We start from the raw sequence: 288358 nt of genomic DNA, 5'->3' as shown, positions 1-288358 counted from the left end.
GATGTTTGGTCTATATTTTCAACTTACAATGAGTTTATTCAAGATATAACAAATCATATTATTGGAGAGATGGCAAAAATAGTTGTATTAAACTGTAACAAATGAATACATAATGCAATATGTAGGAAAACCACTAAAAACATAAAAGACTATTATAATAAGTGGAGGGTCAAAATAGAATAATAAATTATATTTGATTAACACAAAAGAAGGCAAGAAAAGAGAATGAGTAATTTAAAATAAAAGGTGGATTAAATAGAAAGCAAAAGAATGGTAACTGTAAGTCATACATATTAGTAAATACTAAAAATAACAAACTCCAAATAAAAAGATTATCAGACTAGATTTTTATATGCTGCTAATAAGAGCTATAAATATTGGTATACAGACATGCTAAAAACAAGAAAAAACTTTACAAAAGAGTAGTTGAGTAAAGGAAAATATAGAATTAATAATTAGGTTTTCTTCTTGAAAATGAGAGTGACAGGGGCTGGAGAGATGGCTCAGAGGTTAAGAGCACTGACTGCTCTTCCAGAAGTCCTGAGTCCAATTCCCAGCAACCACATGGTGGCTCACAACCATCTGTAATGAGATCTGGTACCCTCTTCCATATACATAATAAATAAATAAATCTTAAAAAAAATGAGAGTGACTTAAGAGTCACTCTCTTAAGAGACTGACTACATTAGACTACAAATGAGAGTATTTGTAGTCTAATGTGACTTTTTAAAAAAAGATTTATTTATTATATGTACTTTATGTATATTGGTGTTTGTCTGCATGTACATTTTCACACCAGAAGAGGGCATCAGATCTCATGGGACTACAGTTATATATGGTAGTGACCCACCATGTGAATGATAGGAATTGAACTCAGAACCTCTGGAAGAGCAGCCAGTGCTCTTAACCATGGAGCTATCCTTCGCCCCTGTGACATTTTTTTTAAATAGGTGAAGTGTTATGGTTAATCTGGGTTGTCAACTTGGCTGGACTGACAGATACCTAGAGTAAGATTAGGGAAGCTCACTTCTGGTGTGCCTGTTACAGCATCATTTTCAGAGAAGACTGATTCACAGGAGAGTAATCCTGCATGTGGATACTCCATACAGTAGTCTGGGAGCCCAGGCAGAATTAAAGAAAAATAAGAGAAAGCCTGCCAGGGCAGCCTAGCTCCATCCTTCCCGAGCTAGTGCATGTAGCACTGTCACCATCGCCCATGGCCACCAGATTCCAGAGCCTCCAGCTGTCCAATGAAGACGCACAGCAGCTATGCTCCAGGGAGCTCCGAGGCCTGGATTGGGGCTGCAACATTTGTCCTCTTTGCTCTGAACTGAATTATCCTACTCTCCACTATGCAGAAAGTCAATTTTGGACCACCAGCACCCCAACTGGGTAAGAAATCCTATAAATTGCCTTTTATAACAAATATCATAGAGAGGGAAAGAAAGAGATCTCAATTCTATTGCTTCTGTTCCTCTAGAAAACACAGGAAGAAAGGCAGCTTAAGTTGTTATGGTGAAGGAGTTTGTATATAAAAAAAATAAGTAGATGCTTTAAGGCCTAATAGCTTGGAGAAAGGATAAGAAACATTTTTTTTATTATAGTTTACAGTAAACAAATTATTTTTATTACAGTTTACAGAATCATTAGCTTCTGTTATATTGAAGGAAAATCTAACTGGTTTTATACAATTAGCTTAGAGAATGGCATGAAAAGTGGGGTGGGAGTGCACACTCATGAGACAAGCCAGAGTGGGCTAAAAATCATGACACCATGAATAAATTGCCTATAAGAAGTATAAATAGACTACTTGGGACTAGGTAAAAAGGTAACAAGAATATGAACCAAACCTCAAAGTCTTAAGTAAAGTAGGAGAAAAGCTAGAAAACAGGCAGCGACAGCAAGGAGAGGAACAGGGTAATGTTGATCAGATTATTTCTATTCATCAAGTGAAGTTCCTACAAAGAACAGAAACTAACTAGGTCCCATTCTAGTGAGATTTTTCATCTGATTTTAGTAGAAAAAAAAACATGCTGCACAATTACAAAGTGAATTAATATCCTGGCTGAAGTCATCAAACAGACTGCAGAAATTCCTCCCCAGCTGAAAATTTCCATCATGCAAAATTTTTATCATACATACCTTTTCTGCAACTGTGCGCATTTCAGTTCCAGTGTATGTAAATTTGGAGTCATTCCTATTGGAGATAGATTAGAAAAGGGGGGAACTAGGGTTTGGAATAGAAAAAGGAGTCAAGGAAAAATAAGATAAACAGTTCTTGCACTGTAACCTTAGCTGAAACAAAAGAGTAGGGAAAGGGAACAGAGTAGACTCCAGGTAGGAGGGGGCTTGATAAACAATAAGCTATGCTTTGCTGTTTAAACAAAGGAGACCCAAAGGTTTTACTATCTCTCAAGCTTTCAAGGTACTAGTAACCTCTAGGATCACTGTAGGGTTCACAGGGGTGGGGGTGGAAAGGGACAGAAATCCACTGATGATTTAGATGGAGGAATAGATCAACAAGGGAAAAGCCTCTCAATGTGTGGATATTATCTGCTACAATGAAAGTTACTGGCATATATATCTCTGACATTTCAGGGAAGAGAGAATGTAAAATACAAAGCAAGAAAATGGAAAGCAATAGAGCCAAATGTCAAGTATATTGATAATCATTTTTAATAAGCTGCCTTTATTTCAGTCAGCAAATTTCTATTTGTGTACCTATCATGCAGTAGCCAATTGGGCTCCTGGAGCTCCAACAAAATTCTATTTATAAGAACTTTTACAGGTTCATTTATGCACTTATGATGTTGGTTCCTTCAGCCAGATTTTTCCACATGAGAGCATAAATGTCTCAAATAAAAATCATGCTATAATATAAGGTTAAAATGAATCTTTAGGGCTGTGGTAGAATTCAGATTGTATTGTTGAGGGAGCTCTGTTCTGTAAATGTTAAGATACAACATGTACACACTATTACCAAAATTGTTGCAGTTCTTCACTAAGAATCAGTTTAGAGATTATAATATGATGTAAGTAAACAAATATAGTCTTACCTTATGTCATCATTCAACTGGAGTAGGAAAGAGCAGAAAACATTACTGACACATTGTTTATTAAGTTATAGGGATGCAAATTTACATGAAAATTAGGTCATATGTTCATACACAACAGCATGAAAGACTGGAGAATTCAATCTGAGCACTTTACAGCTACAGTGTATTTCCTCATCTACTTACACACGTCTGTAACATTTAACCACAACAGACTTTGGAGTCCACAAAACCCTTCTGGCCTGAGTACTTTGCCCTACTTTAAAATGCTTTAGTGATAGCTCTGTTTCCCATAGGGAAAACTGGTAGCGAGACAAGAAGTTTTAACCGTGGTCTGCTTGTTTCCTAATACCTCGATATCCTCATTATACCAGAATGTGTTTCTGGCTTGATTTTCAGCTTTGGTCACTGGTGTGACAACTCCCACCCCCGTGGGCTCATGCAGACCGCTGAGAGTTTGCAGGAACATAAGCATGGATCACAGGGCCAGAGGAAAAGGACCCCGCGACAGCATTACAAAACGCAAAACGCAAAGGACCTAAATCGCGTTCCTGTGGCCTCCCAGCCGATTCAGGTACCACTGGGTACTACTGATCAGCAAGGTTTCAGCCAGGTTGGCCGACCTACTCACCTCCCCTATACACAGACCCATCACCTCCTCCTTTTCAGTGCTCAGAGCATGGTTGAGACAAACTAGGAAAGCGTCAGACTCAAGATGAACCGCTTGAACAGCTTGCAACACCTGCACCGCCATCTTTGTAGGTTCCGCACGTCCGCCTAACGCCCACAGCAGCCTGGCCAACCACGTACTCCGACGCAACCTTCCCAGCCGGCCGCTGGATGCTCCGCCCAGGCCTGGCCTAGCGGCGCGGTTTTCACAGAGGCGGAGCCTGGGGCGCGGAGGCGGTGCCCTCCTAGCGGCACCTGGGAGACTCACTGGTCTGTCTGGGCTGGCGAAGCAGTGGGGCACTGGTGGTGGCTGACAAAGGCAGTCTGCACGGCAGTCCGGGCCGCTGGGTGGCTGGGTGGCAGGGAGGCGGTGTTTGTCCGCCGGGGCGGACGTGGGCTGTGAGCAGCTCTCAGGAGCAAGGGCAGACGCCTCCACAGTGCTGGCGCCCATTTTGCCCGCCCGCTGAGAACCCTGCGCGGCCTACACGCGTCAGGGACAGCGCTTTGAGGTGACATCGCCACGAACAACGGCCTCTTTTGAAAGTTGGTCCTAAAACAGTTAAGGTTTTATTTTATTTTGTTTTATTTCCAAGTCACAGCCCTTGAATCTCTCTGGACCACGTCCTGATGCTGGCCTGACCTCCTAACTTCGGTTCTAGTGACCTCGGCCCTGGATGTCCCTTGGTTCGCCTTGGGCTTGCATCGAGATCCCTGCTTGAGTGTCCCAGGGTGGGAGACCTGGAAGTTTTAGCCTAGCTGTTCCGGAGAAGGTGTAATTAGTCCAAGAATCATTATATACATGTGAGTAACCTTTTACAGAAACAGTGTTTTACTGTGTCTGAAAAAGTAACTCCAGTTTGCTTGCTGTTACTTTTTACAAAAGCTTTTAGATATATATTTGTTTGATACAGGAAAAGAAGGATTGAGGGAGAGACAACTTTTTATTTGCGTTTGAATGTATTACATCAAGTAACTAATTCCAGGAAATTACAAATTTCACCTGATCTCTTTCCTGGTGTCAGACATGATTAACTTATATGTAAAACTTATTTTATTTTAAAATATGCCAATGAACTAAGGGATAAATGTACAAACCTTCCTTCCAATTTACAAGTTTACCAATTACACGAGGGATTTAGTATTGATTATAAATTAAAGCAAAATATATGCCACGCAGCCTCCACAGCTGATACGCTTTTGTTTGAATTTGTTTTTTAAAATTCCTTTTTTAATTCTGAAGCCAGTCAGATATGGCAGTACTGGAAGGGAACTTACTCAAGGCGCTACTTGAAGAGGTGTTGATGCTTTGCTCTTCTCTCCCAAGTCAGTTCCAACCCAAGTCTCACTACAAATACTGTCCCAAATCCAGGGCACTGTGGTGCAATATATATGCCAACAACCTCTCTTTTTACCTTATGCTTATGTCACATCTTTCCATGATTAACTTTCATAATGATAAACGTTGGAGAAACTGCAGGGGTGTAATTGGACCTATCTGCATTTTCTCTTTAAGTTTCAATTTTATGTCTTATGTTATTTTCAGTTATTGTTCATAGCTAACATGTCCTGCCTTGGTGGGGCAGCAGGAACTGCTATCTTATTACATTTGCTTAAGGGATATTTTTGAATTTGTCAATTTGTTTAGCTGCCTTCAAGAAGAAAAATACTTTTTTTTAGTCAGTCTCATATTGTAGGATGTTCATGCTACCTTTTACAGCTACAAACATTTGACCAGAGAGGGAAATAATGATTAACATTTATAGCAAGCTTATTATGTGCTAAAGACTCTACTAAGAATTTGCATACATGGTGTGTATAAACTGCTTCAACTGGAATCAGGCTCTGAAATCTCTAGCTGGGTGAACTAGTTGGAATGGTTATCTAATTTCTCTGTGTCTTACTTTCATTACCTTTAATTGGGAATAATACCAATGCCCATCTCATAACATCCCATGAAGATCAAATGGGTCAGTGTACCTAAACATATGTTTTTGTTTCTGTTTTTTGTTTGTTTTGTTTTTCATTTTCCAAGACAGGATTTTTCTGTGTATCCCTGGCTGTCCTGGAACTCTCTCTGTGGACCAAGCTGGCCTTGAACTCAGAGGTTGGCCTGCCTCTGCCTCCAAGCGCTGGGATTAAAGGTGTGCACCACCACCACCCGGCACCTAAACATATGTTAAACATATGAGAAGTGTTTAATAAGTACCATTGCAGTCAATATGTTCATAATTTTACACCTCAGGGAAACTGAGGTAGAGAAAGATTAGGTTGTCTGAAGGTCACAAAGCTTCTAAGTGGCACAAGCAGGATTCATTCATCAGCCAAGCTGATACCTGGACCTATGTTCTTTGGCAGCTGAAATCATAATTGGATGAGGATATTAAATGGCTTCAAATAATTAGCATATTCAACTTATTGATGCTATTTAAAAACTCAAATACCTCAAAATAAAGCAAATCATACTCTTGTAAAGAAAAAAATACAAAACCATTCTTCCTGTAAAGGAAAAAAAGATGGTTTTATTTAAATTACAACCAAAGGAAGCTCTTTTATATTCTGAAATTCATTTAGAACCTAATTTACAAAGTGTCTAAAATAATGTGTCTAGGTCAGTATGGCTTTTGGAATCAAGGCAACTTCTATGGAGGCCATCTCTTTTAGTGGATGCTATAGCTGTAAAGTTATGCAAAAACATATTTTGGGATGCATTTGTATCTGAAACTGGTAGTATTTTCAAGTTAAATTGCATAGGTTTATATTCCATGTATTGTACTAAATTTGTAACTAAATTTATCCTGTAGTTTTAAGATATTCCTTAGTTTGGAGAATCCTGTATTTTGTGAACAAATACCATATGCCAAAAAAAATGTTCTCTAGTCAAATAAGTTTGGGAAATGTTAAACTATTTAAAAATCTCTGTACAGTATAACTTAGTTGGAATTTTTACTATACTAATATGCTTTTATGATCTCCAATGTTCCCAAACTTACTTGACCAAGGAAAATGTTGGGATCAAGAGTTCTAAAGAACCACATTTATGGAAATGATGTTCCATTCATCCAATATGTTATTTTTATAGACTTTGATCTAAATGCCTTTTGCTCAGCCTTTGCATTTATCTACTGAGGGTGTTGATGTTTTCATAGTTATGTGGTGGCTTATCAGTCTCTTGATCACTGCCTTTGCCTTTCTCTGGGCCCTTATGCTCTGAATGATAGGACACAGAAATCCAGGCTAACTGAGTGTTGTTCCCAGGCTCATCTTGTCAGTGCCTAGCCTGTTTAACCTTTGGAGGTCACAGCAGCACACCATACTGCTTTTCTTCTGAGAATATTTTGTAGTGCCTCATAGTAATTTAGAATATCACATTCTATCTGCCTTCTCTTCCACTGGAATTATTTCCTTCCAATGTCAGTATGACCAATAAAGTTTTGTTTTTATTCAAAAGAAATTTAAATGTCAACATGTTGGTTGTTGCTAGGACCTATCTATATCTATGAAGTTGAGATGGTCTTGAAACCCTTAACAGTTGGCTCCTGCTTTAAAAAATGCTGTGTGTGTGTGTGTGTGTGTGTGTGTGTGTGTGTGTGTGTGTGCGCGCTCATTTTTATTTTTGTATTGGAATTTACTGGGTGTGTTGTGTGTATGTCTAAAGCTCTACAAGAGAGGCAGAACACTTATATTTGCTAAATGAAAAAATGGCTTACAAATGTATATCTAGAGACTCATGCATTTTAGGCAGATAGAAAGGAAGAGCAAGGGTATGCAGCTTGAACAACCGTGGTATTTGAAAGAAATTTTGGTTTGAAGACAGTGGTAATGGTGATATTTGCTGGAACTGGTGATATAGGGTGTAGCAAGTGAGTGAGAAGAAATTCAAGATAACTCATAGTTTTTGAGTGTACAGAAGAGTTGATATTACCATACAGTAAGAGTTTGGTTAAGGAGAAAAGGATACTAACATAAATAAGTTGGAAATGAGAGAGTACATCCAGATGAAAAGGGGAACATGTGAGAGGTTCAGAATCATAATCACTGAGGAAATAAATGGATAACTATCATACCTATTTATTTGTCACAAAAATGTGACCATATTCTCTCTCTCTCTCTCTCTCTCTCTCTCTCTCTCTCTCTCTCTCTCTCTCTCTCTCTCTCTCTCCCTCTCTCTCTCCCTCCCTCCCTCCCTCCCTCCCTCTCTCTCTCTCTCTCTCTCTCTCTCTCTCTCTCTCTCTCTCTCTCTCTCTCTCTCTCTCGACAGGGTCTCCTTACGTAGTTAACCTAGGGCTTAGCTATAATATACTAGTTGGCCTCAAATTTACTATATATATATCCCAGGCTGGCTTGAACTTTACTCAGCTTCTGGCATGCTAGGATTGCAGGCATGCACCAACATACCCATTTTGAGACAATAGTTTTTATTACTAATTTCCTTTTAGGGGATAGGCAGAAAAACAGTGTTAAGTGGGGGAAAATCAGATTCAGGATGGTATCCTTGAAAGAAAGAAGAACTAGGCTTAGCATCATTCCTTTATTTCTGGCTTCTCATTCCACATCATGATTGACATCTGGTTTGCTCTGGATAGTATCACTTTGAGGACTCTAACAATCTCCCAAACTATGCTTCATTTCCTTTCCCATTAATAGCTACTTATTGGGAATGGGGGGGTCTCTGTTGTGGGACAGATACCCACTGATGTATTTGTGCTCTGTAAAAGATAGAAATACAGTGAATCTGTATCATGATGCTATGAGTGATTCCCATGAGATTCTGTTCATGAAAAATGCATCTGAAGCTATGAGATCTAAAGCTGGGCATAGGACTATTATGGAGAGTTTCCTTACCACCCCAAACTCTGAGAACTGTACTTTATTTACACTTTTAAAGAGCAGAGAGATATTTTTGACCTTCTAGTTTGTAGAATAAAAATTTACAACTATGCCTCTTAGAAAAACAGGCTTCTGTGACATCCTGCTTAAGTGAAACAGGGAGCTAGATAGATGGCTGTTGTTTGCTTTCAGAAAGTCATGAAACTACACTAAATATTTTTGCTAAAATGAAAATCCCTTTCTGGATAAGCCTCACTAGTATAAATAACTTTTAAAATAAAAAGACAGGTATTTCTTTGCCCTTGTAACAAACTTAGTCTCATTTTAGAAAGCCATATACATCATTGAGAATCTTTTTAAAAATGTAAACTGCTTGGGAGTGGCTTTTATCTGAAGAATATGGCATGCATGTGTCTGTTTCACTACTTTTCTGCCAAAATCATGTATCCTTAGGTACACTTTTGTGCATTTTCTATTCTTAACACACTACCATTGAATACTGCTTTGTAGATGCAAAAGAGAGAAAAACCAATGCCCAGCCTCCTGTAGTTCTCATCTCATCTCCCCACAGAACGAACTTAGAATTCTTGAGTGCTTTACCATAGAAAGTTCGCATTACCTAGGCTTTGCCTGAGTGTCACTTCAGTTTCATTTTCAGAAAGCTTAAGATGCCATTTGATATATGTAGGTTTACAAATAGATATGTATGAGGTTTGGTTCTGGTTGGTGGTTGCTAGTCCCAGGTCACCTTGCTCACTAGTGAGTTCATTCAAACCTCAAAAGTCACACCTGTGTCCTGTGCGCGGATGCTGCAGGCTTAGGTGGAGAAAAGCAGGGCTAGAATTGGAACCCAAAGCCCAGAATGGCAAGAGAGGATGTGGGGGCTCCACCCGATCATCTCTGGGTTCACCAAGAAGGTGTCTACCGCGACGAATATCAGCGCACATGGGTAGCTGTGGTGGAAGAGGTAACTGCTTTAATTTAAAAAAAAATTTTTTTTTGCTTTTGCTTTTAAGTAACCTGGTTTCTATCTAGTCTCAATATTCTGATGTCTTTGGTTTTATTTTTGATCATTCCTATTAGGAGACAAGTTTCCTAAAGGCTCGAGTCCAGCAAGTTCAAGTTCCCTTAGGTGATGCAACTAGGCCAAGTCACCTTCTTACTTCCCAGCTACCTCTCATGTGGCAACTCTACCCAGAGGAGCGCTACATGGATAACAACTCTCGCTTGTGGCAGATTCAGCATCATTTAATGGTACACATTTTGCTCAATCATTTTCCCTTATACTGGGGATCTTACAATGGAGTGCTTTATAAACTTTCTTTTTTTCTGATAGGTCAGGGGAGTACAGGAACTACTGCTTAAACTTTTGCCTGATGATTAACCTGGTATGTATTTCTATTTTTTTTCCTCCTTCTTCCCCTTCTTGGTTTTCACTCTATTCAGTTGTAGTAATTTGAATGATTTTTTTTTCAGGTGCTGGAATTGTAGGAAGATATGTTCCTCTGTTCTATTCACATCATTCACCACTACAGTGCTCCTACACTTGGGGCTGGGTGGGGAGAGAGTAGTTTGAAAAACTACAGAAGTTTATTTAGGAAGGGTCATGAAGAACACTGCCAGTGACACTACAGAGAAAGGGTTACACAGGGCAGAAATCAAGCCAACAAAAGCATTTAGTCAGGAAATGTAACTTGAAATTGACTCCTCTGGAAATTGCCATAGAACCTTTAATGGACTTCATCGGTTGAACCTGGGATCTGGTGAATCCCACAAAAATCTGCACATGCTACAGAACAGATGCCCTCATCACCAAGGACTTGGTACTGATTTAGAGAGAAGAGAGCAGCCTCTAGCAGCATCAACATGTATTTGTTGCTTATTTCCCCTGCAGCAAATCACTTGCTTTTCCTTCTTCCATTCTGTAAATATCTGAGGTTTTGTTCTAGTGTTTCCCATCCCAGTACTGACCTAATTTGGATCTACTGAGAACTTAAGGAGTTCTGGGAGGAAAAGGTTATTTGTACTGATAAAATTAGTTTCAAAGGCTCCTGTGCCTTCCTTCTTTCTGAAACCTGTGTCTTTGAATTGTTTTTACAAGTTTCTCATCAAAACCTTGTGAATCTAAATTCTTTGATTACAAATATTTTACATATTTGGCTTCCATTTGACCTCAATAGATAATGTTAACTTTTATTGGCACTTTTCTCAAGAGGTAATAGCAACTAACATTGCTAATTTTAGGGAAAGTGTTTCTTTTACTTGTAAAAATTTTCCTGAATTAAAGCAGTCATGACAGTTTATGCACATTAAAGTAAGGTTTTGCTTTTTAAAATATGTCTTGGGCCCAGAGCAATGGTGCATGTCTATAATCCCAGCTATTTGGAAGACTGAGGCAGGAGAATCACTTCACCCCAGGAGTTTGGTGCCAGCCTAAGAAACATAATGAGGCTCTGTCTTAAACAAAAAAGCACTTGGGTATAATAGCTACTGTGTATTGAGTTCTTAATACTTTCCAGTTACTATTCTGTGCACTTTATATATGTTATCATGTTTAGTTCTTCCATCAGTTCCTTGAGGTACGTATAATTCCTATTGACATGAATAGTGAAAGAAAAAAATGTTCAAGAAGTTTAATCATTTACCAAGGGTTTCTTTTGTGAATCATAGAATCAGGCATTGGGCCAGGCCTTTAAAACAGTGGTGTCATTCTGACATTTGCTTACAATATTCAAGATGACTAGACTGAATTTTTTTCATGTCTATATCTTCCATACTTGAGATGGAAATATAAAAATATAGTTGATTCATCTTATGAATTGAGAAAGAGTATTTTTAGTGCAACTATTTTTCTAACAATTGTAAGGTCATTCTACTTGCCCCAGAAGAAAATTCTATGTAGATAGATAGGCTTCAAAGTCTTTATAACTAAAAAAAGCAACATTTTAATAATTTTTTTGTTTTAGTTTTCTGGATATGCCACAAAAGGATCCATGCCAGAAACAAGCCTGTGAAATACAGAAATGTTTACAAGGTAGTATATAGATTTTTTAAAATAATATTTTTAAACTTTATCTATCAACTAACTGTAAGAAACTAATGATATTATCAGCAACTTTCATTAACTTTAATTAACTAATTATGAATATTTTCTTCATTGTATTATGAAATGTTTAGAATATTAAAAGAGTTGTTATGTAGGGAATGGGAGGCTGTCTTCAGTGGTAGAGCACCTAACATGTGCAAAGCCCTAAGGGTTCTATCCTCAGCACCACATATACACAAAAAAGTGATTTCATTTAAGCTATGGGTTATTGAGTTCCATTGTACATTAGAATTACCTAACTTTTTTTTTTGTTGTTTTGTTTTTTGAGACAGGGTTTCTCTGTGTAACAGCCCTGGCTGCCCTAGAACTCATTTTGTTGACCAGGCTGGCTTCTAACTCAGAGGTCCCCTGCCTCTGCCTCCCAAATGTACCTGGAGAACTTTAAAACTTGTTTAGCACACTTAAAGCAGACTTCCTGGAGGTAGGGTCTGAGCAGGAATCATTTTACAAAGTTAACCAAGTGATTTTAATGCACAACCCCAGCTAAGAATTACTGAGCTAGCCAGGCTGTGGTGGCACATGCCTTTAATCCCAGCACTCGAGAGGCAGAGGCAGGCAGATCTCCGAGTTGAAGGCCAGTCTGGTCTACAAAGTGAGTTCCAGGACAGCAAGGACTAAACAGAAACCCTGTCTTGAAAAACAAACAAAAAAAAAAGGAAAGGAAAAAAGAATTACTGAGCTAAGCAAAATCCTTCTATGAAAAGACTGGTTTGGAGTTGAGGATATGGGGCATCTGTGTCAAAACTCAGGTAGCTATAGCTGTGTGGTTTACTCATAGTATGCTGACTTTATCAGTTCTAAACATTTTCATGGAGCCTTAGGCTTTTCTAAGTATAGAATCATATTTATAAACATAAATAATTTGACTTCATGCTTTCCTATTTGTATTTATTTTATTTCTTTCTCTTGCCTGATTTCTCTGCTGAACATTTCAAGTACTATATTAAGTAAAGGTAGAGAGAATGGAAACCCTTTTCTAGAGGAAAAAGTTGCTTTCGGTTTTCCCCTATTCACTATGATATTGGCTACAAGTTATATTTAGCATTTATTCTGTGAAGATACAACCCTATTATACCTAGTTTCTTTAGGGTTATTTTACATGAAAGGATGTTGAATTTTATTGAAGGCCTTTTTTCTACATCTATTGAGGTGTTAGTGTGGTTGTGTTGACTCTATTTATATATTGTATTTATTGATTTATGTATGTTGAACCATATTTGCATCCTTGAAACAAAGCCAACTCTTTTCATTGGTGTCACTGAATTAAGTTTTAAAGTCATTAACTTAGGCTTTCTACATGTATGTTCGTTAAAGGATCTTTGATATTGTATGTTTTTTACTGTTTTGACTCTTTGTTCTTTTGGGAGCCCGCCACCCAGCTCCCAAATAAATTACACATGGGGGCTTATTGTTAATTATAAATGGCCAGCCTTAGCTTGGCTTGTTTCTTGCCAGCTTTTCTTGACTTAAATTATCCCATCTACTTTTTGCAACTGGGCTTTTCCTGTTCTCTTACTTACTATGTGACTTGCTGTATAGCTGTGTGGCTGGCCCCTAGCGTCCTCCTCTCCTTGTTCTCTTGCTCTTTATTCTCCTCCCAGATTTCCCTTTCTATTTATTCTCTCTGCCTGCCAGGCCCAACTATCTTTTCTCCTGCCTCACTATTGGCCATTCAGCTCTTTATTAGACCATCAGGTGTTTTACACAGGCAAAGTAACACAGCTTCACAGAGTTAAACAAATGCAACAAAAAAGAATGCAACACATTTTGCATCATTAGGAGGGAGGAGGTGTGTAGCTAGAGTTTTCCTGCCTGGCCCACAGTCAAGACAAATCTCTCTCACCTGCCAGTCCCACAGCCGCTCAAACCCGACCAAGTAAACACAGAGACTTATATTGGTTACAAACTGTATGGCCGTGGCAGGCTTCTTGCTAACTGTTCTTACAGCTTAAATTAATCCATTTCCATTAATCTATACCTTGCCACATGGCTCGTGGCTTACCGGCATCTTCACATGCTGTTGGTCATTGTGGTGGCTGGCAGTGTCTCTCTGACTCAGCCTTCCACTTCCCAGCTTTATTCTCCTCCTTGTCCCGCCTACACTTCCTGCCTAGCCAATGGCCAATCAGTGTTTTATTTATTGACCAATCAGCAACACATTTGCCATACAGAACATCCCACAGCAGAGGTGGGACCTGTGGGTGGTATGTAGAGTGAATAGAAAATTTCTTAATAAAGAAAAATGAAAAAAAAAAAAACCATTTTGCATCATTAAATATTCAACAGCATAAACATATGTAACACATCTTAAAATAATATTCCACAACAATATTGGTTTTGTAAAATAAATTTGGAAGAATTCTTTCCCTTTATTTTATTTTTTTGTATATGGTATTTGGCCTGCACATATGTCTGTGCATCACATGTGTGCCTGGTGCCCATAGAGGCCAAAAGAGGGTTTTGAATTTCCTAGAACTGGAGCTACAGACAGTTGTGAGCCATCATATGGGTACTGTGAATCAAACCTAGGCCCTCTAGAATAGCAGCCAGTGCTCTTAACTGCTGACTTATCTCTCCAGCTCCATTCTTTCCCTTTCTATTTTATGGTCTAGTCTGAGGACGATTGGTGTTAATTTTTTGTTTTTGTTTTTGTTTTTAAAATAGTGGTTGTAGACCATCTGCATAGTGTGCACAAAGCCCTAACTTCAATCTCTACTACCACAAATATGTCAGGATCTGTGCTTTTCTTTGATGGGAGGCTTTTTTTTTATTATTTTACTTTCAGTTTCATTGCTTGCTATTGATTTATTTAGATTTTTTCATATTTGGGAGTTCAATTTTGATAGGTCATATATGCAGAAATTTGTCCATTTTCTTAGACTTTCCAATTGACATATCATTTTTCAAAATATTCATTAATTATTTCAGTTGTTTTTAGTGTAATATTCCTTTTGTCTCCTGTTATTATTATTGTTTATTATTATTATTGCTGCTTCTGCTGTTGTTGTTGTTGTACTGGAAGTTGAACCTGGGGCCTTGTGTAAACATTCTACCAATGAGTTATATTCTCATGTCTCTTGTTACTTTTTAAATTTTGAAGTTATCCTGTCTAGCCTTGAACTCACTCCACAGCTCAAGTAGGTCTTGAACTTAAGATCCTCCTGCCTTAGCCTCCTGAGTATTTTAGGATTATAGCTCCATGCCACTCTGCTTGGATTTTAATTTTATGAATTTGAATCTGAGTCTTCTTTTTTTTGATTAGCTTATTTGTCAATTTTGTTTCCTTTTAAAAAGTCAACAGTTTCATTGATTCTTTGTATTTTTTGTGTTCTACATTAATTTTCTACTTGATTTTTATTTTCTTTCCATCTATTAGTTTTGAGTTTGGCTTGCTCTTGTTTTTTTCTAAAATCTTGAGATACATTGTAGCTTGAGTTTTCCTGCCTGGCCCACAGTCAGGGCAAATCTCTCTCACCTGCCAGTCCCACAGCCGCTCAGACCCGACCAAGTAAACACAGAGACTTATATTGGTTACAAACTGTATGGCCGTGGCAGGCTTCTTGCTAACTGTTTTTACAACTTAAATTAATCCATTTCCATTAATCTATACCTTGCCACATGGCTCGTGGCTTACCGGCATCTTCACATGCTGTTTCTCATCATGGCGGCTGGCAGTGTCTCTCTGACTCAGCCTTCCACTTCCCAGCTTTATTCTCCTCCTTGTCCCGCCTACACTTCCTGCCTAGCCAATGGCCAATCAGTGTTTTATTTATTGACCAATCAGCAACACATTTGCCATACAGAACACCCTACAGCATGGGTTCTAATACCCTTAGGTATTTATATGAGATCTTATTTTTTTAATATGGGCACTTATAAATTGTGAGTTAAAATGCACTATAGATCAAATAGACTTAACAGACTTCTAGAGAATATACTAACAGCAGCAGAATACATAGTATCTTCATCAGCCTATGGAACTTTCTCCAAGATAGATCAGGATGACTGGCTAAAGAGTATGTTGTTCCCCATTCCAAGAACTTTTCGTATATATAGCCAGCCTGAGCCACCACTAGTCCATGTTTATATGTGGCCAAGTGAGGATTCACTTGAGGCCCTCAGTCTGTGTAGCTGGGACACTGACAAATGGCCTAGCCACATACTATATCCCCAGTGCCTCTGAGTTCTGAGCTGGGGGTGGAGGGATGCAGGAACTAAGCAATGCACAGGTGTTGGTCTTGGCACTCTCAGCCTTAGAACCCATAGTAAACCACACGCCATGGTCACCTTACCTTTATGTTTTATAACCCTTTCAAAACCTAAAAAAAATTGTTAGCTCCCACTTTCATTTTTAAAGAAGGGGGATTAAATTTGGCATTCAAGCTTCAGTTTGCTATGAAACTATGAAAATGTGGGTTGTATGCATTTTTTCTAATTCATCAAATTGCAAAATGGGACTAGTGGCCACTAATCATATCGAAAACTACTGCCAAAGGCACTTAACTAAAACAGAAATTATATATTAAAATAGCATTCAACCACTTATAAATTGTGATTTTCTTCCTATTAGACCTTTAGATAGTTATTAATGAATTCTCCTTTTACTTCTTGACCTGTTGACAGATTTCTAAATCAGAAAGAATTCAATAGAGTTGGGTATATCTTCTAGGTGCTAAGTGAAAAGTGTTGGAAAATGCTTAATTACCTTGTACCTTCTTAGTTCTATGAGATCATTAATAAAACTTGCCTGTTTTTCAGCCAACAACTATATGGAATCGAAGTGTCAGGCTGTCATCCAAGAACTTCGTAAGTGTTGTGCTCGATATCCCAAGGGAAGATCTCTTGTCTGCTCAGGATTTGAGAAAGAAGAAGAAAACCTGACACTAAAGTCTGGATCCAAGTAAAGTTGTGTTGAGAAGTTAAATTCTGCTTTATGTTTCCCTTAAGTATGTTTTATTTACTACCCCTTCCTCATGCCAAGTAGCAGCAAATAGCAAATGAAAAAGTCAATTGTAAAAGTTAGGAAATATGCCATCTATGCAAAACAGACCAAAATAACCTATGTTAGAAAATAAATATGTATAATGTAAAAGGGAGCTGCTAAAATAAACCTGTTTTACATGAAAATTTTGGTTACTAAATGTATTTTAAGAGACTATTAGATTCAGATGTTAATGAATTCTTTAATTCCTGAAATCAGACTGTTATCTGCATCTTGACCTTGTTTGCCAAATCTTGGATCTCTGTTGAATATAGATGAGATACAGAGCATTGAGTTTATTACAGAATAACATGAAATACTCTGAAGAGTAAGTGGATAATGGTCAGAGACCATTATGCCAACATACCAATAGAGGTAGCTTGTATACTATTTTCTTTTGTTTTTTAACCTTTATGTGAATAGGTATTCTGCCTACATGTGTGTCTGTATACCATGTCTTGGATCTCCTGGAAGTGGAGTTACAGATAGTTGTGAGCTGCCATGTGGGTGCTGGGAAATGAAGCTCTGGAAGAGCATCCATTGCTTTAACCCCTGAGCAGTCTCTCCAGCCCTTATTTTCTAAATTTTTCTACTATTTTCTAAATTTCTAGAACAGGCAGCTTTCTCAGGGGTGTTTTCCTGTTTAGGTGACTGATAGCTCATTTGGATTAACTTGCAAGAATGAGGGGACAAAGTTATAGCTTTGTTCTTTACCAGAAGGCTCCTGGCTAGATAGTAATCTTATGACCTTCCCAACAGTTCAGAATATAATCTACCCACAGCCAAAGGTACTCAGATCCCATTCTTTGGATCAGTAATCAAAGTCCCACAGTTTCAGTTCCTGGTTTTACAAACTGCTGATTATGGAAGAAGCCATCCTCAATAAACTTCAAGCCTGATAATACATAACTAGCTATTTAACAAGATCAGTAGTGTCAGTGATAAAACCTAAGTTGCATGAGGCCCTCCAGCATTAGAATCATAATACCTTTCATAGATTACATGCTACATTATTTTAAAGTTTCTTTTAACCTAACTCAATACCAATAATTCAATTTCCTTCCAAATGCAGTAGGAACATTGTTCTTTTGCATCCCCACCACAATGCCTAGCCGCAGATACTTAATATTTCCTCAGTGATCGGAAAAGCACATAGTGAAAGAGTTTCCCCTTGCAAGGGCATCTTGGCAGTTGGGAGCCAAGGAATACCACAAAGTCATAACATGCAACAAACCTCACACAAGAGATTTATAGGGGAGAGACACAGAATGGCAGCTACCTCTGACCGGAAACAGACAACAATGGGCTGGGTAGAGGGGCAGCCTTTTGAAGGGTCTTTGAAGCATGCACAGTGAACTAGTGGCAAAGTACAGTGTGGTTAGAAGTATTGCTTGGCCATTAACAGTCACAGGAGCAGGGAGGGGCAGGGTGAATTTCCACTGGCCTGTTACTGTGTTATAGCTCTAAGGGGAAAAGTTTTCTTAGTACAAGTGTTGCAGCTCTGAGGGGAAACCTTTTCCCCAGTTCAAGTGTTACAGCTCTCTCTGAAGGAAAAGGCATCTTGGCAGTTGGGAGCCAACTACAAAGTCATTCCACACAGCAAACCTCACACATTTATTGGGAAAGATACAAGAGGGTGGCGCCTTCTGCTTAGGAGAGAAGCAGCAAAGAAGTAAACGAGAGGCAGGCTTTATATAGGGTTTCTTGGGGGCAGTTTTAGATTTCCAAGGTGGGGATTGTGGGACTTCAAATTCAGGGATTGGTGGGTTTTCAAAACCCAGACATGAGCATGGACTTTTTACCCTAGTTAGCCTACACATAGTCTTCTAATGTTCACTGATCCCAAATTTATCATGAAGGAATGGAAGAAACACTTCCATTGCAAGTCAGTGTGAGGCCTAATGAGAACCAAACTATCAGAGCTGCACTGAAGCTAAAAGGTTTTTATTCAAGGCATGAACTGCCAAGTTGTCTCCAAGTGAAGAGAGAACAACCCCACAAAAAAGGGAGTTGGGGGTTTTATAGGGTGGTCTTAGTTGGGTGAGGGAGCATTGTGTGAAAAGAAACTGCTGTAAGCAAAAAAAAAATTATGGGGGTACTTCTGGTCATAAGGATAGCAGGGTATGAAAACAGGGTGTTGCAGTCAAGCTGCTCTGCTAAGAGTCAGATGACTTCTGAGACATGCAGAATGTTCCATTTCTATTTCTTCTGAAGGGGCCAGGTCCCACCCAGGTGGTATCTTCAGCAAGACCATCTTGGGAAAGAAAGCCTTACAGTCAGCACTGTGTGACAAAACTTTTCCTGGTGAGATGCAACATACATATCTACTCAACACAAGTAGCCCATGACAGACCAAAGTACAGATACCACCGAAGTCCAACTTGGAGAACCAATGAGTTTTATTGGAGTTAATTGTAAGTAAGGAGCAGAAACGACTCAAAGGCAGCTGCATCTACAAAGCCCACTCCAGCACAGGTGACAGCTCACAACGCTGGGAATCTGGAGCACACTGCACAACCTGCAGGCAGTTCAACAGCTTGAGTATCTCAAGTGACTCATTTGATCTAAACCTCTTCCAGGTAGTCCAGCTGGTTTCTGATTCTTCCAGGAAGCTGGTCTGGTCTTAGGATCTTCTTTGCAGTTTGGCTGGTCTGAGAGTCTTCTTTGTAGTTTTATTTCTTGCTCTGGGAGGAGGAGCCTAATGAATCTCGTCAATTTTAGGGACTTCCTGAAGCTATTTTGAGTTGTTTACCTTCCTGCTTAAGGAGCTTCCCTGCAGGATGGAATGTTTCAATCTCAGAGGAAACTGTTATAGAACAGTCAGGCAGGCGCCTAGCAACAGAAGAATTTTAGGTGATTATTCTTTATTTCCTTATAACCAAAACCTATTGTAGTAGATCCAGATAATATTGAAACAAAACTGCCAAAGGAAACCTGTTGATAGCTGGTAACTATTTTATATCCATTTTCTTTCCTCAAATAGATGTTAGTTCTACTGTTGTCCCTCACCCCCCTCCCAAAAGAAAAATGCCTTTTGGAGCTGAGGATGTAGCTCAGTTGGTAGAGTACTTGGTTAATGTGTACAAGGCCCAGGGTTTGACCCCCTGCACTGCATAAACCAGGCATAATGATACAAACCTGTAATGCCCAAACTCAGGTGAAGTCAGGAGGATCGGGAGTTCAAGGCTATCCTCAGCTACATAGAGAGTAGCCTAGACTATGTATGACCTGTCTCAAAAAAAAAAAAAGGAAAAAGATGCCTTTGTAAGAATGTGAGCAAGAAAATTCTGGTAGTTCCTTGATGTCCAAATACCATTATTTGATAACAAATCTTTTTTTTTTTCTTTTAAGTGTCTGTGTAATATGACTGCAGTCATGTGCATACCACTGATACAATCTAGGGGTCTTGATTGAGTTCATTTTCTCGGCCACTTAAAAGAACTGAAAGGCATGAAAAATCTCAAGGGCAACAGGTGGCAGCAGGAAAATCACAACAACCACAGAGAGAATCAACAGTTGAAGAAAGGCTTTTGTTGTGAGTGAGGAGACATATACATACAACAGACACACAGAAAAAGGACCTTTGCAAAGCAGAGTGAGGCCTTGGAAAGACAAAAAATCTTGGGGGCTTGGGATTTTAAATCTCTGAAGAGCATTCCTTCCCTAATTTAGGGTTCATCAGTTTGAACATTGTTGAGCCAGTTCATCACCAGGGGAGGCTTGTATTAAGCTGCCAGACTTTAATCTCAAGTCAGGAGTGTCTGCCTACCATGGTGCACATTTGGAAGTTCTCATCCCACAATGGTACAGCCTGGTGAATTCTGCCTAACCCTCTGTCTTAGTTAGGATTTTTAATGCTGTGAAGAGACACCATGACCATGACAACTCTTATAAAGAAAACATTTAATTGGAATGGGTTGCTTACAGTTTCAGAGGTTCAGTCCACTATCATCATGGTGGCCAGCATGGAGGCCTGCAGCAGACATGGTGCTGGAGCTGAATGTTACATCTTTTTTTTTCTTCTTTTCTTTAGAGGCAGAGAGGCAGCAGAGAGGCAACAGAGAGGCAGAGAAGCCGAATGCTACATCTTGCAGGCAACAGGAAGTCAGTCAACTGACACACTGGGCTTTAAGAAACCTCAAAGCCCACCCCCACAGTGACATACTTCCTCCAACAATGCCACACCTAATAGTGCCACTTCCTTTGGAGGCCATTTTCTTTCAAACCACCACACCCTCCCCTCCACACACCCTCCCCAATTCAATTCTTTTCTTCAAAGCAACATTTTTTTTCTAAAGCATTCCTAGGAATCACTGTAAAAATGAAATAAAAAGGCTTCTTCTGTGGTTAAATACTTGAAGAATGCTAGTCTAGACACATGTAAATGGTTAGTTTCCTGCCAGAGTTTAGTTTTTCATATGAGATACAATTCTTTGTAGTATTATCCTGTTGTGAAACTGAACCTCTTTTGTAGACAAGCATTTCTTTGAGTGATTTTCCTCCAAAGAGACTTTCTGGAAATATGCTATCTGAAAGATATTTGATCCACAAAGGAGGGTAACAATTCTAAATTCCCATGAAGTAATTTAAGTGAACTCTCATTAATAGTAAAAACATTTTAATAAAGCACTTTACAATTATAATGTGTACATCACCTATGAATCTAAATTGCACTTAAAATAACATCTGATAGTGATTGCTTAGGACTTACATATGACTCACAAAATCAAATAATTGCTTTTTTCTGTTTTATTAGTTATGTTTACTTTAAAACATTTTAAATGTCTCTCTCCTAAAGTATACTGCCTTATTTTGAGTTTCAAAAGCTTCCAAGTATTTGCTCCTTTATGTAAACTATCCTGTCTTAGTTTAAGTCAACAAATCTACTGAAAGACATTGACTTAAATCTTATTCTCTTTAGCTATTATGGCATACAGAAAAATGAGTATTTTTTATGTAACACTGACCAAGACTAACACTGAAACATAGTCTTCAGGGAAGAACTCTTGTGACAACTATGGTCTCATCTCTCATTTTGGAAATACAAAACCCTCCAAGTAGCTATTAGTGATTCTAAGTTTAATCACTTGGTTGATGATTGACAGACCTTAGCAAGGATGTTACTTTTCAATAGCAGTGGGTAAATCAATTGTAGGGTGACATTTGGGCAGCAAGTGAACATTCCATTACTTTACAGCCTTTTATTCAGTAATTTCAGCATATACTGATGGCAAAAATCCCCTTTTCCATTTTGTTATAATACACCTTTCTTCCTTACAATGTAACTCAATAAATTGTGGTACTACATTTGTGTTCAGTATCCAGAAATCATCTCAAGTTAATTTTAAAATAAAATTTAAAAAGTATTCACTTGTTAACAGAATTGTAATTTTATTAGCACCTACTTCCAACTCCTTTAGTGTTCTCTATCTTCACTGCTCATCAAGAAAATCTGAGATATGTGAAGCCTCAACCTACCACAATGGCATCCTAGACCAGTGAAGTCAAAACCCCTAGTATAAGAGCCACAACTCAACATTTAAAATTCCACAGGTGATTCCCTTGTGTAAACAAGGATGAGAACTGCTGCTCTTAGTAATCACATCATTTCTTAACATTTTAATATTGGAAAAAGTAGATAGTTTTGATACAGCAAAAATGTGAAAAGAGGCACTAGGAACAGAAAGGAGTGGGAGGAAGGAAAGGAGGGAAAGAAGGAAGGAAGAAGTCTAGCTTTTCTTCAAATTTTCCATTTCTTAAGGATAAAAGCACCACAGATCTGAACCACACTGCATGGTTTCTGGGAAATCAGGCTCCGAACTAAAAGTTTTCTCCAATGGCTCATGGTTATCTGATTAACTGAACAGAGAACCTATTTTAAATACTCTATTTCACAAAATCAACTTCTCATGACAAAAAAGAAAGGAAACTGCTAATTTAGGCAGCAGATTCATTTCCCTGCAAGGATGGCTAGATAAGAGCTTTCCTCTTAGATGAAACAAACACTGATGGTACACAAAAATTTCAAATTCATTTGCATATCACTTTTCCAGGAAGAGATTTGTAATTTTTTTCCAACTATAAAAGTACAGCTTTCAAATAAGAGCTTAACCCTTAGTTATGTCCACCTTTCTGGCAAATATGAAAGAATAAAGAGGACATTCTTAATAATTAACAAGCATACACCTTAAAACTATAGCACCTAGAATCATACAGCTCATTCTTTGCTGAACCATTAGATTCTTCCACTCGAATTATGTATGGTCTGCCACAATTCATGAGACATTAATCTCACAGATCCAGTAGCATGGGCTCTGGCCCAAGTGATGGGTCATATGGGGGAGTCAAAAACCTCAAACTGTTTACCAGTGTCTATAGTGATGAGAGGTCAAGGCAAATAAAGGTTCATATGGGGGAAGTCTTGTTAGCATATTATCAGAATGATGACACTTATAGCAATGAGTGGGCTGCTCCTACACAGGTAGGCATCCCCTGGGTTCCTGGTTAAAAAAAAATAAAGGTTTCACAGAGCCTTGGGTAGAGTGGAAATGTTGGAATTTATCTGTTGAGCCTACACAGGCATGCCAGAAAAAAGAGTGCCTCTGCCTCTCCCCCTTGGCCTTCTGTCTGATGGAGAATATCATAAACATTATAACTGCAGCAGCATCCTCATCCTACCCTGTCCCTTGTGGGAGGCACACTTGGGTCCAGAGTAGTAAGGATGCAGGGCAGAACCATAGTGCCCCTGTGGGGGATCAGAAGTGAACCAGGGGCTATAGGGTACTGATGGAATGCACTGTTCCTGCATTTCTGCCAGTAGGGGAAACAAAAATACCAACACATTGTCAAACACCAAGCTTCTCAGTGCCTTATATATTGACAATGATCAACCTCTCCATCAAAGAAAATCAATTCCATCACCTCTGGTAAAGAGGCTATCATGTTATTTGACTCTGGGCACTTGAAACAAATCATGTGCCTTTCCAAACAGGTCTTGCTAATCAAATGAAAACAAATGTATTCAACGGTGTAACTGCCTAACCCTGTTATCATTTAGGTTGTGCATGGAAAGACAGCTGCTTTTTCCAGAAATCTTAATCTCCCATTTAAAGTTAGGCCTGCTTAGCTCTTCTTTTCTTGCAATGCTGAGGATTGAACCCAGGGCCTCACACATGCTCTATCATTGAGCTATATCCCCAGTAATCTCCCATTTAAGATGAAGCAAAGATGCTGACACAATGAGGCGTCAGTAAAGGTTCCCCAAAGTGCTTTAGGCTACTTAAGTGACCACTGAGCTAAACTGGAACTTGACATGTGCACACTGTGACTAATCACCTTCTGCACCAGCTCTACACAAACACAAGTGACCACATGGACCCTGACCAAACTTCAAGAAAGACCTATAGATTTTTGTTTGTTTGTTTGTTTTTGTTTTTCGAGACAGGGTTTTTCTGTGTAGTTTTGGTGCCTGTCCTGGATCTCGCTCTGTAGACCAGGCTGGCCTTGAACTCAAAGAGATCCGCCTGGCTCTGCCTCCTGAGCTCTGAGATTAAAGGCATGCGTCACCACTACCCGGTGACCTATAGATCTTATTTCAGACAATGAGGGTAGAATCTGACTCTAGACTATTACCTATTACAACCTTTCAAAGGAACTCCAACCTGATAATCTTGATTATAATAATCACAAATAATCACAAAGAAAGCAGATGGGCCAGAAGTTAGCTACCAATCTACCAAAGAAGTAGTCGATGACCACTCCCCACCACATATCCAAAGGGACAATGCAATAGCTTTTGCTGTCACCATACCATTGATGTGGGTAAGACATAGGGAGAGTAACATGGCTATAGGCAGAATCACCATAAATGGCACAACTCCAAGAATGATACAGAGAACTATAAAACAGATGATATCTCAGTTATCAATATAATATTACAAGTAGAATAAGTAATATTAGCTTAAATAATACCAAAATGTAATGAGGAAATACAAATAGGTGAATCCTAAGCAGTTTTACACATCCAGTGGTAATTTCAATTTTAAAATTCAATACGTCATTGTTAAGGTATGTCAAAAAGTAATTATCTTTAATGTATGACCTTAAAAACACACTATTGCACATGGGATCATCTACATATCTAAGAATTCATTTGGGGTAAACCTAATCTTTAACAGGGAAGAGTTTTCTTTATACAAATAAATAGACTCAATAAATACTTGAAATCTATTAAGTGGTAGGCCCTGTGGGTACAATGAAGATGACAGGAGACTTAGCTTTTGGAAGATGATTTCCTAATTGGAGTTGAGATCATGGTAATAGGCATTATAGCAAAATCTGAAGTGCATACAGACTTTTATTTTAAAGAATAATTCTGATGGAGACTGCATTTGATGGAAATAATTTATTTCACATAAACTATCACTGTCATTCTAAATTCTGAATGCCTGGAACATCTCTTTAAAATTCTGGCTTATATGTTATATTTCATACTAACTGGATAAAGAAACAGTATTTCCATAGAGGAATACTGCTACCCCTAGTATTTTAACAAATGTGAAGAATATTTCAAATTTCAAAGCACAGAAACCTTTCTATGAAATAAATATTTAACAGTTTCTTCCTTTTCCTACCTAAATCACTTGAAAACAGCCATGACATGAGATGCAGTATGTGGTAATGGTGGAAAACATTTCTGGACTGGATCTTAATACCAAAAAATGACTCATCTGACCATCCAATAATGAATTTCTAGCAGTTGGTTTCCATAAAGACCCACCTATCAAATACAATACCTACATTACTTCATACATCTTTATCAGAAGTTCATTTCATATTCAATCTTTTTAGTTATAGTATTTATACTGTCATTTTGGCAGGATAATTACAGCAAGTATAAAAACCTCTCTTGCCGGGCGGTGGTGGCACACGCCTTTAATCCCAGCACTTGGGAGGCAGAGATAGGTGGATCTCTCTGTGAGTTTGAGGCCAGCCTGGTCTACTGAGCAAGATCCAAGATAGCCAGGGCAACACAGAGAAAACCTGTCTGGAAAAAAATAAAAACAAAACAACAAAAAAACCAACCTCTTTGTATAATCTAAAATCAACTGAAAAAGAAAGCACATACCAAGATACCAAAATCTTTCATGCTTAAAGGCAAATGTATTTGGTTCCTTTCCATGTAACACATACTAAAGTAATTACATGCTGCTTTTCCAAATCAAGTTAGGAAAAGGATCTTACATAGAGGAAAGGGAACATTCTTATTAAGCTACTCATTGACCAAGTAGTGAGGAGTATACTGGGAGAGTTAACATCTATTGTCTTTTCCAACATGTCAAGCTCATGAGAAGGTCTATATTAACCTTGTACCAGAAGAAGCCTATAGAAGCCATTCAGATTTGCTACAACAGGGAGGAAGCCATGGGAGGAGAGGAGGAAGAGGAGTGTAGATTAGCCTATGTTTGAGTGTAGAAGCTGCTGGCAAGAAAAAAAAAAATAAAATGAAGTTGTATTTCTTAGGATGCCATGCCAAGCAGAAAGCCTCCAAAAAATCCTCCAGTCACTAGAACATTCTTCTTTACAAATGACACAACCTGAAAAACAGAAGATTTTGATACAATGAGTTATTTTGCTAAGGATGTTGATCATTTCCATTACTAATGACTGTACGTATAGTCTTATTCCCTTATTTTCCAAAGCTGCCACGTTACTGCAAAAGTTTCTATTCATCTGAGGTTTGGTGCATACATGGATAAGCACCCTGTATGGCTCTCTTATCAACTTATTATCTCTCCTGACCACTTCCCTTACAAAGTAAATGTGAAATATTATACCTTACATTCTGGCTTAATCATTTCTTTTTGTTTTTGCATTATGTGGTATGTGTGTGTACATGTATGTATAACAAATAACACATGTGCACATACATGTTGAGGGCCAAGATTGAAAGGTGTCTTCCTAGCTCACTCCCACCTTATATATGGAGGCAGGCTCTCTTGCTGGACCTAGAGATTACCATTTGGCCTAGTCTGGCTAGCTAGCTTGCTCTGGTGATTTCTGCAATAGCCCTGGGACTGAAGAGAGGCCACCACACTCACCTGGCATGTACATGAGTGCTGGGGATCCAAAACTCTGGTCTTTAGACTTATATGGCAATCGCTTTACCAACTAAGCCATATCCCCAGACCTGGCCAAGTCATTTCTTAAACTTAAGTACAGTGTCTTCATTTTCCAACTAAGTAAGCCATTTGCACTATTACATTCCCATCACTGTCCATCCTCCTTACACCATTATGCAAAGTCCACAGAGTCTTCACTACCACTGTATTTAGAGGTCCTGGTTAGCTTTAACTGTCAACTTGACACAATCTACAATTATCTGAGAAGAGAATCTCAATTGAAAAATTGCCTAGATCAGCAGTTCTCAATCTATGGGTCATGAGTCATCCAAGACCATCAGAAAACACAGATATTTACATTAAGATTCATAACAGTAGCAAAATTAGTTATGAAGCAGCAATAAAAATAATTCTATTGTTGGGGGTCACCACGACAATACAACACGAGGAATTGTATTACAGGGTTGCAGCATTAGGAACATTGAGAAACACTGACCTAGATCATATTGATCTGGGCATATGTGTAGGGGACTGTCTTGATTGTTAGTTGATATAGGAGGGCCCATCATACTGTGGGCAGCACTGTTACCTAGGCAGGTGATCCTGAACTGTATAAGAAAGCTAGCTGAGCAAAAGCCCATCTGCCAACCAGCAAACAAACAGCATTTTCTGTGGTTTTTGCCTCATGGTCTCTGGCTGTGAGTTAAGTTCCTTAGTCAGAGGTAATGCTGTGTGGGATAGCAAGCAGGCAGCAAAGATAGATTTGTTTCTCTCTGCTCTCGATTTAGGATTAATGTGATTAGCTGCCCAAGCTCCTGCCTTGACTTCCCCTCAACAATGGCCTGAACCTGGAACTGTAGGCTGAATAAACCTTTCCTCCCTTAAATTGCTTTTGGTCAGAATATTTTATCCTAGAATCAAAAAGGAATCTAGGACATTATGTCTTCTTGCCTCACCTCCACTGCAGCCTTTAACTTTCCATGACTCCCACATTTCTTTAAACAAAGTACTACCAGAGGGAAACAAAAAGAAATTTACTTACATTTTTTTATATGTGTATCTGGGGAAGTATGTATATATGAGTGCACATTCATGTGTATAGAGGCCACATATCATCTATGGCTATTTTCACTCTATATGAGGAAGTCTGATTATTGTGACAGAGACCATAACTCAAAAACTAAAAATATTTACCATCTGGCTATCTTCAGAAAAAGTCTACCAACCCATTATTTAAGCATTTCTATTAGTCATGTGCAGAACAAACAGAATTTGGCTATTTCAAAGATAAGCAGGCATAGAGATAAAATGTAACTCAAAATGTTCACATTGGCAGCACACCCCACCCACGATGGTACCCTTGTTCCTATAAGAACTAGTTAACATGCCAGGTGGTGATGGTGCATGCCTTTAATCCCAGCACTTGGGAAGCAGAGATAGGTGGATCTTTGTGAGTTTAGGGCCAATCTGGTCAACAGAGCAAGTTCTAGGGATGTTACACAGAGAACCCCTGTCTCAAAAAACCAAAGAAAAAAAAAGAAAATAGTTAACACAACTACTATCTTCATTTCCTTTGTATTCTCATTCACTGACAAAGGTCACCAAATATTTCAATTACAAAGCTTTACAAGAGGCTGGAGACACAGTTCAATAGTTAAGAACACTGACTATTCTTCCAGAGGACCTGGGTTCAATTCCCAGCACCCACATGGCAGTTCACAACTATCTGTAACTCCAGTTCCAGTGGATCTGATACCTTCTTCTTGTCCCTTCAAGCACCAGGTACATACATGGTGTATAGATATACATGTAGGCAAAACATCACATAAAAAAATGAGGTAAAATCTTTTTTAACAAAAAATGCCTTCTTCAGTTTCTCAGAAAATTGAGAATCAATCTTCCTCAAGACAAAGCTATATCACTCTTGGGCATATACCCAAGGAAAGCTCAATCATATGTAGCTGAAAGTTTTCCTGTGTCCCACCCAGCTGTCAGCCAGGATGAATCTCTCCCACTCGTGTCCCCCAAGTAAACACACAGAGGCTTATATTAATTATAACTGCTTGGCCATTAACTCAGGCTTATTACTGACTAGCTCTTACACTTAAATTAGCTCATAACTATTTATGTATCTCCACATGTTCCGTAGCTTTACCTGCGTCCCATTACATGTTGCTCCTTCGGTGGCTAACTAGTGTCTCTGCCCACCTTCTTCCTGTCTTTCCCTTTGAATTTCCCACCTGCCTCTAAGCTGTCTTGCCATAGGCCAAACGGCTTTATTTATCAACCAATCAGAGCAACACATATTCACAGCATACAGAAAGACATTCTCCCATCAATCATACCACAAGGACACTTGCTTAACTATGTTCATAGCAGCATTATTCATAATAGCCAGAACCTAGAAACAACCTAGATGCCCCTCAACTGAAGAATGGATAAAGAAAATATGGTACATATATACAATGGAGTATACTCAGCAGTAAAAAACAATGACATCATGAAATTTGCAGGTAAATGGATGGAATGAGAAAATATCCTGAGTGAGGTAACCCAGACTCAGAAAGACAAACATGGTATGTACTCACTCATAAGTAGATATTAAAGGTAAAGCAAAGGATAACCAGACTACAACCCACAGCTCCAAAGAAGCTAGGTAACAAGGAGGACCCTAAGAGGGATGCATGGATCACTCTGGGAAGGGGAAATAGATGAGATCTCCTGAGTAAACTGGGGGTGAAGGAGGGTAATAGATGGTAGGGGATGGGGGATGAGAACATAAGGGAATGGGATGGTCGAGCTGGAACAGGGATGGAGTGGGAGAGCAATGAAAGAGATACTTTGATAGAGGGAGACATCATGGGGATAGGGAGAAACCTGGTGCTAGGGAAATTCCCAGGAATCCATAAGGATGACCCCAGCTTAAACTACTATCAATAGTGGAGAGGGTGCCTGTGCTGGCCTACCCAGTAATCAGACCAGTGAGTATCCTAACTGTCATCATAGAGCCTTCATCCAGTAACTGATGGAAGCAGATGCAGAGATCTACAGCCAAGCACCAGGCAGAGCTCCAAGAGTTCAATCGAAGAGAGGGAAGAGGAATTGTATGAGCAAATGGCATCAAGATCATGATGGGGAAACCTAGAGACAACCGATCCAAGCTAGTGGGAACTCATGAAATTTAGACTGACAGCTATGGAACCTGCATGGGACTGGACTAGGCCCTCTGCCTAAGTGAGACAGTTGTGTAGCTTGGTCTGTTCAAGGGGCCCTGGCAGTGGGGTCAGGATCCATCCCTGGTACATGAGCTGGCTTTTTGGAGCCCATTACCTATGGTGGGACACCTTGCACAGCCTTGATGCAGGGGGAAGAGCTTGGACCTGCCTTAACTGAATGTACCAGACTCCCCATGGGAGGCCTTACCTTTTCAGAGGAGGGGATGGGGGGGGGTGGGTTGGGGAGAAGGGCTGTGGAGGAGCTGGAGGGAGGATGAGAAGGGGATCTGTGGTTGGTATGTAAAATAAATAAAAAATTTCTTAATAAAAAAATGCCTTCATGAGCTGGGTGAGGTAGCCCATGCTTATTATGCTAGCACTCAAGAAGTTGAGACAGGAATTTAAGACTTTGTCCCCTACAAATTGTTTCTACAGTAATGATATTCTAAGATTGACATACAGAATATAGTTTTTGTCTCACTGCTCCAAGTTCTTTGTAATCATAAAGCTTTTTATACTGCTGAGACAATTATGTATCCCATTTTGTACACAAAACTGCTTATACTTTTGATATTCTAAATTTGAACAAGGCAAGTCTTACCTCTTCAGCTTTGCTCTTAACCTCAGTCGGTATTTGGTTATTCTTACGAATCTTCAACTGCTCTTTGGCTTTTTTCATGTCTTTCTCTACTCGTTGCCAGTCAACTTTGATGTACCCAGTATGGTTTGCCAGCTACAATTTTAACAGTGATAAAAAGAAATGAGAAACACAGTCTTTGGTATTTCTTTTTGTCAAGATAAATCAAAAAAATTCTAACTTTCTGTTTTTGGAGACATTTGCTATTTTTTTTTAATGATCTTCAGGCAAAATGTTCATACTATATTCAAGGTTCCATGCTTGGTAATGGAAATAAACAACTGTCCTCAATTGCTGGCAATCCTTTAATGTATATGCTGAACTTTCTTTACAAAGTTTTAAGTATGATTAAAAAATAAGATGGTAAAATAAAAGTCAATGTACTAAGTTCAATTTTTCAAAAATAAAAATTTTAAATTAAAAATAAACAATTTTCAAGGAATTGTGAATAAAATAAAATTGATTCAAGTATGTTGTTTCTGATAAATTAGGGTTATCCAAATAATAAAGAGAATGACTATAGCCCATCAATCAACCCTCCATCAATATCGCTTTTTCTTTCCTATAAAAATTTTGATGTCATATCTAAAATTGAAACTCTCCATCTTTCTATCTGGAGTCTGTAAGTGAATTGCTAAACGGTCTTATTAATAAATAAAAAACATGGAGCCAGATACAGGAGTGAAAACCTGAGAGCTCAGAATAGGGAAAGCCAAGGCTAACCTCAACTCACCAACTCCACAGCTTCCAAAGAGAGCTACTTCCTGTATATCCATACCTATATGCCTTTCTGTTCTGTTCTCTCACTGGCTCTCTCAGCCCAGCTACATCACTTCCTCTTTCTGCCCAGCTCTGTCACTTCCTGTCTGTCTGTACAGACCTCCAGACCTCTATGGTTAGTGCTGGGATTAAAAGGTGTGTGTCACCAGGCTTGGCTCTGTTCTCCAGTGTGGCCTTGAACTCACAGAGATCCAGACAGATCCCTGCCTCCCAAGTGATAGGATTAAAGGCATGTGCTACCATTGCTTGACTTCTATGTTTACTTATAGTGGTTGGCTTTTCCCTCTGATCCTCAGATAAATTTTATTGGGGGACACAGTATATTGGGGCGACATAATACATCACCACATTTCCCCTTTTTTGTCTATTAAAAAAAGTTGTAACTAATATAAGAAAAACCATATACAATAAGTACAATAACTATATATAATATATACAAGCAATAAATACATCAACAATGTCTAGTCCATTTGCATTTGACAATTTCAGCAAAAATATTCCATTATCTATCATATTTTGGTGAGTCCAAAATGTACCTAATTCACTTTCTATCCTAACTTATATTACCAACAGAAAACTATCTTATGATGTCTTTCAAATTTATACACTTTACACCTCTTAGTGAGTTTCTTTTCTGAAATTGTTAACAAGGAAAACTGTAACTACAACTATCTAATCTTCAACTCCCTCAGAGACCTGCCAGGCAGGATGTATAGGCGGGGCGAGCAGACGAAGAGAATTCTGGGAAGAGGAAGAACAGAATCAGGAGTCACCAGCCAGACACAGAGGAAGCAAGATGACAAGGCAGAACTGAGAAAAGGTACCAAGCCACGTGGCTAAACATAGATAAGAATTATGGGTTAATTTAAGTGTAAGAACTAGTCATTAATAAGCCTAAGCTAATGGCCTAGCAGTTACAATTAATACAAACTTCTGAGTGATTATTTTATAAGTGGACTGTGGGACTGTAGGGGCTTGGCAGGACCGAGAAACCTTCCAACTATAAGAGTCTTTTCTTGAATTAGTTACCCAAATAAAATGGAGAAAATATGTATATATCATAAGTAAAACATTGTCAGTCATAATCAATGAAGTTCTCATAGAAATCAAGAAAAAGAAAAACATCTGGGCTGGAGAGATAGCTCAGTGGTTAAGAGCACTGGCTCCTCTTCCAGAGGATCCAAGTTCAGTTCTCAGCACCCACATGGTGGCTCTTACCCTTATAAATGTGAAATAAAATGACACTAATGATTAAGATTTCACTCAATGGTTAGTAGCATTCAAAATAGTACACAAAATCAAATGTATAGACTATTTTAGGGCATTACAACCAAGGCTACAATTTCTCACAATATGTTAATGGGCAAATGGAATTTCCAAACTAGGAAACTTAGTAGACAAACCTGAAGTAGAAAGAATCCACCTCCTACAGCTGTTGCAGCCAATTTTCCAACTTTCTGGAATATGAAACCAGTGCACCTGTGAAACCAAACCAAAGTGACAGGCTATCAGATGCACACAAACCTAAACTTCTGACAATGCTCATATTCTACTTACTTTGAGATGAACTAGCTCCTTCCTACCATACCTTCTATAGAAATAGAAGGCCATGCTAACCTCCAGGCTCCTACAGTCCCTATTCATAAGTACCCATTATACATTTCAAAGTCCACACTAGCATCCTGGTCCATCTCACCTCCCCCTCTACCCTAAACCCCCAGGCTGTTTCAGTTAACAATTTTTCCCTGCTCCTATACACCCATTTGTTCTCTATATAGGCCAGGTTGTTTCCCCTGTTTTAACTATTCCTACTGATCTTACAGTCTTTCCTTGCCATCTCCACTATTCTCTCGTCATTTTCTCTTGGAGCTAGACATTTTCAGATGGCTCTAGATGTTCTTTCTCTCCCTTATCCACAATAAAAATCTCCCCCACCCGCAACCATGGAGTGGCCATTTCAATGGTTTCTTTACTGCACCCTTCACATATACTAAGAATGCATGTATGTACCACCATATGAAGCTCGTCAATTAAAAACATATATGCAAGCTGGGCATAGTGGGGTACATCTTTGATCCCAGCACTCAGAAGGCAGAGGCAGGTGGATCTCTATGAGTTTGAGGCCAGCCTAGTCTACACAGAGAGTTCTAGACAGCCAGGGCTATGTAGAGAGATACTGTCTCAAAAAAAATTACATGCAAATAGTCTAAATACTATTCAAAAGGAAGAGATTTCAAACTGGACTTTTAAAAGATTCAGGCTGAAAAGATAGTTTAGTGAATAAAGTGCTTGCTGTATACACATGAGGACTTAAGTTCAAATCCATAGAACACATATAAAAGTGGGTGCTTTAACAGAGTAAAATCAGGCAACTGTTCCCTGAGACAGAGCCCGCCTGCACCCAATTGGACTAAGAGGTGAGTCTTTATCCTCATATCCAAACACCCCAGCCCCTAGGCTTTGGACCCAGGGGCACAACCCTGCACCCCCACACCACCACCCATTGCAGTCCCAGTTTCAGGCCAATTGGCAGGCAGACCCCCTGCACACAGGTCAGACTAAGACCATCCCCCATCAGACCCTGCAAACCCACAAGCTCCACCTCCCCCAAATTCCACCCACCCTCTGAGACTGCAACTGTTCCCTGAGACAGAGCCTGCCAGTGCCCCATTGGACTAAGAGGTGAGTCTTTGTCTAGGTGGGGCCCAAGGGCACAACCCTGTGCCCCCACACTGCCACCCATTGCAGTTCCAGTCTCAAACCAATAGGCAGGCCTCCTTCAGACAGGTCGGACCATCCCCCATCATACCCTGTAACCCACAAGTCCCACCTCCTCCAATCCCCCCCACCTGAGACTGCAAGTGTTTCCTGAGACAGAGCCTACAAGTGCCAGATTGGACTAAGACCTGCTCCCTGAGACAAAGAGTCCATCAGCTCCGATTAGACCAAGAGCTCCCACTGGACCAAGAGTAGTGATCAGACCAAGAGAGGCTCCCTCAGACACAGACACCAAGTAGAGAAAGAGATGGGTAAATGCCAGTGAAAAAATACAGTCAACAACATAAAAACCAATATGGCTCCATCAGAACCTACATCAGCAAGACCTGAACATCCCAACACAGAAGAAACAGAAGAAATCGACCTTAAAAATAACCTTAAGAAGATGATAGAGATCTTTAAAGAGGAAATGAAAAATTCCCTTAAAGAATTCAAGGAAAAGTCAAACAAAAAATGGGAAGAAATCAGTAAATCCCTTAAAGAAAGCCAAGAGAAAGCAATTAAACAAGTAAGGGAAACAGTTCAAGATTTAAAAACTGAAATTGAGACAATAAAGAAGATACACACTGAGGGAAAGCCGGAAGTGGAAAATCTGAGTAAACGAACAGCAACTACAGATGTAAGCATAACCAACAGAATGCAAGAGATGGAAGAGCAGATCTCTGGCGTTGAAGATATGATAGAGGAAATAGAATCATCAGTCAAAGAAAACACTAAAGGAAACAAAGTCATGAACAAAAATGACCAGGAAATTTGGGACAACATGAAAAGACCAAACCTAAGAATAATAGGGATAGAAGAAGGAGAATACCAATTCAAAGGCACAGAAAATATATTCAACAAAAATCATAGAAGAAAGTTTCCCAACCTAAAGAAGGAAATGCCTATAAAGATAAAAGAAGGTTACAGAACACCAAATAGACTGGATCCCCCCCCCAAAAAAAAAAAGTCCCCTTGCCACATAATAATCAAAGCACTAAACATACAGAATAAAGAAAAAAATATTAAGAGCTGCAAAGGAAAAAGGCCAAGTAACATATATAGGCAGACCTATAAGAATAACACCTGACTTTTCAATGGAGACTCTAATAGCCAGAAGGTCCTAGACAGACCTTATACAGACACTAAGACCATGGATGCCAACCCAGACTATTATACCCAGCAAAGCTCTCAATCAACATAGATGAAGTAAACAAAATATTCCATGATAAAACCAGATTTAAACAATCCAGCCCTACAGAAAGCACTAGAAAGAAAAATCCAACCTAAGGAAGTTAGATACACCCATGAAAACACAGGCAATAGATAGTACCACACCAACAAATACCAAAGAAGGGAAACATACAACACTACCACCAAAAAATAACAGGAATTAACAATTACTGTTCATTAATATCCATTAATATCAATGGTCTCAATTCACCTATAAAAAGACACAGGCTAACAGAATGGATATGAAAACAGGACCCATCCTTCTGCTGCATACAAGAAACATATCTCAACTTCAAAGACAGACATTATCTCAGAACAAAAGGGTGGAAAAAGACTTCCCAATCAAATGGATTTAAGAAGCAAGCTGGTGTAGTTATCCTAATATCTAATAAAATAGACTTCAAACTACAATCAATCAAAAGAGATCCGGAAGGACATTACATATTTATCACAGGTAAAATCCGACAAGAAGAAGTCTCAATTCTGAATATTTATGACCCAAATACAGGGGCACCAACATTTGTAAAAGAAACATTACTAAAGCTTAAATCACACATCAAACCCATACACTAGTAGTAGGAGACTTCAACACCCCACTCACCAATGGACAGATCTACCAGACAAAAACTTAACAGAGAAATAAGGGAACTAACAGACATTATGACTCAAATGGACATAATAGATATATACAGAACATTCCACCCTAACACAAAAGAATATACCTTCTTCTCAGCACCCCATGGAACCTTCTCCAAAATTGACCACATGCTTGGTCACAAAGCAAATCACAACAGATACAAAAAAACTGAAATAACCTCCTGTATCTTATCAGACCACCATGGCTTAAAGTTAGATTTCAACAACAATAAAAATTACAAAAAGCCTACAATCTCATGGGAACTGAATAATGCCCAATTCAATCACCAATAGGTCAAGGAAGAAATAAAGAAAGAAATTAAAGATTTCCTAGAATTCAATGAAAATGAATGTACAACATACCCAAACTTATGGGACACTATGAAAGCAGTGCTAAGAGGAAAATTCATAGCACTAAACACCCACATAAAGAAGTTGGAGAAATCTCACACTAGTGACTTAACAGCACAACTGAAAGCTCTAGAACAAGAAGAAGCAAACTCACAAAGGAGAATCAGACTCCAGGAAATAATCAAACTGAGGGATGAAATCAATAAAATAGAAACAAAGAGAATCAATGAATACAAAATAGAATACAAAGAATCAATGAAACAAAGAGTTGGGTTTTCTTTGAGAAAATCAACAAGATAAACAAGCCCTTATCCAAATTAACCAAAAAGCAGAGAGAGAGAGCATCCAAATTAACAAAATCAGAAATGAAAAGGGAGATATAACAACAGACAATGAAGAAATCCAGAGAATCCTCAGATCATACTTCAAAAACCTGTACTCCACAAAATTAAAAAATCTGAAAGAAATGGATGATTTTCTGGATAGGTACCACATACCAAAGTTCAATCAAGACCAGATAAACTATATAAATAGACCAATAACCCCTAAGGAAATAGAAACGGTCATTAAAAGTCCACCAACCAAAAAAAGCCCACGACCAGATGGTTTCAGTGCAGAATTCTACCAGATTTTCAAAGAGCTAATACCAATACTCTTCAAATTGTTCCACACAACAGAAACAGAAGGAACATTACCAAACTCTTTTTATGAGGCTACAGTTACCCTGATATCCAAACCACACAAGATGCAACAAAGGAAGAGAATGACAGACCAATCTCCTTCATGAACATTGATGGAAAAATATTCAATAAAACATTGGCAAACTGAATCCAAGAACACATCAAAAATATCATCCATCATGATCAAGTAGGCTTCATTCCAGAGATGCAAGGGTGGTTCAACATACGAAAATCTGTCACTGTAATACACAATATAAACAAACTGAAAGAAAAAAAACACATGATCATCTCATTAGATGCTCAAAAAGCCTTTGACAAAACCCAACACCCCTTCATGATAAAGGTATTGGAGAGATCAGGAATACAAGGAACAAGCCAACAGCCACAATTAAATTAAATGGAGAGAAACTCAAAGTGATTCCACTAAAATCAGGAAAAAGACAAGGCTGTCCACTCTCCCCATACTTATTCAACATAGTACTTGACGTTCTAGCTAGAGCAAAAAGTCAAAAACAGAAGATCAAGGGGATACAAATTGGAAAGGAAGAAATCAAACTTTCACTATTTGCAGATGATATGATAGTATACATAAGTGACCCCAAAAATTCTACCAGGGAACACCTATAGCTGATAAACTCCTTCAGTAAGGTGGCAGCATACAAGATTAACTCAAAAAATCAGTAGCTCTCCTATATACAAATGATAAACAAGCCGAGAAAGAAATCAGAGAAACATCACCCTTTACAATAGCCACAAATAATATAATATACCTTGGGGTAACTCTAACTAAGCAAGTGAAAGACCTATATGATAAGAACTTTAAGTCTCTGAAGAAAAAAACTGAAGAAGATATCAGAAAATGGAAAGATCTCCCATGCTCATGGATAGATAGAATTAACATAGTAAAAATGGCAATCTTACCAAAAGCAATCTACAGATCCATTGCAATCCCCATCAAAATCCCAACACAATTCTTCACAGACTTGGAAAGAACAATACTTAACTTTATATGGAACAACAAAAAACATAGGATAGTTAAAAAGAATCCTGTATAATAAAGCAACCTCTGGAGGCATCACGATCCCTGACTTCAAGCTCTACTATAGAGCTATAGTAATAAAAACAGCTTGGTACTGGCATAAAAACCGACATGTGGACCAATGGAATCGAATTGAAGACCCTGACATTAATCCGAATACCTATGAACATATAATTTTTGACAAAGAAGCCAAAACTATACCATGGAAAAATAAAGCATCTTCAACAAATGGTGCTGGCATAACTGGATGTCAACACACAGAAGACTGCAAATAGATCCATATCTGTTGCCATGCACAAAACTCAAGTCCAAGTGGATCAAAGAACTCAACATAAATCCAGTTACACTGAACTTGATAGAAGAGTAAGTAGGAAGTAGTCTTGAATGCATTGGCACAGGAGACCACTTCCTAAATATAACACCAGTAGCACAGACACTGAGAGCAACAATTAAATAAATGGGACCTCCTGAAACTGAGAAGCTTTTGTAGAGCAAAGGACACAGTCAATAAGTCAAAACGACAGCCTACAGAATGGGAGAAGATCTTCACCAATCCCACATCTGACAGAGGGCTGATATCCAAAATATATAAAGAACTCAAAAAGTTAGACTTCAAAATACTGAAAAATCGAATTAAAAATGCGCTACAGAGCTTAACAGAGAATTCTCAATAGAAGAATCTCAAATGGCTGAAATACATTTAAGGAATTGCTCAACATCCTTAGTCATCAGGGAAATGCAAATCAAAACAACTCTGAGATACTATCTTACACCTTTCAGAATGGCTAAGATCAAAAACACTGAAGACAGCTTATATTGGAGAGGATGTGGAACAAGGGGAACACTCCTCCACTGTTGGTGGGAGTGCAATCTTTACAGCCACTCTGGAAATCAGTATGGCGGTTTCTCAGAAAATTGAGAATAAGTCTTCCTTAAGACCCAGCTATACCACTCTTGGGCATATACCCAAGGAATGATCAATCTTACCACAAGGAGACATGCTCAATCATGTTCATATCAGCATTATTCATAATAGCCAGAACCTGGAAACAACCTAGATGCCCCTCAACTGAAGAACGGATAAAGAGAATATGGCACATATACACAATGAAGTACTACTCAGCAGTAAAAAAACAATGTCATTATGCAATTTGCAAGCAAATGGATGGAACTAGAAAATATCATCCCGAGTGAGGTAACCTAGACTCAGAAGGACAAACATAGTATGTACTCACTCATAAGTGGATACTAGATGTGAGGGAAGGGATGGTCAAACTGCAACCCACAGCTCCAGAGAGGCTAGCTAGCAGGGAAAGAGTCTAAGAGGGACAAATGGATGGCCCATCGAAGGAGAAGTGGAGGAGAGCTACATGAGCAGACTGGGAGTGGGGGAGGGCAAGGAGTGGGGAATGAGAACATAGGGAAATGGGAGGGTCGAGCTGGAACAGGGACAGAGTGGGACGGCAGGGAGGGAGATACCATGATAGATGAGGACATCATGGGAATAGGAAGAGGCAGGGTGCTGGGGAGGCTCTCAGGAATCCACAAGGATGACCCCACCTTGGAATGCTGGCAGTGGTCTAGAGGGTACCTGGACTGGTCTACTCTAGTGACCAGTCTAGTGAATACCCTAACCGTGATCATAGAGCCTTTGTGCAGTGACTGATGGAGGCAGATGCAGAGATCCACAGTCAGGCGCCAGGCTGAATCCAATTGATGAGAGAGAGGAGGGATTCTGCAGGCAGGGGACGTGGAGATCATGATGGTAAGATGTGCAGAGATGACCGGTCACACTAGTGGAAGCCCATGAACTGTAGACTAGTGGCCGTGGAGCCCCCATGGGACTGGACTAGGCCCTCTGGATATGGAAGATGGTTGTTTGGTTCAAACTGTTTGGGGGGTACCCAGGCAGGGGGATCGGGATCCATCCCTGGTGTATGGGCGGGCTTTTGGGAGCCCGGTGCCTGTGGAGTGACGCCCTACGCAGCCTTGGTGCAGTGGTGAGGGGCTTGGACCTGCCTAGGCTCAGTGTGCCGGACTCTGCTGACTCCCCATGGGAGACCTTGATTTTGGGGATGTGGGGATGTGGGGTGGCTTGGGAGGGAGGGCTGGAGAGTGGGAGGAGGGAAGAGGGGGGATATGTGGGTGGTATGTAGAGTGAGTAGAAAATTTCTTAATAAAGAAAAAGAAATAAAAGAGTAAAATCTGTCTATATGCTATGTACATGAAACCTACTTTAAATAAAAGACTCCAGAAAAGACAAGTGGGAAATTCATTCATGTGTTTCTGCTGGCTACTGTGCTGTGTGCTTCTTTTCTTGCCTGATTTTGTTATAAAGTTGTAATCCTGAGTAGAACAGCTCTGAGTTCTATTGAGTCTTCCCAGAGCAGTGCTTCTCAACCTTCCTGATGCTATGATTCTTTAATACAGTTCCTCATGTTGTGCTGACCCCCAACCATAAAATTATTTTCGTTGCTACTTCATACCAGTAATTTCGCTACTTCTACAAATCATAATGTAAATGCCTATGTTTAACAATGGTCTTAGGCAACCCCAATAAAAGGGTCGTTCTACTGGAGATGGAGGAGGAGTGGAGGGAATAGGAGAAGAGAGAGGGGAAACTATAGTCAGTATGTAAAATAAAATGAAAAAATTTAATTAATAAGAAAATTAAAATTAAAAAATTTACAAAGTGTTATCCTACTCCCAAAGGGGTCATGACCCACAGGTTGAGAACCACCATCCTAGAAGAATATCAAACACAAGAATGTCTTGAGGATTCTCAAACTCTGCAACCCAAAAATGACTTTAGGAAATTGCATTTCCATATACAAGTAATAAATAACAGGAAATGAAAATTTTAAGCTGCAATAACATCAAAATATGAAATACTTATAGATATTTAAGAATCTACGTTGATCATATATTGTGATATATTGGTCTCATATCAATAGACTGTATATAACCTACAAAGCTGAAAAAAATCAAAGAAAATAAAGTGATAGTGATCAGAATAATACGATACTGGCACCAAGACAAATCAATTTTTAAATGAATTATTTTTATTTTTTAAGTATTTTATTTGGGGGTGTATCATATGCATATGTGTATACATGTGTAACTTGCCATGGCATACATGTGGAAGTCAAAGGACAACTTGTGTAAGTCAGATCTGTCCTTCTACAATGTGGGTCCCTGAGATTGAACTGAGGTCCTCAGGCTTGATGGTAAATGCCTTTACCCAATAAGCTTTATGTTGGCCAAAAGACAGATCAATTTAATGTACAGATGGTAAATTGATTTTTAATACAAGTATAAAGACATGGGATTAAAGCACACCCTGTTTCATTCCCTTTTCATGTATGTTTATATTGTTTCTACTTTTAGGTATTATAAATAAAACTAGGAACATTTGCGTGAAAATTTTTGTATAAGCATCTGCTTTCATTCACTTGTTTAAGTGCCAATAAATAGTATGGCTGAGGCATACTACAAGTTTGGTGGTATACAATACCACTTGGGAGATAGAGGAAAGAGCATCACAAGTTCTGGGCCATGCTGAGCCATAGATCCCATTGCAAAACAAAACCAAAACACACAAAAAAAGCCTCTTAAAACTCAATACTATAAAAAAAATTGACAACTTCACAGGGGAAAAACACAGAATTTAATAGAAGACAAATCTAAGTGGTAAATAAATACATGTAAAACTTTTCAGTTTTACCCCTATTTGGGAAAACGCAAACAAAGATCACAATGAGAAAACCACTATCTTCAAAGATTGGCAAGAAGTTACCAGGATGGCAACAAAAAACATGGTCAAGGATGTAGTGCAACAGCTACACTTGGTCCTTGTTGACAAGTGTAGCCACTTTTGGGCAGCAGTCTGACACCTCATCAAGTTGAAGATATATACACCCAATGACTTAGCAACTCCTAAGCTGGGCGGTGGTGGCGCACGCCTTTAATCCCAGCACTCGAGAGGCAGAGCCAGGAGGATCTCTGTGAGTTCGAGGCCAGCCTAGGCTACAGAGTGAGTTCCAGGAAAGGCGCAAAGCTACACAGAGAAACCCTGTCTAGAAAAACAAAAAAAAACAAAACAAAAAAAAAGACTTAGCAACTACTAGGTACATACACCAAAGAAATATGTACCCATGCTCAATAGGAAATTTGTATAAGAATTTTATTTTGCCAAGTGGTGGTGGCACATGCCTTTAATTTCAGCACTCTGGAGGCAGAGGCAGGCGGATCTCTGAGTTCAAGGACAGTGTGGTCTACCAAGCTAATTCCAGGACAATGAGGACTATACAGAGAAACCCTGTCACATACAAAAAAATTTCATGTCAGCATTGTCTGCATTATTCAAAAATTGAAAAAGGTCAATATCAGACATCAACTGGGCAAAAATATACTATAGTATATTCATATAATGGAATTCTAAATACAAATGACAGTAAGAAATTACAGCTTCATATGATATGGTTGAATATAGAAAGCATCAAAAATGCAAGAACCAAAAGAATTCATAGTAATTGTGTTTATTCAAAGTTCAAAACTACAATAAATTATTAAAATCATAAAGGCAAAGAAACAACTCCCCAACAACTTTTAGAGTTCTGGGGGATACTAGCTGTATTTTTTAGCCTCAGTGGTTGTTAAATGTGAGTTTGTTCTCCAACTATTCCATATAGACACTGTTCTGTGTATTTGTATTACAATAAGATTTTTCAAATGGAGTTTCTGAGATTGATGGATTGGTTATTCACTCACTAAACTGGCTACTAGCATGATAAACATAATAAAAAATGAAAACTGACACATTAACATCTGACACAGATAATGTAAGTGGATAGCTTCTTAATCTACCACTTGCTGACTGTGTAGCCTTGATCTAAAATCTAGATTCTAGATAAACATTCTGAGCCTCAGTTTCTATAAAAAGCAGAGATATTAAAAGTACTAAGTTTAGAGTCATTTTTAAAAAGGAAATGAGATATCTATATATAAACTTAAAATAGTGCCTGACTTGTATCAAGTACCTACATGCAAGGGTTTTGGCACCAGACATAACCATTCCATGGTATCGTAAAGGGGACAGTATTTATTGTAGATATGAGAGAAAGAACAGCCAGAAGCATTTGGAAGAGTCCAGAGCAGAAAGAGGAGTAGATTAAATTAAATATGGCCAGCAGACTGGACATGGCTAAGGCTATCTAGAGAGAGGAGAATAGCAGAGAGAGAGCATAGTAAGAACAGCAAGATCAGAGAATAGTTAGAATAGCCAGATTATAAGAAAGGTGAGTAGTTGGGGGAAGGGAAAGGCCAAGAGATAGGCGTGAGGGTTTGGAAATATATACAACAAGTACTTGTGAGTAAAGGACTGAGGGACCCTGGGGACTAGCATGGACCTTGATATGCTGATAGGTGCCACTAGTATATGTTAATTGGACAGCCATATGTCTCTTTTGTCAGAAGTAAGGGAAATGACTCCTTTTGGCAGAAGAGAACCAACTTCACAAGTTCCTGAGGAATGCTAGCCTTTATCTAGTCACCAGAAATTCTCCTATAGTTCAGGTTGAGTTCATTTCTGTATATTTGGACCATCTTTTGGAGTTTGGGGAATTGAAGTGTCCTTTGGGTCTGACAGTAGCACACATAAACACCAATAGTCCTTTAATTTGATGGTTCACTACATGTATTGACCAATTTCAGTGAAGTCAGTGTGTTTTAACTAATTAGACAGCTTCTGTAACTATGCTACTAAATCAGGCACAAAAGAACTAAAAATCTTTAACACCACTTACCATCCAGTAACACCTCCAATTAACAGCTGAGTTGCTACACTATACTTTTCAGCTGATGGCCCAGATTCCTGCCCAAACAGCTTACGCCACCATGGTTGCTTTTTAGTTAATTCTGCAAGATCTAGTGCCTCAAGTTTTCCATCAAAGTTTCCTATAAGAGAATTAAGATATGCAATTAATGGTTGCTAAGAAAGGAGGAGACATTTTCTTCAGTGGTATAGCCAATGGCAAAGTGCCTATGCTGTAGTAAATAAACTCTCATCCATGTTCCTGTAAACAACTCTAATGAAACTCAATGGGTCATCAAAAACAAAGTACAGTGAAGACAAGATATAACAATTGAAGGGGGACTATTTTTGAAAAGGATGGGGATCAGCAGGAATAGGGAAGGACAAAAAAGTTATGGGGCGTAAATATGATCAAAACACATATAGATGTATGAAAAGTCATAATAAAATCCATCATTGCTTATGATTAATATATACTAATAAAAAACTAAAAAAGAACTAAAATAAGAAAATATTTACTTTTATAATAAATTACCACCATTCTTAACTAGATTAAGAGATTTTTAAGGAATACAGATACACAAATATTCTATTTTAAATAGTTGGAATTTTGGAAAATCTGACTAAAATAAATTATTGGACTTCTATTGTTTTTCCTCTCAAATTTACAAACAATTAAACTGACCTAGAAAAAGCAAGTACTATTGGATAAAAGTATTCTAAATATAAATATTTTAATTTATCTCTTTAGGAGCCACCTACAAATCAATTTTCTGTATTATACGGATCCCCAGTGAATAAAGCAAACAACATTTGACTAAGAGCTTACTAATTTACTAGACAGTATGTTTAATAACAAACTATCTAATCAAATGCAAAGAAAAAGGTAGGTACCACTTATTAATCCCACTTTGTAAACAGGAAACAAAGCTTTGGAATGTAATGCTTAGACCAGGAAAGGAAAACAAGCCAACAAAAATTCTAATCCCCTTGTTTGTACAAAGATCATCTTGGGTTTACCTATTCTGTCCAGTCCTTCCCTGGAAACATACTGCATTGAGACAGCAAATGTCAAAAACTTACTATCCAAGACTGTGTACAAACAAAAGAAAAAGCCAAGAATTGTCATTTAAAAAATGAACAGAAAATAGAGGCAAAATCAGAGATGATTCAAGATATTAAATTAAGCAAAAATGTTCAGAAGGTTACACACACACACACACACACACACACACACACACACACACACACACACATATATATATATATATATATATATATATATATATAAAATTGGAGTCCAAGATTACTGGAATAGGAGAGAAGTAACATTCAAGAGGCATGTTGATGTGACTCAAGCAAGAAATGCCAAGTGGGCTGGGTGGTGGTGGAACACACCTTTAATCCCAGCACTCAGGAGGCAGAGGTAGGCAGATCTCTATGAGTTCAAGGCCAGCCTGGTCTACAGAGCGAGTTCCAGGACAGGCTCCACAGCTACACAGAGAAACCCTGTCTCAAAAAATAATAATAATAAATAAAATAAATGCCAAGTGGAACTCTAGAAATGAACAGGGGAATGAAGGGTACTTGAATGAGTACTCAGGTTGATATACAAATGAATGTTATTGTATAAAACAATACCTAAAGTAGCTTGTAAAACTTAAAATATACATAAAATTAAACAAGTGATTTCTAAATTATCAGCAGGCAAAATGAAAAATGATAAACTATGGAATACCCTCCCCTCCTAAATTTATGGAGATTAAGAAAGCCAAGCCTATGAGCTACACTACTGCCTGAGTTTCAATATTAAGATGTTCATTTTCTTTATAATATAGTCCTTAGGAAAAAAAATGTCCATTACAGGTTAAGGCAGATGTTCTCAATCCCTTTGGGGAGAGTTGCACATCAGATATCCTGCATATTAGATATTTACATTATGATTCATAACAGTAGCAAAATTATAGTTATAAAGTAGCAATGAAAATAATTTTACAGTTGGTCACCACAACATGAGAAGATGTATTAAAAGGTCACAGCATTAGGAAGGTTGAGAACCACTAGGTTAAGGATCCTAAAATTTATATAGTTAGGCAAAGGACCAATAATAATGTTCCAGTTACAATAGCTGTACAAAAAACTGCCCCCCAAACATCATGAAACAAAGCTATTTTGTCTATGGTCTCCAGTTATTTGCATGTGAAATTCAATCACAGCATTAAGACTTCTTTATTATTCTGTGATATCTGAGGCTTTAGCTAGGAAACTTATAGGGGCAGGGTGTGGAATAATCTGAGAAGTCTATAGTCACATGTACAGACTACTTTTCTAAGAGGCTAGAGTGGGCTTCCTTAATACCATTGTAGTTAGTTTCCTCTTAAGTGGAGGAAAGATCAAGGACCTGGGAAAAAAACTGTGTCATCATTTTAAATCCTAGCCTCAGAAGTCATACAGTTTTACTACCATCAAACTGGGCTAGAGTAGTTCCCATCCAGATTCAGGAATAAGGAATATAGACTCCAATTCTTACTGGGAGGGGAATATCAAAGTCCCACTTAAAACAGGCCATGTGGGAAAATACAATCTTCTATATGATACATGGCCACAATAATCTTAGGGAGAAAGTTTAAGTGCATTCAAAACTTACAAAACTACAGTATGACATAGGGCCACTTAATTTAAAGATTTATAAAGCTACAATATTCAATAAGGTGTTACATTGACCCAAGTATACACAAAAATATTAATTGAAAACAAAAGTCTAGGAATAGATTTATACATACTATTATATGATTTTTCCTAACAAGATACACCAAGGTAATTCTACAGTAGAAAGCAAGTCTTCTCAGTTGTGTTAGAAGCAGTATTCATTTTTTTTCTAAAGAAAGGGTCTACCTTACATCATACACAATAAAACAATCTATGTAACATAACAGTAACAGATCACCACTATGTTTTAGAAAATATCGTTGAAAACAAAAGATTTTTAAATGTAATTTTATCAAGCTCATTCACTCAGTAGATGGCTCCAGTCAAAAGTGGGATTTAAGTTGGGTGTAGTGCCATGTGCCTGTAATGCCAACACTGAGGTTGAGTGAGGCAGGAGGATTGCTGAGTTTGAAGCCAGACCGGTCTACACAAAATTCTCTGTTGGTGGGTGGGATGGGGTGGATAAAAATCAGAATGCCTTCTAGCCCACTCAATTTCATCAGTCGCTCACTAAACACTGCTAAACAAAATTTACAAGTCTTGTCTATGGACCAAGGAAAATAATGATAATTACTATAAGCACTACAATTCATGTAAGCCTCAAGACTTCTCAAAAATTCCTAGGTACTCTCTTTAGCAATTGTATCACATGCGCTGGTTAATGAATTGACTGATTTAACGTTAACCAAATTTAGAGTAAGAAGCATAACTTAAATTAAGTGCTCTACTGGAGTTTTCTCTTGAGTAGGCCGACCTATACCTTCTACTATTTTCAAAAACATCAATAATACAATTAGGAAAGCACCAACGAAAATGAGGACTGCCAGGCATTTGAGAGGCACATCCTAAGCAACAAAATGCTTGTGTCGGGAAGCCAAATCGCTTGAGAACAGGAACTCAATCTCTATAGGATACCTCGGTAGGGGAGGTGCTAGCTGGCTGGAGGAGCTGAGCAGAGATAACATCTCAGGATAGCTCTGCTACTACCCTGAGCATGACCTTGGCCAGGCCCCAGAGCACCCACCGGAAAAGTCTCCGAGCCATCCTGTCCGGGCGCTACTGAGGCTCCCCGCGGCAGAAAGAATGCTGCAGGCCCTCGGCCATCCCTCATCCTAAGCCAGGAAGGTGATTCCACCCTGGCCCCTCCACGCGCGCTCCCGCCTTTACCTTGACTGGTCGCGGCCATTTTGGGGGAACTAGTATCGCGAGGACACAGCTGCAGATCGCGAGACCAAGGACAGGCATTAGTCATCCGCAGCTGGCTTCCGGCAGGTGAGGCATATATTTCCAGTCCCCTGGCAGAAAAAGAGGGCGGGGCTTTCCTGTCCCGGAGCAGCTGCTTCACCAACCTCAGCTGCAGTCCCACGCACGCGCAGAGGAATGCTTACTATCCACCAGAAAGCCTTTTCGCCTTAGGGATGACAGGGTTTATTTTCGCTTTATTCTTTTATTTCAGATTGTGCGTATTTACGTAAGCAGTGAGCTTACGTAATTCTGGCGCTCGTTCCAACGCTGTTTCAGCGCTGGAAAACATATCTTACACATTTTTAAAGCATTCCAAGTACATTAATAATAAACACTTGTATTATAATGGCTGCTTCTTGCCCCTCTTTCAAGTTTATATATATTTAAAGAGAATTATTTTTATATTATGTATATGGATGTTTTGCCTGCATATATGTCTGTGCAGCATGTGTGTGCAGTAAGTACCCACAGAGGCTAAAAGAGGGCATAGGATCCCCTAGAACTGGAGAGGGATGTGATACAGATATCGCAATTAGAGCTGAGACCTTCATTGTCTCTTATTCTCTGTACACTTACTAGTTGTGAGTCTTTGCAAAAAGAAGCTTCTCAGATGAGGGTTGAAAGATGCCCTATTTTGTGGGTATAATGGTAAGAAATTGGGGGTGGGCACTATATTTCTGTGTGCATTTAGGAAAGCAGTAGTATTAGGTTCTTCCCTTAGGCAGCCATGGAGTTTTGGCCCCGTAACAGGTATGAGTTCCATCTTGTTGAGTGGGCCTTAAATACAAGCATAAAGTGATTGGGAGTATCTTGCCATGCCAGACATTATCGTAGCTCACAGGGTTCATAGCTGTTGCATAAGACTGTTGGTTACTTGTCTCCCCAAATAGCATGCATATAACCTTACTACACTGTGAAATCTTGTCAGTGGGGGTAAAGCTGTTTGGTTTTTTTTTTTCTGTCTTTCTCCCCCACCCCGCATCTATTTTTGTTAGCTAGGTCAGTGTCAGCTTGATTTCCCCATGTTTTATGACCCAGGTATGTTGTATCTTCAGCAATAGGGTCTTACCATCAAGTTCTGTAGAATAAGTGCCAGTAACGTTGGCAATAGCCTATAATGTTTGGATGTTTATGGGGCCATTAACTCCAAAGGAGTTAACCCATTCCTGGCACTGGGCGTTATATTTATTAGCTTGTGGTGTTTAGTAGGGGCATTGTCACCCTGTTGTAGGGGAAACTCCATTTGAACTCTTATGTATATATACATGTATATTTTAGAAAGCTACAGTAATAGGTTTCCATATGACCTTTTCAAATAACTTTAGTGTTAGTAATCACTCCCCATACTCCCTTCTCTATCTGGCCCTCCCATCCTTACCCTCACTTAACCCTTCTTGTTCAATTAGTCCTCTTCTCTTTTCCTATCACCTGCAGTCTATCTCACTTCCCTTGAAATCTTCCTTCCCTTGCTGGCCCTGGCCTTCTTTCCTGGTCTCTATGGATACAACAATTTAAAAACACATATCTAAAGATTCAGAGTTGACATTCACATATGAGAGAGAACCTGAGATATTTGTCTTTCTGGGTCTAGGCTACCTGACTGAGAATAATTATTTCCACCTCTATCCAATTACCTGTAAATGTGATAATTTCACTTTTCTTTACAGGTGAATAATATACCATTATATGAATGTACCACATTTTCATTATCATTCCTCAGTTGATGTACACCCAGGCTCTTTCCATTTCCTGGGTATTGTGAATTTAATAGCAATTAACATGGATATACAAGTATCCCTATAGTAGGATATAGAGTCCTTTTGGATGTATGCCCAAGAGTGATATAGCTGGGTCATATGGTAAGTTTGTTTCTAGCTTTTTGGAGAGGGAGGGTGTCTTAGTTAAGGTTTCTATTGCTGTGATAAGACACCATGACCAAAAGCAATGTGGAGGTGACAGGGTTTATTTTAGCTTATACTTCCAGATAACAATCCATCATTGATGGAAGTCAGGGCATAAACTCAAGCAGGGCAGAAACCTGGATGCAAAAACTGAAGCAGAGATCATGGGGAAACACTGCTCCTTATAGCTTTATCAGCTGCTTTCTTATGCAACTCAGGACCACCTGTCCAAGGGTGGCTCTGCCTGTGGAGACCTGAGGCCTCCCATATTAATCATTAAATAAGAAAATGCCCAGCAGACTTTCCACAGGTCACCTGATGGCAACATTTTTTCCTACTGATGTTCATCTTCACAAATAACTCTAGTTTATGTTAAGTTGACAAAGTAACAACAACAAACAGGACAGAGGACACAAGTATCTTACCTGGGTCTTTAGGTCATGTGGGCAGCTGGAGAATTTCTGTGGGGAAAGCAGGCTGGGATCTGGTGTATCCCAAAGGGGGCTGCTACAGAGAAGCTTATACATTTCATTCAGATTCCGGAATCTTCGCCATCTATAGTTTCTTTGCTGCTGGTACTGAGGAAGAGACTTTTAGAACAGTCTAGGAATCTGAGTACAATTGAAACCTCTTCTTCAGCATTCTGTTCCTTTCTCAAGTATTCAAATTTGGGAGGATGCTCTCGGAGGGGAATGAGTTAAGCCTTAGCTCAGCCACCCTTTTCCTGTTCCAGTTTTTCCTGTGCCTGTTTCCTACTGTCAAAAAGGAAGCAATCCTTTCAGTTCTACTTAGTGCTAATGCTACTGTCACTCTTAGAAGATAAACTTCCATAAAATCCTCTGCAAAATATTTAAGAGTTTTCACTAAATCATAAAAATTTTACGTTTTTTCTTCTCGAGAGCTAAAGCTATTTTACAGAAGAGTTAATTTTTCACTTCTCTAGGTGAACATTTTCTAGTAATAAAAGCCATGCAAATAGCACTTTTCACTTGCTTCTTTCTGAGCCTTTTCTATTTCTGCTCTAGTGCCACCAGAAGATATTACCTGGGTGCAGTGGAACTATACTGGAACTATAGGCAGAGTGACCTGCTCAATGTGCTGCATACGGACACAAGGTAAAAATGCTCTGTTGAGTGTAACATTGTGAGGATATGACTTCGACTAGAAGAAGGTGCAGACACTAGGCAAGGGTGGATAGCTAATAGTTAAGTCCTTCAAACATTTGCAGGTAATGTGTGCATGCAGTCTGATTATTTGCACCATGATGCTTGCCATTCCTTCTCAGGGACCTAAACTTTTCATTGATTTTTGTTGTTTGCTCATTGATTCTTTGTTGCATGCTGCCACTGTGATTTAGAGACAAGGAGAGTGAAAAGGCAAGGAGCATGGGAGAGAAAGAGTAGAATTTCCCTTGGCCTAACCTAACCTTCCATAGAAAGAACTGGAACAGTGAAATTCGCAGGAGTATGCATGTGATAGACTTTTTATATGATATTTGCCATGGCATTAGAAGCTTTTCATCTTTAGGAAGGGATTCTGGTTTATCTGATAAGATTAGACCATTAAATGAACTCCTCAGTATTATAGTGGTCATTGACTTATTTCAGTTTTTCCTCTTCTTAAATCTATTACACCTTGATTTGATAAAGTATTGAAACTGAATTATATACTAGTCTCTGATTTTGTTAAAGTACTGTCTGTACTTATATCTCCTTTGTCATTCTTGATCTTTCTCTCCCTCTACGTCCTTCTCTCTTTTTCTTTCCTCCTTTTAAAAACAATACTTACAGGACATTTCCTGATTTTATTGGTTTTTGTCAATAAATATCTTTTGGGTTGATTTATCAATTTCTTTCTATTACTTCAGTTTCTGCTTTTTAATTTCATTAATCAATTCTTTCTAATTTTATTTGGATCACTTTGTTATTCTTTTTCTTACCAAGTTGAATGCTGAAATTACCTATTTTACATTTCACTGTGGTTTTTTGTTTTGTTTTGTTTTGTTGTTGTTTTGTTTTTGTTATTCTTTTTCTTACCAAGTTGAATGCTGAAATTACTTATTTTACATTTCACTGTGGTTTTTTTGTTTTGTTTTGTTGTTGTTTTGTTTTTCCAGGCAAGGTTTCTCTGTGTAATAGCTCTGGCTGTCCTGGAACACACTTTGTAGACCAGGCTGGCCTTGAACTCACAGAGATCCACCTGCCTCTGCCTCCCGAGTGCTGGGATTAAAGGTGGGGGCCACCACCACCCGGCTTATTTTGTAATTTTTTTTTGTTTTTTGTTTTGTTTTGAAACAGGGTCTCACTTTGTTGTTGTTGTTGACTGTCATGGAACTCACTTTGTATACCAGGCTGGCCTTGAACTCACAGAGATCATCCTGTCTCTGCCTTCTAAGTGCTGGGATTAAGGGCATGCACCACCACACTAGGCTTTCATTGTGTTTCTTTAAATGTGTACTATAAAGGTTTAAACAGAGACAGGAATATGAAAGCAGAAAAATCAAGAGTTCAATCCAGGTTTGACTACATAGTGCGTGCATGGCCAGCCTGAACTACTGGTAACCCTATCTCAAAATACCAAAAGAGAGAAGAGGGATTTAAACACAGTGTATATATTATATTAATGTAAATGCTACATAGAGTTATATCATAAATACGGCATAAGTATTTTGTGTTGTGTTTCACTTCCTCATTCCTCTTCCACATCACTTAGTCTTGTTCAACACACACACACACACACACACACACACACACACACACACACACACACACGAGTTTTGCTTGGTCATTATTAATTTTAAAAAACTGGGATATTATACATACTTTACATACTTCACTCAGTAACGCCTTGTAGAATTCTCTACACATCAGTAGATACAACCTTACTTCATTCTTTTTAGTATCTGTATAGGAGCTGTGTCATACAAATAAACACATTCATCTCATTACCATTTTGGGGGGTGGGCTCTATCCTATATCATAGTTTACTGATGTAGTCATCATTCACTCACTCATTCACTCCTTTTTTGGTACTTGGGGTAGACTTCAGGGCCTCCTATTTTATTCATGAGTGCTTTATCACTGAGATACAGTCCCAGACACATTGTTGTTATTTTAGCAGATTCTCTGGTGGTATCATGCTAGAACAAATGAAACAGATGTTTTAGTTTTCGTTTTGTTTTGTTTTTGAGACAGGGTCTCTCTATATATAGTTCCAACTGGCCTGGAACTCACTTTGTAGACCAGGATGACCTAGAACTCATAAAGATCCACCTGCGTCTGCCTCCTAAATTCTGGGATTAAAGGTGTGCACCACCACAACCAGCTGTTTTAGTTTCAATTTCTAGAAAGTTCAAGACTCTTCATACATTTCTATCTTCAAAGTGTGAGATTATACTTACCTCTGCATTTGCATCAGAAATGTCTTATGTCATTGTTTAATTTTTGTCTGTCTTATAAGCATAGAAAAATATTATATAATTAATTGTAGTATTTTTATTTCTGCTGAGATTAAGCATCTTTTAAAATGCATTCTGTCTATCAGAGTTGATTTTTTAGATTTTACTTTTTACATACTTCACCCATATTTCTTTGGGGTCTTCCACTTTTTTTTAACTGTGAAAACACTTTTATTACAAGTATTCTTATCCTTTATGTATATTACAGTTTCTCCTAAGATTATCTGTTGCCTTTGTTTATAACTATTTTCAAAACACTTAATTTTTATAGTCAAATATACATTTTTTTCACATCCGTAGATTTGACAGTGTTGTTTAAAAATGTCTTCCACATCTCAAGGTTATATGTATATCCTTCCAGATTTTGTTGTATGAATTTTATATTTATGATTCAAATTAATCTTCATATTTTATTTTGCATGGCATGAGAGAGAGGGATTTATTTAGCTTCATTTCCATCTGTGTCAGTAGCCTATCAGAATGGCACCACCACACTCAACTCTCTAGCTTTTTATTTTTATCATCATTATTCAGTTTTGGTATTAAAGTTTGGTGGACTATCATATAAATTAATGAGTATTCCATCATTTTCTATAGAATTATCTATTGTTTAAAAATTAGGCAAGACTCATTTATGATTCCACTTGGTCCCAGTGAGATTTAGGATAGTGTTAGTAATTTCTCCAGGGGGCAGCTCTTTCAGTTTTACAGTTGCTTTACTATAGTGTTTTGTTTTTTCATGAGTCCTTTACATTCTCTGTAGTTGCCTGCCCTTAAATTCCTGTGTCTTTGCTATTTATCTGAGAATAAGCTTGCCAAAAATTAGTTTGTTTTGTTGTTGGTGGTGGTCCTTTGAAAGAATGAATTCTGGAAGTTTTATTTTGTTTGAAACAGGATCTCATATAGCCCATGTTGGCTTCCAACTTACTATGTAGATGAAGATGACTTTGAACTTCTAATCCTCCTGTCTTTACCTTCCAAGTTCTAGAATAACACGTGTGCACCACAACATCTAACATTTCTGAGTTAATTTTAAATGTTTCATTATTTTTATATTTAATACATTGTTTCTTCTTAGTTTCTTTTTGTTTATCTTGCTATACTTTCCAATACCTATGAAAAGTTCTTTCCTTTTTTCACCTTTGTCTTATATTTTTTTATTTTGAAGATTTTATACATGGGTATACTCTATTTGCATCATTTTACCCCCTTATTCCATTCCAACTTTTCTCATGTAACCCCCAACTTCCTCTCAAATTTATGAGTTCATGGGTACAACATGCCTGTTCTGTCCAGAAGGCACTATCAAAAGCAGTCATTCTGGTCCTTAGGCTCTTACAGTCTTTCTGCCCACTTTTCCATGCATGATGTTTCTTGAGCCCTATATATAGACACTTTGTTATAGATGTCTCATTTGGGACTGAGTCCCCATGGTTACCTATTCTCTGCATTTTGACAAATTGTGGCTCTCTCTGATAGACTCCATCAATTGCAAAAGGAAGATTCTTTGATGAGATGTCAGAGCTGTACTTACCTATGGTAAAAAAGATGAGTGTGGAAGGTGGAAACTATATTACTTTAATGATAGGGTAGTAGTGGGTTCTCTTATAGGGCCTATGATCTCTTCAGTCACAGGTTCTTGTCTAGGTTTATATGCCAGGCAATGAGTTCCCTCCATTGCCATCCCATCCCTGAATGGATTTTAGATCCAATTAGACAGCTATTGGTTACCCCCAAGATACAAGTGCCACTATTTCACTACTGAGGCGTCTTGCTGGTTTCATCATTGTTGTTGTTCTTGGGCTTTACAACTGGGTAGGACTGAGGATAACTTTTCTTTCTTGGTAGCTTTCATAGCACCTTCTGACAGTATGAGTGCTAGTCCTCAGGGAGAGGGATTCCAGGTTAGTACTAGCTCAATTCTTCCAAGTTCCATGACCAAAGTGTGTGATGTCTTCAACAAGAGGATGTTATCTTCATATTTTGGCATGTAGACAAGAGCAATGACAATAGCCTATATTGTTTTGGGGTGTATCTTGGACCCCTCCCAACAACTCGAAAGGAGATATCCTTTGCCTGACCCACTAACACATTGGGGTTTTTATTAGATAGACTATAGCTCCCAGGAAATATTATTTCACTGTGTAGGGTAACTGCATTAAAATGTAGTGTGTGTGTGTGTCTGTCTGTCTGTCTGTGAGAGAGATGGGGGGGAGGGAGGGAGGGAGGGAGGGAGGGAGAGAGAGAGAGAGAGAGAGGGAGGGAGGGAGCATATGTGTTGTATGTACTTTTTTTCTTTTTGATTTTTTTCTTTGAGACAGGGTTTCTCTGTGTAACAGCCGTAGTTGTCCTGGAACTCACTCTGTAGACCAGGCTGGCCTCAAACTTAGAGATTCACTTGCTCCTGCCTCCCAAGTGCCAGAATTAAATGCACCATCACTGCCCGACTGTATGTGCATTTTTAAATGAGATTATAAAGTAATAAATTTCATTATGGCTTTTTCCAAACATCCTTAGTGTTATTTATCCCTCCTTCCTTCCTTTCCCTCTGTTTCTCTTCTTCCCCTTCCCCAGTTAAGTCCCCTCAGTTTTTCCTTTCCCACTGTCTCCTGCTATCCCCATTTCTAGAGTTCCTTCTTCCCCCTCCACCAACAGTCCCTTTGTTTATTCCTGGCTTCTACAGTTATTCTAAGTTACACAATCAATCCTTAAGATTCAGAGCTAGAATCCACAAATAAGAAAGAACATGTGGCATTTGTCTTTCTGTGTCTGGGTTACCTCATTCAGAATGATGGTTTCCAGCTCCACCCATTTACCTGTGACTTTCATGGTTTTGTTTTCTTTCTTTCTTTTTCTCTCTCTTTCTTTTTTCCTTCCTTCCTTCGTTCTTTCCTTCCTTATTTTTTTTTTTTTTTTGGTTTTTTGAGACATATCTTCTGGTTGTCCTGGAACTCACTTTGTAGACTGGCCTTGAATTCACAGAGATCCACCTGCCTCTGCCTCTTGAGTGCTAGGATTAAAGGTGTGCACCACCACTATCTGGCTCATTTTTCTTTATAGTTAAATAGGATTCCATTGTGTATATGCACTATGTTTTCATTATCCATTCATCAGTTTATGGATAGCTAGGCTAATTCCATTTCCTTGCTATTGTGAATAAAGCACCAGTGGACATGGGTATGCAAATACCTTTGTAGTAGAATATGGAGTCTTTTGGGCATATACCCAGGAGTGATATATCTGGTTCATATAGTAGTTCTATTTGTAGCTTTTTGAGAACTTCCACACTGACTTCCAAGGTGGCTGAATCAGTTTATACTCCATGGATGAGGGTTCCTTTTTCCCCATATTTTCACCAGAATTTGTTGTCATCTGACATTTTTATGGTAGGCATTCTAATTGGGATGAGAGGGAATCTCAACATAGTTTTAATTTGAATTTCTCTAATTGCTAATGATGATAAACATTTTTAAAGTGTTTATTAGCTTTTGTATTTCTTCCAGTGAGAACTTTCCGTTCAGTTCCACAGTTTTAAAAAACGAGTTTTTTCTCTTTCATTCTTTCTTTCACCTTTTTTGTTTTACTTTTTTTGAGATTCTAATGTAATTACATTTCTTTCTTCCCTTCCCTCCCTCCAAATCCTCTACTATATTGCTCTCTTTCAAATTCATGGTCTCTTTTTTCATTAATTGTTATTGCTTGGATATATGTATATGTGTGTGTGTGTATATTCCTAAATATAACCTTCTTAGTCTGTATAATGTTACTCATATGTATTTTTCAGGGCTGACCATTTGGTATTGGTAGCAATTGGTGTGCTCTTTCCCAGGGTAGACTGTTTCTACCTCTTTCATCATTCCTTGGTTGCCTGTAGTTCTTTGTGTAGGTTGAGACCTCTTGGGATTTTCCCAGTCCACTTTAGCAGGTCTAGTGGTATCATCCTTGTTTAGTTCGCATCTGGACAGTTATGTTGTTGAGACCATTGGGGTGCAGCTTCTGATATTCCTAGGAGACACAATCTCACAGCAAAGCCCCTGATCCTCTGGGTTTTACAATCTTTCCACTCCCTCTCCCAAAATGTTCCCTGAGCCTTAGGTGTATGAGTATTTTATAGATATCCACTGGGACTCAGCACTTTGATTGATTGTGATTTTCTGTTATGATCTCCATTTGTTATGAAGAGAAATTTCCTTGATGAGAGGTGAAGACTACAGTTATCAGTGGGTATACGAAAAAATGTTTAGATTGTCATTAGGGATTTTGATGATTGGATTAGTAAAGTAGTTGATGCAAATTCTCCTCCAATACCCATGACTTCACTAGCACTGAGTAGTTAGCTAGGTTTCTAGTAGCAGGCATGTTTTCCCTCTTGTTGAGTGGGTCTTAAGCCCAATCATAGAACTGTTGGTTACCACCAAGGTAAGTATGCCACTACTGCACCCTTAGGATTATGGTGCCATGCTGGTCACTGTTGTGGTCTATAAGTGTCATAGCTGGGTAGGACTTGGTTGCTTCTCTCCTTTGGAGTGTTTATTATTTTTTGTTTGTTTGTTTTAATTCTTTGTATATTCTAAAATGATCTGTCCAATGTATAGCTGGCAAAGATTTTCTTCTGTTCTATAGGCAGTCTCTTTATTTGATAGATGGTTTCCTTTGATGTACAGGTCCCATTTATTGATTATTGGCCTTATTTCCTAAGCAATTAGAAATGTTTTATTCAGAAAGCCCTCACCTATTCCTATATCTTGAAGTATGCTCCCTACTTTTTCCTCTAGCAATTTCAGTTTCATATATAATATTGAGGTCTTTGAGCTATTTGGAGTTTATTTTGTATAGGGTGAGTGATAAGGATTTTGTTTCTTTCTTCTATATGTAGATATCCAACTTGTCCAGCACCATTTGTTAAAGATGCTATCTTTTCTCTTGTGCATATTTTTTGTTCCATTTGCCAAAAATCAGGTGGCTGTAGGATCATGGACTTATATTGGGGTCTTCTATTCAATTCTTTTGATCTGCCTGTCTTTTTTGTGCCAGTACTATGCTGTTTTTCTTACCATGTCTCTGTAGTATAACTTGTAATCATCTATAGTAGTACCTCCTACAGTAAGTATTCTTTTTGCTTGAGATTCTTTGATTATTGGGACCCTTTTTGTTTCCATATGAACTTAAGATAGTTATTTTTATATTTCTATGAAGAAGTAAGCTGCAATGCTGATGGGATTGCATTGAATCTGTACATTATTTTTGATAGGATGGTCATTTTCATAATACAAATTCTTCTGATCCTTGAACATGGGATCTCTTTCTGTCTTCTAATGTCTTCTTTAATTTCTTCAGTGTTTTAAAATTTTGCTGTAAAGGTCTTTCACTTCCTTAGTTAGATTGATACCAAGGTAATTTTTAAAACAAATTTATGGCTTTATTCATTTTATATGTATGAGTGTTTTGCCCGTGTGCATGTCAGTTCACCACTTGAGTGCCTAATACCCACAGAGGTCAGAAGAGGGATCCCCTAGGACTGGAATTCCAGTCAGTTGTGAGCCACCACATGTGATTTGGGAACCAAACCTGGGTCCTCTTTAAGAGGAGCTAGTGCTCTTAACTGATGAGCCATCTCTTCAGCCCCCATCTGGGTTAATTTTTGAGACTATTGTTAGTTGGATTGTTCCCCTGCTTATTTTCTGTTACATTGATTTCTGACCTTGTACTGGCTAGTTTTATGTCAACTTGACACAAGCTTTAGTCATCTGAGAGGAGGGAACCTCAATTGAGAATATGTCTCCATAAGTCTGGGCTGTGGACAAGCCTGTGGAGCATTTTCTTAATTAGTGATTGATGGGGGAGAACCCAGCCCATCGTGGGTGGTGCTGTCACTGGGCTGGTGGCTCCAGGTTCTATAAGAAGGCTGCTGAGCAAGCCATAAAGGGCAAGCCACTAAGCAGCACTCCTCCATGGCTTCTGCATCAGCTCCTGACTCCAAGTTCCTCTCTTGAATTCCTGCACTGACTTCCTTGAATGATGAACAACGATGTGGAAGTGTAAGCCAAATAAATTGTTTCTTCCCCAGGTTGTTTTTGGTCATGGTGTTTCATCATAGCAATAGTAACACTAAGACAAATTGATACCAGGATTGTGGTGTATGGCTGTGACAAGCCTGACCATGTTATTTTGGGGAGGATTGTGGAAGGACTTTGGAACTTTGGCCTGGAAAAGCTGCTGAGTGTTCAGACCTTGGTGAACTGTTCTATGGAAGTATGGAAGATGAGGATGTTAAGAGAAATGCAGAGAATGGAGTCCTGGCTTGTGAAGTTCCAGAGGGAAGTTTGAGAGTCACATAAAGACTTTTTCGGGGCTGTTGCATATCTTGAATTAAGAATTTGTCGTTTTGGTCAACTAAGACTGAATAGTCAGCCATGATTAACAAGAGACCAGCACCATTAAAGTGAAACCTTGGTGTTACTGAGAAATTGATACTGGTTAGCTGGAGCTGAGAAAATAGTGGGGATTTGGAAGAGACCAGCATCATTGAGGTAAAATCTGGGAAGTGTCTCCTGACAGTCAGCACACAGAATCTGTGCTCTAGAGGCAACCAAGCTGTACCTCATGCTGATAGCTGAACTTGGTAGAGCAAAAGTCACACAGGTGGTACTGGTTTTGAAGGCATAAAGGGATGGAGAGCAGCTGAGGTTTAGTACTGTGAGTGCCAGGAGAGGCCATTAGTGAAGATGCAGCCTCACTAGCAGTAGGAGGTCCAGGATTAAAGGAGTGATGCAGAGAAATTGAGGCTTGGCACCATGAAGAGAGCCTAAAAGAGCTATTGGTAAAAGTGCATGTATATCTGTGCACCATGTGTGTTGCTGGTGCCTGAAGAAGGCAGAAAGGGCATCAGATCTCCTGGAGCTGGCATTACAGATGGTTGTGAGCTGCCATGTGGTGCTGGGAATCAAGCCTGGGACCTCTGGATGAGTAGTAGTACTCTTAACTGCTGAGCTGTCTCCCCAGATCCTGTACTGTCTTTTTTGTTTTGCTTTGTTTTTTGTTTTTCAAGACAGGGTTTCTTTGTGTATAGTCCTGGCTGTCCTGGAGCTCACTCTGTAGACCAGGCTGGCCTCAAACTCACAGAGATCCACCTGCCTCTGCCTCCTGAGTGCTGGGATTAAAGGCGTGCACCACCACCGCCCAGCTTGTATTGTCTTTTTGATACTGAGATTTTAGAAGTTCTTTATATAGTCTTGATATTAGAACTTGATTTATATTATGTGAATGTTATCCCATGCTGTGGGTAATCTTTTCACAGTACTAATAGTATTCTTTTTTTTTCTTATAAGGAGACATTTAATTGGGGCTAGCTTACAGTTCAGAGGTTTAGTCCATTATTGCAGGAGCCATGGTGGCATGTAGGCAGACGTGGCCCTGAAGAGGTAGCTGAGAGTTCTACATCTGGATCTGTATGCAGAAGGAAAAGAAAGTGAGCCACAGGGACTGTCCTGAGAATCTTAGAATTCAAAGCTCACCCCCAGTGACACACTTCCTCCAACAAGGCCACACCTACTCCAACAAGGCCATACCTCCTAATAGTGCCATTTCCTATGGGCCTAAGGGGGCCATTTTCATTCAAACCACCACAAATATCAGTATCACAATATAAAACATTTTACAACTTTAAAAGTCTTTAAAAGTTTACAAATTCAAACACTTTAAAATTCAGACTCTTTTTAAAAAATCCAAAGTCTCTTTTTAAATCCAAAGTTTTTTACTTCACAGTCTCTCAACTGTGGTCTCCTGTAAAATCAAAAATAAATACTTTCTTACTTCAAGAGGGAAGAACCAGGGCACCATCACAATCATATCAGAGCAAAACCAAATTCCAGCTGTATAAATAACTCAGTATCCAATGTCTGGGATCCACTCACAATCTTCTGGGCTCCTCCAAAGGGATTGGGTCACTTCTTTGGCTCCGCCCTCTGCAGCACTGACTTGGGCTGGCTCCACCCCACTGCTGCTGCTGTCCTTGTTGGCCAGCCCATGGTTCTGGCATCTCCAAAAATGATGGAGTCCCTTGATGGAATGAGGCTGCCACCAATAAACCACACTTGGGCTCTATTCATGGTGCTAATCAAACTTCAGCTTCTTTCCATGAGCCCTTCAGTCCTGGGGTTTCCACTAATACTGAGGCTGCACTTTCTCCAATGGCTTATTCTGGCCTCTCACAGTGCCAAGCCTCAGCTTCTTTCCATGACCCCTTCATGCCTTCAAATCCACCTGAAAGATTCTTGTACATTACCAAGTTTGGCTGCCAATGAGAAGTAAAACCTTGGTCTGCACTGACTCTGAGGAAACACTTCCCAAAAGATTTTTGCCTCAAGGATGTTGGTCTCTTCTTAATCACCACTAATTCCTTACCTCCAGTTGGCCAGTATCTATTGTCCCAGTAAAACAAAGACTTACTTCAGTATCTCCATTCTCTTGTTAATTATGGCTAATTCTTCAGCCCCATCTAACCATAACCACAGATTCTCATCTTTAGTCTTTAAGAGACTCTAAAACTTCCCTCTGGAACTTCACAAGCCAAGCCTCCATTGTTTGCTTTAGTTTCAACATTCCTATCTTCCAAGCTTCCACAGAAAAGGTCATCAAGCTTTGATCTTTTTTTTTTTGGTTGTTCAGGACAGGGTTTCTCTGTGTAGCTTTGGAGCTTATCCTGGAACTAACTCTGTAGAACAGGCTGGCATCAAACTCACAGACATTCGTCTGTCTCTGCCTCCCGAGTGCTGGAATTAAAGGTGTGAACCACCACCACCCAGCGTGAACTCTTTTTTTTTTATTAAGAAATTTTTTATTAATTTTACATACCAATCACAGATCCCCTTCTCTTCCCTCCCCCCCACTGCCCTGCAATCCTCCCCCCCCACACACACACCCTATTCCCTCCTCTGAAAAGGTAAGACCTCCCATGGGGAGTCAGCAAAGCCTGGTACATTCAGTAGAGGCAGATCCAAGCCCCTTCCCCTGCATCAAGGCTGTGTAAGGTGTCCCATCATAGGTAATGGGCTCCAAAAAGCCAGCTCATGCACCAGGGATGGGTCCTGATCCTACTGACAGGGGGGCCCTTAAGCAGATCAAGCTACACAACCATCTCATTTAGGCAGAGGGCCTAGTCCAGTCCCATGTAGGCTTCTCTAAAGTTCATGAGTTCCCAATAGCTTGGTTTGGTTGTCTCTGTAGATTTCCCCACCATGATCTTGATGCCCCTTGCTCATAGAATCCCTCTTCCCTCTCTTCGACTGAACACCTGGAGCTCAGCCTGGCACTTGGCTATAGATCTCTGCATTTGCTTCTATCAGTTACTATGTAGGCTCTGTGATGACAGAGTATTCAGCGATCTGATTACCTGGGTAAACCAGCTCAGGCACCCTCTCCACTATTGCTAGTAGTCTAAGCTGGGGTCATCCTTATGGATTCCTGGGAATTTCCCTAGCACCAGGTTTCTCCCTATCCTCATGATGTCTCCCTCTATCAAGGTATCTCTTTCATTGCTCTCCCACTCCATCCCTGTTCCAGCTCGACCATCCCATTCCCTTATGTTCTCATCCCCCATTCCCTGCCATCTATTATCCCCCTTCACCCCCAGTTTACTCCGGAGATCTCATCTATTCCCCTTCCCAGAGTGATCCATGCATCCCTCTTAGGGTCCTCCTTGTTACCTAGCTTCTCTGGAGCTGTGGGTTGTAGTCTGGTTATCCTTTGCTTTACCTTTAATATCTACTTATGAGTGAGTACATACCATGTTTGTCTTTCTGAGTCTGGGTTTCCTTACTCAGGATGATATTTTCTCATTCCATCCATTTGCCTGCAAATTTCATGATGTCATTGTTTTTTACTGCTGAGTAGTACTCCAGTGTATATATGCACCACATTTTCTTTATCCATTTCTTTATCCATTCTTCAGTTGAGGGGCATCTAGGTTGTTTCCAGGTTCTGGCTATTACAAATAATGCTGCTATGAACATAGTTGAGCATGTGTTCTTGTGGTATGATTGATCATTCCTTGGGTATGTGCCCAAGAGTGGTATCGTTGAGTCTTGAGGTAGATTGATTCCCAATTTTCCAAGAAAGTGCCATACTGATTTCCAAAATGGCTATACAACTTTGCACTCCCACCAACAGTGGAAGAGTGTTCCCCTTGTTCCACATCCTCTCCAACATAAGCTGTCATCAGTGTTTTTGATCATAGCCATTCTGACAGGTGTAAGATGGTATCTCAAAGTCATTTTGATTTGCATTTCCCTGATGACTAAGGATGCTGAGCAATTCCTTAAATGTCTTTCGGCCATTTGAGATTCTTCCATTAAGAATTCTCTGTTTAGCTCTGCAGCCCAGTTTTTTAAATTGGATTGTTCAGTATTTTGAAGTCTATAGTTTCTTGAGTTCTTTATATATTTTGGAGATCAGCCCTCTGTCAGATGTGGAGTTGGTGAAAATCTTTTCCCATTCTGTAGGCTGTCATTTTGTCTCATTTTACTGTGACCTTTGCCTTACAGAAGCTTCTCAGTTTCAGGATGTCCCATTGATTAATTGTTGCTCTCAGCCTCTATGCTACTGATGTTATATTTAGGAAGTGGTCTCCTGTGCCAGTGTGTTCAAGGCTACTTCCTACTTTCTCTTCTATCAAGTTCAGTGTAACTGGATCAATGTTGAGTTCTTTGATCCATTTGGATTTGAATTTTGGGCATGGCAATAGATATGGATCTATTTTCAATCTTCTGCATGTTGACATCCAGTTACATCAGCACCATTTGTTGAAGGTGCTTTCTGTTTTCCATTGTATGGTTTTGTCTTCTTTGTCAAAAATCAGGTATTCATAGGTGTGCAGATTAATGTCAGGGTCTTCAATTCGATTCCATTGGTCCACATGTCGGTTTTTATGCCAGTACCAAGCTGTTTTTATTACTATAGCTCTATAATAGAGCTTGAGGTCAAGGATGTTGATGCCTCCAGAAGTTGCTTTATTGTACAGCATTGTTTTAGATATGCTGGATTTTTTGTTTTTCCATATGAAATTGAATATTGTTCTTTCCAGGTCTGTGGAGAATTGTGTTGGGATTTTGATGGGGATTGCATTGAATCTGTAGGTTGCTTTTGGTAAGATTGCCATTTTTACTCTGTTAATCCTACCTATCCATGAGCATGGGAGATCTTTCCATTTTCTAATATTTTCTTTCTTCAGAGACTTAAAGTTCTTGTAATACAGGTCTTTTACCTGCTTAGTTAGAGTTACCCCAAGGTATATTATATTATTTATGGCTATTGTAAAGGGTGATGTTTCTCTGATCTCTTTCTCAGCTTGTTTATCATTTGTATATAGGAGAGCTACTGATTTTTTTCAGTTAATCTTGTATGCTGCCACCTTACTGAAGGAGTTTATCAGCTGTAGGTGTTCCCTGGTGGAATTTTTGGGGCCATTTATGTATACTATCATATCGTCTACAAATAGCAAAAGTTTGATTTCTTCCTTTCCAATTTGTATCCCCTTTATCTCCTTTTGTTGTCTTATTGCTGTAGCTAGAACTTTGAGTATTATATTGAATAGATATGGAGAGAGTGGACAGCTTGTCTTGTTCCTAATTTTAGTGGAATCACTTTGATTTTCTCTTCATTTAATTTGATGCTGGCTGTCAGCTTGCTGTAAATTGCCTTTATTATGTTAAGGTATGTTCTTTGTATCCCTGATCTCTCCAAGACCTTTATCATGAAGGAGTGTTGGATTTTGTCAAGTGCTTTTTGAGCATCTAATGAAATGATCGTGTGGTTTTTTTCTTTCAGTTTGTTTATATGGATTACATTGACAGATCTTCTTATGTTGAACCATTCCTGCATCTCTGGGATGAAGCCTACTTGATCATGGTAGATTTGTTTTTTGATGTGTTCTTGGATTTAGTTTGCGAGTATTTTATTGAGTATTTTTGCATCAATGTTCATGAGGGAGATTGGTCTGTAATTCTCTTTGTTCCATCTTTGTGTGGTTTGAGTATCAGGGTTAACTGTAGCCTCAAAGAGTTTGGCAAAGTCCCTTCTGATTCTGTTGTGTGGAACAATTTGAAGAGTATTAGTGTTAGCTCTTCTTTGAAATTCTGGTAGAGTTCTGCACTGAAACCATCTGGTCCTGGGCTTTTTTTTTGGTTGGTGGACTTTTAATGACCATTTCTATTTCCTTAGGGGTTGTAAGTCTACTTAAGTTGTTTATCTGATATTGATTTAAATTTTGCTTTGTGTTACCTATCCAGAAAATTTCCCATTTCTTTTAGATTTTCCAGTTTTGTGGATTAGAGGTTTTTGAAGTAATGACCTGATGATTCTCTTGATTTTCTTATTGCCTGTTGTCTCCCTTTTCATTTCTGATTTTGTTAATTTGGATGTTCTCTCTCTGCCTTTTGGAGAGTTTTCATAGGGGTTTGTGTAGTGGGTAGCCATTCCAGCTTTGATCTGGAAGTTCTAACTCCCATTGAGGCTTCGGTAACTGTCACGCCCAAGGTGGGGCCAAGAGAGGACCCTGAAGACCCGAGATCCAGCTCTCTTAGTTTCTGAACCCTGGACGCTGGAAGTAGACCGAGCAGAGTTCTCCAGAGAACACTGCTGGACTGCGCCACACCTTTCCCAGACTCTGTAAACTATCCATTCACTTGTAAGTTACCCCCACAAAATAAACCTCCCTTTTAACTATGTGGAGTGGCCTTAATAATTTCACCAATAGGTTTGTCTATCTTGTTGATTTTCTCAAAGAACCAACTCTTTGTTTCATTGATTCTTTGTATTGTTCTCATTGTTTCTATTTTATTGATTTCAGCTCTCAATTTGATTATTTCCTAGTGTCTAATCCTCCTGGGTGAATTTGCTTCTTTTTGTTCTAGAGCTTTAAGGTGTACTGTTAAGTCAGTTGCTTGTGTGAGATTTCTCCAACTTCTCTATGTGGGCATTTAGTGCTATGAATTTTCCTCTTAGCGCTGCTTTCATAGTGTCCCATAAGTTTGGGTATGTTGTACATTCATTTTCATTGAATTCTAGGAAATCTTTAATTTCTTTCTTTATTTCTTCCTTGACCCATTGGTGAGTCAGTTGAGTATTATTCAGTTCCCATGAGATTGTAGGCGTTTTATAATTTTTATTATTGTTGAAATCTAACTTTAAGTCATGGTAGTCTGATGAAATACATAAGTAAGGGTATTCCAATTTTTTTTATCTGTTGAGATTTGCTTTGTGACCGAGTATGTGGTTGATTTTAGAGAATGTTCTATGGGGTGTTGAAAAAAGGGTGTATTCCTTTGTGTTAGGGTAGAATGTATTGTAGATATCTATTAAATCCATTTGAGCCATAACATCTGTTAGTTTCCTTATTTCTCTGTTAAGTTTCTGTCTGGCAGACCTGTCTATTGGTGAGAATAGAGTGTTGAAGTCTCCCACTATTAGTGTGTGGGGTTTGATGTGAATTTTTGAAAAAAGGGTATATTCCTTTGTGTTAGGGTAGAATGTATTGTAGATATCTATTAAATCCATTTGAGCCATAACATCTGTTAGTTTCCTTATTTCTCTGTTAAGTTTCTGTCTGGCAGACCTGTCTATTGGTGAGAATAGAGTGTTGAAGTCTCCCACTATTAGTGTGTGGGGTTTGATGTGAATTTTAAGCTTTTATATTGTTTCTTTTACATATGTGGATGCCCTTGAATTTGGGGTATAAATGTTCAGAATTGAGACTTCATCTTGGTGGATTTTTCCTGTGATGAATATGTAATGTCCTTCCTGATCTCTTTGATTGATTTTAGTTTGAAGTCTATTTTGTTAGCTATTAGGATAGCTACACCAGCTCGTTTCTTAAGTCCATTTGATTGGAAAGTCTTTTTGTAGCATTTTACTCTGAGGTAGTGTCTGTCTTTGAAGTTGAGGTGTTTTTCTTGTATACAGCAGAAGGATGGATCCTGTTTTTGTATCTATTCTATTAGCCTGTATCATTTTATAGGCAAATTGAGTACATTGATATTAAGGGATATTAATGACCAGTGATTGTCACTTCCTGTTATCTTTTGGTAGTGTTTGTATATTTTCTTTCATTGGAATTTGCTGCTGTGGGGTTATCTATTGCCTGTGTTTTTATGAGTGCATCTAACTTCCTTAGGTTGGAGTTTTCCTTCTAGTACTTTCTGTAGGGCTATATTTGTAGATAGGTATTGTTTAAATCTGGTTTTGTCTTGGAATATCTTGTGCACTCAGTCTTTGGTGATTGAAAATTTTGCTTAGTGTAGTAGTCTGAGCTGGCATCCGTGATCTCTTAGTGTCTGCACAACATCTGTCCAGGATCTTCTGTCTTTCAGAGTCTCCATTTGAGAAGTTGGGTGTTTTTCTAATGGATCTGCCTTTATAAGTCACTTGGCCTTTTTCCTTTGCTGCTCTTAATATTCTTTCTTTATTCTTTATGTTTAATGGTTTGATTATTATGTCGTGAGGGGACTTTTGGGGGGCGTCTAGTTTATTTGGTGTTCTGTAAACTTCTTATATTTTCATAGGTATTTCCTTCTTTAAGTTGGGAAAGTTTTATTCCATAATTTTGTTGAATATATTTTCTGTGCCTTTGAGTTGTTATTCTTCTTCTTCTATCCCTATTATTTTTAGATTTGGCCTTTTCATGGTGACCCAGATTTCCTGGACATTTTGTGTTATGGCTTTTTTGGCTTTGGTGTTTTCTTTGACTGATGAATCTATTTCCTCTATCATATCCTCCATGCCGGAGATTCTCTCTTCCATCTCTTGTATTCTGTTGGTTATGCTTGAATCTCTATTTCCTGTTCGTTTACTCAGATTTTCTATTTCCAGCATTCCCTCAGTTTGTGTCTTCATCATTGTTTCTATTTCAATTTTCAGGTCTTGAACTGTTTCCTTCACCTGTTTAATTGCTTTTTCTTGGTTTTCTTTGCTTTCTTTAAGGGATTTATTGATTTCTTCCATTTTTTTTGTTTGTTCTTTCCTCAATTTCAAAGGGATTTTTTTCATTTCCTCTTTAAAGGCCTCTATCATCTTCATAAAGTTATTTTTAAGGTTGCTTTCTTTTGCTTCTTCTCCATTGTGATGTTCAGGTCTTGCTGTTGTAGAACCACTAGGTTCTGGTGGTGCCATATTGCTCTTTATGATGTTGTATGTATTTTTACACTGTCATCTACCTATCTCTTCCTCCAATAGGCACAAGAGGTGCCTTGTCTGAGTGAGCTGCTCTTGGTCCAGTCTGTGATTGCTGTGTCTGTGTCTCAGGGGATCACTCTTGGTTCAATCGTAGCTCTTAATCTAATTGGAGCTGGTGGACTCTGTGTCTAAAGGAGCTGCTCTTGGTCCAATCAGATCTGGCAGATTCTGTGTCTCAGAGAACCACTGAAGTGTCAAGGGGATGCGTGGGTTTGGTGTAGGGAGAGGATCTTGTAGATTGCAGGGTCCGATAGGGGGTGTTTGTGGGTAGGCCTGCCTGTAGGAGTCTTCCCTGCTGGCCTGCAACTCTTGGTCCAATCAGAGCTGGCAGATTCTGTGTCTCAGGGAGCCACTGAAGTGTCAGAGGGATGAGTGGGTTTGGGATAGGGGTGGGTCTTGTACATTACAGGGTCCGATGAGGGGGTGTTGGTGGGGAAGCCCACCCACAGGTGTCTTCCCTGCTGGCCTGCAACTTTTGGCCCAGTCGGAGCTGGTGGATTCTGTCACAGGGACCCACCGAGGTCTCAGGGGGATGGGTGGATTTGAAGGTGACTTTGAAGTAGGGAGTGTGTCTTGTAGGTTGCAGGGTCCATGGGGTGTGTTGGTAGAGATGCCTGCCTCAGGAATCTTCCTACTGGCCTGCAACTGGGGCAGTGATGAGTAGGAGTTCTAATAGTATTCTTTCAAGCTCAAAGTCTTTCATTTTGATTAAGTCCAATTTATGTTTTTTTTTAACCTTAGTTACATATATTTTTATATCATATGTAAGAAATAGTTGCCATATCTTAGGCTTCATTTTCTTCTAAGCAGTTTATATTTTTAACTCTTACATTAAGGTCTTTAATTCACTTGTGGTTTGTTTTTGTGTATGGTGTGAAAAAGGGATAAAGGTTCATTCTATAGTTTATATATCCTGCTGTTGAGGACCCTGAGTTAGCAGCCCAGAGGATCAGGTACCTGGTGTCTTATTGAAAAGTTGTCCACTTATCTGTTTGGTCTTGTTAACAATTAATATTGAGATGGTTATACATCATGAAGTGCTTTGTATTATAACGTCTAGTGGCCTGGCACAATGAATAATACTTTTGGTATAAAATTTTATTTAGGAGACTTGGGAAATGACTCAAACAGTAAAGTGCTTCCTTTACAAGCATGAAGAACTAAGGTCAGATCACCAGCACCCACATAAAGGTTCTAGCACTGGGGAAGCTGAGATAGGCAAATCCCTGGAGCTTACTCTATCAGTAAACTTATCTGAATCCATGAGCTCCAGGTTAAGTCTCAAAAAAAAAATAAGGTGGAATCCTGAGTGATGGTCCAGTGGTTGAGCTGTCTCTGCTCTTGCACAGAACCCAAATTCAATTCCCAGCACTCACATGATGGCTCACAACCACCTATGGCTCCATGTCTACAGGATTCAAGGCCATCTTATGGCTTTTGTAGGTACCTGCACTCATGTGGTGTATACTCACACAGACACATAAAGATAAAAATAAGGTGGAGAGAAATAGAAGACACCTAACATCAACATCTGACCTCCATATTCACACACACACACACACACATACACACACACACACACACACACACACACACACACACACACACACACACACAAGCACAAGTTATACCACACACGCTAAAAATGGATTTAGTGAAGTAAATAATTCATTAGCAGGAAGTCACATGGATTTACCAGAAAAAACAGAATTATTTTGACAACAGGATAAGCTGACTCTAAACACTTCCTGACAGACTCTGCCAAGGTTTAAAATAAACAGCTAAAGAAATTCAAATTTACATTATCTGTTTCTGCAGCTGCTCAGCTTCTTCTAAGCAAGGGTCAGAAAATATAATGGTTTTTCCAACTGGTTTTAGATAAAAATTGAAAGAACAATTCATGTCAGGGATAATTATTGCCAAGTACATTTGGCAGAATTTATATATCAAATTCCAAGGGAAACACAAACAACATCCTCAAAAGTTAGGAGGAAACAAAGTTAGCATGGGTTGTGAGACATTTTATCTATGTTGTTTTGTGTTTCTTCAACAGTGGAAATTTTCTGATAGAATTAACATGTGATATGAAGATCTTTCTTCTTTATACTCTCTAATATGTCTCTATACCAGAAATCTTTGTCACTATTATTCTAGCCCTTATTAGGCTACTGACAAGAAAACAAAGACATTTGTTGCTGAACACAATCTGATATAACAGGCATAGTCTGTATATACCTGAACCCTGTGCAATTTATCTTTTTTTTTTCTTTTGGTTTTTTTGAGACAAGGTTTCTCTGTATAGTTTTGGTGCCTGTCCTGGATCTCACTCTGTAGACCAGGCTGGCCTCGAGCTCACAGAGATCCACCTAGCTCTGCCTCCTGAGTGCTGGGATTAAAGGCGTGCACCACTACCACCAGGTGCAATTTATCTTTTAATATATTGAACAATTAGTAGCATTGGCTAAAGTTTCACACATTGGGGGCATTTTTTCCTCTACCACTGTATATCAATGCCACCAACAAATGTGTTGTCAACTTTTATCTTATACTAGTGTATGATATGGACCCATCTATATAAGCCCAGGGACATGCCTCTCCCCAGAAAGTGGTCATCATCAGGTATCTCCTACAAGGCCACAAGTGTTGATGAGGCAAAAGAGGATTAGAGGGGCCCCTGGCCCCCTGTTTATGTAGTTGTCTTAGCCCTCTGACAATGCAGTTCCCCCATGCATTTCTCTGCAAGGAAGTTCTATTTACTGGAAGAGTTTCCTTATCAACCCCTGACCCTTGGCCCACAGCCAGTATAGAATGTCTTTTGTCAAGGCCTTCAGTTGGCAGAGCCAGTCAACTGTCTCTCAAGTATCTTGGAAACCCTGGAATGGAGTAAAATTCAGGGCTAAGTAGAAGAGTTAGGCCAGCAGAATGTGGTAGGGATAAGGTCAGCTCTACCTTGCCCTGTTTGGTCAGAGTCCTTGACAGAGGTCTCTAAAAACAAAGTATCAGTTCAGATATTTGACTGCTAGATCCTACAGAAGACTGTTAAAGTCTTCCTCTGTGACTGGATTGTTCTAACAGGTTTTTCTTTGTGTAAATGGAACCAAAGCTGGCTACCATTGAGAGATTCCATCCAGAGTTACCTTTCTTAGGAGGAAATCTACTTCATTCTTTCAGCTACAACTTCCAACCTTTATATCTACATTTACACACTAGGAGGCACAGAGCCTCCCTATGAGAGGGTACAGCCTTCTGTCTGGTGTGTCTGTGTTAGGCTCTCTCCTTTCTGTTATTCATCCCTTATGGTTCCTGTGGTATATAACTGCAGAGGACTTGCACACACATGTGTGGCAGGGCAGGGCAGAGTTTATTCTATAGGCAGATGGACATAGTTTTTTGTTTTGCTAAAAGAGTTCAGACATCACGTCTTCATCCATCACATCTGTCATCCACATTGCTTTTTACACCTTTGGGGTACAAACACAGGGACCTGCTGAGTGGTTCTACAATGTTATGTGCCCAGATGAATTTTCCCATGGTCACCATTGTGTCTCCATGGTTTAGGTATCTGTATGTCTCATGAAGGAGGTCTTTTTAAAAAAAGTTTTATTTTTATTTTCTGTATGAGTGTTTTGCCTGAATGTGTATGTATGTGCACCACATGTGTACAGAAGCTAGAAGAGGGTGTTGGATCCCCTGGAACTGAGTTATAGACAGTTTAGAGTGGCCCTATGGATTCTGGGAGTTGAACCTGGGTTCTCCGCCAAAGCAACAAGTGCTCTTAACTGCTAAGCCATCTCTCCAGCCCCTTTATGAAAGAGATCTTATAACCTTGCTCCCAAGCTTTGTGTATAATACAGTTGCTGCATTTAAGTTTTCAGCTTAAGGATTAGTGTTTCTATGCATTTATAGCTTACAGTAAATTGTCCAAACCAAACTAGACAAAAAACACTTCTAACTGACATAGTTAAAATACTGATAGTTTTTGTTCATCTTTATATGATTTTTATAGCTTTGGGTGGATTAAGGTCCCGATTGATGAAGTAAATGCTTGAACAAAAGCTGACCTTGATTTTGCAGCTTTTGAAACAAACACACAAAGGTTATTGTCTGCATTTTCCTCATTTTTATTCTTTCTTTTGCATGCAGGAAATTATTGTGGAGAGGCAGGGCAACATCTATATCAACAACTATAGGGAAGTGAAGGAAGCAAGTTCTGGATGTATGTGCAAGTTCTACTTTGCTTATAGATAATAGAGGAAAGTGAGATGAAGGAAAATACTTCCAGCTGATTTTTGAAGCGGGATCAAATAAAGTCCTTCAAAATGAATGACCTTTTCTTTTCTTCATCCAGATTTCTTCCTAGAATGCCATCATCTTTTCCATTCAACACCTCCATCATGTACAAAAAGACTGTGTTTGTAGAGTACATGGACCACCTTTTCAACATTGCCAAGCCCAGGCCACCCTGGATGGGTAATGAAAACAATATTGAATGCTAATTATGATACTAGGTACCTCACTTCCTAGCAAAGATCCCTAACAGAGGGTGGTTACCAAAGGTTATATTCTTTAATCAGGTGTCCTTAAACTGGCTGGACTTTCTGTCTCCTCTGCTTGGCTTCTACAAACTTGGACTTGGATTATTTCCTTTTCTTTCTCTCTTCAATCTAGTTTTATTTTCTGTAGTTTTAAAGCTTTAAATTTTCATCTATTTTTTAATAACTCCACTTCTATATTTAACTTTTACCCCTTCTCTAAATATCAACTCTTTATCTCCACTTAGATGTCAAATAAGCATGTAATGATGTCAAATAAGCATGTAACAAGATCTTAAGATATTTATTGCATTAACAATGTTTTTATCAATGCTAAGGATCCAACTGAGGACCTTGTACATGTTAAGCAATTGCTCTCCTACTGAGCAAAACCACCATTACTTGTCTTAGAACTGTTGCTGAGAATTGTAGAAGACAAATACTCTCATATTTAAAGAGAGTGCTGAGCCTTGATTTAGGGTTTTTTTTTTCCATGTAGTAGCCATAAACTGATTCTTCAACCCCTGGCCCATGACCCCTCTGCAGCCTATATGAAAGAAGGCTAGGAACGTATAAGATTTACTTTTGAGGATTTCTTTGGAAAACATTTTTGGTATGTTCTCTACTCAAAGATGGGAGGGAGGCCACTTGAGGAGGATTAAGAAAAGAAGTCAGGAAATGTGTGAAGCTGACAACAAAAGTACTTTTACTTGCTGAAGTTTTTTTTGAGCTGTTCAAAACTTAGCAGTAGGATAAAGGGAGCTTTAAGATTCAGAGGACCTCGGGCTGGAGAGATGGCTCAGAAGGTCAGGAAAGATTGCTCAGAAGTTAAGAACACTTGTTGCTCTTGCAGAGGGCCTGGGTTCCATTCTCAGTACCTACATGGTGGTTTATAAACATCTGGAACTACACTTCTAGATCCAAAACCTTTTTCTGACTTCCTTGGGCACCAAGCACACATGTGGTGCACATAGGCATGCACGCAAAACACACATACACATAAAATAAGATGGATAATAAAAAATAGATTCAGAGGACATCAAAGTTTGTCATTAAAAGGGACTGAAATTTTTAACTTCTAAAACATTAGCATCTGTTAATATTTGAAGATGACTAGGAAAGATTTAGGCTTGATCAAAGTACAAGAAAGAAAAAATTCCACAGAATGCAGCTTAAAAAACTGTGGTCATCTAGGAAAAACAAAGCTATTTCATATTATCATGCCACTGACTCCAGTTCATTCAATAAACCATTTATAGGTATCTTATAAAAATATCCACAGACTATAACCCTTAATTTCCTCTTGATTTCTGTGTTATGAACTATCCATTTGTCATAATCTAAATTCAATCATAAGAATCACCTATGATCTCTCTTTGTTTTTCCTCCCTCCCTCCCTCTCTCCTTCCTTCCTTCCCTCCCTCCCTCCCTCCCTCCTTCCCTCCCTCCCTCCCTCCCTCTCTCCTTTCTTCCCTCTCTCCCTCCCTCCCATAAGGTCCTACATATTATGTTCCCTGTATATATCTATAATCTTATTTATTATTATTCTGCTGGCCATTCACATTATTTCAGCCATATTATTCAACTATGCCAAGTTTATTTTTGCATCAAGACTTTGGCATTTGTTTTATTTGCTTTTAATGTTGTTCTCCTAGATAGTTGAATTAATGAAACACTGAATGACTTATCAGAAATATTTCCTCAGAACAACCCTGAAGCTGAACTAGGGTTAGTGCAAAACATAACTGCTATTCATCAGTTTTAAAGTGACATGCTTTTCCTCTGTGACTTTAACCTTCACTTTTATAATGACAGTCTTTCTGGTATGTTATCCTTCAAGTAACTTTTGAGGGACATCTCATTTTAACAGGTCTGCTGGGTCCTACCATTTGGACTGAGGTTGATGACACTGTGGTCATTACACTTAAAAACATGGCTTCTCATCCTGTCAGTCTTCATGCTGTTGGTGTTTCCTACTGGAAAGCTTCTGAGGGTAAGTCAAATTCTCTCCTATTGTCCTGTCATTCTAGTTGTAGAAAGATGAGAAGCATGTTTTTAGTAATAAGGGCATGTTACTCCACTTTGGATTTCTATAAAATAAAACACTTAGCTTGATAACTTACAAGGTAAGAGGATTATATAATTAATAGTTCTGAGTTCTAAGAGCATCAGCTATTGTGACAGCTCCATGTCATATAGTATAAGAAGTGAACATAGATGTAAACATCTGAAACAGTGAGCCAAAATTAATCTTTCCTTCTTAAATGCCTCAATACTATTACATTGGGACCAAGTATCCAGCACAAGAAACTTTGAGGGACATGTCTAAACCATAACAATATCACACTTGAAATTGTATCAATTCTCTTGGATATAAATGTATTGAAATTTAATAACAATAGCAGCAGTAATTACTTATATGGACTGGGTTCAAGGCCATGTGCTTGCCAGTGGTGGAAAGAGGTCCACAACTAGGCCTATCCAACCCTAAAACTTGTGCTATGAACCACTGTTCTACAGTGCAAAGATTTGTATAGATAATGTTGAATTTTGTTTGTATAACTGGAAAGTTCCATGAAGTGAACTAGGTATGATTGGGACCAAGGATTCATTAATGCCATCAGCATCATTTTTCTCACAATTTCTCCTCTGTATTCCTTCTTTTTGGTTTCATTCTTGGGCAAACTTCTTTAACATTATGACAAAGATAGCCACTGGAAACTTACTTTGATTTTTACAGATGGAGATGATGATAATGAAATCTTTTCCTATATGTCTTGATGTTGAGCAATATGGAAGAGATATAAAGGGAGGGAGAACATCAGCCTTATTTAATCTGCCTATGAAAAGGTCTTGTCACACAAGAAAGAGACTTTCATTAATATAAACTTCTATAAATAGTTCCCAAGAAAAACAAAGACTCAAGAAACAAAGAAACAAAGTGATCTTCAATTGCCGCCTCTAGCATTCACAGTCTCTGATGTTAGTTCTATCATTTGTATCTCAAAGTTACTAGAATATAAATATTTCAAGATAGGCTTTGTTGCTAGAGTTTTCCTGCCTGGCCCACAGTCAGGACAAATCTCTCTCACCCGCCAGTCCCAAGCCGCTCAAACCCGATCAAGTAAACACAGAGACTTATATTGGTTACAAACTGTATGGCCGTGGCAGGCTTCTTGCTAACTGTTCTTACAGCTTAAATTAATCCATTTCTTTAAGTCTGTACCTTGCCACATGGCTCGTGGCTTACTGGCATCTTCACCTGCTGTTTGTCATCGTGGCGGCTGGCAGTGTCTCCCTCAGTCTTCCACTTCCCAGCTTTATTCTCCTCCTTGTCCCGCCTACACTTCCTGCCTAGCCAATGGCCAATCAGTGTTTTATTTATTGACCAATCAGCAACACATTTGCCAAACAGAACATCCCACAGCACTTCCCCCATTGTTTTTTTCAAAAAGGAAGGTTTTAACCTTAACAAAGTAAAATTACATTTAATTTGGGAATTTGGGCGTAGCTTCTCTTACTACTTCCTGCTGGAGGGGGGCGCTGTATCTTATGGGGATACAAAGAAAATTTTAGAATTATAGAATAGTCCATGAGGGTGTATCATCTGAGCCAGTTGCCTTCAAATCATTCTGGATGTTGGATCATCTGGGCCATGGTGTCATCTGGGCCATGGTGTCATCGGAGACCTTTCAGGGGGTCTTGGCTGGTCAAACCTGATGTATCTTACTCTGGAACAAATCCATAGCCTCTTGCTTTCTGTGGAAACAAAAGAGACTCTTTTCCAAAGCAACATATCCTTACATCCAAATTTTGAAGTCAAAGTATCTTTAAAATATACATACTGGTTTAACTCAGCTTCTTTTACAATCAAATATCTCTCTGTAGTTAAGAATCCCAAAGACAACACAATCCAGACTCTCTGTGTAATAGTCATCTCTACGTGGCTTATTTTTTATATTAATTTTACTGTCTCTTTAAAGACTTTATTTTTTAAAACCATGTATTTGTTTCTATACTGTATATATCACCTTTTTTTGTCTTTCAAGCCTACGTATATTTTACACACATTGTAAACTATTACATCTGAATCTGTCTTATTGTGAATCTATTGCTTTAAGCTGCAGCAGCTGTGGCTGCTGGCTCCGCCCACCTCAGCTTCCCAACATGGCGTGGTACTTTACCACCAGCTCTGGGAGCTATTGTGGGTCTATGCTTTTATCCAAGCAGCGTGTAGCCCAGAAACCTCTTTTTTTGTTTTGTACTAGCAAAGACTAAATCCACCATGCAGCTTAATGTGCCACTTGCAGAGGCCTCATTCCTGCCATACCGCAGGTCGAGCGCGCACACTAGGAACCCACCAGTAGCTCAAACCTGCAGCTGCCGCTCATTTGAGAGAGACAATTAGGAACTGTTTTTAGCTCCGTTTTAGAATCTTTTCTCAGGTTTTAGGTGGAAACTCTTGCCACCACGTTGGATGCCATTTGTTGCTAGAGTTTTCCTGCCTGGCCCACAGTCAGGACAAATCTCTCTCACCCGCCAGTCCCAAGCCGCTCAAACCCGATCAAGTAAACACAGAGACTTATATTGGTTACAAACTGTATGGCCATGGCAGGCTTCTTGCTAACTGTTCTTACAGCTTAAATTAATCCATTTCTATAAGTCTGTACCTTGCCACATGGCTCGTGGCTTACCAGCATCTTCACCTGCTGTTTGTCATCGTGGCGGCTGGCAGTGTCTCTCTCCCTCAGTCTTCCACTTCCCAGCTTTATTCTCCTCCTTGTCCCGCCTACACTTCCTGCCTAGCCAATGGCCAATCAGTGTTTTATTTATTGACTAATCAGCAACACATTTGCCAAACAGAACATCCCACAGCAAGGCTTATTGTATGCATTTGTTATTTCCCTAGCATATAACTTAATACCTAGCATACAGTCATTGCTCTGTGTAAGAACAAAGGTGTAGAAAACACCATTTGCTTTTTCTTCCTAATAATATATATGTTCCTCACCCATTAGAATTACTTCTTATGGGAGCAGGGATATAGATCACTGATACTGTGTAGCTCTTGTCTAGCACATGTTGTATTCTTAATATTGGGAGCAGAGAAGCGACAAAGTATTGCTAATAAAGCTTGATGGTACATACCTCTAATCCTCTAATCTCAGCACTCTTGAGGCTGAGCCAGATCACTATAAATTATAGGCCAACCTGAGCTATAAAGTAAGACCCTGTATTTTAAAAAACTGCCCCTTCTAAATATATTTCAAAGAGGATATGCCACTTTTTTAAAGCCCAAATCTCCATGGTCACAGTGATTGGTCTAGAGATAAGAAGTTGATCCATGTATCCCATCTTCTTGGCCACAGTTAATTGGCCTAGAGATGAATATCTTACCTAACTAAGCTAGGGCAAAGAAAGAAAGTCCTTCCTTTAGGACTTAAAAGTTTTTGAGAAAGGATCTATTATTACAAGATAACCCTGTAACTTTTAGGATAAAGTGAAGTTCTTACTTCTTCATGGATTCTTTGTGACCCCCAAATGGACATTATAATGGTTTGAATGAGAAATGTCCCCCATAGTCTCATGTATGTGAACACTTGATCACCAATTGGTGATGATTGGGGAGGTAATGGAACTGTTAGGACATAGAGCCTTTCTGGAGGAAATATGTCACTGGGAATAGGCTTTGAGGCTTTATACCCTCACCACTACCTCTAGTTAGCTCTTTCTACTTCCTTTGAATAACTGAGATGTGATCTCTCAACTACCTTCTCCAGATATATGTGTCAATGTCTTCTCTTCAATTATTGATATTTAGCCCACTGGAACCATAAGCCAAAACAAACTCTTACTTAACTTGTCTTTGTTCATGCTGTTTTATCACAACAAAAGGTGACTCTGGGTCAAACTGATAATGAAAACTAACCAGGGCAGATAGTGTAAGCTAAACATCCAGTACTACTATAATGTTTCTGTAGTTGGATTTTTTTTTTTACTTTTTGAGAGCCTGCCACCCAGCTCACAAATAAAAACACAGAGACTTGTTCTTACTTATGAATGCCGGTCTTAGCTTGGCTTGTTTCTAGCCAGCTTTTCTAACTTAAATTATCTCATTTCTCTTTAACTATGTTTTGCCTCTGGACTTTTTAGCTTTCTTTATTCTATATATCTTTCTTTCCTTCTTACTCAGTGGCTGGCTGTGTGGCTGGGCGGCTGGACCCTGTTGTCCTCCTCTCTTCTTTTTCTCACTCCTCACTCTTTTTTCCCCTAGATTTCTCCTCCTCTTCATTCTCTCTACCTGGCAGCCCCACCTATCCCTCTCCTGCCTAGCTATTGGCCATTAAGCTCTTTATTAGACCAATCAGGTGTTTTAGGCAGGCAAAGTAACACAGCTTTACAGAGTTAAACAAATGCCACATAAAAGAATGCAACTTATCTTTGCATCATTAACAAATATTCCACAGCATAAATGAATGTAACACATCTTAAACTGATATTCTACAACATGTTGCTGTTTTTATTCTAATCATCTATGTTCTCCTTTGTGGAGCCAGGCTGAGAGTCCAAAAGATCCTATTGTGTCAGCCTTCCTCTGCCCAGAAAATTTTCAAAGGAAGATCAAATCTCATAGTATGAAAATGAAATGGAATTCTCATTTTTTCTTTAGACTCTGACTTTTATAAGGAAAGAACTTTTCATGTTGCTAAGAGCCATTTAGCCGAAGATCAAGATGAGATCATTAAAATAATGTATTGGTCCCTGGCCCCCACTCCAGCTAGCTTCTGTTTAACCTCACAGTGTAGGGAAGGAGTGAATGGGATGCCAGTTGACTCCAGTATTATCAAGATAGTCTATAGCATTTATAAATCAAGGAAATCATCAATAAATTATTGATGCATATGTTCTATATTATATACTCTTTAAGTTATCATTTTGAAATGGAAAGGCCTTAACTTGGGAGTTTTCAGACTAATATGGCCAAATAATCAAGAAACTTCCTACCCTTTGGTAATGCCTAATGAAAGAGATGAAATTTGAAGAGACTCTTTAAAAACATATATTTGTATGCTTCTGAATGTTTCCCTATATTAGTGTAGAAACTCCCAAGTGCATAAACCTCATGGAAGGAGCCTGCTAGTTGCCAACAAGAATAAGAAATAGTTTTTCTATATACATGTAAAATCTCTGTGCTCCACAGTATAAACTTGTTTATATTCTCAGCTTGTAGATGAGCCTAAAAAAGAATAAAAACTCAGCAAATATTTAAGTAAATGAGTGAAAATTTAAAAATATTTATTTTAGGTTTATACATGTGTGCCTGAGTGTATGCATGTATACCATGTGCACATGGGAACCCACAGAGGTCAGAAGAGGGTATTGGATCCTTTGGATCTGGAGTTATCTGTAGTAGTAAGCTACTATGTGGGTGTTGGAAACTGAACCCAGGTCTTCTGCAAGAACAGTAAGCACTCTTATTCTGATGAACCTCCTCCAGAACCATTAATTAATTTTTTGCCAGTATATTATTTCTATGTCATTCATCGAATAGAGTGTTGTCCCTCTAAATAAAAACCTGATTTTTAAAACCTCTCTATCACATCCTAGTATGTAATAACAATCATGAAATAGGAGGCCATGAATTTGAAAAATAGCAAGGAAGGATATATAGGAGGATTTGGAGGAAGGAAAGGGAAGAGGGGAATGATATAATTATCATTTCAAAAACTAAAACAAATATTTTTTTTAATTTATTTTGCAATACAATTCAGTTCTACATATCAGCCACGGATTCCCTTGTTCTCCCCCCTCCCGTCCCCCTCACCTTCCCCCCAACCCCCCCCCCCATTCCCATCTCCCCCAGGGCAAAGCCTTCCCCACAGACTGAGGTCAACCTGGTAGACTCAGTCCAGGTAGGTCTAGTCCCCTCCTCCCAGGCCGAGCCAGACAATCCTGCATAGGCCCCAGGTTTCAAACAGCCAACTCATGCAATGAGCACAAGATCTGGTCCCACTGCCTGGATGCCTCCCAAACAGATCAAGCCAATCAACTGTCTCACCCATTCAGAGGGCCTGATCCAGTGGGGACCCCTCAGCCATTGGTTCATAGTTCATGTGTTTCCATTCATTTGGCTATTTGTCCCTGTGCTTTATCCAACCTTGGTCTCAACAATTCTTGCTCATATAAACCCTCCTCATTCTCGCTAATTGGACTCCCAGAGATCCACCCGGGGCCTAGTCATGGATCTCTGCATCCAGATCCCTCAGTAGTTGGATGAGGTTTCTAGCACAACAATTAGGGTGTTTGGCCATCCCATCACCAGAGTAGGTCAGTTCGGGCTGTCTCTCGACCATTGCCAGCAGTCTGTTGTGTGGGTATCTTTGTGGATTTCTGTGGGCCTCTCTAGCACTTTGCTTCTTCCTATTCTCATGTGGTCTTCATTTACCATGGTCTCCTATTCCTTGTTCTCCCTCTCTGTTGTTGATCCAGCTGGGATCTCCCGCTCCCCCAAGCTCTCTTTCCCTCAACCCTCGCCTTTCATTACCCCCACTCATGTCCAGGCTGTTCATGTAGATCTCATTCCATTTCTCTGTCATTGGGCGATCCCTGTGTCTTTCTTGGGGTCCTGTTTTCCAGGTAGCCTCCCTGGTGATGTGAGTAGCAGACAAGTCATCCTTGTTTCATGTCTAGTATCCTGCTATGAGTGAGTACATACCATGTTTGTCTTTCTGAGTCTGGGTTACCTCACTCAGGATGATTTTTTCTAGATCCATCCATTTGTCTGCAAACCTCATGATGCCATTGTTTTTCTCTGCTGAGTAGTATTCCATTGTGTATATGTACCACATTTTGTTTATCCATTCTTCAGTTGAAGGTCATCTAGGTTGTTTCCATGTTCTGGCTATTACAAACAATGCTGATATGAACATAGCTGAACAAGTGCTCTTATGGTGTGGTTGAGCATTTCTTGGGTATATGCCCAAGAGTGGTATAGCTGGATCTTGGGGAAGATTGATTCCCAATTTTCTAAGAAAGCGCCATATTGATTTCCAAAGTGGTTGTACAAGCTTGCATTCCCACCAGCAGTGGAGGAGAGTTCCCCTAGCTCCACATCCTCTCCAGCATAAGGTAAAACAAATATTTTTAATATATGTGTCCAGGGCATATTTGTTATTGAACTGAGTTGAATTAGGCTAAAGATGCAAGAATGGAGGCAATATTACTGGTTAACAGAATCTAGAGGTCTCAACAAGAACATAATTTTCATTACTTATGTTAGGATTGGTGATCAAGTACCTCTGTAAAATACAAGGTTTATCCCCATTTATAGCTGCTCCTTTTTAATATTTCAAATGAAGTTATAAAAAGTTTTGTGTGTATGTGTGTGTGTGTGTGTGTGTGTGTGTGTGTGCGTGTATGTTCATGTGGGTACATATGTGTGCTAAAGAGGTCATCGTCCTTAGGAGAGAATCCACCACTATTCTGCTAAATAAACATAGTATTAAACCTACTCCTAATGACTTACTAATATATCCATAGATTAGTGCATCTTTCGTGAAGCTTCTTCATTTAGTAGATATCTACTAACACAGAGGCCCATACTGCTCAAGGTGCAGAGGATGAGAGACTATGGGTTGCTCATCCATAAACATCCCTTTTACCCAATGCTCAGGGATCATTTCAGACCAAAAAAAGAACAAAAAGCTTGCAAGAGCCAGAGGCAGTGGATAACAAGGAAGGCTGTTGCACATATGAATTCACAGTGGTTGTGGGTTGTGACAGCCTACCCTTTTTGTTTTGTTTCTTGAGAAAGGATTTCTCTATGAGCCCTGGCTGTCTTGGAAGTTGCTCTGTAGACGAGACTGGCCTTGAACTCAGATATCCACCTGCCTCTGCTTACTGAGTGCTGCTATTAAAGGCATGTATTACAACTGCCTGGCTGAGCTACCCTTTTTTAAACAGTAGTTTGGGACATCAAAGTCAGATCCTAATACTTTTTTTTAATATAAAGAGAATTTTTATTGACAAATAATAGTTGCTGCAGTTGGTGTTTTTTGTTCTGTTTTGTTTTGTTTTTTTAACTTTTTGGGAGCCCACCACCCAGTTCCCAAATAAATACACAGAGACTTATTCTTACTTATGAATACCCAGCCTTAGCTTGGCTTGTTTCTAGCCAGCTTTTCTAACTTAAATGATCCCATTTTCTTTAACTACATTTTGCCTCTGGGCTTTTATCTCTCTTCATTCTATATATCTTGCTTTCCTTTTTACTTCATGGCTATCTGTGTGGCTATATAGCTGGACCGTGGTGTCCTCCTCTCCTACTTTTTTTACTCCTCACTCTTCCCATTCTCCTATTTATTCTCTCTGCCTGGCAGCATCGCCTATCCCTCTTTCCTGCCTAGCTATTAGCCGTTTAGCTCTTTATTAGACCAATCAGGTGTTTTAGGCAGACAAAGTAACATAGCTTCACAGAGTGAAACAAATGCCACATAAAAGAATGCAACACATCTTTGCATCATTAAACAAATATTCCACAGCATAAATGAATGTAACACATCTTAAACTAATATTCCACAACAAGTTGCATATGTCTTGGAGGTACAGTGTAATGTTTTGGTACACTGTGCTTTAAAACTTGTTATTTTATCATATACATATAGTACATAGTAATGGTATAATATATGATGTTTAATATAGACACATATTGTGCAATATTTAAAACAACTTGAACATATCTATCTCCTTGAACATTTTATCATTTCTTTATGGTGAGAGCTTTCAACATCTTGGAAGTCTATTTATTGTGTAGAATCCATAACAAATTGGAACTTAACATGTTTCTGAGTTCACAGTAGACACAAAAAAGACAATTTTATACCTTCTTCCTTTAGGAGCTGAATATGAAGATCAGACAAGCCAAAGGGAGAAGGAAGACGATAAAGTTTTTCCTGGTGAAAGTCATACCTATGTTTGGCAGGTCCTGAAAGAGAATGGTCCAATGGCCTCTGACCCTCCATGTCTCACCTATTCATATCTTTCTCATGTGGATCTGGTGAAAGATTTGAATTCAGGCCTCATTGGAGCTCTGCTAGTATGTAAAGAAGGTAACCATATGAAAGAATGGAAATGATATGAAACAGAGAAGGACAAAACAGAATCTGTTGGTAACTGTGAGCTTTTGAATTCATTGCTCTGAAAAGGGCTTCTTTTCCCTGGAATTATATTCATAGAAATGAGAATAATCCAGTTTTTTTAAGCAATAATATTTGTTCTATGTAATACAGTGAACTCTAGCTTAAGAACATCTAAGATCTGCAATTAGGTCTCTGTTTACAAATAATTTCTATATTCCACCTGAAATCTGTGTGCTATCTCAGCAGTGTTTTTTCTCTCTTTTGCTTTTTGAAAACGTGGAATTTTCTTAAAAGTTTCATGGAGACAAGCATATTTGTGTGTGTGTGTGTGTGTGTGAGATCAGTGATATATTTATTGGTTCAGGTGCTTATTTTGTAAACCAAAGGTATACACAAATATAAGAAAATATACATTTGCTCATAACTTGTTATTCTAAAGATAATCTTAATCCTGTTCATCTGTTATTTAATTTATAATTTAATAGCATACACTTATAAAGAAGTAAACATTATAATTTGATTTTAATTATTTTGTGTGGAAAGTCAGCTTCATCGGAACTTCTTTGTTCTAGTTATCTATTGCTCAATAACTCCATAATTTTGTGGAGCAATAATAATATGTTATTTCTGATAGTTTTCTTTAGTGTCATGGAATTTGGAATTGTCTTGTGTATGGATATGTCAATTTTAGTCAAAAAAGTTGTCAGAGCTGAGATCACTTCAAAAGTATTTCATATGTTTTACATCTATGCTTGAAAGATGTCTTTCATATGTCTTACATCTATACTTAAACTGAGATAATCTCCACATGATGTCTTTAGCATAAGCAATACAAGGGATCCAGACATTTTATATGGTCTCAAGAAAGAGTCCATTGGAAGATGTATTACATTTCTAATTACTTCTGTTTCATTCTGTTATGTCATACATACTCATTCTGTTATGTTATGGAGGATAGACAAAGAATCTAGGAACATACCATTTCCGAATAATAATGAATGTGTTTCAGAGGAGGGGGAGAAGACTAAAGTTTATAATTACTTCATTTAGAAACTTGGTCTCTCTTATACTGAGTTCAGTTTCATAGCTATAATTAATAACAAAGCAAAGACCCATAATGTGTTATTTGTGTGATGTAAAGACTGTAACATATATAACATACAAGTAAGTTTATAAGCAAATAGTTTTTGACAGAATTAAATTATCACTAGAGGTCTAGTTCTGGATAACGTGAGTGAACCCATTTTACTCTTTTGTTTGTTTGTTTGTTTGTTTGTTTGTTTTTCGAGACAAGGTATCTCTGTGTAGTTTTGGTGCCTGTCCTGGATCTTGCTTTGTAGACCAGGCTGGCCTCAAACTCACAGAGATCTGCCTGTCTCTGCCTCCCAAATGCTGGGATTAAAGGCGTGCCACCACTGTCTGGCTCACATTTTACTCTTTATCCTTGACTAAATTCAGTGATTTGAAAAAAAAAACTTGACAAAAATTACAACCTAGTTCTTTGAAATTTCTAAAAGTAAGTAAAACAACCTGTAGATAAGGAAAATCACCAGAATTCAAAGGACCAGCAATGATAGGGAGGTTACCTTTTTCTCCCTTGTAGGATTCTCTAACCTGTATTAAAGCATAGCTTGAAACTTGGAAATGAATGCTGTGCCTCTGGGAACTGGAAAGGTATATGTTAGTGCTCAGAGGGTAGGGAGAAATAACAGTTTCCATTCCTTTCCTCCATTCTTTCATGCCCCAGCTCCAGCTATATCCATGGCAGAGACAATGACTGGCAACAGAAGCCTACAGGAGCTAAAATCAAAGGAAGAGGATCTGGTTCAGATGTAACAGTTGACGTCTTCTGGTTAAGGAACCAAAAAGAGATATCTGAGCTTTCTAGCTCAGAAAACTAGAAAATAAAAGGATGAGAAAGAAAGACCGCCATACATTCTCCCTTCACCATCTCCTCCTGCTAGTTCCCTTCCCTCCCACAGATAGTTTTGCTTCTGTTTTCATATATGTATATGATTATTATTATGTTATATATATACATATATATGATACACAAAAGACAGAAAATATGCAATATTTGCATTTCTGAGTCTGGCTTATTTCCAGTGGCATCCATCTTCTTGCTGATAACATAGTTTTATTCTCTTTCTTTGTTTCTGAATAAAACTCAATTGTGTATATATTTACCACAAAAATAAAGAAAAAAGGAAAAATCTCACACCCATAAAGGTATGCAAAAGAATTTGAATTTGTCTCCAACTGGCATATACTTATCTCAAAGACAGTGTAAACTTAAATATGCATTTTTGATACTTAGAAAAACCAACAAAATATTATATGAATATATATAATAAAGTTAAAATAGAGAAATTAAGACATTAAAATAAAGCATAAAAGGAGAGAGGAACAAAAATACAAGAAAAAATATAAAATGATGATGTATTTGTAACTAAACATAAATAATTATATTAGATGTAAATTATCTAAATATACTAAAACCAGAAACCATCACACTGTATATAAAAAGCAAGGACTACTTTTATATTTTGTTACAAGAAATACATTTCAAAAACAATAGCATAGGTTACAAGCATAAGGATGGAAAAAAGACATACAAAGCAAATATGAATATAAAGAAAATTGGAATACTATGAACACATAATCAAGAAAGAATAGTACTGCCATAAGTACAGATATAAAGATCTGTGCAATAGAAATGAGAGTTCAAAAATAAACCCATAAATGTATGGTCATTTGATTTGGTAGACACTAGCTTCTTCACGATGTTGGAATACTTGGCTACACCCATGAAAAACAAGTAATAAAATTAGGCTTTTCCTCATATTACATACAAAATTTAACTCGAAATGGATCAAAGATATACTATAACATACAAAATTAAAAGAAAACACAAGAGTCAAGATTTTATAACTATAGGTTTAGCAATCATTTTTTAAATAATCCACCAAGCTTTTGAGCTTTAAGGTGTATCAAGAAAATAACAAAAATAATGCTTAGAATGGAAGAAAATATTTGCAAATCATATTTGGTAAGTGAGTTATAACTGGATTATGCAAGGAAATCTTAACGGCAATAATAAAAGGACAACTCAGTTTTAAAAGGGGTAAAAGATCTGTAAGGATATGTATCCAAAGAAAATGTGCAAATAGTCCTTGGATATTTAGCTCAGTGGTAGAACCTTTACCTAGCATGTGAAAGGCCCTAGTTTACATCCCCACCACAACAAAAATAAATAAAAGAAACAGAAAATATAGAAATGGCCAGTAAGCGCACCAAAGACACTAATACTATTAGCCATTAAGGAAAAAGCAAATCAAAATAAAAATAAGATATCACTTCACTGTTGCTGGAGTTTTCTCCAGTCCTGCCTGGCCCAAGGTCAGGACAAATCTCTATCACCCGCCAGTCCCGCAGCTGCTCAGACCCAACCAAGTAAACATACAGAGACTTATATTGCTTATAAACTGTATGGCTGTGGCAGGCTTCTTGTTATCTAGCTCTTCTATCTTAAATTAACCCATTTCTATAAATTTATACCTTGCCACATGGCTCATGGCTTACCAGTATCTTACATGTTGTTACTCATGGCTGCGGCTGGCAGCACCTCCTGCCTCAGCCTTCCTGTTCCCAGAATTTTCTGCTTGTCCCGCCTATACTTCCTGTCTGGCTACTGGCCAATCAGCATTTTATTTATACAGAGCGGTATCCACAGCACTCCACATCCACTAATATGGATCTATCGTTTTTAAAATAAGATAAATAAAGTCTGGAGAGATGACTCAGGAGTTCCCAGCACATATGTCAAGCAGCTCACAAACCCCTGGAATCTCCAGCTCTGGGGGGATCCAATGCCCTCTTCTGGACTCCGTGGGTACCTACATTACACATAGACACACAAGTACACATAATTAAAAAATGAAATGTTTAAAAAATAAGAAAAGTAGTAAATATTGAGGATGTGAGAAATTTTAACCCTAACATTGCTTTAGAAGATGGTTTGGTGCTTCCTCAAATTTTTACAAACAGAATTACCATTTAATCTAATAATTTCTAAATATAAGCACAAAAGAACAGAAAAACAGATATTCAAACAAAACCATGTATGTGAATGGTTATGGCAGAGCTAATCACAGAAGTTAACTAGAACAGGCAATGAGTTATGGTTTAAAAAAAAGGGAGGGAGGGAGGGGAGAAGGGAAGGAAAGAAAATCCCTCAACTAGCAATGGAAAGGTACTTCTCAATCTGATATCTTAAAGCAAAACAAAACAAAACCCTCCAGGTTAAACCAGGATTGGTGGTATATATCTAGAAGCTCAGTATTTAGGAGTTGGAGGCAGGCAGATCAGGAATTGACAGCATCCTTGTTACATAGCAAATTCAAGGCCATCCTGAGATACATGAGCCTTGTCTCAAAAATAAAATTTTAAAAGATCAATAACACCCTACAGTTAATCTCTCAGTGATGAAAAACTAAATGCTTTCACACTATTAAGACTTGGAACAAGATTCTCTTAACTATTTTTATTTGATATAGCACTGGCAGTCTTGTCTATGATAACATAAGATTGAAAAACATAGATAGCAGTATTATTGTCCCTATTTACATAAAACATAATTGATTATGTATAAAAATCCCAGAGAACTTTTAAATAAAACTCCTATAAATAACTAAGTCTAGGAGGATTACAGGACTCAAGATCAACATATAAAAATCAGTTGTACTTAACATACTGTCAAAGAATAATTAGAAACAATTTTTAAAAGAACAAAATTGCACACAAGTATTTAAAACTTTTTTTAAACAAAACATGTACAATTGCCTGTAAAGTTAAAACTACAAAATGCAGGTGAAAGAAATCAAAGAAGACTTAAGTGGAGAAACACACTATGCTCATGGATATACTGATTAGTTTTTTTGTCAGCTTGACATGAACTACAGTCATATGAGAGAGGGAACCTCAGTTAAGAAAATGCCTCCATAACGTTGGCCTGTAGGGCATTTTCTTAATGATTGATATGAAAGGACCCAGCCCATTGTGAGTGGTACCACCACTGGCATGTGGTCCTGGGTGCTATGAGAAAGCAGGCTGTATAAAGTATGGGGAGCAAGCCAGGAAGCAGTGTTCTTTCATACTGCCTGGTTCAGTTCCTGCCTCCAGGTTCCTACCTTGAATTCCTTCCCTGACTTTCTTCAGTGATGAACTACAACTGTAAGCTGAACACCCTAACTTACTTTCGGTCGTGGTATTTTTCACAGCAATAGAAAGCAAACTGTAACAGTGGGCTACAAAATTCAACATAGTAAAGATATCTGTTCTCACCAATGTACACATACCAGTCAGATTTCAAGTATAACTTTTGTTGATATACACAAATTTAGTCTAAAATTTCTAGACTGTTGGTTGCTAAATTAGTCAAACATATTTTACAAAAGAATAGAGTTTATTAATCACTACCCTAATTTATAACTTACTATACAGCTGAACTATTATTGCACATTCCTCAAAAGTTAATGAAACAGGATAGATAGGCCAGTAGAGCCACAAAAAACTGATTTGGTGTAAAATACAATCAATGGAGAAAGGATAATTTCTTCTACAAATGGTGTTAGAATAACTGGACATTCATATACAAAAATGAATCACAACCTAAATCATACTCCTTATACAAATATTAACTCAAAACAGATTAAAGTTTTAAAATGTAAAATGCAATACCTTAAAATTTTTAGGAAACATACCAGAAAGTCTTCATTATTGGGGAAAAGAGAGGGGTCAAAAACTGACTCCAAAAAGCCATTAAAAGTCACAGCAAAAAGAAAACATGAAAGTGGGAGGGGGAATTGTTGGAAAGAAAAGTATCAGTAGCAGACAGAAGATGAGATGAGGGAGTGGTGGGTAAAAATGACTAATATTCATTATATACGTGTATGAAACTGCCAACAAATTGAAAATATGTGAGTGTATAAACTGAACTATGTCAAAATAAATAACTTTTGCTTTGTGAAATATACTGTTAGGAGAATGGGGGAGAGAGCCAGGCACAGCAACACATCTGTACCCACATACAAATGTGCACACACACGCATGCACGCGCGCACATACACACACACACACACACACACACACACACACACACACACACATGCACAAACATATATGCACAATTAAAAAACTATATTGATAGATGTTTAAAGTGTGAGTTTTGTTGTTTTTTACCCATAACTTTTACTCATTTGCAATTACATAAGTATAAAAGTTACAAGAGCAAGAGAAGATTCCTAAATTAATTGCCCAGATACACATCTCATTAACAATGCTTACTGTTTTGTAATTTTCTGCTGTGAAATCTGTCTATTTGTCTATTTGTCTGTCTGTCTGTCTGACTATCTATCTATCTATCTATCTCTATCTATCTATCTATCATCTATCTATCTATGTGTTTTATTTGGGCTTGTATTTTTGTATTTTAAATTCCATTTTCTAGCAATAGTTTTTTTAATTTTGCAAAAGTAATGATTTAGAAGAAATTTGAAACTTGCATAAATAACTGTTAAGTTTCAAACCCAAGACAAATGGCTGAGGTACCTATTTAACATATCAAACTGGACCTGGCATCCAGGTTCTCCCAGTATCCCTCAGTCTCTACCTGTTACAGGGTATGTCTTGCATACACCGCCCTTTACCCTGAACTTTCCTGCCAGAGGCTCTTCCCTGTATAATCCAGACATTTTGGTTATCCTTACCTTTTGGACCTTTGGCCTCCTGGCTGATGCACCTGGTTCCCCTCTCTCTCCTCTGCCTTCCCCTCCCCCCGTACCACATGGCTCAGCTCAGTTTGATCATGTCCATTCTGGACTCTCCCAGGTGTCCCTGCCTCTGACTATGTTCTCCCACATATCTTTAATAAACTTTCTCCTCCAACATACATAAGGAACAATCATGTCCTTTCTTTTCCTTTTATTTTCTTTTTTATTCTATAGCCATGTTTTTCATTTTAGAAACATCAATTTAAAGGACTTTACACCAGAGAACATCACAGCAGAGTTGACATTAGGCAAAGGATTCTTTTTTTTTTTTTTTTTTTTTTTTTTTTTTTAATGCTCAAATGGTTTGTGAATAAATGGCTCCTCCTTGTGGCAATTTTCTACAATGGCATTTTAAATGGAAGACAAATGCTGTCACTTCTTTTTCAGGAAGTATTTCCAAAGAAAGAACACAAATGTTGCACCAATTTGTACTACTTTTTGCTGTGTTTGATGAAGGTTAGTGAGCTTCAATCATATATTTGAATTCCTAAAAGAAGTCAAATATGTAACAAGTATATTTATCCCATGTTGGAGAATGTGGGCTATATATGTTCAGAAAAGGTGATGTTGATTATAGGAAGATCACAAACTGTATTACTGTTCAAGAGTGAAGGAAATGGAGGATGAGAATGACTCTAAGACAAAAATGCGACCTAAGTTCCAATTGCATATAAGAAGTAAAAAGATAGAGCAGCTTGGTTTTAAGTAATAAATACTTTTGGCTCTACTTCTTAAATATCTTCTTTTAAAATCTTTTGTTACATTTTAATTATTTATTTATATGACTTTGGGGAGAGGAGGAGTATCCATGCTATGGTGCTTATATGGAGGTCAAAGGACAACTTGTGGAAATCAGCTCTTTCCTTTTCCCATGTGGGTTCCAGTCAGGTCACCAGGCTTGGTGGCTGGCAACTTTACCCACTAAGAATTCTTGTTAGCCCCTAAATATCTTCTTTTAATAATTGTCTATTGCTAAGTGCACAACATTGGGCAAATTACTTACCTTTCTCTGCTTTATTTTCTCACATCTAAAATTGAAATAATAGTATTTTTCATAGGATTGTTACAGGGACTAATTGATTTCACTTAAGTAATTTAGAACATTGTGTAACAGAATAGGTATATAATCCTCTCCCCTTTTATCCACTTGCACTGTTATCTTCTTATTTGAGGCTGTGTCATCTTTATCCTGACTAGTCTCTGTCTTTTTGTTTTTCACATTCTATTTTTATTAAAGCAGTCCAAGCAATTTTCAGTTGTGGTGATATATTGTTTACCCTAATAAAATTTGCCTGAAGATCAGAGAAGCAGAGCAGGCCACAACCACCACCTCTTACCTCACCAACTCCTCAGCCTGAAAGAGCCTCTACTTCCTGTCTCCTCACACCTTATATACCTTTCTCTGCCCAGCCATCACTCCCTAGGATTAAAGGCATGTGTGCTTCCCAAGCAAAGGCATGAGATCTCAAGTACTTGGATTAAAGGTGTGTGCCACCACTGCCTGACTCTGTTTCTCTCCTAGACTGAGTCAATCTCATATAGTCCAGGGTGGCTTTGAACTCACAGAGATCCAGTGTAGCTAGAGTTTTCCTGCCTGGCCCACAGTCAGGACAAATCTCTCTCACCTGCCAGTCCCAAGCCGCTCAAACCCGATCAAGTAAACACAGAGACTTATATTGGTTACAAACTGTATGGCCATGGCAGGCTTCTTGCTAACTGTTCTTACAGCTTAAATTAATCCATTTCTATTAATCTATACCTTGCCACATGGCTTGTGGCTTACCGGTACTTTACATCTTCCTTGTCCTGATGGCGGCTGGCAGTGTCTCCCTCACCCAGCTTCCTGTTCTCTCAATTCTCCCCTCTGTTAGTCCCGCCTATACTTCCTGCCTGGCCACTGACCAATCAGTGATTTATTCATTGACCAATCAGCAACACATTTGACATACATACCATCCCACAGCAATCCAGATGGATCTCTGCCTCCCAAGTGCTAGGATTAAAGGTGTGTACCACCACTGTCGGACATCTATGTTTAATCTAGTGGCTTGTTCTGTTCTCTGATCTTCAGGCAAATTTTATTAGGGTAAGCAATATATCACCACATTTCCCCTTTTTTTGCCTAAAATAATAGTTTCAGTGCTTCAGCTTTTGTTAGTTTTGGAGAGGAGATTGGGAAGCCTTCAAGTTCCTAGGGTTTCCTTGCTACAAAATGAGATAAAGCAATTTATGACAGGGCAAGGACTGACAACCCTTTTAAATCTACCATCTAACTTGCAAAATGAAATTCTTGTGGCTCAAACTAACCAGTATTCTTCCTTCTCCTAGTTATCATTTGCCATTATTCTTCCCCACTATCATTATGAACAAATATATAGGGAGAAAGAATTGGTTTGAAAAAAAATGTAATTTCTTTCTCAGTGACTCTGAGTTTGTGCCTACTCTGCTGACAAAAATTCAGAGTGTGAATAGTCTGTGTCACAAAGGAGGAAAGGAAAGAAGAAAAAGGGGAGTGTAATTCATGAAACAGAGTTCAGCTGACCTTATTTCCCCCCACCCCCTCTCTCACCAGGGAAGAGCTGGCATTCTGAAACAAAAGACTCCTTCACACAGGCTATGGATTCTACATCTACTGGAGCCTGGCCTAAAATGCACACAATAAATGGCTATGTAAACAGATCTCTGCCAGGTATGTACATGACTGCTCAACAATTGTTGTTCGAATCTTAGATGGTCTTTTAATAAAAAACCCAGAGCCAGGTATCAGGGTAAAATCTAAAAGATCAGAGAAGCAGAACAGCCAGCCACTAGTTCTTACCTCTATGAAATCCTCAGCCTAAAGAGGGTGAATTCCTGTTTCCTCATGCCTTATATACCTTTCTCTGCCCTTCCATATTACTTCCTGGGATTAAAGGCGTGTGTGCTTCCTAAGCAAAGGCATGAGATCTCAATTGCTGGGATTAAAGGCATGTGCCTCCACTGCCTGACCTCTATGTCTAATCTAGTGGCTGGCTCTGTCCTCTGATTCTCAAGCAAGTTTATTCGGGTACACAATATATCACCACAAACAATCCTCAGGGTTTTGAGAATTCAAAACCATAACTCTTTTTTATTAATTTTTATTTTACATACCAAACTCCCTCCTCTCCTTCTGTTTCCTCCCCATACCTTTCTACTCCCCCCATCCACTCCTCAGAAAGGGTAAGGCCTCCCATGAGAATCAATAAAACATGGCATATCAAGTTGAGGCAGGACCAAGCTCCTCCTCCCTGTATCAAGGCTGAAGCGAGGAATCCCACCATAGGGAATATGTAGCATGAATTCTAATTGGTCTTAATAAACTGCTGAAAGATCAGAGAGACAAAGGAGCAAGCCACAGCCACTTCCTACCTCACCAACTCCTCAGCCTGAAAAGGGGGCTGAGCTCCTATCTTCCTCCGCCTTATATTCCTCTCTCCACCCAGCCATGCCACTTCCTGTTTCCTCCTCCCTAGTGTTAGGATTAAAAGCATGTGCCTCCCAAGTACTGAGATCAAAGGCATAAGATCCCAAGTGCTGGGATTAAAGATGTGTGACACCACTGTCTGACCTCTATGGTTAACTAGTGTCTAGCTCCACACTCTGATCTCCAGGCAAGCTTTATTTGTTAGAGCACAAACAAAATATAACCACAGGAGTAGATTCCAAAGATCCAGGTAATGCTCCAGGGACAGATACTGGTCCCATTGCTAGGGGTCCCCAAAAGAAACCAAGCTACAAAACTGTCACCCACATGCAGAGGGCCTAGGTCATTTCCATGCAGGCTCCCTAGCAGTAGGTCTAGAGTCTGTGAGCTCCCACAAACTCAGGTCAACTGTCTCTGTGGGTTTCTCCTTCATTTATCTTGATCCCCTCTTGCTTATTTAATCCTTCCTCTCTCTCTTCAACTTGACTCCCAGAGCTTGGCCTAGTGCTTTGCAGTGGATCTCTGCATCTGCTTCCATCAGTTACTAGATGAAGTTTTTATTATGGCACTTAGGGTAGTCACCAATATGATTACAGGACAAGGCCAGTTCAGGCACTCTCTCCACTATTGCTAGGAGTCTTAGCTGTTGTTATCCTTGTGGATTCTTGGGAGTTTCCCTGGCACCAGGTTTCTCCCTTAGCCCATAATGGCCCCTCTATCAAGATACCTCTTTCATTGCTCTCCCTTTCCATCCCTTCCCCAACTCGATCATCCCAATCCCTCATGTTCCATTCCTCTATCTCCCACCCCCAGTTTACCCAGGAGATCTCATCTATTTCCCTTCCCAGGGCAATTCATGTGTCCCTCTTAGGTTCCTCCTTGTTAGTTTCTCTGGGGCTGTGGATTGTAGCCTAGTTATCATTTGCTTTACATCTACTATCTACTTATGAGTGAGTACAACCATATTTGACTTTCTGGGTCTGGGTTACCTCACTCAGGATGATTTTTTTCTAGTTCCATCCATTTACCTGCAAATTTCATGATGTCATTTTTTTAACCACTGAATAATACTTCATTGTGTAAATGTACCACATTTTCTTTATCCATTCTTCAGTTGAGGGGCATCTAGGTTGTTTCCAGGTTCTGGCTATTATGAATAATGCTGCTGTGAACATAGTTGAGCAAGTGTCCTTGTGGTATGATTGAGCATCCTTTGGGTATATATCCAAGAGCGGTTTAGCTGGGTCTTGAGGTAGATTGATTCTCAAATTTCTGAGAAACCACGATACTGGTTTCCAAAGTGGCTGTACAAGTTTGTACTCCCACCAACAGTGAGGAGTGTACCCTTTGCTCCACATCCTCTCCAACAAAAGCTGTCATCAGTGTTTTTCATCTTAGACATTCTGACAGATGTAAGAAGATGTCTCAGAGTCATTTTGATTTGCATTTCCCTGATGACTAAGGATGTTGAGCAATTCCTTAAATGTCTTTTGGCCATTTGAGATTTTTCTGTTGAGAATTCTCTGTTTAGACCTGTACCCCATTTTTTAAATTGGATTATTTGGTATTTCCATATCTTGCTTCTTAAGTTCTTTATATATTCTGTATATCAGCCCTCTGTCAGATGTGGGGTTGGTGAAGATCTTTTTCCATTTTGTGGGCTGCCGTTTTGTCTTATTGACTGTGTCCTTTGCCTTACAGAAGCTTCTCAGTTTCAGAAGGTATATTAATTGTCAATCTCAGTGTCTGTGCTACTGGTGTTATATTCAGGAAGTAGTCTCCTGTGACAATGTGTTTAAGGCTACTTCCCACTTTCTCTTCCATCAGGTTCAATGTAACTGGATTTATGTTGAGGTCTTTGATACACATGGACTTGAGTTTTATGCATGGCAATAGATATAGATCTATTTGCATTCCTCTACATGTCGACATCCAGTTATGCCAGCACAATTTGTTGAAGATGCTTTTTCTTTTCCATTGTACAATTTTAGCTTCTTTGCCAAAACTCAGGTGTTCATAGGTGTGCGAATTTATGTCAGGGTCTTCAATTCGATTCCATTGATCCATATGTCTGTTTTTATGCCTATACCAAGCTGTTTTTATTACTATCGCTCTATAGTTGAGCTTGAAGTCTCTAGAAGTTGCTTTATTGTAAAGGATTGTTTTAGATATCATAGGTTTTCTGTTTTTCCATATGAAGTTGAGTACTATTCTTTCAAGGTCTGTGAAGAATTGTGCTGGGATTTTGATGGAGCTTGCATTGAATCTGTAGATTGCTTTTGGTAAGATGGTCATTTTTACTATGTTAATCCTACTTATCCATGAGCATAGGAGATCTTTCCATTTCTACTATCTTCTTGAATTTCTTTCTTCAAAGACTTAAAGTTCTTGTCATATAGGTCTTTCACTTGTTTGGTTAGAGTTACCCCAAAGTATTTTATATTATTTGTGGCTATTGTAAAAGGTGATGTTTCTCTGATTTCTTTCTCTGTAGCAGGAATCTTAGAAGGTCTTATTAATAAAATCAAACCTGAGGCCAGTTATTGGGATGAATGCTGGAAGATCAGAGAAGCAGAACAAGCCACAGCTACCTCACCTTGCCAATTCCTCAGCTGATCCTGTTTCCTCAGACTGGATGCCTCTGAGTCCTCATTCAGAATGGATCTCAGCTGAGTCGCTGCTCAAAAGCCTAAAAGCTTAACTAGCCAAATGCTTCTAGTTTCTGGTCTTCACGCCTTATATATCTTTCTGCTTTCTGCCATCACTCTCTGGGATTAAAGGCTCACTTCTTGGGATTAAAGTTGTGTGTCCCCATGCCTGGCTGTTTCCAATGAGGCCTTGAACTCACAGAGATTCCAGAGGGATTTCGGCTTCTGGAATGCTAGGATTAAAGGCGTGTGCTACCACTGCCTATCCTCTATTTTTAATATTGTGGCTATTCCGTTCTCTGACCCCAGATAAGTTTATTAGTGTGCACAATATTCCAGGGAACACAATACCACCACATTTCTTAGCCCATTTTTCATTTGTATATAGGAGGGCTACTGATTTTTTTTTGAGTTAATCTTGCATCCTGACACTTTACTGAAGGTGTTTATCAGCTGTAGGAGCAGAATTTTTGGGATCACTTATGTATACTATCATATCATCTGCAAATAGCAAAAGTTTGACTTCTTCCTTTCCAATTTGTATTCCCTTGATCCCCTTTTGTTGTCTTATTGCTCTAGCTAGAACTTTGAGTCCTATATTGAATAAATATGGAGAGAGTGGACAGCTTTGTCTTGTTCCTGATTTTAGTGGAATCGCTTTGAGTTTCCCTCTGTTTAATTTGATGTTGACTGTCGGCTTGCCATATATTCCTTTTATTATGTTTAGGTATGCTCTTTGTATCCCTGATCTCTCCAAGACCTTTAACATGAAGGGGTGTTGGATTTTGTCAAAGGCTTTTTCAGCATCTAATGAAATGATCATGTGATTTTTTTCTTTCAGTTTGTTTATATGGTGGATTACATTGACAGGTGTTTGTATGTTGAACCATCCCTGTATCTCTGGGATGAAGCCTACTTGGTCATGGTGGATGATTTTTCTAATGTGTTCTTGGATTCAGTTTGCAAGTATTTTTTTTTGAGTATTTTTGCATCAATGTTCATGAGGGAAATTGGTCTGTAATTCTCTTTCTTTGTTCCATCTTTGTGTGATTTGGGTGTCAGGATAACTGTTGCCTCATAAAAAGAGTTTGGCAATGTTCCTTCTGTTTCTATTGTGTGGAAAAATTTGAGGAATATTGGGATTAGCTCTTCTTTGAAATTCTCGTAGAATTCTATGTTGAAACCATCTGGTCCTGGACTTTTTTTTGATTAGGAGACTTTTAATGATTGCTTCTATTTCCTTAGAGGTTATAGGTCTATTTAAAAAGTTTATCTGGTCTTGATTTAATTTTGGTAAGTGGTACCTATCCACAAAAGTGTCCATTTCTTTTAGATTTTTCAATTTTGTGGAGTACAGATTTTTGAAGTATGACCTAAACATTTTCTGGATTTCCTCAGTGTCTGTTGTTATGTCCCCCTTTTCATTTCTGATTTTGTTAATTTGGATGTTCTCTCTCTGCTTTTTGGTTAGTCTGGATAAGGGCTTGTCTTTCTTGTTGATTTTCTCAAATAACCAACTCTTTGTTTCATTAATTCTTTGTATTGTTCTCTTTGTCTCTATTTTATTGATTTCAGCTCTCAATTTGATTATTTCCTGGTGTCTATTCCTCCTGGGTGACTTTGCTTCTTTTTTTCTAGAGCTTTTAGTTGTGCTGTTCAGTCACTAGTGTGAGATTTCTCCAGCTTCTTTATGTGTGTATTTAGTGCTATGAATTTTCCTCTTAATGCTGCTTTCATAGTGTCCCGTAAGTTTGAGTATGTTGTGCATTCATTTTCATTGAATTATAGAAAGTCTTTAATTTCTTTCTTTGTTTCTTCCTTGACCCAGTGGTGATTCAGTTGAACATTTTGCAGTTTCCATGAGTTTGTAGGCTTTCTATAATTAGTGTTGTTGAATTTTAAGTTTAAGTCATGGTGGTCCAATCAGATAAAGGGGGGTTATTCCAATTTTTTTGTATCTGTTGAGATTTGCTTTGTGATTGAGCATGTGATCTGTTTTAGAGAAGGCTCCATGAGGTGCTGAGAAGAAGGTATATTCTTTTTTATTTGGGTGAAATGTTCTATCCATGTCTTTTAAGTCCATTTGAGTCATAACATCTCTTAGTTCCCTTATTTCTCTGTTAAGTTTCTGTCTGGTAGACCTGTGCATTGGTGAGAGTGGGGGGTTGAAGTCTCCCAGTATTAATGCGTGGGATTAGATTGTGATTTAAGCTTTAGTAATGTTTCTTTTACAAATATGGGTGCCCTTGTATTTGGGGCATAAATGTTCAGAATTAAGACTTCATCTTGATTTTTTTCATGTGATGAATATAAAATGTCCTCCATCTCTTGATTAATTTTAATTTTATTCTATTTTTTTAGATATTAGGATAGCTACACAAGCTTTTTTTTAGGTCTATTTGATTGAAATATCTTTTCCCAACCCTGAACACTGAGGTAATATGTAGATGTATCCAACCTTCTTATTAAATAATAAACACAGAACCAATGCAAAGAAGAAAGCCAAGAGGTCAGAGCTAAGAGCTAAAACCTTACCCTTCCTCCTGCGGTGGTCCTACCTCTCCGAACCAGAGCTACCCCTGTGTTAAAGTCTTTATATAGAGTTCCTGTCCTGCCTTCTTATTGGTTGTAAACCCAACCACATGACCGCCTCCTCACAGCCTGTCTGTATAGGCCTCCAGGTTTTCCATGATTGGTATTAAGATTAAAAGCATGTGTATCCAATAATGGCTGTATCCCTGAACACACAGAGACTTACCCAGCTCTGCCTACCAAGTGCTGGAATTACAAGCGTACGCTACCACTGCCCTGCTTTCCTATGGCTTGCTAATAGCTCTGACCCCTGGGCAACTTTATTTATTAACATACAAATAATATTTTAATACAAATAAAATATCACCATATTTCCCCTTTTCTATTTTAATAAAAAGGAAAAAAAAGAAAAAGCTTATAACTAATATAAGAAAAACTATATGCAAAAGTACAATAACTATATACAATATATACAAGTAATAAATACCTAAACAATGTCTAGTCCATTTGTATTTGACAAATTCAGAGAAAATAATTTCATTATCTATCCTATTTTGGTAAGTCCAAAATGTATCCTAATTAATCTTCAACTATAACTAACTAAACTTCAACTATAACTAACTAATCTTCAACTCCCTCAGAGACCCAAGAAGGAAATAATATTAGCTAACAAAAATAAAAACAGGAAGTGCACATAAACAACTTCCAAAAAATTTGTGAGTTGACAGAAACAGACAGCTGTCTGGACAGTCACCTGAGGTTTCTCCGAAGTGCTGGGGCATCATCTTCAGCCTATAGGCTTAGCATATCTGACAGACTCATTTGTGAAGTAGGATGTACACAAGGTCAACAGTTCAACCTCACATTGAGTGAGAGTAGTCCATGTACCAGAAACACCTGAATTCCACTAGTGTCATGTCATGATTCAGGATTTTAAATTCTGGAAATTGTTGATGGTTTTTTAATTCAGCTGTCCATTCTTCTTGGCTGTGTATATATGGCTTCATCTCAGCATCCCATTCTTCTCCATATCCCTCCATCAAATGCCAGTCTACTATTGAGAGGCGTGAGCTTAGTTACTCTTCAAGAATAACTGTTTCAGCTGCTGTTCCATTGCACATCAGAGGCCATCGGCCCACTGCCTGTTCAGCTGCCTTTGAAGAAAAGGGCACTGTACCTTTTTCGAATTGCGAAGGCCACTTCAGGGATGGTGCCATATTGTCCTGGCCTCTGAAGATGCCTTTTGATAAAGCCATAACCACACTTGTTTTGGCAAGAATCAGTAATCCTTTGTTTTATGTCCTGTCTGTCCATTTTGTCCTGTTGATTCGAGGATACTTTGTTGTCCAGTGACTAACTTTTGCCACAATGAAAGTTAACTCCATATGCAGTTTCTTCAATGCCCATATTTTCTCTGAAGTAGATTGGTACTGCCAGGAGCCGACATGTCTCATAGTCATAACAAAAAAGAAAAATTTTCTAAGTTATTAAAACATTTTAAATGCCATATTCTGTAGATCTCTGAAGGGTTTGAAGATAACCTGTCTATCTAAAATATATCTACTCAATCTTGAAAACATACCTAATATAACTACAAGTTCTATTATAATATCTAACTACTAACTTTCATTTCTTTATATCCTAATAGTTGGTAATAACATTCAAGGATCAGAAAATTGCATTACATTGTTAGATGAACGGTACAATTAGAAAAATATATATAACATTTTCTAACAATATCAATTTCAATATATATAATTTGTATACAATATAAAACAATCCAATCCAATGTAAAGTATTTACATTTTTCTTTTCTTTCTTTCTTTTTTTTTTAATAAGAACCTTAAATCTAATCTCCTTTGCTTAGCCTTTTTCCTAACCCTTGACAACAACTTGTAACCAACCCCCCTAATCAATGAAAATTATCCCAGACCCAAAACCCATTAAAAGACCAAAAAAACCAACCGCCCCACACCACCTCTTTGGGAATGTGGGCGTCGTATTCTTGAAATTGCTTCCTGCTGGGTATGGGCGAAGGTATCTTTATCCTGAAAGAAAAATTTTAGGTTAATTGTCAAATTCTAGGAAAGGTAAATATATCCTTCGTTATCCAGTCTGTGTATAATGCCAAAATTCAGGGTTTATCTCAAATCCTTATTCAAGTAGTCTTTGAGACTGGATCATCTCAGCTAGCTCTTCTCAAAATTGCTCTGAGCACTTTGTAGTTCAAAGCTGATCTGTAGATGATGTTTGTCAGCTTATTGATGTTATTATTGTCCATGTGGAATTGTTGTTGTTGTGGGGCCCCATCTTCTTCCTGGAGACTTCAGTTGATGTTAGGCCTAACCGTGATTTCCTGCAAAAAACTGATAAGAGACTCGAACACAAAGACTATATATGCGACTTTTTAGAATTAGTTAGTACTCTATATGACCATTTATATCTTAACAAAGTTTAAAATGTATATATATCTATATATATTGATCTTGTAAATTTTGATATAAAATTCATACTTTAAGAAAAGTTTAAAGAATCAGAAGAGAATCAAAGAGTTGAGATTCGTAATAGAATAGTCCCTTAATTAATTTGGCTTTTCTCCTGTCCCATAGCAGAAGATGGCTCTTTTCTTTTGGCATGATACAGGGAGTTTGCATTTTCCTTTTAACAACATGCTTGAGTTTAAAGAAGGAGAGAGCCATTCTCCAACTCCAAAGTCAGCTTTAAATTTTAATTGAACTGGGACTATTAGAAGTTAAATAGTGTTAAATCTTTAAAGAAAAGCAGAAACAAACATTTAGGAAGACATAAAATTTTTTTAGATAACATACCCATACGCCATTTCACTCTGTTTCTTAGGATAGATGATTTGTTCCTTTTCTTCAGTTGTCTCATTTGTCCAGTGTTCTTCAAATTCCTTAACCTTCATTCTCCTAAAAGACAAAAACAAAAACCTTTCCCCAAGGTTTTTTGGGGATGTTCCTTTTTGACAAGTTATCTGATTAAATGAAAAGTCATGTGTTACTGGTGTAAGTTAGTTTAAATTGGATGTTTACGATAGTTGATGAACTATCACCTCCTCTAATTAAGAGGTCTCTCTTGTTCAAATCGAACCTTTATCAATTTTGATGGTACCCACAGCTTATCTTCTCCTGTAGAAATAAAAGCAAAACCTCGTCCCCAACGTAACACATACCCTGGTTTCCATTCTGAGGTCAGCACATCCTTAAAGTATATAGGTTGATTTAATTCTGTAGTTTTTTCTATTATCCAATGTCTCTCTGCAGCTGTTGTTCCTTTCTCATTGGCATTGAGAAAATTCAAAGTTAATAGAGCATTATGTAGTCTATTTCTGGGGGGTTTTGTTACTCCTTTTTGTTTATTTAGCATATCCTTTAGAGTTCTGTTTGATCTTTCTATAACTGCTTGACCTGTAGGATTATGTGGTATACCTGTAACATGGTTTATATTATAATAGGCAAAAAACTGTTTCATTTTAACAGAGACATATGATGGAGCATTATCAGTTTTGATTTGTGCAGGTATACCCATAATGGCCATAACTTCTAGCAAATGAGTGATTACAGAATCAGCTTTTTCAGAACTCAAAGCAGTTGCCCATTGAAATCCTGAATAAGTATCGATAGTGTGGTGTACATATTTCAGTTTTCCAAATTCTGGAAAGTGAAACACGTCCATCTGCCAGATTTCATTCCTCTGAGTACCCTTTGGGTTACATCCTGCTGGTAATGGTGTTTGATTGTAGAAGGAACAAGTAGGACATTTCTTTACTATTTCTTTGGCTTGTTGCCAGGTTATGGAAAAATCCTTTTTTAAACCTTTACTATTTACATGATGTTTTTTATGAAATTCTGAGGCCTCCAGCACATTTCCTATCAATAATTTATCAATCTCATCATTGCCTTGTGCTAGAGGGCCTGGCAGACCAGTATGGGATCGGATGTGAGTTGTATATAAAGGATGACTCCTTTTTCTGATTGTATCTTGTAATTGAATAAATAATGAAGTTAATTCTGAAGCATCGTGGATAAATTCTGCAGTCTCAATATGTAATACTACTCTTTCAGCATACTGAGAGTCAGTTACTACATTGAGAGGTTCTGAAAAATCCATTAATACCAACAGAATAGCATACAATTCTGATTTTTGAACTGAATTATAAGGACTTTGAACCACTTTACTTAAATTTTCTGATTTGTAACCTGCCTTTCCTTGTTTGTTGGCATCTGTATAAAATGTACGAACTCCAGATATGGGTTTTTTCCTCACAATTCGAGGCAAGATCCAATCAGCTCTCTTTATAAGATCAATTCTATCGCTTTTGGGATATTTGCTGTTAATTTCTCCCAAAAAATTACTACAAGCTTTTTGCCAAGCTTCATTTTCTATCCATAATTTTTCAATGTCCTCCTTAGTTAAAGGTACGACAATTTCTGCTGGGTCTATTCCTGCTAATTGACGAAGTCTCAATTTTCCTTTCCAAATCAAGTCAGAGATTTTTTCCACATAAGTTTTTAATTTTTTATTTGGTTTATTTGGTAAAAATATCCATTCCAATATAATATCTTCCCTTTGCATTAATATTCCTGTTGGGGAATGCCTAGAAGGTAAAATAACCAAAATGCAATCCAGCTTTGGATTAATACGATCTACGTGCCCTTCATGTACTTTCTTTTCTACCAAGGCCAATTCTTTCTCAGCTTCAGGTGATAATTCTCTTGGACTATTTAAGTCCTTATCACCTTCTAAGGTTTTAAACAAATTATTCAGTTCATCATTTTTTACCCCAACAATAGTTCTTAGATGAGAAATGTCTCCAAATAATCTTTGAAAGTCATTAAGAGTCTGTAGTCGATCTCTCCTAATTTGCACTTTTTGAGGTCTAATTTTTTGAAGTTCTATTTTATATCCTAAATAATTAATAGAATCTCCTCTTTGTACCTTTTCTAAAGCAATTTGTAATCCCCAGCAAGGCAAAATTTTCTTTACTTTTTCAAACATTCTTTCTAAAGTATCTGCATTTGAATCAGCTAATAAAATGTCATCCATATAATGATAAATTATAGATTTAGGAAATTTTTTACGTACCACTTCTAATGGCTGTTTTACAAAATATTGGCACAAAGTTGGGCTATTCAACATTCCCTGTGGGAGAACCCTCCATTGAAATCTTTTAACCGGTTGAGAATTATTATAAGTAGGCACTGTGAAAGCAAATCTTTCTCTGTCTTTTTCTTGTAAGGGTATTGAAAAGAAACAGTCTTTTAAATCAATAACTATGAGAGGCCAGCCTTTTGGTAACAGAGTAGGTAAAGGAATTCCAGATTGTAAAGAGCCCATTGGCTGAATTTGTTAATTGCTCTAAGATCTGTTACCATTCTCCATTTACCAGATTTTTTTTTTATAACAAATACAGGAGAATTCCAAGGGCTGGTTGATTCTTCAATATGATGAGAATTTAACTGTTCTTCCACCAGCTCTTGTAAAGCCTGGAGTTTCTCTGTTGTTAAAGGCCATTGCTGAACCCATACAGGCTTGTCTGTTGACCATTTTAAAGGTAGAGCTGTTAATGTTTTTGGAAGATTATCAGTTGTTGTGCCCTGTTCTTGTATGACATGGATGGCTGGTGAGCACTCATTAGAATAATATCTTTTAATATTTCTCTCAGAAACATGTACTAATTTATGATTTGTTTCTGAGATTGGAGGGATATTAATCTGAGTATTCCATTGTTGTAACAAGTCTCGTCCCCACAGGTTCATAGCTATGTTAGCCATATATGGTTTTAATTTTCCTTTCTGTCCTTCTGGACCTATACATTCAAGCCATCTTACACTTTGTTTCACTCTAGATAATGTCCCAATTCCTAAGAGTTGAATGTTTACCTCCTGAAGAGGCCAAGTTGGATGCCAAAATTCTGGTGCAATTATGGTAATGTCAGCACCTGTGTCTACCAGACCAGACAACAAAACACCATTTATTTTTATTGTTAGTTTTGGTCTTTGTTCATTAATAGAAGTTTGCCAAAAAATTTTCTTTGTTTTTTCCTGTATTTCCTATTTTCTCTGTTTCATCATCTCGACTAACATGATTTATTCCAATAGACATTTAGTTATTTAGTTGCTTTGAGTAGGGGTTTCCTCTACAACTGCAGGAAAGGTTTGAACTGGATTTACTGTGGGGGCCTGCCTGAGGCCCCTCTGGGAGTTTCCCGAAGCTCGAGGCAGAGGGTTACCCTGTCTGTCCCTTGTTGATCTACATTCGTTGGTCCAGTGTTTTCCCTTACCACACCTTCTGCATACTCCAGAAGGAAGGGGCATTCTGTTGCCAGTGTTCCTTGAAGAAACATTATTTCTAGGAATGACCTGTTTACAATCCCTTTTCAAATGTCCTTGCTTTCCACATCCAAAACATCTAACATTGCTCAAACCTTTTGAAATTGCTTTTCCTACCCACATATCATCATGGTCATAAGCCTCTACATTAACTGTATCTCTAATCCAATCTTCCAAAGGTGCAGATCTTGCCTTTAACGGCCTAATTATTCTTTTGCACGCTGCATTTGCATTCTCAAAGGCTAAAGATTCAATTATTATCTGACTAGCCTCTGAATTCGGGACCATTTTTTGTACTGCTGAAGTCAATCTTTGTAAGAAATCTGTGAAAGATTCTTTGGGGCCCTGTATAACCTTTGTAAACGACTCAGTTTTTTTTCCTGGTTCTTCAACTCTGTCCCATGCATTCAAAGCTGCCGTTTTACATAGAAGTAGGGTTTGGACATCATATGAACATTGTGTTTGTACTGAAGCATATTGGCCTTCGCCAATAAGCTGATCCTGGCAGACTTGTATTCCCTATCCCTCCACTGTCTTTCTATATTTTTAGCCTCATTACTGAACCACATTTTCCACTGGAGATTTTGTCCGGGTTCAAGAACAGCCTGTGCCAATTCCCGCCAGTCCTTTGGTAGAATCCTATTACAAGTTGACCAGGTGTTTAACATTTGCTTTACATATGGGGAGTGCATGCCATAAGATGCTATTGCCTCCTTAAATCTTCGTAAGTCTAACATTTCAACTGGAACCCAAGTATTTTGTTCATTCTCTTCATCAGGTAGCTGCTGTACGGCTACTGGATAAATTAAGGGTGATTGTGTGAAAACTGGCTTTCTTTCTGTAACCTTACGATCCAATTTTGAAACAACTTCACTATTTATTTCTTCTGTCTGAATTTGAATTTCTCTATAATTCATTTTTACCGGTTTAACAAGTTTTTCTAAGACTGTTATCCTGGCACTTAAGTTGACGATCTTTTTAAATAGTAAAATGAGGATAAGAAAAGTAATAAACTGAATAATTCGATCAATATTAATCTTTTCATATAGTTGTTCCATTGTCAGAGTGCCTAAAATTTCAAACAAAGCCCAATTTTCTTCCAATGTACACATAAAGCCCATTTTTTTTTAATGTAGAAAAAAATTCTCTTTTAAATAGATATGTTAATTGACTTACCAAGTCTGGGTAGAACAGTAGAATCCCAGGGAATTTCACAGCCACCTGGTGTTCGAGGTGTGAATCCAGCGAGAGAGAGAGAGAGAGAGAGAGAGAGAGAGAGAGAGAGAGAGAGAGAGAGAAAGTGTAGCCACTTGAGCCGAGTCAAGCCTTGGCTTTACAGGCAGGAGCCCTGTTCAGCAGGGCAGGTCTGAGTTGTTTGTAGCAGTTGCAAGTAGCTCCAGCTGCGGGTCAGTCAGGCCTGGGCCCAAGCTAGGCAGCCGGGCCGCCCAGGCTGGAAACCGGACCTGCCGCCAAGCCAAGCCAAGCGGTTTTTAATGAATTCTTGTCACGTTGGGCGCCAAATGTAGATGTATCCAACCTTCTTATTAAATAATAAACACAGAACCAATGCAAAGAAGAAAGCCAAGAGGTCAGAGCTAAGAGCTAAAACCTTACCCTTCCTCCTGCGGTGGTCCTACCTCTCCAAACCAGAGCTACCCCTGTGTTAAAGTCTTTATATAGAGTTCCTGTCCTGCCTTCTCATTGGTTGTAAACCCAACCACATGACCGCCTCCTCACAGCCTGTCTGTATAGGCCTCCAGGTTTTCCATGATTGGTATTAAGATTAAAAGCATGTGTATCCAATAATGGCTGTATCCCTGAACACACAGAGACTTACCCAGCTCTGCCTACCAAGTGCTGGAATTACAAGTGTACGCTACCACTGCCCTGCTTTCCTATGGCTTGCTAATAGCTCTGACCCCCGGGCAACTTTATTTATTAACATACAAATAATATTTTAATACAAATAAAATATCACCATAGTAATATCTGTCTTTGAAATTGAAGTCTGTTTCTTGTATGCAGAAGGATGGATCCTGTTTTCTTTTTTTTCTCTTTTTCTGGAGCTGAGGACCGAACCCAGGGACTTGCGCTTGCTAGGCAGGCGCTCTACCACTGAGCTGAATCCCCAACCCCGATCCTGTTTTCTTATCCATTCTGTTAGCCTATGTCTTTTTATAGGCGAATGGAGTGCATTGATATTAAGGGATTTTAATGACCAGTGATTGTTAATTCCTGTTATTTTTTATTTTGTTGTTGTTGGTAGTGTGTGTTTCCCTTGGAATTGGCTGATGTGAGATTATCTATGCCTGTGTTTTAGTGGATGCAGCTAACTTCCTTGGGTTGGAGTTTTCCTTCCAGTACTTTCTATAGGGCTAGATTTTTGAATAGGTGTGGTTTAAATCTGGTTTTGTCATGGAATGTCTTGTTTTCTCCATCTATGGTGATTGAAAGTTTTGCTGGGTATAGTAGTCTGGGTTGGCATCCATGGTCTCTTTAATGTCTGCAAAATATCTGTCCAGTACTTTCTGGTTTTCAGAGTCTCCATTGAGAAGTCAGGTGTTATTCTGATGTGTCTGCCTTTATATGTTACTTGACCTTTTTCTTTTGCAGCTCTTAATATTTTTTATTTATTCTGTATGTTTAGTGGTTTGATTATTATGTGTCAAGGGGACTTTTTTTTTTGGTCCAGTCTTTTGGTGTTCTGTAGTCCTCTTGTATCCTCATAGGTATTTCCTTCTTTAGGTTGGGAAAGTTTTCTTTTATGATTTTGTTGAATATATTTCCTGTGCCTTTGAGCTGTAATTCTTCTCCTTCTTCTATCCCTATTATTCTTAGGTTTGGTCTTTTCATTGTGTCCCAGATTTCCTGGGTGTTTTGTGTTAAGAATTTGTTGGATTTAACATTTTTTTGACTAATGAATCTATTTCTTCTATCATGTTTTCAGTGCCTGAAAGTCTCTCTTCCATCTCTTGTATTCTGTTGGTTATGCTCACATCTATATTTCCTGTTCATTTACCCAGATTTTCCATTTCCAGAATTCCCTTGGTTTGTATTTTCTTTATTGCCTCTATTTTAATTTTCAAGTCTTGAACTGTTTTCTTCACCTGTTTGTTTTTTTTCTTGGTTTTCTTAAAGGGATTTATTGATTTCTTCAAATTTTTTGTCTTTTCCTTGATTTCTTTAAGAGAATTCTTCATTTCCTCTTTAACAGCCTCTATCATTTTCATAAAGTTATTTTTAAGCTTGTTTTATTCTGCTTCATCTGCTTTAGGATGTTCAGGTCTTGTTGTTGCAGAATCATTAGATCCTAATGGTGCCATAATACTCTTTATGTTGTTAAATGTATTCTTACACTGCCATTTGGGTTTAGGATAATTATATGAGTAGGTGTTGATTCTTGTGGTATCTTTGTTGGATGGGTCTTTGGATCCTTTATTGTCTGTTTCCTTTATTGTCTTTTGGCCTGAATGGCCAAGGGTTCTGGTGATTGGCTGGTTTTCAGGTTGAGTAGGGTTGTCTCAGCTGAGGTTTGTGGGGGATTGGGTGCCTAGATCTAGCATATTGACCAGTTCTTCCGGTTGCTGAGGGCATTACTTGTGCCTATGGGGTCTGTTCTTCCAACTGGTGTGGGTTGTGCCTATGCCTATGGAGTCTGTTCTTCCAACTGGTGTAGGTTTTGCCTGTGCCTGTTATTCCAGCTGGTGTGGGTGGTGCTTGTGCCTGTAGGATCTGCTGATGTTGCTGGAGAGGGCTGTTCACAGGGAGGCTGCTCTTCCACTTAATGCAGGTGGTGCTTGTGCCTCTAAGGGCTCTTCTTCCAATGGTGCAGGTGGTGCTTGTGCCTCTAAGGACTCTTCTTCCAAATGGTTCAGGTGGTGCTTGTGCCTCTAAGGGCTCTTCTTCCAAATGGTGGAGGTGGTGCTTGTGCCTCTAGGGGCTGCTGATTTTGTGGGGGGGTGGTTGGCCAGGAGGAGTATGATGGGTTTGGTGGGTTTCTGCAGCAGAGTGGGTCTTGTTGGTTACAGAGTCCAGTGAGTGGCAGTGGTGGTGGAGTGGCCTGCCCACAGGATTCTTACCTGCTGGCTGGCTGCTGTGGCTGAGGTGGGAGAGGGAGGAGCATAGAATGTGCCCTGGGGCTTAGGGCTTAGGGATTGGGGCAGCAAAACCATAACTCTTTTCTCTGCCTCTCAGAGATCTGCATCCAAGTAAAAAGCCCACTAAATTCTAGCCTCTGCTTTTGTTTGTTTGTTTGTTTAAATATAGTAACTGAATCCTCTTTATGTCACTCAAAAATTAAGGCCCTTTCCTTTTGCTTAAATGAATGGACTTTCAGGATGAACAGATATTTAAGAGAAACTGGAAACATGAAAGCAATATGCAAAGATAATAAAATAATCCCAAAGGAGAAAAAAATTTGAACAAGTAGGTGTTCATAAAATTAGAAATACGATTGTCAAAATACAAACAATGGCAAGTAGATAGACAAAATCTCCAATAAAGTAAAATCAAAATAGAGAATACATTTTAAATTGACTTTTAAAAACAATAAAAACAGAAATGTTAATAAATAAAAGATATTAGTATTCAGAAATAAAATTACTATTAGTATAAACAAAAACAGAACTTCACACAAAATGATCATTGTGACAATTTGTAGTGCAACGATAAGATGCTTGAAGCTTTTCCTGGAAGAAGTTGTTCATATATAAAAGAAGAGGAATTAGATGGACAGTAGAGTAGGATAGTATCTTTAAAAGAGATCTAAGGGAAAGATTATTTTCAAGCTAGAATTTAGAGCCAAATGATGAATCAGCTTTGGGGAATAATAGAAAATATCAGCTATGGAAGGCTCTAGCAACCACTGAATATGTACTAAAGCAAAACTAAAGAGTAAATCAAATAAACATGTTCATGTTTAGCAGTATGATAGTCAATTGTGGCTTTGGCAAGAGCTGTTGGTTTGGTAGTGCCCTAACTAACTTCCTTGGCAACTTTGTTTTTTTTGTTGTTGTTGTTTTGTTTTTTAGCAGCAACCACCTTTATTCATGGAAACTATTCTTTGACATTCATTTGTTGTTATGAACAAATGTTTGGTCCTGAAAATAAACTAACTCATTCTACATGGCAACTTTGTTTATAAGTTAAGGTAGCAGTAAAATTTGTGGGGTCATTTTGTCTATCTTATTCTAGCAAGTACTTTCAGTTTCAAGTTCCCTATTTCTTTGCCATCGCTGTCTTATTCCCATTTTACAGGTCTAATTGGATGCCATAGGAAATCAGTCTACTGGCATGTGATTGGAATGGGCACCACCCCTGAAGTACACTCAATATTCCTCGAAGGTCACACGTTTCTCGTGAGGAACCACCGTCAGGCTTCCTTGGAAATATCACCAATAACTTTGCTTACTGCTCAAATACTCTTGATAGATCTTGGACAGTTCCTGCTATTTTGTCATATCTCTTCCCATAAGCATGGTACTACTATTTTGGATCTTAAAAATGAATATTATAAAATATTTTATTCTAATCTTAATGAAATTTCCTGGGCACTGTACAATACAATGTGTTGCAGAAATGCTGTTATAGAGTTAAGATTATGTTAGACTTCAACTGAAATCTTCTAATGTAAAGATTTTTATCTTGAGTATATAAGGACTTTATTGTTAGTACAATAGTATTGTGGGCTTTTAGTTAAATATATGTGAAAGAAGGAGGAGACATAGTTTAGGAATGAATGAGATAGGAAAAATGAAGGAGAGTATGTTATTGGTTTCTCAGCCTGACCCCATTAACTAGGCTTCAGTACTCTGGGAAGAGATGTTTCCATGAGAAATCTAGGGAAATGAGGTGTCACATGATGTTTTCAAGGACTATTTTGATGGAGGTTTTGCAAAGGAGCAAAGATCCTATGAACAAATGTGCCTACAGTATCAATTCCTGGTCACATGATGTTTTGGGTAGTAGTTGTGCAGATTCATATCAGATAATCCTTTTACTTCCATTTTCTTCTTGTGTATTCTTTTTCATTTTTTGTCTTGAATCAACCCAATAACTCTGTCTTAGTTATGTCCATTTAAGGCTTAGCCTATTATATTGCCAGAACAGAATATCAGAAATAGGGTAATTTATAATAAACAAAGTTATTATCTCACACAGTTCAAGAGACCAGGAAGCACAATATCAAGATATTGTCATTTGATAGGTGCTTTCTTTCTGTGTTACAGTACAGGAAAATGATACACATGGCAAAGGGGCAAAAGAGAAAGAGGAAGAGAGAGAGGGAGGAAGGAGAGAAGCAATCTTCTGACATTGTTTGTGTTGTCTGACTGCAGATGGCATGGAAGCTTATGTCAAAGTAGATAGCTGCCCTGAGGAACCCCAATGGCCAAAGAAAAATAATGAGGAAATGGAAGATTATGATGATGATCTTGATTCAGAAATGGACATGTTCATACTGGATGATGATAACTCTCCTTTTATCCAAATTCGCTCAGTTGCCAAGAAGTACCCTAAAACTTGGATACATTATATTTCTGCTGAGGAAGAAGACTGGGACTATGCTCCTTCAGTTATCACCTCTAATGATGGGTAAACACCTTTGGACTCTTGGTACTACCCTCCCCTATGCTCAAATTCTTCTTACTTATTCAAACCAACAAATACTTAAGCCATATTTAAGAGTTATTATGTCATAGGATCAAATGGTAAGGATGTTTTGCTAGCCACCATTCCATCACTGTGGCAAAATACCGAAATTAACAACTTTTAAGTAGGAAAGATTTGTTTTGACTCATGGGTTTGACTCATAGAATTTTCAGTCCATGGTTGCTTGACTACTGCTTTGGGCTTGTGACAGCACAGAAATTCATAATAAAGTGCACAGTGCAAGGGGCCTGTTCCATACATAGCTATCAGGAAACAAAGAATAGATAAAAGGGGCCTGAGGTTCCAATATCATCCATTCAAGGGCATACCCCCAATGACCTAAGTTCTTGTCGCTAGGCTCTAACTCCTAAAGGTTCCATCACCTCTCACTAGTTCCATATCCTGGTGACTAAGTGTTGCTAGAGTTTTCCTGCCTGGCCTACAGTCAGGACAAATTTCTCTCACCTGCCAGTCCCACAGCCGTCAGATCCGACCAAGTAAACACAGAGACTTGTATTGGTTACAAACTGTGTGGCCATGGCAGACTTCTTGCTACTTTTCTTACAGCTTAAATTAATCCATTTCCATTAATCTATACCTTGACACATGGCTCGTGGCTTACCGGCATCTTCACATGCTGTTTGTCATCGTGGCGGCTGGCAGTGTCTCTCTGACTCAGCCTTCCACTTCCCAGCTTTATTCTCCTCCTTGTCCCGCCTACACTTCCTGCCTAGCCAATGGCCAATCAGTGTTTTATTTATTGACTAATTAGCAACACATTTGCCATACAGAACATCCCACAGCAACTAAATCTTTAATACATGTGCATTCTGTAGAACATTAGATGTTAGCATAGGTAAGCCTAAGACTACTTATACTTCTCTCACTCTTTGCTTTGAGGAAATCATATTAGAATTGGATTTTTGACTATCTAAAATTTTTTATCCTTACACTTCACCTTTTTGCCTCTCATACAGAAATTATAAAAGCCAGTATCTGAGCAATGGTCCTCATCGGATTGGTAGAAAATACAAAAAAGTCAGATTTATAGCATACACAGATGAAACTTTTAAGACTCGTGAAACTATCCAGCATGAATCAGGAATCTTGGGACCTTTACTTTATGGGGAAGTTGGAGACACTTTGTTGGTAAGTCAAGGGAAAATAAGAGATTGCTTCAGAAAAAGAGAAGTTTCAAGGCTGGAGAGATGCTCAGTAGTTAAGAGCACTTGTTATTCTTGCAGAGGAACTGGGTTCAGCTCTCAGAACTCACATGGCAGCTCACAACCATCTGTAACTCTAGTTCTAGGGAATCCAAAGCCCTCTGCTGACCTCCATGGGTACCAAGCATACATGCTGTACACATATATACATACAGGCAAACCACTCTTATGCATAAATAAAATAAATCTTTTTTTAAAAAAAGTCTAGAAGGGTTTGAGTTTCTGTGATCCTTCAAAATTTGGTCTTATCTCCAATGGACAGAATCTTTTAAAAATTATGAATGTTACACAAATAAAATATACTCATATTTAATGAGTATATGGAATAAAAATATAATGTGACCAATCACACTCTCAACTTCTTTTAACTACTCACTGATGCATCCATATACTTCCAAAACTTTCTTCATTAATTGTTTTTTCCTTCATTAACTTTTAAAATAGAAATCATACTCTCAGATCTAGAGGTAATCTTCAGGCATCTTCAGTACTATTTCCATGTTACAGTTTTTTCTTTTTTATTCTTCTTTAAAGCTCTTGTAATCAGACAGTGTCACCCGTCACCCTTGCTTGAGGCTACTTATTGTCTTCCTTGTTATACCTGCTTATTAAGTGATAAATCTTATAACCTGAACCACTGTCTCCTCCTCCAGTGTTGAGGAATTACGTGCCAAGAATACAGAAAGGCTGAAGAAAAGTAATGTCCTTAGCAGACACCCAAATTTCACTTCGTGTAGGAGATGTGGGCAAGACTTACTGAAGTAATTCAAATTGAAAGGGTCATGACAAAACTACGCAGCTACCTAATCTTCCTTTTCATGAAAAGAATGAATATATTGAGTTTTATTAAGGGCTCAGACTCCTGTAATGTGGATATAGGAAGCTTTTGATTTTCTGGAGCTAGGCTACAGTTTGCTTGTTGATCCTAGTCATCTTAGGAGTTGATCTCATATCTCACCTATACTTTCAGATTATATTTAAGAATCAAGCAAGCCGACCATATAACATTTACCCTCATGGAATCACTGATGTCAGCCCTCTACACTCAAGGAGATTGCCAAGAGGTAAGTAGTATCTCAGTTTATAGGTCTTTCTTGATGTAGATACATTTGAGGTACAACTCCAGCTGTTGACACACGATTTTGTTTTTGTTTTTGTTTTGTTGTTGTTGTTTTTTGAGACAGGGTTTCTCTGTGTAGCTTTGGAGCCTGTCCTGGAACTCACTCTGTAGACCAGGCTGGCCTCGAACTCTCAGAGATCTGCCTGCCTCTGCCTCCTGAGTGCTGAGATTAAAGGCGTGCGCTGCTGCCGCCGCCACCGCCGCCGCTGCCACCGCCACCACCACCACCACCACCTGCCTGACACACAATTTTTACAATAATTTTACATAGGTCTTCTTTGCTTTTTCTAAACATTGATTCTAAAGATAATAAACCTAAAAATAGTATCATTTTAGTAATGCAAAGTCAAGGTCATTTTATCAATTTATTTACCATAGAACTAGGTAATATGCTGTGGTTATTTTCTTGTCCATAATCCTAATCATTTTATTATTAAAATAAAATAGAGTCTTTTATATGCAAGAATATGCAAATATTCTTATTTTTCTGTTATTTGTAGTAAGAGGTAAATTTGTTCAAACTAACATGTTAAGAAAACATGGCATAGGTGAGGGAGAAATGCCTGACTCCCCAAACCCTCCCATCCTCACCCCCACCCTCCCCACCCTTTGCTGCCTGTGGCAGGTGGGAAAGCAGGTCCTGAGGTCATGAGAGCAGGAGAGCTGGCCCTGCCCCTCACCAGCTGCAGCACTTGGGATAGCATGCCCTGCACCTCAACTGGGCAACACAGTAGAGCTGGCCTTGGTGGTATAGGTGTGTGTGAGCCAGCCCTGAAGGTGAACCTGTCCTGCCCCTTGTTGCATGTTGCATATGGTGAACTAGCCAGGACAGTGCTGGAAAGCCCACCCCAGTGGTGAGAATTGAGGGAAAGCTGGCGAGCTGACCAACCCTGCAACCACCCAGGTCCAGAACCAGGGCTATGAGTTGGCCCAACCCAACATCCACCCCATTTATGATCTGCTGGAGCATGTGAGGGGCCAGTCCTGCAGACCCAAAGCTGCAGGATCTCCATGACACAGGCAACAACAGGATATCCCAGAGGAGTCCCAGTGAGGGCCCAGTATCGATAGTGTAGCAGAGACCAGAGGTCTCAAACCAGACCAATGACTCATTGCAATGAACACTTGCAAGCAAAGATATATGAACTAAAGGGTATAATGTGTGACTCACTGTGTCACAGTACAGCTTCCACAATGAGGTTTTTCTTTTTTTTTCATTTCTCTTAAATTTTATTTTATATTATTTGGGGGGGCGGGTTTGCAAGGGCAGAGGGCAGATACGAAGAGATGGAGAGATGAATGGGATCAAGATGCATGATGTAAAAACCACAAAGAATCAATAAAAAGTTTTTTAAAAAACATCTCCTGGGCCCATTTTTATTGTATAAAATAATTTTTTGAATCTTCAGTTTATAGCAGGTATCATTTTACTTTCTGTTTACTGAAAAATTTCACCAATACATATGGGTTAGTAGTTCCCTTGAAATAAAAACATGATTATTGTTAAAAGGGGAACTTTAGATACATTTAACTTGACAGAATTTACTTGAGAAAAGTAATAATTCATGAATTAATTTTGGACTACAAATGATTCAGAATGCTCCACCTCACCACACATACCCATAGACTGTATTTACAGACAGAGAACAGAAAATGACATAGAAATAACCTGATTAAATGCTGTTAGCGTTTGTCTTATATGGTGTTTTCACAGCTTCAGCCTTAAATGGGCTGGAGGTTCAGCTGTTATGATTTGCTAAGACTCAGCTACTTGTTACAAGAGTATACTTCCAAGTTAAAATTGTTTATATAACAAGTTAGGCTGCAGTTTCTATGCACAGAAACCTTTAACACAAAGTTGAAACACGTATAGAAGCAGGTTTAGGCCAAACTTAATTCAACATTACTAAATATATAGCTCACTATACTCTAATTGATCTATTTCTATTTTGGGTGTGGGTAGGTATAAAGCATGTGAAGGATTTGCCAATTCATCCAGGAGAGATATTCAAGTATAAATGGACAGTTACTGTAGAAGATGGACCAACTAAATCGGATCCACGGTGCCTGACCCGCTATTATTCAAGTTTCATTAACCCTGAAAGAGATCTAGCTTCAGGACTCATTGGCCCTCTTCTCATCTGCTACAAAGAATCTATAGATCAAAGAGGAAACCAGGTGAGATCTTCCCTTACCAAGTATTAAGTTTGAAACTAAAAGTGAAATAAAATGCCTATGAACTTATAGATATTCCCTATACTCTCTTAATATAGGTACCTCTATAACCTGTAGAAAATATTACCCAATAAAAGTGATTAAGCTGAGTTCCACTTAGCTTTTATTAAATTGAGTTTTCTAAGAAACTTGCCTTTTGGATAAACAGAAAAGCCAGGACACTAAATTCTTTCTATAATACTCAGTCCCAATCTGAGATTTTGCTTCCCTTCAAGGACCTTGCCCATTTTCACCTGTCCAGTTGCCACCTACATTTAGATGGCCAATTTTATTTGAGGCAGGGTTTCAGGTGTCCCAAGCTGGCCTTGAACTACTTATGTAGCTGAATATGGTCATTGACTTCTGGTCCTCCTGCCTATACCTTCTGAATACTGGAATTACAAGTATGTGTCAGTTTATGTCCAGTTTGTGCAGTACTGGGGATCAGGCCCATGGTTTTGTGCATGCTAGGCAAACATCTACCAATTGAAATACTCTCCCAACCTCTGTAATTTTTTAAACCTACAAATTTATGTCTACAGCCTATGTTTCTCTCCTGACATCTCATGATGAATGAATCAAAAGCACCTTAAAATTAGCCATGTAGGTGACACATGCCTCCAATCTCGGTAAAGGGAGGCTGAGTTAGGTGAATTTTGAGTTCAAGGCCAGCCTGGAATACATGGGAACTTCTAGGCCAGCTTCTCCTATGAGCAAAACCCTGTCAGAAAACAAAAGTAGTACATATGTAACATCTACAACACTATGTGACATTTAGTAAGGAGCAAATATTTGTTGAATAAAATAGAGGAAAATATAAAACTATTTTGATTATTGTTAGAATTTTGACTATTTTCACTGCTTTAGAAAATTATCTAAACTGGGCAGTAGTGGCACATGCCTTAATCCCAACACTCAGGAGATGAATCTGTGAGTTTAAGGCCAACTTGGTCTACAGAGTGAGTTTCAGCACAGCCACATCTGTTACACAGAGAAACCCTGTCTCAAAAAACCAAAACAAAAAGAAAAGTGTCTGAGTAAGAAAAACTTATTTCTTTACAAAAGTCTTATTTCTTGGCTCCAGAAGAACTCATTGCTATATTTTGAGCTTGACTATGCATTCATTTTGGCTATTTAGGATACATAAATTTGCCATGGTCCACGGCCTAATACAGCAGATAGAAATTAATAATTCAGATGTCAACCCACCAGATGAATAATTCTCTGATGGAGGAACCTCATTTCAAGCAAGGCTTATGAGGCCATGGACTCTGAATATTGTTTGCTTCTGTCTGTAATTTCACATGTGTTAAAACAGCTGTGGGATCTCCCCACGAGCTGTACTGCAATGTGTCTATATCATGATTACATCTCATCTTATGGACATTTATTCTGTGGACTGCCTAAAAGATGACTCCTCATTAAACGGTATTGTTCAATTGATATCAATAGTATTAGTTTACATAGGGTTTGATGAATAAATATGTATTCAAAGAAATACTACACAAGTCAGGAATTATAAATCCCTGAGATTGTTTTATATCAGAGCTCAGGCTGACATAGGAAAACAGTTGAGTCCAGACTGGCTAAATTCCTTTAATCTTTATGCTGAGAATTACAGTTACAGGTTTCTTGTACATCATTAGGTGACACAAAGCTTCAAAAGAGCTTTAGATTAGAACAGGTGTCTTGCTATCACAAGATCACACAGCTGAGTTGCCTGGCTAGGTTGTAAATACAAACACAGCCCTATTATTACTAGCTGGCAAATGATTTAGTCCTTTCACCCATTCTTGACCTCACTTTGTAAAAATATATTCTGACTAGTCAAGGCTACAGAAAATAACTTAACTCTAGCCCCTAATGAGGGCTACAGGTGTTCTTAGGTAATCAGAAGTTACATACAAGATAGGAAAATATATTTCAAGATTTAAAAATGCTTTTATTATCACTGTGCTATTGGAGAATGTCCTAGTGAGTTCATATTAAGAAAATTAAGGCAAACCTGAGTTCCTACCAAAGCATTTATGACACAGCTCTCTTTCTGTAAACACTTCTAGAAAGCCCGGTGTTTCTGCTAATCACAAAATGTTAGATAATGTAATGACTGATATATTTGCTGCTGCAGTTGTACTTTACAGCCAATTAAGAAGTTGAGATTTACTACTTGTAAGTATTGGGATGACTCTGTTTCTTATCATTTACTGAAATGTGACCTTAAAATGTAACTCCTATATTCAACATAAAAGTTTCTCTTAAATATATATATAGCTGTAAGAATAAAGAGAGAGAGCCGGGTGGTGGTGGTGCATGCCTTTAATCCCAGCACTTGGAGGCAGAGCCAGGTGGATCTCTGTGAGTTCAAGGCCAATCTGGTCTACAGAGCGAGATCCAGGACAGGCACCAAAACTACACAGAGAAACCCTGTCTCAAAAAAAAAAAAAAAAGAATAAAGAGAGAGACTTCATAAGAAAATAGACAGAGAAGCCTAGATGAAAAAAGAGAACAAACACAAAAATAAAGTTACCATCTGCCATGGATGGTCTTTCTGTGTGCTGTGAATATGTGTTGCTATCATTGGTTAATAAAGAAGCTGCTCTGGCCTATGGCAAGACAGGTTATAGCCAGGCAGAAAATCCAAGGAAAGATACAGAGAGGAGGAAGGCAGAGTGGGGGTAGACATGATCCAGCTGCCCAAGGAGCAACAAGATGCCAGCAGACCGGTAATGCCAAGGCCATGGGGCAAAATATAGATTAATAGAACTGGGTTAATTTAAGATGTAATAGCCAGCTAGCATGAAGGTATAACATATGGTATACAAATCCAGAGTAGTGGGACTTTGAACTTAATATTTGGATATGATTAAATATCTGTCCTAAGAATGTTTCATAATTGTACTTTTCCAACCAGCTTTTGGAAGATGACTGATGTAGATATTCTCCAATTTCCTCTTCAGCATTTTGGCTTTTGCAACTATGGGTTATACAAAATGAAATTTACACACATGAAATTTAGATATTAAATCTTATACTCAATTAGCAGGTGAAACTCATGAATTTGGCTCACTATACAAAGTGCTATTCTAAGATATTGAATTTTTTAGAACAAAATCTTTAAGGTATCAGTATTATTCATTGTTCATCCTGTCATATCTGAATTCCTTTTTATATTTTTAGTTTACTATAAGCTGGTAGGCTTATGTAAAGATAGTTGCAAGATAGGAACTTAGGAATGGTTTGATTTTATTTAACTTGGATGACTTATCTTTAAGATCTATATTTCTCTACATTAAACATGGAGAAAATGAGGCTATAAACTGTACCAGTATATGATCTTGGGTCCAGGAAGAATGAAATTTACTTGATCCAGCTACTTTCCGCCTTGAGGTTGCACTAGTTCTAAACATATATTCATCATTCAAAATGCCTATCCCTCTTCTAAGACATGCCATAATAGTGACTATTCAGAGGAAATGAATTGAGCCAAAGGGTTAGTATATGCCATCCCTCCATCCTGCACAGCTAGCTCCTACCTACAATATAAGTGGCATTTCCTTCTCCCTTTTAATATATGTTCTTAACAGATGATGTCAGACAAGAGAAATGTCATCCTGTTTTCTCTATTTGATGAGAACCAAAGCTGGTATATCACAGAGAACATGCAACGCTTCCTCCCCAATGCAGCTGATACACAGCCCCAGGACGCTGAGTTCCAGACCTCCAACATCATGCACAGTAAGTAAAGAATCACTTATAGCTGGGTGGTGGTGGCACACACCTTTAATCACAGCACTCAGGACTGAGAGGCAAGCAGGTCTCTGAGTTCCAGGCCAGCCTGGTCTACAGAGTGAGTTCCAAGACAGCCATGGATACACAGAGAAACCCTGTCTCGGAAAACAAAAACAAAAAAAAGAATCATTTATATTTAATGCACATCTGGTAAAGGGAAATTGACAGCCCCAACTGATGTCTAAGTAATATCTGTTATGAATGGACTATAAATAAATATGTAACTGTGACCATATAATGCATATTTTAAAAATCCACTAACCACTTTTCCTTTCAATATTTATTTGGCTACCCTGGCCTTTTAATTTGTATTTTATCTCTTATATTACTCCTTTTCACCAACTATTCCATACCAAGATAACTCATTTCAAAATACTTTTTCTTTTTTTATTAAGAGATTTTCTATTCATTTTACATGTCAACCACAGATTCCCCTGTCTTCCCTCCTCCCACCCCCCAGCCTTCTCCCCTAACCCTCTCCCCATTTCCACCTCCTCCAAGGCAATGTCTCCCATGGGGAGTCAGCAGAGCCTGGTACATTAAGTTGAGGCAGGTCTAAGCCCCTCCTCCTTGCACCAAGGCTGCACAAAGTGTCTCACCATAGGCACTAGGTTCTAAAAAGCCAGCTCATGCACTAGGGACAGGTCCTGGTCCCACTGCCTGGGGGCCCCCTAAACAGTTCAAGCTAAACAACTGTCTCATTTATCCAGAGGGCCTAGTCCGGTGCCATGGGGGCTCCTTAGCTATTGGTCCACTGTTCATGTGTTTCCACTAGTTTGGCTAGTTGTCTCTGTTCTTTTTCCAACCGTGGTCTTGATATCTCTTGCTCATAGCATCCCTCCTCTCTCTCATCGATTGGACTCCTGGAGCTCCACCTGGGACCTGGCCGTGGATCTCTGCGTCTGGTTCTATCAGTCACTGGATGAGGGTTCTATGATGTCAGTTAGGGTATTTAGCCATCCAAACAACAGAGTGGGTCAGCTTAGACACCCTCTCAACCACTGCTTGTAGTCTATGATGGAGTCATCCTTGTGGATTCCTGGGGACCTCCCTAGCACTGTGCTTCTCCTTAGTCCCATGGTGTCTTCATTTATCATGGTATCTCTTTGCTTGTTCTCCCACTCTGTTCCTGATCCAGCTTGGACCTCTCACTCCCCTAAGCTCTCATTCACCCGTACCTTGCCCTCCATTACGCACCCTCACCCTCAGTTTGCTCATGTAGATCTTACCCATTTCTCCATCGCTGGGTGATCCCTATGTCTATCCTAGGGTCCTACTTACAAGCTACTCTCCCTGGAGCTGTGGGTTGCAGTCTGGTTATCATTTGCTTTACATCTAGTATCCACTTATAAGTGAGTACATACCATCTTTGTATTTCTGAGTCTGGGTTACCTCACTCAGGATGATATTTTCTAGTTCCAGCCATTTGCCTACAAACCTCATGATGTCATTGTTTTTCTCTGCTGAGTAGTACTCCATTGTGTATATGTACCACATTTTCTTTATCCATTCTTCAGTTGAGGGGCATCTAGGTTGTTTCCAGGTTCTGGCTATTACAAACAGTGCTGCTGTGAACATAGTTGAGCATGTGTCCCTGTGTTATTATTGAACATTCCTTGGGTATATGCCCAAGAGTGGTATAGCTGGGTCTTGAGGTAGATTGATTCCAAATTTTCTGAGAAACCGCCATACTGATTTCCAAAGTGGCTGTACAAGTTTGCATTCCCACCAACAGTGTAGGAGAGTTCCCCTTGCTCCACATCCTCTCCAACATAAGCTGTCTTCAGTGTTTTTGATCTTAGCCATTCTGACAGGTGTAAGATGCTATCTCAGAGTCGTTTTGATTTGCATTTCCCTGATGACTAAGGATGTTGAGCAATTCCTTAAATGTATTTCAACCATTTGAGATTCTTCTGTTGAGAATTCTCTGTTTAGCTCTATGACCTATTTTTTAATTGGACTGTTAGGTATTTTGATGTCTAGTTTCTTGAGTTCTTTATATATTCTGGATATCAGTCCTCTGTCAGATGTGGGATAGGTGAAGATCTTTTCCCATTCTGTAGGCTGTTGTTTTGACTTATTGACCATGTCTTTTGCCCTAAAAAAGCTTTTCAGTTTCAAGAGGTCCCATTTATTAATTGTTTCTCTCAGTGTCTGTGCTGCTGGTGTTATATTTAGGAAGTTATCTCCAGTGCCAATGTGTTCAAGACTACTTCCTACTTTCTCTTCTATCAGGTTCAGAGTAACTGGATTTATGTTGAGGTCTTTGAGCCACTTGGACTTAAGCTTTATACATGGTGACAGATATGGGTCTATTTGCAATCTTCTACATGCTGACATCCAGTTATGCCAGCACCATTTGTTGAAGATGCTTTCTTTTTTCCATTGTACACTTTTGGCTTCTTTGCCAAAAATTAGGTGTTCATATGTGTAGATGTAATTCAGTATAGATATAGCCAACGGTTTTATCAGACAAGAACACAGAGCCGATTCAGAGAAGAAAGCCAAGAGGTCAGAGCCAAGAGCCTCACCCTTCCTGATTCAGGGATCCTCCTCCGCCCAGAGAGCTCTCCAAAAGAGGAGCCCTCCTTCCTGTGTGTCTGTCTCTAAATCTCCTTGTTCTGGCTTCTGATTGGTTGTAAACCCAATCATGTGACTGCCTCGTCCCTGCCTGTATGTACCGCCCTCCAGGTCCTTAAAGGCGTACGCCACCACTGCCACTCACTTGCTATGGCTCTAATAGCTCTGACCCCAGGCAACTTTATTTAAAATACCACCACATTTCCCCTTTTCTAATTTAATAAAAAGGAAAAAAAAGAAAAAGGTTATAACTAACAAAAGAAAAACTACATACAGAAGTACAATAACTATATACAATGTCTAAATAATTTCTAGTCCATTCTTCTTGGCTGTGTATATATGGCTTCATCTCAGCATCCCGTTCTTCTCCACATCCCTCTGTCAAATGCCATATTCTGTAGATCTCTGAAGGGTTTGAAGATGACCTGTCTAAAATATATCTGCTCAATTTTTAAAACATATCTAATATGACTACAAGTTCCATTGTAATGTCTAACTACTAACTTTCATTTCTTTATATCCTAATAGTTGATAATAATAACATTCAAGGATCAGAAAATTGCATTGTTAAATGAACGAACGGTATAAGTACAATTAGAAATATACATATAGCATTTTCTAACAATATCAATTCCAATATATATAACTTGTATACAATATAAAACAATCCAATCCAATGTAAAATACTTAAAACTAGTAATTGTCTTTTTCTTCTTCTTTCTTTCTTTTCTTTTTTTTTAATAAGAACCTTAAATCTAATCTCCTTTGCTTAGCCTTTTTCCTAACCCTTGACAACAACTTGTAACCAATCCCCTAAACAATGAAAATTATCCCAGACCCAAAACCCATTAAAAAGACCAAAAAACCACCTGCCCCACACCACCTCTTTGGGAATGTGGGCGTCGTATTCTTAAAATTGCTTCCTGCTGGGTATGGGCGAAGTTATCTTTATCCTGAAAGAAAAATTTTAGGTTAATTGTCAAATTCTAGGAAAGGTAACCATATCCTTCATTATCCAGTCTGTGTATAATGCCAAAGTTCAGGGTTTATCTCAAGTCCTTATTCAAGTAGTCTTTGAGACTGGATCATCTCAGCTAGTCATCTCAAAATTACTCTGAGCACCTTGTAGTTCAAAGCTGATCAGTTGTCTCATTTGTCCAGTGTTCTTCAGATTCCTTAACCTCCATTCTCCTAAAAGACAAAAACAAAAACCTTTCCCCAAGACTAATTTTGGGGATGTTCCTTTTTGCTAAGTTATTATCTGATTAAATGAAAAGACATGTGTTACTGGTATAAGTTAGTTTAAATTGGATGTTCATGTTGGTTGATGAACTATCACCTCCTCTAATTAAGAGGTTTCTCTTGTTCAAATCGAACCTTTATCAATTTTGATGGTACCCACGACTTATCTTCTCCTGTAGAAACAAGAGCAAAACCTCGTCCCCAACGTAACACATACCCTGGTTTCCATTCTGAGGTCAGCACATTCTTAAAGTATATAGGCTGATTTAATTTTGTAGTTTTTTCTATTATCCAATGTCTCTCTGCAGCTCTTGTTCCTTTCTCATTGGCATTAAGAAAATTCAAAGTTAATAGAGCATTATGCAGTCTGTTTCTGGGGGTTTTTGTTATCCCTTTCTGTTTATTTAGCATATCCTTTAGAGTTCTGTTTGATCTTTCTATAACTGCTTGACCTGTAGGATTATGTGGTATGCCTGTAATATGCTTTATATTGTAATAAGCAAAAAACTGTATCATTTTAACAGAGACATATGATGGAGCATTATCAGTTTTGATTTGTGCAGGTATACCCATGATGGCCATAACTTCTAGCAAATGAGTAATTACAGAATCAGCTTTTTCAGAACTCAAAGCAGTTGCCCACTGAAATCCTGAATAAGTATTGATAGTGTGGTGTACATATTTCAATTTTCCAAATTCTGCAAAGTGGAACACGTCCATCTGCCAGATTTCATTCCTTTGAGTACCTTTTGGGTTACATCTAGCTGGTAATGGCGTTTGATTGTAGAAGGAACAAGTAGGACATTTCTTTACTATTTCTTTGGCTTGTTGCCAGGTTATGGAAAAATCCTTTTTTAAACCTTTACTATTGACATGATGTTTTTTATGAAATTCTGGGGCCTCCAGCACATTTCCTATCAATAATTTATCAATCTCATCATTGCCTTGTGCTAGAGGGCCTGGCAGACCAGTATGGGATCGAATGTGAGTTATATATAAAGGATGACTCCTTTTCCTGATTGTATCTTGTAATTGAATAAATAGTGAAGTTAATTCTGAAGCATCAGGGATAAATTCTGCAGTCTCGATATGTAATACTACTCTTTCAGCATACTGAGAGTCAGTTACTATGTTGAGAGGTTCTGAAAAATCCATTAATACCAACAGAATAGCATACAATTCTGATTTTTGAACTGAATTATAAGGACTTTGAACCACTTTACTTAAATTTTCTGATTTGTAACCTGCCTTTCCTTGTTTGTTGGCATCTGTATAAAATGTACGAACTCCAGATATGGGTTTTTCCCGTACAATTTGAGGCAAGATCCAATCAGCTCTCTTTATAAGATCAATTCTATCGCTTTTGGGATATTTGCTGTTAATTTCTCCCAAAAAATTACTGCAAGCTCTTTGCCAAGGTTCACTTTCTGTCCATAATTTTTCAATGTCCTCCTTAGTTAAAGGTACGACAATTTCTGCTGGGTCTATTCCTGCTAATTGACGAAGTCTCAATTTTCCTTTCCAAATCAAGTCAGAGATTTTTTTCCACATAAGTTTTTAATTTTTTATTTGGTTTATTTGGTAAAAATATCCATTCTAATATAATATCTTCCCTCTGCATTAATATTCCTGTAGGAGAATGTCTAGAAGGTAAAATAACCAAAATGCAATCCAGCTTTGGATCAATACGGTCCATGTGTCCTTCATGTACTTTCTTTTCTACCAAGGCCAATTCTTTCTCAGCTTCAGGTGATAATTCTCTTGGACTATTTAAGTCCTTGTCACCTTCTAAGGTTTTGAACAAATTATGCAGTTCATCATTTTTTACCCCACCAATAGTTCTTAGAGGAGAAATATCTCCAAATAATCTTTGAAAGTCATTAAGAGTCTGTAGTCTATCTCTCCTAATTTGCACCTTTTGGGGTCTAATTTTTTGTAGTTCTATTTTATATCCTAAATACTTAATAGAATCTCCTCTTTGTATCTTTTCAGGAACAATCTGTAATCCCCAGCAAGGCAAAATTTTCTTTACTTCTTCAAACATTCTTTCTAAAGTATCTGCATTTGAGTCGGCTAGTAAAATATCATCCATATAATGATAAATTATAGATATAGGAAATTTTTTACGTATCACTTCCAATGGCTGTTGTACAAATTATTGGCACAGAGTTGGGCTATTCAACATTCCCTGTGGGAGGACCCTCCATTGAAATCTTTTAACCGGTTGAGAATTATTATAAGTAGGCACTGTGAAAGCAAATCTTTCTCTGTCTTTTTCTTGTAAAGGTATTGAAAAGAAACAGTCTTTTAAATCAATAACTATGAGAGGCCATCCTTTTAGTAACAGAGTAGGCAAAGGAATTCCAGATTGTAGAGAGCTCATTGGCTGAATTACTTTGTTAATTGCTCTAAGATATGTTACCATTCTCCATTTACCCAATTTCTTTTTAATAACAAATACAGGAGAATTCCAAGGGCTGGTTGATTCCTCAATATGCTGAGAATTTAACTGTTCTTCTACCAGCTCTTCTAAAGCCTGAAGTTTCTCTGTGGTTAAAGGCCATTGCTGGACCCATACAGGCTTGTCTGTCAACCATTTTAAAGGCAGAGCTGTTGATGTCTTTGGAAGATCATCGGTTGTTGTGCCCTGTTCTTGTATAACATGGATGGTTGGTGACCATTCAGAATATCGCCTTCTAATATTTCTCTCAGAAACATGTGCTGGTTTCTGATTTGTTTCTGAGATTGGAGGGATGTTAATCTGAGTATTCCATTGTTGCAACAAGTCTCGGCCCCACAGGTTCATAGCTATGTTAGCTACATATGGTTTCAATTTTCCTCTCTGTCCTTCTGGACCTATACATTCGAGCCATCTTGCACTCTGTTTCACCTGAGATAATGTCCCAATACCTAACAGTTGAACGTTTACCTCCTGAAGAGGCCAAGTTGGATGCCAAAATTCTGGTGCAATTATGGTAACATCCGCACCTTTGTCTACCAGACCAGACAACAAAACATCATTTATTTTTATCGATAATTTTGGTCTTTGTTCATTAATAGAAGTTTGCCAAAAAATTTTCTTTATGTTTTCTCCTGAATTTTCTATTCTCTCTGTTTCATCATCCTGACCAGCATGACTTATTCCAATAGGCATTTGGTTATTTAATTGCTCTGAGTAGGGGTTTCCTCTATGACTGCAGGAAAGGTTTGAACTGGATTTGCTATTGGGGCCTGCATGAGGCCCCTCTGGGAGTTTCCCGAAGACTGAGGCAAAGGATTACCCTGTCTGTCCCTTGTTGATCTACATTCGTTGGTCCAGTGTTTTCCCTTACCACACCTTCTGCATACTCCAGAAGGAAGGGGCATTCTGTTGCCATTGTTCCTTGAGGAAACATTGTTTCTAGGAATGACCTGTTTACAGTCCCTTTTCAAATGTCCTTGCTTTCCACATCCAAAACATCTAACATTCCTCAAACCTCTTGAAATTGCTTCTCCTACCCACGTATCATCATGCTCATGAGTTTCAACATTAACTGTGTCTCTAATCCAATCTTCCAAAGGTGCAGATCTTGCCTTTAACGGCCTGATTTTTGTTTTGCATGCTGCATTTGCATTCTCAAAGGCCAAAATTTCAATTATTATCTTACCAGCTTCTGAATCCGGGACCATTCTCTTTACTGCTGAAGCCAGTCTTTGTAAAAAATCTGTGAAAGATTCTTTTGGGCCTTGTATAACCTTTGTAAATGACTCAGTTTTTTTTCCTGGTTCCTCAACTCTGTCCCATGCATTCAAGGCTGCTGTTCGACATAAAATTAGGGTTTGGACATCATATAAACATTGTGCTGGTGCTGAAGCATATTGACCTTCTCCCATAAGCTGATCCTGGCAGACTTGTATTCCTTTATCCCTCCACTGTTTTTCTATGTTTTTAGCTTCATCCTTGAACCAAGTTAGCCACTGAAGCCTTTGACTGGGTTCCAGAACAGCTTGTGCCAGCTCCCACCAATCCTGTGGTACAATCCTATTATATGTTGACCAAGAGTTTAGCATTTGCTTTACATATGGGGAATGCATGCCATAAGATACTATTGCCTCCTTAAACCTTCGTAAATCCAACATTTCGATTGGAGCCCAAATATTTTGTGTAGTCATTTAATCAGGCAACTGCTGTATGGTTACTGGACAAACCAAGGGTGACTGTGTGAAAACAAGCTTTCTTTCTGTAAGCCTATGATCCAATCTTGAAGCAACTTCACTATTAGTTTCTTCTGTCTGAGTTTTTACAGGTGTATCAAGTTTTTTTAAAGCTGTCACCCTGGCACTTAAATTGACTATCTTCTTAAATAGTAAAATAAGAATAAATATAGTAATAAAATGCATAATTCTATCAACATTAATCTTCTCATATAGCTGTTCCATTGTTAGACTGTCTAAAATTGCAAACAAAGCCCAATTTTCTTCCAATGAACACAGAAAACCCCTTTTTTTTTTAAATGTGGAAAAATATTTCTCTTTTAAATAGTTTCCTTTAAAATATTGGATAACTAAGTCCTCGTAGAACAGTACAAATCCGAGGGAATTTCAAAACAGCCACCTAGTGTCCGAGGTGTGAATCCATCTCAGCAGTTAAACGGTTTTTAACGGATTCTTGTCACGTTGGGCGCCAAATGTAGATGTAATTCAGTATAGATATAGCCAACGGTTTTATCAGACAAGAACACAGAGCCGATTCAGAGAAGAAAGCCAAGAGGTCAGAGCCAAGAGCCTCACCCTTCCTGATTCAGGGATCCTCCTCCGCCCAGAGAGCTCTCCAAAAGAGGAGCCCTCCTTCCTGTGTGTCTGTCTCTAAATCTCCTTGTTCTGGCTTCTGATTGGTTGTAAACCCAATCATGTGACTGCCTCGTCCCTGCCTGTATGTACCGCCCTCCAGGTCCTTAAAGGCGTACGCCACCACTGCCATGCACTTGCTATGGCTCTAATAGCTCTGACCCCAGGCAACTTTATTTAAAATACCACCACACATATGTGTGCAGATTAATGTCAGGGTCTTCAATTCAATTCCATTGGTCTATATGTCAGTTTTTATACCCATACCAAGCTAGTTTTACTACTGTAGTTCTATAGTAGAGCTTGAAGTCAGGGATCGTGATGCCTCCAGAGGTTGCTGTATTGTACAAGATTATATTAGCTATCCTGGGTTTTTTGTTTTTCCATATGAAGTTGAGTATTGTTCTTTCTAGGTCTGTGAAGAATTGTGTTGGTATTTTGATGGGGATTGCATTGAATCTGTAGATTGCTTTTGGTAAGATTGCCATTTTTACTGTTAATCCTACCTATCCATGAGCATGGGAAATCTTTCCATTTTCTGATATCTTCTTCAATTTCTTTCTTCAGAGACTTAAAGTTCTTGTCATGCAGGTCCTTCACTTGCTTAGTTGGAGTTACCCCAAGGTATTTTCTATTATTTGTGGCTATTGTAAAGGGTGATGTTTCTCTGATTTCTTTCTCAGCCCATTTGTCATTTGTATATAGGAGGGCTACTGAGTATTTTGAATTAATCTTGTATTCTGCCACATTGCTTGTGGGGCGTTTACCCACCACCCCCACAGTTCCCCAGAGTTTTCTTGAGTGCGAGCAGCAGGAAATATTATATAGAAGGATTTATTGCGGAGAATATCGTGGAGATAAACAGATAGAAAATAAAGGATAGCCTCGAGTGGGCCTGGAACCTATTCCAACGGGCCCTGACTGTCTCTGCCCCAGGGTTTTTATAGAGACACCAAGGGGTGGAGCAAAAGACCTCCTCCCCCAGCACAGTCAAGTGCAGACCATCTCAGACACCTGCACTCAGGCCCGTGGTCCTAATCATCCTCTATGCGGACCTGCTGGGTAAAGCCACGAGGAACCCGAGAATGGGCTCCCACAGGTCCCCCTTTCTTAATATATATAAAAAAATAACTATTAATGGCTTACAGCCATCTCCATAGCTGTTACACCTCCCAGTATGGGAGTAGAGGATGATAAAGATGGCATTTCTCTTTTGAATTAGGTCCAAGGTGACTACAGCAGTCTTAGCTGCCTCAAGCCCTTTCTAAAACAAAAACTCTTAAGGCGACTACAAACTTAAAGAATCCCTTAGCTTCATCATTTCCATTAACAGGTTAACATAAATATTGCTATACATAGTCACAATTCTCCCAATCTTACAACACAAAGCAAACTCTTAACAGAACCATTTGAATTAGCATATATGGTGCTATATATAGTTAACAGTTTTCTCCATCATACAACTTTAACTCAATCATTTGAATTTTCTTGCTAACAGAACATAGGAAAAACTTCGATGTATTCACATCAAACTTAAATATTTCCTTAACTCCACAAAACCAGGGTGCATTAATATCAATAGGTTAAACATAATTTCTGCAAACATAATTCAACCTCATAACTCCTCCTTTTCTTTATAATTTTTTAAACAAAATCTCAAACCTAGTTAGAAAACCCAAACTTTTCCATTTAAACAGTTCCATTTATAACACAAAACCAGTTCTGTAAGTAATTTCATTTTTACATGAACAGTTCCACAAAACAATTCATGAATCACCAATTAATAAAGCATATATGCATACACAAAACTGCATCTTGATTCTAGGTAGAAATAATGAATTTCTTCATTTAAACAGTTCCATTTTTAACCCAATTCCAGAAAACAGTTCCTAGGTCATTACTATAAGTAAACTCAAAATTGTCCCATTGCAATGAAATCTCTATTGTTCATTTTATTTGTTAAGTCCCAAAATTCAAATGATAAATTCTGGTACTAGCCTTCCAAATATGAGAAATCCATAACCAATATCTTTTTGTAGTTTTATCTCATTTTAAGTTCAAAAAGTTCAAAAAAGTAAATTCTGGTATCAGGCTTTCACTTCCAAATATGAAGAGACGTTTTACAACCAAAACTTTTTGCTGTTAACAATTTTTGTTCAAACAAGCGTCTCTGAACTTATTCTCAAGCCAGAGACCTTTTTAGGTACAGTAGTATTCTAAACCGCACCGTTTTTGATATTAGCTCAGGTTTTTCTGTGTTGCATCGATTTTCCACGGATCTCAGTTGCGGATGCCTTGTGCTGGTTCTGGCGTCCGCCATTCTTAGCTTCTTAGCGGCTTTTGGAACTTTTGAAACCATTCAGACTGCCTACTTTGCAGTCTGCTGGGACACTAACCTTCTGTTTCTCGGGTTCTTTCACCATATACATTAGGAATAGATTCATATTTAACATTTACACTTTTTTACAAATTCACATATAACATTAACATCTACTTATTTATACTCTTCAAGGGAACTATAGAACTACTTTAGCAAATATATTTCTTATTACTTCTTATATACTTCTTATCTATTTCTTATTTAAACTTACATTTACAACTAGTATCTTCACTTCTTACAAGCTTATTACTACATGTCTTAAGACTACCTTAGATATTTCTTGCAAGCTTATATTCTTAAAGGAACTCTATAGATCTATTTTACAAACTTATATAGGGCTACCATTAGCATATATCTAATTTAGCAAACACCTAAAGATTTCTTAACACAGATCTAACAAGAGAATTTTTACAAACTTACATATCTTATTTTCATCTTTTTCTATTTCTTACTCTTATTATCACTATCTCTATTAGAAAGATTCTCTTAACTAGACAGGAAGTACATACATCATTTCTAAAGTTTAGAGTTTATAGTCAGCTTTGCTATAAAGCACTGGGATTTAGTGAGTGTTGTTGTTATAGAATTGTGATAGTTGTTGCTAGGGGACTATAACCTTCCCAGGATGACGCCACACTCCAAAGTTTCCAGTTCTCTCAGCCGTTCCGGACCGGCAGAGATGCACTGTCAACGGTAGACGGTTTTTAACTAGAGGCTGTCCCTTCACCCAAATTCATAATAGTTCCCCTAAGTGCTTCAATTCAGACAAACATTTCTAGTACAGCAGTACTTTTGATTTGTTCTACCGAAAAACTTCACTTCACACTAAAGGTGAAATTACCGTATTTAGCTGCTGTAAAGCTCTTTGTCAAATACTGCACAGCTATTAGGTGATATAAAGTATTTTTCTAAAGGAGCTAGTAAAGCCACAAGTGGCACCACTCCGAACTGTATTTAGTATTTTCACTTCATTAGCTTTAACTTCTGATATTAGCAGCTGTGATATTTAGCATTGATTTCTTATAAGGAACTTTCAGGTGAAGCAACTCTTTTGTAAGACAGGTAGATTTTCTGAAGTTTGTTTCCCATCTATAAAGCAGTCATTTCTTTTTGAATGCCTGTTTCCTTGTATCCTTATTAGATTTACAAAGGAATCACTCATTGCAGGCTGTTCGTTCAAGGCAAAGAACTTCTTAAATTTCAACATGTTTCTTTATATCTAAGACAACGTTCAGTGTATAAACTGCTTTCCCTTGCTTTCTTAAGGATTTTAAAGTGGCTTATTTGCTCTTAAAGGTAGCTTTTTGTCATCCAACTACCATAAAAACCTTGCACAGCTATTAGGGTAAATAAGGCATTTTACCAACAGAGCCCCAAACCTTGAAGCACCTAGTTCCATATCCTTTCAATTTTTCCAATGGAACTGACATTTAAACTCTTAGATGATTTTCCTCCTTATTCTTTTAAAGGCTGTATTTTAAGTTTACCGTGAAAGTATTTTCGAGCTGACAAACGTGTTTCAGGGCAATGTTGCCATCTTTAGCGGAAAAACTACCTTTCCCAGAATGCATTTCCCTTATATCAGTCCATAATATTATCAGTCCCTTAAATCAGTCCTTTATATCATCATTTCCCTTATATCAGTCATTTCCCATAGTTCTTTTTGGGTCTGAGAGTCAACTGGTTCTCTTTTACCAGACTTGCTTACAAATTCTTGCCCGGGAGGTTTGAACAAATTTTTTTGCTTTTGCAAGGGGAGATTTGAATAAGCATTTTACATTTTCAGCTATGGCACGTTGGGAGATTTCTATTCTCTCAACTGGCTTTAACAGGTGTTTTTCCTTCATCAGACACTGGCCCCCAAATTAGAACTGCACTTGCCTCCTTAGCGCGCATTGAGGCTGGCATTTCTGATAGCAACTTTCCTCGGGGCTTATGCTTGCCTTAGCCAGTCAGTGAAAAATATTTACAACAGCTTTTCCATAGCTCCTTCAGAAGAGATTTTTCTCCCACTGATCTATCTCATTTTGCTTGTTCCTTCCTTCCCCAGATGCAGAGCTTCAGGTATCTGTCTGCGGCTCTGTTCCTCTGCTAGCTGCTTTTGGAGGTAGGGGCTTTTTTTCTTCCCCCGAATCTGCCTCAAATTCTAGCAGCTTTTCACAGGTCATGTATTTTCTGGGGAGGAATATGTCCCTTCTGTTTCTTTAGAGTCTTTTTCCCAGACAGTTCCCAGTTTGGTCTCAGTTTATCCCCTCTACCCCAGAAACAGTTTCCGACACTACAGTGGCGGCTTTCCCTGCTACTGAAGGTAGGGGCTTTTTGTCCGTTTCTGTTTCGGGGGTCTGTGTGGTTTGCGAACAGACTGAAAATCTAACAAGGGAGGTTTTTGCCATTTCTAAACTCCCATTAGGACAGGTGTTTTGTTTCATCAGGCCTTCACCTGGCCCAGTCCCCCAGTGGGTTGTGTTTGCTTGTCTGGGTGCTCAAGGACAGAGCTTATGCCAGAGGCAATCACCCCTCAGAGCTACACTCCCTCATTTCACCAGGAGTTAGTTGAAACAAAGCTTTTTCAAAGAGGTGCTTTCTCTGACAGAAAAGAAAGCTTTACTAGTTCTGTTCTGCCCTGGCTTGGGCTCTTTCCCCAGACAGCGATCTGACTCGGCAGCACAACTGCTTCAGACACAGTTCAGCTTTACTGTTTTCCCAGAAATGTCCTTACTCTGATAGGAAAGCTTTTTTCTCATTTCTTTTTGCAGCTGTGGACCTATCAACCCGGGACTTGTAGGAAAGTGGACAACCGTTCCCACTGGCTTTAGTTTTGTTTGTTCATTAGCAATCTTTCCCTGGGTCCTGCACCTTCCTGCCTCAGCTCTGTGCTCCAGGAAGTTTGCAACTGCAGGAACCCTAGTATCCCCGAAATGCACTCCAACTCAGAGACACTGGCCAGTCGCCTCTGGGTTTTTGCTCAGAAGCAAGGATACAATACTAACAGTTTGCATGCTTCAGGGGATCTTTGCATTAGGACAATTAGGAGCACTTTTTCATTCTGAAATGCTCAAACAAAACCCTTGATGCCTCAGCTTGGCTGTAACTGAAAAGCTTGGCGTTTTTGCTTTCTCAGGTAAAGTTTCCAGCCCTTTTGGGCTCTCTGTTGCTCTTTACCCACACTCTCCCAAGCATTTCCCTCAGGGTACTCTGACCCACTGTCTTTTACTAGCTTGAAGAGAGAGAGCTTAGAAGAGGTTTTTAGGAACTTGTCCCTGCCTCCTGCATTGCAGGGAAGATTTTTAAAGCTTGAAAGACATAGCTTAGGTTTTGCTGTCTTAAGAGGTTTGTTGTTTTCCCTTAGAGCTAATCACAGGTGGTCCCCATACTAATATCTTCAGGTGATTCTAATTTGTCCTTCTGAGAAAGTTAAAGGCTTTAGTTTTTAAGTTTTTTAAGAGAGCTTTTGAGAAAGATTAAGGCTTTTTAGAGAGATTTTCCCCCAAGTTTTCCAAGAAAAGCTTTTAGTTTAAGATTTTTTTCCCAAAGAGAGAAAGACCACCTTTTCCCAAAACTCCCCTTTAAACCTTTTGGCTTTTTACACCCCCATATTTGCCTCGGGGAGAAATCACTTTCTCCTGCCGCTTGGACTTAGCATTTCAGCTGTCCCCAGGTCAAAAGCTTCCATAGGAAACTTTTTCTTCCCCATAAGCTCAAAGAAGAGCTTTTTTTACTACCCATAAAGCCCAAAGAAAGATTTTTTCCCCCAGTTTGCATTCATAGCCCCCAAAGTTAGAAAATTGTAGAGTTTTTCTGTCTAGTTGCCTTACTTATTTTTTCCTACACAATCTTACACTTCTAAGGTTTTCCTATACTATATTACTACCCTATGCCTTATACTTATTTTTCACAGATAGAAATTGAGAAAGGGATAGAAGATAGAAAATTTTGACAGAAGAGAATTTTGCTGCAGCATCGGACATCCTTCCAGTCCGCTTTCCTTTTCTCTTGAGGATAAAACCCCTGCCTCTCAATATATATAAAAAATATATATTTTTCATAACACCAGCATGCCTTATCCACTGGCAGGGCTGAACTCAGCACTTTTGCCAAAAACTCTGTAATAAAACTATTATTTTCCTTTATCTTTAGTCCCTATTACTTTGTCTTTAGTCCCTGTTCATTTGTCTTTAGTCCCCCATTTTTTTCTTTAGTCCTTTTTTTTTCTTTTTTCTTTAGTCCCTGTTCATGGCGCCATTCTGTGGGGCGTTTACCCACCACCCCCACAGTTCCCCAAAGTTTTCTTGAGTGCGAGCAGCAGGAAATATTAGATAGAAGGATTTATTGCGGAGAATATCGCGGAGATAAACAGATAGAAAATAAAGGATAGCCTCGAGAGGGCCTGGAACCTATTCCAACGGGCCCCGACTGTCTCTGCCCCAGGGTTTTTATAGAGACACCAAGGGGCGGAGCAAAAGACCTCCTCCCCCAGCACAGTCAAGTGCAGACCATCTCAGACACCTGCACTCAGGCCCGGGGTCCTAATCATCCTCTATGCGGACCTGCTGGGTAAAGCCACGAGGAACCCGAGAATGGGCTCCCACAATTACTGAAGGTGTTTATCAGCTGTAAGAGTTCCTTGGTCGAATTTTTGGGGTCACTTATATATACTATCATACCATCAGCAAATAGTAAAAGTTTGATTTCTTCCTTTCCAATTTGTATTCCCTTGATCTCCTTTTGTTATCTTATTGCTCTAGCTAGAACTTTAAGTACTATATTGAATAAATATGTGAAGAGCAAACAGCTTTGTCTTGTTCCTTATTTTAGTGGGATCGATTTGAGTTTCTCTCCATTTAATTTGATTGTGGCTGTTGGCTTGCTGTAAATTGCCTTTATTATGTTTAGGTATATTCCCTGTATTCCTGATCTCTCCAATACCTTTATCATGAAGGGGTGTTGGATTTTGTCACAGGCCTTTTCAGCATCTAATGAAATGATCATGTGTTTTTTTTTTTCTTTCAGTTTGTTTATATGGATTACATTGACAGATTTTCATATGTTGAACCAACCTTGCTTCTCTGGGGTGAAGTCTACTTGATCATGGTGGATAATTTTTTGATGTGTTCTTGGAGTCTGTTTGCCAATATTTTATTGAGTATTTTTGCATCAATGTTCATGAGGGAAATTGGTTTGTAATTCTCTTTCTTGCATCTTTTTTTGGCTTGTGAAGCAGAGTAACTGTGGCCTCATAAAAGCAGTTTGGTAATGTCCCTTCTGTTTCTATTGTGTGGAACAATTTAAAGAGTATTAGTATTAACTTTTCTTTGAAGATCTGGTAGAATTCTACATTGAAACCATCTGGTCCTTGGCTTTTTTTGGTTAGGAGACTTTTAATGACTGTTTCTATTTCCTTAGGGATTATTTCTGGTGATACTTTAATTGGGCTAAAATGTGATTTTATTTGTATGTTAATAAAATTTGCCTGGAGATCAGAGGTCATTAGCAAGCCAGGAACAGAATTCAGGTGGTGGTAGCCCACGCCCTTAATCCTATCACATGACAGGCAGAGTCTCTGTGTGGTCAAGGACACAGCCAAGCGTGGTGACCCTTGAGTCTTTAATCCCAGTACCAACCATAGAGACCAGGAGGTCTGTATAGACAGGCAGTGAAGAGGAAGTTATGTGGCTGGGCTTAGAGCCAATGAGCAGGCAGAACAGGAAAGCAATAAAACTCAAGACACACAGGAAGAAGGTCTCTCTCTCTCAGAAGGACAGCAGCGAGTGGTAAGATAAGGTGGTCTTGGCTCTTTGCTAGTGCTCAGATCTCTTGGGCTTTTAACTCTTTATTTGTCTCTGTGTTTCTTATTTAATAAGACCATTTAGAATTTCGTCTACAGTTATTGGTCTATTTAAATAGTTTATCTGGTCTTGATTTAACTTAGGAATATGGTACCTATCCAGAAAATTGGCCATTTCCTTTAGATTTTCCAATTTTGTGGAGTACAGGTTTTTAAAGTATGACCTGATGATTCTCTGGATTTCCTTGTCGTCACTTGTTAAGTCTCCCTTTTCATTTCTGATTTTGTTGAATTGGATGTTCTCTCTCTGCTTTTTGGTTAGTCTGGATAAGGGCTTGTCTATCTTGTTGATTTTCTCAAATAACCAACTCTTTGTTTCATTGATTCTTTGTATTGTTCTCTTTGTCTCTATTTTATTGATTTCAGCTTTCAATTTGGTTGGTACTGATGTCTATTCCTCCTGGGTGAGTTTGCTTCTTCTTGTTCTAGAGCTTTCAGTTGTGCTGTTCAGTCACTAGTGTGAGATTTCTCCAGCTTCTTTATGTGTGTATTTAGTGCTATGAATTTTCCTCTTAATGCTGCTTTCATAGTGTCCCATGAGTTTGGGTATGAGTACATTCATTTTCATTGCTCTCTAGGAAGGCTTTAATTTCTTTCTTTATTTCTTCCTTGACCCATTGGTGATTCAGTGGGGCATTACTCTGTTTCCATGAGATTGTAGGCTTTCTGTAATTTGTGTTGTTGTTGAATTCTAACTTTAAGTCATGGTGGTCTGATAAAATACAGGAGGTTATTCCAATTTTTTTATATCTGTTGAGATTTGCTTTGTGATCAAGTATGTGGTCAATTTTAGAGAAGGTTCCATGGGGTGCTGAAAAGAAGGTATATTCTTTTTTGTTAGAATGGAATGTTCTATAGATATTGATTAAGTCCATTTGAGTCATAACATCAGTTAAGCCCCTTATTTCTCTGTTAAGTTTTGATCTGGCAGATCTGTCCAGTGGTGAGAGTGGGGTGTTGAAGTCTCTCACTATTAATGTGTGGGGTTTTGTGTGTGATTTAAGCGTTAGTAATGTTTCTTTTACATATGTGGGTCTCCTTGTGTTTGGGGCATAAATGTTCAGAATTGAAATTTTATCTTGGTGGATCTTTCCTGTGATGAGTATGTAATGTCCTTCTTGGTCTCTTTTGATTCATTTTAGTTTGAAGTCTATTTTGTTGGATATTAGGATAGCTATCCTAATTCTAATAAAATAGACTTAAAGCTAAAATCAATCAAAAGAGATAGGAAACAACGTTACATACTTATCACAGGGAAAATCTACCACGATGAAGTCTCAATTCTGAACATTTATGTTCTAAATACACCAGCTTGCTTCTTAAGACCATTTGATTGGAAACACTTTTCCCAGCCTTTTACTCTGAGGTAGTGTCTATCTTTGAATTTGAGGTGTGTTTCTTGTATGCAGCAGAAGGATGGATCCTGCTTTCATATCCATTCTGTCAGCCTATGTCTTTTTATAGGTGAATTAAGTCCATTGATATTGAGGGATATTAATGACCAGTGATTGTTCATTCCTGTTATTTTTTTTTTGATAGTGTGTGTGTATTTCCCTTCTTTGAGATTTACTGCTGTGGAATTATCTTTTGCCTGTGTTCTCATGGGTGTATCTGACTTCCTTAGGTTGGAATTTTCCTTCTAGTGCTTTCTGTAGGGCTGGATTTATAGATAGGTATTGTTTAAATCTGGTTTTGTCTTGGAATGCCTTGTTCACTCCATCTATGGTGATTGAAAGTTTTGCTGGTTATATTAGTCTAGGCTGGCATCCATGGTCTCTTAGTGTCTGCATTACATCTGTCCAGGTCCTTCTGGCTTTCAAAGTCTCCATTGAGAAGTCAGGTGTTATTCTGATGGGTCTGCCTTTATAAGTCACTTGGCCTTTTTACTTTGCTGCTCTTAATATTCTTTCTTTATTCTGTAGGTTTAGTTGTTTAATTATCATGTGGCAAGGGGACTTTTTTGGGGGGATCTAGTCTGTTTGGTGTTCTATAAGCTTCTTGTATCCTCATAGGTATTTCCTTCTTTAAGTTGGGAAGTTTTCTTCTATGATCTTGTTGAATATATTTTCTGTGCCTTTGAGTTGGAATTCTTCTCCTTCTTCTATCCCTATTATTCTCAGGTTTGGCTTTTTAATGGTGTCCCAGATTTCCTAGACATTTTGTGTTATGACTTTTTTGGCTTTGGTATTTTCTTTGACGAAACTGTTTCCTCTATTGTATCCTCTACACCAGAAATTCTCTCTTCCATCTCTTGAATTCTGTTGGTTATGCTTGCATCTGTTTCCTGTTCATTTACTCAGATTTTCTATTTCCAGCATTCCCTCTGTTTGTGTCTTCTTCATTGTTTCTATTTCCCTTTTCAGGCCTTGAACTGTTTCCTTCACATGTTCAATTGCTTTTTCATGATTTTCTTGGCTTTCTTTAAGGGATTTATTGATTTCTTCCAATTTTATTTGTCTTTTCCTCAATTTCTTTATTGATTTCTTCCAATATTTTGTTTGTCTTTTCCTCAATTTTATTTTTTATTTTTTCTTGAAAGGCCTCTAGTGGCGTCCAACGTGGGGGCAAGAGTTTCCACCTAAAAACTGAGAAAAAAGATTTTAAAACGGAGCTAAAAACAGTTCCTAATTGTCTCTCCCAAATGAGCGGCAGCTGCCAGTTTGAGCTACTGGTGGGTTCCTAGCGTGTGCGCTCGACCTGCAGTATGGTGGGAATGAGGCCTCTGCAAGTGCCACATTAAGCTGCATGGTGGATTTAGCCTTTGCTAGTACAAAACAAAAAAAGAGGTTTCTGGGCTACACGCTGCTTGGATAAAAGCATAGACCCACAATAGCTCCCAGAGCTGGTGGTAAAGTACCACGCCATGTTGGGAAGCTGAGGTGGGTGGAGCCAGCAGCCACAGCTGCTGCAGCTTCAAGCAATAGATTCACAATAAGACAGATTCAGATGTAATAGTTTAAAATGTGTGTAAAATATACGTAGGCTTGAAAGAGACAGAAAAGGTGATATATACAGTTATAGAAACAAATACATAGTTTTAAAAAATAAAGTCTTTAAAGAGACAGTAAAATTAATATAAAAAATAAGCCACATGAAGATGAATATTACACAGAGAATCTGGATTGTGTTGTCTTTGGGATTTTTAACTGCAGAAAAACATTTGATTGTAAAAGCTGTTGAGTTATGCCAAAATATATATTTTAAAGGTACCTTGACTTCAAAATTTGGATATAAGGATATGTTGCTTTGGAAAGGAGATTCTGCTTTTGTTTCCACAGAAAGCCAGAGGCTATGGATTTGTTCCAGATTAAGATACATCAGGTTTGACCAGCCAAGAACCCCTGAAAGGTCTCTGATGACACCATGGCCCAGATGATCCAACATCCAGAATGGTTTGAAGGCAACTGGCTCAGACGATACACCCTCATGGACTATTCCATAATCCTAAAATTTTCTTTGTGTCCCCATAAGATACAGCGCCCCCCTCCAGCAGGAAGTAGTAAGAGAAGCTATGCCCAAATTCCCAAATTATATGTAACTTTACTTTGTTAAGGTTAAAACCTTCCTTTTTGAAAAAAAAAAGGGGGGGAAGTGCTGTGGGATGTTCTGTATGGCAAATGTGTTGCTGATTAGTCAATAAATAAAACACTGATTGGCCATTGGCTAGGCAGGAAGTGTAGGCGGGACAAGGAGGAGAAAAAAACTGGGAAGTAGAAGGCTGAGTCAGAGAGACACTGCCAGCCGCCATGATGACAAACAGCATGTGAAGATGCCAGTAAGCCACAAGCCATGTGGCAAGGTATAGATTAATAGAAATGGATTAATTTAAGCTATAAGAACAGTTAGCAAGAAGCCTGCCACGGCCATACAGTTTGTAACCAATATAAGTCTCTGTGTTTACTTGGTCAGGTCTGAGAGGCTGTGGGACTGGCAGGTGAGAGAGATTTGTCCTGACTGTGGGCCAGGCAGGAAAAGTCAAGCAACACTCTAGCATCCTCATGAAGCTATTTTTAAGGTTGCTTTTTTCTGCTTCTTCTACCTTGTGATGTTCAGGTCTTGCTGTTGAAGGAGGGCTAGGTTCTGGTGACACCATATTGCTCTTCTTGTTGTTGTATGTATTTTTGCCTTGACGTCTGCCCATCTCCTCCTCTAATAGGTATAAGAGGTGCCTGTGTTTGAGTGAGTTGCTATTGGTCCACTCTGTGCTTGTTGTGTCTGTGTCTCAGGGGGCCTCTCTGGGTCCAATCTGGGCTCTTGATCTAATTAGAGCTGGCAGATTCTGTATCTCAGGGAGCTGCTCTTGGCCTAACCCAAGCTAATTGATTCTTTGAATCACGGAGCCGCTCCTGGTCTTATCAGGGCTCTTGGTCCAGTCAGAGCTAACAGATTCTGTGTCTCAGGAAGCCTCTCTTGGTCCAATGAGAGTTGGTAGATTTTACATCTCAGAAAGCCACTCTTGGTCCAATGAGGGCTGGTGGATTCCCTGTCTCCGGAAATTTACTCTTGGTCCAAGGTGAGCTCTTGTTCCAATGAGAGCTGGCGGTTTGGTTTCCATGCCTCAGGAAGTTACTCTTGGTCAAATGAGAGCTGGTGGTTTGGTTACCATACCTCAGGAAGTTACTGGGGTCGCAGGTGGGTGGGTATCGGGGCAGGGTGTGGAACTTGTAGATTGCAGGGTCCAATGGGGGTTTTGGTGGTGGTGGGGCCTTCCCCCAGGAGTTTTCACTGCTGGCTGGCAACTGGGGCAGAGTTGGGTAGGGGTTCCCAGGGACAGGCTGTGTCCCAAGGCCTGGGTCCCAGAGGCAGGACTCTCTGGGTGTGAGACGAGTCACTCACCTCTTGGTCCAATGAGAGCTGGCAGTTTGGTTTCCATGCCTCAGGAAGTTACTGGGATCACAGGCGGGTGGTTATCAGGGTGTGGTGTGGAACTTGTAGATTGCAGGGTCAGATGGGGGTTTCGGGGGGGGGGGAGGCTTCCCACAGGAGCTTTCCCTGCTGGCCAGCAACTGGGGCAGAGTTGGGTGGTGGTTCCTGGGGACCCAAAATATTTTCTTATTATTATATAATCATATACTACATACATGGTATTAGCTTTTCCAAAATGTTAGATTTATCTCCTCACTGTCTGAGATCAAAGTGTCAGAAGACTTAGTTTCTTCTTCAGTCTCTCTTTAGCTTTTAGATGTTGTCTTGTCCCTATACCCTTGCATGATCGTCTCTCTGTACCTGTCTTTCTGTATTGTATCCATCTCTTCTTATAAAGAACTTAAGATCTACACTAATAACCTTATTTGAACTAATTTTCTCTTTAAAGACCTATTTCCAAATATAGTCACATTTGGAAGTATTGGAATTTCAAGCATCAACATGAAAATTGGGGGAACACAATTCAGCATATAAATTATTCATGTGTATTTTTTATATATAAATACATATCTGAATAGCTAAAACATAGTACAGATTTAATCTTACTATACTACTAGGAAAGGATTCCATCAGTGAGACAGATAACGTGGCATACCTATCAAACTGCAAAATTAGGAGACCATTATTACTAATGGGTATGGGTAAAAGGGGACTGTCATACAGTACTAGTAGGTAACACTAATAGTTCTTTTGAAGACTACCTTACATATTAAATTTTTAAATATATGCTTTTGAAGTCCTGATTCCCATTGGGATGGAATAAGCACATATCACCCTGTCTATTTCATATAATGTAACTATAATTCCTAACCAAAACATGGAAAAGCTGCCTAAGAACAGAACTTTTAAAAGTTATGTTGTAGGTTATACTCATCTTCCACTATGTGCCTTCTATCAGAATTCTATGCCCCTTATCCCCTAATGTCAGTCCTTAGCTTCAAGTTGAGCTGTGCCTCACATTTAATTTGAATTTCTGGTAATAGTTGCCTATTATATTCTAGAGCCATAGTACTTTATTCTCCCTTCTTCTAAAACTTTTGGTGCTTGATGTTGCACGAATCCTAAATGGTCTTATAATAAAAACTTGGAACCAGATATCAGGGTGAAAGCTGAAAAATCAGAGAAGTAGAGCAAGCCACAGCCACCACCTATTGCCTCACCAACTCCTCTGCCTGAAAAAAGTGTGAGTTCCCGCCTCCTCCCACCTTATATTTCTTTCTCTGCCCAGCCATATCACTTCCTGTCTCAACCTTCCTAGTGCTGGGATTAAAGGTGTGTGATCCTAAGTGCTGGAATTAAAGGTGTTTGCCACCACTGCCTAGCTCTGTTTCTCTCCTAGACTGAGTCAATCTCGTGTAGTCCAGGGTGGCTTTGAACTCACAGAGATCCAGATGGATCTGTCTCCTGAGATTAGGATTAAAGGTGTGCACCACCACTGCCTGACCTCTGTGGCTAACTCTGTGGCTGGTTCTGTCCTCTGATCCAGGCAAGTTTTATTTATTAGTTACAAACAATATAGCACCACATTTTATAGTCCCTTCAATTGCATTTACATTTTTCATATACTCAGAGACATGGATTATTTTGTCAAGAGTCTGATTCATAGTATTTAATTTAGATGACACATAATTTTTTTCTTCCTCTTCACTCCAAGGTCATGATTTTGTTGTTGATTTTTTCCCACCTGACAGAACATTGCATTTTATTTATTTCCTTAGTGTAGTATAAACTAGATATCTGTGATTTTATTTTTCTATCCATCACTTCTCTATTTCCTACTACAGCTTATTTCAAATATTAGGGTAAGCACCTGTCTGGACAGTGAAAGTATATTATTTTAATAGAGACAATGTTTAAAACAAGAGAGAGAGAGATGGTTACATAGAGTCTAAAAAAAGTAAAACTGGTATATTAGGGTTCTTGAATTATAGAATGAATCTCTCTCTCTCTCTCTCTCTCTCTCTCTCTCTCTATATATATATATATATATATATATATATATATATATATATATATATATATCTCCTTGAGAGCTGTAAAGAAATATGTTTGTATGGCTTCAGACTCCTACTCTATAGTATATTGTTATCTCTGGAAGGCTAATGTTGTAACATTCCCCCACCTCCAGTTGTTCGTAGTTCACAAAGGACATGTATTAATCCGTGTGAAAGCTACTTTTGTAAGTGATGAAAAATGATGTGGAATGTATTTTTCCAAATGGACAGTTGTATTTTCCATAATCATTTACCAACTAGGTCATTATTTTACCTATTTTCTGAGATGCTGCCCTTTTCATATATATTTAATTTCTGCTTATATCTGTGTCAGTTTCTGAACTTTGTATTTGTTTGATGTATTTGCTTACATTAATAATGCATTTAAGGGAGCTGGAGAGATGGCTATTCTAGTTTTATATTGTGGCTATGATAAAACAATCTGACCAAAAGAAACTTGGAGAGAATAGGGTTTATTTGGCTTACATTCCAGGCCACAGTCCACCACTGTTGGAAGTCAAAGCAGGAACCTTAAGACAAAAACCATGGGGGAACATTACCTACTGGCTCCCTCACTGGCTCACTCTCTGGCTCATGCATAGCTAGCTTTTTATATATCCTAGGACTGCCTACTTGAGGAATCATGCTACCTACGGTGGAATGGACCCTCTTACATAAATTAATAGTCAAAATAATCCCTCACAGATATGCCCACTGTATTAGTCGGGGTTCTCTACAAGAACAGAACTTATTGAATGAATCTATAAATAGAAAGGGGATTTATTAGAATGGCTTACAGGCTGTGGTCCAGCTAGTCAAACAATGGCTGTCTACCAAGGGAAGGTCTAAGAATCTAGTAGTTTTTCAGTCCATAAAGCTAGATGTCTCATCTGGTCTTCAGTATATACCACAATCCCAAAGAAGTAGGCTCTGATGCCAGTGAAGAGCTTCCTTTTTCCATGTCCTTTATATAGGCTGCCAACAGAAGGTGTGGCCCAGATTAAAGGTAGATCTTCACATTTCAAAAGATACTCAGAAGATCTGGATTAAAAGTGGGTCTTCCCATTTCAAATACTTTAAGAAAAAATCCCTTACAGGTGTATCCAGCCTCCTGGGTTTTAGTTAATTCCAGATGTAGTCACGTTGACAAGCAAGAATAGCCATCACACCCACAAACCAACCTGATCTAGGCAATTCCTCAATTGAGGATTCTCCTCTTGGATGACTATAGATTTTGTCAGGGTGACAGTTAAAGCTAACAAAAACAATTGCTCAACAGTTAAGATGGTGTTCTGCTTTCAGAGGACCCAAGAGTTTGAGTCCCAGCACCCACATTGGGCAGCTCACAACTGCCTGTAATTCCAGCTCCAGGGAATCTGACATTCTCTTCAGGCAGCTGCAATCATGTACACATTGGGCACACATACACCCCCACACAAATATAGTTAAAAATAAAACTCTTTAAAAAGGATTCATTTTAAATTTTATTTCGTGTGTATGTGTGTATGAGAGAAAGGAAAGAAAGAAAGTGACAGAGACAGGGAGAATGAATGTGTGCTGGCATGATGATTCCACAGTACATTTGTGGAGGTCTGAGAACAATTCTCTGGAGTTGGCACTCTACTCTTTTTTTTTTTTTTTTGGTTTTTTGGTTTTTTGGTTTTTCGAGACAGGGTTTCTCTGTGTAGCTTTGTGCCTTTCCTGGAACTCACTTGGTAGTTCAGGCTGGCCTCAAACTCACAGAGATCCGCCTGGCTCTGCCTCCTGAGTGCTGGGATTAAAGGCGTGCGCCACCACCACCCGGCGGCACTCTACTCTTACTTATTATTTTCCACTTGAGAATAGGTTGGAGGTATCATCCCCTATTGTTGTTAATAATTCATCATATATTTCCTTTGAATAAAGATATGTGTTGTGATAACCAGTATCATGAAATTCTGCACACTTCACACTGATATAATAATTATGGTGTCTATATTTTAGTTGTGACTGCCACTGCATTTTCTTCATATGGTACAGAGACCTAGTACAAGTATTTAGTCTTTTGTTTCTTTGAATCTGGAGCATTATACAATGCTAACATTGATCATTTGTTTTGAGTTTATCTATATAAGTTACTTTTTTTCATTGCAACTAATAATTTGTAGGAAAATGCTTTGAGATCTTATAAATGCTTTGTTCCTCATCAAACTTTCCATAGTGTACATCCAAATCTCTCTTTATGTGACTCTGACTCTTTCCTTACTTTGGGATTGGAGTTGGGTGATTAAATATTAACAGTCTGCCTGATTGATAATTCTTTTCTGTGGTAAGGTAATGAGCATAACATATAATAATTTTCTAATTGTATCCTAACAATCATAATCCAAAATAATAAATCCAGATATAGCTGAATCTCTTGTTCCCCATTTCTTTTGTAGGCATCAATGGCTATGTTTTTGGTAGCTTGCAGTTGTCAGTTTGTTTGCATGAGGTGGCCTACTGGTACATTCTCAGTGTTGGAGCACAGACAGACTTCTTATCTATCTTCTTCTCTGGATATACCTTCAAACACAAAACGGTCTATGAAGATACACTTACCCTGTTTCCATTCTCAGGAGAAACTGTCTTTATGTCGATGGAAAACCCAGGTTAGCTATTTATATTATCACTTCACTAACAACTGTGAATGTTTCATTGTTCTTTTGCCTTGTATTTGGACAGATAGTAAATATTTCAAGTGACTTTGATATGTGACTTTGGTGATTGGAAAGTATTTTAATGAGGAACAAAGAGCTTAGAACTTGGTTGAGATATTGACAATAAAGACAACCACATAAACATAAATATTTCTTCTAAGTTTAATTAGTATGTATAAATAATACTGCTATATGTACCTTTGCATATAATCTTTATGTATAATACTTTCAAATGTACATTTCATTCATTCTTTTAAAACATTTATTAAGGATCTTCTATATGCCAAGCACTGTAGGAATGGGTAATATATGACAGTACCAACTCAGTATTGTTGCTTAGTGATACAGTGCTTGCCTACTACAGTTACTGTATTCAATTCTTAACACTAAAAAACAAAGAAAAGCAGCAAAGCAGCCTTTCCTGTAAAAAAAATAAATAAAAAAGACTTCTTTATCTGTCATGAGTCATAATTTTAAGTATGTTTGCTTAATGGTATCAGTGGGCTCTAGCTTGCCAATCATTTCTAAAACTTGACTTAGTAGATCTCCCAGTACCAACCATGAAGTTGGTTGGTTACTTTGCTCCTGAAATACTGTTTTCTTCTGGCTTCCAAGAAAACACTATCTTTGGTTCTCCTCATTTACTGATACCTTTGTAGGCTCCCTATTTTAATCTGTACACCTTCAAGCATCTTTCCTTATTTTCATTTTCAATAGTTTGAATATTATGTTTCTATGCTTGGAGAGGGAGGGAGGGAGAGAGGGAGGGAAAAAGAGAGAGAGGAGAGGGGGGTTAGTTTATTTTGTGTGATGTTCTCTTACCTCATTATGTAATTTGGTGTCTCATCAATTTTGAGAAATACTTGTCTGTCTCTTTAAAGTACTTTTTCTGGTCCTCTTCTCCTTGTAGAGTTATAGTTATCTATATGTATATTGTTTTTGTTTGTTTTATTGGTTTTTACTGTTTCCCCTCCTAGTTTTCCAGTTTAGTTAACTTATAAAATTTATTTCATTTCACATAATACTCATAATATTCAGTTTTTGCATCTGGTTCACAAAGTTTATTCCAAGCCAGTTATAAAACCACTATTAGATGAATACTCTTAGTCAAAGAATAAGTCTTCCAGATCCAATAAGGTTTTCCTTCTCAATTCCACCTTGTTTTTTGAGACACAGCCTCTTAATGAACTTGGAGTTCATGGATTAACTAGGGATCTGCTTGTCTCTGCATCCCAACCCTCTGAGATCACAGAAATGCAAGTTTTTTTTAACGTGGATTTAGAATACTAATCCAGAGATACTTTGGTTAAGGGTGGAACATGTTACTGCCTTCCTTTAAATCTGCATTCAGGAGACAGAGGGGGTCAGATTTCTGGGTTTGAGGACAGCCTGGTTTACACACTGAGTTTCAGATCAGCCAGGGCTTACATAGGCACAGTCTCAAAATAAGAGAGAAGTGGGAAGAGAGGAAAAGACTTTTGTCTTTAGTTAAAGTACATTGCCTGAACTTTTGTAATACAGCATCTTCTTGCATTACAAATATGACTAAATATAAATGAAAAAGAACATTATAATTAGTTCTTACATATCAATCCAGTATTTTAAATAATAGATACTTTGGACCAGGGAGGTAGATCTGTGATTAAAGTACTTGTCATAGATCACCACAAAGAACCCATGGAAAAAGCCAGGCATGGTAGCATATGTCCATAATCCCAGAGCTCCTACAACAAGGTAGAAATTCAAGACAGGAGAATCCTCAGAAGCTTGCAGGCCATCTAGCCTGGCCTATGCAGAGGAAAACAGGCAGACCCTGTCTCAAACAAGGTGGGAGGCAAGGCATGTATTGACACCCAAGGTTGTTCTCTGACCTACAAACATACATCATGGCATATGCATGTACATATAAACACACACCGTAGAGAGTGAAAGCATAATGTATTATACTCTGAATGTCCTCAACTCTGGGCTCATTCTTTCTACACCTGAGTCTGAATTATCAGCTAGGGACTTTTCTCCACCTCATAATTAAAACCTTGTTCCTGGTTTCTATAACTGATTAGTACTCCACTATTTTGTTGGGAAAAAAGCTCTATAATCACTTCTTGAGAATATCTACATTAGAAATAGTTAAATGTTACATAATTGAACATTGCAAATATTTTTATTACATTTATTACTTTACTGTATGTGTATGTGTTTGGGCACATATGCCATAGCACAAGTGTAGAGGTAAGAGGACAACCACAGGACTCAATTCTGTCCTTTTACTATGTGGATTCTAAGGATTGCATTCAGGTCATCAGGCTTGGCAGCAAGCACTTTTACCCACTGAGCTCTCTCAATGGCCCTCAATATCCCTTTCTTGTGATCAGAAACATCCATAGCACGGTAGCAGCAACGCAATAGTGAATTTTACCACCATTGTGGAATTATTTTATATGTTGAGAATTTGACCAAATAACCTATGATGTAATAGTCTGGACTAGCATTTCTTCATTTGTCTAGGAATAAGAGAGAACCCCTGATACAGAACTTCCCTAGAACCTGGGTTATGAGTAACCATGGTTTTATTCTTTCTCATTTTCAGGTCTATGGGTCTTAGGATGTCATAATTCTGACTTTCGGGAGAGAGGTATGACAGCCTTGCTGAAAGTTTCTAGTTGTGACAAGAGCACTAGTGATTATTATGGAGAAATATATGAAGATATTCCAACACAGTTGGTGAATGACAACAATGTCATTGCACCCAGAAGCTTTTTCCAGAATTCAAATCATCCTAACACTAGGAAAAAGAAATTCAAAGCCACCACAATTCTAGAAAATTATATAGAGAAGATTGAGCCTCAGTTTGGAGAGACAGCAGAGATGCTTGAAGTACAAAGTGTCTCCTCTAGTGACTTATTGATGCTCTTGGAACAGAGTCAACCTACTCCACATGGCTTATCCTTATCAGATGACCAACAAGCCATCTATGAGGCTATTTCTGATGATCATTCACTTGATGCAATATACAACAATGAAGGCCCATCTAAAGTTGTCCAAGTCAGGCCAGAACTCCATCAAAATGGCAAAATAATATTTACTCCTGAGTCAGGCCTCCAGTTAAGATCAAATAAAAATTTGGAGACAACTATAGAAATAAAGTGGAAGAAACTTGATTTGCAAGTTTCTAGTTTGCCAAATAATCTAATGACCACAACAATTCTGTCAGACAATTTGACAGCAATTTCTGAAAAGACAGATTATTCAGGATCTCCAGATATGCCAGTTCACTTTATTAGTAAATTAGGCACCACTGCATTTAGTAAAAAATTACGTCTCCTTATTGGGTCTCATGTACCTCTGAACATTAGTGAAGGAAATAGTGATTCCAACTTGTTGGATACAACTTTAATGAATAATCAAGAAAATTCACTAGGAGATAATATATCATCAATGGAGAATGATAGATTATTCAAAGAGAAGAGATTTTATGGAATTACTTTGTTAGACAAAGATAATACTTTATTCAAAGATAATATCTCTTTGATGAAAACAAACAAGACATATAATCATTTAACAACTAATAGAAAAGCTCACATTGACAGCCCAACATCAACTGAGAATATTACAGCAATCTTGCAAGATGCTGTATTAAAAATCAATAGTGAAATTCAAGAATTAACATCTTTGATTCATGATGGCACACTTTCAGGAAAAAATACTACATATTTGAGACTGAACCATATGCTGAATGGAGCTGACTCATCAAAAACTAAAGAAATATTTCCTAAAAAAGATGAGGATCCTGTTCCCCAAGATACAGAAAATACAATCATGCCATTTTTCAAAATGGTGTTCTTGCCAGAATCAGCAAATTGGATGAAACAGACCAATGGAAACAACTCCTTGAACTCTAAGCAAGGCCCCAGTCCAAAGCAATTAGTATATTTAATTTTAGAAAAGTCTGTGAAAAATCAGAATTTCTTGTCAGAGAAGAATAAAGTGATAGTAGATCAGGATGGATTCACAAAGGACACAGGACTCAAACACAGGGTTTTTCCAAGCAACATGAGCATATTTCTTACCACCATACAAGAAAATATGTACAATCAAGAAAAAGATATTCAGGAAGAGATAGAGAAGGAAGCATCAATCAAAGAGAAAGTAGTTTTGCCTCAGGTGCACATAGCAACTGGCTCTAAGAACTTCCTGAAAGACATTTTCTTTCTGGATACTAGAAATACTTCAGTACTTCAAGACATCAGTTCAATAAACAACTCAACAAATACAGTAGAGAGTCACATGGCCCATTTCTTTAAAAAAGAGGAGGATGGGGCAATAAATTCAGAAGGTTTGGTAAATAAAACCAGAGAAATGGTAAAGAACTATCCAAGCCAAAAGAATAATATTACTCGACGTAGTAAACGAGCTTTGGGACAATTCAGACTCCCACTAAAAGAAACAGAGCTTGACAAGCAGCAAATTATAAATAATGCCTCAACTCAATGGCCTCAAACCATGAACTATTTGACACAGAATATCATTATACAGATAGACGACAGCAAGGAAGGGGAAAAGTCCATTATTAGATCTCCCTTATCAGATTCTTCTGTGATTAAAAGCACCACTCAGACAAATAGTTCTGGATCACACATTGTAAAAACATCAGCATTTCCACCAACAGATCTCAAGAGGATCCCATTCCAAGGCAAATTTTTTCATGTTCTAGCATCATCCTACATTTACGACTTTAAGACAAAAAGTTCTAGAATTCAAGAAAGCAGTCATTTCTTAAAAGAAACCAAAAGAAATAACTCTTTTTTAGCCAACCTACCATGGGAGATGATCATAGATCAAGGAAAATTTGCCTCCCCAGGAACAAGTAATACAAACTCAGTCACATATAAGAAAGTTTCCATTCATGAGAAAGAACTTTTACCTATAAAAACTAGCCATGAATCTCCTGGACACCTGGATCTCATGAAAGAGATCTTTCTTCAGAAAATACATGGGCCTATTAAATCCAATAAAGCAAAGAGACATGGGGAAAGACTGGAAGGAACAAGAGAGAGCTCTGAAAAGATTCTCTCTAAACTGCTGGGCCATCATGCCGCACAGATACCAAAAGATAAGTGGAAACCCAAAGAGAAGTCACCAGAAATTACATCCACTAAGAGAGAGGACATGATTTTGTCTCTGAACCCTTATGAAAATAATCATTCAGTAGTGGGAAATGAGAAACAAAATTGGCCCCAAAGAGAAGCCTCTTGGGTAAAGCAAGATCAGACTCAAAGGTTGTGCTCTCAAAATCCACCACGCTTGAAACGCCATCAAAGGGAACTTAATGCTCTTCAGTCAGAACAAGAAGCAACTGACTATGATGATTCCATCACTGTTGAAACAAATGAGGATTTTGACATTTATGGTGAAAATATAAAGCAGGATCCCCGCAGCTTTCAACAGAAGACACGGCACTATTTTATTGCAGCTGTGGAGCGGCTCTGGGACTATGGGATGAGTACAACTCCTCATGTTCTACAAAATAGGTTTGTATCTATTGGGGCTTTTTCTATGCTGTTGTGACCTTTCGCATTACTAGGTGCCAAAATGTTTTTTTTTTTAAGTCACCATCATCCATCAACCCTATGAGCTACAAGAGGAATCTTTTCTTGAAAGATCTCTGAAAGTGGGAGAAGTGAAGTGTGTGGTAAAGAAGTTGAAGATGTAGGTAGGGATGTTTTCTAAAATATGGGAAATCCAAAGGAAAAATGAATCATTTGATTTTAGTAGAGCCAAAGGAGGTTGTGCTAGGGAAGAGACTCAAACTTGGGTCCTCTGCAAGAACAAGTATTCTAAATTGCTGAGCCATCTAGCCAGCTCCTAATCATGTTATTAATGGCCATTCCTTCATTTCATTTATTTAGACCTCAAATTTTGAAGTAATTCCTGACTCCTCTTTTCCCTCATATTCAGATCTGATCCATCAGAGGATTTTGTTCATTATAGTATGTTTTCATAAAACAAATTTTTGAAATGTACTCAAATATTAGACAAGTTAAAAAATATAGTGAAATGGAAAGGTGAGGATGACTCAGGATAAAATCAGATTACAAAACACTATATAATAACAAGAAAATCACAGGCTGCTCCATCAGGCTGAGACTTGATGATGTCTCATGGGGGTGGACTAAGTTCTCCACACCCCACCTGCGTGCTAAACTGATTACTGTCTGTCTCTGTATCTCCATGAGCTGGTTCAGAAGAACTATTATATAGCCTTAAGAATAAAATAGACTTGCCTTTCTAGATGGATATAAGCCTGCAGTTAATCTAAATGGAAGTTTACAGAATGAAGTGCTATCACAAAAACTGAAAAATGACCTGAATGAACTTACTTACTTTCAGAGTCAATAAGGAAAAATTCTACCTCAACAAGCACTTGGAGCAAAGCCATTAGATGAATAGATAAAGCCACAAACACCTAAGAAAAAAGAAAACAGGATTTATTAATCTCAGGGTGGGAAAATAAAAATGATTAACTCAAGATACATGAAGAATTACCCAATGTAATATCCATTTCACTGCTTTAAAATTATGAACTTGGAGCTGGAGAGATGGCTCAGCACTTAAGAGCACTTGCTGCTTTTGCAGAGGACCTGAGTTTGGTTCCCATGACCCAAATGGCAGCTCACAACTGCCTGTGACTCCAGTTTCAGGAGTTCTGACACCCTCTTCTGACCTCCATAGACACTGATATGCATGTAACATATACACATAGACATATATGCACATAAATATAAAGAAATCTTTAAAAATAATTAAAATGAATAAAATTATGAACTTGATGTTTTGCATCAAAAAGTATGCCAAAGAGAATGAGGATATTAACTATAGAATGGAAAAACACACCACTTTATTGATCATGGAAATGTAAAATAAAACCACAATGAGACACTACTGTGCAACCACCAGAATGAATGAAATGTAAAAATGTGGTCAAGTGTTTGTGAAGATTTGAAGCAAAAGGAACTCCTACATTTTATTGTTGTTAAAAATGGAAAATAAAACAGCTGATTTAGAAAGCAGTGTAGCAGTATCTACAAAGCCTAAAATATGCCTGTCAGCAATTCAATTCCTGCATGTGTGACCAAAGGAAATACATGTATTTGTTCACCAAAGACATATACCTAAAGGTTCATAGCAGGACTATTTGCAAGTCCCAAATTTAATAGTAATTCATATGCCCATAATTGGAGTATGTTAATCTAATGGAATACAACAGTGAATAACAGAGAATACATAAGCTATAATTACAACATAGATGAATGTCTCAATTATAATGCTTAGTGAAAGAAAAAACCAAGGATATGTATACTGTTGCACCTTATATAGTTAAAAAAACAAGCAAAACTGAACAATTTTTAAGAAAGAATGGTTAGAAGAGATACATTTATAGAAAAGCAAAGAAATAAGATTATTATAAACATCAGAAGAGTGGTTACCTTTAGTGGAGAGATAACAGGGTATGAGTAGAAAGGGATATGTAGTTTTCTGGGAGATGTCTGCATTTCTCAATGAAAGGCATTTATGTGTGTGTTTCAGTTCAGAACTTTAAACTGTTATTTTTAAATTTTTAAAAGAGATCCAAAGAATAGAAACTTGGATCTCTTATATTTAGAGTGTTTTTAAGGCCTACATTTATTCAATATTCCATAATAAATTGTGAATATGTGCCTTGTATTAGATACTGTTCCAACTACTGGGAATGAAGCAGTAGACAAAATAGACAAAAACCCTGCTTTTAGGGAATTTAAATAAATAAACAAACAAATAAAGTCCTAAGAGAATATTTCAAAGGAGATGGAGTGGTTAACCATTATTTTGGCTTGAGTTTCAATTGCTGTGAAAAGGCACCATGACCATGGCAACTTTATAAAGGAAAACATTTAATTGAGGCTAGCTTACAGTTTCAGAAGTTTAGTCTATTATCATGGCAGGGAGCATGGTGGCATACAGGCAAGCAAGGTGCTGGAGAAGGAACTGACAGTTCTACATCTTGATAAGCAGGCAGCAGGAAGTGAACTGTAACACTGGGTGTAGCTTAAGCATAGATCTCAAAGTCCACCCCAACAGTGACACACTTTCTCCAATAAGGGCACACCTGCTCCAACAAGGCCACACTTCCTAATAGTGCCACTCCCTTTAGGGGCCATTTTCTTTCAAACCACTACAACCATGCAAATTATTTCTTAGCTATCTAATAAAATAAGGACATAAATTTTTGTGAACTGCTGACTTCTAGATATTTGGCATTTGCCAATTCAGTACACATAGTGTTGTGTATAACCAAAACCAAAACCTACCCCTCAAGCACTATCTATCTTGAAAAACTGCATCACCATACACTTACTTGTTCAAACTAGAAACCTGAAGGTTATTTTTTTTCTAGTAAAAGGGACTTAGGTACCTAAGGCTATTCTCAAATTTGCTGTGTAGTTCAAGCTTGTAGTGATTCTTCTGCTTCAGCCTTCTGGGTGCTGGAGTTACAGTCACCATACCCAGTTTATGCTGTACCGGAAATGGAACCCAGGGCTCCCGGCATGCTAGGTAAGCACTCTACCAATTGGACCACCTCCTTCACTCCTGAAAATTATCTTTCATCCCTCTTTCTTTCCTCCCTACACCATTGCATTTACTGTCTATCATCAATTTTATTAAGCATATCTCAAATACAGGGAAAGCAAAAGTGTGAAGCATCCTTCCTCATGGATCTATCAAAGTACTGCTTTTCTTCTGCTTTTTCTCCAGGGATCAAAGTGGCAATGCACCTCAGTTCAAGAAAGTAGTTTTTCAGGAATTTACTGATGGCTCCTTTAGTCAACCCTTGTACCGGGGAGAACTAAATGAACATTTGGGGTTGTTGGGGCCATATATAAGAGCAGAAGTTGAAGACAATATTATGGTAAGTTAAGGACAATGGAATTACAAAAATTCTATATATTTAGTTTGCTTCTGATTATAAAAATAATATATGTACATATGGCATGAAAGTTAAAACAGGTTAGGCCAGTGGTACTCAACCTGTGGGTCAAGACCTCTTGGGGGAGTATAATGACTCTCACAGGGTCACCTAAGACTATCAGAAAACACAGATATTTACATTACAGTTCATAACTATAGCAAGATTAGAGTTATGAAGTAGCAACAAAAGTAATTTTATGGTTGGGGGTCACCACAGCATGAGGAACTATATTAAAGGATCAAAGCATTAGAAATGGTGAGAACCACTAGTCTAGGTCCAACCTACAGCCTGCAAACTACATGCAACCAAATATAGATATGTGTGTCCTAACACAAAATCACAAATTTACTTAAAACATTATGGAGGGGTTTGTTTGCATTTTTTTTGAAATTCATTTGTACAATTCTTCATTGTGAATGTTAGTAGATAACATCATGTCGTAGTGTGAAAAGGCTGAACACACCTGGTCTATGGGAACAAAAATAACTAATGAGAGAGAGGAGGAAAAGGAGAAGGTAGAAGACTGTGTGATGAATATGTTCAAACTGCATTATTTACATGTATGAAAATACCCTTGTGTAACACAGTACTATGTACAATATACACCAATGGGAAAATTAATATACACCAGTGGGGAAAATAATGTGTTCTACCATCTGAAAAAAATTAAAGTACATAAAAGTTAAGAAGTTGAATATAATCCTATAATTATCATTTTAATATATATTCCTTATCTGTTGCCTGATTTTTATCTTTATGTATTAGAAATTATACCATATGCAATATATGTAATTCTGTCTCTTTTTAATTATGTATTATGCAATAAACATTTTACATCATTCAAACACTTCCTAAGTAAGAAGGAAGGACTATGTGTCTGGGCATGGTTGTATATGTCTTTAATTCTCCCCCAACTCCCACTTCCACACTCAGGAGGCAGAGACAGAGGCAGGTGGATCTCTATGAGTTTGCGTTCAACCTGGTCTATGTAGGGAATTTAAGGATAGCCAAGGTAACATAGGCTCTATCTCAAAAAGCAAAACAACAAAAAAGAATGACTACATGATATTCTATTACATGAATTGTTGGGACCATAGGTTACTTAACCATATACATTGGATAACCTTTGAGATCATTTCCTTTTTCCTTTTCTTTGTTTCTTTGAGACAGTATCTCACAATGTAGCCTTGTGTCTTAGTCAATGTTTTATTGCTGTGAAGAGACAACATGACCAAAGCAACTTTTATAAAAGAAAGCATTTAACTGAGGGGGAGCTTTCTTATACAGGTTTAGTCCAATATCATCATGGTGGGAAACACAGCAGTAGGCATGTCAGGCATGGTGCTGGAGAGTTAGCTGAGAGCTACATACTGATCCACAGGCAAAGAGAGAGACTCTGAGCTTGGCATGGTCTTTTGAAACCTCAAAGCCCAGCCTGTAGTGACATACTTCCTCCAACAAAGCCACACCTACCCCAACAAGGCCACACCTCCTAATAGTTCCACTCCCTGTGGGACTATGGTGGCCATTTTTATTCAAACAACCACACCTTGGCTGACCTGAAACTCACTAGGTAAACTTGTCTGGCCCCAGACTCACAGAGATCCTCCTGTCTCTGCCTCTTGAATATTATGATGAAAAGTGAATGCCATCATACCTAGTGTATTAGTCAGGGTTCTCTAGAGTCACGGAACTTATGGAATGAATATATAAATTTATATATAAAGGGAATTTATTGGAATGACTTAAAACTGCAGTCCAACAAATCCAACAATGGTTAGCTGTGAATGGAAAATCCAAAAATCTATTAGTTGCTTAGTCCTACAAGGCTGAGTGTCTCAGCTGGTCTGTATATGCTGGAATCACAAAGAGGTAAACTCCAATGCCAATGAAGGAATGAATGTGCTGACAAGGCGAGGGCAAGCAGACAAAGAACCAAACCTTCCTTCTTCCATGTCCTTATATAGGCTTCTAGCAGAAGGTGTAACCCAAATTAAAGGCATGTCTTCCAGCCTCAAGATCTGGATCAAAGGTGTGTTATCCTCCCACCTCACGATCCAGATCAAAGGTGTGCCCTCCATTTCTGGATTGTAGTTCATTCTAGATATATTGAAGTTAACAACCAAGAATAGCCATCACAAGTCCACACCTTGTCAACTTGACACACAATCATATCTCCGTATGTAATGATTAATTTCCAAATGAAAACAATAACCAGGTCATAATGCCTAAACTTAACTACCCCACATACAACTGCCAATGTATTATATATTTAACAAGATCATAATTATGCCTAACATGATTTAACTATACCTTGTACAACCACAAACACAGCAACTCTTACAAACGAAAACATTTAATTGGGGCTGGCTTACAGTTTCAGAGGTTTAGTCCATTCTCATGATGGTGGGAAAAATGGCAGTATACAGGCACACATGGTGCTAGAGAAGGAGCTGTGGGTGCTACATCATGATCCACAGGCAGCAGAAGGAGACTGCCACACTAACCCTAGCTTAAGCATATGAGACCTCAGTGCCCACCTCCACAGTGACATACTTCCTTCAGCAAGGCCACAACTCCTAATAGTGCCACCCCCTATGGGCCAAGCACTCAGACACATGAGTCTATAGGGGCCATTCCTATTCAAACCACCACACCCAGCTTTGTTTTTTTTTTCTATTTATAAATAACTTTTCCTTTTCCTAGGATAGAACTCTAGAACTGCACTATACAGGAACTATGAATTCTCTGTCAATGTTCTTTATAAATTTGTCTTTTGGGAGGGGATAATTTTATTAATATTACCTTACATATTAGATATTGACCAGTGATAATTTTAATTGAAAGTATTTTCCTAAGTTTACTGTCTCTTAACTTCATATGATTTTTTTAAAAATAACTTTTTTAGGTAGCAACTCATAAAACTTTCCTCTTTGACATTTTCATTGTTTTTATATTCACAAAAATTTCTCTGTACCCAGAAGAGTTTTAAATATTTTCTTTTATAGATTCATTTTTATATTCAATTATTTAACCATCTCTCAATAACTCCTGTAAAATTGTGAGTAATTTTTGGTGCATTTTAAGAAAAAGATCAAAGTTTTTTATTCCATTTATTTTCCCAGATGATTGATAGTAAAGATATAGAAGCATCTAAAGCTATGGGATTGTAGATACGTTTCTTTCTGACTTGGAATTTATTTTACTTTGCATGTGTTCTATGATAAATATGCATAGGTTTTTAAATCTAAAAAGCAAATTTTTTAAAGAGAAGACACAACTTTGGGGAGTAGGGATGTAGGGTTTGATCTGGAAGAAAAGTGGAGGTAAATATAATCAAAATACAGTGTTTGTAATTCTCAAAAAACTGATTAAAAATAAGTAAAATTTTTAAAAGATAATACACATCCATCTTGGTATCTGTTATGGCAAATCTTAAATAGTCACTTCTGAAGTTATAGTGACATTTTCTGTTTACTTTTGAATTACTTTTAAGTGATTAAAAATTTTCTCTTTCATAATTTTCATATTATAAAATTAGAATTTAAATTTTTCTAGTAACTTTCTTCTTAAATTCTAAGGTAATAAAAATTGAATAAAGACCAAAAGATAGAGGCAAACAAATATAAAACTTTATAACTCTTTAGGATTTTATTATTCTAAAAAAGTTTTTCTTTCTGGGTTTTTTTTCCTCTTCAGGTAACTTTCAAAAACCAGGCTTCTCGCCCCTACTCCTTCTATTCTAGCCTTATTTCTTATAAGGAAGATCAGAGACAAGGAGAAGAACCTAGAAGAAACTTTGTTAAGCCTAATGAAACAAAAATTTATTTTTGGAAAGTACAACATCATATGGCACCCACAGAAGATGAGTTTGACTGCAAGGCCTGGGCTTATTTCTCTGATGTTGATCTTGTAAGTGGTTCTTTATTGGGATAGTCATATTCTCACTTAAAAGAAATGGCCTTTATTTTTTATGGATATGGGTGTTTTGCCTGTGTGCATATCTGTGCATCATGTGCATGTTTGGTGCTTCTGGAGGTCAGAAGGAAGCTTTAAAGTCCTTGGAACTGGAGTTAGAAATGGTTGTGAGCTGCCATGTGAGTGCTGGGAATAGAACCCAGATCTTCTGGAAGAACAGCCAGTGCTCTTAACCATTGAGCCATTTTCCAGCCTGGTTTTTATCTTCTATGCTAAGAATTTTGTTGTTTATCCTAAGCACAATGAGAAGTTTTAAAGTGAGGTAAGTGATGTCACTTTTCTGTGTTAGAAATATCACTCTGGAATCTATTGCAGAGAATAAATGGTATTTTGGCATACAAATTGATAAGAGAGAACTTACACTAATACAATTAATGTCCTCCTGGGAACTCTAGGAAAGAGATATGCACTCAGGATTGATTGGACCCCTTCTGATTTGCCACACGAACACACTGAATCCTGCTCATGGAAGACAAGTGTCAGTACAGGAATTTGCTCTGTTTTTTACTATCTTTGATGAGACCAAGAGCTGGTACTTCACTGAAAATGTGGAAAGGAACTGCAAGAAACCCTGCAATATCCAGATAGAAGACCCCACTTTGAAAAATAATTATCGCTTCCATGGTAACATAATCGATACATAAATATTGTTCTTTATGAAATATAGTGTGTACTTTTTCAAATGAGCTTTGAGCCAGAGATTTGAACAGTAATGAGAAGTGAAATCCTGATGGATATCAGGATTTTCTGTTGATAAAAAGGAAAGAAACTTCAGTGATACATTTTGATAATTTTCTCTTTGTTCTTCTCCAGCAATCAATGGTTATGTGATGGATACCCTACCAGGCTTAGTAATGGCTCAAGATCAAAAAATTCGTTGGTATCTTCTCAGCATGGGCAGCAATGAGAACATCCAATCTATTCATTTCAGTGGACATGTGTTCACTCTACGGAAAAAAGAGGAGTACAAAATGGCAGTGTACAACCTCTACCCAGGTGTGAGATAGTTTTTTTTCTACCTACTGTATGTATTGAATACTTACTTTAAATGGTCTTAGTACTGGTGATATAATCAATAACAAAGCAGAGAAGCTCCTTTCTGAAATCCCTTACTTTTTTTTTAAGATTTATTTATGTACTTTATGTATATGAGTGCTCTGTCTGCATGTATACCTGCACTCCAGAAGAGGGCATCAGATCCCATTATAGATGGTTGTGAGATGCCATGTGGTTGCTGGGAATTGAACTCAGGACCTCTGGAAGAGCAGCCAGTGAGCTTACGTGCTGAGCCATCTCTCCAGCCCAATCCCTTACTTTTTCAAGTAATTTTATCCTGTACAGAGAGAGAAATAAATTAGCAAAAGAACAAGATACTTTTAGGTATATAAAAACTACTAGAAATGAATAAGTACCATATAGTACTTTCCTAAGAATCTTTTATCATTTTCCCTTCAAATTCCAGTAGTTATCAAGACTGCTTTGTTTATGTATGTAACCAATATATTGGTGAGGCACTAATTAAAGTGTTGATCCATGGGGGTTCCTCAGCTATTGGTTCATAGTTGATGTGTTTCCACTAGTTTGGCTATTTGTCCCTGTGCTTTTTCCAATCATGGTCTCAACATCTCTCGCTCATACAATCCCTCCTCTCTCGCTGATTGGACTCCCAGAGCTCCACGTGGGGCCTGGCCATGGATCTCTGCATTCACTTCCATCAGTCATTGGATGAGAGTTCTATCACAACAGTTAGGGTGTTTGGCCATCCAATCACCAGAGTAGGTCAATTCGGGCTTTCTCTCGACCATTGCCAGTAGTCTATTGCGGAGGTATCTTTGTGGGTTTCTGGGGACCTCTCTAGCACTTTCTGGATCAGGTCCTCTGGATAAGTGAGACAGTCGATTAGCTTGAACTGTTTGGGAGGCCCCCAGGCAGTGGGACCAGGACCTGTCCTTAGTGTATGAGCTGGCTGTTTGGAGCCTGGGGCCTATGCAGGGACACTTTGCTCAGCCTGGGTGAAGGGAGGAGGGGACTGGACCTGCCTCAACTGAATCTACCAGGCTGAGCTGAATCCCCAGGGGAGTCCTTGCCCTGGAGGAGATGGGAATGGGGGGGTGGATTGGGGGGAGAGCAGGGGGTGGGAGGAGGGAGGACAGGGGAATCCGTGGCTGATATTTAAAATTAAATTAATTATAAATTTAAAATATATATAAAGAATTTAATGACATCACATTGAATACTAAAAAAAAATTAAAGTGTTGATCAAAACACAATTTTATTTTTAAACAGTATATTTGTGTGTGTCTGTGTATGTCTGTGTGTCTGTGTCTTTGTCTCTGTTGGTATGCACATATACATGCCTGGTGCCCACAAAGACCAGAAGAGGTCATCAGAACCCCTGGAACTGTAATTGCAGGTAGTTGTGGGCCACCTGACATAGTTAATGGATACCAAACTTAAGTCCTCTGCAAGAATACTAGCACTCTTAACCAATGAGCTATCTGTCCAGCTTCTCTCCTCCCTCCACCTTCCTACAACTTGAGATCCCTTTACCTAGTACCATGGATCCAAGATGATCTTACTGTGATTTCTCTTCCCCTTAAAGGTTACATATGGTCAATAGTAAAGACACCTATAGGATTTTTTTGATATAGAAATATAGGATATAGATATGATAGGATGAAAGGGTAGATTATTGAACCTACTTTTAAAGAGCAACAACTTGTTTAAAATGTTTTACATTGGTATAGATTTTAGTTTATTGATACAAATTTAAAGTTAATTTTGTTATGCTGTATGTATATTTCTACTCTTGTTTAAGGTATTATGTTTGTGCAGCTCATTTAAATTGTAATGGATAATTAAGAAATACAGATTAATAGTTAATCATCTATGACAGTCAAACTTACAGTCATGTTAGTTTAGTTTTCTAGGTATATATACATACATTTCAGATAGATAAGTAATCTTCAAACACTTCAAAGACCTACATAATATGGCATTTAAAATGTTTTAAAAACTTAGACTTTCTGGACAATAAGACACGTCTGCTCATGGCAGCACCGATTTACTTCAAAGAGAAAGATGGGTGTTCATGGGAGCACTTCACCAGCTGGTCCACATCTCCAAGGCCCCTCTCTGCAATCACAGGAATGGCTTCCCAATCTTGCATCCTGGCTGGAAAGTGCCTCCATTGGGATAAATGTCAACATGTCCTACTGGTTTCTGGATCCCAATACTTTAGCCAGGTGACCCTCTGGTGAATGTGTGTAAGACATCCACGAAATCTGCATCATCAGGAGAAAGGCGACTGGGGGCCTCTGCATACTCAAAGTTAGGCCTGGCTGGATCCGAGCCAGTGATTCTGTTAACCTTCTTGTTGGTCAGACTTCCTGCCACCCCAGCAGCATGGGCTCCGAGGCTATACCCCAACAGGTGGACATTGTCCAGGGGGTAGTTAAATTCTTCCTCCATCCAGTTGATGAACCTGGCCACATCGTTTCCCACCAGCTTGGTGTAGCCAGCAGACACTGGATAATGTTGCTGGGCCCGATATAGCCAGTCCACTACAATGACATTGGAGTCAGGTTCTCTCTTGCACAGGGTGGTCACAAGTTTGGGCACCCAACTCTCACACATTCCTGTCACGGTCCAGCCATAGATCACCACAAAGGTCTTGCTGCTGTGCTTGAAGTGGCAGTCAGACTCAGATTCTGCTACTCCAGGAATGAGGTGACAAGTGTCCTCAGCTGTGTCTTCAGGGGTCCTTAGGGCAAATTTACTTTCAATGTTTGCAAAATCTCTTCCCTCGACTGCTGCGGCCACCCCTCTGTGGAAGGCAGTCAAACTCTGAAGCCACACTCCCAGGGCCACCAGGAGCAGGACTTTGCTCTCCATCTCTTGGCGCATGCTTCTGCTGCAGGAAATGCAGGGTATGGGCTAGCAGGAGGGAGCGGATCCAAGTAGCAAGGGATTGAGCAGGAGGCCCCAGAGGGCTGGGGCACAGTAGAGCTCCACAGGGCAAGTCAGCCTTTAAAGGGGGAGGGCAGGGCAGCTGGAAGGGGCAGAATTCCTGGGAGAAGGAGGAGGAATCAAGTCTGACTGCCACTTCAAGCACAGCAGCAAGACCTTTGTGGTGATCTATGGCTGGACCGTGACAGGAATGTGTGAGAGTTGGGTGCCCAAACTTGTGACCACCCTGTGCAAGAGAGAACCTGACTCCAATGTCATTGTAGTGGACTGGCTATATCGGGCCCAGCAACATTATCCAGTGTCTGCTGGCTACACCAAGCTGGTGGGAAACGATGTGGCCAGGTTCATCAACTGGATGGAGGAAGAATTTAACTACCCCCTGGACAATGTCCACCTGTTGGGGTATAGCCTCGGAGCCCATGCTGCTGGGGTGGCAGGAAGTCTGACCAACAAGAAGGTTAACAGAATCACTGGCTCGGATCCAGCCAGGCCTAACTTTGAGTATGCAGAGGCCCCCCTGAAAGGTCGCCTTTCTCCTGATGATGCAGATTTCGTGGATGTCTTACACACATTCACCAGAGGGTCACCTGGCTAAAGTATTGGGATCCAGAAACCAGTAGGACATGTTGACATTTATCCCAATGGAGGCACTTTCCAGCCAGGATGCAAGATTGGGAAGCCATTCCTGTGATTGCAGAGAGGGGCCTTGGAGATGTGGACCAGCTGGTGAAGTGCTCCCATGAATTTTTCATAGCAAAAATGCACTTGAGATATCTGAGAATGATGGAACTGAATTTGGTAGCTTATTGTGATGACACATATTGTAAATAAGCCAATGTATTTCATACTCATTTTTAATGAAAAATAATTTTTGTTCCTTTTGATTTTAAAAGGAGTTTTTGAGACAGTGGAAATGCTACCATCCAGAGCTGGGATTTGGCGAGTAGAATGTCTTATTGGCAAGCACTTACAGGCTGGAATGAGCACTCTTTTTCTAGTGTACAACAAGTGTGAGTAACTGTGGGTAGAAGCTCACAAACTATTCCGTCTATTTCTATACAACTTTCCTCCTGCTTGAAGTGGTTGTCTTTATCAAGAAATAAATGCAAGCTTATATTATTATTAAATTTAAAATGAATGTTGCTGGTAGAAACCATCAGAGTCCTCAGAGGAAATAGAAGCTTTGGACCCTTTGAATATGAATCTGTGGTATTTAACAAACTGGTGGCTAAACAGTCTTCAATTTCACAGTAGTAGATTTGGGGACTTAATTTTAATTCAATTAACCAAAGATAACTTACAAACTTCACACGGAAGAGTTTGGGGATATAACTTTAAACAAGTAAGAGAACCACCACCTACCTAAATATTATAGTTTATCCTTGTTTTCATGGGTTCTGTGTCATTTCTAGCTTCTATGTTTGATTTCAGGGTGTCAGATTCCCCTGGGAATGGCTTCTGGAAGCATCAGGGATTTTCAGATTACAGCTTCAGGACACTATGGTAAATACTGTTATTCTTGCTATAAGAATCTAAGCTGATTTTTTTTCATTTCTGTTGGAGAGTTTCAAGTAACCAATCTACTTCCTTCCATGCTTTTCTCTCTTTTCTACATTATTTTAAAATTATATATATAATTTCCCTGCATATATACCTGTGCACCACTGGCATGCCTGGTGCCCGAAGAGGCCAGATAATGACATAGAATTCCCTGGAACTGGAGTTACAGGTGGTTGTGAGCTGCTTTGTGGGTGCTGGGAATTGAACCTGGCTCATCTGGAAGAGCAGCACATGCTCTTAACTGCTAAGTCATCTCTTAAGCCCCCTCCATGTTTTCCCTACTTCTGCTCAGTAGATTCCTCTCAAGTCTGTACCCTTTCCATTTCCCACTCTGACCATCTTAATTCAGGCACTTTCATTTCTTACCTGGGCAATGACATTAACTCCTGAAATACCCTCCCTACTGCTCCTATGGGTTCATTCTACTGTGCATAGTAGAAAGCTACACTTTCTTCTGAACAGCAGTAGTAAAGCTTGAATAGAGTCTATAGAAAATTCTCACACATTATTCTAGAATAAGAATTTACAGATCATTGTCTATAGGCCCATTAACTATTTTCATATGTGAGTTAAGAATAATATTTCATTTTTAGTGTATATTATCTAAAAGTATAGATTTCATTGTGACATTTTTGTTTTCCTATTTGAATATAATATGCTTTGATTCTAATCAGTGCCCTCTATTACCCTCTGATACTCCTCTTCCCACTTTCCAGTCAGCTTCCTCTTCCCAAATAGTTAACTTATCCATTTAAAAAATTTATTACCGTTATTTATGTATGTGTGTATGTGCACGCACATGTCTGTGTGCACATATAGAAGTCAGAACACAGTCTACATGAGTCTTTTCTCTCCTGATATGTAGATCAAATTCAAGTCATCAACCTTAATAGCAAACAATTTTACTCACTGAAGCATGTGGTGATATATTGTGTCCCCCAATATATTGTGCATCCTAATAAAGCTTATCTGAGGATCAGAGGAAAAAGCCAGCCACTATATTAAACATAGAAGTCAGGCAATGGTAGCACATGCCTTTAATCCTAGCATTCTACAGGCAGAGATCCATCTGGATCTCTGTGAGTTCAAGGCCTCACTAGAAACAGAGCCAGGTGTGGTGGCACACACCTTTAATCCCAGCACTTGAGATCTCATGTCTTTGCTTGGGAAGGATAAATGCCTTTATTCCCAGGACTTGAGATCTCGTGTCTTGCTTGGGAAAGACACATGCCTTTAATCCCAGGAAGTGATGGCAGAAAGGAGAAAGGCATATAAAGCATGAGGACCAGGAACTAGAGGCCTTTAGGCTTTTTAAGCTTTTAGGCTTTTTAGCAGCAGTTCAACTGAGATCCATTTGGATGAGGACTCAGAGGCTTCCAGTCTGAGGAAACAGGATTAGCTGAGGAGTTGGTGAGGTGAAGTTGGCTGTGGCTTGTTCTGTCTCTCTGATCTCTCAGCTATCACCCCAATATCTGGCTCTGGGTTTGTTATTAATAAGACTTTTTAAGATTTGTGTTACAGAGGCATCTCACTAGTCCATCTTTTTCATTTTTAAATGACTTTAAAAAAGTTTCATGACATGTTAAAATTATAAAATTCAAATTGAAGTATCCATTAAAAGATCTTATTTTGCAACACAGTCATACCCACTCATTTACATAGCATCTGTAACTACAATGGCAGTTGTGTAGCTAAAACAGAGACCATATAATCTGCCTTTCTTTTTTATTTCTTTAAGAAATTTTTTATTCATTTTACATACCAATCACAGATCCCCCTCTCATCCCTCCTCCTACTCCTCCCCCAGTCCTCTCCCACCTCGATCCACCCCTCATCCCCTCCTCCGAAAGGGAAAGGCATCCCATGGGGCATCAGCAAAGCCTGGTACATTCATTTGAGGCAGGACGAAGCCCCTCCCCACTGCATAAGGCTGAGCAAGGCATCCCACCATAGGGAATGGGCTCCAAAAAGCCAACTCATGCACCAGGGATAGATCCTGATCCCACTGCCAGGGGCCCCTCAAATAGACCATGTGGTGATATGTTATGTACCCCAATATATTGTGTACCCTAATAAACTTATCTGGGGATCAGAGGACAGAGCCAGCCACTAGATTAGACATAGAGGACAGACAGTGGTAGCACACACCCTTAATCCTATCACTTGGGAGGCAGAGATCTGTCTTGATCTCTGTGAGTTCAAGGCCACACTGGAAACAGAGCCAGGTCTACACATGCCTTTAAAGGCACATGCCTTTAATCCCAGCACTTGAGATCTCATGCCTTTGCTACCAAGTATTTGGGAAGGACACACTGCTGTGGATATTGTTCTGTATAAATAAAACACTGATTGGCCAGTGGCCAGGCAGGAAGTATAGGCAGGACAAGGAGAGAGGAGAATTCTGGGAAGTGGAAGACTGAGTCAGGGAGACACTGCCAGCCACTGCCATGACAAGCAGCATGTGATGGTGCCGGTAAGCCACAAGCCACGTGGCAAGGTATAGATTTATGGAAATGGATTAATTTAAGCTATAAGAACAGTTAGCAAGAAGCCTGCCATGGCCATACAGTTTGTAAGCAATATAAGTCTCTGTGTTTACTTGGTTGGGTCTGAGCGGCTGTGGGACTGGCGGGTGACAGAGATTTGTCCTGACTGTGGGCCAGGCAGGAAAACTCTAGCTACAACACACGCCTTTAATCCCAGCACTAGGAAGGAAGGAAGAGGGCAGGACACATAAAGGTATATAAGGTGTGAGTAAACAGGAAGTCTCTCTTGAGGCTGACCAGTTGGTAAGGTGACATTGGCTGTGGCTTGTTCTGTTTCTCTGATCTTTCACCTTTCATCCCAATATCTGGCTCCAGGTTTTTTTTTATTAATAAGACCATTTAGCAATTCATGTTACAAGACCAAGCCACACAACTGTCTCCTACATGCAGAGGGCCTCGTCCGATCCCCTGCAGGCTCCACAGTTGTTGGTCTATAGTTTTTGAGTTCCCATGAGCTTGGTTTAGTTGTCTTTGTAGATTTCTCCATCATGATCTTGACCCCCCTTGCTCATACAATCCATCCTCCCTCTCCTCAGCTGGACTCCAGGAGCTCAGCCTGGTGCTTTGCTGTGGATCCCTACATCTGCTTCCATCAGTTACTGAATGAAGGCTCTATGATGACAGTTAGGATATTCACCAATCTGATTACCAGGGTAGGCCAGCTCAGGCACCCTCTCCACTATTGCTAGTAGTCTAAGCTGAGGTCATCCTTGTGGATTCCTGGGAATTTCCCTAGCACCAGGTTTCTCCCTAAACCCATAATGTCTCCCTTTATCAAGGTATCTCTTTCATTGCTCTCCCTGTCTGTCCCTGTTCCAGCTTGACCATCCCATTCTCTCATGTTCTCATCCCTCCTCCTCTCCCCTCTATTGCACCCCCTCAACCTGTAGCTGAAGTTTTCTTGTGTCCCAGCCTGCCGGCAATCGGGACAAATCTCTCCCATTCGCATCCCCCAAGTAAATACACAGAGACTCATATTACTTATAAACTGTATGGCCATAGCAGGCTGCTTGCTATCGGTTCTTATATCTTAAATTAACCCATTTCTATAAATCTATACCTTGCCATGTGCTTGTGGCTTGTGACTTACCGGTATCTTACATCATGCTTCTCCTCGTGGCGGCTGGCAGCATCTCTCTGCCTCAGCCTTCCACCTCCCAGAATTCTACTCTCTCCTTGTCCCGCCTACACTATCCTTCCTGCCTGGCTACTGGCCAATCAGCATTTTATTTATCAATCAATCATAGCAACATATATTCACAGCATCAACCCCAGTTTACTCAGGAGCTCTCATCTATTTCCCCTTCCCAGGGTGATCCAGTCATTCCTCTTAGGGTCCTCCTTGTTACCTAGCTTCTCTGGAGCTGTGGGTTATAGTCTGATTATACTTTGCTTTACATCTACTATCCACTCATGAGTGAGTACATACCATGTTTGTCTTTCTGAATCTGGATTACCTCACTCAGGATGATATTTTCTAGTTTTATCCATTTGCTTGCAAATTTCATGATGTCATTGTTTTGTACTGCTGAGTAATACTCCATTATGTATATGTACCATATTTTCTTTATCCATTCTTTGGTTGAGGGCCATCTAGGTTGTTTCCAGGTTCTGGCTATTACAAATAATTCTGCTATGAACATAGTTGAGCAAGTGTCCTTGTGGTATGATTGAACATCCCTTGGGTATATGCACAAGAGTGGTATCATTGAGTCTTGAGGTAGATTGATACCCAATTTTCTGAGAAGTTACCATACTGATTTCCAAAGTGGCTATACAATTTTGCACTCCCACCAACAGTGGAAGAGTGTTCCTCTTGCTCCACATCCTCACCAACAATAATCTGCCATTCTTAAAATACTTGCTATCTAGCCTTTGACATAAAAACTTTGTCAAACCTCTACTTTAAAGGAGAAAGAAAAAAAGAGGAGGTTTGAGTATTATTTAAAGAGTTTCTGGACAGAAAGTCTATGCTTTTTATTTCTTTTATTTTTTAATTATCTGACTTTTCTATAATAAATGTACATTATATGATAAAGCAATATTATAGAACCACTTGTAGATTGCATATATACCTCAGTGGTAAAGTACTTGCCTAACACATGCAAGGGCCCAAGTTCATTCCCCAGTACTGTCCTGCCACTAAAAAAAAATAGAACATGGGATATACAACATCAAAAAACAAGTTCTTTAGATAGTAATCAATGCTATCATACTTAAAACTTTTATGCATTTCTCTATCTCTTCCACAACTAATATTAACCTTTCTCTAGATAATACTATTGTTCCAGAGTTTTTAAGATAAATTGTATATATAATAATATAATCTCTCTTTTTTTTGGGGGGGGACAAAGGACAGTGGGCTCCAAACCTGGCCAGACTTCATCATTCTGGATCAATCAATGCCTGGAGTACCAAGGAGCCCTTTTCTTGGATCAAGGTCAGAAAACTATGAGAAATATATCAACATTCAACAAGTTCAAAACGTTATACCCTTTTATTCTGTAGTCTCTTCTATAAAACATCAGTTAACATATGAGGAAACTGTATAATAGAATGACTAATTAATTTGTGCAAAAATATTCACAAATGAATGCTTGTTCTGGTAGTTTGAATAAAATAACCCCCATAGGTTCACAGGGAATGGCACTATTAGGAGGTGTGGTCTTGTTGGAGTAGGTGTGGCCCCATTGAAGGAAGTGTGTTAACAGGGGACGAGCTTTGAGGTCTCAGATGCTCAAGTCACAGCCAGTGTGATATTCTCTTCCTGCTGCCTTTGGATACAGATGTTGAACTCTCAGTTACTTCTCCAGCATCATGTCTGCCTGCATGCCACCATACTTCTCGCCATGACAACAATGGACTAAACCTCTGAACTGAAATCCAGTCCCAATTAAGTATTTTCCTTTATAAGAGTTTTCATAATCATGGTGTCTCTTCACAGCAATAAAACCTTAACTAAGACACTTGGAATAGAATTGAATATACAGATGTGTCCCATTTCTTTCTACTTGGAATATAACATCACAATGATTTCTGTAATTGAATTTACTATCTTTCAAGACCATGTATTCTGTATTCTATGAGAATATATCTCCAACTGAGTAGGTGCCCCTGAGTCCTCTGATGCTCTGAATTTTTATACAAAAAGGGTAGCTCAGTAGTTCATCTTAAAAACAACTAAATTGTAGCTTCTTTTGTATAATTAAATCTGACTTTTTCAGGAATTTTGTATCCCTTGGGTATTAGGAAATACCTACTTAATGTAGTTCATTATGGTAAACTAGGATGGAGTAATACTTGAGGCAGGTTAGCTCAACTTTTTAAGATGGATACAGTCTTTTGATGTCTCACTTTGCTATTTCCTCTAGACCAGCCCTGACCAATGGAAATATGATGTGCACCACAAATTGTAGCATGTTGGGGAACACAATACCACCACAACAAATTAAAATCACATGTATTATTTTGCATGTTGTAGTAGCCATAATAAAAATGAACATGAAATTTATCTTTTTATTTTTAATGTTTGTGTGAGTGTATATGTGGTATGTATGTATGTGTGTACGTGCATGTGTGCACCTATGCATAGCACATGTGGAGACCAGGGGTAAATGTCAGTTGTATTTGTCTGTTACTTTCCACATTATTTTTAACCATATTTTATTAATTCTTTGAGAATTTCATATAATGTATTTTGAACATCTTCACCCACTCCCCCATCTCCTTCCATAACCACCCACTCCACTCTCCCTTACCTTTACACCCAAATTTGAGGTTTCTTCTTTTTTTTTCTTTCAATTTCAAGTCCAGCTTGTATTTATCCAGCTAGTCTTAGAAGTCGTGCCTTCCCTGTTTGTGCTCAACCTACTAGGTGTTACTCCATTAAAGATGAAATTTTCTGGTTTTCCTTCTTCCAGCAGTTATTTAATGCCAAAAGCTCATCAGCTAGTGGTGGGATTTTACACCCAATTACCCCCTCCTATATTGGGATTTTTTCTGGCTGGATCTTGTGAAGGTCTTGCGCTTGTTCACAATGGCTTTGAGTTCATATGTGTAACTACCCTGTATATTTGGAAAACACTATTCCCTTGTTGTTATTAACTACCTCTGGCCCTTACTAGCTTTCCACCCCATCTTCCATAAAAATCCATGAGCTACAGGAGGGGTTGATATGTAAGTCCCACTTAAGGCTGAGTATTCCACAGTCTCTTCTTCTTTGCATATTGACCATTTGGAAGTTGTCTTAGGGTGCTTATTGCTGTGAAGAGACACCATGACCACAGCAACTCTTATAAAGAAAAGAGATAATTGGGGTGGCTCACTTACAATTTCAGAGGTTCAGTCCATTATCATCATGATAGGGAGTATGGCAATGTGCAAGAAGACATGGTGCTGGAGGAATAGGTCCTACATCTTGCAGCCAACAGGAAGTCAACTGAATGTCACACTGAGGGAAGCTTGAGCAAAAGAGACCTCAAACCCACCCCCACGGTGACACACTTCCTCCAACAAGGCCACACCTCCTAATAGTGCCACTCCCTTTGGGGGCCATTTTCTTTCAAACCACCACAGAGGTCTCTGTATTGCCATCTACTGCAAGGAGAAAGTTCTCTGATGAGGATTGAGAAATACTCTGAGCTATGAGTATAGCAGTAAGTTATTAGGAGTCATTTTAATACTGTGTCCACTTAGCAAAATAATAGTATTGAGTCTTCCCCTAGGGCCTATAACTTATCAAATCACAAGTTCTCGGACCCTTTAACAGTGCCAAGTATGGTTCCCTGTCATGGAGCAGGTCTTAGATCCAAGCAGAAAGTAGTCAGTCACTTCAATAACATTTGTGCCATTATTACACCAGTGGGCATATCTTGCCAGATCAGTCATTATTGTAGCTTGCAGAGTTCATAGTTGGATAAGATTTTTGACTACTTTTCTCCCCTGGCAGTGTGCATAGACAATTGTTACACTATGAAAACTAGCCACTATGGATGAACCTTCCATATCATTGCCAGCTTGATTTTATCCATGTTCCATGACTCAAGTGTGTGGTGTCTTTAGCAATTGGGGTTTACCACCAAGTTCTAGAGGGTAAACAATAGCATTGTCAATAGCCTATAATTTTGGGGGATCTATGTGACCTCATTGACTAAGAACTCCAAAATAAGTAACCCATTCCTAGCACTGGGCTTTTTATTTGTTATCTTTGGAATCCAGTAGAGGCATTGTTACTCCATTGTAGGATAATTCCATTTTAATACTCCCCCTTTCTGTGTGTTCATCTCTCACTTACTCTACCTTTTTCCCTCTTTCTCTGCCTGTATGTGTGTGTATCTTCTACAGTAGTAAGTAGGTGTCTTCGTCAGTGTTCTGTTGCTGTGAAGAGACACCATGACCATGGCAACTCTTTAAAAGGAAAACGTTTAATTGGAGCTTGCTTATAGTTTCAGAGGTTTATTCCATTGTCATCTTGGTGAGGAGCATGGCAACATGTAGGCATACTGGTGCTGAAGAAGTAGCTGAGAGTTCTACATCTGTATCCACAGATAGCAAGAAAAGAACAACACTGGACCTGGCTTGGGTTTTTGAAACCTCAAAGCCCACCCCCAGTGACACACTTCCTCCAACAAAGCCACACCTACTCCAACAAGGCCATACTTCCTAATGACTCTCAAGTAGTGCCACTCCCTAATGACCAAGCATTCAAATATATGAGCCTATGGGGGCTATTCTTATTCAAAATATCACAGTAGGTTTCCATATGACTTTTTCCAAAGGCCTTTTGTGTTATTTACCCTCTTTTCCCTGTCCTTCCTATCCCCACCCAAATTTAGCCCTTCCTTTTCCATAATTCCCTTTTAGCCCTTTTACTAATGTGTTCAATCTCCCCTCCCATGAAAGCCCCCTTCCATGGCCCCTAAGTAACTTCCCAACTTCTATGAATATCCCAAATGAAACACATATTTCTACAAATTCAAAACTAAGATTCACAAATTATAGAAAACAAGTAACATCTGCCTTTCTGTCTGGTCTAGGTTACCTCACTTGGAATGATTGTTTCCATCTACATTCATTTGCTTCAGTATGTCGTAATTTCATTTTTATAATAGCTATATATTGTTCCATTTTGTGAATATGCCACATTTTCTTTATCCATTTGTCAGCTGATGGATATCTAGACCATTTCCATTTCCTGGCTATTGTGAGTAGAGCAGCAATGAACATGGATGAGCAGTAGGCATCTCTATAGTATAAAATGGAGAACTTTGGATATATGCCCAAGAGTGGTATAACTGGATCATGTGATAGTTCTGGTAGTTCTATTTCTAACTTTTTGAGGAACCTCTACATTGTTTTCATTGTACCAGTTTCTATATCTCGGTTTTATATGGGTGCCAAGGATCCAAACTCAGATCTTCATGCCTACACAGCAAGTACATTACTCAATGATCCATGCTTCTGGCCCATGAAATTCATCTTAATATGACATTTTATTTAGCAAAACATACCCCCCAAATAATACCATTATCCTATTATCAATCAGGCCCATGACTCCTTCAAAGGCAGATAAGTAAAATCTATTTTTTTTTAGGTAGGGGGGTCTCTTCCCATGACACATGGAAGCTGAGGACAGCTTGGAAGTACCAACTCAGCCTCTCTGCCCAGACACAAGTTGTGGTCCCTTATAGAGCCACAAACAGGAAATAGTGAACTCTGAATAACATATTCTGTTAAGTTTCTATTTACCAGATCTGGACCATTACTTTAACTGGCCAAGCTTATTTGTCCCAAAGTATTTCCTGTTCTTCTCAATTTCACATCAATTACTCAATACATCTGTGAACTTTTTTTTACTACTCTAGCAAAGTCATGATCAAAATATTAAGACAGACTTCCTTAGTATGTGTTCAACACAAACCAAGCTAGTAAATCCTTATCACTTATGAACTAGATGCTAGTATTAATCATTTCAATTAAGAACACCAAAACACAGAGATGTTACATAGCATTACAAGTCACACTCACAAAAAACATCTGTGCCAGGGCTCTTGCACCCTAATGTGAACCATTATATTATATGATGTGCACAATGTCCACTCTAGCTTGATAGTCATTTCTCAATGGTTACTGTGGTAATTAAACCAGTTACAAATCCCTTTAATTGTATTATCATTCAATCTTTCTTAAGATACAGAATACTATATCTTAAGGGAGTTGATATCATCTGTTCCACTTAGAAGAGATAAGCAAAGTCGGAGTTTAGGGAGATGTTTACAAGGAGGGGAGTTCAGATAGGCATCTGTATTGCTGACAAAACCTAAAATGTATAAAGCAGTATGACCCATAGGTACACAAGTGCTTGAACTGGCTTGAAAAGCACTAGGCAACAAGTACTAAACAATCAACAGCAGGTAATTGGCAGCCCCCTTGGAGCTATGCATCTGTCAGATTTACAATGTCTGTTGCCTGAAAACTAACATAGTATACTGTGAAAATTATTAACACCTTGTAGAAGGAAGTTTCTCCGGACCCACCTGGCCCTGTGGTCCTGAAGATGTTTATAAAATAATCACTCAGAGTCTTATAGTAATTTCTAAGTGTATGGCCTAATGGCTTCAGCTTCTGGCTAGCTAACTCATCTTAAATTAACCCATTCCTATTAATCTATATGTTACCACATGGCCATGGCATTACCTATCTGCTGGAATCTTGTTGTTCCGTCAGCAGTGACTGGCATCTCTCCCCATTCCACTCTTCTTTTCTCTGTATCTCGGCTTGCATTTCCCACCTGGCTATAAGCTTTCTTGCCATAGGCCAAACAGCTTTATTTATTATCCAGTGAGAACCACACATATTTACAGCATACAGAAAGATATCCCACAGCACTTTCCCTTTTCTGTCTAATCAAAAGGAAGGTTTTAACTTTAACATAGTAAAATTATATATAACAAAACAGTTGTCAAGCAAGAATTACAGTTACAATATTTGTATTTGGCAAAATTAAAGAAAATATTCTATCATCTATTCTATTTTTGTGACTCTAAAGTTTTATATCTAATTTATCTTTTATCATAACCAAGGAAAATTATAACTATCTAGTCTTCAACTCCATCAAAGTCCCTAGAAGGATATATTAATATTACCTGAGCAAACAGGAGGTGCATGACAAGCAACTTCCATAATTCTATAAATGACAGAGACATCTGGCTGCCTGGACATTCATCCAAAGTTCCTCTGTAATGTTGGGGCATCTACCTTCAGCCTACAGGCCTAGAGTCTCTGGCATAGCTTTCAGTGAAGCAAGAAATTTTAAGGACTGTTCTGCCCATTCTGGCAAAGTTCCTCAGGCACTTCTCCCCTTCTCCCCTTGTCCTGTAGAATGTCTTGTAGTTTCTTCTGTGAAGCAGGAACCTGAAGGACCATTTCATTTTGCAAAGTTCAGTGGTCACCTTCCTATGAGTCCTGCATGTCCAGTTATATAGCATCCTGTCAAGCAGTCAAGTCAAAGGCACTTTTTTGCCCAGTGGCTTACTTTTGCCACAAAGAAAGCAAACTCCATAATGAATTTCTTCGATGCCCATCATATTTTCTGAATTAGATTGGTGCTGCCAGGAGCAGACATGTTTCAATGTCCAGAAAAGTCTAAGTTCTTAAAACATTTTAAATGCCATATTCTGTAGGTCTTTGAAGTGTTTAAAGATTACCTACCTAATTGAAATATATCTATGTATACCTAAAAAACTTAACTAACATGACTATAAGTTTGATTATTCTAGATGACTATTAATCTGTATTTCTTAATTATATTTTACAATTTTAAATGAATTGCATAAACATAATACCTTAAACAAGAGTAGAAATATCCACACAGTATAACAAAATTAACTTTAAATTTGTATCAATAAACTAAAATCTATAGCAATGTAAAATATTTCAAATGAGTTGCTACTTTTTAGAAGTAGATTCAATTATCTACCCTTTTATCCTATCATATCTATATCCTCTTTTCTTCTTTAGAAAGAGATTGCATTTATAATCAACATACTTTAAATAAAAATAAACATTTATGAACAATGTTTTGGGAATTTGGGTGTAGTTTCTCATACTACTTCTTGCTGGTTGGGGGCGCTGGCAATCTTATGAAGATCCTGAGAAAATTAAGAATTATAGTTAAATCTTGGCTGTAATAGTCTGTGAGGCTGTATCGACCTTTCAGGGGGTCTTGATTGATCAAACTATATTAGCCTGGAAGAAATCCACAGGTTCTCATCTGTAGTGGGTAGCTGTTCCAGCTTTGACCTTGAAGCACTGCCCTTAGTGAGCAGCAGGTAACTTCTGTGGAAACCAAAGCAGAACATCTTTTCCAAAGCAACATATCCTTAGACACAAATTTTGAAATCAAGATACCTTTAAAATATACATATTGGTTTAACTGAGTAGCCCCTACAATCGAATCTCTTTGCAGTTAAAAATCCCAAAGACAATATAATAATATGCAGTATCCAGATTCTTTGTGTAATTTTCATCTTTATGTGGCTTAATTTTTATATTATTTTTGCTGTATCTTTATGTATCTATAATCCTTTTCTGATCATTGCTTTAAACTGTAGCATGGCTAGGACTGAAGCAGCAGCAGCCCTGGCTGCTGGCCCCACCCCACTCGGTTTTTCAACATGGTGCAGGTACCAATGAGTCACACTTACCTCCCCAATTCTGGGAAGTAGTACTAAGTAGTATACCTATGTTTTTAAGCCTGTAGCTGTGCTCCCAAGCCAGAAGGCAGTGGCTGGGAGAAGCCTCTTGGTATTGCAGCCTGTGAGAGATCACAGGAGCCTGCCATGTTGCTACTGAAGCCTGCCAAGACCAGGGGACACGGCCGGTAATGAGATGCATGAACTAGGAAGCTGTTCTTAGCTTCATTTTAGAATCTCCTTTTAAGTTTTCTCAGGTTTTAGGTGGAACTCTTGCCACCATGTATGGGCACCATTTGTAGGCAGAAGTTTTCCTGTATCCTGCCTGGTCCTGCAGCTGCTCGGTCCCAAGTAAATACACAAAGGCTTATATTACTTACAAACTGTATGGCCTATGGGTCAGGCTTCTTGCTAGCTAGCTCTTATAACTTAATCCATTCTATTAATCTGTATGTTGCCATGTGGCCATGGCATTACCATTCTGCTGGCATCTTGTTGCTCATTTGGCAGCAGCTGGTATCTCCCCTGACTCTACCCTTCTTCATCTTGTCTTCAGTTTGAATGTACCACCTAACCTTATCCTGCCCTGCCATAGGCCAATGCAGCTTTATTTATCAACCAATCAGAGCAACACATATTCACAGCATACAGAAAGACATCCCACTGCAACACCTTGCTCACTTTCTAGTAGAGACATATCTATTATAGTCAAACTGAAATACCTGTCTCCATACATAGGTGAAGTTGTTGACATATTATGTGTTAAACTGTTAAAAATATAAAAGGTACCAGTTATAGCTTAAAAGAGAGGCAGCAAAAAGTGGAAGTAGGTAATCTATCATCCATCAATCATAGAATGTAGGTAGACTGGCAAAACTTTATTAGACTCACTAGAAGATACATTAGCAAGTGGTAAACAAACAAACAAAAGCTTCTTATACTTTACATAAAGAAGTAGTGTAAACCAATTCTGGGAAAATATTGATTCTTGAATATGGTATTTTTTATTGATTATACCATAGTACTTAGAAGAAAAGTAGAGTGTCTTCAATCAGAAATACTAATTTGGGAGAAGGCAAGGATGTCTCATCTAAAGATAGGATCACTCTTTGACTCACTATTCTACTTCATTGTTTTCCTGCATTAATTACCACCATACCAAAAACAATGTTTTGTGCAGAGTAAGCACTAGAAATATTCTTTTAATGAATGGATATATAAATGTCATTTACATACTCTATCAAGAAGATAGAGTCACTAAACAAAAAGTTGTGTGATCATAGCAATTTGGTCATGTCTTTTGTCTTAGTGTTCTATTGCTATGAAGAGACAACATGACCACTGCAACTCTTATTAAGGAAAGCATTTAATTGGGACTTGCTTACAGTTTCAGAAGTTTAGTGTATTTTATGATCATGAGGGGAAGCATGACAGCAGGCAGGCATGTTGCTGGAGGAGGAGCTGAGAATTCTACATCTGGATCCACAGGCAGCAGGAAGAGAGAGGCACTGGAGCTTGGTTGAGCTTTTGAAACCCCAAAGCTCACCTCCATTGATACACTTCCTCCAACAAAGCCATACCTACACCAACAAGGCCATACCTCCTAATAGTGCCACTCCTTGATGACTAAGCTTTCTATTATATGAGCCTATTGGGGCCATTCTTATTCAGACCACCACAGCATCTATGAAAATGTTAACTCTGACTTGCTTATGAAGCCATTAACCTATATCTCTTGCCATGCATACATGGCTGATTGTTCTATTGATCATTCAGTTCTCTTTCTTTGGGAACTTATCATTTCTTACCACTCTGCCATTATTCACTCATTCATTCCAAAGCATTTTCTAAGCATTTTCATTTACATACTACCATGTTAGATACCAGAGATAGAGGGAACATTTGTTTGTTGCTTAGTATGTATTAGTTACTGGATTCATCATATTATACCTATTACCTCTTTAATCTTTTGAGATAAAAATTATCTTCACTTTACATATAAACAGACATGAGAAGAATCTCAGACCAATAAGAGAAGAAGACAAGCAAAGCACCTTTATAATGTAGTGCAATAATTTGCTAGAATGAAGTTATTATATATAACATGAAGTAGAAACACAGATAAAGCAGTACTAAATTTGTCTGAGTCAGGGAAGACTAAGCAGGAAAAATATTTTTACAATTAGCATTTGAAAGAAGTGTAATGATTTATTCCTGATAGTATTACAGAGATAGTGCTGGTCTAAGAAGGGGAGGAAATTAGTTTTGGCTGGTGCAGAAGTATTGGTTAAAGCATTGGGCCATTCTGGTTCATATGTACAGCCCCATGGATGTGTGTGAGGAGGAAATGACTCAATGATTTGAAAGTGATCTGGTTTGCTAGGAAATAGATAATTCACTAAGTACCTTTCCTACTCATTCCTACCATATGTTCCATGGCTTTAACTACATACATGTTCATATTTCAACATTGGTACCTGCTTCCCCTGACCATGCCAGGTAATTTGTAGAATTAGAGTCTTCCTAAGTGGATAATTAAAAACAATAACTAATTGTTTTCAGAGTGTAATATGTACTTTAAAAATAGATTAAAATAAATTGTTTTAATTGATAGGTAGATCTGTTGACACCAATGATTATTCATGGCATCAAGACTCAGGGTGCCCGTCAGAAATTTTCCAGCCTCTACATCTCTCAGTTTATCATCATGTATAGTCTCGATGGGAAGAAGTGGCTGAGTTATCGAGGGAATTCCACTGGAACTTTAATGGTATGTAATTAGTTCTTTCATGAGAGGGCAGGAAAACTTTAAAGAGCTTTTGGCAGATGGTACAGTCTACAAGCTCCCAAAAATGAATTTTCTTCCTATGGGTAATATGAATGTTTATGGACATACAAACAAAAAAGTCAAAGTTTTAATACTTTCATACATGATATAAATACAGACATGTTGTAGTATGAGAATGTGAATTTTCTTAGAGGTCTGTACATGAAAGACTTTAGTTTATCAGCCAAAACCATGAATGCAGATTAAGATCATTTGCATGAAAGAATGAGAAAACCTTGGGAATTTCTTCTCTAGAGGTAAGCTTGAGGAAATTAAACAGACGTAAATATTTAACATTGTTGGCTATACTTCTCTAATTTTACATCCCTGATTAGCTGCACCAGAAATGTATCCCAATTCTCTCTTTCTGTGTCCCTCCCATTTTGTCCATTTTCACTTATATGACTATATTGATTCAATGCAAAGCCCCATTCCCTCATCTTCACACTATAATATTATTCATATGCTGAGGCTATAGGTAGATATGACACAGGAGCTAAGGAGAAGAGTTACAGAGTTTTACTAACAAGTGCAAAATAGCTCTTGATATGCTACAAAACACTCCAGTGGTACCTATTATATTGATGATATGCATGATGCTAACAGAACCTGGTAAACAGAAAACAGTAACTGCTCTAATGTATTGTGATTCACACACAGAGATGCACACAAATAAGCCTACTTTGTTCTTGAAATGCAACTATATACAATGTTTAATATGTTTCCTGTTGGTTTTAAACAAATACTGTTCATCATGTATAAATAGTTTCCTTCTAGCCATGCATAATAGTGCACACCTTTAATTCTAGCACTTGGAAGACAGAGGCAGTTGGATCTCTGTGGAATCAAGGCCAGACTGGTCTATATAACTAGTTCTAGAGCAGCTAGAGTTACATAGTGAGACTTCATCTCAAAAAAAATTCTTCTATTTCTATATTGTTTGTAATTACAATTGAATTTTATCAAATACTTTATGAGCACTTTCCTCCCTATCTTTTCATACAACATATTTTTTTCATTTTTCTCTATTAAGAAATTTTCTACTCACTCCACATGCTATCCACAGATCCCCCCTCCTCCCTCCTCCCACCTCCCAGCCCTCTTTTGCAAGCCACCCCGCATCCCCACATCCCCCAAATCAAGGTCTCCCATGGGGAGTCAGCAAAGCCCAGCACACTGAGCCTAGGCAGGTCCAAGCCCCTTCCCACTGCACCAAGGCTGTGCAAGGTGTCACACCACAGGCACTGGATTCCAGAAGCCTACCCATAGACCAGGGACAGATCCCAATCCCCCTGCCTGGGTGTCCCCCAAACAGTTCGAGCCAAACAACCATCTTCCGTATCCAGAGGGCCTAGTCCAGTCCCATGGGGGCTCTACAGCCACCAGTCCACAGTTCATGGGCTTCCACTAGTGTGGCCAGTCATCTCTGAATGTCCTCCCATCATGATCTCAACATCCCTCGCCTGCAGTATCTCTCCTCTCTCTCATCAATTGGATTCCCAGAGCTCAGCCTGGTATCTGGCCGTGGATCTCTGTATCTGCCTCCATCTGTCACTGGACAAAGGCTCTATGATGACAGTTAAGTTATTTGCTAGGCTGGTCACCAGAGTAGACCGGTCCAGGCACCCTCTGGACCACTGCCAGCAGACCAAGGTGGGGTCAACCTTGTGGATTCCTGAGAGCCTCCCCAGCACCCTGCCTCTTCCTATTCCCATGATGTCCTCATCTATCATGGTATCTTTCTCCCTGCCCTCCCACTCTGTCCCTGTTCCAACTTGACCCTCCCATTTCCCTATGTTCTCATCCCCGACTCCTTGCCCTCTGCCATCCCCCCCAGTCCACTCATGTAGATTTCATCCTCTTCTCCTTCACAGGATCATCCATGTGTCCCTCCTAGGGTCTTTTCCTGTTAGCTAGCCTCTCTGGAGTTATGGGTCATACAACATATTTTGTGCATGTGTTTTCCCTCCCCCAACTCTTCTTAGATACTTCGCACCTCCCTACCTACCCAACTTTATATTCCCTCTCTATTTCTCCCTCTCTTTGAAAAAGAAACACAAAAAATGAAAATCAAAACAAAGCTGGTGGTGGTGGCACATGCCTCTAATCCCAGCATTCGGGAGGCAAAGGCAGGCAGATCTTTGTGAGTTTGAGGCCAGCCTGGTCTACAGAGCAAGTTCCAGGACAACCAGGGCTACATAGAGAAACCTTATCTCTAAAAAAATCAAAGCAAAGTAAAACCAATAAGACAAAAAAAATGCCAAAATGAAAAAGAAAGTACACACATACACACACGAAAAACATAGAGGTCATTTTGTGTTGGCCAACTTATCCAGAGTATGGGCTCTGCCCTGGAGTATAGTTGATATACCCAGTGACAATCCATAGGAGAAAACTGACTTTTCATTTGCCAGCAGATATCAATTGCAAATAGCTTCTTGGTTAGAGTTGGGACCCTGTGTCAACTTCTCCCTCTCAGTGATAGAACCACATCTGGCTTGAACTTGTGAAGGTCTTGTGCATGCTACAACAACAGTCTCTTTGAGCTCATATGTTCATCAGTCCTGTGTGTCTGGAAGACACTGTTTCCTTGAAGTCATCCATCACCTCTGGCTCTTACAATCTTTCCCCTTCCTCTTCCATGTAGATCCCGGAGCCTTGAGAGTAGGGGTTTGATAAAGACATTCCATTTAGGACTGAGTGCTCCAAAGTCTTTCACTCTTTGCACATTGTCCATTTGTGTATTTGTGTTAGTTCCCATCTGCTACAAGAAGAAGCTTCTCTGCTGAGACTTGAGCAAGGCACTGATCTGTGAGTATAGCAGTATGTCATTAGGAGTCATTTTGTTGCTATGTTCCTTTAGCAGAATAGTAATATTAGGTTTTCTGTTGTATGATATTTTGTTTGTGTTCTGACAAATAAAGCTTACCTAGAGATCAGAGACTGGAGCTACCCACTAGTTAACCATAGAGGCCTGGTCCTGGTGGCACACACCTTTAATCCTAGCACTTGGGTAGAAGAATCAGGAAGATCAGGAGTTCAAGGCCACCCTGGGCTACATGAGATTGAACCAGTCTAAGAGATACGGTGGTGGTGCATGCCTTTAATCCAAGTACAATCAGGAGGTAGAGACAGGAATATAAGGTGGGTGGAGACAGGATCTCAGTCCCCCATTCGGTCTGAGGATTTGTAGAGGTAAGAAGTTTCTAGTGGCTGCTGCTCTGCTTTTCTGATCTTTCAGCTTTCACCCTCAATATCTGACTCTGGGTTTTTATTGTTAAGACTAATTAGGATCACACTTCAGTTTTCCTCGTAGGCCCATGACCTATCTAGTCTTGGGGTTCTTGGCCACTTTAGCATGTTAGGTATGGGTTCCATTTCATTTCATGGAGTGGGCCTTGGATATAATTTTTAAATAATGTAACATTTGTGCCACTATTGCACCAATATATCTTACAGTCTCACTTGTAGGTCACAGGGTATGTAGCTGGGTGATATTGATGATTACTTTCCTTCTTCAGTAGAGTGCAAAGTATGTTCCAACATCATGAACACTAGTCAGTAGGAATGAACCTTCTATTTGGTCACCAGCTCAACTTTTCCATGTTCAGTAAAGACATAAGTAAAGGTTGTCTTCAGCAACAGGGCCTCACCATAAGGTTGTAGAAAAAAATCAATAACCTTGGCAATAGCCTGTGATGCTTGGTGGTGGGTATCCATGGGACCCCTCTGGTCAATGACTCAATGATTCCAGGCATTGGAAGTTTTGCTTGTTAGCATAAGGTGTCTAATGTAACTCAAATTTTAAAGGTCTTATAATAAAAAAAACCAGAACCAGATATTGGGGTAAGTGCTGAAAGATCAGAGAGACAAAGGAACAAGCTACTGCCACGTCTTACCTCTAGGACTCCTCAGCCTGAAAAGGCCTCTAGCTAAAAGACTTTATTTCCTATCTCCTCAGGTCTTATATACCTTTCTCTGTCCACCATATCACTTCCTTCTTAGTGCTGGGATTAAAGGTGTGTGCCACCACAGCCTGGCTCTGTTTTCTCTCATAGACTGAGTCAATCTCATGTAGTCCAGGGTGGCTTTGAACTCACAGAGATCCAGACAGATCTCTGCCTCCCGAGTGCTAGGATTAAAGGTGTGTGCCACCACTGCCTGGCATCTATGTTTAATCTAGTGGCTTGTTCTGTGTAACACAAATTGCTAAACGATCTTATTAATTGAAAACTTGGATCCAGATATTGGGGTGAAAGCTGAAAGATTAGAGAAGTGGAGCAAGCCAGCTACAAATTCTTACCTCTAGGAAGTCCTCAGTCTAAATAGAACTACTTCCTGTGTACTCACACCTTATATACCTTTCTGTGCCCTGCCATCTTTCTTCCTCTATCTGCTGAGCTTCATCACTTCCTCTTTTCACCCAGCTCCATCACTTCCTGTTTGTATAGACCTCCAGACCTCTATGGTTAACTAGCGCTGGAATTAAAGGCATGTGCCATCACACCTGGCTCTGTTCCCACTGTGGCCTTGAACTCACAGAGATCTGGATGAATCTCTGCCTCCCGAATGCTAGGATTAAATGCATGTGCTACCACTTCCTGACCTCTATTTTTAATATAGCTTTTTCCTCTGATCCTCAGATAAGCTTTATTGGGGTACACAAATAAAATATCACCACAGTTCTGTTCTCTAATCTTCAGGCAAATTTTATTAGGGTACATAATATATCACCACAGTCTAGTCTATGCATTGTCTCCCCCATTATATGGTGATCCCATTTAGATTCCTTTCATATATGTATATATTTTGGGAAACTCCTACAGTAGTGCATTTCCATACAGTTTTTCAAAATGCCTTTAATATCAGTTATCCCTCCCGATATTCCTGCTTTTACCCTTCTCTCTCATCCCTCTCCCTATTTAATCCTCGTATTCTAGTATCCCCTTTATCTCTTTGTGACACTGTATTCAATTTCCCTATTTTGGAGAGAACTTCTCCTCCCCCTCCCCCCAGTCCTTTACTAGGTACCAAACCTCTGTGGGTATTCAGATTGTGGCACACATTGAAAGATTAAAGTCAGGCAGTGGTGGCACATGCCTTTAATCCCAGCAATCGGGAGGCAGAGGCAGGCGGATCTCTGAGTTCAAAGCCAACCTGGTCTACAAAGTGAGTTCCAAGACAGCCAGGGCTGTTGCAGAGAAAAACCCTGCCTCAAAAAAAATCAAATGAAAAAAAAAAAAAGAAAGATTAAAGGATAACATCCATATATGAGAGAAAACATACAATATTTGTATTTTTTTCTATCTGGGTTGCTTCATCAGGATGACTTTTCTAGCTTCACACATTTATATGCACATTTGACACTTTCATTTTTCTTAACATCTGGATAATATTCCATTGTGTAAACATACTTCATTTTCACTCATCAGTTGATGGACATCTAGGCTGTTTCCAATTTCTGGCTATTATAAATAGAGCAGCAATAAATATGGATGTGCAAGTGTCTCTGCAGTAAAATTTAGAATCCTTTGGGTATGTTCCCAAGAGTGGTATAACTGAATCTTGAGGTGGTAGATTGTTTTTCGGCTTTTTGAGGGACCTCTACACACTGATTTCTGTAGTGGATGTACCAGTTTACATTCCCACCAGCAATGAATAAGTGTTCCCCTTTCCCCACATCTCACTAGCATGTGCTGCCATTTGCTTTATTGATCTTGGCCATTCTGACTGGTGTAAAATGAAATCTCAAAGTAGTTTTATGTTACATTTCCTTGATGGCTAAAGATGTTGAACATTTCTTTAAGTGTTTCTCAGCCATTTGGGGTTCATCTTTCAAGAAATCTGCTTAGTTCTATACCCCATTTTTAATGGGTTATTTGCTTTCTTGGCATTCAGGATTTTTCATATAGTTTAGATAATAACACTCTATCAAATGTATCATTGATAAAGGTCTTCTCCCATTCTGTAGGCAGCTTTCTGTAGTCTGCTGCTTTGCCTGAATGATGGTATCTTTTGCTGCACAGAATCTTTCTGCTTTATAAGGTTCCATATAGTAACTGTTGGTTTTAATGCCTGTGCTATTGGTGTCCTGTTCAGAAAGTTCTTTCCTGTGCCATTGAGTCAAGCTTATTCCCCACTTTCTCTTCTATCATATTCAGGGTATTTGGCCTTTATGTTGAAGTCTGTGTGATCCATTTAGAATTTAGTTGTGTGCAGGGTGATAGATATGAATCTTCTATTTTCATGCTTCTGCATGCAGCCATCCAGTTTGACCAACACCATTTGTTGAAGATGCTGTCTGTTCTCCAGTGTGTATTTTTTGGCTTCTTTGTCAAACATTGGGTGTCCATAGTTGTGTGGAATTATGTCTGGGTCTTCCATTTGATTTCATTGATCAACATATCTGCTTTTATGTCAATACCATGCTTTTTATTATTATAGCTCTGTAATACAACTTGAAATCTGGGATAAAGTTTCCTCCAGCAGTTGTTTTATTATTTAGAATTGTTTTATCTATCCTTGGGTGTTTGTTTGTTTATATATGAAGTTGAAGATTTTTTCTCAATTTCAGTGAAGAAGTGTTAGAATTTTGATGAGGATTGCATTTAATGTAGATTGCTTTTGATAAAATGGCCATGTTCATAATAGTCATCCACTAGCATGGGTGATCTTTCCATCTTCAGATGTCTTCAGTTTCATTCTTCAGTGTCCTAAAGTTCTTATTGTACAAATCTTTTACTTGCTTGGTTAGAGTTATCTCATGATATTTTTTGAGGCTATTGTGAAAAATAGTTTCCATAATTTCTTTCTCATTATATTTATCATTTGTGTACAGGAAGGCTATAGATTTTTTTATATTTAAAAATGTTTTTATTCATTTTACACACCAACCACAGCTCCCCCTCTCATCCCTCCTCCCACTCCCCCCCCGAACCTCCTGTCCCAACCCACCCCCCACCCCTTCCTCCAAAAGGGTAATGGGGATTCAGCAAAAGGGCTATGGATTTTTGTGTGTTAATTTTATATTTGTACTGTGTGGAGAGTGTTTATCAGCTATAGAAGTTTCTTGGTAGAATCATTAAGGTCTTTTATGTATAAAATCATATGATCTGCAAATAAAGATATTTTTATTTCTTCCTTTCCTATTTGTATTCTCTTGATCTCCTTCAGTTGTCTTATTGCTCAAGCTAATACTATATTGAATAGGTATGGAGAGAATGGACAACCTTGTCTTGTTCCTGATTTTAGTGGAAATGTGTAGCTGAAGTTTTCCTGGTCCTTCCTGGCTCCCGCAGCCCTTGCAGTCCTGCAGCCGCTCAGACCTTTGAGTTTCTTTCCATTTAGGTTGAGGTTGGCTGTGAGTGTGGGCTTGCTCTGAATTGCCTTTATTGTGTTGAGTATTTTTATCATGAAGAAATGCTGTATTTCATCAAAGGCCTTTTCTGCATCCAATGAGATGATCATATGGTTTTTGTCTTTCAGTCTGTTTATGCCATAGATTATGTTTATTGATTTATATATGTTGAGTCATCCCTACATCTGCAGGTGAAACCTATTTTTTCATGGTGAATAATCTTGTTGTTGTGTTCTTGAATTCTGTTTTCAAGTATTTTATTGAGAATTTCTGCATCTCTGTTCATAAAGGATATTGTTCTAAAATGTTCTTTGTGGGGGAAGTTTTTGTGTGATTTAGGTATCAGGGCAATACTGGCTTTACAAGAAGAATTTGGAAATGTTCCTTCAGTTTCTATATTGTAGAATAAATTTGAGGAGTATTAGTGTTAATTCATCTTTCAAGATCTGGTAGAATTCTACACTGAATCCATCTGGCCCTAGGCTTTTTTGGTTGGGAGATTTTTAGTGACTGTTTCTGTTTCACTAAGGGTTATAGATCTGTATAAATTGCATATTTCATCTTGATTTAACTTTGGTAAGTCATATATATCGAGAAATTAATACATTTCTTTTAGGTTTTCAAGTCTGATGAAATAAAAATTTCTAAAGCATGTCCTTGTGATTCCCTGAATTTTCCTGTTGAATGATATGATGTATCCATTTTCATCTCTAATTTTATTAATTTGTATCTTCCCTCTCCTTTTGGTTAATTTGACTTAAGGTTTGCCAATTTTGTTGATTTTTCTCAAAGAACCAACTTTTCACTTCATTGATTCTTTCTATTGTTTAGTTGTTTCTTTTTTATTAACATAATTTTGATTCTTTCCAAACTTCACATCATGCACCAGAATTCCACTCATTTCCCAGTCCTTCCATGTCTACCTGCCATCCTTGTAACCCCCCAGAGAAAATATAAATAAATAAATAAATAAATAAATAAATAAATAAATAAATTTTAGAAAAACCAGGTGGTAGTGGTGCACACCTTTAATCCCAGCACTCGAGAGGCAGAGGCAGGCAAATCTCTGAATTCGAGGCCAGCCTGGTCCTACAGAGCAAGTTCCAGGACAGCCAAGGCTACACAGAGAAACCCTGTCTAAAATATGAATGGACATGTCAGTGAGAAAAACAAAAACAAAATCCACTTCACTCCTCTGTCTTTCCCACCTCTCCATCACATACTCATTTGTCATAGTGATTTTGGGAGCTACAATATGTTATGCATTATACCCTTTTGCCCAAACAGCTTTACTTGCAAATGTCCATTGTAATGAGTTGTTCGTCTGGTTCAAGGCCACTGGCTTCTGTTACACCATCAATACTGGACACCAAAACTCTCAGATATCCTGCTGTTAACCTGAATCATAGAGATCCTGCAGGTATTGCTCTGAAGGACCAGTCCCTTCATATGCTGCTACAGGACATAGATGGGGTAGATGTTAGGCTGGGCCAATTCAAAGCCCTGGATGTGGGCCTGAGTAGTAGATGAATTGGTCAGTCTGGGTCTCCACCAGGACTGCCCCCCCCCCCTAGGTGAGGAGCAGGGCCAGTTCTCCCAGGAGGCGGGGCAACTCTCCTACTGAGGCATCCACTGAGGGTCAGGACCAGTTCTTTGGTGCCCAGACCAATGGGGCAGCTCTCCCATGGCCCCCAGTAGTAACACAGGCCACAAACATCAACACAGACCCCAGCTGCTGTGATAGGGACAAGGACCCAGACATGGCCCTCTGCTGCAGTTTGGGTCAAGACATTACCATGGCCCTGAGTGGCAGCGCAGGCCACTCAAATCAGTATGGCCCTGGAGGCAGCAAGGCCCTCTGACACCAACATGGCCTGAGGTGACAGCCCAGACCACAGGCATCCATCACTGGCCACAGACATTAACAGATCCCAGCTGCAGTAGGTCCACAGACCTAGACATGGCCTTCAGTGGCAGCACATACTGGGACATCACATAGCTCCTTTTTGCAAGGTAAACCACCCAATATCAGCCTGTTCCTCACTGCCATTGTATCTTTATTTCCACTTCTCTTCACAGTGCATGAATCATTCTACTGTTCTCCCATTTCTCAGCTTCATACCTGTTCATTGTAGTGGTGCCGCACCCTACTGGCTTCTGCCCACCCAGGCCACAGGGCACTGAGCCTGATGCTGTTTCTATTTCATTGATTTCAGCCCTGAATTTGGTTATTTCTTCCTGTCTACTCTTTTTATTATTTCTTCTTGCTTTTCTAGAGTGTTCAGGTGTGTTGTTAAGTTACTAATATTAAATCACTCTATTTTTTTTTTGATGGAGGTACTTAGTGCTATGAATTTGCCTCTTAAAACTGCCTTTATTTGTTGTTCAAACCCAGAGCAAGATATCAGGGTGAAAGCTGAAAGATCACAGAAGCAGAGCAGCCAGCAACTAGTTCTTACCTCTATGAAATCCTCAGCTTAAAGAGAGTGAGTTTCCTGTTTCCTCACACCTTATATACCTTTCTCCTCCCAGACATCACTTCCTGGGATTAAAGGTATGTGTGCTTCCCAGTACTGGGATTAAAGGTGTGTGCCACCGCTGCCTGGCTCTGTTTCCAGTGTGGCCTTGAACTCACAGAGATCCAGATGTATCTCTGCCTTCCTAGTGATAGGATTAAGGGTGTGTGCCATCACGGCCTGACCTCTATGTCTAATCTGGTTGCTGGCTCTGTCCTCTGATCCTCAGGCAAGCTTATCAGGGTACACAATATATCATTTTGATTGATTGTGGTTTTCTATAGTGGTCTCCATCTGTTACATAGAGAAATTTCCTTGATGAGGGATGAAGACTACACTTATCTGTGGGTATAAGAAAAAATGTTTATAGATTGTTGTTAGGTATTATGCTGGTTTAATAAAGTAGTGGTTATAGATTCTCTTGCTCCAATAACCATACTTCACTAGCACTGAGTAGTTAGCTAGTTTCCAGTATGGATACGGTATCCCTCTTGTTGAGATCTTAAATCCAATTAGAGAGCTGTTAATTACCATTAAGGTATACATACCACTACTGCACCCTTAGAGTTATTGTGTCATTTTGGTCACTGAAGTAGTTCATGGGCATAATAGCTGGGTAGCACTTTTGGTTGCCTCCCTCCTTTGGAAGCTTGCATGGTGCCTTCTGGTACCATGAAAGCTAGTCCTCATGTAGGACACATTCAGGTAAGTTCCAGCTTAGGGGTCTCTGGGCCCTGTTTCTGAAAGTGCATGTTGTATTCAGCAATAGCAACTTACCTTCCACTTCTGGGGACAACCAAGGGCAATAGCAATAGGTTGTTTTGGTAGTCTCTTGGATTAGGCTACACTTTTAAAGAAATTAGATTATTATTTCCCAGCAGCTATCAATTACAAATAGTCCCCTGGCTATGAGTGAGACTTCATGCCTACCTCCCCTCTCCATGATGAAATTTGGTCTGACTTGAACTTGTGTAGGTCTTGTGCAGATTAACAAAACCACTGAGAGTTCATATGTGTAACTGTCCTGCTGTGTCCAGAAGATACTGTTTCTTTGCAGTCATCCACCACCTATGGCTTTTATACTCTTTCTACCTCCTCTTCCACAAAAATCCCTGAGCTTGGGAGGAGGGGCACAATAGATAGATGATAGATAGGTAGATAGATGATAGATAGATAGATAGATAGATAGATAGATAGATAGATAGATAGATAGATAGAGATAGAGATTATATGTAAGTATGTATGTATGTATGTATGTATATTCCATTTAGGGCTGAGCATTCTTCAGTCTCTTATTCTCTGCACTTTGGCCAGTTGTGGGTCTTTGTGTTAATCGCCATCTACTTTAAAGAGAAGCTTCTCTGATGAGGGTTGACAAATGCACTGATCTATGGATATAGTAATAAGTAATGAAGAGTTGGTTTAATATTTTTCATTTAGCTTACTATTCATTTGGGTTCTCTTCTAGGGCCTATGACCTCTCCAGTAACAGGTTCTTGTCCTGACAATGTTACTAGGTATGGGTTTCATCACGTGGTACAGGCCTTAGATCAAAGCAGAAAGTGGTTGATTACTTTCATAAGATTTATGCCACTATTAAACCAGTGAAAAAAAATTGTACCAAACCAGTCATTATAGTAGTTCACAGGGTTCAAAGCTGGGTAAGGTTGTTGATTACCTTTCTGCCCTGGAAGTGTGTATAGACATTCCATCACTATAAAAACTAGCCAATATGGATAAATCTTTTATGTCAGTGACAGCTTGGTTTTTCTATGTTCTATGACGGAAGTGTGTGGTGTCTTCAGCAGTAGGGCCTTACCATAATGTTCTGCAGGGTAACTTATAGCATTGGAAAAAAGCCTATAATGTTTGGGAGCCTATGTAAACTCACTGGCCAAGAAATCCAAAAGATGTAACCCATTCCTATCACAGGGCTTTTGATTTGTTAGCCTCTGCTGCCTAGTGGGAATATTGCTGTCTCTTTATAAGGTAACTCTGTTTTAACTCTCGCCATATAAGTATATTTTAGTATCTTTTACAGTAGCAGGTTTTCATATGACTTATTCAAAATGTCTTTAGTGTTATTTATACCTCTCCATATTCCCTCCTAACCTGCCTTACCCACTCCCACCCAAATTTAACCCTTCCTGTTCCATTATTCCCCTTTAACCCTATATACCAGTGAGTTTTACTTCCCCTCTCTTGAAAGCCCCTCTATAGCCCCTTACTAATTTCCTGACCTCCATGGGTATTCCATATAGAATACACATATCTGATTCAAAGCTAAAATACACAAATTAAAAAAATATGATGGTTGTCATGCTGTATCTAGGTTATCCAACTCAGAAAGATTGCTTCCAACTCCATCCATTTATCTGCGAAATTTTCATAATTTCTTTTCTTTTTTTTAGATAGGGTCTGATATGGTGTTTCTGATATGACTTGATACATTTGGGGATATTATTTACTGGTGTAAATAAATTATTTATCATTTTATGCCTCCCAATGTTCTGTCAAATAGTGTCACTTGTGTAAACAAGATATAGAGTCATTCATTACCTCTTGGTTCTTACACTCAAAAGTGAGTAGCTCAGGCCAAGACTGTTGCTTTATCAAAATGAATAATTTAAGACTAAGCAGGCTAGATTCTTATCCTCTCTACCATAACACCTCAATACCGCCACACTCAGTATCAGTCCTCCAACACACAAAACATTAAGAAAAAACTCATCTAAACCATAGCTACCTGTGTTGCTAGAGTTTTCCTGCCTGGCCCACAGTCAGGACAAATCTCTCTCACCCGCCAGTCCCAAGCCGCTCAAACCCGATCAAGTAAACACAGACACTTATATTGGTTTCAAACTGTATGGCCGTGGCAGGCTTCTTGTTAACTGTTCTTACAGCTTAAATTAATCCATTTCTATTAATCTATACCTTGCCACGTGGCTTGTGGCTTACCGGTACTTTACATCTTCCTTGTCCTGATGGCGGCTGGCAGTGTCTCCTCTCTCCCAGCTTCCTGTTCTCTCAACTTTCCTCTCTGTTAGTCCCGCCTATACTTCCTGCCTGGCCACTGCCAATCAGTGATTTATTCATTGACCAATCAGCAACACATTTGACATACAGACCATCCCACAGCATACCTGTTACTAGAGGTACTGATAAAAATGGCCCTTTCAAGGTACTTGGGTGGATAGAGCTAGTGTTAAGACTACACATGAATGGGGTTGGATCTGAGTCCACAAAAGGTAGTCTGCTTCTGAATGTATAGCCAGGATTACAGGCAGCAGGCTGATATCAAACATCTATACTAGGTTTGGTGCTTCTGTAGTGTTTCTCAGACTCCCATGTGCAACCCAAGATGTCTATAATGTCTGCCAAATTGTTGTTCCCATGAAATGAGAGTTAGGTATCCCTTATTTCACCAGCTTACTAGTGTAATTATTCAAACACTGTCTTTCTGATTGCTCTATGCTGGAGTTACAAAGTGCTAATGACCTCCTCAATTTTTGTGAGGTACCCAAGGTAGAAAAACATTTCATTTGACCAAGACCACACTGAACTACCTTGTTCCACTCTTCTTCTTGGTGCATTTAAAAAAAATCTTCAGGTATACCATCTAGCTAGTCAGCATATTGAAAAAAAATGCCAAAGGCAAATTTATAAAGAAAATGTAATAGAACAACTTTCTTTATGCTTTGTATTTACTTTCCACATATTTTTGATAATCTCTTCTAATAGGTCTTCTTTGGCAATGTGGATTCATCTGGGATTAAGCACAATAGTTTTAATCCTCCAATTATTGCTCGGTATATCCGTTTGCACCCTACTCATTCTAGCATCCGCAGTACTCTTCGAATGGAGTTGATGGGCTGTGATTTAAACAGTAAGTGCCAAGTCATCCTATATTATTTTCTTTTTCTTTCTCAACCATGAATAGAATAACTGTTTTAGTTATCCTGAGTTTGAGGAGGGATTTCTATCACAGAATAAAGAACTGTCAGTCATAAAAACAAAACAAACAAACAAACAAAACCCCAGCACAGTCCTGAAATAAACAACAACAAAAAATAGGAGTATGTTACTGTAGTTATACTAACCATAGGGTTCTCCAAAAGCAGTCATCTTCTATACTTTTATCAACAAGGAAATTAAAAATCAAGCATAGCTAAGCAGAACTGACCAGAAAATCTGGGCATTTTAGCAATAACAGAAATTGTGTAGAAGCTGATGCCTGAAAATTATGATGACAGTATCTCTAAAGGATTGAAGGCAGCCCAGTGAAACCTAGGCTGCAGCCTACCCATGTGGCAACATTGCAATTTTGTTTCTTTGAGGTTGTAGCATACCATTGGGAATGGAGAATAAAGTAATATCAGATACACAAATTACTGCCTCATCCTACTTCACCAATATGTTTGCCAGTTGGTCTCCTTCACAAGCACGACTTCACCTCCAGGGAAGGACTAATGCCTGGCGACCTCAGGTAAGAGCAATGTATTTACCACTTAACTAATAAAAGTAGACAATAGAGCCTGGGAAAATAGGCGAAGCCCTTGTTTTTCATAGGTATTTCTGTTCACTGTTCCTAAGAATGTTTAGGGAGGTCAACAATGCTCCACAGGCATTTAGATGATATACCATGTGATTTTACATTCACTGAAGAAAGAATTGATCATTAATGAACTACCTGGAATAAGAATCTCTGTATCTGGTACTAGGCTAATATCTGTGAAATCGTCATGGTAACTAAAATTCAATCCAGAGCTGGTGAGATGGCTCAGCAGGTAAAGGTGCTTGCCACCAAACCTGATGACCTGAGTTCAGTCCTTGGAATCAACATAGAGGAAGGAGAGAAACCAACTCCTTCAAGTTGTCCTCAGACCCCCACGCAGGCTCTATGGCCCGTGAGTACGCGCACACACACACACACACACACACACACACACACACACACACACACACACACACACCAGAACAAATAAATATAACAAATTTAAAGTCCAGAGTATTACTATTTTGAATTAAATAGTTTGGCTACTACATTGCCAGACGTTGTATTCTAGTAGATATGGTTCCTAGATTCATTCAGCACTTACTAGGCCCCTATTAAGTGGGTGACCCGAGAAGATTAAAAAAGAAAAGAATTAGGAAAAATTTGGACCTCGGGATTCTTAGTCAAATAAAGGAGGCAGACAAACCATTATGTAGGGTCATAAGTACTGTAGTATGGTTAAAAAGAGAGTTGTGGGTTTCTGGAAGCAAATAGTGACAAAGGAGATGTTATTCCAATATCTTTTCCTCAGGTGAATGATCCAAAAGAATGGTTGCAAGTGGACTTACAAAAGACAATGAAAGTCACTGGAATAATAACACAGGGAGTGAAATCTCTCTTTACCAGCATGTTTGTGAAAGAGTTCCTTATCTCCAGCAGTCAAGATGGCCATCACTGGACTCACATTTTACACAATGGCAAAGTAAAGGTATATTATCATAAGAAAGGCACAGTGGGTATAATGACTCAAGCCTATAATCCTGTCACTCAGTTCAAGGCCAGTTTGGGTTACAGAGTGAGACCTGGCCTAATGAAAGACATAATACCTGTCTTAGTTCTTGACATTTAGAGATAGAACCAGACTGATTTATGACCACCCTCTCAGGACAAAATTTACTAAGTACCTACATTAACAGAACACTGTGAATGATATTCTGAGAGAACACAGCGACTCCAAGCAAGGAAGTAAAATTCCAAAGAAAAAACAAAGTACAGCTCATCATGCTACTCATACAGAATGATGGCAAGAATCAAAGCTAAAGACAGAGTTGTGGTTTGGGTTTTGTTTTTATTTTTGTTTTTGTTTATTGACAAATGCTTAATGATGGTCTTATCCTCACTAGCAAGGCTAGACTCCTAAACCTTATTAACTCTAGTGGTCCATATATTCTTCAAGCTTGATCTGGATTTTCTAGATAATTCAACAAAGCATACCAATTACAAGCATAACACAAGGTCTTACTGTAGGGAAAAGGGGCTGGCTAAAGAAACCCACCCTGACCCTGGAGCCCAGAACTAGGGAAAGATGGCTCAGATCAGGGTAGAAAGAAACACAGTTTGGCTCAGTCAGATCAGAGCCATCTCTGCCTCTGGCCAACTGACTTGTGAAACCAACCAATCACAGAGCAGGACAGTAGAACCCTGGGCCCCAAGTCAACCCCCGGTTGACTCCACCCCCAAGACATCATGTGTAAACCGCCCTTGCCTGGTCAGTTAGAAAAAAAAGGCTGTTCTCTCCACCCTGGTAGAGGCAGCTACTCTCCTGGACTCCTCCTTCCCAAATAAATCTCTTTCTCAAAAGAGTTTTGGGTGTGAAGATCTTCATTCAGTGGTGTAGAGAAGATCCTTGCTGAGACATCCCTCAGTGAACAAAACAAGGGAGAGCTGAAAGAGCAGAGCAAGGAGGAGCTGAACAGAAGATTTTTGCTGAGATCTTCTCAGTGGTCACAGCAAGAGAGAGCTGAACAGTAACACCTTTCTCCAGAGCCAGAGGAGATTGATACATTTCTGCAGGGGTTTCCCCTTTTGCATAGTGAAGCAAAAGAAGCAACATCTTAGGCCGAAGAAGCAGAGCTCTGCTAAGAAGTCCCATTAAGTGGGGGCTGAGCAAAGCTCAGCTGTAAAGGCTCTCCAGGAGAGGAGCAGGATTGCTATATCCTGCAGAAAGAACATCCCCCATCATACCAGGTATACCTTGACTTTCCCAAAGAGTCAGGATACCCTTACCTGCTGAAGCAGTTCCAGGCCTGACTCCCCCCAGAAATCAGAAAAATTTCCCTTCCAGGTTTGGGCTGCTTCTTCGCAGTTCCAGCCATCAGAGCTGGACTAAATAGCTCCAGGTGTCCAGGACACCTTCAGGGCAGAGCTGTTGATCTGAGCAGCTCGAGGTGTCTAGGATACCTCGCCCTCTAGGGCTGAACTGTCTCCTCGCAGTTCCAGCCATCAGAGTTGTCCTAAGCAGCTGAAGGTGTTGCCTGACTCCCCAAGTAGTCAGGACACCTTTCCCCAGAGTTGTTGCAACCAATTTACTTATATTGTTGGTGCCGAAACCTGGGACCAAACCCACAGAGTTGCAACCAATTTACTTACACTTACTATGCCATAAATTTATGTTATCTGTAGTAGTTTGTAATATATTTTAAATCAAGAATTAACCATGCAGTGGTATGTCAGCTTTCCATTACTATAACAACCACTTGAGATATCCAACTTATAATGATGGATTGATAGTTTATTTAGAACATATGACAACAACAGCATAAATATAGTGGAGGGAAATAGAATAAAGAATTATAAAATTCTTGTATTATCTTGGAGGTAAAAGTATTGATTAATATTAAATGTTGATAATTTAATGCATATTGTATTTTCTAGAATAACCAGTCAATTATAGAAAAAGGTTATAAGACTCCCTAAATGGCATAAGAAAAATATAAAAGGATAAACTCAACAAATATAAATAAAAGCAAGCAGATAGAAACATTAAAGGTCAAAATAAGCAGGAAAAAATAGCATGATGAAGCCGGGCGGTGGTGGCGCACGCCTTTAATCCCAGCACTCGGGAGGCAGAGCCAGGCGGATCTCTGTGAGTTCGAGGCCAGCCTGGTCTCCAAAGCGAGTTCCAGGAAAGGCGCAAAGCTACACAGAGAAACCCTGTCTCGAAAAAAAAAAAAAAATAGCATGATGAGATGTCAGATTTGCCAGGCATAGTAGTACACACCTTTAATCCTAGTACTTGGGAGACAGAGGCAGATGAATTTCTATGAGTTCTAGGCCAGCCTGGTCCACATAGTGAGTTCCAGGCCAGCCAAGTTACAAAGCAAGATCATATCTCTAGGGCAAATATGGTTCCCAAAATTGAGATGTTTGTACGGCAAGAATTGGAATGGCTGTTGAAGCGTCGGTAACCTGGTGTCTCAAAAGAGTAAAGAGGTACTGGTGGTGATGAAGAAAAAATGGGTTTAGGGTTGCAGAGCATGGAGTTTAGAGTTACATGTATAAGAATGACAGCCATCATGAGGGAATATTGTAGAGGAATGCAAAGGAGGCAAGAAGTTACACAAAGTGACCCATTGTTACTTCCATAGGTACAGAGAAGACTTGGGGACTCATTTAGAATAGTCTAAAGGGAGATCTCACACAACTTGCACTGCAGTGTGGATTCAAATTGTCTAATAATCTCAACTATACTGTCTATGGGGTGGCTGGTGCTTCGTCAAGGGATCTAAAAACTATCATTCCTCTTTGAGAGGGTCTAAACTCTACCATATAGATGTAGATCTGTCTCACAACCCCCTAGGCCCATTTTTATCCCAAGGATCTCAGATGGTGAAGGTGACCACACATTGTGCCAGCCCACAACAGAGTTGTTGAGGCCATATGCCCCATGCTGGCTCATATTAATGGTACTTACACCTCCAATTTGGATACCCATCCCAGGAGAGTCATCCATGAAGGCTGGATTTGTTTGGTCTTGGAGAAAACAAAGATATTTGGTGTTATTATGGTAATTAAGGCTAGGCTTATAATTACCAAGTTTACAGAAATAGGCTGCCTGGAATTGAAAGACAGAGGAAACTCCAAGCAGCAGCTGGAAGTCAGGTAGAGGAAGGAACCAAGTATTTATTAGTTTGAACAGCATATATCTGACATTTCTACATTTGTTGTTCTGCCTAGGAGGCCAGGAAGAAAGGACCCACACACACAAGCAAGAGTAGGAAGAGCCCATATTAGGAATCCTCAGGCATAGAAGGCAAGAGAGAGAATTTAAGTTTTAGGGATCCTTTGACTGACAGAAATACTTACCAGAAAAGGGATCCAGAGCCATTTGAGCTGTGACAGGTGGGTCCAAGTTGCAATCCCTTGAAGCTTAGCAGTAATTAGTATGGTGAGGATGACCAGATATGGACCCATCCATTGTGGTTTGAGGGCCTGTGGGCAAAGGTTTTTTTTATAAACTTGTGTCCTGGTAAAATGGTTTAGGTGATAAGATCAGTAGAAGGCTGAGAGAGGACATGGTCAACATGTTCCTGAAGAAGGTGTCTTAAGATAATGAGAGAAAGTACATGGTCATAAAGTGGGGCTGGTTCCAGAGGAAGTAAATTTCCTAGAAGAAAAGAGTTGCCATACATTAACTCAAATGGACTGAGAAAGGAGGGTTTTCAGGGCATGACATGAATGCAAGTGAGGACTAGAGGTAGGAGTTGAGTCCACAAAAGATGAAGCTCAGAAAACAGCTTTGATAGATGAGTCTTAGTAGGTCCATTAGCCCTTTCTACCTTTCCTAAGGACAGCAGGGAATGCAGAGGTGCCACTTATGGAGTACCCAGGAATCTGGGGGTTTAGCTACATCCAGCATAGGTTATCTGAGGGGAAAAAAATCTACATACACTATGCTCTTATGTCTGTTAACTTTATTCCTCTAAGACAAAACCTATCAATACAGCTATAGCTTCATTAGGCATTTAAAGCAGAAATAACTCTAGATACAACAAACTCTATACTCATCTTCTTTATTTTTCTGGGATGAAATCCTGTTTCCATAGCTTCAGTTCCGTCCAGCTCCCTAGGTCATAGTCCTGCTCATGACTAAACTTCTATGCTACCAGCCTCATCTTCATCCTCGGTTTCCTCATTCTCCATGTCCACTACCCTCTACTCAGAAAACTCTACCCAAGATCTGCTTACCCCCTATGGAACATCTGTCTTCCTCTCTTCTCTCTCCCATGCTGTTCTGTCTGTTTCTACAGAAAATGCCTGCCCTTTCTTTCCCTGAGCACACGGTTCTCTGCTTCCTCAGGAATGTTATTCTACCTCTCACCTTAATATATAAAAACCTCTTTTGTTCTCAGTCAGTTGCTCTGGAGAGCCATTAGGCCTTGGGTCAAAGGGATGATGGTCTGAGCTTCATTTGCACAAGAAGCAAAGCTATGCGTCTCTGGCCAGCTTGTCTTTGCTTTCGTGACCTTATCCAGGTACTGGCTCCAGCAAGGAAGTTACGTAGAAGTTCAGCAGGTCTGAAAATATTTGGCCACGCAAGAATTTCATAGTAGAAGACAGCTGGAATATTAAAGGCTGGATAGCACCAAATATTCATAATAAATGGCTTGCCTCTTGAGAGACCCTTAGCAGGTCAAGGTATAACTTTAATACACAGCTGAATCTCTATGATATATTCTTGTGGCCCGCAAGAGCCACTGTACCCCTAAGGCCCTTGAGGCTAACTCAGTAACTTTAGAGATGAATGGCAGGCTGTTATCCAATTGTATATGTCTAGAAAGTCTAAATCTGAGATGGAAACAAACCCTTCTACAGTCTCAGCTATAGCAGAGAAAATGTCTACCCATCCTGATGAAGTGTAGTAAGAAGATACCTATGTTTCTTGTTAGGAGGCATATGTGTGACATCTGTCAGTCCTTCCCTGGAAGATTACCCCAAAATTTATGTGGGTTGAAGGGAAGAGGGGGTTGAAAGGCCCCCTGTGTAGATGTTTGAGTGCAGGTATAGAATCCTGGATGATAGTCTAAAGAAGGGGAGAAAGGCTGAGATGGAAGAAGAGAGATTGAAGAAAGTGGTAGAGATATCAAGACTGTAGCTAGAGTTTTCCTGCCTGGCCCACAGTCAGGACAAATCTCTATCACCTGCCAATCCCTCAGCCGCTCAGACCCAACCAAGTAAACACAGAGACTTATTGGTTACAAACTGTATGGCCATGGCAGGCTTCTTGCTAACTGTTCTTACAGCTTAAATTAATCCATTTCTATAAATCTATACCTTGCCACATGGCTCATGGCTTACCGGCATCTTCACATGCTGTTTCTCATCGTGGCGGCTGGCAGTGTCTCTCTGCCTCAGCCTTCCACTTCCCAGGTTTATTCTCCTCCTTGTCCCGCCTACACTTCCTGCCTAGCCAATGGCCAATCAGTGTTTTATTTATTGACTAATTAGCAACACATTTGCCATACAGAACATCCCACAGCACAAGACCCATTGTGAAAGGATTTGTGAATAACTGTCAGGAATAGCTTTGCATAAGTATCAGGGAGAAAGTACCTTTCCTGTAGATGGAGTCAGCCCTGAGTACCCATAACAGGTGCCCATATCCTGGAGGACCTGTCATTGAGACTCAGAGTAGATAGGAGTTAGGCTTGGAGGAGCCAAGAGGAGAATAGGGGAAGGAAGATAGAGATGTTACCTGACCTCATTAGCAGGCTTCTCAGTGGAAGCATTTCCCAAAGCTCTATCCTTCAAAGGGGCCTGGTGACCTCAACAGTCACCATAACAGCCACCTGCTTGGGAAAATAAGAAGCTTCTAGCAGCTTTAGGATTAGAGGCCCACTGGTAATAGATATACCCTTGGTAGTAAGGAATCCCCTCTCCTGCCAAATGGAGGCATGGTAGTGTAGGATGTAGACCGCATATTTAGAATCTGTGTATATGTTGATGGTTTTATCTCATGCTAAAGTAAGGGCTCTAGTTAGGGCTATGAGCTCTGTCTTCTGATAAGTGGTGCCTAGTGGTAAAGAGATAGATTCTACAACTTTGTCAAAGGAGACTATGGTGTGAAACGTCAGTAAACCCCCCCACTCTACCCCCTACAGACAAAGAGAAGCTTAAACCAGGATTCCTAAGTGTAGATAAGAACTTAGACCCCTTTTTCCCAGGTGGCGGTATCAGCCACAGGGACTTTAAAAAACACAGCGTCAGGATATTCGACCAAAAGACTAAAAAAGGGAGGCAGGTTATGGAAAATCAATTACATGGTCTGTGCCTTTAAGAACTAGCCTCACAAAGAAAGGGGAGTGCTCCTTCCAACCTCCCTGCTGTGTGTGAGAGATTTGGAATGAGCCTCCCTGCCAAGCCTCCCTCCCGAGGCTTATAAACTTAGAATACACCTTGCTTTTGCATTCTGTACCTAAAGTCTCCAGTGGCTTCTTTGGGGACGCGATCTGGGCATAACACAGGTCAGTTTGGGCTATAGAGATCCTGTCTCAAAACCAAATGGGATGGGAATATGGTGGCACATGCCTTTAATCTCAGCACTGGAGATAAAAGACCCAGACACAGTTTCCCCAGAAACCCAAAAGAGCTGAGGAAAGAGATATCTTAAAAATGAGTCAGTTCCCCCTTCCTGGAGAGGGTAAAGACAGATGTTTTCAAAAGAACAAAGTCAGGATGTCTGGTGGTAACCGATTAACCACGAGATGCTCCTCTCCAGAGATAACATGACCAGATCCCAGAGATGAGCTGTAAAACTCCTGACAGGGCAAACAGATAAGGTAAAATAAGACGAAGTCCAGGCCTGGGAAAAACTGGACCAATCAAGGATGGACCCATCCTAACCCCCTCCCCTCTAAGAAATTTTATGGGTTTTGCCTATAAAAACTAACTTCCCCAAGAAAGAGTAACTCCTTCCTGCCTCACTGTGCTGAGGCCAATGAATGCTTGAGATGAGTTCCCTGCCGCGCAACTTGTAACAAAGATAAACCTTGCTTTTGCATTCTGGTATGCCCATCCTTGGTGGTCTCTCTGGGGGTCACGATCTGGGCATAACATGTGGCATAGCCCATTTGACTGGAGCCAGTGGAGGTAAGAGATAAGCTTCCACCTATGAACCAAGTATAGTCAGGACATGTCAAGGGAGAAATAGAAAGTTGTGGGGTTTTATAGGTAAGGGTTTCACATTCTAGGCAAGAATGAGAGGGTTGTGGTCTTGTAAATGAGGTAGCAAGGTTGAGATGAGAGCAGGAATCAAGTAAGATATAAGGATTTTCTAGGAGGGTAATGTGAAAAAGTTATAGCTTAGAATGGGACAAAGTAGACAGAGTCTTGTGTGTGATAGGAAACCCTTGAGCTGCTCTGGTGAAAGGACAGAGTGACCAAAGGTGAGCTTAGAGGCCTCCTGTGCCAATAGGGAGGTTGCTGCTACTGCCTGTAGGCAAGGTTGCCATCCCCTAACTGTTTTTATCTAGCTATTTGGAAATATAGACAATAGGGACAAAAGTGGGTCCTCTCTCTGTCCCCAAACCCCCAGAGCCATTACCCATTTTCAGTAGTATTCAGGATAAAGGGTAGTCAAGGATAGGGAGGGCCAGAGCAGAGACCTGTAGTAGTACCTCTTGGAAGCAAGAGAAAACAGGCATGACTGGCTTAGTAGGATCTAGAGGCTCAATTAAGGGACCCTTAGCTGCTTCATATAGGATGTGGACAAGAAGTGCCAAGTTGGGGATCAAGGTTCTAAGGTACCCCACCAGGCCAAGGAAGAAGAGAATCTATTTGGTGATTGGAAGTGTGAGGGACTTCAAGTACTATCCTCCATCAAGAGTGAGTTTGTAGCTGTTGGGTGATAACAGAAACCCTAGATACTTGACATGAAGGACAGAGAGTTGAGATTTAGAGTAGGAGAGTCTGTATCCTTTGCTTCCCTAGAATCTTAAGAAGTTGAGCAATATGTTGATATGATAGTGCCAGCAAGGGGCTGCATTGTAGAAGGTCATCTACATAATTGGATTAAGTTGCTGGGAGACAGGTCAAGAGAAATGAAATCAGTAGCCAGAGCCTGACTGAAGAAATGGGGGATATCTCAGAACCTCTGGTGAAGGACAGTCCAAGTAAGCTGAGACACTTTCTCATATCTGTAGATGAATTGCTAAAGGTCTTATTTAAAAAAAAAAAACAGAGCCAGATATTGGGGTTAAAACCCGAGAGATCAGAGGAATAGGAAAAGCCACAAGTCATCCTCACCTTACCGACCCTCAGCTTCCAAAGAGAGCTACTTCCTGTATACCCACACCTATATGCCTTTCTGTTCTGCTATCTCATTTCCTCTCTCTGTCCAGCTACATCACTTCTTCTTCCTGCCCAACTCTGTCACTTCCTGTCTATACAGACCTCCAGACCTTTATGGTTAACTAGTGTTGGAATTTAAGGTGTGTGCCACCATGCCTGGCTCTGTTCCCACTGTGGCCTTGAACTCAGAGATCCAGACAGATCCCTGCCTCCCGAATAATAGGATAAAAGGCATGTGCTACCATTGCCTGACTTCTATGTTTACTATATTGGCTGACTTTTTCCTGTGATCCTCAGATAAACTTTATTGGGTGACACAGATAAAATATCATCACATTTCCCCTTTTTTATCTGATATAAAAAATTATAACTAATATGAGAAAAACTATATACAATAAGTAAAATATATACAATATATACAAACAACGAGTACATCAACAATGTCTAGTCCATTTGCATTTGACAAATTCAGCAAAAATATTCCATTATGTATCCTATTTTGGTGAGTCCAAAATGTACCTAATTCACTTTCTATTCTATCTTGTATTACAAACAGAAAACTATTTTATAATGTCTTTCAAATTTATATACTTTATACCTCTTACTGAGTTTCTTTTCTGAAATTCTTAACAGGGAAAACTATAAACATAACTACCTAATCTTCAACTCCCTTAGAGACCCAAGAAGGAAATAATATTACCTAGTAAAACAGGAAGTGCAAACAAGCAACTTCCAAAAAATGTGAGTTATGACAGAAACAGCCAGCTGCCTGGACAGTCACCTGAGGTTTCTCTGCAACTTTGGGGCATCATCTTCAGCCTACAGGCTTAGCATATCTGACAGACTCATTTGTGAAGCAGGATGTACACAAGGCCTACAGCTCAACTCCACATTTGATGTGAGTATTCCATGTACCAGATAAACTTGAATTCCTCCAGTGTCCTGTCATGATTCAGGATTTTAAATTCTAGAAATTGCTGGTGTTTTTGGAATTTGGCTGCCCATTCTTCTCGGCTTGTGGGTGGGTTCATCTCCTTTATTAAATGCCAATCTACCATTGAGAGGCCAGACTTCATCAGCCTAGTTATTCCTCCAAGAATAACTACTCCAGCTACTGTTCCATTGCACACCAGGAGCCATTGGCTTACTGCCTGTTCAGCTGCCTTTGAAGGAAGGGGCACTGTAACTTTTCCGGATCACAAAACTACTTCAACGATGGTGCCATATTGCCCTGGCCTCAGAGGATGCCTGTTGCCAAAGGTGCAACCACACTTGTCTTGGCAAGGATCGGCAGTCCTTTGTTTTGTGTCCTGCTTGGACAGCATACTGTCAGCAGTTGATGCGAGGGCATTTTCTTGCCCACTGGCTAAATTTTGCCACAATGAAAGTTAACTCAATGTGGTGTTTCTTCAATGTCCATCACTTTTTCTGAAGTAGATTGGTGCTGCCAGTAGCAGACATGTCTCATAATCATAAAAAAAGAAAAAAAGTCTACATTATTAAAAGATCTTAAATGCCATATTCTGCAGATCTCTGAAGTGTTTGAAGATGACCTGTCTATCTAAAATATATCTCTGCTTGACCTTGAAAACATACCTAATATGACTACAAGTTTGATTGTAATGACTAACTACTAACCTGAATTTCTTTATATCCTAATTAGTTGTTAATAACTTTCAAGGACTAGCAGTTTGTGTTACATTGTTAAATGAACTGTATAGGTACAATACCTTGAACAAGATTAGAAATATATGTACAGTATTTTCTATCAAAATCAATGTCAAATTTGTATCAATATACAAAAATCCAATCCAATGTAAAATATTTAAAACTAGTAGTTGCTTTCCAAAAGTAGATTCAATAATCTACCATTTTATCTTATATCTATATAAATCAATCTCAAATTTGTAGCAATATACATAATTTGTATATAATATACAAAAATCCAAACCTATATAAAATATTTAAAACTAGTAGTTGTCTTTTAAAAGTAGATTCAATAATCTACCTTTTTGTCTATATCATATCTATATCCTCTCCTTTTTCTTTTCAGAGTAAGTTCAATAATCTACCCTTTATTCTATCATTTCTGTATCTTTTTTTCAGAGAAGATTCAATAATCTACCTCTTATCTATAGCCTCTTTTTTCTTTTTCTTTTTTTTCAAGCAAGAACCTTAAATCTAATCTCCTTTGTTTAGCATTTTTCCTGACCATTAACAACAACAACAACTTGTAACAAACCACCCTAAACAATGACAATTATCCAAAACCCATTGAAAGAGCAAAAACCACCCACCCCACCTCTTGGGTATGTGGGTGTCATATTTTTAAAATTACTTCCTGCTGTTTGGGGGCAAAGGCATCTTTAGGGGATCCTGAAAAGAAAAATTTTGAGTTAACTCTCAAGTCCTGGGAGAGGTAGCTGTATCATTTGTTGTCCAGTCTCTGCAGAATGCAAAAATGCAGGGCTTATCTCAAGTCCTTGTTCCAGTAGTCTGTGAGGCTGGATCATCTCAACTAGCCATTTTAAAATTGTCCTGTATAGTTTGTAGTCCAAAGCCGATTTTGGGTGATGTTTGTCAGATTAGTGGTATTATTATTGTCCATGTGGAATTGTCATTACAGGGCCCCACATCCTATTGGAGACTTCAAACTCACTGTTAGGCTTGGTCATGATTCCTTGCAGAAAACTGATAGAGACTAAAACACGAAAACATGTACAGGAATCTAGATGAAGCCTTTTTTAAAATATAGAATTAGTACTCTATATGACCATTAATATAATAACAAAAATTTAAGATATATATATTAATCTTATAAATTTTGATATAACATTCATACCTTAAGAAAAGTTTAAAGAATCAAATAATTAAGATCAGTGGCAATAGAATAGTCCCTTAATTTTGGTTTTCTTCTGTCACATATCAGATGGCTCTTCTGACATGATACAGAGATACTGCATTTTCTTTTAACAAGTATGCTTCGGTTTAAATAAGGACAGAGCCATTCTCCAAATCCAAAGCCAGCTTTAATTTTTAATTGACCAAGGACTACATAAAAACCATTTATGTTAAGTGTCTGTAGATAAGAGAGATAAGAGCAGAAAAAAACATTTAGGAAAACTTACAATTTTTTTAAATTTTATAATTTAATTTAATTTTACATATCAGCCACGGATTCCCTTGTTCTCCCCCCTCCCTCCTTCCCCCCCCCCCCGCCTTCCCCCCAGCCCACCCCCCATTCCCATATCCTCCAGGGCAAAGACTCCCCTGGGGATTGAGTTCAACCTGGTAGATTCAGTCCAGGCAGGTCCAGTCCCCTCCTCCCAGGCTGAGACAAGTGTCCCTGTATAAGCCCCAGGTTCCAAACAGCCAGCTCATGCACTGAGGACAGGTCCCGGTCCCACTGCCTGGATGCCTCCCAAACAGATCAAGCTAATCAACTGTCTCACTTATCCAGAGGGCCTGATCCAGTTGGAGGCTCCTCAGCTATTGGTTCATAGTTCATGTGTTTCCATTCGTTTGGCTAATTGTCCCTGTGCTTTTTCCAATCTTGGACTCAACAATTCTCGCTCATACAAACCCTCTGCTTTCTTGCCAATTGGACTCCTGGAGCTCCACCTGGGGCCTGGCCAAGGATCACTGCATCTGGTTCCCTCAGTCATTGGATGAGGATTATAGCATGACAATTAGGGTGTTTGGCCATCCTATCACCAGAGTAGGTCAGTTTGGGCTTTCTCTCGACCATTGCCGGTAGTCTATTGTGGAGGTACCTTTGTGGATTTCTGTGGGCCTCTCTAGCACTTTGATTCTTTCTATTCTCATGTGGTCTTCATTTATCATGGTCTCTTATTCCTTGTTCTCCCTCTCTGTTCTTGATCCAGCTGGGATCTCCCACTCCCCTAAGCTCTCTTTCCTTCGACCCTTGACCTTCATTACCCCCACTCATGACCAGGTTGTTCATGTAGATCTCATCCATTTCTCTGTCATTGGGTGATCTCTGTGTCTTTCTTGGGGTCCTGTTTTCTAGGTAGCCTCCCTGGAGTTGTGTGTAGGAGTCTAGTCATCTTTGTTTTACATCTAGTATCCTCCTATGAGTGAGTACATACCATGTTTGTCTTTCTGAGTCTGGGTTACCTCACTCAGGATGATTTTTTCTAGATCCATCCATTTGCCTGCAAACCTCATGATGTCATTGTTTTTCTCTGCTGAGTAGTATTCCATTGTGTATATGTACCACATTTTATTTATCCATTCTTCAGTTGAAGTGCATCTAGGTTGTTTCCAGGTTCTGGCTATTACAAACAATGCTGATATGAACATAGCTGAGCAAGTGCCCTTATGGTATGATTGAGCATTCCTTAGGTTTATGCCCAAGAGTGGTATAGCTAGGTCTTGGGGGAGATTGATTCCCAATTTTCTAAGAAAGCACCATATTGATTTCCAAAGTGGTTGTACAAGCTTGCATTCCCACAAGCAGTGGAAGGGAGTTCCCCTAGCTCCCCATCCTCTCCAGCATAAGCTGTCTTCAGTGTTTTTGATCTCAGCCATTCTGACAGGTGTAAGGTGGTATCTGAGTCATTTTGATTTGCATTTCCATAATGATTAGGGATGTTGAGCAATTCCTTAGATGTCTTTCAGCCATTTGAGCTTCAGACCTGGAAAGAATAATACTCAACTTCATATGGAAAAACAAAAAACCCAGGATAGCCAAAAGAATCATGTACAATAAAACAACCTCTGGAGGCATCACGATCCCTGACCTCAAGCTCTACTATAGAGCTACAGTAATAAAAACAGCTTGGTACTGGCATAAAAACTGACATGTGGACCAATGGAATCGAAATGAAGACCCTGACATTAACCCGCACACATATGAACATATAATTTTTGACAAAGAAGTCAAAACTGTACAATGGAAAAAAGAAAGCATCTTCAACAAATGGTGCTGGCACAACTGGATATCAACGTGTAGAGGGCTGCAAATAGATCCATATCTGTCACCATGCACAAAACTTAAGTCCAAGTGGATCAAAGACCTCAACATAAATCCAGTTACTCTGAACCTCATAGAAGAGAAAGTAGGAAGTAGTCTTGAACACATTGGCATAGGAGATCACTTCCTAAATATAACACCAGTAGCACAGACACTGAGAGAAGCAATCAATCAATAGGACCTCTTGAAACTGAGAAGCTTTTGTAGACCAAAGGATACAGTCAACAAGGCAAAGCGACAGCCTGCAGAATGGGAAAAGGTCTTCACCAACCCCACATCTGACAGAGAACTGATATCCAGAATATATAAAGAACTCAAGAAATTAGACATCAAAATGCCCAACAGTCCAATTAAGAAATGGGCTATTGAACTAAACTGAGAATTCTCAACAGAGCAAGCTCAAATGGCTGAAAGACATCTAAGGAATTGCACAACAAAATTTTATATGTGATATACCAGTAGGCCAGTTTACTCTTTTTCTTGGGACATTTTTCTGGATGATTTGACCCTTTTATTCAGATGTCTCATTTGTCCAGTGTTCTTCAGATTCCTTAGACTTTATTCTCCTGAAAGACAAACACAAAAACCTTTCCCCAAGACTAACTTTGGGAAGGTTCCCTTTTGGCAAGTTTATATCTGATTAAATGAAAAGCATTTGTTAGTGATATAAGTTAATTTCAATTGGATGTTCATGCTGGTTGATGAACTATCACCTCTTCTAATTAAGAGGACTCTCTTGTTCAAATAAAACCTTTATAAATTTTGATGGTATCCATAGCTTTTCTACTCCTGTAGAAACAAAAGCTAAATCTTATCCCCAACGTAACACATATCCTGGTTTCCATTCTGAGGTTAGCACATCTTTAAAGTATATAGATTGATTTACTTCTGTAGTTTTTTTTCTATTATCTGATGTCTCTCTGCAGCTGTTGTTCCTTTCTCATTAGCATTGAGAAAATTCAAAGTTAATATAGCATTATGTAATCTCTTTTGGAGGGAGTTATTACCCCTTTCTGTTTATTTAGCATATCCTTTAGAGTTTGATTTGATCTTTCTATGGCTGCTTGGCCTGTAGGATTATGTGGTATACCTGTAATATGCTTTATATTGTAATAAGCAAAAAAACAGTTTCATTTTACCAGAGACATATGCTGGAGCATTGTCAGTTTTAATTTGTGCAGGTATACCCATGATGGCCATAACTTCTAGCAAATGCATGATTACAGAATCAACTTTTTCAGAACTCAGAGCAGTTGCCCATTAGAATCCTGAATAAGTATTAATGGTATGGTGTATATATTTCAATTTTCCAAATTCTGCAAAATGAAATACATTCATCTGCCAGATTTCATTCCTCTGAGTACCCCTTGGGTTACATCCTGCTGGTAGTGGAGTCTGATTGTAAAAAGAACAAGTAGGACCTTTCCTTACAATTTCCTTGGTTTGTTTCCAGGTTATGGAAAAATCCTTTTTTAAACCCTTACTATTGACATGATGTTTTTTATGAAATTCTGAGGCCTCCAGAACATTTCCTATCAATAGTTTATCAATCTCATCATTACTTTGTATTAGAGGGCCTGGAAGTCCTGTATGGGATCAGATGTGAGTTATATATATGGGTGCTTCCTATTCCTGATTATGTCTTGTAACTGGATAAATAGTGAAGTTAATTCTGACTCATCAGGGATAAATTCTGCAGTATCAATATGTAAGACCACCCTTTCAGCATACTGAGAGTCAGTAACTATGTTGAGAGGTTCTGAAAAATCCATTAATACCAACAGAATAGCTTACAATTCCGATTTTTGAACTGAATTGTAAGAAATTTGAACCACTTTACTTAAATTTTCTGACTTGTAACCTGCCTTTCCTTGTTTGTTTGCATCTGTATAAAATGTACAGATATGGGTGTTTCCCATACAATTCGAGGCAGAATCCAATCGGCTCTCTTTATTAGTTGAATTCTATCACTTTTGGGATATTTTCTGTTAATCTCTTCCAAAAAATTACTGCAAGCTTTTTGCCAAGGTTCACTTTCTTCTTATAATTTGTCAATGTCATCCTTAGTTAGAGGTTATACAATTTCTGCTAGGTCTATTCCTGCTAATTGACAAAGTCTCAATTTTCCTTTTAAAATCAAGTCAGAGATCTTTTCCACATAAGTTTTTAATTTTTTAATCTGTTTATTTGGTAGAAATATCCATTCCAGTATAATATCTCCCCTCTGCATTAAAATTCCTGTAGAAAAATGCTTAGAGGGTAAAATAACCAAAATGCAGTCAAGCTTTGGATCCACATGATCCCCATGTCCTTCCTGTACTTTCTTTTCCACCAAGGTCAATTCTCTCTCAGCTCCAGCTGATAATTCTCTTGGACTATTTAAGTCCTTGTCACCTTCTAAGGTTTTGAACAAATTACTCAGTTCATCATTTTTTACCCCAACAACAGTCTGTAGGTAGGAAATATCTCCGAGTAATTTTTGAAAGTCATTAAGAGCCCGTAATCGATCTCTCCTAATTTGCACCTTTTGGGGTCTAATTCTTTGTAGATCTATTTTATGTCCTAAATAATTACTAGAATCTCCTCTTTTTATCTTTTCAGGAGGAATTTGTAATCCCAAACAAGGCATTGTTTTTACTTCTTCAAACATTCTTTCTAAAGTATCTGCATTTGAATCAGCTAGTAAAATATTGTCCATGTAATTATAAATTATACATTTAAGAAATTGTTTACATATTACTTCCAATTACTGTTGTACAAAATATTGGCACAGGGTTGGGCTATTTAACATTCCCTGTGGGAGAACCCTCCATTAATATCTCTTAACCGGTTGAGAATTATTACAAGTAGGCATCGTGAATGCAAATCTTTCTCTGTCTTTTTCTTGTAAGGATATTGAGAAGAATGTGGGGCGTTTACCCAACCACCCCCACAGTTCCCCAGAGTTTTCTTGAGTGCGAGCAGCAGGAAATATTAGATAGAAGGATTCATTGTGGAGAATCTTGAGGAGATAAACAGATAGAAAATAAAGGATAGCTTCGAGAGGGCCTGGAACCTATTCCAACGGGCCTCGACTGTCTCTGGGCCAGGGTTTTTATAGAGATGCCAAGGGGTGGAGCAAAAGACCTCCTCCCCCAGCACAGTCAAGTGCAGACCATCCCAGACACCTGCACTTAGGCCCGTGGTCCTAATCATCCTCTATTCGGACATGCTGGGTAAAGCCACGAGGAACCCAAGAACGGGCTCCCACAGGTCCCCCTTTCTTAATATATAAAAAAAATAACTAATAATGGCTTACAGCAATCTCCAAGCTGTTACACCTCCCAGTATGGGAGTAGAGGATGATAAAAATGGCATTTCTCTTTTGAATTAGGTCCAATGTGACTACAGAGTCTTAGCTGCCTCAAGCCCTTTCCAAACCAAAAACTCTTAAGGTGACTACAAACTTAAAGAATCCCTTAGCTTCATCATTACCATTAACAGGTTAACATAAATATTGCTATGCATAGTCACAATTCTCTCAATCTTACAACTCAAAGCAAACTCTTAACAGAACCATTTGAATTAGCATATATGGTGCTAAATATAGTTAACAATTTTCTCTGTCTTACAACTTTAACTCAATCATTTGAATTTTCTTGCTAACAGAACACAGGAAAAACTTCGATGTATTCACATCAAACTTAAATATTTCCTTAACTCCACAAAACCAGGGTGCATTAATATCAATAGGTTTCTACAAACATAATTCAATCTCATAACTCCTCCTTTTCTTTATAATTTTTTTAAACAAAATCTCAAACCTAGTTAGAGAAACCCAAACTTATACAATTCCTACAAACCCATATTGAAAAGCAATATTTTCAATCTAACCATGAACACTTGGAAAACTTTTAGCAAAACATTCAAAAGCAGTTTCTTAATAAAACTCTTTACACACTTTAAAAGTAGTCTCTTAGTATACCCCATTTGCATTTCTTACTAACAAAACATGACATTAATCCACCAAACAACTTTTGAAATTAGACTAAGGAATATTAACTCTCCCCCTTTTCTTTATAATTTAAGCAAAATCTCAAGCCTAGTTAGAAAACCCAAACTTTTCCATTTAAACAGTTCCGTTTGTAACACAAAAACAGTTCTGTAAGTAATTTCATTTTAACATAAACAGTTCCACAAAACAATTCATGAATCACCAATTAATAAATCATATATGCATACACAAAACTGCATCTTGATTCTAGGTAGAAATAATAAATTTCTTCATTTAAACAGTTCCATTTTTAGCCCAATTCCAGAAAACAGTTCCTAGGTCATTACTATAAGTAAACTCAAAATTGTCCCATTGCAATGAAATCTCTACTGTTCATTTAATTTCTTAAGTCCCAAAATTCAAATGATAAATTCTGGTATGAGCCTTCCAAGTAAGAAATCCATAACCAAAATCTTTTTGTAGTTTTATCTCATTTTAAGTTCAAAAAGGTCAAACAAATTCTGGTATTAGGCTTTCACTTCAAAATATGAAGAGACTTTTTTCAACCAAAACTTTTTGCAGTTAACAATTTTTGTTCAAACAAGCATCTCTGAACTTATTCTCAAGCCAGAGACCTTTTTAGGTACAGTAGTATTCTAAACCGCACCGTTTTTGATGTTAGCTCAGGTATTTCTGTGTTGCGTCGATTTTCCACAGATCTCAGCTGGGGATGCCTTGTGCTGGTTCTGGCATCCGCCATTCTTAACTTCTTAGTGGCTTCTGGAACTTTTGAAACCATTCAGACTGCCTACTTTGCAGTCTGCTGGGACACTAACCTTCTGTTTCTCGGGTTCTTTCACCATATACATTAGGAATAGATTCATATTTAACATTTACACTTTTTTACAAATTCACATATAACATTAACATCTACTTATTTATACTCTTTAAGGGAACTATAGAACTACTTTAGCAAATATATTTCTTATTACTTCTTATATACTTCTTATCTATTTCTTATTTAAACTTACATTTACAACTAGTATTTTCACTTCTTACAAGCTTATTACTACATGTCTTAAGACTACCTTAGATATTTCTTGCAAGCTTATATTCTTAAAGGAACTCTATAGATCTATTTTACAAACTTATATAGGGCTACCATTAGCATATATCTAATTTAGCAAACACCTAAAGATTTCTTAACACAGATCTAACAAGACAGAATTTTTACAAACTCACATATCTTATTTTCATCTTTTTCTATTTCTTATTCTCAATTATTATTATTACTATCTCTATTAGAAAGATTTTCTTAACTAGACAGGAAGTATGTACATCATTGCTAAAGTTTAGAGTTTATAGTCAGCTTTGTTATAAAGCACTGGGATTTAGTGAGTGTTGTTGTTATAGAATTGTGATAGTTGTTGCTAGGGGACTGTAACCTTCCCAGGATGGCGCCACACTCCAAAGTTGCCAGTTCTCTCAGCCGTTCTGGACCGGCAGAGATGCACTCTCAGCGGTAGATGGTTTTTAACTAGAGGCTGTCCCTTCACCCAAATTCATAATAGTTCCCCTAAGTGCTTCAATTCAGACAAACGTTTCTATTACAGCAGTACTTTTGGTTTGTTCTATGGAAAAACTTCACTTCACACTGAGGGTGAAATTACCGTATTTAGCTGCTGTAAGGTCTTTGCCAAATACCACACAGCTATTAGGTGATATAAAGTATTTTTCCAAAGGAGCTAGTAAAGCCAAAAGCGGCACAGCTCCGAACTCATATACAAAAAACACTTCAAGCAGTGCATAATTACATGTTTTGTAGCTTCTCCAGGTTGTGCACTAGCCATTAAAAATCCTGAATAAGTGTCAATGGTCACATGTACATATCTTAATTTGCCAAATTCTGCAATATGCATAACATCCATTTGCCATAGATGATTGGGAAGAAGACCTCGAGGGTTTACCCCTAAGTGAGGGACAGGAAAATATTTTGGACATACCCCACATCTTTTAACTATTTGACGAGCTGCTTCTTTGGTAAGATTGAATTGCTTTCTTAAGCTTTTGCTATTTTGATGATGAAGAGCATGTGACTGTTGAGCCATTTCCACTTGGGATAATGTTACTATCTTTGTTAACTTATCAGCCATCGCATTGCCCTCAGCTAAAGGACCAGGAAGATTGGAGTGAGCTCTAATATGGCCCACAAAGCATGGCAGCTTTCTTTTGTGAATAGCATCTTGAATTTGTTGAAACAACATTTGGACTTGGTTGTTATTAGCGTCAATATAGGGAACAGTTTCTATGACTTGAAGAGCTCTATAAATATATTGACTGTCTGTGTATAAGTTCAATGATCTGTCTTCAAGAACCTGAAAAACCATGTTCACTGCCCGTAATTCCACTATCTGTGCAGAGGCTGGGGTTGTTTGTACTACATAACTTTTTCCATTAATAACATAAGCAGCCTTTCCATTAGAAGATCCATCAGTGAAAACTAACACAGCATCTTCTACGGGGTCTTTCATAACAATTTTAGGAAATACAAAGGAATGCATTTGAACAAATTGCAATAATGGATCAGCTGGGAATTGATTATCAATTTGGCCTGAAAACTGGGAAAAGGCCAGTTTTCACTGTTTTGAAAAAGCCAATCAACTTGCTGCTTTGTAAAAGGAACATTAATTACCATAGGTTCTTTACCAAAATAACGTCTAGACTCAATTCTGCTTTTTTGTACCAAGCAAGCTACAGACTCATAGTATGGATTTAATGCTTTAGCTGGTGAAACAGGAAGATGTAGCCATAAGGGAGGCTTGTTTTGCCATAATACTGCTGTAGGAGTATGTCTAGTGGGCAAAATATGTACATACCAAGGTAGGGCATAATTAATGTAATGTACTTGCTGGTTTTGAATAGCCTTTTCAACTTGCAGAAGAACTTGTCTACCTTTTTCAGTTAACTCTCTGGGTGAATTAGGGTTATTATCTCCTTTTAAAATATCACTTAAAGGTTTCAAATCACCAGTAAATACTTTTAAATAAGGGCGCAACCATTGAATCTCCCCCAATAATTTTTGAAAATCATTTAAAGTTTTTAACTCATCCTTTCTTATTTCCAATTTTTGAGGCTTTATCACCTTAGGGTATAAGACATGTCCTAAATAATGAAAAGGCGAGTGTCTTTGCACTTTTTCTGGAGCGATAATTAACCCTGCACGGGTAAGACAGTGCTGAAGCCATTCGAAAGTGTCAAGCAAAATTTCTTCATCTTTATGTGCAAGCAAAATATCATCCATGTAATGAATAATATAAGCCTGTTGAACTTGCTCTCTAACTCTTTGGATAGCTTGAGCTACGAATTTCTGACACAGTGTTGGGCTATTAACCATTCCTTGGGGCAAAACTTTCCAGTGGAATCTTTTCATGGGTTCTTTAAAGTTGACTGAGGGAACACTAAATGCAAATCTTTGACAGTCTTGGGGAGCTAAAGGAATGGTATAAAAACAATCCTTCAAATCCAAAATAATTTTGTAAGTATTTTCTGGTATAGCAGTAGGGATAGGCAATCCAGGCTGCAAAGTTTCCATAGGTTGTATGGCTTCATTAATCTTTGTCAAATCCTGTAATAATCTCCATTTCCCTGACTTCTTTTTGATGAGGAAAATAGGAGAATTCCAGGGAGAATTAGACGGTTCAATATGACCACTATCCAGCTGCTCCTGTACTAACTGCTGGACAGCCTGTATTTTTTCTTCTGTTAGGGGCCATTGATCTATCCACACAGGCTGATTGGATTTCCAGGTTATAGGATCTGCATGGAGTACAGGCTGCTCAATGACCCTTCCTAAAAATGCTCCATAACGTCCTTATCTTTAGGAGTTAAAGATGACATTTCCATTAACTTTTGGTCAGGAACTTCTTGTTCATAGGTAGTTGTATCGGGACTATATAAGTATACTCCCATACGGCTCATAACATCTCGACCCCACAAATTTACCGGCAAGTGAGGGACAATGTATGGCCTAAAAGTCCCTTCATGACCCTCCTCATCTCTCCAGGAGAGCTCATTGCTGCTCTGCTCGGGACACTGAGTTTGACCAATCCCTTGCAGCTGTGTAATAGTCTCCATTTTGGGCCACATAGCAGGCCATTGACTAGCAGATATAACAGATAAATCTGCGCCTGTATCTAAAAGACCCGAAAAATTTTTCCCATTTATGACTAATGTAAGTTCTGGGTGCTGTGGTCCTATGGCTTGTAGCCAATAGGCATCTGACGAACCAAATCCAGCCTCTCCTCTCTTATGTCTTTTAATTGGATTTTTTGTTTGTATTTGAGGAAGTAAGATTAACTGTGCAAGTCTCTGACCAATCTTTATTACTGAAATTCTTGTGGGTGAATGAGTCATCACCTTTATTTCTCCCATATAGTCAGCATCAATCACTCCAGGGGCAACTAGAATTCCTTGCATGGTAGTACTACTTCTGCCCAACAATAACCCCACAGAGCCCTGTGGCAAAGGTCCATAAACACCTGTAGGGAGGGCTTGCATTCCCATTTCAGGGGTCAAAACTGTATAGATGGAAGAACTGAGGTCTAATCCAGCACTACCTGGTGTTGCCCTATAGAGGTCTTGAATATATTTCTTTGCCGGAGGATTGACTGCTGAATTACCCCAAAGGTCTATTTTGTCGGGGCCTGGGGCGGGCCCCTCCGTCCATTTCCCTGAAACGGACTCTTCTGGGTATTTGCCCTTGATGTGCATTCACTAGCCTGGTGTTTCCCTCTCCTACATCTTGGGCATAACCCAGGCTCTCTATTTGATCCGAAGCCCCTTCTCTTGCTAGGGAAACTTCTAATATAATGTCCCATCTGTCCACACCCAAAACAACTTCCAGAAGATCCAGTATCTTTCCCTTGTCTGGAATTAGGGTGTCTTTGCTGGTATAGAACATCCCTAACCATTTTTCCTTGTAATGCTGCGGCCATGACTATCCCTTGATTGTATGATGGTCCTATATCAGAACAAAGTCGGATATAGTCAGAAATGTTTCCCTTTTTCCTAAAAGGGCATATTGCGGCCTGACATGCTGCATTGGCGTTTTCATATGCAAGTTGTTTTACAAGTAAAAGTCCAGCTTCTGAATCGCTAATTAATCTGCTAGCCATTTGCATTAATCTGGAAACAAAATCTTGAAATAACTCATCAGGCCCTTGCCTTATCTTGGACAGATCCTCAGTTTGTCTTCCTGATGATGGAAGCGTATTCCAAGCCCTTTTGGCAGTGGCCTGAACCTGAGCATACACTGCTATATCAAAGTTTAACTGTTGACCTGTCTCTCGATATGGGCCTTCCCCAGCGAGCATATCAAAGGTGATAGGAATCTGTTGTGCCCGATTTATTTCAGCTGTGGCCTGACACTGTTCCACGAACTCACTTTTCCACAGCAGATAGTCACCTCCAGATAGACATGCTCGAGCCATTTGTTTCCAATCACTCGGGGGCAAAACTTCTAAAGCCAGGCTTTCTAACAATGCTGTTGTGAAAGGAGCAGTTGGGCCATATTGACTACATGCTGTTTTTAACTCCTTAAGCTGTTTGAAAGGAATGGGAACATGCACTCTTATGATATTACCCTGGCGGTCCTGCTCTTCCAGGACAGGGAACATTTGAAAGCCTTGAATTTCTTCCCCCTTACAAGCAGCTTCCCAGAGGCTAGCTTGAAGAGGAGATATAGCTTTAACAGAGAGGGTTCGCATTGCCTCAGAGGATCTCTGTGCTATGGCAATTACAGGTGGCTTTTCCATTCTAAAAGATGCCTCCCCAGGTGAGTCTAGTTCCACCCCTACAGAGGGAAGAGGAGAGACTTGGAGAGTTTCTATTTTTTGAGTAAGAGAAGTTACTAGGCTTTTCAAGTTTTTCAGTTCCTCCCTTGTCTTATTCCAAGATTTTTGTTCCTTAAACTTAGCGTCATGGCCAAGAGAAACCGGACCCTGTTTAAGTGGTGCTGTACAAGGGTTTTCAGGTTCTGCTGGCAGAGCAGAGGGTTGTGTCTCCACCTCATCTGCCTTAGGGAATGATCCCTCCTGCTTTTCAGGGTTAGGATCTAAATTATCCCGGATTAATGCCCACAGGCCAACGGCTTCCACGGGAATATTTTCTGGCCCGCGTTTTTCATAGCATTTTTTAATTTCAACTCCAACTCTCTCCCAGGAATCCTCATTCAACTTCCCATATTCAGGAAACCAGGGACACAATTCCTCTACAAACTTTAAGAACCTCTGTACTTGTTGTAGTTCCACCTTAACGCCTTTGCTTTTTAGTCTTTCTACAAGTGACTCTTCAAAGGTCTGCTTACTATTTTCCTGCCCCATTTTTATCAGGAGGTCTTTATTTTTTCTTAAAGTGACTCGCAGGTAATTCTCACTCTAATCTCCAGGTGATTCTAATCTCGTGCTTCTGAGAGAGGTTAGAGGCTTTAGTTTTTAAGTTTGAGAGAAAGATTAAGGCTTTTTTAGAGATTTTCCCCCCAAATTTTCCAAGAAAAGCTTTTTAGTTTGAGAAAGATTTTTTTTCTTCCCAAAAGAGAAAGACCAACTTTTCCCAAAACTTCCCAACTTTAAACTTTGGCTTTTTACACCCCCATATTTGCCTCAGGGAGAAATCACTTTCTTCTGCCGCTTGGATTCAGCATTTCAGCTGTCCCCAGGTCAAGAAGCTTCCATAGGAAACTTTTTCTTCCCCCAAAGCTCAGAGAGCTCTTTTACTACCCGAAAAGCCCAAAGAAAGATTTTTTTCCCAGTTTGCATTTATAGCCCCCAAAGTTAGAAAATTGGAGAGTTTTTCTGTCTAGTTGCCTTACTTATTTTTTCCTACACAATCTTACACTTCTAAATTTTTCCTATACTATATTACTACCCTATGCCTTATACTTATTTTTCACAGATAGAAATTGAGAAAGGGATAGAAGATAGAAAATTTTGACAGAAGAGAATTTCGCTGCAGCATCGGACATCCTTCCAGTCCGCTTTCCTTTTCTCTCGAGGATAAAACCCCTGCCTCTCAATATATATAAAAAATATATATTTTCCATAACACTGGCATGCCTTTCCACTGGCAGGGCTGACTCAGCACTTTCGCCAAAAACTCTGTAATAAAACTATTATTTTCCTTTATCTTTAGTCCCTATTACTTTGTCTTTAGTCCCTGTTCATTTGTCTTTAGTCCCCTTTTTTTTAGTCCCCCCTTTTTTTCTTTAGTCCCTTTTTTTCTTTTTTCTTTAGTCCCTATTCATGGCGCCATTCTGTGGGGCGTTTACCCAACCACCCCCACAGTTCCCCAGAGTTTTCTTGAGTGCGAGCAGCAGGAAATATTAGATAGAAGGATTCATTGCGGAGAATCTTGAGGAGATAAACAGATAGAAAATAAAGGATAGCCTCGAGAGGGCCTGGAACCTATTCCAACGGGCCTCGACTGTCTCTGGGCCAGGGTTTTTATAGAGACGCCAAGGGGTGGAGCAAAAGACCTCCTCCCCCAGCACAGCCATGTGCAGACTATCTCAGACACCTGCACTCAGACCCGTGGTCCTAATCATCCTCTATTCGGACATGCTGGGTAAAGCCACAAGGAACCCGAGAACGGGCTCCCACAGAAGAAACAGTCTTTTAAATCGATAACTATAAGAGGCCATCCTTTAGGTAACAGAGTAGGCAAAGGAGTTCCAGATTGTAGAGAGCCCATTGGCTGAATTACTTTGTTAATTGCTCTTAGGTCTGTTACCATTCTCCATTTACCAGATTTCTTTTTAATAAGAAATACAGAATTCCAAGGGCTGGTTGATTCTTCAATATGCTGAGCATTTAACTGCTCTTGTACCAACTCTTCCAAGGCCTGCATTTTCTTTGCTGTTAAAGGCCATTGCTGAACCCATACAGGCTTGTCTGTTAACCATTTTAAAGGTAGAGCTGTTGATATCTCTGAAAGATCAGCTGTTGTTGTGCCCTGTTCTTGTACAATCTGGTTGGCCAATGACTGCTTTTTGTTTGTTTGTTTGTTTGTTTGTTTTGTTTTGTTTTTTTCAAGACAGGGTTTCTCTGTGTAGCTTTGCTCCTTTCCTGGAACTCACTCTGTAGACCAGGCTGTCCTTGAACTCACAGAGATCCACCTGCCTCTGCCTCCCTCTGCCTCCCTGAGTGCTGGGATTAAAGGCGTGCGCCACCACACCTGGTTGTGACTGCTCTTTATAATACCTCCTAATATTTCTCTCAGAAACATGTGTTAGTTTATGGTTTGTTTCTGAGGTTGGAGGAAAGTTAATCTTGGTATTCCATTGTTGTAATAGATCACAGCCCCATAAATTCATAGCTATATGAGACACATATGGCTTCAATTTTCCTCTCTGTCCTTCTGGTCCTATACATTCAAGCCATCTTGTGCTCTGTTTCACTTGAGATAATGTTCCAATCCCTAACAGCTGAGCATTTACCTCCTGAAGAGGCCAATTTGGATGCCAAAATTCTGGTGCAATTATTGTGACATTTGCACCTATGTCTACAAGACCTTCCAAGAGAACATCATTTATTCATATTTTTAATTTTGGTCTTTGTTCATTTATAGAAGTTGGCTGAAAATTTTGCTTTATGGTTTCTCCTGAATTTCCTATTCTCTCTGTCAGATATTTTCTATCACCCTGAGCAGTCTGGTTTATTCCAATAGGCATTTGGTTATTTAATTACTCTAAGATGGGGTTTCTTCTAGAATGACAGGAAAGAACTAAACTGAATTTGCCATTGGGGCCTGCGAGAGGGCCCTCAGGGAGTTTCCGGATGGCAAAGGCAAAGGATTACCTTGTCTGTCCCTTGTTGATCTACATTTGTTAGTCCAATATTTACCTTTACCACATCTGCATAATCCAGAAGGGAAGGGTGTTCTGTTGCCATTATTCTGTGAAGAAACATTGTTTCTAGAAATGCCCTGCTAACAGTCCCTTTTTAGGTGACCTTGTTTACTGCAATTAAAGCATCTGACATTATTATTTTTCTTCAAAACTCTTGAATCACCTCTCCTATCCACATATCATTGTGGTCATGAGACTCAATTTAATTGTGTCCCTGATCCAATCCTCCAAGGGTGCTAATCTGGCCTTTAATGGCCTGATTATTCTTTTACATGCTGCATTAGCATTCTCAAAAGCCAAAGATTCAATTATTATCTGTCTAGTTTCTAAATTTGGTATCACTCTGTTTACTCCTGAAGACAGCCTTTGTAAGGAATCTGTGAAGGTGTCTTTCAGGCCCTGTATAACTTTTGTAAATGACTCAATTTTTTTCCTGCTTCCTCAGTTCTGTCCTATGCATTCATGGCTGCCATGTGGCATAGAATTAGGGTTTGGATATCATATAAACTTTGTCTTTGCATATCAGCGTAATTGCCTTCTCCAAGAAGCTGATCCAAGAAATTTCCATACCTCTATCCCTACATCATTGTTCTATAGTTTCAGCCTCCTCTTTCTACCAGGTTCTCCACTGTAACTATGGACTAGCCTCTAGTGTAGATGTATCCAACATTCTTATTAAATAAGAAACACAGAACCAATGCAAAGAAGAAAGCCAAGAGGTCAGAGCTAAGAGCTAAAACCTTACCCTTCCTCCTGCGGTGGTCCTAGTTCCTGTCTTGCCTTCTCATTGGTTGTAAACCCAACCACATGACCGCGTCCTCATAGCCTGTCTGTATAGGCCTCCAGGTTTTCCATGATTGGTATTAAGATTAAAGGCATGTGTATCCAATAATGGCTGTATCCCTGAACACACAGAGACTTACCCAGCTCTGCCTACCAAGTGCTGGAATTACAAGCGTACGCTACCACTGCTCTGCTTTCCTATGGCTTGCTAATAGCTCTGACCCCTGGGCAACTTTATTTATTAACATACAAATAACATTTTAATACAAATAAAATATCACCATATTTCCCCTTTTCTATTTTAATAAAAAGGAAAAAAAAGAAAAAGCTTATAACTAATATAAGAAAAACTATATACAAAAGGACAATAACTATATACAATATATACAAGTAATAAATACCTAAACAATGTCTAGTCCATTTGTATTTGACAAATTCATAGAAAATAATTTCATTATCTATCCTATTTTGGTAAGTCCAAAATGTATCCTAATTAATCTTCAACTATAACTAACTAACCTTCAACTATAACTAACTAATCTTCAACTATAACTAACTAATCTTCAACTCCCTCAGAGACCCAAGAAGGAAATAATATTAGCTAACAAAAATAAAAACAGGAAGTGCACATAAGCAACTTCCAAAAAATTTGTGAGTTGACAGAAACAGACAGCTGTCTGGACAGTCACCTGAGGTTTCTCCGCAGTGCTGGGGCATCATCTTCAGCCTATAGGCTTAGCATATCTGACAGACTCATTTGTGAAGTAGGATGGACACAAGGTCAACAGTTCAACCTCACATTGAGTGAGAGTAGTCCATGTACCAGAAACACCTGAATTCCACTAGTGTCATGTCATGATTCAGGATTTTAAATTCTGGAAATTGTTGATGGTTTTTTAATTCAGCTGTCCATTCTTCTTGGCTGTGTATATATGGCTTCATCTCAGCATCCCATTCTTCTCCATATCCCCCTTATCAAATGCCAGTCTACTATTGAGAGGCGTGAGCTTAGTTACTCTTCAAGAATAACTGTTTCAGCTGCTGTTCCATTGCACATCAGAGGCCATCGGCCCACTGCCTGTTCAGCTGCCTTCGAAGAAAAGGGCACTGTACCTTTTCCGAATTGCGAAGGCCACTTCAGGGATGGTGCCATATTGTCCTGGCCTCTGAAGATGCCTTTTGATAAAGCCATAACCACACTTGTTTTGGCAAGAATCAGTAGTCCTTTGTTTTATGTCCTGTCTGTCCATTTTGTCCTTTTGATTCGAGGATACTTTGTTGTCCAGTGGCTAACTTTTGCCACAATGAAAGTTAACTCCATATGCAGTTTCTTCAATGCCCATATTTTCTCTGAAGTAGATTGGTACTGCCAGGAGCCGACATGTCTCATAGTCATAACAAAAAAGAAAAATTTTCTAAGTTATTAAAACATTTTAAATGCCATATTCTGTAGATCTCTGAAGGGTTTGAAGATAACCTGTCTATCTAAAATATATCTACTCAATCTTGAAAACATACCTAATATAACTACAAGTTCTATTATAATATCTAACTACTAACTTTCATTTCTTTATATCCTAATAGTTGGTAATAACATTCAAGGATCAGAAAATTGCATTACATTGTTAGATGAACGGTACAATTAGAAAAATATATATAACACTTTCTAACAATATCAATTTCAATATATATAATTTGTATACAATATAAAACAATCCAATCCAATGTAAAGTATTTACATTTTTCTTTTCTTTCTTTCTTTTTTTTTCTTTTTTTTTTTAATAAGAACCTTAAATCTAATCTCCTTTGCTTAGCCTTTTTCCTAACCCTTGACAACAACTTGTAACCAACCCCCCTAATCAATGAAAATTATCCCAGACCCAAAACCCATTAAAAGACCAAAAAAAACCAACCGCCCCACACCACCTCTTTGGGAATGTGGGCGTCGTATTCTTGAAATTGCTTTCTGCTGGGTATGGGCGAAGGTATCTTTATCCTGAAAGAAAAATTTTAGGTTAATTGTCAAATTCTAGGAAAGGTAAATATATCCTTTGTTATCAAGTCTGTGTATAATGCCAAAATTCAGGGTTTATCTCAAATCCTTATTCAAGTAGTCTTTGAGACTGGATCATCTCAGCTAGCTCTCTCAAAATTGCTCTGAGCACTTTGTAGTTCAAAGCTGATCTGTAGATGATGTTTGTCAGCTTATTGATGTTATTATTGTCCACGTGGAATTGTTGTTGTTGTGGGGCCCCATCTTCTTCCTGGAGACTTCAGTTGATGTTAGGCCTAACCGTGATTTCCTGCAAAAAACTGATAAGAGACTCGAACACAAAGACTATATATGCGACTTTTTAGAATTAGTTAGTACTCTATATGACCATTTATATCTTAACAAAGTTTAAAATGTATATATATCTATATATATATTGATCTTGTAAATTTTGATATAAAATTCATACTTTAAGAAAAGTTTAAAGAATCAGAATAGAATCAAAGAGTTGAGATTCGTAATAAAATAGTCCCTTAATTAATTTGGCTTTTCTCCTGTCCCATAGCAGAAGATGGCTCTTTTCTTCTGGCATGATACAGGGAGTTTGCATTTTCCTTTTAACAACATGCTTGAGTTTAAAGAAAGAGAGAGCCATTCTCCAACTCCAAAGTCAGCTTTAAATTTTAATTGAACTGGGACTATTAGAAGTTAAATAGTGTTAAATCTTTAAAGAAAAGCAGAAACAAACATTTAGGAAGACATAAAATTTTTTTAGATAACATACCCATACGCCATTTCACTCTGTTTCTTAGGATAGATGATTTGTTCCTTTTCTTCAGTTGTCTCATTTGTCCAGTGTTCTTCAAATTCCTTAACCTTCATTCTCCTAAAAGACAAAAACAAAAACCTTTCCCCAAGGTTTTTTGGGGATGTTCCTTTTTGACAAGTTATCTGATTAAATGAAAAGGCATGTGTTACTGGTGTAAGTTAGTTTAAATTGGATGTTTACGATAGTTGATGAACTATCACCTCCTCTAATTAAGAGGTCTCTCTTGTTCAAATCGAACCTTTATCAATTTTGATGGTACCCACAGCTTATCTTCTCCTGTAGAAATAAAAGCAAAACCTCGTCCCCAACATAACACACACCCTGGTTTTCATTCTGAGGTCAGCACATCCTTAAAGTATATAGGTTGATTTAATTCTGTAGTTTTTTCTATTATCCAATGTCTCTCTGCAGCTGTTGTTTCTTTCTCATTGGCATTGAGAAAATTCAAAGTTAATAGAGCATTATGTAGTCTATTTCTGGGGGGTTTTGTTACTCCTTTTTGTTTATTTAGCATATCCTTTAGAGTTCTGTTTGATCTTTCTATAACTGCTTGACCTGTAGGATTATGTGGTATACCTGTAACATGGTTTATATTATAATAAGCAAAAAACTGTTTCATTTTAACAGAGACATATGATGGAGCATCATCAGTTTTGATTTGTGCAGGTATACCCATAATGGCCATAACTTCTAGCAAATGAGTGATTACAGAATCAGCTTTTTCAGAACTCAAAGCAGTTGCCCATTGAAATCCTGAATAAGTATCGATAGTGTGGTGTACATATTTCAGTTTTCCAAATTCTGCAAAGTGAAACACGTCCATCTGCCAGATTTCATTCCTCTGAGTACCCTTTGGGTTACATCCTGCTGGTAATGGTGTTTGATTGTAGAAGGAACAAGTACGACATTTCTTTACTATTTCTTTGGCTTGTTGCCAGGTTATGGAAAAATCCTTTTTTAAACCTTTACTATTTACATGATGTTTTTTATGAAATTCTGAGGCCTCCAGAACATTTCCTATCAATAATTTATCAATCTCATCATTGCCTTGTGCTAGAGGGCCTGGCAGACCAGTATGGGATCGGATGTGAGTTATATATAAAGGATGACTCCTTTTTCTGATTGTATCTTGTAATTGAATAAATAATGAAGTTACTTCTGAAGCATCGTGGATAAATTCTGCAGTCTCAATATGTAATACTACTCTTTCAGCATACTGAGAGTCAGTTACTATATTGAGAGGTTCTGAAAAATCCATTAATACCAACAGAATAGCATACAATTCTGATTTTTGAACTGAATTATAAGGACTTTGAACCACTTTACTTAAATTTTCTGATTTGGAACCTGCCTTTCCTTGTTTGTTGGCATCTGTATAAAATGTACGAACTCCAGATATGGGTTTTTTCCTCACAATTCGAGGCAAGATCCAATCAGCTCTCTTTATAAGATCAATTCTATTGCTTTTGGGATATTTGCTGTTAATTTCTCCCAAAAAATTACTACAAGCTTTTTGCCAAGCTTCATTTTCTATCCATAATTTTTCAATGTCCTCCTTAGTTAAAGGTACGACAATTTCTGCTGGGTCTATTCCTGCTAATTGACGAAGTCTCAATTTTCCTTTCCAAATCAAGTCAGAGATTTTTTCCACATAAGTTTTTAATTTTTTATTTGGTTTATTTGGTAAAAATATCCATTCCAATATAATATCTTCCCTTTGCATTAATATTCCTGTTGGGGAATGCCTAGAAGGTAAAATAACCAAAATGCAATCCAGCTTTGGATCAATACGATCTACGTGCCCTTCATGTACTTTCTTTTCTACCAAGGCCAATTCTTTCTCAGCTTCAGGTGATAATTCTCTTGGACTATTTAAGTCCTTATCACCTTCTAAGGTTTTAAACAAATTATTCAGTTCATCATTTTTTACCCCAACAATAGTTCTTAGATGAGAAATGTCTCCAAATAATCTTTGAAAGTCATTAAGAGTCTATAGTCGAGCTCTCCTAATTTGCACTTTTTGAGGTCTAATTTTTTGAAGTTCTATTTTATATCCTAAATAATTAATAGAATCTCCTCTTTGTACCTTTTCTAAAGCAATTTGTAATCCCCAGCAAGGCAAAATTTTCTTTACTTTTTCAAACATTCTTTCTAAAGTATCTGCATTTGAATCAGCTAATAAAATGTCATCCATATAATGATAAATTATGGATTTAGGAAATTTTTTACATACCACTTCTAATGGCTGTTTTACAAAATATTGGCACAAAGTTGGGCTATTCAACATTCCCTGTGGGAGAACCCTCCATTGAAATCTTTTAACCGGTTGAGAATTATTATAAGTAGGCACTGTAGCAAATCTTTCTCTGTCTTTTTCTTGTAAGGGTATTGAAAAGAAACAGTCTTTTAAATCAATAACTATGAGAGGCCAGCCTTTTGGTAACAGAGTAGGTAAAGGAATTCCAGATTGTAAAGAGCCCATTGGCTGAATTACTTTGTTAATTGCTCTAAGGTCTGTTACCATTCTCCATTTACCAGATTTTTTTTTATAACAAATACAGGAGAATTCCAAGGGCTGGTTGATTCTTCAATATGATGAGCATTTAACTGTTCTTCCACCAGCTCTTGTAAAGCCTGGAGTTTCTCTGTTGTTAAAGGCCATTGCTGAACCCATACAGGCTTGTCTGTTGACCATTTTAAAGGTAGAGCTGTTAATGTTTTTGGAAGATTATCAGTTGTTGTGCCCTGTTCTTGTATGACATGGATGGCTGGTGAGCACTCATTAGAATAATATCTTTTAATATTTCTCTCAGAAACATGTACTAATTTATGATTTGTTTCTGAGATTGGAGGGATATTAATCTGAGTATTCCATTGGTGTAACAAGTCTCAACCCCACAGGTTCATAGCTATGTTAGGCATATATGGTTTTAATTTTCCTTTCTGTCCTTCTGGACCTATACATTCAAGCCATCTTACACTTTGTTTCACTCTAGATAATGTCCCAATTCCTAAGAGTTGAATGTTTACCTCCTGAAGAGGCCAAGTTGGATGCCAAAATTCTGGTGCAATTATGGTAATGTCAGCACCTGTGTCTACCAGACCAGACAACAAAACACCATTTATTTTTATTGTTAGTTTTGGTCTTTGTTCATTAATAGAAGTTTGCCAAAAAAATTTCTTTATGTTTTTTCCTGTATTTCCTATTTTCTCTGTTTCATCATCTCGACTAACATGATTTATTCCAATAGACATTTGGTTATTTAGTTGCTTTGAGTAGGGGTTTCCTCTACAACTGCAGGAAAGGTTTGAACTGGATTTACTGTGGGGGCCTGCCTGAGGCCCCTCTGGGAGTTTCCTGAAGCTCGAGGCAGAGGGTTACCCTGTCTGTCCCTTGTTGATCTACATTCGTTGGTCCAGTGTTTTCCCTTACCACACCTTCTGCATACTCCAGAAGGAAGGGGCATTCTGTTGCCAGTGTTCCTTGAAGAAACATTATTTCTAGGAATGACCTGTTTACAATCCCTTTTCAAATGTCCTTGCTTTCCACATCCAAAACATCTAACATTCCTCAAACCTTTTGAAATTGCTTTTCCTACCCACATATCATCATGGTCATAAGCCTCTACATTAACTGTATCTCTAATCCAATCTTCCAAAGGTGCAGATCTTGCCTTTAACGGCCTGATTATTCTTTTGCACGCTGCATTTGCATTCTCAAAGGCTAAAGATTCAATTATTATCTGACTAGCCTGTGAATTTGGGACCATTTTTTGTACTGCTGAAGTCAATCTTTGTAAGAAATCTGTGAAAGATTCTTTGCGGCCCTGTATAACCTTTGTAAATGACTCAGTTTTTTTTCCTGGTTTTTCAACTCTGTCCCATGCATTCAAAGCTGCCGTTTTACATAGAAGTAGGGTTTGGACATCATAGGAACATTGTGTTTGTACTGAAGCATATTGGCCTTCGCCAATAAGCTGATCCTGGCAGACTTGTATTCCGCTATCCCTCCATTGTCTTTCTATATTTTTAGCCTCATTACTGAACCACATTTTCCACTGGAGATTTTGTCCGGGTTCAAGAACAGCCTGTGCCAATTCCCGCCAGTCCTTTGGTAGAATCCTATTACAAGTTGACCAGGTGTTTAACATTTGCTTTACATATGGGGAGTGCATGCCATAAGATGCTATTGCCTCCTTAAATCTTCGTAAGTCTAACATTTCAACTGGAACCCAAGTATTTTGTTCATTCTCTTCATCAGGTAGCTGCTGTACGGCTACTGGATAAATTAAGGGTGATTGTGTGAAAACTGGCTTTCTTTCTGTAACCTTATGATCCAATTTTGAAACAACTTCACTATTTATTTCTTCTGTCTGAATTTGAATTTCTCTATAATTCATTTTTACCGGTTTAACAAGTTTTTCTAAGACTGTTATCCTGGCACTTAAGTTGACGATCTTTTTAAATAGTAAAATGAGGATAAGAAAAGTAATAAACTGAATAATTCGATCAATATTAATCTTTTCATATAGTTGTTCTATTGTCAGAGTGCCTAAAATTTCAAACAAAGCCCAATTTTCTTCCAATGTACACATAAAGCCCATTTTTTTTAATGTAGAAAAAAATTCTCTTTTAAATAGATATGTTAATTGACTTACCAAGTCTGGGTAGAACAGTAGAATCCCAGGGAATTTCACAGCCACCTGGTGTTCGAGGTGTGAATCCAGCGAGAGAGAGAGAGAGAGAGAGAGAGAGAGAGAGAGAGAGAGAGAGAGAGTAGCTGCTTGAGCCGAGTCAAGCCTTGGCTTTACAGGCAGGGGCCCTGTTCAGCAGGGCAGGTCTGAGTTGTTTGTAGCAGTTGCAAGTAGCTCCAGCTGCGGGTCAGTCAGGCCTGGGCCCAAGCTAGGCAGCCGGGCCGCCCAGGCTGGAAACCAGACCTGCCGCCAAACCAAGCCAAGCGGTTTTTAATGAATTCTTGTCACGTTGGGCGCCAAATGTAGATGTATAATCAATTCTTTCCAGTCCTGAGGGATAATTCTATTAGTTGACCATGAGTTTAGCATCTGCTTTACAAGTGAAGAATGCATTCCATATGATACTGTAGCTTCTTTAAATCTCCTCAAATCTAACATTTCCACTGGAGTCCACTTAGCTCATACACACCCTTGAGCATTTGTCAGTTCCTGTAAGGTTACCAGGTAGATTAATGTTTGCTGTCTGGTAACCTGAGGCTGTTTCTCTGTAACCATATAATTCAATCCTGAGATAGGTTCACCTTTAAATTCTTCTGTCTGGGTCTGAATTTCTCTATAATTCATTTTAACAGGTTTTTCTAAAGTTTTTGTCTTGGCACTCAAATTGACCAACCTTTTTAATGCTAAAATAATATTCATAATTGATGTTATGTACATCCCATCAACCTTAATTATCCTCTCATTTAATTGTTCCATTTTCAGACTGCCTAATGTGTTATCAAACAGAGACCAAATTCTTTCCATTGTAGAAATGTTTCCCATTTTTAATGTGGAAAAAATCCTCTTTTAACTAATTTTTCCCTTTAAGATATCTTAATTGACTTACCAAGTCTGACAACTGTGTAGAACAGTAAGAGTCCAAAGGAATTTCAAAGCAGCTGCCTAGTGTAGTAGCAGTCTGATATGGGAATCCAAAAAGAATCCACTACCCACCAGGAGAGAAAAAGCCAGAGACTCAGCCCACGTTGGGTGGAGATCTGGCCTCGTGCAGCTCCAGCCTTATCTGTGCAGGGAGACTGTAAGCCCAGAAGTGGCTTTTTAGTGAATTCTTGCCACAATCCTTAGAGTGCCAATTGTAGATGAATTGCTAAAGGTCTTATTAATAAAAAACCTGGAGCCAGATATTGAGGTTAAAACCTGTAGCTAAAGTTTTCCTGCCTGGCCCACAGTCGGGACAAATCTCTGTCACCTGCCACAGTCGCTCAGACCCAACCAAGTAAACACAGAGACTTATATTGATTACAGACTGTATGGCCGTGGCAGGCTTCTTGCTAACTGTTCTTATAGCTTAAATTAATTCATTTCCATTAATCTATACCTTGCCACATGGCTCGTGGCTTACCGGCATCTTCACATGCTATTTGTCATCATGGCGGCTGGCAGTGTCTCTCTGACTCAGCCTTCTACTTTCCAGCTTTATTCTCCTCCTTGTCCCGCCTACACTTCCTGCCTAGCCAATGGCCAATCTGTGTTTTATTTATTGACTAATTAGCAACACATTTGCCATACAGAACATCCCACAGCAAAAACCTGAGAGATCAGAGGAATAGGAAAGGCTACAAGGTATTTTATCTGTGTTCCCCAGTAAAATTTATCTGAGGATCAGAGGAAAAAGTCAGCCAATATAGTAAACATAGAAGTCAGGCAACGGTAGCACATGCCTTTTATCCTATTATTCGGGAGGCAGGGATCTGTCTCGATCTCTGAGTTCAAGGCCACAGTGGGAACAGAGCCAGGCATGGTGGCACACACCTTAAATTCTAACACTAGTTAACCATAAAGATCTGGAGGTCTGTACAGACAGATAGGAAGTGACAGAGCTGGGCAGGAAGAGGAAGTGTGTAGCTGGACAGAGAGAGGAAATGAGATAGCAGAACAGAAAGGCATATAGGTGTGGGTATACAGGAATTAGGTATCTTTGGAAGCTAAGGGTCAGTAAGGTGAGGATGACTTGTGGCTTTTCCTATTCCTCTGATCCTCAGATAAATTTTCTTGGGAGACACAGATAAAATATCACCACATTTTTCCCAGGTGAAGGCAAAGAGGTCATGTGAATCTGGGTGTAAAGGAATGGTAAAGAAAGCATTCTTAAGGTCTAGAACAGTAAAGTAATAAGTAGAGAAGTATATTAATAGGAGAGATGATGGGAAGCCACTGAAGGAAAGGAGGTGCCCCATACCTTTGTGTCAACATGGGTGTCTGGAAGAGGATAAGGTGAAGTATTAGTGTCAACCAATACACAAGGAGACTCTTCAAGGGCTGGAAGGAAAGGGGAAATTCCAGAAAGAGTTGGATGAAAAGAAAAGGAAAAGGGTAATTTAGCCATATCCCTGCCCAATAACAGAGTTGGGAAACTAGTTATAATAAGGAAGGACTGAGTAATCAGGTGGTCTCAGAGGGAACAGAGGAGAGGACCTCTATCTCTGGGCTGGTGGGGACAGCTCTCAACATCCATCACAGAGATCTGAGAAGGGTAAGTTTTTCCAGTAGCCAGAACTATAGACCAAGTAACTCTCAAGAATCTATTAAAAATAACAGAGATATACCTGCTACCTGGACAGTCACCCTAGACTCCTCCACGGTAATCTCAATGATTTTGTTTGGGGAAGAGGTCCTAAGACAGTGTTGGTCTTTAGCTGTCAGTTCCTGAAGCTGAAAATCTGAGAGATTTTCCTGTAGAGGAAGAATTTGAAGAATTGACCTACCTTGTTGAGGGATAGTGGGGCAATCTACCCTGCCTTTCCATTGTTTGAGCATGGTCCTGGCAGCAGGTGAGGTGTGGGAGCCCGTTTTCAGGTTCCTTGTGGCTTTACCCAGCAGGTCTGCATAGAGAGACCATGGGCCTGAGTGCAGGTGTCTGAGATGGTCTGCACTTGGCTGTGCTGGGGGGAGGTCTTTTGCTCCACCCCTTGGTGTCTCTATAAATACCCTGGGGCAGAGACAGTCAGGGCCTGTTTGAATAGGTTCCAGGCCCTCTCGAGGCTATCCTTTATTTTCTATCTGTTTATCTCCACAATCTAAATCCTTCTATCTAATATTTCCTGCTGCTCGAACTCAAGAAAACTCTGGGGAGCTGTGGAGTTGGTGGGTAAATGCCCCGCAGTGAGGTTAAGTGCAGTTCTTTGCCAAGTGGACATTGTTGCCATACTTGAAGCAAGCTCCAGGTAGAGTCTTTTGGTGCCCTATCTTTAGAGGTAGCCTCAAGGCTGCTGCCAGAAGCTATTATTTGTCCATCACAGGAAGCCTTTTCCATATTTTCCTGTTCCTCCCCTCCATTAAATACCTTTAAAATGTTATATTCAACAGAATTCTCTGAGTGAGTTTAGGGCCATCATCTAGGCTCTTAATTTTTTTTTCTGATATAAGGAGAAGTGAGAGTTGAGGACAAGCATGTCCTCCTGAGAATTAGCATCGCTGTAGTCATGGCACAGTTATGTGGGTTCACGAGGATCCATGGAAAGAAGGCTCAGAGGCACCTTAAGAATGAATTTAGCCTTTGGTGGCTGCAGGGGGGTCCAGCCTCGAAGGACTGAAGCATTTTCCCTCCAACTGGGGCATTTTTATTTACTCTCTATTTACAGTTTAGCTAGTTAATTTCTGTACCTTCAAAGCAACCTGAAAGGAGCTTCCAGAGATAAAATGCCAAGTGCAAATTACTTGATTTCTCAGGTACCATGGTTTTCTGGGTTTCCTGAACCAAGTTTTGCATAGGCCTTTGATCCTTGGGAGACTCTCTGATCCTTGACTCTCTTGGACAAGATTCACATAGGGTGATAAGAGAAACAAAAGGCATAAGAGAAACAAAAGATGTGGCTAAACAAAGGAAGCATTAGGGCTAGGTGCTACTCTTTGGAGCCAGGTCAGGAGTTCAGCAGGAATGCAGCCACAAATTAGGATCTAGTTTTGTGTACTGAAGAAGAGCCCATGTGAGTTGGTTGAAGAATTCAGCAGGATTTTCATCTGTCCTCTAGGTGACCCACCTCAGTTTATTGAAATTAACCACCTTATGGGAGTCCTTTTGGAAGCCAGTTAAGAGGCAAATAACCATTTTATTATGGGATATTCTGCCAATGCACTGATTCTCAATATTTACCCAATAATTCTAGTGGTGATCTGCCCAGGGAACTGCCACAGCTCCCACGGGATAGGAAGTTTACATGTGGTGAATATGGGCTTGGGCAACTGTCCAGTCCCTCTCATTTTCTTCATGGGTAAGAGTAGAGAAAAAAATAACAGAGGTCATGCCAAGTGAGGCTATAGATTTGGATAAGGCACTTGAACTCTTAGAAAGATAAGCAGAGAAAGAACCAAGGTACTTTTCTATATGGGAGAGATCAGCTATAGAAAAAGGGATATGTACGTGGAATAGTCCATTAGGACCCACAACTTTTCTGAGAAGATAAAGACCATCTATATGGGAATAGGTATAAGCTGCTGGAGGTTATAAGGCAAAAAAGAGTGAGGTTGAGTCAGGATAAGGAGGTAAAGAAGACTGGGAGAGCATCTACGGGCAAGGTTAGGGTGGTACCCTCGGAGGGTCAGACTGAGGAGGTACCTGCGTATGGGGCCACATCCTCTATATCAAAGTCAAAAGGAGAAGGAGCAGGGGGCTCTAGGTTCTGATCAACTTTGTGGGGAGGTTTGACCTTTGCCAGGAGTATGGCCTGAGATATAGATGGAAGGGTGAGAATGGAGGGCAAAGAAAACCTGAATACAGGAGTTCTCAGACCACTTGCCCATGCATTGGTTAAGAATTTGTCAAGATTTGTTAGAATTTGGTTAGAATATGCCATTTTCTGGCCATTGAGACAGATTGTCTAGCTTGCATGTGGTCAAGCCGAACTGCAGTTAAAGAGGAGGAGCTTAATGTTGTCTCTGAGTCATAGAAGGGAAAGAGACTTAAGGAGAGAAACAAGCAGAGATGAAGGGTCCAGCTTTGAGTGGAAAGAGCCCATGCTTAATTCAAGGGAAGAATTGGAGACACCCTTGAAAAGATAGCAATAGAGAATTTCCAGGAACAGAGCAAGGAGGAAGTGGAAAAGGCTTTGAAAAGGGGCCATAGGAGTCCTGTCATAAGAAGGATTTCAATAGTGTAGGAATGCAGACACAGGGAAGGGAAGGGAAGAGAAGAGAAGGGAGGGGAAGGGAAGGGAAGGGAAAGGAAGGGAAGGGAAGGGAAGGGAAGGGAAGGGAAGGGAAGGGAAGGGAAGGGAAGGGAAGGGAAGGGAAGGGAAGGGAAGGGAAGGGGGTAAGTGCCATAGGGACAGCGTCTCAACCTGAGGACATTCCCAAAGGGAAAGAGACTTTTCAGAAAGATGTCCTGAATTGCAGTGGATAAGGTGTCCCTTTCTATGTGATGAGTGCCCAGTAGAACAAAAGAGAACCTGCTTGAGACACCAATATAACTTTTGTTGAGTAGGCTCCAGAGAGACAGAAAGACAACAGGCTCTAACAAGCCAATTAAAAAGACAGACAGAGAAGGCAACTCCAAGGAGGCATGAGTGTTGAGGAGAGTCAAGGAAAAATGAGTGAGCAGAGTGGGTGAAGGAGAGCAATAGCTGGAAAGGTAAACTTTAAAATTTGAAGTCGAATATGGTGGGTTGCAGAAGCCAGCATAAGCAAGTGATCTTCACCCAGGAGGGTCAAAATCAGCAATTTGGTTCAGATAGAAGAGGCCAGGCCCTTTGAAAGGGACTCAGTGTTCTTCTCCAGAGTTTCAGCACCAAATGTAAGGGAGGGTGCAGTGAAACCATCAAACTAGATGGCTCCATCGGTAGAAAAAAAAAGTTGTTGATCAAACTGCCAAGGCTATTTCATGGGGGTGGGGCACAAAGAGAAGCAAAATAGTAGAAAGGAAAGCAGATTTTATATGATCATTATCAGGGTAGGGGATCTTTGAACTGTTGAGATTGGTCAGAAACTAGATACCCTTCCCGGAGATAATTGACCTTTGGGAAGTATTAAGGGAGGTTCCTGGTAAACAGAAACCTGCCTTAGGAGACCTGATTTTCCACCTTTAGCCTTGATACTCAATAATAATCCTTCCATTTATTCAGCCAAAGTCCTTCTGTTGAGGACATTGTCATTGTCACCAGCACTGCCACGGGGGTGGGGGGTGGGGGGTGCTGCCTTGGACTAACACTTAGTTTTGGGTGGGACCTTGTGATCCCCTCCTGCTCCATCTAAAGTGTTGACTGCCTGGATCTTGTACAGATCTTTTTCAGGCAACTACAGCTGTTGTAGGTTCATGACTGCAACAGTCCTGATATGTCCAGAACACTATTTTGCTCCAGTCTTCCATGACCTCTGGCTGTTACAGTGTTTCAGCCACCTACCCCTACAGTCTTTCTACCCCTTTTTCTAATATGGTCCCTGAGCCTTAGACAAGGGTGGGGATGGGGTAATATAAATGTGGTTGAGCACTCCACAAATACTTCCCTGCAGTTTGATCAGTTATGAGTTTTTGCATTAACTGCCATTTGCTGCACAAAGAAATTTCTCTGATGTGCACTCAATGTTGCACTAATCTATTGGCACAGAGATGGGAATTTAGAAGGTAGTTTGCTACTATGTCTATTTAGCAAAATAATAGTAGTAGGTTCACCCCCTGGGGCCTGTGACTCCAACCATGGATTCTTGGCCAGATTTACAGTTCCAGGCGTACAAGTCCTACTTAAATCTGCCTTAAATCCAATCAGAAAGTTACCTTTCTAACATTTATTCCACGGTTGCACTCATGAGTGTATCTTATCATATTAGTCATTATTGTAGCCCATGGGGTTCATAGCTGTGTAAGGCAGTTGACTTTTTCTCCCCAGTAGCATACATAGCAACTTCAGATACTATGAAAGCACACCAGCAGGCAGGAAGCTTCCTGTTCAGTGCCTACTTGATTTCTCCAAGGCTTACGACCAAAATGTGTGGTATCTTTAATAATAGGGACTTACCATCAAGTTCTGGTGGACAACCAAGAGCAATAACAATAGACTGTATTGTTTAGGGGGTCTCCAAGACATCCTTGATTAACAAGGTGGCTGTATTAGTATTCTCTAGAGGAACAGAACTGATAGAGTGAACATATATATAATATATACATAATAATATATAATGTGTATATATTAAAAGTGGATTTATTAGAGTGGCTTATAGATTGTGGTCTCACTAGTCCAACAATGGCTATTTCCTGACACAAAGTCCAAGAATCCAGTAGTCATTTGGTCTCTGAGGCTGAGTGTCTCAGCTGGTCTCCAGTCTCCATTAGAATCCTGAAGAAGTAGGTTTTAACACTAGTGAAGAAATGCCTCAGCAGCAGAACAGATGAACTTTCTAGTGAGAGTGAAGGCAAGCAGGCAAAAAGCAAAAGATTCCTTCTTCCATGTCCTTTTATAAAGGTTGCCATCAGAAGTTGTGCCCCAAATTTAGAGTGAGCCTTCCCACCTCAAATGATCCAATAAAGAAAAATCACTCACATGTATGCCCAGCTACTTGGATTTTAGTTGTCAACTTTACTATATATGGAACCAACTAAAATCCAAGTAGCTGGGCATACATTAGCCATCACAGGAAGGTATCCCAAACCTGGCACTCGAATTTTTATTTCACCACCTATGGTTTCTATAGGAGCATTGTCTTCTCTATAGTATAAGTCCAGTTATCTCTTTTAGATGAATATGTGTAAAATAGTAGGTTTCCATATAGTTTTTTTAAGCATCCTTAGTGTTAATTATCCTCTCCTATCTCTTCCTCTGACCTACTCTCCCATCCCTCTCCCCATTTAAACCTCCCTCACCATTATTGCACTTTCTCATTCATATCACCTGTGTTCCACTATTCCACCTTACTTAAGATCTTCCTTCCTCCTTCCTCCTTCCTACCAAGCAGCTTCAAATTTCAGAGAATTTTTAAATTAAAGTGTGTTAATTATTTGATTATTAAGTTAGATATGAAGTATAAGGATAACTGTAAAATCTTCATAGCAATAGAGAAACTTCTAATAACTCTTATGTTACAAAAATCATAAATTAGAAAATACTTAGCTGGGGGGGGGTGGTGCATGTCTTTAATCCCAGCATGTAGGAAGCAAAGGCAGATGGATCTCTGTGAATTTGAGGCCAGCCTGGTCAATAGAGAGAGCTCTAGGACAGTCAGAGATACACAGAGAAACTTTGTCTTGCAAAACTAAAAAATATATATATTTTAAATGAATAATAACAAAGCATTACATATCAAAATGGAAGGCAAAGCAAGATGTTGGCTGAGTAAGCTGTTTCAGTAACCATCTCCACTTGGGCACACCAAGTTGAATAGTTATTCATATATAAATTACTTTCACATGAGATAAGGAAAGCAAATGAAAGACACTATAGTGTCTGCTTTTGCTATTAAAAAATAAATCAAGATATATTAAAGAAAGCAGGAAGGAAAGAGTTGCCTCTGACATGCCTCCCTTAACTTTAAGCAGCACAGCTTAGAGAGAGTTGAGGAAGAGAGAAGACTTAAGCTCAGGCCTTAAACTTGCAATCTAATTCCTGGCCTGACAGTGAAATCTGCTGCTGAGTAATACCTTACACCTCCTACAACCAGGCCAATACTCATGTTCTGAGATGCTAGAACTGAGTTAGGACAGCATCAGAGAGACCAATTCCACCATTCTTTGAACCCCCTTTTTCAACCTCTGGTAACAAATAGGGAGCAAGACTCCACCTGCTGAGGAGCAGGGCATGAAAGCTAACACAGCTTTTGACTTTGCCTTGGAATGCTGTTGGATGGTCTTTCTGTATGCTGTGAATATGTATTGCTCCCATGGTTGATAAATAAAGCTGCTTTGGCCTATGGTAAGGCAGGATAAGAGCCAGGCAGGAAATTCAAGCAGACTGACAGGGAGAAGAAGGGTACAGTCAGGGCAGACACCATCTAGCCACCCAAGGAACAAGGTGCCATCAGAACAGTATTGCCACGGCCACATGGCAAAATATAGATTAATAGACATGGGTTAATTAAAGATGTCAGAGCTAGCTAGCAATAAGCCTGAGCCATAGACCAATGGGTTAATTTAAGATGTCAGAGCTAGCTAGCAATAAGCCTGAGCCAAACAGTTTGTAATTAATATTAAGCCTCTGATTGGTTATTCAGGAACAGGCAGGTGGGAGAGATTTGACCATTTACAAATGGCACCCACTGTTGAGCATGGATCCACATAGACCTGAGAAAACTTAAAATAGATTCTCAACTCACAGAATTGGAGCCACACTGGGCTTCCTAGTCTCACAGTTTCATGCCAACAGCAGCACAGAGATGTGTCTCCTGACAGCTGCCTCTGAGATTGAGCTGGCCACCAGCTGCTATGACCTAAGCAGCATGGCAGATTTCTGCAGTTTCTCCCACAGACCACAGTATAGAGAGGACTCTCCCAGCCCCTGCCTGCAGGCTTGAGCTATCAGCACAAGTTACAGCAGCATACTACATGGAGGATTTAGGCTTTTGCTCAGACAGATAAAAAGGCTGGAGATACACAATAAAAGAGGTCCAGACAGAAAAACCTCTAAATAGGTTACATTATGTTTAATATGTGTAGGCCTAAGAAAAGAAAAAGGGGGAGCTGGAGAGATGGCTCAGAGGTTAAGAGCACTGGCTGTTCTTCCAGAGGTCCTGAGTTCAATTCCCAGCAACCACATGGTGGCTCACAACCATCTGTAATGAGATCTGGTGCCTTCTTCTGGCCTGAAGGGATACATGCAAGCAGAACACTGTATACATAATAAATAAATAAATCTTAAAAAAAAGAAAAGAAAAAGGGTATAGTCATAGAAAGAAATTAATAGTTTAAAAATAATAATAAAGTCTTTAAAGAAAGAGTAAAAATAATATAAAAATAAGCCATGTAAAGATGGAAAATATACAGAGAGTCTTGATTATATATATTTTTGTGTTTTCTTTGAATTTTTTGAATCTTATTGAGCTAACTACAAAAGGACATTTGATCATGGGAGCTGCTAAGTTAAACCAACATATAAATATATATATATATATTAAAGGTATCTTGATTTCAAAATTTATGTCTAAGGATATGTTGCTTTAGATAAGAGGTTCTGCTTTTGTTTACACAGAAAAGAAGCTGTGGATTCCTTCCAGGTAAATATGGTTCCATCAAGGAAGACCCACGGAGAGGTCTCCAATGGGAGCTATGTCCCAGATGATCCAAAATACAGAATAGCTTCAAGGCAACTGGCTGAAACAATGCAGCCTCACAGACTACTACAGCCAAGATTTAACCATAATTCTAAATTTTCTCAGGGTCCATCAAGATCACCAGCACCCACTAATCAGCAGGAAGTAGTATAGAAAACTCTGCCCCAAACCCCAAAATATTGCCTATGAATGTTTGTTTTCATTTAAAGGGCATTGGATATGAATGGTTAATGGTCATGGTCAATCTCTTCCTAAAGAAAAAAGAGGGATAGGATATAGAAATGGTAGGATAAAAGGGTAGATTATTGACTCTACTTTAATCCAAAAAACAACTATTAATCTTACATATTTTACATTGGTAAGGATTTTGGTTTATTGATACATATTGAAGGTCAATTTTGTTATACTGTATGTGTACTCTTGTTTAGGGTATTATGCTTATGCAGCTCATTTAATATATATTAAAATGTAGATTAATAGTCATCTATAAAAGTCAAAGTTATACTTATGTTAGATTTTTTAGGTATACAAAGATATATTTCAGATAGGTAATCAAACACTTCAAAGACCTACAGAATGTGGCATTTGAAATATTTTTAAAACTTAGACTTTTTATGACAGTGAGACATGTCTACTCCTGGCAGCACCAATCTACTTCATAGAAGATGATGGGCATTGAAGAAACTCCATATGGAGTTTACTTTCTTTGTGGCAAAAGTTAGCCACTGGGCAAGAAAATGCCCTCGCATCAACTGCTTGACTATATGCTGTATAAACTGGACATGTAGGACCCATAAAAATATGACCTCTGAACTTTGCCAAAACAAGGCAAGATGGTCCTTCAGGTTCCTGCTTCACAGAAGAAACTGTCAGACATTTTGCAGGACACAGAGAAAAGCAACTGATGAACCTTGCCAAAATAGGCAGAACAGTTCTTCAGATTTCCTGCTTCACTGAAAAATCTGCCAGATACTCTAAACCTATAGGCTGAAGATGGATGCCCCAACATTACAAAATAACTTTGGGTGGCTGTCTAGGCAACCAGATGTTTTTTGTCATTTCTAGAGTTTTGGAAGTTGCTTACAATGCACTTTCTGTTTACTCAGGTAGTATTATATCCTTCTGGGGTCTTTGATGTAGTTGAAGACTGGATAGTTATAATTATAGTTTTACTTAGCTATAATAAAAGATAAGTTTTAGGTATGAAACTTTAGACTCACAAAGACAAGATACATGATAAAATATTTTCTTTAATTTTGCCAAATAGACATTATAACCATAATTCTCACTTGATAACTGTTTTGTTCTATGTAATTTTACTATGTTAAAATGAAAACTTTCCTTTTTGATTAGACAGAAAAGGGGAAATGCTGTGGGATGGTCTTTTTGTGTGCTGTGAATATGTGTTGCTCCCATTGGTTGATAAATAAAGCTTTTTTGGCCTATGGTAAGGCAAGATAGAGCCAGGCAGGAAATCCAAGGGGAGAGACAGAGAGAAGAAGGGTGTAGTCATGGCAGATGCCATCCAGCCGCCCAAGGAACAAGATGTCAGCAGACTAGTAATGCCATGGCCACGTGGCAAAATATAGATTAATAGAAATAGGTTAATTTAAGATGTCAGAGCTAGCTAGAAATAAGCCTTGACCATAGACCAAACAGTTTGTAATTAATATTAAGCCTCTGACTGGTTATTTGGGAATAGGTAGGTGGGAAAGATTCATTTACATTGGAGCTTATTTTCAGACCCACTGTGATGAAACCCAATGCTGAAGACCCTACATGAAGGCCAGAATTTCCAGATGGAGTTTATGGACTGGGTCTAGTACCAAGAGGATACATGTACATTAGTGGAATGGACTTGAGCTTCAGCCTGAATGTGATGCAGGCAGGTGATATAGGCTGAGACTGTCCTTGACACTGTACAGGCTATTGACACTGTTAGAATCTAAGGAGCCACCCATTTTATCATCCCTTTTGTGCCCAAAAGACCACCTTTACCAATAGTACCCCAATGTTGAGCAGCATTGTAGAGTATGACCTCATTCACTGTGGGTAGGACAGAGTAATAAAAACAGTACTTTGCCTTAGAACAGGCTGGTGAAACCTAAGATTGGGCTGATTCTAAAGACCACCACTACCACCCATCCCCAGGAATTCATATTCAATGAAGCTTCTGAAATAACTCCTATGCAAAAAGACATATAGTCTCAGTCTATGCAATGTCTATCTCAGCTGTGACTGGTTGCAGTGGGCCCTAGGCCATGAGAACACATCAGTAATAAGAATCCTGTAATAGTACAAGCCTTAGTCCCTCCTCTGTTTTATACTTACTTTGGCAGGTTGTAGGCTCAAGATAAGACATAACTTGGTAGCATTTGTAGCCTCAATCATGGTAATGGAACTGGGGCTTGTTCATTCAAAATTATTCTGCTTAGATTATTATTAAGTGAACTGTGGAAACAAAAACCACTGAATCACTAGCTACACACCTCTTCTCTTCCTGGCTATTAAAGAAGTTCCACTTCATTTTGTTAATAGTAGAGAGTACTCCTGGATTAAGAAATCTAGTAAACCACCCCAAATGTTCACCCTTACCAACATAAATTATCCTTTATTGTTAGAAGAAGAAAATGTAATGAATTTAACAGAAAATATCACATAGGTATATTGAATTCATGTGTTGTTCTTAACTTTTTATTCCTTCTTTCCCTGAAAACCTCATTGTCTGTTGGTATGGCCATACAACTCTTTTTGGCCAGTGGTAAGTTAGTAGATATGATAGAAGCTTTAAATGTGACTCTGTTTTACTCAGTTTCTCAGGCCTCTCCTTCAGGCTCCAGACTTTGAGCCTTTAGAACATTGAGAGAATACATTCATTTTGAGGCACTGGGTTTGGGATAATTTCTTTTAACAGCACCAGAATGAGTATAATGAGTATAAGAAATGCTAGACTTGAACTTCTAGTATCAATAAGAACTCAAAAATTTTAAAAGAAATGTATGATAGCACTGTCCACTGAGAAAGCCTAGCAATATTGATACAATAAAAGCAATGAGCACATCATGTCCAGATGTTGGTCTCTACCATTTCCCAGTAAAGGGAGTTTGGGCTTATTTGAGAAATGACTAATTTCTGAAACAAGGAAACTGCCTGGAAATCTTGAAATATCTCCATGTGCCAGAATATAAGGCTAATGAGGTCCATGTAAAAAAGAACATAAGAGTTTACTTGAAGAGCTTTCTGTTAGCCAACTTTGAGAAAATTTGAACATCAAAAAGATAATGGCAGAGTATATTAGCTCATGCCTGTAAGCCCAAATCTAAGGGGCCAAAAAGAATAATGATGGTAATAGATTGTAATACATATAATAAAAAAAGAACATATGAGTCCATAGTAACAGTTTTTTACTATAAATAAAAGGAAAAAGTAAATAAAAGTAGAAAGTGAGCTTCTGCTTCCACACAGAATAATACTGGCTAATAAGTGTAAAAGATTCAGCAAAATTATAAATTCATTTGGAAACCATCATATACTATTTAATACTTGTAAAGAAAGTGAATGGATAATAAAAACCACTGGGTGAAGGTTTGTTGGGAAATAAAACATTGACATGGTTTCAAAGTTTACCCAGCAGATTGTTAAGAAAGTAGAATAAATTTTGTAATAGGTTTGAGTGGACTCAATCTTAACAAAGTGATCAAACTTAGGGTCATCAATAATGCGACAGACTGGCACATTGAGTGTCCTTTGATGCAGTGCAAAAAGGACACATGTTCTACTTATCTAACGAGAATTCAGACCATGCTGTACCACAAGTATTCTGGGCTTTTAAAGATGTCAATGTCACAATGGATGAAAAAGAGCAGAGACTATGAATATTTTGCATTTTCTTTTTAATTTTGCCTATGTGTATATGTGTATGCTCACATGTGTGGGTGAACATATGTGTGGGAGTATATGTATACAGAGACCAAAATTTATATTAAGTATCTCCCTTTATTGTTCTCCACTTTATTATAAGGAAGGGACTCTTGCTTTGCCTGGAGATAACCTAACTAATTCTGGCTAGTCTAGCTAGTCAGCTTGCTCTGGAGATACCCTGTCTCTGCCTCCTGGGAGTTGGGATTATAGATGGGCTTAATATCCATTTCACATTTACTTGAGTGCAAGGGATCTGAACTCCAGCCCTCACATTTGTGCAGTAGATGCTTTATCCAGTGAGCCATCTTCTCATCTCCCTACTTTAGATTTAAGGAAATTTAAAATGATTCAAGTAAATATAATGTATGATCTTTTATTAGATTCTAAATAAATACTGTGTAGGATACCATTATGATAACTGAAATTTTCAAATATCAGATAATATCACATTAATGCTACATTTGTTGGTCATAATAATGGTAGTCTATGATATGTACAAAAAATGAGCCCTTTCTCAGGTTTTGCAGGCTGAAATATTTAGTATGAAAAAATACCATGATGTTTATAATTTTCTACCAAACTGTGCAGAAAAAATGTGTATGTGTGTGTGTGTGTGTGTGTATGTGTGTGTGTGTGTGTGTGTGTGTGTGTGTGTGTGTGTGTGTGTGTGTGTGTATACGGGGGGAGAGAGAGAGAGAGAGAGAGAGAGAGAGAGAGAGAGAGAGAGAGAGAGAAAGGAAAGGAGGGAGTTGGAAAGATGGATTAACCGTTAAGAGTGCATACTGCTCTTACAGAGTATTTGAGTTTAATTCCCAGAACTAACTCCAGGCTGTTCATAACCACATATAACTCTACTTCCAGGGAATCCAATGCCTCTGGCCTCTATGGACATCTGCACTTAAGTGCACAGACAGACAGACATGCACACATGCACATAACTAAATAAAATAATATTTTAAAAATAAACAGGAGAAAGAATATAAATATTTGTATTCTAATAATTGGTAACTCTAGATGAAGGTCTTAAGCATGTTCACTATGTCATTCTTTTAATTCCTCTAGGCTTGTAATTTTTATAAATAAAAGTTTAAGAGGACATAATAAGAGTTATATCTAATGAAAGATGACTAATGCGGTAATATATTGTGTACCCTAATAAACTTATCTTGGGATCAGAGGTCAGAGCTAGCCACTAGATTAGACATAGAGGCCAGGCAGTGGTGTCACACACCCTTAATCCTATCACTTGGGAGGCAGAGATCTGTCTGGATCTCTGTGAGTTCAAGGCCACACTGGGAACAGAGTGAGGAAGTGGCGGCACACACCTTTAATCCTAGCACTTGAGATCTCATGCCTTTGCTTAGGAAGCACAGATGCCTTTAATTCCAGGAAGTGACATGGCTGGGTGGAGAACAATATATAAGGCGCGAGGAGACAGGAACCAAGCAGCAGTTCAACTGAGACCCTCAGGGGTGAGGACTCAGAGGCTTTCAGTCTGAGGATTCATGAAAACAGGATCCACTAAGGAGTTGGCAAGGTGAGGTTGCCTGTGACTTGTTCTCTTTCTCTGATCTTTCAGTTTTCACCCCAGTATCTGGCTCTGGGTTTTTTTTTTTTTTATTAATAAGACTATTTAGCCGGGCGGTGGTGGCGCACACCTTCAATCCCAGCACTCGGAGGCAGAGGCAGGCGGATCTCTGTGAGTTCAAGGCCAGCCTGGTCTACAAAGTGAGTTCCAGGAAAGGTGCAAAGCTACACAGAGAAACCCTGTCTCGAAAAACCAAAAAATAAATAAATAAATAGATAAACAAACAAATAAATAAATAAATAAATAAATAAGACTATTTTTTGTGTTACAGACCCAACCTCCAAATATATTGTAAAATTGTACCCAAAAACAATCCCAAATCTGGAACCTTAATGTTTCTCAAAAGTTTGATCGAGCATATAGACTTTAATGCAACAAATATTTACAGTATATTTGCCATGCTATATTGTGTGACACTATTCCTGAGGAGATATGAACAATGTCTACTCATTCCAGATAGCGAATTGATGTCAGACCAGACCAACTTTATGAACTGTGAGTTTTATTGGGATTAATCACCGGAATCTGGGTGAGAGCTTACAAGAGCGGGAATGACCAAAAGACAGGTGTATTATCAAAGCTCACCCCAACATGGATGACAACTCATGAAAGCTAGAAGCTAGGAGCACACTGCACAGTTTGCAGACAGCTCAACAGTTTGAAAAGCAGTCTTTCTAAGTAGTTCATTTGGCCTGAATCTCTTCCAAACAGCTTGACTTCTCAGCAGTCTCTACTTCTTATATACTCTAACAGAGAAGCCTAGTAAATCTGGTCAGTTTCAGTGACTTCCTGATGCTATTAAGATGTTTACTTCCTGATCTTAACAAGTTTCCCTGCAGGATAGATTGTTTGTCTCCCTTTAGAAGGTCCTATGTCTTAACAAGTTTCACTCCATGATGAATGATGAGATGTTTTTGTCTCAGAGGAAATTTCTATATGTGCATTAGGTTCCATATTCTGTGTGATGATGATGTCTCTGTCAACAACCTCCAAATATTACAAATGAAACAAACAATAATTTCAGATTTAGAATAAACAGGAACCATATTTTAGAGGAGGAAAAGTTTTCTAATGATATGGCATTTATACTGAGACATGAAGGATAAAAACAATAAAGATGAGGAAACAGTGGGATAAAAGACTTCTTAGCAGAAAGAATCATACATACAAAGCTTCTCATATTAACAACAACAACAAAAGAGTTGCCGCTGTCCAGTAACTAAAAAAAGATAAATGTGTCTACAGTGTAAAATAGGGGGAAAGCAGTGGGAGGTGAGATCAGAGCCAACAGTGGCCACAGGCCACATCTTGCAAGACTTGGAGATCAGAATGAGTTTGGATCTCATTCTAAGTGGTATGGAAGGTTTTGTTTTGGAGGGTGATAGAGGTATGGGTGTTTTACCTGCATGTATGTCTTTGTACCATTTAAATTCAGTGCTCAAGGAGGCCAGAAGAGAGTGTCAGATTCCTTGGAACTGGAGTTACAGACAGTTGTGGACTGTCATGTAGGTGCTGGAAATTGAACCCAGGTCCTCTAGAAATCTAAACAGCTAGTGCCCTCAACCACTGAGCCATCTCCAGCCCTATCATAGAAGGTTTTAAGCAGGAATATGGTACCTCTAGGCTTACATATTGAAAAGCTTTTTCTACGTACCACAAAAGGGGGTGCCAAAGTAGGAGAATCAGTTAAATTGACATCTCTGGGGTAAAAGCTAGACTAAGCCTCAATTGTTTTAAGAAGCTCCCTAGGTGATTCCATTAAGCAGCCATGGGAAACCATGGATGGGAACCTAAAAGGAAAATGAAGTAAAGAACATACCTTAGACTTTGTTTGTTCTTATAGTTAAATTCTGTAGAACCAGCATTATTTCTACCATGTTTTCTGAGAAAAGTCCCTTTCCACTTGAATCTGAAGTGAAACTCACACCAAATTTGTAAAGATATAGTTCACAGAATGATTGCAGGTGAATGTCATCTAAATAGTCCCAGGAAACAGGAGTCCTTTCTTTGTTGTTTAACTAGTTTTCCCATGATAACAGCCTAGTTCCTACTGTTCCCCTCCATGCAGACTACCTGGGTATATCTTATAAATGTCATTGTGTCTGTGCTTGCATAGGTATTCCTTACAACAGTGTCACCACTTCATGTTTCTCTAAGATTCTGTATTACTCTTACACTTTGATTTGGTCCTCTACTGTATGAAGTTCATGGAATACACAAACACACCACATACATTCTACTGAGTTTCATAGCTGCCTGGAACCACACATTTTGAATATTCAGTTTCATTTCCTCAAATATGACTGGCTTACAAGTGGACCTACCTTCAAAATCTCAATGTGGCAAGACACCTTGAATCTTGGACTCTACTCCCAACTTTCTCTGTTCTGCACCCTCTCTAGTCAAATTACACACTTTGTTGTGTTGCTACTAAAGTATGAAAACAGTATATATGACTAACAATAGTACCTACCATTTATTGAATGTTTACTATATACTCATCTTACAATAACAAATGCAGTGACTTTGGAGTCAACTAGTTGAGTCCTGACTCCCACCTCCAGATTATCTGACACACAGATATTGTGTATGACCTCAGGCAAAGCATTTTGTTTCATTGAGATTTTTGACATGGGTGAGAATATTTCAGATGTAAGGCATAGCTAGAGCAATCCTACGTAGCAGATAAGTGGGTTGATCTCAATTCTACAAGTCAAAACAACTTTTTGGCCCATGGAGTCATCCAATCTCCCAGAGTTCAATCTTATAATGCTAAAAGCAAATTGAAGTAAGTCACTCATATGTTGTTATAAGCATTGTGACAGATGCAAAAAGGGGAAAGGGCCATGAGGAAGAGGAGCCGTGGATGAGTGACTGACAGAAGAGGGAGAAACTAAAGTTGAGGCTTCTAGCAAGAATGTGGTGGCATAAATGGTACTTTTGTCAGTCAGTTAATAAATACTGTCTATCCTCTTTCAGGTTTTTCGCGGGAATCAGGACTCGTCCACACCAACAGTGAATTCTCTAGACCCACCATTACTCACTCGATACCTTCGAATTCACCCCCAGGTCTGGGAGCACCAAATTGCCTTGAGGCTTGAGATTCTTGGATGTGAGGCCCAGCAGCTATACTGAGGTGGCTTCTGCATCCTCTGCTTGTTACCCTTTGCCTCCTTCTTCAGCTCCAGGATTGTCTTAGTCACTGTGTTGTTGCTGTGAAAAATCACCATGACCATGGCAACTCTTATCAAAGAAAGCATTTAATTGGGGCTTGCTTATAATTTCAGAGGTTTAGTCTATTGTCATGGTAGAGAGTATGGTAGTATGTAGGCAGATATGGTACTCGAGAAGCAGCTGAGAGTTCTACATCTGAATCCACAGGCTGCAGGAAGAGAGAGAGAATGGCCCTGGCTGGGCTTTTTAAACCTCAGTGTCCACCCCCAGTGACACACTTCCTCCAACATGGCCACACCTACTCCAACAAGGTCACACCTCCTAATCCTCTGTAGTTCCACTCCCTGATGACTAATAATTCAAATGTATGAGCCTATGGGGGCTATTCTTTTCAAACCACAAGGAAGTTCTCTCACCAATTCAAGACCAGCATCCCTCTCAGGTTTCTACATACATACTGCCCCACACTGTTTATGCCACCATCATTTTATTTAAAACCGTACAGTCATATATGACTTTATTCTGATACTTCCCAAATTATTAATTCGGCATTTTCTGAAAACTTAAGTGTCAACATTCATAATGGAAGCTGTGAAGAATCACACTAAGTTTTATACTTTCAGTATCAAATATATTTTATGCACTACCAAAACCAAAAAATTTGTGACAGAATCAGAACTAGAAAAACAATTAGCTTATACCCTCTTAAATAACTCATGTCCATTAGCTGCATTCTTGACCCCCTTATATTTAGCTTTCCTTGTTCTCTTTTCTTCATGTTATACTGTACCCAAATGTACATTTGTTTACACATATACATATATTATTAGCTATATGCACATTTTTTTCTTTGAGATTATATGACCTCACTTAATAATATACATTCGAAGTCTATCCATGTTCCTGTAATTTTACCTTCATTTAAACCTTAATTTAGAACCTGAAGCACTGAAACTTTTAGAAGAAAACACAGAGGATAGCCTTTAACATATCAGAGTAGTCGAGAACTTTTTAATCAAACACTAACAGCATAGGAACTAATCCCAAGTACCAACAGATGGGACTACATGAAAATAAAAAGTTTCTGTACAGCAAAAGAAACAATCAGCAGTTAACATACAGCCCACAGAATAAAAGAAAAGTCTTTACCAGCTACACATCATAAAAAAATAAATATCCAGAATTTACAAAGAACTGCAGAAATTAAATACCAATAAAATTAAATTGTTAATCAACTAATAGGCAAATGAACATAATGCACAGTTTTCAAAAGAAATGAAACACAAGTGGTCAATAACTATTTTTTAGTGTTCAATATCCCTACCCATCAGGGAAATGCAAATCAAACTATTTTGAGATACCACCTAACCCTAGTCATAATAGCTATCAACAAATCTGATAGGAAATGTTGGAGGGGATGTGGAGAGAAAGCATACTTTATTTGCTGTTGGTGGTAATTAATATTACCATTGTGGAGATCAATTTGGAAATTTCTCAAAAAAATAAAAACAGAACTACCATATGACCCAGCTGTTTCATTCCTGGACATATATGCCCAGAAAATTCCATACCCTACCATAGAGACATATGTATCTCTATGTTTATCCTGTTTTATTAACTATAGCAAAGAATTAGAATCAACAGATGAATGGAGAATAAAAATTTGGTATATACAAATATATATATATATTAGACTGCTACTCAGCTCTAAAGCCAATACTCTTCTAAAAGATATATTTTAATATTTCCATAGGAAAATTATAAACTTTAAAGTTCTATTAATGCATTTGTTTTAATCCTTCCTTCACTTAATTTCCTGCTAAAACAAAAATATAACAACATTTTATACTATATCTTTGTCATTGAATCACGAGAAATCTCAACTGTTAAAAATTAGTGAATACTCCAGTATGCATTGCCACATTCTCTCCGGAAGCTTGAGAATGCTTCACTGGTCCTTCTACCTTTACACTTTATTATGCACAAACACATCATAGTAGCAATTATAGTCCACCAAACAGTCAGAGGATGCATTTAAAGTTTGCAGCCCAGGATGGCTTGAAAACAGGAGAGAAAAAAATGTGTCCCAGTCACAGAAAAGGCAAAAGAATGGATATGGTTGTTGTTTCATCCTAGTACACTTTCTAATAATCCTACTTGACCCTTCTGTGACTTCTTTGGGAATTATAACACAATTGCCACATTTCTTATAATCTACAACTGACAAAACTGCAGATGATATGGTTTTATTTCCTATAAAATTCTAACCACTCATATCTAACTTAATAACCTGATTTTGACAATCTTTTCCATTGATGATGCAGATCTATTTCTCAAATGCTCTTTTTTTTTGTTTGTTTGTTTTTCAAGACAGGGTTTCTCTGTGTAGCTTTGTGCCTTTCCTGGAACTTGCTTTGGAGACCAGGCTGGCCTCGAACTCACAGAGATCCGCCTGCCTCTGCCTCCCGTGTGCTGGGATTAAAGGCGTGCGCCACCACCGCCCAGCCTTCTCAAATGCTCTTGAAACCTATTGTTTTGTCTTCAGACATGAGTTAAATAAAACATTGATGCATACAAATGAATGTCTTTGAGAATGGTTTTTATACTAGAAATAAAAATGTAAGCAATGAATGATACTTTAAAAATAGAGAAGACATGAAGTTGTAAGGGATAAGAGGGTAAGGGTGGCCCTGGGAGGAGTTGGGGAAGTGTGGGATGAATATGATCAAAAGACATTGGGTGCATGTGTGAAATTCTCAAAAATTAGTAGAAATATTATATGTAAAAACAACTAAAGACATTCAATATTAGAGAGGACACTAGACAACCCAATTTTTTTATTGTAACACCAGATTAAATTGAACTCAGAATAAGAAGGTAAAATCAGTCTTTTTTGTCAAACCACCAGCTCCCCAAAAATGACAGAGGCTTATTAATATGAAAGCTTGGACTTAGCTTAGACTTGTTTGTAGAAAACTTTGTCAGACTTTCTTTTGTGGGACTGCCAGCTCCCTAATAACAACACAGAGACTTAATATTAATTATGGAAGCTTGGCCTTAGCTTAGGCTTTCTTCCAACTAGCTCTTATAACTTAAATTTATCTGTCGTAATTAATCTGAATTCTGTTACATGGCTTGGTTACCTCTGTTCTGTACCATATGCTTGACTTCTTCAGAGTCTCTGGTGAAATCTGCATGCCTAGATTCCTCCTCTTCTTCCTTTCTCTCCCTAGAAATCCTACCTATTGTCCCCTGCCTAGGTATTGGTCATTCAGCTCTTTACAAACCAATCAGAAGGTGCCTTAGGCAAAGACACATCTTTACAGTGTACAGAAATATTCTTCAACATTTCCCCCTTTTTGTCTAAATAAAAAGGCAAGGGTTTAACTAATGCAGGAAAACTATAATAAGAACAATTATCAAGTAAGAATTACATTTACAATGTCCAGTCCATTTGTATTTGGCAACTTTGGAGAAAATACTTTATTATCTATCATATCTTGATGAGTACAAAGTTTTATTCATAAACCACTTTCTATCATAACTTGTATTACCATCCTAAAAATATCTTTTTAAGCTGGGAGGTGGTGGCGCACACCTTTAATCCCAGCACTCGGGAGGCAGAGGCAGGCAGATCTCTGTGAGTTCGAGGCCAGTCTGGGCTACAGAGTGAATTCCAGGAAAGGCACAAAGCTACACAGAGAAACCTGGTCTCGAGGACAACAGCAGCAGTGAAGGGTAAGGTTTTTAGCTCTGACCTCTTGGGCTTTCATCTCTGCATTGGCTCTGTGTTTCTTATTTAACAAGACCATTCATCTACATTTGGTGCCCACGTGGTGAGAATTCATTAAAAACTGCTTGGCTTGGCTTGGTGGGTACAGTTTCCCACCTGGGTGGCCCAGCTCCCTAGCTTGGGCCCAGCTTAGGTGTCAGGCCCGACTGACCATAGTTGCAAGCAGTTACCTGCAGCTGGAGTTATTTGCTTAAAAAGCCAGTGCTACAAACAACTCAGGCCTGCCCTGCAGGAGCTACTGCTAATTGCAATAGCTACACTCAGCATGTGGTCGGAGCTTAAGGAAGTCAGAGCCTAGGCTCAACTTGGCTGAAGTAGGAACACTTGGCTACTCTCTCTCTCTCTCTCTCTCTCTCTCTCTCTCTCTCTCTCTCTCTCTCTCTGGATTCAGATGCTAGGTAGCTGTTTTGAAATTCCCTCAGATTTCTACTGTTCTATGCAGACTTGGTAAGTCAACTAAGATATCAGATATTTTACAGGAAACTATTTAAAAGAGAAATTTTTCCACATTAAAAAAAATGGGTTTTATGTGTACTTTGGAAGAAAATTGGGCTTTGTTTGAAATTTTAGGCAGTCTGACAATGGAACAACTATATGAGAAGATTGATGTTGATTGAATTATGCCCTTTATTACTTTTCTTATCCTTATATTACTATTTAAAAAGATAGTCAATTTAAGTGCCAGGATAAAATTTTTAGAAAAACCTGTTAAAAGGAATTATAGAGAAATATAAATTCAGACAGAAGAAATTAACAGTGAAGTTGTTTCAAGATTGGATCATAAGGTTACAGAAAGAAAGCCTGTTTTCACACAATCACGTTTAATTTATCCGGTAACCATACAGCAGTTACCTGATCAAGTGAATACACAAAATATTTGGACTCCAACTGAAATGTTATATTTACGAAGGCTTAAGGAGGCAATAGTTAATTATGGCATGCATTGCCCATATGTAAAGAAACTCCAGGCTTTAGAAGAGCTGGTAGAAGAACCGTTAAATGCTCAGCATATTGAAGAATCAACCAGCCCTTGGAATTCTCCTGTATTTGTTATTAAAAAGAAATCTGGTAAATGGAGAATGGTAACAGACCTTAGAGCAATTAACAAAGTAATTCAGCCAATGGGCTCTCTACAATCTGGAATTCCTTTGCCTACTCTGTTACCAAAAGGATGGCCTCTCATAGTTATTGATTTAAAAGACTGTTTCTTTTCAATACCCTTACAAGAAAAAGACAGAGAAAGATTTGCCTTCACAGTGCCTACTTACAATAATTCTCAACCTGTTAAAAGATTTCAATGGAGGGTCCTCCCACAGGGAATGTGGAATAGCCCAATTCTGTGCCAATATTTTGTACAACAGCCAAGCCATTGGAATGATACGTAAAAAATTTCCTAAATCTATAATTTATCATTATATGGATGATATTTTACTAGCTGACTCAAATGCAGATACTTTAGAAAGAATGTTTGAAGAAGTAAAGAAAATTTTGCTTTGCTGGGGATTACAAATTGCTCCTGAAAAGATACAAGGAGGAGATTCTAGTAATTATTTAGGATATAAAATAGAGCTACAAAAAATTAGACCTCAAAAGGTGCAAATTAGGAGAGACAGACTACAGACTCTTAATGACTTTCAAAGATTATTTGGAGATAGTTCTCAGCTACGAACTATTGTTGGGGTAAAAAATGATGAACTGAATAATTTGTTCAAAACCTTAGAAGGTGACAAGGACTTAAATAGTCCAAGGGAATTATCACTTGAAGCTGAGAAAGAATTGGCCTTGGTAGAAAACAAACTACATGAAGGGCACATGGATTGTATTGATCCAAAGCTGGATTGCATTTTGGTTATTTTACCTTCTAGGCATTCTCCTACAGGAATATTAATGCAGAGGGAAGATATTATATTGGAATGGATATTTTTACCAAATCAACCAAAAAAAAATTAAAAAATTATGTGGAAAAAATCTCTGACATGGTTTGGAAAGGAAAATTGAGACTTTGTCAATTAGCAGGAATACACCCAGCAGAAATTGTTATACTTTTAACTAAAGAGGACATCGAAAAGTTATGGACAGAAAATGAACCTTGGCAAAGAGCTTGCAGTAATTTTTTGGGAGAAATTAACAGCAAATATCCCAAAAGCAATAGAATTGATCTTATAAAGAGAGCTGTTTGGATCTTGCCTCGAATTGTACGGGAAAAACCCATATCTGGAGTTCGTGCATTTTACACAGATGCCAAAAAACAAGAAAAGGCAGGTTACATATCAGAAAATTTAAGTAAAGTGGTTCAAAGTCCTTATAATTGAGTTCAAAAATCAGAATCGTATGCTATTCTGTTGGTATTAATGGATTTTTCAGAACCTCTCAACATAGTAACTGCCTCTCAGTATGCTGAAAGAGTGGTATTACATATTGAGACTGCAGAATTTATCCACGATGCTTCAGAATTAACTTCACTATTTATTCAATTACAAGATACAATCAGGAAAAGTAGTCATCCTTTATATATAACTCACATCTGATCCCATACTGGTCTGCCAGGCCCTCTAGCACAAGGCAATGATGAGATTGATAAATTATTGATAGGAAATGTGCTGGAGGCCTCAGAATTTCATAAAAAACATCATGTCAATAGTAAAGGTTTAAAAAAAGGATTTTTCCATAACCTGGCAACACGCCAAAAAAATAGTAAAGAAATGTCCTACTTATTCCTTATAAAATCAAACGCCATTACCAGCAGGATGTAACCCAAAGGGTACTCAGAGGAATGAAATCTGGCAGATGGACGTGTTTCACTTTGAAGAATTTGGAAAATTGAAATATGTACACCATTTCATTGATACTTATTCAGGATTTCAATGGGCAACTGCTTTGAGTTCTGAAAAAGCTGATCCTGTAATCACTCATTTGCTAGAAGTTATGGCCATCATGGGTATACCTGCACAATTCAAAACTGACAATGCTCCATCATATGTCTCTGTTAAAATGAAACAGTTTTTTGCTTATTACAATATAAAGCATATTACAGGCATACCACATAATCCTACAGGTCAAGCAGTTATAGAAAGATCAAACAGAACTCTAAAGGATATGCTAAATAAACAGAAAGGGGTAACAAAAACCCCCAGAAATAGACTGCATAATGCTCTATTAACTTTGAATTTTCTCAATGCCAATGAGAAAGGAACAACAGCTGCAGAGAAACATTGGATAATAGAAAAAACTACAGAATTAAATCAGCCTATATACTTTAAGGATGTGATGACCTCAGAATGGAAACCAGGGTGTGTGTTATGTTGGGGACGAGGTTTTGCTTTTGTTTCTACAGGAGAAGATAAGCTGTGGGTACCATCAAAATTGATAAAGGTTCGATTTGAGCAAGAGAGACCTCTTAATTAGAGGAGGTGATAGTTCATCAACCAGCATGAACATCTGATTTAAACTAACTTATACCAGTAACACATGCCTTTTCATTTAATCAGATAATAACTTGCCAAAAAGGAACATCCCCACAATTAGTCTTGGGGAAAGGTTTTTGTTTTTGTCTTTTAGGAGAATGAAGGTTAAGGAATCTAAAGAACACTAGACAAATGAGACAACTGAAGAAAAGGGAAAAATCATCTATTCCAGGAAACAGAGTAAAATGGCATATGGGTATATCATCTAAAAATTTTTAGAAGTCTTCCTAAATGTTTCTGCTCTTCTCTAAAGAAATTTAACACTATTGGTCTTCTTATAGTCCCAGTTCAATTAAAATTTAAAGCTGACTTTGGAGTTGAAGAATAGCTCTCTCCTTCTTTAAACTCAAGCATGTTGTTAAAAGGAAAATGCAAACTCCCTGTATCATGCCAGAAGAAAAGAGCCATCTTCTGCTATGGGACAGGAGAAAAACCAAATTAATTAAGGTACTATCCTATTACTAATCTCAACTCTTTGATTCTATTCTGATTCTTTGAACTTTTCTTAAAGTATGAATTTTATATCAAAATTTACAAGATTAATATTTTAAACTTTGTTAAGATATGAATGGTCATATAGAGTACTAACTAATTCTAGAAAGACACAAGGCTTCAATTAGCTGCATATATATGTCTTTGTGTTCCAGTCTCTTATCAGTTTTCTGCAGGAAATCACGCCAGGCCTAACATCAACTGTAGTCTCCAGGAAGAAGATGGGGCCCCACAACAACAACAATTCCACATGGACAATAATAATATCACTAAGCTGACAAACATCATCTTCAGATCAGCTTTGAACTACAAAGTGCTCAGAGTAATTTTGAGAGGGCTGGCTGAGATGATCCAGTCTCAAAGACTACTTGAATAAGGACTTGAGATAAACTCTGAACATTGGCATTATACACAGACTGGATAACGAAGGATTTAGTTACCTTTCCTAGAATTTGACAATTAACCTAAATTTTTTCTTTCAGGATAAAGATAAGTTTGCCCATACCCAGCAGGAAGCAATTTTAAGAATACGATGCCCACATTCCCAAAGAGGTGGTGTGGGGCGGGTGGTTTTTTGGTCTTTTTAATGGGTTTTGGATCTGGGATAATTTTCATTAGTTAGGGGGTTTGGTTACAAGTTGTTGTCAAGGGTTAGGAAAAAGGCTAAGCAAAGGAGATTAGATTTAAACTTCTTGTTTAAAACAAAAAAAGAAAAAAAGAAAGAAAAGAAAAAGACAATTCCTAGTTTTAAATTCTTTACATTGGATTGGATTGTTTTATATTATATACAAAATATATATATTGAAATTGATATTGCTAGAAAATGCTATATGTATATTTCTAATTGTACTTATACCATTCATTTAACAATGTAATGCAATTTTCTGATCCTTGAATGTTATTATTACCAACTATTAGGATATAAAGAAATGAAAGTTAGCAGTTAGACATTACAATAGAACTTGTAGTCATATTAGGTATGTTTTAAAAATTGAGCAGATATATTTTAGATAGACAGGTTATCTTCAAACCCTTCAGAGATCTACAGAATATGGCATTTAAAATGTTTTAATAACTTAGAAATTTTTTCTTTTTGTTATGACTGTGAGACATGTCAGCTAATGGCAGTACCAATCTACTTCAGAGAAAATATGGGCATTGAAGAAACTGCATATGGAGTTAACTTTCATTGTGGCAAAAGTTAGCCACTGGACAACAAAGTATCCTCGAATCAGCTGCTGACAAAATGGACAGACAGGACATGAAACAAAGGACTACTGATTCTTGCCAAAACAAGTGTGGTTATGGCTTTATCAAAAGGCATCTTCTGAGGCCAGGACAATATGGCACCATCCCTGAAGTAGCCTTTACAATCCAGAAAAGGTACAGTGCCCTTTTCTTCGCAAGCAGCTGAACAGGCAGTGGGCTGATGGCTTCTGATGTGCAATGGAACAGCATTGAAACAGTTATTCTTGAAGAGTAACTAAACTCACACCTCTCAATAGTAGACTGGCATTTAATAGAGGGATGTGGAGAAGAACTGGATGCTGAGATGAAGCCACATATATACACAGCCAAGAAGAATGGACAGCTGAATTAAAAAACCATCAACAATTTCCAGAATTTAAAATCCTGAATCATGACATGACACTAGTGGAATTCAGGTGTTTCTGGTACATGGACTGCTCTCACCCAATGTGAGGTTGAACTGTTGACCTTGCGTACATCCTACTTCACAAATGAGTCTGTCAGATACGCTAAGCCTATAGGCTGAAGATGATGCCCCAACACTGCAGAGAAACCTCAGGTGACTGTCCAGGCAGCTGACCATTTCTGTCAACTCAGAAATTTTTTGGAAGTTGCTTGCATGCACTTCCTGTTTTTATTTTTGTTAGGTAATATTATTTCCTTCTTGGGTCTCTGAGGGAGTTGAAGATTAGTTAGTTATAGTTGAAGATTAGTCAGTTATAGTTAGACTAGTTAGGATAGAAAGTGAATTAGGTACATTTTGGACTTACTAAAACAGGATAGATAATGGAATTATTTTCTCCACGTGCCCTTCATGTAGTTTGTTTTCTACCAAGGCCAATTCTTTCTCAGCTTCAGGTGATAATTCTCTTGGACTATTTAAATCTTTGTCACCTTCTAAGGTTTTGAACAAATTATTCAGTTCATCATTTTTTACCCCAACAATAGTTCGTAGCTGAGAAATATCTCCAAATAATCTTTGAAAGTCATTAAGAGTCTGTAGTCTATCTCTCCTAATTTGCACCTTTTGAGGTCTAATTTTTTGTAGCTCTATTTTATATCCTAAATAATTACTAGAATCTCCTCCTTGTATCTTTTCAGGAGCAATTTGTAATCCCCAGCAAAGCAAAATTTTCTTTACTTCTTCAAACATTCTTTCTAAAGTATCTGCATTTGAGTCAGCTAGTAAAATATCATCCATATAATGATAAATTATAGATTTAGGAAATTTTTTACGTATCATTCCAATGGCTTGGCTGTTGTACAAAATATTGGCACAGAATTGGGCTATTCCACATTCCCTGTGGGAGGACCCTCCATTGAAATCTTTTAACAGGTTGAGAATTATTGTAAGTAGGCACTGTGAAGGCAAATCTTTCTCTGTCTTTTTCTTGTAAGGGTATTGAAAAGAAACAGTCTTTTAAATCAATAACTATGAGAGGCCATCCTTTTGGTAACAGAGTAGGCAAAGGAATTCCAGATTGTAGAGAGCCCATTGGCTGAATTACTTTGTTAATTGCTCTAAGGTCTGTTACCATTCTCCATTTACCAGATTTCTTTTTAATAACAAATACAGGAGAATTCCAAGGGCTGGTTGATTCTTCAATATGCTGAGCATTTAACGGTTCTTCTACCTGATCTTCTAAAGCCTGGAGTTTCTCTGTTGTTAAAGGCCATTTCTGAACCCATACAGGCTTGCCTGTTAACCATTTTAAAGGTAGAACTGTTGGTGTCTTTGGAAGATCATCAGTTGTTGCGTGCTGTTCTTGTGCAATTTGGATGGCTGGTGACCACTCATTAGAATAATATCTTCATAGAGGCCGGCCCCCAGCTCCCATCGTGCTCCAGACTTCCCTTTTGCAACACTGGTGAGTGCCCTTCCTTGCCCCGGACCCCATCCCTGGGCACCAGCCACTCCAGGGAAGACCTGCCCAACTTGGCCCCAGGTTCTGGCCACCGGGCAGGTTCCCTGCTAGCCCCACCGGGAAGGATCCCCTTCTCCAAGACCCCTGGCAGACCCTGCAGTCTCCACGCCCTGCCCCCACGCCCATCCGCCTGAGCCCCAAGCCTCTTCCTGAGACTTAGAGGCCAGCCCCCAGCTCCCATCTTGCTACAGACTTCCCATTTGCAACACTGGTGAGTGCCCTTCCTTGCCCCAGACCCCATCCCTGGGCACCAGCCACTCCAGGGAAGACCTGCCCAACTTGGCCCCAGGTTCTGGCCACTGGGCAGGTTCCCTGCTAGCCCCACCGGGAAGGATCCCCTTCTCCAAGACCCCTGGCAGACCCTGCAGTCTCCACGCCCTGCCCCCATGCCCATCCGCCTGAGCCCCAAGCCTCTTCCTGAGACTTAGAGGCCGGCCCCCAGCTCCCATCTTGCTCCAGACTTCCCTTTTGGAACACTGGTCTGTCTGAACAAAGTGTGCGGATAAGGCCAAGAACGAACCACAAGGAGATGGGCAGACGTCAAGGCAGAAACATATACAACAAAATGAATAGCAATACAGCATCACCAGGCCCTAGCCCTCCTCCAACACCTAGACCTGAACATCAGAAATTGGAAGAAGCAGAAGAAAACAGCCTTATGAATGACATCATGAAGAAGCTAGAGGCTTGTGTAGAGGAAAAGACAAAAAAATGTGAAGAACGCTGTAAACAACTAGAGGAAAGGGCAAACAAATTAGAAGAAATCAATAAAGTCCTGGAAGAAAACAATAAAATACTGAAAATCAAGAAAAATCAATGAAACAAATGAAGGAAACAGTCCAAGACCTGAAAAGGGAAATAGAAAAAATGAAGAAGACACAAACAGAGGGAATGCTGGAAATAGAAAATCTGAGAAAACGATTGGGAACTTCAGATGCAAGTATAATCAACAGAATGCAAGAGATGGAAGAGAGGATCTCTAGCATTGAAGATACAGTAGAAGAAATACATTCATCAGTCAAAGAAAACACTAAAGCCAACAAAGTCATGAACCAAAATGTCCAAGAAATTTGGGACACCATGAAAAGACCAAACCTAAGAATAATAGGGGTCGAAGAAGGAGAAGAATACCAACTCAAGGGCACAGAAAATATATTCAACAAGATCATAGAAGAAAACTTTCCCAACTTAAAGAAGGAAATGCCTATGAAGATACAAGAAGCTTATAGAACACCAAACAGACTAGACCCCCAAAAAAAAGTCCCCTCGCCACATAATAGTTAAACAACTAAACGTACAGAATAAAGAAAGAATATTAAGAGCAGCAAAGGAAAAAGGCCAAGTGATATATAAAGGCAAACCCATCAGAATAACACCCGATTTCTCAATGGAGACTTTGAAAGCCAGAAGAACCTGGACAGATGTAATGCAGACACTAAGAGACCATGGATGTCAGCCTAGACTAATATACCCAGCAAAACTTTCAATCACCATAGATGGAGTGAACAAGACATTCTATGACAAAGCCAGATTTAAACAATACTTATCCACAAACCCAGCCCTACAGAAAGCACTAGAAGGAAAATTCCAACCTAAGGAAGTCAGATACACCCTCGAAAACACAGGCAACAGATAAAGCCACAGCAGTAAACCCCAACATATAGAAGTACCCACACATCACCACCAAAAAATAACAGGAATGAACAATCACTGGTCATTAATTTCCCTCAATATCAATGGACTTAATTCACCTATAAAAAGACATAGGCTTACAGAATGGATACGAAAGCAGGACCCATCTTTCTGCTGCATACAAGAAACACATCTCAAATTCAAAGATAGACACTACCTAAAAATAAAAAGCTGGGAAAAGACTTTCCAATCAAACGGTCTTAAGAAACAAGCGGGTGTAGCCATCCTGATATCCAGCAAAATAGACTTCAAACTAAAATCAATCAAAAGAGATCAAGAAGGGCATTACATACTCATCACAGGAAAGATCTACCAAGATAAAGTCTCAATTCTGAATATTTATGCCCCAAACACAAGGGCACCCACATATGTAAAAGAAACATTACTAAAGCTTAAATCACATATAAAACCCCACACATTAATAGTGGGAGACCTCAACACCCCACTTTCACCACTGGACAGATCTCCCAAATTGAAACTTAACAGAGAAATAAAGGACTTAACTGATGTCATGACTCAAATGGACTTAATCGATATCTACAGAACATTCCATCCTAACAAAAAAGAATATACCTTCTTCTCAGCACCCCATGGAACCTTCTCTAAAATTGACCACATACTTGGCCACAAAACAAATCTAAACAGATACAAAACAATTGGAATAACCTCCTGTGTTCTATCAGACCACCATGGTCTAAAGTTGGATTTCAACAACAACAAAAACTACAGAAAACCTGCAATCTCATGGAAACTGAATAATACCCAACTGAATCACCAATGGGTTAAGGAAGAAATAAAGAAATTAAAGACTTCCTAGAGATCAATGAAAATGAAGACACCACATATCCAAATTTATGGGACACTATGAAAGCAGTACTAAGAGGGAAATTCATAGCACTAAATGCCCACATAAATAAGTTGGAGAAATCTCACACTAGAGACTTAACAGCATACCTGAAAGCTCTAGAACAAGAAGAAGCACAGTCTCCCAGGAAAAATAGATGCCAGGAAATTATCAAAGTGAGAGCTGAAATCAATAAAATAGAAACAAAGAGAACAATACAAAAAATTAACGAAACAAAGAGTTGGTTCTTTGAGAAAATCAACAAGATAGACAAGCCCTTATCCAAACTAACCAAAAGACAGAGAGAGAGCATCCAAATCAACAAAATCAGAAATGAAAAGGGGGACATAACAACAGACATTGAGGAAATCCAGAGAATCATCAGGTCATACTTCAAAAACCTCTATTCGACAAAACTGGAAAACCTAAAAGAAATGGATAACTTTCTGGATAGGTACCACATACCTAAGTTAAATCAAGACCAGATAAACTATTTAAATAGTCCAATAACCCCTAACGAAATAGAAACAGTCATTAAAAGTCTCCCAACCAAAAAAAGCCCAGGACCAGATGGTTTCAGCACAGAATTCTACCAGATCTTCAAAGAAGAGTTAATACCAATACTCTCTAAATTGTTCCACACAATAGAAACAGAAGGAACATTACCAAACTCCTTCTACGAGGCTACAATTACCCTAATTCCTAAACCAAACAAGGATACAACAAAGAAAGAGAACTACAGACCGATCTCCCTCATGAACATTGATGCAAAAATACTCAATAAAATACTGGCAAACCAAATCCAAGAACACATCAAAACTATTATCCACCATGATCAAGTAGGATTCATTCCAGGGATGCAAGGGTGGTTCAACATACGAAAGTCCGTCAATGTAATACACCATATAAACAAACTCAAAGAAAAAAACCATATGATCATCTCACTGGATGCAGAAAAGGCATTTGACAAAATCCAACACCCCTTCATGATAAAGGTATTGGAGCGATCAGGAATACAGGGAACATACCTAAACATAATAAAGGCAATTTACAGCAAGCCAACAGCCAACATCAAATTAAATGGAGAGAAACTCAAAGCAATTCCACTAAAATCAGGAACGAGGCAAGGCTGTCCACTCTCCCCATACTTATTCAATATAGTACTTGAAGTTCTAGCCAGAGCAATAAGACAACATAAGGAGATTAAGGGGATACAAATTGGAAAGGAAGAAGTCAAGCTTTCCCTATTTGCAGATGACATGATAGTATACTTGAGCGACCCCAAAGATTCCACCAAGGAACTGATACAGCTTATAAACACCTTCAGCAACATAGCAGGATACAAGATCAACTCAAAAAAATCAGTAGCCCTCCTATATACAATGGACAAAGAAGCGGAGAAGGAAATCAGAGATACATCACCCTTTACTATAGCCACAAATGACATAAAATACCTTGGGGTAACACTATCCAAGCAAGTGAAGGACCTATATGACAAGAACTTTAAGTCCCTGAAAAAAGAAATTGAAGAAGATGTCAGAAAATGGAAAGATCTCCCATGCTCATGGATAGGCAGGACTAACATAGTAAAAATGGCAATCTTACCAAAAGCAATCTACAGATTCAATGCAATCCCCATCAAAATACCAACACAATTCTTCACAGACCTGGAAAGAATAATACTCAACTTCATATGGAAAAACAAAAAACCCAGGATAGCCAAAGGAATCCTGTACAATAACACAACTTCTGGAGGCATCACGATCCCTGACTTCAAGCTCTACTATAGAGCTACAGTAATAAAAACAGCTTGGTACTGGCATAAAAACCGACATGTGGACCAATGGAATCAAATTGAAGACCCTGACATTAATCCGCACACCTATGAACATATAATTTTTGACAAAGAAGCCAAAAGTGCACAATGGAAAAAAGAAAGCATCTTCAACAAATGGTGCTGGCAAAACTGGATATCAACATGTAGAAGGCTGCAAATAGATCCATATCTATCACCGTGCACAAAACTTAAGTCCAAGTGGATCAAGGACCTCAACATAAATCCAGCTACTCTGAACCTGCTAGAAGAGAAAGTAGGAAGTAGTCTTGAACGCATTGGCATAGGAGACCACTTCCTAAATAGAACGCCAGTAGCACAGACTCTGAGAGAAACAATCAATCAATGGGACCTCTTGAAACTGAGAAGCTTTTGTAGAGCAAAGGATACGGTCAACAAGGCAAAGCGACAGCCTACAGAATGGGAAAAGATCTTCACCAACCCCACATCTGACAGAGGACTGATATCCAGAATATATAAGGAATTCAAGAAATTAGACATCAAAATGCCCAACAGTCCAATTAAGAAATGGGCTATAGAACTAAACAGAAAATTCTCAACAGAGGAAACTCAAATGGCCGAAAGACATTTAAGGAATTGCTCAACATCCCTAATCATCAGGGAAATGCAAATCAAAACAACTCTGAGATACCACCTTATGCCTGTCAGAATGGCTAAGATCAAAAACACTGAAGACACCTTATGCTGGAGAGGATGTGGAGCTAGGGGAACTCTCCTCCACTGCTGGTGGGAATGCAAGCTTGTACAACCACTTTGGAAATCAATATGGCACTTTCTTAGAAAATTGGGAATCAATCTCCCCCAAGATCCAGCTATACCACTCTTGGGCATATACCCAAGAAATGCTCAACCACACCATAAGAGCACTTGTTCAGCTATGTTCATATCAGCATTGTTTGTAATAGCCAGAACATGGAAACAACCCAGATGCCCTTCAACTGAAGAATGGATAAACAAAATGTGGTACATATACACAATGGAATACTACTCAGCAGAGAAAAACAATGGCATCATGAGGTTTGCAGACAAATGGATGGATCTAGAAAAAATCATCCTGAGTAAGGTAACCCAGACTCAGAAAGACAAACATGGTATGTACTCACTCATAGCAGGATACTAGACATGAAACAAGGATGACTTGTCTGCCTCTCACATCACCAGGGAGGCTACCTGGAAAACAGGACCCCAAGAAAGACACAGGGATCGCCCAATGACAGAGAAATGGAATGAGATCTACATGAACAGCCTGGACATGAGTGGGGGTAATGAAAGGCGAGGGTTGAGGGAAAGAGAGCTTGGGGGAGCGGGAGATCCCAGCTGGATCAACAACAGAGAGGGAGAACAAGGAATAGGAGACCATAGTAAATGAAGACCACATGAGAATAGGAAGAAGCAAAGTGCTAGAGAGGCCCACAGAAATCCACAAAGATACCCACACAACAGACTGCTGGCAATGGTTGAGAGACAGCCCGATCTGACCTACTCTGGTGATGGGATGGCCAAACACCCTAATTGTTGTGCTAGAAACCTCATCCAACTACTGAGGGATCTGGATGCAGAGATCCATGACTAGGCCCCGGGTGGATCTCTGGGAGTCCAATTAGCGAGAATGAGGAGGGTTTATATGAGCGAGAATTGTTGAGACCAAGGTTGGATAAAGCACAGGGACAAATAGCCAAATGAATGGAAACACATGAACTATGAACCAATGGCTGAGGGGTCCCCACTGGATCAGGCCCTCTGAATGGGTGAGACAGTTGATTGGCTTGATCTGTTTGGGAGGCATCCAGGCAGTGGGACCAGATCTTGTGCTCATTGCATGAGTTGGCTGTTTGAAACCTGGGGCCTATGCAGGATTGTTTGCTCGGCCTGGGAGGAGGGGACTAGACCTACCTGGACTGAGTCTACCAGGTTGACCTCAGTCTGTGGGGAAGGCTTTGCCCTGGAGGAGATGGGAATGGGGGGGGGTTGGGGGGAAGGTGAGGGGGACGGGAGGGGGGAGAACAAGGGAATCCTTGGCTGATATGTAGAACTGAATTGTATTGCAAAATAAATTAAAATAAATTAAAAAAAAAGAATAATATCTTCTAATATTTCTCTCAGAAACATGTGCTAGTTTATGATTTCTTTCTGAGGTTGGAGGAATGTTAATCTGAATATTCCATTGTTGTAATAGATCACAGCCCTATAAGTTCATAGCTATGTTAGCCACATATGGTTTTAATTTTCCTCTCTGTCCTTCTGGACTTATACATTTGAGCGATCTTGTACTCTATTTCACTTGAGATAATGTTCAAATCCTTAACAGCTGAACTTTTGCCTCCTGAAGAGGCCAATTTGGATGCCAAAATTCTGGTGCAATTATTGTCACATCTGTACCTTTGTCTACTAAACCGTCCAAGAAAATATCATATATTCATATTTTTAATTTTGGTCTTTGTTCATTTATAGAAGTTTGCCAAAAAAATTGCTTTATTGTTTCTCCTGAATTTTCTATTTTCTCTCCCTGAGCTGTTCTATCACCCTAAGCAGCCTGTTTTATTCCAATAAGCATTTGGTTATTTAATTGCTCTGAGTAGGGGTTTCCTCTATGATGGCAGGAAAGGTCTGAACTTGTTTTGCTGTGGGGGTCTGCATTAGGCCTCTCTGGGAGTTTCCCTAGGACAGACACAAAGGATTGCCTTGTCTGTCTCTTGTTGATCTACATTCATTGGTCCAATGTTTACCCTTACCACACCTTCTGCATAGTCCAGAAAGGGGGGGCATTCTGTTGCCATTGTTCCTGGAATAAATATTCTTTCTGGGAATGCCCTGTTTATACTCCCTTTTCAAATGACTTTGTTTTCCACATCCAAAACATCTGACATTCCTCATATTTTTTGAAATGCTTCTCCTATCTACATATCCTCATGGCCATGAGACTCAACATTAATTGTGTCCCTGATCCAGTCCTCCAAGGATGCAGATCTTGCCTTTAATGGCCTGATTATTCTTTTGCATGCTGCATTCATGTTCTCAAAAACCAAAGATTCAATTATTATCTGTCTAGGATCTGAATCCGGTACCATTCTATTTACTGCTGAATACAGCTGTATTTAGAGTTTTCCTGCCTGACCCACAGTCAGGAAAAATCTCTCTCACATGCCAGTCCCACAGCTGCTCAGACCCAACCAAGTAAACACAGAGACTCATATTGGTTACAGACTGTATGGCCGTGACAGGCTTCTTGCTAACTATTCTTACAGGTTAAATTAATCCATTTCTATAAATCTATACCTTGCCATGTGGCTCGTGGCTTACTGGCATCTTCACATGCTGTTTGTCATCGTGGCAGCTGGCAGTGTCTCTCACTCAGCCTTCCACTTCCCAGCTTTATTCTCCTCCTTGTCCCACCTATACTTCCTGCCTGGCCACTGGCCAATCAGTGATTTATTTATTGACCAATCAGCAACACATTTGACATACAGACCATCCCATAGCACTTCCTCTTCTCTTTTTTTTTTTTTTTTCAAAAAGGAAGGTTTTAACCTTAACTAAGTAAAATTACATATAATTTGGGAATTTGGGTGTAGCTTCTCTTACTACTTCCTGCTGGAGGGGGGCACTGTATCTTATGGGGACACAAAGAAAATTTTAGGATTATGGAATAGTCCATGAGTCTGTATTGTCTGAGTCAGTTGCCTTCAAACCATTCTGGATGTTGAATCATCTGGGCCATGGTGTCATCAGAGACCTTTCAGGGGGTCTTGGCTGGTCAAACCTGATGTATCTTAATCTGGAACAAATCCATAGCCTCTGACTTTCTGTGGGAACAAAAGCAGAGTCTCCTTTCCAAAGCAACATATCCTTATATCCAAATTTTGAAGTCAAGGTACCTTTAAAATATACATTTTGGCATAACTCAACAGCTTTTACAATCAAATGTTTTTCTGCAGTTAAAAATCCCAAAGACAATACAATCCAGATTCTCTGTGTAATATTCATCTTCACGTGGCTTATTTTTTATATTAATTTTACTGTCTCTTTAAAGACTTTATTTTTTTAAACTATGTATTTGTTTATATAACTGTATATATCACCTTTTTTGTCTCTTTCAAGCCTACGTATATTTTACACACATTGTAAACTATTACATCTGAATCTGACTTATTGTAAATCTATTGCTTTAAACTACAGCAGCTGTGGCTGCTGCTCCACCCACTTTAGCTTCCCAACGTTTACCACCAGCTCTGGGAGCTATGCTTTTATGGGTCTATGCTTTTATCCAAGCAGCGTGTAGCCCAGAAACCTCTTTTTTTGTTTTGTACTAGGAAAGGCTAAATCCACCACGCAGCTTAATGTGCCACTTGCAGAGGCCTCATTCCCGCCATACTGCAGATCGAGCATGCACGCTAGGAACCCACCAGTATCTCAAACCGGCAGCTGCTGCTCATTTGATAGAGATAATTAGGAAGCTCTTTTTATCTCCATTTTAGAATCTTTTCTCAGGTTTTAGGTGGAAACTCTTGCCAACACGTTGGGCGCCATTTGTAGCTAGAGTTTTCCTGCCTGACCCACAGTCAGGACAAATCTCTCTCACATGCCAGTCCCACAGTCGCTCAGACCCAACCAAGTAAACACAGAGACTTATATTGGTTACAGATTGTATGGCCATGGCAGGCTTCTTGTTAACTGTTCTTATAGCTTAAATTAATCCATTCCTATAAATCTATACCTTGCCACATGGCTCGTGGCTTACCGGCATCTTCACATGCTGTTTGTCATCGTGGCAGCTGGCAGTGTCTCTCACTCAGCCTTCCACTTCCCAGCTTTATTCTCCTCCTTGTCCCGCCTATACTTCCTGCCTGGCCACTGGCCAATCAGTGATTTATTTATTGACCAATCAGCAACACACTTGACATATAGACCATCCCACAGCAGACAGCCTTTGTAAGAAATCTGTGAAGGATTCTTTCGGGCCCTGTATAACTTTCATGAATGATTCAATTTTCTTTTCTGCTTCCTCAATTCTGTTCCATGCATTCATGGCTGCCATGTGGCATAGAATTAAGTTTTGGTTATCATATAAACTTTGTCTTTGTATTTCAGCATATTGGCCTTCTCCAAGAAGCTGATCCTAGGAAATTTCCACACCTCTAGCTCTACACTGATTTTCTATTGTCTTACCTTCATCTCTATACCACATGTGCCACTGTAATTGTACTCTGACTCCAGGACAGCTGTTACCAATTCTTTCCAGTGTCAAGGAATAATCCTATTACAAATTGACCACGAGTTTAACATTTGCTTTACAAATGGAGAATGCATGCCATAGGATACTATAGCTTCCTTAAACCTCCTCAAATCTAACATTTCAACTGGAGTCCAATTAGTTTGTACATGCCCTTGATCAGGTAGTTGCTGTATGGTTACTGGATAAATTAAGTTTGATTGTTTGAAAACAGGCTGTCTCTCTGTAACTTTATAATCCAATCCTGAAATAATTTCTCCCATAAATTCTTCTGTCTGAGTCTGAATTTCTCTGTAATTCATTGTAACAGGTTTTTCTAAAGCTTTTATCTTGGCACTTAAATTGACCATCTTTAATAGTAAAATAAGGATAATTAAACAAATAATATTCACAATTGATGTTATATACATCCCATCAACATTAATCCTCTCATGTAATTGTCCCATTTTCAGACTGCCTAATGTTTTATCAAACAAAGACCAATTTTCTTCCATTGTAAAGATATTTCCCATTTTCTAATGTGGGAAAAAATTTTCTCTTTTAACTAGTTTCTCTCTTTAAGATATCTGATATCTTAATTGACTTACCAAGTCTGTGTAGAACAGTAGAAGTCTGAGGGAATTTCAAAACAGCTACCTAACATGGTTGCAGTCCAACATGGGAATCCAGAAAGAGGGAGACAGAGAGAGAGAGAGAGAGAGAGAGAGAGAGAGAGAGAGAGAGAGAGAGAGAGCATACTACCTACCAGGAGAAGAGAAAAAGCTAAAAGCTAAAGTCCAGCCACATGCTCCAGCTTGAGCCGTTTGGGGCTGGAGCCACTTGTAGCTCCAGTTCCTTTAAGCTCCGGCCACAGGAGTTGGAGATATAGCCACAAGTAGCTCCTGCTGTGTGTAACCAGACCACTTGTAGCTGTGGTCAAGTAAAGCTCTGGCTATGTGTAGCCAAACTCTTATAGCTCCAGCCATGCCTGGGGCCTGTAAACTCAGGCCGAGCTGGTGCCTGTAACCCCTGGCCTGTAAAGCCACAAATTGTTTTTTAATAAATTCTTGCCACATGGGCGCCAAATGCATCTGTCTCTGTGTTTCTTATTTAATAAGACTGTTTAGAAATTTGTCTACATATAGTTATAATTTTCTCAGTCTTACAACTTTAACTCTTAATAGAACAATTTGAATTTTCTTGCTAACAGAACATAGGAAAAACTTCTGATGTTTTCACATCAAACTTAAATATTTCCTTAACTTCAAACCAGGGTGCATTAATAGCAATAGGTTAACATACTTTCTGCAGACATACATTCAACTTTAATTCACTCATAACTCTTCCTTTTCTTTATAAATTTTTTAAACCAAATCTTGAACCTAGTTAGAAAAACCCAAACTTACACAATTCCTAAAAAACCCATATTGAAAAGCAATATTCTCAATCTAACCTTTAATTCTTTGAAAACTTTTAGCAAAACATCCAAAACTAGTTTCTTAATAAAACTCTTTACACTTTAAATTAATCTCTTAGTACACCCATTTACATTTCTTACTAACAAAGCATAACATTAATCCACTCAAATAACAAGAAAATATTTTTTAAATTAGACTAAGAAATATTACTTCTCCCTTTTCTTTATAATTTTTTTAAACAAAATCTTAAGCCTAATTAGAAAACCCAAACTTTTCCATTTAAATAGTTCATTTGTGACACAAAACCAGTTCTATAAGTAATTCCATTTTTACATAAAACAATTCATGAATCACCAAAGAATAAAGCATATATGCATACACAGAACTGCATCTTGAGTCTAGGTAGAAAAAATACATTTCTTCATCTAAACAGTTCCATTTTTAACACAAATAATTCCAGAAAACAGTTCCTAGGTCATCATTATAAGTAAATTCAAAATTGTCTCATTGTAATAAAATCACTATTGTTCATTTTATTGTTCATTTCTTAAGTCCCAAAATTTAAATAATAAATTCTGGTATCAGCCTTCCAAATATGAAGACATCCATAACCAAAACCCTTTTGTAGTTTTATCTCATTTTTTTAAGTTCAAAAGTAAATTCTGGTATCAGACTTTCACTTCCAAATATGAAGAATCATTTTACAACCAAAAACTTTTTGCAGTTAACAATTTTAGTTCAAACAAACATCTCTGCAACTTTCATTCTCAATCCAGAGAACTTTAAATTACAGTAACATTTTAAACTGCCCCGTTTTTTATGTTAGCTCAGGTTTTTATGTGTTGCGTTGATTTTCCATGGATCTCAGCTGTGGATGCCTTGTGCTGGTTCTGGTGTCTGCCATTCTTAGCCTCTTAGCAGCTTCTGGAGCTTTTAAAACTACTCAGACTGCCTGCTTTGCAGTCTGCTAGGACACTAACTTCTGTGTCTCAGGGTTTTTCACCATACATATTAAGCATAGACACACTCAACATTTACACTTTTTTTTTTTACAAACTCACATATAATACTTATTTATATACTTCTTGTTTACTTATATCCTTAAGGAAACTCTCTAAGACTACCTTAGCAAATATACTTTAGACTTACATCATGGCCACTTACTACATAGTTTTACTTCTTACAAGCTTATTACTACATATCTTGAAAAAATTCTATCGATCTATTTTACACACTTATACTATTAAACAAACTCTATAGGGCTACCATTAGCATATACTTCTTACAAGCTTATATTCTTTAGCATGTGTCTAACTTAGCAAACACCTAAAGATTTCATAACACTTAGAAGAGATTTAACATTTTCTAACAAGACAGAATAATTTTCTACTTCTTACTCTTAATTATTATCACTATCTCTATTAGAAAGATTCTCTTAACTAGACAGGAAGTACACAAATCATTTCTAAAGTTCAGAGCTTATAATCAGCTTTGATAGTTCTGAGAGTTCTTTTGAAATGAGATTCTATTTCTTTAATGGCTTTCTTAACTCTGGGATTTAGTAAGTTTTGTTGCTGAACATTTCAGATGTTTTACAACAACTCTATTAAGAGCCATGTCAGTTTACAGCAAACCCAAAAAGAAAGAGAAGAAAACCTTGTAAGGAGGTTTGAACCAAGCTTTTTGCATTTTCAATTACAGGACATCAGGAGATTTCTGCTCTCTTACCGGGCTTACTTTCAGAGTTTCCACCCTGGAGGTTTGAATCAAGCATTTTATGTTTTCAATTACAGGAGATTGGGAGATTTCTGTTCTGAGCTAGCTTTAATAGGTGTCTTTCCTTCATCCAACACACCAGCCCCGATCAGAACCGCACATGCCTCATTAGCATGCATTTGAGGTGGACATTTCTGAAAGCAACTTTTCTTGAGGCTTGTGTTTTTCCTTAGCCAGTCAGTGAAAAACAAAAGCATTTACAACAGAGCTTTTCCATAGTTCCTTCAGAGATATTTTCTCCCACTGATAGATATTTGTCATTTCAATTTTTCCTCCCCACCAGATGCAGAGTTTCAGATATCTCAGGCTGTGGCTCTGTTCCTCTGCTAGTGCCTTTGGAAATAGAGTCTTTCTCCCAGACAGTTCCCAGTTTTGTCTGTTTATCCTCTCTGCCCCAGAAACATTTCCCAGTGCCACAAGTGGCAGCTTTTCTGTTTCTGAAGGTAGGGGCTTTAGTCCGTGTCTATTTTCAGGGTCTGTGTGGTTTGCATACAGACTGAAAATCAAGCTTCTGCTTTTTTAACAAGGGAGGTTTTTTGCCATCTCTAAGCTCATATTAGGACAGGTGTATCTCCCTACATTTCACCTGGCCCAGTCACCCAGTGGGTTGCGTTCCTTTGTACCTGCATTCTCAGACAGAGCTTATCGCCTGAGGCAATCACCCTTAGGGATACACGCCCTCATCTCACTGGGAGTCATTTGAAACCAAGCTTTTCTCAGAAAGATGCTTTCTCTGATAGAAAAAAACTTTATTCCTGATTAGTTCTCCATTCTGCCCTGGCTGGGCTCTTTCCCCAGACAGCATTCCTGACTCTGAAGCACAACTGCTTCAGACACAGTTCAGCTTTATTGCTTTCCCCAGCAGCCCATCCTGTCAGGGAAGGATCTGCCTTGGCTCTTTGCAGCTCTGCGCCAGCAACTTTCCTGAGTCTATGGCTAAGTTCTAGCTGCAGGAGAATTATGGCTAGTCACCTCTCAGTTGTTGGTTGGAAGTGAAGACACAACACTTAACAGAGAGTTTCAGCTCATTGCTTCAGGGGATCTTTGTGTTAGGGCAATTAGGAGCACACTTTCATTCCAACAAGTGCTCACTCAGAAACAAAACCCTTGATGCCTCAGCTCAGCTGCAACTAAAAAGCTTGGCCTTTTGCTTTTCCCACCATAAACAGTTTCCTGCCCTATTGGGCTCTTTGTGGCTCTTTACCTGCACTCTCCCAAGCATTTCCTCAGGGGACTCTGACCCACTGGCTTTTACTAGCCTGAAGAGACAGAGCTTAGAAGAGAGGTTTTTAGGAACTTGTCCCAGCCTCCCTCATTGCAGGGAGGATTTTTCTGGCTTGAAAGAAAGATCTTAGGGAGGTTTTGCTGTCTTAAGAGGTTTGTTGTTTTCCATTAGAGCTAATCACAGGTGATTCCCATACTAATATCTTCAGGTGATTCTTCTTCTTTGTACTTTACTGAAAGAAAACAGAAAGCTCTGAAAGGCTTTTTAGAGAAAGATTAAGTTTTTCCCAATATAGAAAAATTAAGGCTTTTTAGAGAGAGATTTTTTTTTCCAAATTTTCCAAGGAAAGATTTTAGTTTGAGATTTTTTTTTTCCCAAGAGAGAGAAAGACCAACTTCCCCCAAAACTTCTGAACTTTAAGCTTTTGGGTTCTTACATCCACATTTTTGCCTCAGGGAGAAATCACTTTCTCCTGACACTTGGACTTAGTATTTCAGCTGTCCCTAGGCCAAAAAGCTTTCATAGGAATCTTTTTTCTGCCCTTTAAGTTCAAAGATAGATTTTTTTCCCAGTTTGCGTTCATAGCCCCCAAAGTTAGAAAATTAAAGAGTTTTTCTGTCTAGTTACCTAACTTATCTTAAGTAAATTTTTTCTACACCATATTACTACACTATAACTTATACTCATTTTTTACAGATAGAAACTGAGAAAGAGATAGAAGATAGAAATCTTGATAGAGGAGATTTTTGCACTGCCGCATCAGATACACTTCCAGTGCATTTTTCCTTTTCTCTCAAGGATAAAGCCCCCTGCCCTCATTCATTTCTTTACTCTCACTTCAACACTGGACTGGACACTTCAACTGACAAAGCCCTACTCTCACTTTTGCCAAAAACTCTGCATAAAACTTCATATCACCATTATTTCCTTTGTCTTTAGTCCCTATTCCTTTGTCTTTAGTCCCTGTTCATGGCGTCATTCTGTGGGGCAGCTACCCACCAACCCCACAGTTCCCCAGGATTTCTTGAGTGCGAGCAGCAGGAAATATTAGATAGAAGGATTTAGAGTGTGGAGATAAACAGATAAAAAAATACAGGATTGCCTCGAGAAGGCCTGGAACCTATTCCAATGGGCCCTGACTGTCTCTGCCCCAGGGTATTTATAGAGACTCCAAGGGGTGGAGCAAAAGACCTCCTCCCCCAGCACAGCCAAGTGCAGACCATCTCAGACACCTGCACTCAGGCCCGTGGTCCAATCATCCTCACTATGCAGACCTGCTGGGTAAAGCCACTAGGAACCTGAAAATGATCTCCCACACTCACCTGAATTGATCTCAACTGAACTTCTGCTAAAAGCTAAAAGCTTAAAAGGCTCTAGTTCCTGGTCCTCACACTTTATATATCTTTCTGCTTCCTGCCATCACTTCCTGAGATTAAAGGCATGTGTTACCATGCCTGGCTGTTTCCAGTGTGGCTTTGAACTCACAGAGATTCAGACGGATCTCTGCCTCCAGAATGCACAATAGATTGACCACATCCCCCAAGCAAATCTGATCGTCATTCATTTTGAAGGAATCCATAGTTTTTGTTTCCTGTGGAAACAAAGGCATAACTCTCCCCCAACATAACATATTACCTAACTTCCATTCTGAAGTTAAGACATTCTTAAAATATATGTGCTGGTTCAATTCAGCAGCCTTTTCTACAATTCAATCTATCTCAGCAGTTGTATTTTGCTCATTAGCATTTAAAAATTTCAAAGTTAACAAAACACCATACAGGATCCAGATGCCCTGTGTATTTCCCACCTGTATGTGGATTATTCTTTTATATTACTTTATTCATTTTTCTAAAGACTGTTATTTTTAAACTATTTTTCTATGACTGTCTATGCCCATTTTCTTTTATTTCTTTAGCATTTAAGCATCTTTTTAAGCATACTATACCTGTTCAGATGTTTTCTCCACCTGGACCTGGCTTTACTGAATGCCTGCAGTGTTCTCTGACCATGGGAGACAAACATTAAATGGCCACACCAGATGCTGCAAGGCTCAGATTAGCACATGGCCCTGGCAGCTGGCTCTGCCTGCTTTGGGCCCTCAGGTAATGGCAGGAGCCACTCCTAACTGTCCAAGCCATACCTAACCATCCCAGCAGCACCTAACAGTCCCAGCTCTGGGAAGCAGTGTGTCTGGTGGCAGGCATTTCTATCTAGTCTCCCACCCCAGTAGCACAGGCTGCTGAAGAGCTCAGCTATATATATTAAAGGGGTCTCTTAAAAGAGCCATGCTTCTGTACACTGCCAGCAGAGCCCACCCGAGAGACCATGGTCACCAGTAAGCTGCATCCAACACTGTGGTCGGAACTTTTTTTCAGCTTTCTCAGGCCCTATGTGGATTTACATGCTGTGTGTTGGGCACCAATGTAATTGGTCTTTGTTGTCAGACTGCCAGCTTCCCAATAATGACACAGAGAATTCTTACTAATATGAAATCTTGGCCTTAGCTTAGGCTCATTCCCAACTAGCTCTTATAGCTTCTATGTTCTGTCATGTAGTTTTTTTCTACCTCTCTTCAATTCTGTGTTACTGACTTGTTCCATGTCTCTCTGGTGTCTCCTGTGTGCCCAGATTCATCTCCTCTTCCTCTCTCCCCCAGAAAATCCTGCCTATCCTCTCCTGCCTAGCTATTGGTCATTCAGCTCTTTAAACCAATCAGGTTCCCTAGGCAGGTGAGGCAAAACATAGACACACCTTCATGCAATATTAATAAATATTCTGCAACAAGGTGTGATATAATTTATGAGAGGAAATAAAATCACAAGTGGAGCTTGTGTCTGTGAGAAGAGCCTATAGAGAGATGGGACATGAGAAGTTGTGTTGTAGAATATTATTTTAAGATGTGTTACATTTGTTCATGCTATGGAACATTTGTTTTGATGATGCAAAGATGTGTTGCATTCTTTTATGCTGCATTTGTTTAACTCTGTGAAGCTGTGTTACTATGCCTGTCTAAACACATCATGGTCTGATAAGCAGCTGAACAACCAATAGCGAGGCAGGAGAAAGGACAGGCAGGGCTGGAAGACAGAAAGAATAAATAGAAGCAACAAGAGAGATCAAGAAGCAAGAAAAGGAGGAGGATATCAGGGGCCACCCAGCTACACAGCAAGTCACAGAGTAAGAAGTAAAGAAAGATATACAAAATAGATAAAGATAAAAGTCCACAGGCAAAAGATAGACAGGATAATTTAAGAAAAGCTGACAAAAAAAAACCCAAGCCAAACTAAGGCCAGGAATTCATAAGTAATAATAAGCCTCCATGTGTGTATTTATTTGGTAGCTGAGTGGCAGGCACCCAAAAGAGTAAACAACCAACTACAAAGTTGATATTTAGAAAAGAGGAAAAGAAAAGAGAAAGGGGAAGGAAGGAATAGCTTCTGAAAAAAGATAAAACTGACTAATATCTCATTGGCAACAATGGAAGCCAGATTACAGTGGAATATCTTCAATGTACTGTAAAGAAATAACTTTTGACCTAAAAGTTCAAGAATATTGGGGAGCAGGGATAGCTCAGTGGTACAGTGCTTGCCTTGCAAGCATAACATCTGAGTTTGATCCCCAGAATTTGCATTGAAAACAAAAAGTTGGACATAGAGGCAAGGGCTTGTAACCTGTGCTTGGGAGGTAGGGATAGGGGATCCCTGGAGCTTACTAGCCAGCCAGCCTACGCTATTTGGTGAGTTTCAGGCTAACAGCACATGCTGTCTCAAAAACTAAGGTGGATGGTCCCTGAGAAATGACATTCAAGGTTGCACTATGACCTATACACAGGCACACATGCACTTGCACAAACATGAACATTCACACACATACACAAGGTAGAAAGTGTTGATGCAATATACCCATGTCAACAAGTGAAATATAAAGACTTGAAAGACTTTAAATTATCTTTATTCATCCTTTCCACTGTTATGAAAGGAAAGACCTGTAGGTGCAAAGTATAAAACATAATTTGCATAGTTCTGTAGTTTTACATATGAGTTAATTGGTCTTGTATTTGCATTTGAAAGTAACGCTTTGCAATGAGTTTGAACAGTAAAGTTCTGCTAATAAATTAAATTGTTAAAATGTATTTACTAGATTAGTGATGAAACTACTAACTATCTCAATATTTTCTTTCCTTCTACATCATTAGTTTTAGGATGAATGGCTGGTTAATACAAGGAAGTAGCAGAAATAAGAAAGGAAATCACAGTGTCTTTAGTTGTTTATTGTCTCTGAATACCATTGCCCTTTTCTGGTTCAAAGTATTCTCTTGTGCCATACTTCCTTTGAATCTTTCTGAACTCCTATATTCATGGGCTTTCTGAACACCAGGTACAAATGGTTACAAAGAGTGGAAGAGAACGTGTATACTGCATTTATTTACTCTGTTCATGTTTGTGCTCCATTGCCCCATCAAATTTCCCTAAAAATTACAGTCAATGATAAAATCATTAGAAATTTCAACACAGTGATATCAGAACATTAATGTAAGTACAAGTAACCTCTGCTAAGTGGTCACCTGTTGTAGAATATTATTTTAACTATGTAAAAATGTGTTACATTTGTTTTTGCTGCAGAATATTTAACTGTGTAAAGGTGTGTTACTTTTGTTTCTGCTGCATTCATTTAATTATATAGAGATATATTGCACTTGTTTCACCTTGCCTGCCTAAGACACCTGATTGGTCTAATAAAGAGCTGAACAGCCAATTGTAGTTGGAGAGCTTCTCTCCATCTTCCACCAAGTCCCGGCAGTCCCGCAGCCCACTTATAACATAAACACACAGACTCTTATATTACTTAAACTGTTAGGCCTAATAGGTCAGGCTTCTTGCTATCTAGTTCTTATATCTTAAATTAACCCATATCTATTAGTCTATAAGTTGCCACATGGCTCATGGCTTACCAGTACCTTACATCTCACTTTTCATGGAGGCGGCTGGCGGCATCTCTCTGACTCAGCCTTCTACTTCGCAGAATTCTCCTCCCTCCTTGTCCCACCTGTACTTCCTGCCTGGCTACTGGCCAATCAGGACTTTATTTATACAGAGCAATAGCCACAGTACTTCCCCTTTTCTTTTTTTTCAGAAAGGAAGGTTTTAACTTTCACATAGTAAAATTACATATAACAAAACAATTATCAAGCAAGAATTACACTTACAATATCTAGTCTATTTATAATATCTAGTCTATTTGTATTTGGCAAAATTAAAGAAGATATCCTATCTATCCTATATTTGTGAGTCTAAGGTTTCATGTCTAACTTATCTTTTATCATAACTAAGGAAATTATAACTATCTAGTCTTCAACTACACCAAAGACCTCAGAAGGATATACTATTACCTGAGAAATGGGAGAAGGACTCAAGCAACTTTCGGGAGTCTTGTGAGAGTAGACAGAGACAGCTGGCAGCCTGGACAGTCACCTGATGTTCCTCTGTAAAGTTGGGGCATCTGTCTTTAGCCCATAGGCCTAGAGTCTCTCAGTCACTTTTCTCTGTGTCCTGTAGAATGTCTGGCAGTTTCCACTGCAAAGCAGGAACCTGAAGGACCATTTTGCCAAGCAAAGTTCAGTGGTCACCTTTCTATGGTCCTGCATGTCCAGTCAATCAAGAAGTCCAGGCAAGAACAGTTTCTTGCCCAAATGGCTATTTTTGCCAAGGCGAAGATAAGCTCCATATGTAGTGTCTTCGATATCCATCCTCCTCTCTGAAGTAAATCAGTGCTGCCAGGAGCAGACATGTCTCACTGTCCAGAAAGTCTAAATTTTTAAAACATTTTAAATGCCATATTCTGTAGGTCTTTCAAGTATTTGAAGATTACCCTATCTGAAATATATCTATATATACCTAGAAAACTTAACTAATGTGCTACAAGTTTGACTATCATAGAAGACTAATTATTAATCTGTATTTCTTAATTATCCATTACAATCTAAATGAGTTACATAAACATAATACCTCAAACAAGAATAGAAATATATATACAGTATAACAAAATTAAGTTTAAACTTCTATCAATAAACTAAAATCCATAGCAATGTAAAACATTTTAAACAAGTTGCTCTTTAAAAGTAGATTTAATAATCTACCCTTTCATCCTATCATATCTATAGCATATCCCCTTTTCTTCTTTAGAAAGAGATTGCATTTATAATCAACCTGATTTAAATAAAAATATTGGTTTTTCCCACACCAGAGGGCTCTTCTGATATGGGACAAAAGAATCTCTCAACCTTTTTTTTTAGCAACATGTTTGAGTTTAGAGAAGGAGTGAGCCAATTCCATCTCCAAAGACAGCTTGGTATATTTGGGAATTTGAGTGTAGCTTCTCTTACTACTTCCTGCTAGAGGGGGGCACTGTATCTTATGGGGACACAAAGAAAATTTTAGGATTATGGAATAGTCCATGAGGCTGCGTTGTCTGAGCCAGTTGCCTTGAAACCGTTCTGGATGTTGGATCATCTGGGCCATGGAGTAGTCCGTGAGACTGTATTGGCTGAACCAGTTGCCTTGAAACCATTCTGGATGTTGGATCATCTGGGCGATGGTGTCATTGGAGACCTTTCAGGGGGTCTTGGCTGGTCAAACCTGATGTATCTTAATCTGGAACAAATCTATAGCCTCTGGCTTTCTGTGGAAATGAAAGAAGAGCCTCCTTTCCAAAGCAACATATCTTTAGATCCAAATTTTGAAGTCAAGGTACCTTTAAAATATACATATTGGCTTAACTCAATAGCTTTTTTAATCAAATGTCTTTCTGCAGTTAAGAATATCAAAGACAACATAATCCAGATTCTCTGTGTGATATCCATCTTTATGTGGCTTATTTTTTTATATTAATTTTACTGTCTCTTAAAAGACTTTATTTTTTAAAACTATCTTTTTTATATAACTGCATATAACTGTATATGTATTTTTTTCTCTCTTTCAAGCCTATGTACATTTTTACATGCATTGTAAACTATTCCAAATGAATCTGTCTTATTGTGAACCTATTGCTTTAAACTACAGCATTCTAAGACTGAAACAGTGCTGTGGCTGCTGGCTCCACCCTGTCAGCTTCCCAACATTGCGGTGGTACATTTACTGCCAGCTCTGGGAGCCATCAACTCTCAGAAACAGTGGGTCTATGCTTCTATCAAAGCAGCGTGTAGCCCAGAAGCCTCTTTTTTGTTTGTTTGTTTGTTTTTTTTTGGGGGGGGGGGGTACTAGCAAAGGCTAAATCCACCAGGCAGCATAATGTGCTGCTTGCAGATGCCTCATTCCCGCCATACTGTAGGTCAAGCGCACACTCCAGGAACCCGCCATAGGAGCTCAAACCTGCATGTTTCAGCATCTAGCCACCCTTATGAGACATGAAGCAGGAACCTGGTTTGGGCTCCGTTTAGAACTGCTTATTAAATAGTCTCAACTTTAAGGTGGAAACTCGAGCTGTTGGGCACCATTTGTAGCTGAAGTTTTCTCCAGTCCTGCCTGGTCCACAGTCAGGACAAATCTCTCTCACGGGGCAGTCCCCCAGCTGCTCAGACCCAACCAAGTAAACACACAGACTTACATTACTTATAAACTGTATGGCCATGTGGCTCAGGCTTCTTGCTATCTAGTTCTTATATTTTAAATTAACCCATATCTAGTAATCTATACCTTGCCACATGGCTCATGGCTTACCAGTATCTTACATGTTGGTACTCATGGCGGCGGCTGGCAGCATCTCCTGACTCAGCCTTCCTGTTCCCAGAATTCTCCTCTCTCTTTTCCCACCTATACTTCCTACCTGGCTACTGGCCAATCAGCATTTTATTTATACAGAGCAATATCCACAGCAGCTGGTGTATTTATTTTTCTTTTCCAAAGAATTATATTCTCAAAGAGGAAATATTTTAAGGTACATTATATAGATTAGCAGCTGGTGAAAAGAGTGCTAGTTGAGATAAATACCATTAATCAACAGTTGTTATTTACTCAGCTCACAAGGAGATTGGACTTAAGGCATAGTTTATTAACCAGCTTAATAACTTGGTGATATATCTCAGAAAAGACATTACAATAATTTTTGAAGGTGATCTGGTCAGTTATATAAAAATTCCTGGATATCAGCTAGAAAGAGATGTAAATCATAACTAAATGAGGGTAAAGTCACTTTCCTTTCCCAAGTCTCCTGTACTTCCCAGCTATTAATCCTTAATCCTAAAATATTAAATGATTTCCCTAAATAATATGAAACACAATCTTCATTCATTAAAGTTTGTTATGTGCATTATTATAATGTCTAGCAAATACCATGTAGTAAAAAATATTTTGGACTTTTTCACACCTAAGAGAGTATAGTTACTGTGAGAATTCTTTTAAGTATCAACACACATGTGCATGTATAGGTGGGGAAAAGGTGTCTGTGCATTTAACTACCAAGTAGAGCCTACATGAATGTCAAAATGGTTAATGATATCATAGAGTGGTGGGATTCTAGCTGGAATTCCAGAGTCTTAAGAGGATGACTGTTTAGCTTCTTCTGAAGGTGTTTAGCCTCTGAATACCACAGTTCAAGCCTACTGCTTCATTTTCTACCTTTGTGCTTAGTTAATTTTCAGGTAAGTGACTTCACAACTGACCTACCTCTCTTTAAGCCCCATCAAAACTGTAAATAAATGTACCAGTTATAAATATCTTAAGAAAGTCCAAAATATTGTTACCAATGGGGTGACTGGGGTCCTTTCCTTCTACTTGGGTGGAAATTGTGGGTATGTGAGGAAAAAGTTTTATAGTGCTAGTAGTGTTCAGCACTTGAGTGTCAAAGCCCTTTTGGCTAGGTACCCGCATCAGAGGAATATATTGCCAAGTCAAGAGAACCAGAGACTTATGGCCCCTGGCCTTAGAAACCAGAAACTTACAGCTGTAGGTGTTCAGGCTTTACTGCTCTACATAACTTGGCAACTAGTATAAGTTCTCAGTTTTAAACAGCAGCTGAAGACAATAGCAGTCAACAGTCAGAAGAAGTTAATGTTACAAGTCCCAGCCTTAGGATGTCCAGCTTCTCAGCCTTTAAGGTTTGATAGAATCCAGGAACTTTTCCAATGACTAGGACTTGTAGTCGTTCATCTATCATTCTCTGCCTTCTCTAAACTTCTGTCACTACTCTGCTGCCACTGCCACCATCTGTGCTGTTGCTCCCAAAACCTTTTCTATACTCCACTGCTACAAGCTCATTCCACTTCACTCAGAATAAAAAATAATGAGTTGTAGCTGGAGTTTTCTCCAGTCCTGCTAGGGCCCAAGTAAACACACAGAGACTTATATTACTTATAAACTGTATGGCTGGGGCAGGCTTCTTGCTATCTAGTTCTTATATCTTAAATTAACCCATTTCTATTAATCTATAAGTTGCCATGTGGCTTGTGTCTTACAGGTATTTTACATCTTGCTTCTCATGGTGGTGGTGGCTGGCAGTGTCTCCTGACTTAGCCTTCCTCCTCCCAGAATTCTCCTCTCTGCTTATGCTGCTTGTACTATATTTCCTGCCTGGCTACTGGCCAATCAGCGTTTTATTTATCAATCAATCAGAGCAACACATTCACAGCATACAGAAAGACATCCTCAGCAATGAGTAGCCAAGACAATTGTATTCTGGGAAAGCCTTTTATTGAATAGATCTAATGTTGCAACACTGGGAAGTGGGAATGAAAAATGGGTTTCTCCAGCTTACTCAAAAATGACTTGAAAAACCTAGCTATATAGCAAAAAAAGGATTGCAACATGGTTACAACATGCAAATGAAGAGTGAGATTTACACAAACAACAGCACAGCTTCCAGTTCTACCAATGACTGACTTCTTACTGAGTTAATGAGAAGCTGCTCTTCCTCATATCTTGAGTGAGATTAGCTGTTAGGTCATCTAAACCTCATCAAGGCTTTTCGTGCCAGGAATGCTGCCTTCCAAGACCAATACAGGTTTTCTAGAGCAAGGCTGACTAGTTGGGAAAGGTAGGATTAAGAATTTTCAGCCTTTTGTCTTTTGGATATAGAAATGAAAAGTAAAAAGTGAATGATTATTAAATCATTCATGATCACTTATAACTATTCCTCATTCATGAGAAATGCCATTCATTCACTCAAAAATATTTATTGGGCTGGGGCTCTACAAATAAAACCACTTACCTCACAAGCCTAACAACCTGAATTTAATCCCTGGATCCCAAAGTACAAGGAGAGAACTGGCTCACTCCCAAAAGTTGGCCTTATGAGCACATTATGGCACATATGTTCCCAAACTTACACAACACATGCAATAATGAATAGATTGAACTAAAAAATATTAAACACCTGAATGTGTTATAGGTAATGTTTAGTAACAAAACAGAGGGAAAAAGCCTCTGTACTCTGGAGTTTATGCCATAGTTCAGAAGGACACATAATAAAATAAATGGTGAATTAGATTAAGTAGATCTGATAAAGTTGATGAAGAAAATTTGTAGTTGGTTGTTCTTTTTTACTCTTCACTGTTGTTTGTTTTTTGTCTACTCTTTAGGCTCTTTTGGGGAGGCTTGTGACCCAGCTCCCAAATAAATCACACAAGGAGGCTTATTCTTAATTATAAATGCTCGACCTTAGCTTGGCTTGTTTCTAGTCAACTTTTCTTAAATTAGCCCATCCACCTTTTGCCTCTGGGATTTTACCTTTGTCTATTGCTGTATACCTTTTCTTTCCTTCTTACTCCATCATGGCTGGTTGTATAGCTGGGTGGCTGGCCTCTGGCATCCTCCTCTCCTTGTTCTCTCACTCATTCCTCCCCATTCCCAGATTTCTCCTTCTACATATTCTCTCTGCCTGCCAGCCCCACCTATTTCTCTCTCCTGCCTCGCTAATGGCCATGCAGCTATTTATTAGACCATCAGGTGTTTTAGACAGGCACAGCAACACAGCTTCACAGAGTTAAATGCAACATAAATGAAAGTTACACACCTTAAAATATTCTACAACACTTTTCTCTTTGGGGGACCCACCAACCACCTCTCTAATGATCACATGGAGGCTTATTCTTTCTGATTAATGCTCAGCCTTAGCTTGGCTTGTTTCTAGCCAACTTTTCTTAATTCAAATTAGACCATCTACTTTTGGCTCTGGGCTTTTATTTTCTCTATTCTGTATACCTTTTTTTACTTCTTTTTTTATTTATTTAAGAATTTTTTTATTCATTTTACATACCAACCACAGATTCTCCCTCTCATCCCTCCTCCTGTTCCCCCCAACCTCCCCCTTATTACCCACTCCCCATACCCTCCTCCAAAATGGTAGGGGCTCCCATGGAGAGTCAGCAAAGCCTGATACATTCAGTTGAAGCAGGACCAAAACCATCCTCCCTGTGTCAAGGCTGAGCAAGTCATCCCACCATAGGTAGTGGGGTCCAGAAAGCCAGCTTATACACCAGGGATAGATCCTGATCCCACTGCCAGTTGCTCCTCAAACAGACCAAGCTACACAACTGTCTCACATATGCAGAGAGCCTAGTCCAATCCCATGCAGGTTCCACAGCTGTTGGTCTGAAGTTCATGAGTTCATATGAGTTTGGTTCAGTTGTCTCTGTAGATTTACCCATCATGATCTTGACCCCACTAAGCTCATATTATCCCTCTTCTCTCTCTTCAACTGGACTCCTGGAGCTCGGCCTGTTTCTTGGCTGTGGATCTCTGCATCTGCTTCCATCAGTTACTGGATAAAGGCTCTATGATGACAGTTAGGGTAGTCATCAATCTGATTACCAGGGTATGCCAGCTCAGGCACCCTCTTTGTTAGTATCTCTTTGTGGATTCCTGGGAATTTCCCTAGCACCCGGTTTCTCCCTAAACCCATAATGTCTCCCTCTATCAAGATATCTTGTTCACTGCTCTCCCACTGCATCCCTCCCCCAGTTTGAAGCTGTCTTTGGTGTTTTTTATCTTAGCCATTCTGACAGGTATAAGATGGTATCTCAGTGTTGTTTTGATTTGCATTTCCCTGATGACTAAGGATGTTGAGCAATTCCTTAAATCTCTTTCAGTCATTTAGGATTCTTCTGTTGAGAATTCTCTGTTTAGCTCTGTAGCCCACTTTTTAATTGGATTGTTTGGTATTTTGCTGTCTAGTTTCTAGAGTTTTTTATATATTTTGGAGATCAGCCCTCTGTCAGATGTGGGGTTGGTGAAGATCTTTTCCTATTCTGTAGGCTATTGTTTTATCTTATTTACTGTGTGTCCTTCGCCTTACAGAAGCTTCTCAGTTTCAGGATGTCCCACTGATTAATTGTTTCTCTCAGTGTCTGTGCTACTGGTGTTATATTTAGGAAGTAGTCTCCTATGCCAATGTGTTCAAGTCTGCTTCCTATTTTCTCTTCTATCAGGTTCAGTGTAGCCGGATTTATGTTGAGGTTTTTGATACACTTGGACCTGAGTTTTGTGCATAGTGATAGATATGGATCTATTTCATTCTTCTACATGTTGATGTCCTATTATGCCAGCACCATTTGTTGAAGATGCTTTCTTTTTTCCATTGTACAGTTTTGGCTTCTTTGTCAAAAATCAAGTGTTCGTAGGTGTGTAGATTAATATCAGGGTCTTGAATTCCATTCCATTTGTCCACATGTCAGTTTTTACGTCAATACCAAGCTGTTTTTATTACTATAGCGCTATAGTAGTGCTTGAAGTCAGCGATGGTGATGCCTCCAGAGGTTGCTTATTGTACAGGATTGTTTTAGCTATCCTGGGTTTTTTGTTTTTCCATATGAATTTGAGTATTCTTTCCAGGTCTGTGAAGAATTTTGGGATTTTGTTGGGGATTGTATTGAATCTGTAGACTGCTTTTGGTGAGATTGCCATTTTTATTATGTTAGTTCTACCTATTCATGAGCATGGGAGATCTTTCCATTTTCTGATATCTTCTTCAATTTCTTTCTTCAAGGACTTAAAGTTCTTGTCATACAGGTCTTTCACTTACTTAGAGTTACCCCAAGGTGTATTATATTAATTGTGGCTATTGTAAAGGGTGATGTTTCTCTGCTTTCTCAACCCATTTATCATTTGTATATAGGAGGGCTACTGATTTTTTTTATTTAATCTTGTATCCCACCATATTACTGAAGGTGTTTATCAGTTGTAGGAGTTCCCTGGTAGAATTTTTGGGGTCATTTTTGTATACTATAATATCATCTGCAAATAGCAAAAGTTTGATTTCTTCTTTTCCAATTTGTATTCTCTTGCTCTCCTTTTATTATTTTATTGCTCTAGCTAGAACTTTGAGTACTGTGGGGCGTTTACCCACCACCCCCACAGTTCCCCAGAGTTTTCTTGAGTGCAAGCAGCAGGAAATATTAGATAGAAGGATTTATTGCGCAGAATCTTGTGGAGATAAACAGATAGAAAATAAAGGATAGCCTCGAGAGGGCCTGGAACCTTTTCCAATGGGCCCTGACTGTCTCTGCCCCAGGGTTTTTATAGAGATGCCAAGGGGTGGAGTAAAAGACCTCCTCCCCCAGCACAGCCAAGTACAGACCATCTCAGACACCTGCACTCAGGCCCGTGGTCCTAATCATCCTCTATGCGGACCTGCTGGGTAATGCCACGAGGAAC

The 288358-nt window shown here is 38.8% G+C and overlaps 5 protein-coding genes across 14 annotated transcripts in view; 2 read left to right on the top strand and 3 right to left on the bottom strand.

Annotated features, from left to right (window-relative positions):
• Brcc3 (BRCA1/BRCA2-containing complex subunit 3) overlaps positions 1-3945 on the bottom strand; it is a 117852-nt gene extending 113907 nt beyond the window's left edge. The window contains exons 1-3 of one of the 2 annotated variants that reach the window (XM_052742819.1): positions 3685-3941; positions 3057-3073; positions 2143-2197 (exon numbers count right to left, since the gene is read on the bottom strand). In XM_052742819.1, coding sequence (XP_052598779.1) covers positions 2143-2197; positions 3057-3073; positions 3685-3807 — 195 coding nt within the window. In that variant the 5' untranslated portion in view covers positions 3808-3941. Of the gene's footprint in view, positions 1-2142; positions 2198-3056; positions 3074-3684 lie in introns of both variants that reach the window. The other variant, XM_052742826.1, reaches the window with a different exon arrangement.
• Positions 3946-3998: 53 nt separating this feature from the next.
• Positions 3999-22002, top strand: LOC128113295 (protein p13 MTCP-1). Of its 7 annotated transcripts, none has more exons than XM_052742881.1 (7): positions 3999-4523; positions 9365-9516; positions 9633-9803; positions 9886-9937; positions 10026-11583; positions 16414-16555; positions 20670-22002. In XM_052742881.1, the coding sequence occupies exons 2-4, from the start codon at positions 9412-9414 to the stop codon at positions 9931-9933; spliced, it is 324 nt and encodes a 107-aa protein (XP_052598841.1). In that variant the 5' UTR covers positions 3999-4523; positions 9365-9411; the 3' UTR covers positions 9934-9937; positions 10026-11583; positions 16414-16555; positions 20670-22002. The 7 variants fall into 7 exon arrangements, with proteins under 7 accessions (XP_052598841.1, XP_052598832.1, XP_052598848.1 ...); XM_052742872.1 differs by having other exon boundaries at positions 7981-9516; XM_052742888.1 differs by lacking the exon at positions 20670-22002 and having other exon boundaries at positions 7981-9516; positions 11516-11583; positions 16414-16460.
• Fundc2 (FUN14 domain containing 2) lies at positions 20523-48009 on the bottom strand. The gene is made up of 5 exons (XM_052742850.1): positions 47774-48009; positions 43890-44040; positions 32793-32868; positions 30574-30705; positions 20523-26232 (listed from the first exon to the last, which is right to left on the bottom strand). The coding sequence occupies exons 1-5, from the start codon at positions 47856-47858 to the stop codon at positions 26155-26157; spliced, it is 522 nt and encodes a 173-aa protein (XP_052598810.1). The 5' UTR covers positions 47859-48009; the 3' UTR covers positions 20523-26154.
• Positions 48010-50703: 2694 nt separating this feature from the next.
• F8 (coagulation factor VIII) lies at positions 50704-252340 on the top strand. 3 transcript variants are annotated; one of them, XM_052742780.1, is made up of 26 exons: positions 50704-50867; positions 72783-72904; positions 74837-74959; positions 83862-84074; positions 91322-91390; positions 93507-93623; positions 111169-111390; positions 112248-112503; positions 113538-113709; positions 114754-114847; positions 116867-117081; positions 120702-120852; positions 147121-147330; positions 149969-152909; positions 156172-156325; positions 160085-160297; positions 160759-160987; positions 161177-161359; positions 165226-165342; positions 165764-165835; positions 170793-170878; positions 180745-180900; positions 194572-194716; positions 195168-195316; positions 196137-196313; positions 249580-252340. In XM_052742780.1, the coding sequence occupies exons 1-26, from the start codon at positions 50722-50724 to the stop codon at positions 249733-249735; spliced, it is 6888 nt and encodes a 2295-aa protein (XP_052598740.1). In that variant the 5' UTR covers positions 50704-50721; the 3' UTR covers positions 249736-252340. The 3 variants fall into 3 exon arrangements, with proteins under 3 accessions (XP_052598740.1, XP_052598742.1, XP_052598746.1); XM_052742782.1 differs by lacking the exon at positions 180745-180900; XM_052742786.1 differs by lacking the exon at positions 72783-72904 and having other exon boundaries at positions 50782-50867.
• LOC128113204 (lipoprotein lipase-like) lies at positions 163584-164320 on the bottom strand. The gene has a single exon (XM_052742795.1). The coding sequence runs from the start codon at positions 164267-164269 to the stop codon at positions 163601-163603; it is 669 nt and encodes a 222-aa protein (XP_052598755.1). The 5' UTR covers positions 164270-164320; the 3' UTR covers positions 163584-163600.
• Positions 252341-288358: the final 36018 nt, after the last annotated feature.

Source organism: Peromyscus californicus, unplaced genomic scaffold (genome assembly GCF_007827085.1).
Source record: "Peromyscus californicus insignis strain IS unplaced genomic scaffold, ASM782708v3 Scaffold_10__1_contigs__length_136768540, whole genome shotgun sequence".
Lineage (NCBI taxonomy): Eukaryota > Metazoa > Chordata > Mammalia > Rodentia > Cricetidae > Peromyscus > Peromyscus californicus.
Note: the sequence above shows the minus strand (reverse complement) of the source record. Positions and strands in the feature narration are given on the sequence as shown.

What these genes read in the sequence shown, in the direction of transcription:
- LOC128113204 (XM_052742795.1), bottom strand. Translation starts at nt 164,269, where the DNA reads ATGCGCCAAGAGATGGAGAGCAAAGTCCTGCTCCTGGTGGCCCTGGGA.
- F8 (XM_052742780.1), top strand. Translation starts at nt 50,722, where the DNA reads ATGCAAATAGCACTTTTCACTTGCTTCTTTCTGAGCCTTTTCTATTTC. An exon ending in GTGCTGCATACGGACACAAG is followed by an intron (nt 50,868 to 72,782) that starts GTAAAAATGCTC and finishes TTCTTCATCCAG; the next exon opens with ATTTCTTCCTAGAATGCCAT. An exon ending in TACAGCTTCAGGACACTATG is followed by an intron (nt 165,836 to 170,792) that starts GTAAATACTGTT and finishes GGGGGGACAAAG; the next exon opens with GACAGTGGGCTCCAAACCTG.
- LOC128113295 (XM_052742857.1), top strand. Translation starts at nt 11,100, where the DNA reads ATGTTTAGTTCTTCCATCAGTTCCTTGAG. An exon ending in TCTTCCATCAGTTCCTTGAG is followed by an intron (nt 11,129 to 11,515) that starts GTACGTATAATT and finishes TTTTTGTTTTAG; the next exon opens with TTTTCTGGATATGCCACAAA. An exon ending in ACACTAAAGTCTGGATCCAA is followed by an intron (nt 16,556 to 20,669) that starts GTAAAGTTGTGT and finishes TCTTTTCTTTAG; the next exon opens with AGGCAGAGAGGCAGCAGAGA.
- Fundc2 (XM_052742850.1), bottom strand. Translation starts at nt 47,858, where the DNA reads ATGACTAATGCCTGTCCTTGGTCTCGCGATCTGCAGCTGTGTCCTCGC. An exon ending in GTGGATTCTTTCTACTTCAG is followed by an intron (nt 30,706 to 32,792) that starts GTTTGTCTACTA and finishes TTAAAATTGTAG; the next exon opens with CTGGCAAACCATACTGGGTA. An exon ending in TTAAGAGCAAAGCTGAAGAG is followed by an intron (nt 26,233 to 30,573) that starts GTAAGACTTGCC and finishes TCTGTTTTTCAG; the next exon opens with GTTGTGTCATTTGTAAAGAA.